Source organism: Lontra canadensis, unplaced genomic scaffold (genome assembly GCF_010015895.1).
Source record: "Lontra canadensis isolate GAN:19392208 unplaced genomic scaffold, GSC_riverotter_1.0 scaffold39, whole genome shotgun sequence".
NCBI classification, from domain to species: domain Eukaryota; kingdom Metazoa; phylum Chordata; class Mammalia; order Carnivora; family Mustelidae; genus Lontra; species Lontra canadensis.
This window is the reverse complement of record NW_022631033.1, coordinates 7,462,953-7,751,310: the sequence shown is the minus strand read 5'-3', so window position 1 is coordinate 7,751,310 and position 288,358 is coordinate 7,462,953. Positions and strand designations below refer to the sequence as shown.

The 288,358-nt window shown below is 39.4% G+C and overlaps 4 protein-coding genes and 1 long non-coding RNA gene across 12 annotated transcripts; 2 read left to right on the top strand and 3 right to left on the bottom strand.

The window, feature by feature from the left end:
* Window positions 1-48,027: 48,027 nt before the first annotated feature.
* LOC116874848 lies at window positions 48,028-63,525 on the bottom strand. Of its 2 annotated transcripts, none has more exons than XR_004384075.1 (3): window positions 63,254-63,525; window positions 62,617-62,734; window positions 48,028-48,295 (listed from the first exon to the last, which is right to left on the bottom strand). It is a non-coding gene; the product is annotated as an uncharacterized LOC116874848 (long non-coding RNA). The 2 variants fall into 2 exon arrangements; XR_004384074.1 differs by lacking the exon at window positions 48,028-48,295 and adding an exon at window positions 58,798-58,846.
* A 5,096-nt stretch (window positions 63,526-68,621) lies between these two features.
* SPCS3 (signal peptidase complex subunit 3) lies at window positions 68,622-77,389 on the bottom strand. Its single transcript, XM_032869844.1, has 5 exons — window positions 77,121-77,389; window positions 75,391-75,464; window positions 73,394-73,470; window positions 69,933-70,048; window positions 68,622-68,792 (listed from the first exon to the last, which is right to left on the bottom strand). Exons 1-5 carry the CDS (start codon window positions 77,261-77,263, stop codon window positions 68,660-68,662), a joined length of 543 nt encoding a protein of 180 aa, XP_032725735.1. The 5' UTR covers window positions 77,264-77,389; the 3' UTR covers window positions 68,622-68,659.
* A 34,392-nt stretch (window positions 77,390-111,781) lies between these two features.
* Window positions 111,782-161,470, top strand: ASB5 (ankyrin repeat and SOCS box containing 5). 5 transcript variants are annotated; one of them, XM_032869843.1, is made up of 8 exons: window positions 136,724-136,960; window positions 145,655-145,701; window positions 151,908-151,987; window positions 154,142-154,249; window positions 154,959-155,109; window positions 155,273-155,407; window positions 157,814-158,005; window positions 159,422-161,470. In XM_032869843.1, exons 2-8 carry the CDS (start codon window positions 145,695-145,697, stop codon window positions 159,547-159,549), a joined length of 801 nt encoding a protein of 266 aa, XP_032725734.1. In that variant the 5' UTR covers window positions 136,724-136,960; window positions 145,655-145,694; the 3' UTR covers window positions 159,550-161,470. The 5 variants fall into 5 exon arrangements, with proteins under 5 accessions (XP_032725730.1, XP_032725734.1, XP_032725733.1 ...); XM_032869839.1 differs by lacking the exons at window positions 136,724-136,960; window positions 145,655-145,701 and adding an exon at window positions 111,782-112,094; XM_032869842.1 differs by lacking the exon at window positions 145,655-145,701.
* Window positions 161,471-165,723: 4,253 nt separating this feature from the next.
* SPATA4 (spermatogenesis associated 4) lies at window positions 165,724-178,722 on the top strand. The gene is given in 7 exon segments (XM_032869838.1): window positions 165,724-165,959; window positions 166,793-166,922; window positions 167,291-167,409; window positions 167,520-167,740; window positions 174,927-175,043; window positions 178,006-178,038; window positions 178,041-178,722. Coding segments are annotated over 7 exon segments (909 nt in total). The 5' UTR covers window positions 165,724-165,741; the 3' UTR covers window positions 178,112-178,722.
* A 1,990-nt stretch (window positions 178,723-180,712) lies between these two features.
* On the bottom strand, window positions 180,713-287,371 carry WDR17 (WD repeat domain 17). 3 transcript variants are annotated; one of them, XM_032869836.1, is made up of 31 exons: window positions 260,831-260,892; window positions 260,027-260,141; window positions 249,152-249,280; window positions 241,597-241,780; window positions 237,365-237,595; window positions 231,655-231,906; window positions 230,679-230,801; window positions 228,448-228,632; window positions 226,268-226,436; window positions 223,217-223,308; window positions 220,919-221,001; window positions 219,160-219,246; window positions 213,134-213,298; window positions 210,531-210,733; window positions 209,405-209,554; window positions 209,189-209,319; window positions 208,769-208,894; window positions 207,596-207,751; window positions 203,514-203,578; window positions 200,835-200,967; window positions 199,949-200,040; window positions 198,807-198,906; window positions 197,658-197,797; window positions 195,497-195,517; window positions 193,503-193,614; window positions 190,135-190,276; window positions 189,735-189,837; window positions 188,433-188,534; window positions 185,118-185,216; window positions 184,609-184,792; window positions 180,713-182,590 (listed from the first exon to the last, which is right to left on the bottom strand). In XM_032869836.1, the coding sequence occupies exons 3-31, from the start codon at window positions 249,272-249,274 to the stop codon at window positions 182,471-182,473; spliced, it is 3,873 nt and encodes a 1,290-aa protein (XP_032725727.1). In that variant the 5' UTR covers window positions 249,275-249,280; window positions 260,027-260,141; window positions 260,831-260,892; the 3' UTR covers window positions 180,713-182,470. The 3 variants fall into 3 exon arrangements, with proteins under 3 accessions (XP_032725727.1, XP_032725725.1, XP_032725728.1); XM_032869834.1 differs by lacking the exons at window positions 195,497-195,517; window positions 260,027-260,141 and adding an exon at window positions 287,279-287,371 and having other exon boundaries at window positions 260,831-260,953; XM_032869837.1 differs by lacking the exons at window positions 260,027-260,141; window positions 260,831-260,892 and adding an exon at window positions 287,279-287,371.
* Between the last annotated feature and the right edge of the window lie 987 nt (window positions 287,372-288,358).

Genomic DNA, 288,358 nt, shown 5'->3' with positions numbered 1-288,358 from the left:
CCTCTCTTCTTTTTTTAAACCCCTCTGCAGAAAGGAGTATTGCCTTTTGCTCTTTTCTGAGTTTTGATGAAGTGTAAATGAAAATGCAACAACATGGGCCAGAACTTCAAACACAATCACTGCTGTTGGCTGAAATAACAGGAACAATCCAGGAGCTGGGCAATGGCTCCTCGGCCAGGCCCTCCCGTCATCTTGATGCCTAGCAGACTGCGGGAAAATCAGGACACGTACCTCACTGAAAACTCAGAGCCTTTACCTCTCCAGTAACCACCCTTCCAACACACATTCCGCTTGTTTTTCACAGGATTATGTGTATTAAGGGAATTCTAAACCCATCTGCAATAAGAAGTTTCTAACAGTAACTAATTATTCATTAAACAGGCCTCCTGCTACGTGTTGTGGATGTCATAGTGAACAGAGTCCAACCCTCAGACGGTCTATGTGTGGAAGAAGTGAGCCACAGAGTGGAGTGTGTAAACTTGACAGTGAATGAGTAATTCAAATAAAAGGAATATCACTCTATTTCAGTTCTAAGAAAAGGGACACGTAACTGGGAGCAAGGAGTGGGGCATTCCACAGGAAAGAGGATAAGAGAAAGCCTAGAGTTAAAAGGGAGCACAGGATTCAAAGTAATCTGATGTGACTCTACATAGAAGTGGGATATGTGTGTGTGTGTGTGTGTGTGTGTGTGTGCTGAGGAAGACATGATGAAAATACAGGAGTAGAATTAGGAAGCCACCTCATTGAGAGCTCAATAAATTTTGTCTTCAAGACAATGAGTTCATTGAAAGAATTTAAGTATGAAAGAAGGACAGCCACATCTGCATTTGGGAGGATAATTCTAGAAGCAGCGTAAGGAATGATTTGTCTTGACCAGGAGACTAATTAAGAAACAGCTAGCAGAGAGATAAGAGTTCAATCAAGTAAGGTAGTGATAGAGGGGGTATGAAGAATGGACCAGTTTAAGAGAAAGATGCATGTCACTGACAGACTTTCAGGTCATCTGTACATCTGCTTAATAATAGAGGAGGACAATTCAAGGATAGTTCTTCATGGTGTTTCCTGGGATCCCGTGTAGACGGTGGTGCCATTCAGTGAGACAATGAATACAGGAGAAGAGCAAATGTGTGTGGCAGGAAGCTGACTGATCAAACAAGCAGTAGAAAGTAAGACTAGAAGGGCAACTGATACCTCTAGAAAATATGGATACAGTTTAGAGAAATCTCCAAGTCCTCACTATTATTAGAACAAAACACATTCATAGTGAGTTATTAAAATAAATATAGCCAATTTCTGAGTTATTATAAATATAGCCAATTTCATAGTAACAAAGTTTTTTGATAATGAATGTTTGTTTTCCCCACCCTCAATTTTTGCCTATTTGTAGCAGTTTCACCAGTACTCGTTGGTCCTACTGATCCTTCCACCAGCCCGCTGGACTTTCAGATGCTCAAATCTCCAACATAATTACCTTTTTAGATATGAAGAGAAACATCATACATTTTGGCATCAAAAGCACTTTTAAAGGATTAAATTTATGCAAGTATGAATAATCTAATCAACAAATATCTTATGTCTTGATATCCTCTGGTATACGCTTGTCTTGGCAGTTAACATTGGACTCCTGGCCACAAAGCCAGAGGGTCTAGTAAATGAGGTTTCAGAAAAGAACCAGGTCCTATCCATGTCAGTTGTTACTGTGTGAGCACAGTTATGGGTTCTGGGGAAAATGAGGTGTGAGAAGTGATCCCTGAATGATCAGCATCCATCACCTTTCTCTGGATCAGGGATATACTAATGTATCAAAATATATCAAAAGATAAACAATGCAAGTGAGAGGCTTTTTTGAGTATCTACAAGTTACACATGTCATAGAATTAGAGCTTTTTTTTTTTAATAGATACGAGTGTTTTCTATCCTACCACCTACACTGAGGAATTTTGAAATATAAATAAAGAATGTAATCCATTTAAGTGGTATATATATATACACAGAATGTTTGGTATGTAACAAACATGCTTCCAGGGAAGGAAGGGATGTGACCCTACACTGATTAGAAATTCAGTTCAGTGGATAATAACAGATACTCAACTACAGTTTGTGATCTCACATGAAAATAGTCCAGAAGTAGGCTTGCCAGAGCTCACACAACACTTAGCAAAACCATCCATGATCTTGGTTCCCTTTGTTTCACCTCTTGGCATCCCCAAATCCCAGGTTTTCTGCTGGAGCTACTGATATCACATAGGTCTGAGAAGAAGCCCAAGTGAGAAGTGGGGACCTTCATGCCACTGAGGCATTTTCTCCCAAGTTATGAATGGTTAGGAAGACCCATCAAGCACTTGTGCTTACATCTTACTGGCCACATCCAGCTGCAATAACCAGAGAGGCAGACAGGGGATGGAATAACATTTTTTATATGCTGAACGAAAAGAATATCAGCTCAGAATCCCAAAAGTAGCCAAAAATATTATACTTTTGAGTAGAGGCAAATAAGACATACCCTCAGATGAAGGAAGCTAACTGCTCCAAGAGATGTTCTTCAGAACTTGGAACTTCAGGAATGAAAAATGAAAGCCACCAAAATGATAAATATCTGTGTAAATGTCATAGACTCATTTTAAGTTCTTTAAAATATGTACGATGGTCAAAAGCAAAAAGCATGTAGTCTGTTGTGTGTTCAATGTATGTAGATGTAACACATTGGACCACTGCAACATACAGAAGGTGAAATTTCTACACTCCAAGTGCTAAAAGTCTAAGTGGGTTGTGAAAAGTCAAGTATGCGTAAGCCATAGAGCAACCACTGAAAACTATACAGAGTACAAAACTCAGCTGATAAATGAAGGCCAAGTGCTAACAAATGTTCAGACACGAATGCTCTGTATTGTTTTGTCTTCTGAATTATTTGGTGAAATTCTTTATGCCCTAGTGACTGGTCAAACTTGGGTCTTAAAGGAAAATAGCCTAACCTCTACTTTAACATGTTCAAGATAATTTATGCACATAGCAAAAAAATTAGCAAAACATTCAAGGGGTCACTCCTTATAACTGAGGCTTATAAGCTCAGGTACAGAGAACATGATCTAGGTTTCTGCCTCTTTTCAGGTATGTCAACAGAAAAAAATAAAACGATATGGTTGGTTGATTTGATTTCTCATGGCCTGGCTCTAAAATTCTCTGTATTTTTGAAAATCTTAAATACTATGCCTATTACTGATAGAATAATCTTAAAATTCCGGAGAATCATCCAACTGACTTTTCCATGTTCTAGAATGCCTTCCCCAGGCCCCACCTGCCTCCAACACCTGGCTCACTTTCATCCTTTACAACCTCAGTGATTCAAGTTTCAAATCCTTAGTGACTCTTTTCTACCTTTACCCCAAGGTATGTTGGTGGCATTCATTCTTATTGCTAATTCTAAGTATACTGTTTATCTTTTTTTTTATTTTAATTTTAAACTGACTCCAGTGCCAGAATATCATATCCATAAGAAGAGGAATCAAGTCTGTCTGGTTCCCCCTTATGTCCTTGAGACCTAGCACAGAGTGTAGACTTGCTGAAAAAAAAAATTAATCTCACTGGATTTTGATATTAAAATAAACCTTTGTTATTCCTTTCAGAAGGAATCATGATCATTCCACATTAATCACTATGCTTTTGACTCCCTATAAATTAGTTTGATATCCTTATTAATTCAACTCCGTCTTCAACAAAACAATAAATTTATAGTTCCTAAGGTTTTTTCCTCAATCTCCTTGAACTCTAGGATCCACAACTGCATGGACTCAATTTTATTTGTCTTTGTCTTTAAGTTTTACACTGCATCTGGTTCATAATAAGTATGCAATATTTATTTAAAAGGAAAAATTTAAAAAGCTAGAAAGATTTTTAGCTATATGTCATTGAACAGGGCATATTTTTTATTGGAATTGTTTGTTTTTTTATTACTAAAAAGTTATTCATTAAAAATAATATTTAATAATGGCCAACTAAGCTTTTGCTTAGGTGGTTTTTTTTAACTACCAACAGGCATTTGGAGTTTAAAGAAAAAAAGTGTGCACTCGGGTTGTAAAAAAAAATACTGGCTGCGTGTCTCACAATCGAATAAAAGGATACATCATGAAAAATAGTGTCCTGTTTTCGCTTACTTTATTCTGAAATACGTGACACTTCTTAGTATCTTTATAAATGACTTTCACATACTTCCAGGATGGCCTTTAACTGTTTTAAAAATGTTTATCCTCAATCCTTTATCACCTTTTGCCACTAAGCTATTTAAAATCATGTTAGATGTTGAGAGTTAATCTGGCTATCACCTGCTAAAGCCCATAATGTCTCCTATATCTTGAAAGTGAGATATCAAGTAAAAATATCAGTCTTAAATATTGTCAAGCCTAGAAAGTTGGTGCCTCACTGTCTGTACCTTACGTCAACTCAGTCTGAACATACTGCACTTAGTAATGTATAGAATGAGAAGGAATTCTAGGGAAATGATAGCCACTTCCTTAACCTAAGCCCTTGCAACACTAAAATACGGAAATGACCATGAACATTACAGATATGTCTATAGCCTACTACGTGACAGTAAACCACCTTTATTCTGCGTGAAATTAAGGACTTCAAAGAAATGTACAAAATTAACAATAACAGTCAGTTTACCATGCATCACATTTTTAAACTGAAAGCTGCATAGATTCCTCGTATTTTAGCGAGATCGTGTGGGTGAAGAGCTTCGTAAATTGTAAATCAAAGTATATTTTATATTTTTAATTCTCTCTTTTTGAGTTTTAAGGATAAATTTGTATGTACATCTTTATATGTCTGCAGCAGAAATACAGTTTATAGTATATTATGATCCCAAGTGACAACTAGAAGGTAAATTAACTGAAGGCATTATATATTCTAACTGTAAAGAATAAGTTCATTACATTTTTCCCGCCCTTGGAAAAAAAAATGTAAATCGACTATTGTATTAACGATTGGTTACTTTTACCTCAGAATATATTTTAGTGGAAATTATATTCATATTAATCTGGTTAATTTTAGCTTAAATTGGAACAAATTAACTTTGTTGGTGTGAATTAGGCTAGGGAAAGTATGTGCTGGTGAAGTGACTGTGGGTTCAGTGGAGGAGACTTTCTCTTCCTAAATAATGACTTGGGCTCCCTGTCAACAGACAGGAGTGAGTCACAGCATGCTAAGTCATAAGAGATAGGTCACAAAATATTAGACCATCACTTTACAGATAATAAATAGAACCCCAGGAACTTAAACTCTTTCCCCAGAGCCACATCTAGTGGAAACAAGTTGCCAGAGCTCCTTAGGGGTACACTGGAAAGAGTGAGATCTTTCTGAGGGCCATGGAAGAGGGGTGCCTGTTAGATTTTACCTAAAGCTTTCTGCTAGGGCAGAGCAGACCAAATTTGAGTATGAAAATCACAGGGGGATTCTGGTCAGCCAGCAGATTCTGATTCAGTAGGTCTTGGAGGGGGCAAGCTCCCAAATGATGCAGGCGCCCCGATCTGTGGAACACAATTTAAGGGTCAGGCTCAGGGTAAAAGAAGAGGAAATTTTCTATCCCCTTTTGCAAATTTCCTTCAATTTCCCAGCTCCCTTACCTCAGGGCCGCAGGTCAGTCAAGACACAACTTCTACAGCCTGAACACAAAAAAATCTTTGAAAAGGCAGAACCAGATCGACTTTAAAGGGATTGCCAAAAGGAAGAAGAGACATTTATTTAAAAACCCAAAGTGGGGACGCCTGGGTGGCTCAGTCATTAAGCATCTGCACTGGGCTCAGGTCATGATTCCAGGGCCCTGGGATGGAGCCCCTGCCTCAGGCTCTCTGCTCAGCGGGGAGCCTGCTTCTCCCTTTCCTTCTGCTATTCCCCCTGCTTGTGCTCGGACTCTGTCTCTCTGTGTGTCACATAAGTAAATAAATAAAATTTTAAAAATAAAAATAAATAAATAACAAAAAACCAAAGTGTCCTGGGGCACCTGAATGACAGTTGTGCGGGTGACTAAATTTCAGCTGGGGTCACAATCTTGGGGTTCTGGGATCGAGCTCAATGGGAGTCTGCTTGAGATTCTCTCTCTCTCCCTCTCTCTGCCCATCGCCCATTTATCCACACTCTCTCTCTAAAATAAATAAATTTAAAAAAAATTAAAAAAGTATAGATTGCTCTAGGTAGTATAGACATTTTAACAATGTTTATTCTTCCGATCCAAGAGCATGGAATGGTCTTCCATCTTTTTGTGTCTCCTCAATTTCTTTCATGAGTGTTCTGTAGTTCCTCGAGTACAGTATGGAATCAGATGAGACCCTGAATCACTAAGGAAATGTTGAAAAACAAAAATAAAACTGGGGGCATCACGTTACCTGATTTCAAGCTTTACTACAAAGCTGTGCTCACCAAGACAGCATGGTACTGGCATAAAAACAAACACATAGACCAGTGGAAAAGAGTAAAGAGCCCAGATATGGACCCTCAACTCTATGGTCAGTTAATCTTCTACAAAATAGGAAAAAATATACAGTGGAAAAAAGACAGTCTCTTCAATAAATGGTGCTGGGAAAACTGGACAGCTATATGTAGAAGAATGAAACTCAACCATTCTCTTACACTGTACACAAAAATAAACTTAAAATGGATAAAAGACCTCAACGTGAGACAGGAATCCATCAGAATCCTAGAGGAGAATATAGGCAGTAATCTCTTCGATATCAGCCACAACATCTTCTTTCAAGATATGTCTCCAAAGGCAAAGGAAACAAAAGCAAAAATGAACTTTTGGGACTTCATCAAAATCAAAAGCTTCTGCACAGCAAAGGAAACAGTCAACAAAACAAAGAGGCAACCCACAGAATGGGAGAAGATATTTGCAAATGACAGTACAGTCAAAAGGTTGATATCCAGGATCTATAAAGAACTCCTCAAACTCAACACACACAAAACAGACAATCATATCAAAAAATGGGCAGAAGATATGAACAGACACTTCTCCAATGAAGACCTACAAATGGCTATCAGACACATGAAAAAATGTTCATCATTACTAGCCATCAGGGAGACTCAAATTAAAACCACATTGAGATACCACCTTACACCAGTTAGAATGGCCAAAATTAGCAAGACAGGAAACAACATGTGTTGGAGGGGATGTGGAGAAAGAGGAACCCTCTTACACTGTTGGTGGGAATGCAAGTTGGTGCAGCCACTTTGGAGAACAGTGTGGAAATTCCTCAAGAAATTAAAAACAGAGCTTCCCTATGACCCTGCAATTGCACTACTGGGTATTTACCCCAAAGATACAGATGGAGTGAAAAGAAGGGCCATCTGCACCCCAATGTTTATAGCAGCAATGGCCATGGTTGCCAAACTGTGGAAAGAACCAAGATGCCCTTCAACGGACGAATGGATAAGGAAGATGTGGTCCATATACACTATAGAGTATTATGCTTCCATCAGAAAGGATGAATACCCAACTTTTGTAGCAACATGGACAGGACTGGAAGAGATTATGCTGAGTGAAGTAAGTCAAGCAGAGACAGTCAATTATCATATGGTTTCACTGATTTGTGGAGCATAACAAATAGCATGGAGGACAAGGGGAGATGGAGAGGACAAGGGAGTTGAGGGAAATTGGAAGGGGAGGTGAACCATGAGAAACTATGGACTCTGAAAAACAATCTGAGGGTTTTGAAGGGGAGGGAGGTGGGAGGTTGGGGCAACCAGGTGGTGGGCACGGATTGCATGGAGCACTGGGTGTGATGCAAAAACAATGAATACTGTTACGCTGAAAATAAATTTTAAAAATTTAAAAAAAGAAAGAAGAAGCATGCTCATTGGAACTAAAATAAAGGAACAGCCAACATCTTTAGTAAAATTGTCTGCCTCGCAAAAAATAACCATCAAATCTTTGAGGAGGAAAAGCAAGACTATACCTCAGGTTAAACTTAAACTCTGTAAGTTTCTAGAGTCCACCTGGGAGGGATGTCATGAAGAAAGCTGGAGCCTGAATGCTCCTGCACCTCCTTCCCTAAGTGGCTAATATTTGCCTTCTCTACAAAGAGAATGTTTCTGTCCTATTATCTGTCAAGATTAAAAATTTAGTCTGGCATGGAAGACGCTAGGATGAAGCATAGTTATAACCGAATAAATCCTTCCCTGGAACCATTTCCCATTGGATGACCTTTGCAGCTTAAATAAAAAAGTACTATTCATTAGGCTACATTCTTTAAAATGAGTCCTGAAAATCAACTGTCAAAGCCTCCTCAAGCTCGTACCTGCAGGCGTTTGGTTCCTAGAATTGAAGCGGCTACAGACTGAAGCACTAATATTATTTACCAATAATGTAATTTTGGATGGCAGAGGTGTGTAGATTTCTCCAAACAAGATACAAATCTGATGTTATAATAACAGTGATATGGAAATACTTTTATTTAATTATAACAAAAATAACTGTGTTCAGTGTAAGAGAAATTGCAGATTTTAACTGTACATGTAATTTCATGAAAATTTGTTGCTCCATTACCTTATCAAGTCTATTTTTTTAACAGCAAGAAAATCACATAAACATCTCTATATGGTAGCCTTTTCAATTTGTTTGAACAGTATTCAAAATTCAGAATAAAGCAGGAAATACTAACGCATTTAGCATTTGGTGTCTATGAAAGCAGACACATTTGGTAATCACTCCTCTGTGCCTTAATGTTTGAGTAAGCATGAGAAGGTGCTCCTTTTTTACTGAAGTCCTTAAGAATCTATTACCCTGGGGCATTTCAGAAATGGGAAATTAAGAATCGGTTTCTTTGCAAGTGGTAATAAAAGGCAAATAGTTGATTGCTGTTGATTAAAGAATCCATAATGAAAATGTTTTCCCCTTCTTTCAAAACATCATACCTATCTCAAAGAGATACTGCAGGCGACAAGAATGAAGGATGCCACCTGGTAGTTTTACTTGAGACATGAATCCAGCATAGCCAACAGCTTTAAAAGTTACACACAACCCCATAAAAACAATACCGATTGCCTTAACTTTGACATAATGTCAAACTTGATAAGCACAAATTTAAAAGATCTTCACAAAAGTATATAAAAGGTACATAATAATACCCAAAAAAAAAGTACACAAAGGATATATAGCTAAACAAAATATCTATCAGAAAATCTCCACTTTCTGGGGGCGCCTGGGAGGCTCAGTGGGTTAAAGCCTCTGCCTTTGGCTCAGGTCATGATCCTGGGGTCCTGGTATCGAGCCCCACATCAGGCTCTCTGCTCGGCGGGGAGTCTGCTTCCTCCTCTCTCTCTGCTTGTCTCTCTGCCTACTTGTGATCTCTGTCTGGCAAATAAATAAATAAAATTAAAAAAAAAAAAAGCAAATCTACACTTTCTGATATCCAATAGGCCCAAAACATTTTGATGGAGACTAAAAGTCATCATAGTTCCTGTTTTAAGATATTCTGTTCAGACGTAACTATTTACAGAAAAAATGTAAAATAAATATTGTCTCAATGATCAATTATTGCATAACAAACCACCACAAATTAAGTGGCAAGCAACAATTATTTTATTTACCCAGAATTATGTGGACCAGGAATTGGGCTTGACTCAGATGGCAAGGGTTTTTTTTCCAGTTTTATTGAAATATAATTGACATACAGCACTGAGCACATTTAAGGTATATAGTATAATTATTTAACATAAATCCTGAAATAATTACCACAAGAAAAATTATTCCTTGTAATGAGTACTCTTGGGATTTACCCTTTTAATTTTCATATGCAACAAACAGGAGTGTTCCCCATAACTGTCACACTGTGCATTACGTCCCTGATGCCTATTTACCTCACAGCAGCAAGTTTGTACCCTTTGACCACCTTCATCCCATTCTGCCTCCCCCAACCCACCCCGTCTAGTAACCACAAACCCACTATTTTTACATGAACTTGATTTTGTTTCTTGTGGGTTTTGTGTTTTTATTTAAAATTTCACATATAAGTGAGGTCATGAAATATTTTCATTCTCTGACTTACTTCACTTAGCATAATGCTCTAATGCTCATAATGCTCTCAAGGCCCATTAATGCTCTCAAGTTACTGCAAAAATCAGGATTCCTTTCTTTTTTATAGTTGAATAATATTCCACTGTGTTTCTACACCACGTTTTCTTCATCCACTCGTCCACCAGTGGACACTTCGGTTCTATGCCTTGGCTGCTGTAAATAATGCTGCAGTGAACATGGGGCCAGATATCCCTTTGACGCAGAGCCTTCCCTTGTGTCTGATGTATTTCCAGAATATATCTGATTGTATTCTGATACATGTATGACAGTTCTAGTTTAAATTTTCTGAGGAGCCTCCATACTATTTTCCATAGTGGCCAAAACAATTTCCTTTCCCGCTAACAGTGCACAAGGGCTCCCTTTTCTCCATATCCCCACCAATGTTTGTCTCCTTTTGTCTTTTTGGCCATCCTCACAGGTGTGAGTTGATATCACATTATGGTTTTGATTTGCATTTCTTTGGTCATTGGTGATGTCAAGCATCTTTCCACGCCTGTTGACCACTCGGATGACTTCTTTCAGCGGCTGGTATCAACAAGGGAACTGCTGTCACCTGGCTGCTCACCTGGGTCTACAATGGCCTACTTCCGTATCTGGTAGTTGATGATGTCTGTGAGCTAGACCTATCACTCCACAGGGCGTCTCCTCCTCAAGAAAACTATTCTAGGCTCCTTCATATGCTTTTTCTTCTCAGGATTCTAAGAAGTCAAAAGCAGAAGTTAAGAGTTCTCCTGTAGCTGAAGTTTGAAAGTGACACATCCCTTCTGCCTTATTCTTCTGATCAGGGAAAGACCCAAGGTCAGCAGAGATGCAAAGGGCAGCGAAAACAGACTTCACTTCTAGACGGAAGCAAGGACAGCACCATACTGCAAAGGGGCGTGCATCCACGAATGAGAGGAATGATCACATTCATCTTTGCAAGCATCTACCAGTTACATATTCAAGATCGCAAATGCGCTGTAAGTGTGATACTGGGTCTGGCCATGACGGTGGCAAAAAGAACTCACTGAAACAGCCCAAGGAGTAGGCCAAAGAGAAGAATGACGAAGACAAGGCAATCAAGCAGAAACAGAAAGAGGAACAAGAAACTAGAGGAACTAAAAGCAAAGGCTCGGGGGAAGGGCCCCAGGCCACTGGTGGAATTAAGAAATCTGGGGAAAACTTAAGATGTTCTTTGTGCCTGGGGCAGTAGTGAGCCGTAATTCAATTCCTGTTTAACCTTCTGGAGTCCTGCCATCACACCTGTTGCCATCTATAGCTAGAATGAAGAGCTGTTTCTTGGATCCTATTGCACATTTATAAGAATAAACTTTTGTAAAAGATAATTAAATTTTTAGAGGCATTGGGTGGCTTAGTCAGTTAAGCATCTGCCTTCAGCTCAGGTCATGATCTCAGGGTCCTGGGATGGAGCACTGGACCCCCCTTCTCCCTCTCCCTCTGCCCATGCTGTCTCTCTCTTTCTCTCTCTCTCAAATAAATAAATACAATCTTAAAAAAAAAGATAAATATATTTAAGAAGGTAAGAAAAAAAGCATAATATTGTGATTTATAATAAAAATTACATGTTTTTTCTCACTGACACAGAACTCCGGAAACCCTTTTAAATTCTGATGCTAAGAGTGATAAAGGTGTCCTTTTTTATGTTAATGAGACAATTGGGAGGGAAGTGCTTTAGAATGGGGACTGCTTGTCAGGGAAACTAACCTGGTGATCAGAGGGTTGAAACTTTTAGCCCCACCCCGACCACCTCTAGGAAAGGGAGAGGAACTTGAGATTAGCCAGGAGTATTTATTTCATCAGTCTTGCCTAGGTAAGGAAGCCTACATAAAAATCCAAAAGAGGGAGGTTCCAGTTACTGGACACATGGAAATTCAGGGAGGGTGGCCCAGTCAACGAACATGGAAGTACCTCACCCTCCCCACATACCCTGCCCTGTACATCTCTTCTGATCGTTCCAGAGTTACACCTTTTATAGTAAGTAAACCAGTGATTGAGTAGTAAAATGTTTCTCTGAGTTCTGTGAGCCACTCTAACAAGTTAATCGAACCAAAGGAGCAAGTCATGGGAACCTCGTATCCATAGCCAGGTGGTCAGAAGTACAGGTAACAGGGGCTCCTGGGTGGCTCAGTGGGTTAAAACCTCTGCCTTCGGCTCAGGTCAGGATCTCAGGGTCCTAGGATCGAGCCCCACGTGGGGCTCTCTGCTCAGCAGGGAGCCTGCTTCCCTTCTCTCTCTGCCTACCTCTCCGCCTACTTGTGATCTCTGTCAAAGAAATAAATAAAATCTTTAAAAAAAAAAAAAAAAAAAAAAGAAGTACTGGTAACAACCTGGACTTGTGATTGGCTTCGGAAGTCGGGGTAGGAGGCAGGCTGACTTGAGGGGGCTGAGCCCCTCACCTGTGGAATCTGACATTACCTCTAGGTAGACAGTGTGAGAATTGAGTTAAATGATAGGACACCCAGCTGGTATTGTGGAGAATTCCCTGGTAGTGTGGGAAAACTCTCCCCCCTACACACACACACACACACACACACACCCATGACCCATGTTGAAATTGGGACCAGAACGCTAATTTAGAAAGTAATAAAGATTCATCTGTATATGGTTTGTCTGTATGTTCATATCTCTTGTAAACAATACTGTGAGGTGTAGGAATTGTATGATAAAGTAGGGGTAAAAGACATATCTGATATGAAACCAAGAAAGCAATATAGGACCATATCAGATTTTTAATCCAGACCATGGTTTTTTGGTTTGTGTTAGAGAACCCAAGTGAAAATGGAATTCTATTGTACAATCTGTTAGAGCATCAAGTATCTCATTTTAATAAAGCAATAAATATCCTGCTACAAAATTATAGTACTCTTTAGTAATATACAAACACATATACACACTATGCACATACAGCCTTTGAAAGACTTGAAGAAGAAAGATGCTACAAGCTAACACACCTTCCCGTCATATCCCCTCTCCCTTTCCAAACTCAAAGGCAATTAGTTTTGTTTTCTCTTCTCACATACTAAAAGTAGATGTGAAGTGATGGCCATGTAAGGAGATGAACAAATCCTTTTCTTCACAAAGCAACAATAAAGCTAGGCAAAACTAACAAAATTAAACATTCACGTACTCTGGAAACCAACCAAAGGCATGTAACAGTCAGGAGCATTTTTGCTTACAGAATTCCTGACCTTGCTAAATTGGGCTATATCAAACTCTTAAAAGACACTCAAAACAGTGTTAACACTGTCACTATTAAGACAGGCAAGCCTCGGACTAGGAAAAAATATTTGCAAATTATATATCTGAAAAAGAACTAGTTTGTAAAATATGTAAAAATACAGCTCCACGATAAGAGAAAAAAAAACTGAAAATGGGCAAAAATTTAAATAGGCATTCCACCAAATAACACATACAAGTGGTCACGTGGGGGAAAAAAAAAAAGCTCAGCATCATTTGTCTTTGGGGGAAATATAAAGTAAAGCTATGAGATATTGGGGTGCCTGTGTGGCTCAGATGGTTAAGTATCTACCTTTGGCTCAGGTCATGATCCCAGGATCCTGGAATCGAGCCCCGCACTGGGCTCTCTGTTCAGTGGGGAGCCTGCTTCTCCCTCTCCCTCTATCACTCTCCCCTGCTTCTGCTCTCTCACAGTCTCTGTCAAATAAATAAATAAAATCTTTTTAAAAAAAGAGAGATATATCACTAGACACCCACTAGAAGGTCAAATAAGACGGATAATAACCAGCGTTGGCAAGGGATGTGATTTTGGAACCCTCAGCATTGCCGGTGGGAATGTGAAATGCAGCAGCCACTTTGAAAAGTAACTAGGCAGTTGCTAAAAACAGTAAACCCAGGTCACATAACTCAGAAATTCCACTGCTATCTTAGGAAGGTGCTAACATATGTCCACATAGACTTACATGTGAATGTCGACCGGAGCATTATACATAATAGTGAAAAAACCAGAAACTTCCCAAAGGCACAAGTGACTAGTGCATGGATGAACAAAGGCAGTACATCTGTACAATGGAAAACCAGGAAGGGATGGAAAGAAACAGATCACCAGTGCGAGGTACAAGATGGAGGAAACTCAAAACCAGTGTACTGCGAGAAGCCAGACACAAAAGCCAACATATCCTATGATTCTATGTTTAGGAAGAGTCTAGAAAAGGCAAATGTATACAGCTAGAAAGCCAAACCAGCGCCAGCCTGGGAGGGCTGTGAGCGTGAGGATTCAGAGGCGTGGACTGTAACAAGTGTGTCTCGTGGGCGCTGGGAGACTCGGACCTGGTGATGAAAGCAGAACAGTACTGTGAGGGATGAATGGTCCCACAGATCGACTGGTTTACAGGACCTAGACTGCACGTCCATAAAGCTGTTTAAGAACTATTTCCAGTGGAATGTATGATATTCCACCTTCAGTCCTTCCTTGGGTTTTGTTTTGTTTTAAGATATTATTTATTTATTTGACAGACAAGTAGGCAGAGAGGCAGGCAGAGACAGAAAGAGGAGGAAGCAGGCTCCCCGCTGAGCAGAGAGCCCGATGCAGGGCTCGATCCCAGGACCCTGAGATCATGACTTGAGCTGAACGCAGAGGCTTAACCCACTGAGCCACCCAGGCGCCCCATCCTTCCTTGGTTTTAGGCTAGCTCTCTTCTCACACAAACACACACACACACACACACACACACACACACGTATCTCTACGTTCAGTTACTGTGGGTTTTACAAAGCCGACCTCTCAGACGTTTCACATCTCTTCTCCTTCACATTATTCCATACATATATCGTATTTGTAACTTTTTTTGTAATTGCATTGCCTTTGAAGCAAAAGCCTTCTCTTTTATAGCACCTAAGACTTTCTTCCTGAAATTCTCTTCAAATAAACTAGTTTTTGTTTAAATAATACATTTGACATCAAACTTAAGAACAAAGAAAAATGTTCTGTATGACATTAACTTCATAGGATTAAATTTATTGCTTTATTTCACACAGCATCATCATGGATACATTTGACTTTTTTTTATTAAAATAAAAACTATTCCTCAAGTGCACCTTGGCAACAAGTAATAGAAGTATAATTTACAAGCACAAATTAAGGGGCACCTGGGTGGCTCAGTCGTTAAGCGTCTGCCTTAGGCTCAGGTCATGATCCCGGAGTCCTGGGATCAATCCCAGGACCTGCTCAGCGGGAAGCCTGCTTCTCCCTCTCCCACTCCCCCTGCTTGTGTTCCCTCTCTCGCTGTGTCTCCAACTCTGTTGGGTAAATAAATAAAACTTTTTAAAAAAGTAAAAAATGAAAGCACAAATTAAAATAATTAAATACCAGGGCACCTGGGTGGCTCAGTGGGTTAAGTCTCTGCCTTCAGCTCAGGTCATGATTTCTCTCTGTCTGCCGCTCTGCCTGCTTGTGCGCTCCCGCTCTCTCCCTGTGTCAAATATATAAAATCTAAAAAAAAATAATAATTATATACCTTCTCAAGACATGTTATAGGCTGCCCTACAAGGGCTCAAGCATTTTAACAATTACTCACCTTTATTTTTTCTAAGTTAGTCAAATTTTTTGATAAAAGATTATCATTTGTGATTTTAATATGGTACTCATCAGAGTACTAATTTGCCACCAGCTGACTAGTTTTTTAAAGATCTTATTTATTCATTTGGGACAGAGAGATAGAGAGAGAGCATGAGCAGGGAGAGGGGCAGAAGAGAGGGAGAAGCCGACTCCCTGCTGAGCCGGGAGCCCTACATGGGGCTCCATCCCGGGACCTGGTGGCCATGATCTGAGCCAAAGACAGACCTTTAACCATCTGAGCCATCCAGGCACTTCTCGAGCTCACTACCTGTAGCAAGTTGGTTTTATTCATATTACACAATCTCATAAATAAGTGACCCACTTGGTTTTAGCAAAGGTGGGCAAATTGGAACACAAAGTCCTAGTTTTAGAGTAAAAATCAGCAGTGGAGAAAATTTTTAAAGTATCATTAATTTGTTACTACACTGAAAAAATACCAAATAAGAACTACATGGTTAGCTGTGTATCTTCGTAAGTTTTTCAGTGAGACAAAAGGAATTACTGTTCTCTGCAGCCTATACCTTCCTTAAAAAAATTTAACACTGGGGTGCCTGGGTGGCTCGGTTGGTTAAGCGGCTGCCTTCAGCTCAGGACATGATTCCAGGGTCTCGGGATCGAGCTCCACATCAGCTCTCTGCTCAGCAGAGAGCCTGCTTCTCTCTCCACTCTGCCTGCTGCTCTGCTTACTTGTGTTCTCCCTATATCTCTCTGTCAAATAAATAAAACCTTTGGAAAAAAAATTTAATGCCACTTAAAATATTGGTAAATGAAGCTATAACAAATTACACAGTTTCCCACTCTGTCCAGTAAATTATTACCTAACTTCCAAACCAAAAACAGTCACTGATTTTGGATACACTGTTTTTCGATTGTATCATAAAAACTAGAGAGACATGAACCGACATGTGGAAAACTCACAGAAACTCATAAGAAGTCAAGGAAACCTTTGTAGAACCAACCTTCTTCCCCTATACTCCCTAACAGATGCTTGGATGGGTTTCCACACTTGCCAAAAAAGTCCGCTATGTCTCAGGAAATAAGCTGGAAATGTTCCATTATTAAGGCTTATTAAAGCATAACACATCAAACTGATGAGATCATGGCATATTTTCCAATGTGCGTAAAATGCACTGTTGTTTAATTATCATCGTTTCCACAACTAGCAAAAGAACACAAAGTATGACATATGACCCTAATGTTTTAAGGTAAAAGCCATTTACCATTGAGAAGTCTCTATTTTCTTTGCAACGAATAAACAGCTGAGTACTACTGGAAACTTTTCAAGCAATCCCAATTTGGGATTTGACATTTGTATACTCCTGGACCCTGGGCATCGTGATTCTGTTATTTTCTTGCCTGGGAAGTCACTCTCCTCCAGTTACTGTGTTCCAATGCTGCGTGTCCGCCATATGCTGGTGGCACGTTTTTCAATAGTTTTATAATGAGTATAATAAAGCTCTTCTAATAATATCTAAATTTCCTTATCACTTGGAGATAAATAGGTTATTTAATTCTGAGACACACAAGTCTAAGTCTTAACTATTAGAAATTCTACTTCAGTTTTTGTTTATGTTAAGAGTATATAAATATTCTTATTATCTTTCTATCACTTGCTTAAAGATTTTCTCAGGTTTTTATCTCATTGGCCACTGATATTTTCTATTTCAAATTACAAGTAGGTAATTATTTTTCACTGTTAAAAGCAAAATACAAAAGCAGAATCACGTAGTACTCCTTTGAAACTCGTTATCAATTACAGAGTTGAGATGTCATTAGGCTGGAAGAAAATATGAAGTCCCGGAATTTCTCCAGTCTGCCTCCCATTATATTACCAATTGCACCTGGACAGACCCTTCTGCAGATGCCAAATGAATGAGTGAGACCATACAACTGGAATTTTTCATATCTTTCTGGGGAAAACACAACCACATTTTTGTACCATTCTGACTCACAAAGGCATTCCAACTTTCCTTTCGTGTTGTCGGAGTTTGTATTCCTAAAAATGAAGCTGGTGGACAGAGAGCCATGCTCTAGTCCATGGGAGCCCTGCAGAACAGGATGTGATGAGAACCTGACAGACAGTAAGGAAAGCAAGTCCAATAAGCAGACGAACAGAGAGGCAGAGTGTTTTGAGGATTCGCCAGTGCTGTGATTAGTGGCCACCCTGGACATATTTAACTGTGGCTGAAAAGAAATGAATCGTGAAAAGAGTTCATAAGAAGTCAGCTTCTTGGTCTAGAGTTATAATTAAGGAGTAATAAGTCAATAAACCAGGGGCAGTGGCATAGTTTCTGAGTATCATAAAATTCCCGTACAGAGAGAAAAAATGAAATAGAGAAAAAAATAGATCTCAAAGGCACGATGTCCTCAATAAAACTACAGGGGCAAGTTGTCCCCAAATCCCCCAGAGGTTGAGTAGGCGGGACCAGATCCCAGGCATGTGTGAGACATATACCACATCCACATCATATGCTACAGACAGATACAGATATTATATCCATATACATCATATCTATCTCTCTAGATGGAGAGAGAGCTCACATACTGGGATCAGGAGCTATGTAGGAGCAGAAAAAAGAAAAGAGGAGGTCTGGCGACCCTATGAGCCAAATTTCAGAAATTACTTTAAAATGTTCATCTCTCAAAGAGGAAAACCACAATCCAAGTAGAAATGTCAGCAAGCGTTTGTCTGAAGACGAGTTTGTCTGAGGACAAGCAGTGGAAACAGGAGAAATGTGCGCAGACTCCCAAATTGTGGAGGAGGTAGAAAGACCTCAGGGACACCCGGAAGGGCTGCAATCTTGAAGACTCCGGGCAGCCTACGTTCTCGGTAACTAGAAACTCACCAGAAAATCCCTCCTTCGCAGGACAGAGCCCACTCTGAAGGAACATCATAAAAATAGAGCCCAAGCGATCAGGCGGTAACACTGAAGGTACAGAAGAGAGAGAAGGTCCACACGTTCGTGAGGAGAGGTCCCGGGAACGCGGATCTCAGCAAGCTTTCTTTAGAGGTTAACTACAAAGGCAGCTGCTGTGTTTCTTACATCACAGAACCCAGCTGAGGAGGGAGTTCCCAGTCATGAGGGTAAAACGCTTCAGGGATCCTCTCAGACATTCACCCTAGAACCCCTTTTCAAACATGCAAGAAAACCATCTCATTGTTGGGCGTCTGGGTGGCTCATTCAGCTGAGCGGTTGAGTCTTGGTTTCAGCTCAGGTCATGATCTCAGTCTTGTGTGATCGAGCCCCACGTCTGGCTCTGTGCTCAGTGCGGAGTCTGCCTGAGAGTCTCTCTCCCCCACTCTCTCCCTCTGCCCCTCCCCCACTCACACATGTGCACATATGTGCGCGCGCTCTCTCTCTCTCTTTCAAGTAAACAAGTTTAAAAAAAAAGGCAAGAAACATGAGTAACAGAAAGGGCTGTGACTGATCAGTTTTCAAAGAGCATGTAAGAAACAATTACTCAAAAAGTGTGCAAACAGAAGAGCACTGCCAGATAATATGTAACAGTATTTCAAAATTAGCTTAAAGTCATTGAAAGAATGACAGAAGTAATGAATAAGCAGTCTAAGTCACAAGGAAATTCTAAAAACAACAGAACTAGACCTCAGGAGGAAGTTAAGGCATAAGAGAGGTCAGGAAAGGAAACAATTGAGAAATAAAAACAAATAAAGTAGAAGAAACACACACAAAAGAAGACTGCAGAGAATATCCTAAGAAAAATAGAGGTTGAAAAGGAGGAAATTAAAAGAAAAATAAACAGTATCAAGAAAGATATGGAAAGAGTTTTGTGGGGAGAGGGTAAATGTGGAAGAGAGGTCATGAAGACACACCCTAGCCAGGATGGAAAGAAGAATAAGACAGCACAGGGGACAAGGAAGGGGACACCACCCTGGGCAGATCAACTAGGGATAGCTAACACCTAGACATACCCAAATCAACTAGCTGGACGTCCCAACAAACTCTATGGACAGTCCAAACAGAAAGAGCATTTAGCTTGGAAAAGAAAGAAAATTAGAATAGCCGCAGACTGTTTCACATCAACACTTTGTGCCCTACAACAATTTTTAAGTTCTGAAGGGAATAAAAAGCCTCATGAGCCTAGGATGTTACCTACAGCTAACTGGTCTTCCAATGCGACTGCAAATAAAAACTGGTTATCAACAGGCAAGAACTCGGGGGTTATTGTTTTATATGGTCTTCTCATTAAGTCTGTTGAAAGTAATCCTCAGATAGGCAGTAAATAATGATAAAAGATTCATCATAAAAATAGGTAGCTCTGAATATTTAGAACTATGGAACATAGTTAATAAGAGCAAAACATTATAAAATTATACATGCTTTAACAATGTACATATGATGAAAATAACAAAAATGGAATTATGGAATTATACATGGAAAGTAGGATAAGCTGGGCAACTGTCTCCTGAGAATTAGTCGGAAGTTAAAAAAATCACATATAAATCAGATGTTGGGAGAGAAAAAAGATGATGAGGGGTAAGCGGTCACTAGCTAACTTCAATATTGATCATTATAGAGAACCAATAAATAGTCACCAGAAGGTGATTCATGAGGCCAGGACTGAAATAAGGAGCTTCTACCTTCCAGTGTCTAGTTTGGTTTGGTTTCATTCTATTCTACTGTGACATATATCCTCACTTTTAGTAGACGGTTATTTTTAATGGTTTGTTATTTAAACTTCTTACTATTTCTTTTGAACATAAATACCAAATGTCTACCATCTTTGCAAAAGAAGATCCAATCTATGGCACTGATTCCTGATTCTCCAATCTAAATTAAATGTAATTTGAGAAGTTTGGTGCCTTCTCTAAGATATTATAGAATTATCTCATTCAGCTCCACTGACTTAAAGAAAGAGCTGCCTTAGAAAGAAAAAGCATATTTGCTTTTCATTACTTTTTTCCCCCAAATCTGAATTCTAAAAGACTTTCTTACCTGAGACAATTCACCTTCCTGGTTCTACCTCCAATTAAATGGTGCCAATTTCTACACTACGGACAACCTGTTAAAGTGCTGTCCTTGAAAAAGTTGACATATTCCAGGAGAATGAGCAGTTGGTTTTTATCAGTACTTAAATATTTAATTCAATACCCAAAAGCCTCAAAGGATCATTTCAGGAACATATTAAAACTTGAAACTCAGAGTTTACTTTGAATATTACTTATCTACGGAAAGGAATTTTCAATAAACTCTAAGGATACTTAAATCAACAAATACTTATCAGCTGTGGTAACTGGACACCCAGTCCTGCTCGTGTCACTGGCATTACTAACATACCACACGCTGTGCTCGGAGTCTTTCCCTGGGATCTTACTCCACAGCAAAAAAGCACAAGATCTCTTGTAAAGAACTTTTAAAATTCCCAGAGGAAGTGGCTGTCAACAGAAATGTTGTCAATTTGCCTGTCATTTACTCATGGAGATTACTTTCAATCTCTTATTTTTCAAGCTAACAGAAAATGGCTAACGACTATTCATGTGGTCCCAGGGAAAAACCCTTCTGGAAGAAACAGAAGGCAACCTCTAATGTAATAATGGAACAACACAACCTTCACCAGTAGGTGGAAAACACAAACCTTGAAGAACCAGTTCTTAGAACCCAGAATCAGTTCTTGAAATCCAAAATGGAGGAAGAGCTAAATTTTACATTTTACTTTTTCAGCTTAAATTTCAGTGTAAGCCAATCACTTTAAAGTTTTTAGAAAATCACCTTTGCCTAGTTAAAAATATATATATATATTTCTAAGAAAAAATATTAAGGTCTTATGGGGCCAATGCTATATAGCATGTTGAGTATTCATACTAAAATTCTTTTAACTACGTCCTCTTCAAGGTTGCCAGTAATCACAGAACATTTAAATTGCTAGAAAATCCTTATAAATATTTACAGAGGCCAGAAAAGATCTGGTGTTATTTCTACCCAAATCAATTTCTATCCAAATACCCAATCGAGTAAATCATTTGCCATCTTGTATGTAATTTCTCTGCATATTTGATTTAATCTGGTTTATTTTTAGCGAAAAAAAAAACAAGTAAATCTGTTCTGTTTATACAAGCCAGTCTTTACCAAGCTTGTTTTATTGCTAAACCAAGGAAATAACTTCAAAATGAAGCAAAGTTTAGTTAAACATGTACTTTTTATTTACTCTCAGATATTATGGTGTATGTCTCTGATAAATAATATGAGAAAAAAAGAGACTTCAGATCTGAAAAATATGAATTAATCAAAACCAATTGCTTGTCTAATGTTGTTAGGTTCAAAACAAACATTAAACAATGTAAGATGACATGAAGGCCGTTTCTGGAAAAACAGACAAGCAAACTAACTGTAATCTGGAGCCCTGTTAAAGAAGTCTTAGTAAAATAAGTCTTAACAAAGTATTTTTTTTCCTTTTTACTGACTTACCCAACAGCATTATGGCCACAATGGTGGCCCTCATTAACCAAGAATAGCCAATCTATCATACCATAAAAGGAAATTTAACCAGATAAACAGATTCTTTGACTACCCTCAACATTTGCACATACATAAATACATAGTAAACACACATTTTCTCATTTCTAGAGCTGATCTGCAGTTTCAAGAGTTGTAGCCCTTTTGTCTTGCCCTATGAACATTTGAGGTGCCCCTTTCAAGCACTAACACGAGGCAGGCTCACAGGCATTAGAGCTGGTTGCTTTGGGGCAACGCTTAGGAATTTTAAATTTTTAAATCTCAAAACTGTGAAAGATTGCAAAGATGGTTTACCAGTTCTCTAAAAATACCAGGGATGCTGAATTCTAATGAGAAGCCATGAGAGAGTACATGTAGTATTTGTTAGTCCTGTATGTTCCCTTATTCTAGTACACTGTTTAAGGAATTTAAGGATATAGGGTTTTGCAGACAAAACTTTGTCTGGATCACCCTAATGTTATAACCTAGGCACTGACAGGAAGTTGGAAGCAACAGACTGACAAAGACTGAAGACAAACACTGTCTTGAAAGAAAACCAAATACTGTAGTTAGCATCCCTACACTATTAAGAACCTTTTTTTTTTTTTTTTAAGATTTTATTTACTTACTTGACAGAGAGATAGAGAGTACAAGTAGGCAGGGCAGCAGGCAGAGGAGAGGGAAAAGCAGGCTTCTCGACGAGCAGGGAGCCTGATGGGGGACTTGATCCCAGGACTCTAGGATCAGTACCTGAGCCAAAGGCAGACACTTCACCAACTGAGCCACCCAGGTGTCCCACCTATAGTATTAATAATTTCAGTGAGATGAATCAGTTACATGGCTATTTAATACAGCTCCATGCAAAAATACTATTTACATAGAAACTATAGAGAGAAAAGAATTTTTAAATTAATTTTAGTGTATCACACTCAATTTGTAAAACATTAGATTGATTCTTTTCTTAAAACTGTAATAGAAATAAATATTTTCTGGCAATTCCAACTCAAAATCTGAGGTCTCCCCTTTCTGTTCCTTTGATGTTAAAAACATTTTGGGGTGTTTTCTTATGTTTCTTTCTTTGTTTTGTTTGCATATTGGGCTAGATATATTATAGCTGAAAATGAGATTATGGCTGCTGTGTGTGTGTGTGTGTGTACATACACTTGGTCAAAAAAATAAGAAAGCAAATGGGGAAGAAATAAAAGAAATATACAAATGAACCCTTAGGTTAAGGATTTGGGAGCACCTAGGTGGCTCAGTCAGTTAAGTGTCTGCCTTAGGCTCAGGTCATGATCCCAGGGTCCCAGGATTGAGAACCCTGTCGGGCTCCCTGCTCAGCGGGGAGCATGCTTCTCCCTCTCTCCTTGATCCTCCTCCCAGCTTGTACTCTCTGTGTGTGTGTGTGTGTGTCTCAAATAAATAAATAAATAATCTTTAAAATTAAAAAAAAAAAGGATTTGGTTTTAGTTTTCATTCTGACAAAACAGTTTAATCTACTGAGGTTTTGATCTGAACTAGATTTTAATTATCACTATTCATTTCAAAAGATTAGCATAAGACATATGAGCATGTGTCCCAAAACATTTTGCTTACGGGCACCAAAATTTGAGCTTCAAACTCTCACATATGATGAAATATTATTCTTTTAGTTTTTTTCCTACAATTTAAAAATGTAAAAACTATTCTTAGCTAACAGACTATGCAGAAGCAAGCTGCAGGCCTGGGCAGTGCTAAGAACTTTGTGTAAACCAGACCTCTGAGTCTGAGCTCTCTCTACTTGGCTACTGAGTGAGATTACCTCATTGGGCCTCAGCTTCCTCATCTATAAAATAAGAGGGTTGAAAAGTCCCTTCCAGTTTTAACATCTAGAGATTGCAGTAAGATTATCACCCCACAGTTGATATCTGGGTAGCTATTATTGATAAGATTTGCAATGGTGTTTCGTAGTTAGCAAAATGCATTTGTGCTTTATTGTACTGCATCCTCAAAATTTCCTGTGAGATGGTATAGTTTTCCCAACTTTTCAGGGAAGGAGATTGGTTGCTTCAGAAAGGTCCCTAAGATCACACAATAGCTGGTGCTAGCAAACCTTCACCTTGAACCCAGACCATCAGGCCACATCAAATTCCCATCACATTGCTAATACTTTGAGAAAATTCATCCTTAAAAGCAACTCTTTGAGTAATTTAACACTCATGTTTTCAAAATTTTTATCACCTTGGGAAACTAACTGAAAAGCTTTCGATGGAAATTACTACACTCATCTAATCTTTCCCAAGGTACACGCTATAATTCTGAGAAGAAGCTAATGATGTCTCAAGAAAGAAAGGGGAAATTAACTGACATAGTAATAGAACATCTGTGTCTCTTCTACTTATCTTGTAAAATTGAGATACTGGTAGCTGACACTTACATTTCAAGGTAATAAGTATTACCTTTAATTTTACATCCTCATAAATGCAATGCCTATTTTCAATTTGCCTACCAACATAATGGGCTATCTTCTTTATGTAAAGATGGTATCCTCACTAAACAGAAATAGCAAATCTCTAAGAATTTTGTACCTGGTTAAATGAATAAATCTTTATTTTAGGCCTTTCCTCCATGCCTGACCAATTCTTTGACCATCAAAAAGCTACAAATACTCTGTGGGCCTTGGTTTAGCCACCAGGTCCTGGGACTAAAGGACATGTATGATGAAAGTGTTTGTAACTATTTGGGGTGAGAACGTAGAATAAGCTGAAGGAAAATAAGCCTATACTATCTTAATTTTCTGATCTATGTTGTGGATAATTTAATTTTTAGTGAATTATGTACATTCATTTGGAAATTATTTTGAATGACTATTGTTTGCCAAGTACCATTCTAGATCTTTGGAATGCAACAATGAACGAAAGATAATTTCTTCCCTCATGAAGCTATTTTTTGTTGGAAGAAACAAGTGAAACATGATTTTCGAGGTGCCAGCAAGGATTACGGGGAAAAACAAAGTAGGATAAAGAGGAAAGAACCGATGGAGAGAGAAAAGCACATAATAAAGACCCTGGGGCATCGTACATTTACCAGGTTACAGCACAGCAAAAAGGGCCACATGGCTGGGGTCATCATGGGTGCAAAGGGACAAGTGAGAGGAAATTAGGTCAGACAGGGTTCGCTCAGCTCAAAAGAGATCCTTGAAATCTTCCTTGCAGAATAATATCACCTGCCTTACACTTTGAAAGGATCATTCTGGAAGTATATACTATGAAGAGGCAAGGTCAGTTATAGGGATAACAGGAAATAATTGCAAAGTCCAAGTGCGGATTTATGGTGAATTGAGAAAGGGTCATCGTAGTGGAAGTTTTACGTGGTGGTCAGATTGTTCTAGGCATATGTCAAAGAAAGAGCTGTAATTATTTACAGATCGTTTAGTTGTGGGAACTGAAGGCAGTCAAGGCTACTGAGTACTTTGGCCTGAGAAACTGAAGATAAATAGCACCTTTCACACAAGATGGGAGAGTGTGCGTGAATCAGGCTGGTGGAGGTGGGAAGCGTGCAAATCAAGAACTAGGCTTCAGACATGCTACACTGGGGCAGCATATTACATATCCAGATGGAAATGTCAAATAAGCAGTTGGATATGTGAGACCCGAGTTCAGCAGAAGTCCTTGAAAGTTGAGTCCCCCCAGGAAGTAAGCATCGGTAGAGAGAAGATATAGGAGTTAACGCCTGCGGGGTGTGCAAATGTTGAGAAGGGAAGGAGAAGAGTAAAAGAGCCTGAAGAGAAGCAGTCAATGCGATAGGAAGAAGAGAGAAAACCATTCTGGAAGCCCAGTGAAGGAAACATTTTAAGAAGAACATGCATTATATCCAATGCACTTAAAGACTGCATACAATGAGAGCTAAGAAACTGACCACTGGGTTGGCAATGCAGAAGCCCCTGATAACCCTAACCCAAGCTGTTTGAATCCAGTAGAGAGACAAGAACTTGACTGGTGTTGGTTCAAGAGAGAAGAGGAATAAAGGAAGTGGAGGCCCAAAGTGTAGTGAACACTTTTGAGGAGATTTGCTACAATGAGAATTGGAGTAATAGGTAAAGATTGTGGCATCAAGGGCATGTTATTTTAAGGTGGGAGCTATTATAATATGGTTGTATAGGAAAATATTAACGCAGAAGTGGAGGGGAGATATTTCAAGAGAGTGATGCTAGAGCAGATAATGGGATGGAGTACAGGGCATAAGAAGGACTGCCTTAGTCAGAAGGACAGTATAGTCACCATAAGAAGAAGGAAGAGAATATGGTACACATGGAGGAACACTGGTGATACGATGGTTAAGAATGTGTGGAAGGTATCTTCTGCTTCGGTTTCCTTAGGAAAATACATAGCAAGATCACCAACTGAAGATAACTGGGAAGGAGGTTTGGGAATTTGGGGGAAAGATGTGGAATAACATCCTAACACCAACGGAGAACAAAGGAATAGGGGGAAACACAGTATGTTTCCTGGCAACACTTAAAAGTTCACTGGAGATCAGTGGTCATTACTACAGTTTTTAAGTTATTGTGACTGTGTGTTTTTCTCCAGCTTTGGTCAGCTACTTAGGTACCAGTGCAGAACGTTCAGAGTTAAGACTGAAGGAAGAGTGAGGGTTTTCTAGGATAGCACTCTGGAGATGGCAAGCTCAGCGGACTGGAATTCCCGGGAAGGTCAGCGAGTTATTGGCATCTTAGACATTTAGGGGAAATGAATGGAAAAGATGAGATGTAGTTTTCAGAGGATGAGCTCCTTGAAGTTAAGGTTATGGAGGTGACAGATATGTTCATGGTCACAAACTCTAGAGTATGACCATGGAGGTGCGTGACTGAAGATGGAGAAATAGCAGGTTGCGGAGCAAGGCAATGAGAGTCCACTGCCCTCTGGTTCCCCCAACAGCGGTGCTGCAGCTTGCGGACAAGAGACAACACCGAGAGCAAGGGGGACCTGTGCAATCCTCTGGCTGTCCTCTTTAGAAAAAAAAAAGTGGGTCTACATATGTTTTTCAGTTCTATAGGCCTTCATTTCTAAAACCCTAAGCAGAGCTACAGAGAAATGTGTTGAAAAATGGCAAATGGACCACTTGTCAAAAACTATGATTTATTTACTAAGGAACAGTGATTTTTTAAAAAAAGTTCCTCCTGTGCTTCCCAGCTCACAGGATAGAGAACCTAGTTATAACCAACACCGAAATCACATCGAATGTCTTTCACATCCCTCTCTTGCTATTAGACCATGAATTATTTTGTCAAGACAAAGTAACTTGCAAGAATATAATTTTTAATATAGTATGCCATAATTTGGACATACTGCAGTGGAATGACCAATTATCCTACCCCTGAGTGTTAAAGTTATAATTTCATAATTATAAATGACACCCAAGAGAGAAATACTTTTATATAAACCTGTGTCTGCATCTCTCGTAGTTTTCTTTAAATAAATTCTGGGAGTGAAGTATATGAACCATTTTGATGAGTGCTCTCATCTCTGTCCCTCTCTGTTTCCCTCTCTCTCTCCTTCTGTGTCTCTTTCTTTGTGTCTCTGTATCTGTCTCTATCTCTCCTTCTATCTCTGTCTCTCTCTCTTCTTCTATCTCTGTGTGTCTCTTCAGATAGAGAGACAGATAGATATCCAAATTACTCTCCAATAAGATTACAGCTTTAGCAAAATCTCATCAGAAATATATAAGAATATTTTCTCACTATTTTGATATACCTTTGTAGGAACTAAACATTCAATTTTAAAAATTCTCATGGCTTTAAGAATACAGAATATTTTTTAAAAGATGTGTTGAGTGAGAAGATAGAGGCTGTCAATAATTATATACCCATTAGAAAGTGATAAACTTACAGAAGAAATAAAATTATTAGAGCACATTTGGGTAAAGCTAAATGAAGGGAGAAGCAGACAATGAAGCTGAAGCTGAATTTACATATAGCAGTGATGGGAAACTTCATCCATTCACAAAGTTGACAATGACTCATTAGCGCAAAGGAGGACAGCTATCAAGGTTTGACCTTGCTCAAATTTTCATTGATCTGAAGTCAGAAGCAGCATGGAGAGAGACTGTCATATCAGAATTAATTCTAATCAACAGGGAGAAACACATTAGCAATGGAAAAATTACGATGAGACAAAAATAGGTAAGTCATTTCAGAGGAACGGAGAGAGCTTCCTTTGTATAATTCTTTGAGGCAGACGTCACATTGAAACGAAAGGATTTGATTCTGTGTTCTGGTTCTTTCTTAAGAAAGATGGATTAAGAGTTTGAAAGCTCTAAAAATGTAATTATCTAAGCATAACTAATAATTCCAATGAGGTAGAAAACTGACAGGCAAGTGAAAAAATACATGAGTTCCACAGGCTGTTCTCAGTAAATTAAGGTCATAATAGATGCATATAACAGCAGGAAGATTGAGCACATACACAAAGACAAAGCCATCTTACAAGCGATGTCAGAGTCTGGCTTAGACAAGTCAAGAAGGTGAAATCCTCAAGATAGCCGGGGCTTATACTGTGAAATGCTAAGGAAAACATGAACAAGAAAGGGATAGACCCTATTAGAGTCAACTGTTTGAACATTAATGGATAATGGAAAAAAATAAAAGCATCTCCTAGATTGTTGTTCTATTTGGTTGTTCTCTCAGCTTTATAATGACTTTCAAGCTCCAGAGGAAAAAAATTGGTAAAAACGATCAACAATTTGTACAAGCAATGCCTGCTAAAACCATTAGGTTAAGAAATATTGGGGAACAGAATATTTCCAAAGTCTTGTGTCACCCAAAGATTACTTACATAACCTTTATGTTGGAGAGATGTAGAGCTCACACCTTAACAAAAGCACCAATCTTTGCATTGTGGGATAACCTGATATTATACAGTTAGTGTTACGGAGTTCAATATATGTCAAAAATGCCTAATCTGAATATAAATAAGGTTTTAGAGCTAATTTCCAATTATCAGAAAATGCAAGGTTTAGAAGATTCAATTCTATACATGCCAATTTAGGATATTTGACCAAAAAATATCCTGATATCTCCCAAAACCAATGTTATGAAGGAATTTAAATATTTGGGGGTATGTTCTAGATCAAAATAAAAAACAAAAGTCATCCATAAACTTTACTGGGCATTGGTTCAATTTTGACCACGACAAGGAATTAGAAAAAAGAGAAGGACACTAAACCCAACGTTAGCAGAAGGAAGTAAATAATAAAGAGTAGAGCAGAAATAAATAAATAAAACAGAGACTAGAAAACAACTGAAAAATTAATGATACAAAAAAGGAGCTGGAGGATGGGGGATACGTGGAGATGTTTGTCAAAGAGTACAAAGTTTCTGTTATGTGGGAAGGAAAAATTCTGGAAATATACAGCTTGATAACTGTAGTTAATAACACTACACGGTCTACTTGAAATTTGCTAAGAGAGTAGATCATAAGTGTTCTCATGACCAAAAAAAAATGATAATTATGTGAAATGATGGAAGTGTTAATTAGCTTCATCATGGTAATCATTTCACAATTTATATATCCTAACATCACACTGTACACCTTAAATATATACAGTTTTTAATTTGTCAATTTATTTCAAAAAAGCTGTAAAAGAGATTAGAAGAAAAGTAATGAAACCTAAAACAGATGATACTATACAAGTTAGATGTTATAAATTACCAAGTCTTCTCATTCAAATGAATTAGACCCAATATGTTCAAGGTACAACTAATGTTCTCTGTGTAATCAAAGAAAATGGCAAGGAAAAATAAAATACATAGTTCCAATGACCCAAAAGTGAAGGATGCAGGAAGTGTTAATGTCAACAAATTATGTATCAGTAAGCTTGATATTCATCTTGGTCACTTCCCAACATCAGTAATAGAGGACAAAATATGACTACTTTAAAAAGGAAAGCATGATAACTAAGACTTAATAAGGACACTACACAGACATATGTCAAATCAATCATTTTTTATTTTGCAGATTAGTAGATTCTGAAGTTGATCAAGGGGGTCCTGTAGATATACTTATACTTGGATTTAAGTTAAAAAGTTGATAAAATTTATCACTTTAATCCTATAGACAGGGTTTGGCAAACTGTACTATGGAGGCTAACTCCAACCTACCACCTGTTTTTGAAATTAAAGTTTAAACACTAATCATGCTCACTCAAATATGCATTGCCTATGACTATTTGTGTGTTACAACAGCAGGGCTGAGTATTTGTAACAGAGACCAGAATGTCCTATAAGCCAAAAATCTGTAATATTTGACCTTCAGAGAAAAAGTCTGCTTACTCCTGTTGTAGCTAAATAAAGAACTATAGACAAAATATGTAGTATATCACTAGGTGTATCAATAGTTAATTTGCCAGAATGGGTGCAACTTTATGGGATTAATATCATTTTGAATAAAAATGGTATAGTTTATGTTACAGAAATTAGTATTTAATGCTGTGAAATATAACACATTTATCAGTTATTTTGGGAAGATATATTTTGTGTTACATAAACTTACAACCAAAAATGTACCTAAGAATATTCACTGCAACATCGTTCATAAAAGTACATAAAGAACAGAAGAAAGTTAAGGACAGAATGCTAGGACACCCTAACATTTAGAAATCCAATACAAGAGGAGGAAAAAAATCTTAAGGAGTACTGCATCAACTAAAAGAAAAACAGAAGAAAGTTATGTCATGGGATCCCACAGAACAGAAGAATTTCAAACAGGAAAGAGAGAACAATTGTACCAAACGTTTTTCAGAAGGCTGGCAAGATGAAAATCGAGTTAAATCTATTTTAAGATCACAGTCTCTGGTGACTTAGATACAAACCATTTCACCAGAATGGTAGAGATAACTGACCCACAGGGTTGGGTCGAGATAATACTAAAAAGAAACGTGGAAAAGTAGAGATGACAAATAAAAATAACTCTTTCAAAACAGTTAGCTGAAAACACAAAGAGCTGGAGGAGGACTTTTTTGGGAGGTGGGAGTGCTGGTTTTTTGCAGGAGTGATCTTAAAGAATGTTCACATGTAAACAGAAATGATTGTGAGAACAGAAAATCAGTGTTGTAAAGCAGAACAGGAATGAGTTTAGCAGCAAAGTCCATATACACTATGATGGAGGCCGAATATGAAGGAAGGAGTCAACATAAGTACCAAATGTGTAAGAAAGAAGGCAGAGTCCGAAGAGAGAGATACATGTATGTTGGTGGACTTGGTAATTGGAAGATGAGCTATTTTTCATTGCACTTATTTTTTAGATAACCATGAAGTTAGGTCATTAGTTACAAATTTGCAAAGAACAGAAATAATTGAATGCAAGAGGAAAGAGTTGTGAAATAATCAAATCAGAGGATGTGATTCCCATCAGAGGATGGGAAAATCAGTTTAGTAGGTTAAGTAGGAAGAAACGGTTTAGTGCCCATTTAAAACTTTTGTTCATTACATTTAAATCAAGACATGGCAGTGCAGACACGTAATTTCTCTCAGCATCCACTCACTTACCAAATAACTACTGATGATTATCTTCCATGTTCCAGGTGCCATTCAAAATAGCGGAAATACATCAGTGAACAAAATAGATGATAATCTTTGTCCTCACTGAGCTTTCACTGTGGTAGGGAAAGAGACGATAAAATAAATCAATGAGAAAAGTATATCGTATGTAAGAAGTTTATAAGGGCAAAGAAGAAAACTAAGGCAGGGTAGAGGAGGTGGAGGGATTTCGGGATGGAGGTCGCGGACAGACCCATGAGTAGGGTGAGCGGTGCAGGCTTCACTTAGAAGAGCAGAGACCTGACGGTCAGAAAGTCCCATGGACAGCTGGGGAAGAGCTATCCTGGAAGAAAACAGAGCCAGTGTAAAGACCATAAGGCCAGAAGAAGTCTGGTGTGTTCAGGGAACAATGCGGAGGTCAGTGAGGCTCACACAAAGTAAGAAAGGAAAGAGTAGGAGAAGATGAGTGGCTTCGGCAGAGGCGAAGCACAGACAAATTTCTAACTACATATTCTGACAGCAAGAGCCATGGAGGGGATCAGAGACTGGCAGAAGCAAGGTAAGTGCCGAACCATGGGCCTGAATACGCTAGGAGCAGAGTGATGACATTCAGGAAGTGGATACAGTACAGCAGGAGTTGGAACAAAGCACTGGGGACTGCTGTAGTGTGGCGGAGTAGCGAGCTAGCTTGGGGTATCAGAATAAATGAATAGGCAGGTTGGAACTCGATAGGTGGCAGGATGCTTACATTCAGAGTTTGGAGGTGTGCAGTTATTGGTGTTGGCGATGTCTAGGACAGAGCCATGAAAGTAAGCGATGAAGGTGGCGTGGAGAAAAAGACCATCCCGACCAAGGAGGCCAAGGTACTAAGAAGCCAGGATGGGTAATACCTATGGGTGTGGAAGATCCCAAGAATGACGGCAGGAGAAGTTCGTGGAGAAAAAGAGTGAACCAGATCCTAAACACACAAAATATTATAAAGTTATGAGATTTATAAAGCTATTTCTAAAAAGGTTTGTTTTTTAAAAGATTTGTAAAATTGTAAAGGGCAATGTCAGAGATGTTCTACTTCTGGCTGCGATGGAGTAACGTACAGCAGACGAGCCTCCTGCCACAGGAAATGTTAAAAGCAGACCGTGTGTACAAGACCCATGCTTCCAGTCACGGGACAAGAGGCATAGAAGGCTGCAATTTCCAAGAGAAGGAGAATCCACGGGGTAAATCCCACAATTGCCCCTGCTCTCTGCCTAGGAATACCCTCCCAACTGTAATGCAGAGACTGGAGAACAAGAAGAGTACAGTGGTCCCGCAGACTGGGGTCTGGGGCTGCCACGCCAGCTGGAATTTGCAGGGAAGAGTGCTGGAGAGGAGGGTGTGGCAAGGCGGGCTCTGTGGAAGTCTAGACAGGAGAGGGGTCCTGGGCAAGTCTTTGACCAAGGGCTGGGCAGCCCCTACACAAAGCAAGTGTGTGCAGGACTTGTCACTGCTAGTGACACTCTCGTGCTGAATGTTGGAACACAGCTAGCAGAGGCTGGGACAGGGCGGGGAGAGTGCTGCAGTTCTAACCAGCCAGAGGAGAGAGACCTTGCTAATACCACAGGCATTTAGCTTAAAAACCCACCAAATCCATGCTTCTTAGGGGTAAGATCCATGCCCAAGAATAAGACCTACTCTAGATCTGTTGTAACAAAGCCTAACACCAAACATCCTCAAGATCCAAGGAGAGACATAGACTGGGTAATGCTGAGGTGGTGGGGAGTAAGGCGTTACACACATCAGCCTTGAAAAGCATAAATCCAAGCCTTCAAAAGTTTAAGATGATCAATCAGTAACCGAACTGCCTCACTGAATAAAAATCAACACTTTAATGATAAATGACAAAACTCAATCTCCACAACATATCATCACATGATCAAAAACTGCCAGAAAGAAAAAAATGGACATATGACTCACTGCCAGGAAATCTAGCAAACAATCGAACCAATCCTGAGATGGTCCAGATGTTGTAATTATCAGACAGACTTCAAAGCAGCTTTTATAAATATGTTCAAAGACAAAGTAAAATATGGTTTTAATGAATGAACAGGTAATCTTGGAAGAGAAATGGAAACTCTGTGTGTGTGTGTGTGTGTAAATAAGCTAAACTGAAATTCTAGAACTAAAGAAGTACAACAACTGAAATGAAAAATTTTCTGAATGGGTTTTATAAAAGAGTGGTGATGAGAGAAATTAAGGTCAGTGAACTGAAAGGCATATAAATAAAATTTATCAAATCTGAAAGACCAAAAAAAAAAAAACAAGAAAAATGAAATAGCCTCGGTGAGCCTTGGGACAATATCAAACAGTCTAACACATGTGCATTTGAAATCCCAGATGGAGAGGAAAATGAGAATGAAGAAGAAAAAACTCTTTGAGGGAAGAACAGTCAAAACATTTTTTGATCTTTTAATCCAAGAAGTTCAGTGAGAACCAAACAGGATAAATACAAACACATCCACATCAATGCATACTACTGGCAAGTGGCTATAAGCGAAAGGTAAACAAAAATCTCAAAACACCCAAAGGTGGGGTCTGGAGTCTTGACTACATTGTGAAAATGGGGAAATCTAAATTATGGCTGACTTCCCATCAGAAGCAACGGTGGACAGGAGACAGTGGTACAACATCATTACCATGTTGAAAACATGTTGTCCTGGGCAAGTCTTTGACCAAGGGCTGGGCAGAACTACCAGCCCCAAGGCCTGCATTAAGCAGTAATACCTTCAAAGCCAGGTTGAAAAATATTCAGAGATAAACAAAAGTTGATCCAACTTGTTAACAGCCAAACTGCAGGACAAAATACACTAAAAGATGTTTTTCAAGTGGAAGGAAGCTGATCTCACATAGAAGCTGGGAACTAGATGCTGGAAAAAGGAATGAGAATCACAAGAAATGGCAAATCAGTGAGTAAATGTGCATGATTCTTTGCCTTCTCAATCTCTCTAAGAGACAGGTCTGTTTACAATACAAGGCAGCATCTGGAGGCCAGGAAAACAGAGGATGATGAAGATTGATGACATTAACCTCAAAGATCTGTAGTGTGAAAGAGGGCAAAGACAACAGGGGTCCACAAGAGGGAAAAAGAAGAGTAGTTCTATTTGTTTTTCCAATAAAAAACTTTTGTTGGTAGGGGCAGGCATGTTCATGAATGTTATAAAAACATTACCATATCATAAAGCACCAAGCAAATACAATAAAATCCCCAATTTAGAACTGTTACAGACTATGCACATACACAATTCAACAGAACTAGGAACCTATGTAATATTTAAAGAACAGACTCCAACTAAAGATTTTTAAATAATATAGGATCAGGGAAAATGGACATGAAAAAAGAATATACTTTTAAGCTAAATATTACTTAGCGTACTACAGGAATTGTTTCTTCCTTAGATTGGGAAAGAATTTCACTTAAATACTTGCCATAGAGCCATTCTCAGGGTCTTTTCCCCCTAAAACTTCTAATTTCTTTCATAGATATCCTTTTACTCACATTTTTTATCTTGAGTCCATGTTAATACTTTATATTTTTGCTCCAAAATTATCCGTTGAATCAAGATTCTCAAATGTGTTTTATCCAACTTTATGTCACCTTATTTTAAAATTTGTTTTTATTTCTGATTCTTTCGCTCTGCTTCTTTATTAGACAGTCTTTATTTACTTCTTGAAGAACATGTTACTTACATATTCTTCATTTGCTTTTTGAAAGACTTTGATCTTGGATTGATTTATGATTTCTATTTTGAAAAACCTTCCTAGTTTTTTCATTTATATATATTTTTAATGTTGTCTTTCTCTTGCTTTCCTTAGATTTTTTTTCTTTGTAGTGTTTTATTTGGATGTTTAGTTCATTTATTTTTGTACTTTTTAATTCACTACTGAAAACACTTAAGGTGATGAATTTATTTCTTAACAGGCCTATGGCAATAACTCAGCCATATTCTTATACAGTACTGAAATCTACGTCTGCTGCAAAGACGGATGGATAGGAGGATGGAAAACATGAAAATATTTTCAGTGGTTATTTCTGTGCAGGTGGGACCATGGTGTCTTTTATCCCCGATTCACTGAATGCAAGATCCACATGGTCAAACATACTGTCTCACTTACAGCTATACTGCCAGCGGAGTCTGATAAATATTTGTTGTTGAGTAAATGAATCTAAACAGCAGAAGCAAAAGATAAAATGTCTTCAGAGAGGTAGCAAATAAAATGGGAACCTTGAAATGAGTCTTGAGAAATTCACAGACTGTTTAGTGGGAGAAGAAATGAATGAGAAAAGGGTAAAGAGAGCAATATTCCAGGGAGGAGGAGATCCTGAGCTAACAAGGCTGATGTGCAGATGGGAAGAGAAAGCTGGGGAAAGTGAGTCCTCCCAAGTAGCTAAGTCCTCATCCTAAAGGGCATTATATGATGCTAATGATCGGGAGTTAGGGGCAATAAGCAATAAAAATCTAACAAAGGGTTAAAAGAAGCTGTGTGGAATGATATTTATCCCAATAAATGCTCTCGTAGAGGTGCATGCAGCATACACAGTAACACTGAGTTTGAATTCTGGTGTGAAACCAAGCCATGCACAAATTCTAGCCCCTACAAATTGTCTTCTTGAGTAAGTCACTTAACTCTGAGTAACCAGATTCCTCACCTGAATACTGTGGATAATATTTCTTGAGAAGAACAGTAAATTCAAAGAGCTTAGCACAACACCAGGTCTCTTTAATACCATGTTTTTATTGGCATGAGACCTCAGGTCAAGAAAGGCTAAAGTGCTCTGGGTTTGTCCAGCAAGATTTCCCTCCCCTGCAGCTTTGTGTGGCTTGATTCCATACACAGCCCCTTCCCAATGGGGACAACTCCTCTAGGTGATGTCCCAACTCTTCCTCTTGTCTTATTCCTGGATCTCGACTCACTCCCCAGCCAAAGTTAAGAACTATGCTCTCATGAAAGGCCAGTTCAGTTCCTCCCTGAGCCACCTCTACCTTTTAGCCATTTCTACTCTCTTCTCCTTAACTCTATTATACTGACCGTGAAGGCAAATCATCTCATTTTTAAGCTTTTGTTCAATAAAGAACAAGCCTTTCTCCAGATGAATTTTCTGAAGCTTAACTTTCTCTTGTTGACTCTACTTTCATTTTCAAACTCTCTTGGATACAAATTGCAAATTTACCCACATCTTTCAAAGTCTCAGCACTTTTCCTTACACTAGGTGCCATTTTCAGACTCGTGTTCAGCACACAGGATCAATAACCTTCCACTGGAGTTGTAGTAGGTTTCTTGTGAGTGAGGACTCCTGATTTATGGTTTTGCCTTCCTACGATCCCTCTTGGTGATTTCCACACCCAAGGGAATGAAGGTCTGTGATACTCTGGAGGAGATCGGATCATCTGTTTGCTGGAGGGGTAGGTATAGATTGAGCTTAGAAATGCATACACTAGATTTCCACACCCAAGGGAATGAAGCTCACAAACCCTACATTCCTGGCATCTTCTCCATCAGGACTGTAGGCAAGCCATGTTATCTTTAACAGTATCTCCATCGACGATGGCATATTCTGATATTACACCCCTTAAAAATAATCTCCCCTTCCTAATTCTTGCTCCTACCAAATATACTCTTGAACCTCAGCTCCTGGATCCTTTCTTGTTCTCTCAAGAGATCAATCTCTGAGTCTTCATTCTTTATTCAGTCTAGAAACGAGAGCCCATCATTTCAAATCTATACACAAACAACTTTTGAATGAGCCATAATCTTCTGACATGATCAAATCAACACTTCACATTATTTTTCTGAATGAAATATCTTTCTTCTTCATTTGGCAAATACCACCCATTTTTAAATTACCACCCACCCAAGAAAAGTATTATTTGCCTACAAGTATAGGATTTTCCAATACTTTGTTCTGGGGCACCTGGGTGGCTCAGTGGGTTAAAGCCTCTGCCTTTGATTCAGGTCATGATCCCAGGGTCCTGGGATCAAGCCCCGCATTGGGCTCTCTGCTCAGCAAGAAGCCTGCTTCCCCCCTCTCTCTGCCTGCCTCTCTGCCTACTTGTGATCTCTGTCTGTCAAATAAATAAATAAAAATTTTAAAAAATAATAATAATTTTTAGGGGTAATGTATTTGACTGTAAATATAGTTTAGCATTCTCCATTTTTTTTAGTGCATTCTCCATTTTAGAGCATTCTCTCTTTACTGAAGAAAGAACTGATCAGAATAATCAGAGAACTAACATCAGAAGGATTTTTAAGGCATAATAAGAAACTTACCCCCAAGGGTTGGTGAATGGTTGGGTGAATTAATCTGGGATATTAAATAAAGAAACTCTAATTGAACTCTATTTTAACCCAGAAATGTTAGCTTTTATCAGTGCTTACTGAATATGTCCTTAGGTGAAATAGAACAATTAAATCTTAATCTTGGCATATTTGTAGGTTATATCTTATATTATTCATATAAATTTATGGCATCATTTTTGGGGAGAGGAGCATGGTGGGGACCAATCACACTAGAAATTAAAATAAAGGATTTACATTTCCCCTTTTGGTTGGGGGTACTATGAATGATATAATTTATAGTATTAGATATATATATCTATATATAGATATATAGATATATATAGAATGATATAATTTATAGTATTAAGTCATATGAGCAAACCTAATTTAAAGATTACAGAAAACTAATAAGGCTCTGTTTTTGGTAGGTGCACAAAAACACTGAAATAAATTCTGCTAAAAGGATTTGATAAATTAATTAAAGCCGATTTGAGGATTACAAAACCTCAAGACTGCTGAATTTCACAAAGACCTTAAAACAAAATATAATCTAACCTTTAAAGCCTTAGCAATAACAGTTTTCAGCATGGTTTTGATTAAAACATCATTTTTTCTTCTTCTTCAATGAAATAATTGAAATTAAGAAGTGACTCCCTGTAAGTCATGCCTCGCCTTTCATGTACGCTTACTATAATCTGCATTTGATCTTTGGATTTTACATAACGTCACAACATCCAGAGGCGAGCATTCAGCTAGCTTAATTTTGCCCTGTGGAAATAATGTGAAATTAGGTCTTGAGTCATGACTGATCAGTTTGCCTTCAAAGGGGCATACAAACAACAGAGGTGGCACAGGAGATGAGTATCTTTCATGGTGACGAAATGGACATCAGCCAAGTTCATTAACCTCTCTCTGTCTCCACTTCATCATATGTAAAACTGTATCTAGACGACAAATGGTTTTGTGGTTTAATGAGTTAATACATTATAAAGTGTTAAGATCCTACTCGGCAAAGAGAAAGTGCTTTGTAAAGGTTAGCTCAAAGAAAAGACAGAGGCACAAGGAAAACTGTATCAGATCACAAACATGAGGTTTTTAAGTTCATTGTTAGACACAACTGCTGTTCAGTAAAATGGCCGTATGTTCATGTTGATTTTGTCACTTACAAGCTGAATGACCGTGAATGTGACAATGAATCATTCTGGGCCTCCTTTTTCTCATGGAATTTGGAACATAACAAATTCTCAATAAATCTTCGTAACAGTTGTAGTGATATCATTAACCCACCGTATCAGAAAGAAGCCATCAACATGACCAACCGCATTTAATGTAACAGCCACTGAAAATTCCTAAGCTTTAAACCAGTGAAGTCTCCCTTCATTTCTAATTAAGTCCCATAACTCTTAACACAGTAAACTGGGCCTGAAAACGAGACCCTGCATAAGTGATCTTGCTCAAAGAGTAAGAGGATATGGTTACTATGGGGATTATTAAGAAGTTACCTCATGTAACAACCGGGTTGGGGTCATAGCTATACAGCACTGACAAGAGGAAGCTCACAAGTTTGTCTCATGGAAAGAAAACTATAAAGTCTAATCCAGCACAGATGTTAGGATGGTTTGAATTGGGCCTTTGTTATCTCCACTCTGAACATGAAGCACAAAAATACACTTCAACAGTTTATTCATAACACCACAATAATTAGTCAACAAAATTAATTCCAACGAAGAATAATGGACGTTGTAAGGAAGTTCCATCCAAGTTTTTAACAGGGCAAGTCAGCCAAAACTGATAAAACAATTTTTCCACTGCCACAGCCACACATGTAAGGGCATAATGTACATACGTACTGGAGTTACTCATTTTAATATATAAAGTATATAAATTTGGACTTTCAACTAGATCCATTTCAGAGAGAAATCCAATGTGTAGAATTAAAAAAAAATCCTTCTATGCTATACCAAGATTTCTGAACTACAGTTTTCTAAAAATCAAAACATGGACTTTAAAAGTAGTAGCACTACTACCCCAAGTCTGCCAAAATCGTCATGTTGTGATACATACCCTAAGGGAAAGAGTTGGAACAGCCTTACACCATTATACTAATCCACTGAATCCACTCCTAATTGTTAAATAAACAACTTAGCTTTACATTCGATATGGGACATGGGGCAAGTAATAGATACTCTGAAGGACTGGGAAATTATTTTTCAGGATTATTACAACAAGAAAGAGTCTGATTATGGAGAAAAGAAGAGTACGCAGGACCCGTTTGAATTATAAAAATTGTGTAATGACCTGAAATGGTTATCGAACTTACAGCCTTTCATATTTATGTCTTGTTTTCCCTCCACAAGACTCGGCATACTAACTGGCACTGACAGTACCCTAGGAAGTATTTGAGGAAGATTTTATATCAAGAAATGCATTCTTGTGCACTTAGAGCACGTCCACTAGAAGAATTATATGGAATTTAATATATTTCAATTAGGAAGTGCATCCCTAGGCTACCATCCAAATTTGGGGACCTCAGTAAAAAGCCATGAGGAGATCATCCTCAGGCAGCAAACACGTGGCCACGTTCGTTATGGCCACTGATTCAGAGGACAGGGAGCATCCATAACAGCTGAAATCTTTTTGTTTTCCTGCTAGTGGAAGGTTGACTTGTAGAATGCAGCCACTACCTTCAACTTTTAAAAATTAAACAAGTCCCCCTACATAGGTTGTAGATCACTAACATCATCTCTGTTACTAATGACAGACGACCGTCTCAGTCAGGAAGTCACCAGATTATACCATTTCCCTGTTTAAAGTCTGTCAACCCACCCCTCCTCTATCTCTTACGCAATAAAGACCAAATTCCTTCGTCTGGTAAAAATGGCCCTTCATGCAGCTTAGACCCCATGTCCCACAACTTCCCAACATTCACTCAGGCCCCGTCAGCTTCTCGATACTCTCTGTTCCTTCTTCGGGCCCTTTGCATTCCGTGTGCTCCATAGAGTCTGAAAAGGCTTGGTCTACCCATGCCTCCCTGAGGTTCTGAAGAACTAGAACCCATTAGTTCTGATGTAAAGTCTTTCCCACTTCCCCTCTAAGTATAGTCAATAACAGTAATTCTAATAGGACATACTGAGCTCTTCCTTTTCCCTAGAAGGAACAACAGAGTCGTTATTAAAGTTAAAGTTAGCGTCAAACCACACAGGCGGCCACTCTGGCTCCCTCATCCACTGGTTTTGCAATGTCTCTGGCTTCGGTTTCCTCCTGTGTAAAATGCAGAGTGATAGCACTACCGACCTCATAAGGCTGTTGTAATCCATGCTTAGTTACACAGCAAGGCGAATGGTAACAGAGTAAGGTCTGTGATACTCTGGAGGAGATCGGGATCATCTGTTTGCTGGAGGGGGAAGGTATAGATTGAGCTTAGAAATGCATCTGGGCTTAAGTGTCCACATCTGCACTTGGCAGGCCTCTTGTGATGGGGGATAGAGCTGAGCATGAGAAAAGGACAAGTCACAAGCCAGAGGCCAGCTCCAAGACCTGCCATCGCTTTCCACACCAGAACCTGGAGTGGTCCAAGAAGTTTAAATTCAAACCTGCACGTCCAACTCCTAATGAAGGTAACTTTGTTAAGATGGGAACATAGGACATACTTTATTTAGCATAGCATTAGCTTGGTGTATAAATTCTAGATGCTTAGCCAAACATTATGTGGGCCTACCAGTATACTTTTACCCCAAACCCTGCTAATGTTAAGGGAAGACAAATAATAGAGACATAAAGAATAATAATAAATAATCAATAATACAGCCACAGCTAAACCTAGAGTCATTTTTCTCTTTTATGTCAAAGAATTAAGGAGCTTAGTAAGACAGAGAGAAAGCAGTGGTATGTTTCTAGGAAAATGGCTGGGTAAACCTGCATCCTTCTTGATGGTGGGTTTAACCCACATAGGCAGCTTTGCTCATAAGCCTCTATAATTATTGCAAGATGATTAACATGAGAAAGATTAATTTTTAAAAACTCTGGTTTTTCATATGACAGCTACCATATTTATCAATCACCATCTCCAATGCTATGCTTCCTCCTAATGAGATCCGTATGTAGGAAGGAGAGATGGCTAGCCATGGAGAGAGGAGCTCTACTTGTCAAGGTGCAGAGTCCCAAGCAGGAAACCTGTTTTTGCTTGGCAGCCCAGGGAGATTTTGAACTTAGCATCAGTAGAAACACTTGTTAGCCAGGTTGCCATTTCAGAGATCCATGGGGGAGCTAGTCAACGGCGAATGCAGCTTCGTTTCCAAACCGAGAAGGAAATCGCCAGTGTAGACGTGGGCTACGTTGTTTTTTTTAAGCCCGACAGGCTCTCTTATCAGAAGCAAGCAAGCTAAAAAGGAGGGAGGTCTCCAAAGTCTACCTCTGTTCAGCAAAGCAAATGCCATATCAGTTTGGTCTGTGTTACAAGGATGGACATCAAGAATTATAATAAATCCGAGGGGCATTTTTGCTCTTTAAAAAGGGGGAAAAGGAACTGTGGAGCCTTGCAGGGAAGGAAACTGCCAGTGAATCCAATCTGCACAGAAATCAATTTCACACGGCCATAATTCAAGGAAACCGGGCAGTATGTAATGACGTGGACGCTCATTTTGCTTTTTAAAATCTGAACTTTCTTCTTGGCTACTATAATATTTTTAAAAACAGCTGGGATTTTTTTTTTCCCTCTCATCTCCCTCTACAAGCACTTTTGCTAAACATGGGAACCTGCGAAACCCAGACTCCCATCATGACTCATTACTATTGTTTTCTTAACTTTTCTCACCATCTCATCCTGCATCATTTCCCTTTTCTCAAGAAGAAAAACCAGTAAGGAGAGAAGTCAGTGTTTTAAAATGTGTACTGAACATAGACTGAGAAAGATACTAAGATAAATTCACTCATTTTGCTGTGACTTCCCACTGGCACATATTTTGAAATTCATACACAATTCGTGTTCAAGTGCAGAATTGTATTATTCACGTAGTGAAATAATTAGTAAATTTCCATTACTTTCCCCCTCTGATAAAACTAGAAAAAGAGGTGCATGAATTTTTTCTGATTTCTACTTCTACTGAATGTATGTCCTGGAGTCTTTTTGTGTATCTGCTACAAAGAGAACATTTTAACGTATTTTAAATAAGAATGGCAATGACAGTGTTGATACATTAAAAAATATGTTCAGGGGCGCCTGGGTGCCTCAGTCAGTTGAGCTTCTCCCTTCTGCTCAGACCATAATCTCAGCATCCTGCGATCGGGCCCTGAGTCGGGCTCACCACTTAGCAGCGAGTCTGTTCTCCCTCTACCTCTGCCCCTCCCACCCTGCTCATGTTCTCTCTCTCTCTCTCTCTCTCTCTCTCAAAATCTTAAAGAATATATATGTTCAGGGGTGCCGGGGTGGCTCAGTGGGTTAAAGCCTCTGCCTCGACCTGAGGCCATGATCTCAAGGTCCTGGGATGGAGCCCCACATCGGGCTCCCTGCTTGGCAGGAAGCCTGCTTTCCTCCGCCACTCCCCCTACTTGTGTTCCTGCTCTCGCTATCGCTATGTCAAATAAATAAAATCTTTAAAATAAATAAAATATATATATATATGTTCAGATCGGAAGGCCCATATAACTGTTTCATTTGACTAGACAAAACAGGACATCTATGACCTCAGACTGACCAGCAAACAAACAACAATGTCTAGGTTAACCCTTTAAATAGAAATACCAATATTTTCATGGTAACATTTTAAGAGAAATTGAGGGGCGAAGATGTAGCACTTCAAGCCATAGACGGAAAAGAGGCGGGGCAAGTGTCATACTCTTCTCACCAGATCAAGTCCCAGAAGGACCGCACCAGGATGGGCTGTGGGTACAGCAAGGCGATCGTGGGCACGGAGGCCTGTGGACTCTTTTTTTAAACCAATCGCAGAGAGCAACAGTAAAGAACAGCACAGAATCTGACCCCAAGACCGGACTTCAGTCCTCAGTAATCTGACCCTCTCAAGCCACGAACCAGGAAACCCAGGCCCACAGGTTTCCGCAGCTCAAACAAAAAGGCCAGGACGGCAAAGCCTCCAGACTATGGAGTCCCAGGGCAAGACGCAAGCCTGTTTTTGTCATCAGTGTTAACATCTCCTTAAGTATCCACTTTTTTAGATAATAAACCTTAAAATTAGTAACTTTATCAAAGATGTTTCTTCAGGACCGAGAAGGTACAGCCATCAACCAGCGCCGCACCGCGTCCCTTCACGCCACCACCGGATTCCCGCGCAGACGCGGCATCCTGGACAAGCGCCGAGCACGAGAGTCCTCCCCACGGCCACTTTCCCGGTGTCCCGCTCATGACGAAACTACCCGAACGCTCCGGGACGCCGTTTTATCACCTGTACGACCGCCGCAGAGACCACGTGACGGGCAGACCGTCGTGAACCCTAAATTCTGGGAGGAAAATGGAAATGGGAAGCTCTGTCGTCGTCACCAGCTCGGAGACGCCCGAACACCAGGACGAAGACGGGGGTGTAACCTGACATTCGGACGGGGATGTAATGCGACATTAGGGTCACCCGGGTCGCTCGGGCTGTTGAGCATCGGGCTGCGTGTGCCTTCGGCTCAGGTCGTCAGAGTCTGGGGGTCCTGGGATCAAGACCCACGGCCGGCTCCCGGCTTGGCGAGGCTGCGGCTCCCTCGCCCTCTGCCCCTCCCCCAACTCGTGCTTTCTCTTTCCCTCGCAAATAAGCAAATAAAGTCTTATTTTAAAAAATAAATAAATAGATACCTAGAGAACAATGTAAGGCTATCAAACAAGTACTTACATTTTAGCAAGTGTGGTGATTAAAAAAAAAAAAGGAAGCGAATAGAGACCAAAGACTTTTTGCAGCAACAAACAAACAAGCAGAGGCGTGGGGCGAGGCACTTACTGGGTCAGCCGGGCCCAGCCGGGTGGGCCCGTGGAGCCGCTCGGGCCGCTGGAAAGGCCAGAGCTGAGGGGCGCTCGCGCTCGACGAGGCGGCTGTCGGCGGCCGGGACGAAGGAGTAGGCGTCGGGAGACCCTACGGGGTCGCTGAGGGAAACTGCGGCCGGACAACGCCCTGGGGCCAACCTGCATGGTCTCAGGTAGAGACCCCGGGAGGTCGCAGGGCCGCGGCACGAGGGAGTAAAACCAGCCCCTAGCAACGAGCCCTCTGGCAGTCAGGAGTGCGGTGGCTTCGGTTAAGAATAAAACTCCTGCGGCAGGTGGAGAGCGTGGCCAACAGCAGCTCAAGGGCCGCAGGAGTCGATGGCGGCCTGAAACTGGAGGGCGAGCGGGTCGGCTTCTCGCCCCAGCCCCACGGACCATCTTCCAGGCCTGGCCGCAGGCGCGGTCAGAGGCTGCACCCGGAGGGCCTCACGGGGGAGGCCGCCCCCCACGCCGGGCCGGGGCACAGCCAGCGCGCTGCGTCCTTGCAGGGGAGCTGCCCTCGAGGACGCGGCTCCCCGGCCAGCCCTGCTTTTCTGCATATCTGCGCATCTAACCCAAGCCCTTCCCTCCGGAGGCCTCTTTATCCAAGGCTTCCCACCGAGGCCTTGCTCGGGCACCTCTGGGGGCGAGGGGGCGCTGGAAGATACTTTTTTCCACCCTGACGCGAGTCCCCACCTATCCTCCCTGCGTCCTGCAGGTGCTCTCCCTCTCCCGGCTTTTCTGGGCTCCCAAAATGGCGGGAGTCTCTGGTGCAGGGCTTCCTCGGAAAGGAGACAGCGCCCCCTCCTGTCTGGGATGCCACCTCGCCTTTCTCCCGTGCCGGGCCGTGCGGGAGGTTTTCCTGTTGCTTCTGCTCGCTCAGAAAGCGATGAAAGGCTTGCCTGGTACTTTTGTTTTGGCTTGTTGTCTTAATTGACTACTCCAACACCTGGCAGCTCAGTTCTTGACAGGTGGCGGCGGGAATTAAAAAGACGTCGAACCTAGAAGAGACCCTAGTTCTGATTGCCATTTTTGTAAGCAAATTTCTTACATTCTCTGTCACCAGAAATGTAAACTGTGTTTGCAAAACATTTAGAGAAGGCTTATTAAAATATGAAAATTAGTTTTCAATTCTTTAAACAATGATGATAGCAGTATTTCAAATGAAGGATAAATTTCAAAGTTATATACAGTATACTAAAAACCCTTATTTCCTGGTGTGGACGAATCTAAACAAAATTTTCACATCACTAGCATTTGTAATACAAATTGAAAAGTCCAAAGATCTCTCAATTACTGCATTTCAGAAACGGCATTGAAAAAAATAAATAAACCATGGGGAATCTGCCGTCTCCTACAACTTTAACAACGAGGGGATCCCTGACGTCTATTGGAAAGTAGGGATGTGGGAAAATGAGAAGAGGGGGATTTATTTACCTCCATTGTACCCATCTCTGGAATTGAATATGCAAGTGCATACAAAAATCAGGGTGTGTGGATACCTTGGTCACTGTTGTGTCTTTCAGTGGGAATACTGGGGCAGAGCGATTGCCAGAGCAGCTCATCAATCAGTGTTTCTCCAAGGCCGGGAGCTCATTACTACAACCTCCTCCCAGGGAGCATGCATCTCTCCCTCTTCTGCTCTATTCTGCATTTTCGTCCTGTCCCCTACCCCCACCATTACCCCGTCTGCAGGTTTGCCTTGTCCTTCCTATGTTATGGGCTGCTCACTTTCCCACATGGCCAGAGTTAGATAACTGAATATGTACTCAATCCTATAATGGACCAAGTGTGAATAAAGGAGGGACAAGAGTGGTGCCCTCTTCTACCTTGTGAATTCTGATGTGTGCATCAATAATGCCACATTTACATCCTACTGAAGACCTTGAGGAGAAGGTCTTTTTTGCTATGTTATGAAACTCTCTGCATGTAAGATTTTCAAAATATAATAGCATTTTTTACTACTCAAACTATTAAACTGTACTATGGCTCATAAAGCTGTTAAAGAGTTGTTTCATATCAAACTTTGTTTCTTTTTTCCTAATTTGATGAGTTGGGCATCTTTTTTTCCATTGTCTCCTGATGAATAACTACTATTTACATACAGTACCTGAAAACTGGCTTGTTGTATTTAAAAGCTGTATAATTGATAATAGCAGCCAAAGAATTCTCAAGAAGTAAAACGAAGAGAAACTGAGTGTTTTTTGTTTTTTTTTTTTCCTGCCTGCAAAGGGCCTGTGGACAGTGAGGATCTCCGTGAAGGACCGAAGCAGGTTACACTATGATCCCCTGGAAAACTCAGTGCCCCTCCATCAGGAAGAGCCACCAGATACGAGCATAAATGCCTATATTGGAATATAGCAGCCAGGGGCACCTGGGTGGCTCAGCCAGTGAAGCTTCTGCCTTCGGCTCAGGTCATGATCCTGGGGTCCTGGGATTGAGTCCTGCACCAGGATATCTGCTCAGCAGGGAGCCTGCTTCTCCCTCTCCCCCTGCGGCTCCCCCTGCTATGCTCTCTCTGTCGAATAAGTAAATAAAATCTTTAAAAAAATAAAAATTAAAGAAAATAGAGCAGTCAGTCCAACTGTTTCAATGAACCAGTTTGAAGCATAGGAGTCAAACAGAGGCTTACAGAGAGATTATCAGTTTCCCATAATAAATTCAGGATTTGCTGAGAAAGACAGACTGGCAATATTACTCCCTTTAATGAACATACTCTTTGAGGATAAATCACTAATCCCTATTAAAAGGAGAAAGTAGATTTAAAACACAAAGTTTGAGAAAGATCTAAGGATACATGAACTTCTGCATGTAATACATTTTCTGTTAAGGAGACAATCCCTCACTTTTAGAAATGGGGGGAAACTTACCTCATATAAATTAAACTTGTTTTACTCTGATTTTATAAAATCTGCCCTTAACTAACAAGCCTGATGCCAGCACCAATGGCTAGATATAATGACTGTTTGATACTGTTGCAGGAATGATTTAAAAGTGCATTGTTAGGCACACATTGGCACAAATATGCACCACAAACTGGAGGGCTTTTTTTATTCTAAACTATAGAATGAAATCACAACCTCACATCGACATCAAGGAGTGATTTGCCTTCTCTTGTGTATATACAAATTATTTTACCACAAAGTTAAATTCCCCGCCTGCCTTCCCTGTTTTCTCATTTATCACCCAGATATACATTTTGGAAACTGAGATGGAGATTTTTTTTTTTTTTTATTAAGTGAGAAAATAAAAATTCGTCATTGCTTGAGTACAAAATGCCTCCAGCTCCTGGTAGGTTAATGGGGAGGATTATTATCGTTACAGTTCAACAAACATGTCACTTTGACATAACGCAAGGTGATTTCTCTTCAGTGGATCCTGGGCAGGTGACACGAAGCAAAGCCGAACCAAAGAGAATGACTGACATCTGCTGGATGACAGGAGAAATGAAAAGAAAAAAATTCAAGTTTATAAATGCTCACAGTTAACCGTTCGGGAATCCATCCATGTCAACAATCTGGAACATAACAAGGCTGGTGTAAATCCTCAGGAACAAAAACGTCTGTCTCAGCGATGTCACATGACGCCAGGTCCAACCAAGGTGTTTCAGACCCAGGGCAGGTACACGACCTCTATAACCACTGAGTTTCTGTTACCTGCAACTTTCTGTACCTTATGGTTGATTTCTGTTATCTATGGGTTCCCATCAGCTTGATTCTGCCTAGTCTGTGCAATCAATCAAATGAGATTTGCAAAGCCAGGATGAAGAAATTAATCAGAATCAATCATTAGAACAGTCAAAATGCAACCTAGTTCCCTATTGGACAGATCCCTGACATCAGACTTTGCTCTCATCTGTTGCTTAAATTGGGCTCTTAAACTTATTTTCCATTTTATTTTATTTTTAAAGATTTTATTTATTCGTCAGAAAGAGAAGTGTGCACGCAGGCAGGGAGAGTGGCAGAGGCAGAGGGAGAGGGAAAACCAGGCTCCCTGCTGAGCAGGGAGCCGGACGTGGGGCTTGATCCCAGGACCCTGAGATCATGACCTGAGCTGAAGGCAGAGGCTTAACCAACTGAGTTATCCAGTTGCCCCAAACTTATTTTCCATTTTAAAAATGATTTCTTAATGAAAAGAGGGGATGGTTATTGAAAGCCTACCATGTTATTTCTTTTTGGCCGCACTACACTTCCCCGAAGTAGGTATTGACATTTAACTTCTCTCATAGAGAAGCTGGGGCAGAGAGGTGCCGCACCTTGTCCAAGGTTACCCAGGTTGTAGGCACAGGAGCTGTAATGAGCCCTCCAGTTCCACCTGCCCACAAGATCTGTGCTTCTCACTGGACAACCGATTCTAGGGACATGGCTGGTCTGTATCTTTCAGCTCCGGGACCATTTCATGCCACTCTTTAACTGTGCAACTTTTATTAAACAGGAATTGTCCATAAACACTGACTGAGACCCTGATTCTTTACTCATAATCTGGTTCTGCATTTGGACACTGTCTAGGAGCAAACATTTTGTAGAAGAGCGCCCGCCCTGTGGGACTGTGCTCAAGAAGGAGACAAGAAAGCCCATCGCTCCTTCCACTCCCAAGGACACTTTAAAATGGGCTCTGGATCCTCGGTTGCTTTGCTTGTACGATGACTGAGATGGATTAGGTCATTCCTAGGACTCCTTCCAGCTGCGTACTCACAGCAAAGAAAAACAGGGAGAGCTGCCAGGCTCCTTGTTATTCTGGAATAACACTCAGACAATCAGTAGATACCGTATGCCCCATTCAGCGATTGCAACCAGTGCTATTTATTGTTCAGAATTTTGTTTTTGTTATAATGTCTTTTGACAATTGAAGTGAAACTAAGTACTCAGAGGTAGTCTATTCTTACATACAAACATAGCCACTCAAGAGGTTTTCTTGCCTGGTTTAAAAAAAAAATTGAAAGGTGGAGCCAATAGTCTTTCAAGTGGTTTGAAAATGTTTCTTTCACCCAGGAAGGAAAATAGCTATGATACCACCTTACAACACATGTAAAGATCACAAAAAAATGTATTTGATGGTAAAAAGATAATTTCTATAAATTACAATAAAAATACCACATATAATAAAAATACCGGCTCACAAAAAGTAAACAGTGTTTTCAAGTTTCCAGAGGCTAAAAATTTTTATTATTTTACTTTCTAAATGGGTAACAGTGGTCTGGACATGTTTTTGGTATTAACGTAGGAGAGAAAAGTAACACAATGTAAATGTCTTCTCCGTAATAGCCAAATTCCTGCATGAAAATGGACAGCAGGTTCAATCTTAAACTCAAATAGCACCATCTAGTGGAAATCCATCAAAAATGCTGCTTTTCTTCTGCTCTCCCCTCCAACCCCTGACAGTAACTAACCCAGTGGTCAAGGAGTTGAGGGAATTTCCATGCAGTAAGTACTTTTGGGGGGGGGGGTGTCAAAAATGTTACTAGCTTAAGAATAACTTAAACTTACTTATGAAATATACTGAACAAACTGAATGCTATAAAAAGAAATATCTGTGAGATTGTTCTTAACACTCTCATACAAGATACTGTTAAATGTTCTTGCAAGGAGTTAAATTTTATGTGTGTCCGACAGAAAACGGAACCCACTGTTACAACTACCTTTCTCCTTCTTGCGATTTCTACCACTGCGGTTTTCGGAATCATCCAGGACACCTGGCTCCTGCCGGCCTCACTTCCCTCTGGCTCCAACCTTGCTTCTATATTAAAAACAAGTCCCTCCTATTCAGTGTGGTTCTCAAATTCTCTTCTAAGCTAATTCTTGGAAGTCGTAAGACCAAATTAGTGAAGATAAATCACTAGCTTCTTGATAAAGTGGCACCAGACAGAACAGCCCCACCAGACAGGAACAGATTCTTCCTTATCCCTGACAACAACCATGGCCAAGGTTAAGGAGAATACAGATCTATGGGACTTTCAGTTTCAGACCTGAAAGTTGTACTGAGAGCTTTGTACTGCCCTCCAGGTACAGATTGCAAATAATTCTCCTGCTCGGATTACAAAACTCACGGCCCCTTCCACTGTCTTGGACCCCCTCGGATTATGAGTAAAAAATAAATATGTGTTGTTACTGAGCACTGAAATTTGGGGATACTTTGTATCTTGGCATAATCCAAACAGCCCCAATGGAAATAAGGAGTTAAATGTAAAATAAATACGGCAACTCCTAAGTCCACTGAGCTGGGGAAACAGAAATACATTTTCACGGGCTGAAAGCACGTAAGTAAGGGATTGTCCTGTCTCTGTGCACGTGGAATTCTCTTTCCTGAGGAAACTGTGTATGTTGAATGTGCCTGTCATTTTCTGACACGTTGATCCAACAAAGGCGTCAGAGTCAAAGGATATTTAAACTCTCTGACCTCACACTCCTGCCTTGCTTCACTGTGGATCTGCAACCATTATTTCTGCTTCATAATTAAGATAAATATTCTCAGTCGGAAGAATAACTCCCCCACCCCAGCATGTGTGTCCAATGGTAGAGGATCTCAAAAGGGCCAGGTTGCTCTTTCAACTTTCAGTTCAACAGAATCATCTTTTTTGCGGGACAGAGTGAAAAGTTGTGGGTTGAAGGGTCCCCTGGAGAGTAGGACCTTTAGTGTAGCACAGCCTAAGTCATGAGGACAGAGATGAGAAGGACAAGACATACCAGTGGGTCATGAGATCACTCCCATTCCCACTTCATTCCTAGACCCTGAACCAGCACTGAATGCTGGTTCTGCGTATGTTTTATATCCTACCAGAAAGTACCACCAACTTGCAAATGTTCTATGTCAGGCAGCTCAACAAATTAGCCCTCATAAAGCCATACTACCATTAAAAGTGACCGACTATTCTAGATAAACATATTTTATTCCACAAAAATCGGCCTTACTTCTTTTGCGGTAAAACAATTTCCTCATTCAGAAATAGTGTCATAAATGATACTCAGACTGTGAATTAGGCATTCAGAAAATTCAGCTGGCGTCAAAATGAAAAGCTGTATTCAAAGTAAGTTTCCATTCCGGGGATGGCAAATCCCTCCTTTTTTCATATCAGAAGTGGTCCAGTACAACCAAGTGACACGATGCCTCCCATCCTCCCTGGGACAGGACACCGTATTGGGGGCCATGCATTGGTCAATGCTCCTGGCACTCTGGGTAAAAAACAGCAGTAGCAGCCACCTGTCACTCGGCAAGCACTGGGATCTTTTTTTTTTTTTTAAGATTTAATTTACTTATTTATTTGACAGAGAGAGATCACAAGTAGGCAGAGAGGCAGGCAGAGAGAGAGAGGAGGAAGCAGGCTCCCCGCTGAGCAGAGAGCCTGATGCAGGGCTCGATCCCAGGACCCTGGGATCATGACCTGAGCCGAAGGCAGAGGCTTAACCCACTGAGCAACCCAGGCGCCCCACCACCGGGGATCTTTGTGGTTGAATCCGTGAAGACCCACCATGCTTGCTAACAATGGTTGCTTTGTCCTGAGCCCGCTGAACAAGAGCTGGAGAAGGCAAAGACGGAACTAACATCTGTAAGACAAGTCACCCTTTACACTTGGTCATGAAGAACTCCGTCTTCAATGAGAGCCCTTTGACGAGCATTTACTTGAGTTGCTAATGTTTCCACATTCCCTGCACATTCTTGGATGTCCTCGTACATAGTCTTCCCCAAGCTTACTTGTCACCTGTTTCCTAATTCTTCTCCTTCCAGGTGCTGATCAACCATCCAAACCATAAGCAAGTTCCCAAGAATTGGTGTAGATCCCACACCTCTTACATTCTCTGTCCAAGAAGAGGATCGTGAGACATGCCACTTAAATATCCGGTCACTGGGATTTCCTCCCCACCACCCCGAAGAGCATCTCCAAGCACTAAAATCCTGTCACTTCTGACTAATGCCAGAAGGTCATAGAGCACCATCTATAAACTAAGTTCATTGTTTTTCACTCAGGTAACTCAACATAATGTCACAGACACGGATTGAGAAAGGGACGGATGGCAATGAGCTTATTAGCTCATTCAGGGCTTGCCGGGTCCCATATAATCCCTTCAGTTTAATGCTGGAGAACGGTAATGATTTTGAGACTTAGAAGATCAGAAAAAACTTATTTTATGATGTGCCTCTCAAATCTCCTAATAGGTACCGGGTATTTCCTAACCTGATAGTTAGCCAAGAATTACTCTCAAAGGAATATTTCCTTCCTGAAGAGAGCACAGTTTTGCTCCCAAAGCCTGGGGGCAGGCACCAGGATTCCCCTCCGGGAGCCAACCACAGGCTTCCCGGCAGCCCAGTCAGATGCTGACACTCCCAGCACCGCCAGGTCCACCAGGATGCTGGCGAAAGTCTGTGCGGAGCTCACCCAGCAAACCGAAGGATCTGCTTTGATTCTGGGCCACAAAGTTACCAGCCTTTGAATCACTGGTCTGTTGAGTATTTGGATGGGAGCAGCACCAAAATACAGCCTATACTGCCTCCAAAACCAAGGATGTCCAAGAAGAAAGGTTGCTTTGCTTGGTGGTGGTGAGTACCAGGGATTGCCATTTGCCTCTCGCTTTGAAGGCAGCTATATTACCATGACCCAGATTTCTGAATCCCTGCACCCTTCACCGTAGGGGCAGGCCTGAGAAATCTGTGGGAAAGAGCTCCCACTACAGCCTATGCATGTGTATAAATACACAAAAGTCTATCAACATAATGTCACTGCAGTACTAAATTGTTATCACCCATCTTATAAAACGGTGATGTAAGTAGATTCCCCACTAACTAAATTATAGCAGGGGAATGTCCTGAGACAAGACAGTGAAACGTACTTTAGTGTAAAAGCAAACTTATGGAGTTCTCTGCTTATTGGGAAAAAGAAAAAGAGAAATAAACACATTTACCAGATCAACAGCTCCATACAAGTTGCTAAGAACTTTATTTTTGTGCCAGCAAATTTTTTTCTCCTACACATCTTTATTTGCCGTCGTGTTGAACTAGGCCCTCTACAAGACAAGGCCGTACAATGGATCCTAGGTAAAGTAAAACAAATTCCTAGCCCTTAAGAAAATATAAGCTAGCCTCAGGGGCTCCTGGGTGGCTCAGTCAGGTGGGCGTCTGCCTTCAGCTCAGGTCATCATCTCAGGGTCTTGGGATGGAGCCCTGCATCCGTCTCCCTGCCAGTGGGGAGTCTGCTTGAGATTCTCTCTTTCCCTCTGCCCCTCCCTCCACTCACATTCTCTCTGTCTCTCTCTCTCTCAAAATAAATAAATAAATAAAATCTTTTTTAAAAAAAGGGTCACGGAAATTATAAAAGAACAAACTAGAACTTTTTAAGAAAGAAAATAATAAGAATTCCACAGGTGGGTTAAATAGCTGATTGGCTATAGATTAAAAGAGAATTGGTGACCTAGATACAGATAAGAAGAAAATATCCAGAATAAACCACCAGATAACAAAGAGAACAAAACATGAATGAAAAGCTAGAGAGCCCTGGAAGACAGGGTGTGGTGTAACATACGTCCATCACAACCCCACCGGGAGAGGAGAAAGGCGACATTTGAAAAGACAGTTAGTGGGAGTCTTCCAGAATCCATAAAAGAAGTGAATCCACAGACACAGAAAATACAACTTATATCAAAGGAAAGAAAAGAATTTCCAAGAAGCCACAAAGAAAACAGAGAATAAGATAAAATGATTAGACCACCAGGTATATTCTCAGAAGCTAAAAGACAAGGCAGAAGAGAGAGAAATAATACAGCTTAGCCTGGCAGGGCCAAAAACACCACAGACTGGATATCTGACAAATAACCGAGATGTAATTTCTCAGAGTTCTGGAGGCTGAAGTCCAAGATCAGGGCCCCCTTCCCGGTAGCTGACTTTTCTGGTATCCTCACAAGACCGCAGAGGGCATGGAAGTAGGAATCTCATTCACAGGACTCTGTCGTCGTGACATAATCACCCAAAGGCCCCACCCAACACCATCACGTAAGCATCTGGACTTCAACAGGAGCCTTTGGCCTAAAGCAAATATCTTCATAATGTTGGGAGAAAATAGCAGCCAATCTAGAATCAATCATCCAGCAACACCTTTTAACAACACAGACAAAACAACGTATTTTTTGATAAATAAAAACTAAGAGCAAGCATTACTCACATAAGCCCATCAAAAGAACATCGAACAGACTGAGTTCAGAATGATTTAAAAAAAAAAAAGCAACAAGTAATGGTCAGTCAAGAAACCAGTCAAGAAACCACAACAAAGCTGTTTGTTGTGATGATAAGGGTGGTATCACACTTATGTTATTAAATTTAAAAAAATAAATAGATATGATGGACAGCCACAGCATGGAGGCCATGGGCAGGTGAACATGGCTGGTGTTCCTCAGCCCATGCAGGCCGTGCAGCTGCTGGGAACACAGCAGTGGGCAGAGGCAGAAGTTCCCCAGCTCTCACGGAGCACACATTTCTTCAGACTTTACATTCTTAAGTATTCATTTAAGAATCATTAGGAATTTGTTACATATGCATGGTAATATTTCATGGTTTACCTGATTTTTTAAAAAAGCCATGAATTAAAAAATGAAAAATAAATACTCTAATTTGTCTGATATGAGAATTGCTACCCCAGCAATTTTGAGGTCCCTTGGCATGAAAGATGATTTTCCATCCCTCACTTTCAATACAAGGGTGACTTCAGGTTCAAAATGAGTCTCTTGTAGACAGCATATGGATGGGTCCTGCCTTTTTTTCCCAATATGAAACCCTGGGCCATTTCATGGGAGCATTTAGGTCATTCATGTTGAGAGTAACTATTGAAAGATAAGAATTTTGTGCCATCATGTGCCTGTAAACTCCCTGCTTTTATAGATTGTCTCTGTAAATTTCTGGCCTATATTACTCTTGGGGTCTTCTTTTATAGAATCCCTCCGAATATTTCTTGCAGGGCTAGCTTGGTGGTCACGCATTTTTCCAGTCTTTGTCTGTCCTTTGTCTCTCTGTCCGTTCTCAATGACAGCCTTGCCGGATAAAGTATTCTTGGTCGCATGTTCTTCTCATTTAGTGCCCTGATTATGTCTTGCCAGCCCTTTCTGGCTTGCAACTTCTTTCAAGAAACATCTCCAAAGGCAAGGGAAACAAAAGCAAAAATGAACTGTTGGGACATCATCAAGATCAAAAGCTTCTGCACAGCAAAGGAAACAGTCAACAAAATTAAGCGGCAACCCACAGAATGGGAGAAGATATTTGCAAATGACATATCAGATAAAGGGCTAGTATCCAAGATCTATAAAGAACTCCTCAAACTCAACACCCAAAAAACAAATAATCCAGTTAATAAGTGGGCAGAAGACATGAACAGACACTTCTCCAAAGAAGACATACAAATGGCCAACAGACACATGAAAAAATGTTCAACATCACTAGCAATCAGGGAAATTCAAATCAAAACCATGATGAGAAACCACCTTACACCAGTTAGAATGGCAAATTTAACAAGGCAATAAATAACAAATATTGGTGAGAATATGGAGAAAGGGGAAGCCTCTTACACTGTTGGTGGGAGTGCAAACTAGTACAGCCACTCTGGAAAACAGTATGATGGTTCCTCAAGACATTAAAAATAGAGCTTCCGTATGACCCAGCAATTACACTTCTGGGTATTTACCCCAAAGATACAGATGTAGTGAAGAGAAGGGGTACATGCACCCCAATGTTCACAACAGCCAAACTGTGGAAGGAGCTGAGACACCCTTCAATAGACGAATGGATAAAGAAGTGGTTCATATGCACAATGGAATATCATTCAGCCATCAGAAAGGATGAATACCCACCATTTGCATCAACATGGATGGAACTGGAGGGGATTATGCTAAGTGAAGTAAGTCAAGCAGAGAAAGACAATTATCATATGATTTCACTCATATGTAGAACATAAGAAATGGCACACAGGACCTTACGGGAAGGGAGAGAAAACTGAAGGGGAAGAAATAAGAGAGGGAGACAAACCATGAGAGACTCTGGACTCTGGGAACCAAACTGAGGGTCACAGAAGGGAAGGGGGAGACAGGGTAACTGGGTGATGTTTATTAAGGAGGGCACGTGATGTGATAAGCACTGGGTGTTATACGCGACTAATGAATTGTTGAACACTACATCAAAAACTAATGATGTACTATATGCTGGCTAACTGAACATAATAAAAAGATTAAAACAAAAAGACTCAATCAATTCAAAATGAAACAAGAGAAAACATAAGCATAGAGAACAAGCACAGATCATACGTAAAGGACAAAGAAGAGAGTAAGTCGAATTAGGTTGATACTCATATAACCATCAATGAAAAGATAGGGAACTTCAGATTGCATTTTTAAAACCCATCCTTATGCTGTTTAAAGGAACTCTCTCTAAGCCTAAGAACATAAAATAGATGGAAGTAAAATGCTTGCACAATGTCTACTCTTGCAGCTTATCGTTCAAATTGTCCAGAAAATACATCTTTCTACATACTGTGAGTGGGTTTGTTTTCAATCTAATTCTCAATGACATTTTATTTTTCCTCTTTATTATTTTTTTAGAGCAGGGGAAGGGACAGAGAGAGGAAGAGAGAGAATCCTAAGCACTCAGCGCAGACCCTGATGCGGGACTTGATCTCACCACCCTGAGATCGTGACCTGAGCTGAAACCGACAGCCAGAGGCTTCACCGACTGAGTCACACGGCGCCCCTTAGTGATGTTTTAAAATTTACTTAATTTGTTTCAGTGAGAGGGGATTTGTTGGCACGATGCACACACATGTGATGAAACAGATTGATTTTTGTTAGCATCTCTCAAAGAGCTGTAATTTTTTTTTTCCATGACACTGGCTTTTGAGCGTACTCTCAGTTTATGAGATTAGATGTTGCTTTCTCTGGCCCGAACACCCTCAAAAATGTTAGCAATTTTTATGTGAGGGAAGACTAAAGGAACTGACAAGTGCACATTCTCACGGGTAATTTTTCTTGACGCTCCTCGGTGTTGTCAATTGTGAGCCTTCGCCAGCCATAGGGTACCCAGAAATGCTGAGCTCTAACTTGCTTTCCCCACTATCACCACCAGAGGGCGCCAGAGCTCCAGTAATCCGCAGTAGCCGCGCATTTGCGAAAAAGACAATCCCAACTATTGGAGTTTTCCACAGCTTTTCACAAGAACATAGCTGTGCCTGGTGAAGAATGTCCACTTCTTGAAGGCGAAATGAAATGCCAGGCCATCGAGGTGTACTGTCTGCACAGAGCACAGTGCCCTGAATTATTTCTTTCTGAAATAATTTGGCCCCAAAACATCTTACTGTAAAGAAATACTTACAATCAAGAAATGGGAAACTATTGGTGAAAATTACTTTGCTGTCCAGTGACTTTACAGGTTACATTGAGTAAAAAAATAGGTCACTTATATAGAAAATTATTCTCCCCTGCCATGTCTATAAATGAGTATTGAAAGAACAATGCACTGGATCCATCTCTTTCTCTATTAAACTCTGTAAAGCTCGCTGGGCCTGTAGTTCTTCTACTGACAGCTGTGTAAGATGTCACCGTGAGGCGAAACTGGGCAAAGGCACCATACGTGGGACCTTTGTGCTAGCCCTCAGCCCTGTATATACTGTTTTTCCCGATATATGTGAACCATGAAGTATAATTTATCACTTGGGCGCAGGGAGAGAATAACGGTCACTAATCAGAACAGTTACAGCTCTACCATCATAAATGTGAATGTGCTCTCTCTCCCTCTTACAGGGTCTTATTTTACCGTACTCACCCCTCTTGTGAGATAAAACACCTACCTGAGGCGATGAGGGGGAGTGATGTCAGCATTGTGACCTTAGCGTTATGACGTCAGCATTATGACATCAGCGCTGTGATGTAGCACCTGCCGGCTGCTGACATTCTGATGCTGCCGTGTGAGGAGGAGCCTCTGCTTCAGGAACGAGGTTACCCAGCAGATCACAGTAACCCTGGATAAGGGGAGACTACTGATTATCTTCCTTTTCTTTAGAGAGCAGGGGAGGGGCAGAGGGGGAGAGAGAGAGAGAGAATCTTAAGCAGGCTCCACGCCCAGCACTCAGTCCATCCCTGGCTCCATCACACCACCCTGAGACCATGATCCGAGCAGAAATCAAGAGTCGGTCACTTAAGATGGCCAAGTGCTCCACTACTGACTTTTTTTTTTTTTTCGTAGGCAGACAACTTTAACGGGTAAAGAAAGATCTTACAATCTCTTATTACGAGCAGACCAATAGCCCAAGAAAACTTTGTTCTTTTAACAGAAAGAAACCAAATTCTTATTTTGCCCCAGCTTACTTTTCATATTAAAACTCATTTACTGGGGTGCCTGGGTGGCTCAGTGGGTTAATCCTCCGCCTTCGGCTCAGGTCATGTTCTCAGGGTCCTGGGATCGAGACCTGCAACAGGCTCTCTGCTCAGTGGAGAGCCTAATTCCCCCTGCCTCTCTGCCTACTTGTGATCTCTCTTTCTCTGTCAAATAAATAAGATCTTTAAAAAAAAAAAAAAACTCATTTACTTAAATTTATTTTAATCTTAGCCAGTCTCGACTACACACAAAATTCCTTCCTAAAGATTTCTTTTCCATAAACCTTCTATGACTTGTTGTTAATTTAATTTTATTTTATTTTAAAGATTTTATTTATTTGTCAGAGAGAGAGAGAGAGATCACAAGCAGGCAGAGAGGCAGGCAGAGACAGAGGGAGAAGCAGGTTCTCTGCCGAGCAAGGAGCCCGATAAGGGATTCGATCCGAGGACGCCAGGATCATGACCTGAGCCGAAGGCAGCTGCTTAACCAACTGAGCCACCCAGGCGTCCCTGTTGTTAATTTTATTAACATATAATGTATTATACGCCCCAGGGGTACAGGTCTGTGAATCTTCAGTCTTATCCAATCCACAGCACTCATCATAGCACACACCCTCCCCAGTGTCCGTAAGAGGCAGGGTGGGGGTTCGTGGGGGGTAGGGAAGGAAAAAAATGAAACAAGATAGGATCCGGAGGGAGACAAACCATAAGACTCTTAATCTCAGGAAGCAAACTGAAGGCTGCTGGGGGGTGGGAGGGAAGGGATAGGGTGGCTGGGTTATTGACTTTCTAATTAGTAAGGAAGAGCAGTGGGGAAGCTTTTATGACCTGTTGCAGTGTTGTAGGAATATTTCATTATCAGAAAGGTTATTGAGGATTTTAAGCAGACAAATGACCAGGGGAGGGAAACAATAATGTGATACACCAACTTATATAAATATTTAGAACTTGATGGAAAAGGTGTTCAGTAAATACTGGTTTAATTGAATTTATTGCTGTGATATAATCAAGTGCAAAGAGCTGATGTTTGTGAACTATCGATTTTAAGTTGAAAGTTATAAATCACGTGATAGAGCTGTGTTTCGTGCTCCTCGTCTCTTAGTCCCCTGATTAGGTTTCTAATGTGTTACCTTGACCACTGTCACTTTCTGGGTAAGGACCCATGGTGCTGTCGGATGATTCTGCAGTCTTCTGTCCTCTCCAAACACCACGGACACTGTCGAGCTTTTTCTGAACTGCTCCCAGAAGGAAGCAGTGGTTAAGAAATCTCATGACATTTTAAGTTCTGGGAAGCAGCTACACTTCGGGATCACCCCCCCACACACATTCCAGGAACTAAAGGTTTCCGTCCTTCTTCATGATTTCCATGTTCACCTCTCTAAAACCCTAAGCCTTCTTCCTTTTGAGACATTCTTCTGCAGAAATGAATGTTCTCCCAATTACAATGGCCAGAAGAAAACCCTCTTTCATTCGCTGGTGCGTTTTGTCTTGCACACCAACTTCCAGCCAAACTTTTATTACTTGATTTTTTTTCCTCGTCCTTTTTATTTCACATGGTTAAAATGAGGGCAGATTTTCCTATGCTTTTCATGGTCATTAAGAAGTTAATCTATCTGACTGAGCTAAGAAATTGGCCTTTTTCCATTTTTACTAGAAAACCAGTGGAGTAGACTCACCACTTTGCATCAAGGGAAGTAACTACCTGACTTGTTCTAGAATTACACGTAAGGGGGGGGGACATGTCTTCGCTGAGACACTTTAAACTCTGAACTGTTCAGCTCTGTTGCCTCAACTCCCCTCCCCGCCCCCACCCCGCACATGCCCAACACGTCATCGAAACAATAAAAACCTGCTATATTACAAAAATGCTAGAGGGTCCTTTTCCCATACATGCTTATTTCTCGCAGCAGTTCTGAGAGAAAGTGATGATCATCCCCATGTTTCTGAGGAGAACGGACAGCCTGAGGGAGGAGCAGATACCAGGTCTTGGATATTGGCTTTACCACTAAATGCCCTCATGACCTCGGGCAAGTTGATCTCGGTTTTCTTGTCCTTAAAATGGGAATGATAATAGCATCTCCCTCACGGAGCTGCTGCGAGCTCACTAACGGGGAGTTCAGTCAATGCCAAGCACATACAACTCGATCCATCTCAGACATGAGGTGTGGGCAGGCGACTCCGCTAGGAAAGTGAGTCTCACTTACGCAGGTTCACACAGCTGCAAAGTGACCGAACTGGAATCCTAACCCACATACTTCTGACTTCAAAGTTGGCAACTCTTTCTGTTACATAACCCTGCAGTAGCTGAGGTTTTCCGTAAGATTTTATATACACATTTTGATGGCAAAGACGTGTAGTAGAGTTACCAATAAAAGACTTTTGAAAATAGAACTATCTGTACTAGTACCCATTAGGATAAATCCTATTGGGGAAAAGGAATGTAAATATGATTTTAAGAAGAAAAAGGAATAGGGGCGCTTGGGTGGCTCAGTGGGTTAAAGCCTTTGCCTTCGGCTCAGGTCATGATCTCAGGCTCATAAACCCTTATCAATTCAAGATATACAGGTTTGTTTTTGTAAGGCACCAAGATGTTGCTACTGCTCATGACAGCAAAACTAACATGATGCAACACATGTGGTAAAAACTTTCAAGTAAAGCGAGAAAAGGAGGCAAAATTGAAGGCAGTGGAGAGGGAAGAAGTTGTGATCCAGAAGAGATAGGGGAGGGAGGCTTGTGGTATTGGTTACAGAGGTGTGTGCTGTGTAATTTTTCAATGAACTACTACAAATATTTTGTGCACTTTTCTGTGTTCCTTTTCCCCAACTACAAACATCAGATCAGCAAAAGATATTCTCCCAATCCCTATTTAACATTAAATTAAATTTAATGTTAAATCAATTTAAATTTAAATTAAAATATTCCCCCAATCCCTATTTAACATTACTTAATATTAAGCATTATCATCAAGCGATATTACTGAGATACCAGTCTAAGCAAATGGAACTAAAAGTTACTCATCACACTCATTTTCTTGCTTTTCATTAATTCATTCAATATGTATTAAATGTCCCCTGTGTAGAGCTAGGGATCAAAAAAAAAAAAAATAAACATAGCTTTCTGCATCATGAAACTGATGTGTATGTACACTTGTATGTATCAGGGAGCCAATGAGATTATGTAGGGGAAAAATAAAGGGACTGGGGAGGACCTGGGGAAATAATCCAGGGAGAGGGATAAAGAAGTGTGTTGATTGGGCAACAGGAACCTGCGTGGTGAGCAGGAGGGTCAGCAAGGTAGTCAGTGGTGGCTGCGCGGCTTGTGCGTTATCTGCTGGTGTGCTTTCTGTGGCACAAATTCTGCGTTCGCTCCTCATATGGAAGCCATGGCGTCCCAGCTCTCAACTGTTTATAATTACCTGTACTCAACAGTCTGACTCCCAGGAATTTCTTCCAGGTCCAAACGCAGGACAACACTAGATCAAAGTAGGGCAAGAGCTTTCAGCAGCATTCACTGAGGTCTTTTGCATATCTGAACTGCATTGAGTGACACAAACAGCAGCAACCAGGCCAAAAAAAAAAAAAAAAAAAAAAAAAAAAGGAAGAAGAAAATCAATAGAAACTGAGTACCCCTTTACTGAAACTTAAAAAAATAAAAATTACTCTAAGGAGGGAATACTAGGTTTGCCAGGTAACTCTAACGCCTGATAAGTTGCTTTAAAAATCTGACTCTTAAATCCTAATATGCTCACCTTCAGAAAATCCTGAATGCCTAGACACTACAGGTAAGACCCCCCCACACAAAAAAATAAATATAAAAAATAAAAATATATTAAAAATATAAAAAAATAAATAAAAATAAAATTATATATAGATATATATGGTGTTCAAAAGAATCAATGGGAGCATAAGTAAAATGTGACAGACTAGCTATGCAAGGAAGATTTATGCTCCTTGCTCATCTCATGGTTGTTTCTGGAAAGTGAGCACCCAAGAGAACAGTGTCCTTCCCCGACACTCCCTGCACCTATTCACGGTTCTGCAATTAGTTCTCACCCCTGGAATCTGACTCAGTGACACTTCTGGGCCAAGCTAATTAAACAGGTAAGATTCCTCCACTTTTCACTTGGTCCTGATCAGTCAGGTTGAAGGGCTGTGAGCCCGGGGATGGCCATCCTAGGATGGGACATCCCTGGGTCCTTCAGTCACACCATGAGGAAAACTGCCTGGACACCATCTTGGCTCCTTGCAAAAGCAAGAAAGGAACTTACTTGCTTGAGCTACTCAAATTTTGGAGTTTAGCTATTACAATAGCTAGAGTCATTTTAATTAACACAGAGCACTTGAGCTCTCCAATGCTGAGCTGACAGCTGATTGGACAACAATCAGGTTGCCGTCAACCTCATCCAACGTTAACAGCACTTGTAAGCCTTTAAATGCAGGTGAACAGGATTCCCACGGTAGTATAGTCTCTGCATACGTAGTACAGTAAGGGAGTCTTTTTTTTTTTTCTTTAATTATTTGGAGCAAGAGCAGGCACAGAGGAGGAAGGGGGCAGAGGGAGAGGGAGAAGCAGGCTCCCCGCTAAACAAGAAACCCAATGCGGGGCTCCATCCCAAGACCCTGGTATCGTGACCTGAGCCGAAGGCAGCCGCTTAACAGACTGAGCCATCCGGGCGCCCCAACAATTAGGGGAGTCTGAAAAGCAGCAGGGAAGACAGCAGCAATGGGACAAGCCCTAAGCTTCTCAAACCCACAAAACTTGGGGGCCTCTTCTAATGGAATCTGGTTCCCTCTAAGCCCAAATCACCTTGCTCTGGACCCCTTGGAGCAGCTCAGAATCCTCCTCCTCCAGATCCAGCCAGCAGGTTCCTTCCGGCCCTTCGTACTCACCTCCTTTCCCAGGTAGGTTACAGCCCTTCTGAGCCTCCATGGGAGTGGGGCCAAGGACATGGACATGGTGCCATTTAGGAGCAGAAACTTTTTGTCTCAGGTATCCGGTGCTCACCAGAACCTTTACTCTTCTACTCCCAGATGCCTGTTTCCAACTATACTCAAGAGATGCACCAGTGGGATGTGTATCAACTACACATATTCCAAAGGAGAAATGCTTCTTTGCTGTCAAGTGGGAAGGAAAGGCCCAGCTGAGAAGCTACTTTAAGCTTGAGGTCTCTTCAAGGCAGAGCAGGGCACACCTATTCAAGCGATACATTTTCCTTCTGCAGGGATAACCCGTTAATCAGGCAACAGTTTAATGAGCCCTGAATTCTTGCTTTAACCTACCACTTGGAGAGTAGATGATGAAAGAATATAAGGGTAAATGCCTAAGATTAAAGTTCTGACACAGGGTTGCCCAGGTTTGGAGAAAACGAGCAAAAGCAAAATCTAGCTTAACTTTTATCATCCCAGATAACCTATCCTTATGTTAAAAAAACAATAAAAGTACCCTCTAAACTCAGCTGATTCCCTACCCTTAAAAGAGTATTTCTACAGTCTTGGTTGTCTTGAGTTTTCTGGTAAACGTTCTACATCTTGTTAAAAACTCCTCTTTTGATATAAAAAGGAAAACTGCAATTTCTACAACCTCCTAGGTTCCGTGCAAGCCCCTTGGGCCAGATGTGAGGAGTCAGCCAAGCCAGCCCACGTGCCCAAGCTGGTAGGGGCTCGGCAAAGATGGAGGTTCTGACCCATCGCCTCATGAGCTGCACATGCACCGTGATGTTGTTAAGAGTCAGGTCTATGTGGTGGTTTTCTTGTATTAAAGCACTTGCCATGTCAATCTCCTCCTCCAGGCACTATCCCTTGCCTCTCTTATAATCAAAAGCTGGGTCAAAGAAACAGAAGGGCAGCATTTGCCACAACTGAGCAGTCTAAGCGGGCCCCAAAGGAAAGAAGAGTCAGATCTAACATCACCAGGAGCTCAAGAGAGAAAATGGCGGCACTCACAAAGGAAGAAGAGTGTCAACTGGAAAGCAACCCCCATGATTTGGCCACATTATAAAGACAAGGACTTCATTCATCATCAATATTTATTGGGCGCCTATGACGTGCAGGGCACTATGCTAGGCGCTGGGAAGATACAAAGATAAACCCAACAAGACTGCCCTCGAAGAGCTTACAGTCTAGCAGAGGAGCATACAGTGTCTGGAGAAGATATTTTAGATGTAAATTACCTCCCCCCAACCCCAGCCCACCAAAAGAAAAGGAAAAAAAAAAAAAAAAAGGAAAGAAAAGAAAAAGAAAGACAAAAAGTTAAGTTTCTTAGACTTGGTTTCATCCATTTTCTTTTCGTGCAGCGGCTTCACATAAAAAGCAGAAATCTGGAAGTCTTTTAAAATGCATACTTTCACTACTAAACAAAATTCATTTTCATTAGGAAAAAGGCTATTTATTGCAATTAAGAAAATCCTCAAACATCTCTTCAGTATTTTCATGAAATTTTTTATGAATCTGCTATTTGTGAAGTAAACAATTTCCCAAATTGCATCAAAACACACCACAACTTTTGAAACCCATCTTGTTAAACCACTGGCAGTCACAGATAATGCACACGGGCTCTCTGCTGAAAGAAAAGCTTCTGAAAGGAACAGGTGCTGTTTACTACTGAAGTTCACGGCTTACGGTATTTCCCCTTTCACCCATTTCGTGTCAAATTCAAGATATTATAAAATAGCACCTCCACTAGCGTATACCTCAAGGATCCAAAGCTTTAGATAGAATAGTGAAAAAAAATGTTCACTATAACCTTAAAGCCCATCTCTTAGTGCTAATACGAGGCCGGCCAGACCCACCAAAGAACTGGAAAACAATTCCAAAAAAGGAAATTCAAAATAACCCACTTTCCTATTACACCCTTAGGAACTTCTGAAGTTTTCTACTATTTTCCTTGAAGCATAAAGAAACCAAACGTCATCAATCAGGGAAATATAAAACACGGTCAGAGCTGCATGTCTAGGTTAACCTGCTAGAGAAAAGGAGTCTATGAGCACATTTAGATCAATTCACTTCTAACCCCAAGTATTTTAGATTAAGTATCTTGCAATTTTTCTCCTTCCCCACTATCCTGGGAATGTCCGGGCTCAGACATTTCTAATAAGACTTAGGGTTCTGATAGTCCGAAGCCTTGGGCCTGTGTGGAGAGCACAAGACTTCTGGAAACACGGGCACTGAAGGTAGGTGGTGTGCCTCTCAAACCGAGCACGAAGCCACCTGCTTTCACGTAAGATCATGGTCAACGGACAAGGCCGCGCACCCAACAATGAGTTCCTGAGAGAGAGGCTTCTTATTCCAATGCTGAAGCATTCCTGTCCTAGCACTTTCCCCAAGTTGAGCAAAAACAAGAAATGGTTTAATTATTGGGCTAGTTGCGCCTTTCTACTTGTCTTCCTCACCCAACTCCAAGAAAGCGGGTGGGCTTGTCAGGTACACTTTAACTCAAGTAAAGGTCAACATTCACCTCTAGCAAACCCATGATCTGCTCACCACTGAGGGAAGAGGGACTAAGCCAGCGCCTGATTCCAGTCGGGGCTGCCCCGTTCTTGCACACGCCCTCCTGAATGCCCGTACCCAATTTTTCAGCTTTGACATCTACAGAGACTACATTTCCATGTGTTCTATTTGCACCTACGAGGTTAAATGTTCTGGGCATAAAAATCTATCAGAAATATAGTCCAATCAGCACAGAACAGTTATGGGTTAGTCTTCCCGGTCATCCCCTTGCCTTCACGTTACTAAGGTGCTTTCTGCTCAATCTCTCTGAACGGATAGCACAAATTTTATAGACTTGTGTGGTATATAAAAGAACCACTATTTAAGTTAGTGAGTCCGACTCTGTCATTTTAGATAAAGAAACCAAGACCCTGAACAGTTTAGTGAAAAAGCTGGGAGCCAAGCCCAGTCTGGTATTCATGATACGACAGCTTTGACTTTCAACAGGAACACATGCTCTCACATACAACAGCTGTAAAAACCACCGTAATTAAATGATGTATTTCCGATGAGGTAAATACAACAACTGTTAATTGAAACCCATTCTTAGGAAACATTAGCCCTTTTTGGTTACTGCTGATAGTGTAACTACAGTGTTTGGTCTTGCTTTTAAGGGTAATTGATTTGTAGTTGCTTCCTTGAGCATGTTTATTTGCTCAGTGTAGGAAAAAATCGCGTTCAATATGATCATACATTCAATCATGTATTATTCTGCATTTAATCTCTAAATCATTTCTACATACATCTGGATTCTTCTACTTTTAACATATGTAATATTAATTTATGCAGAGAATGAAATGAGGTATTATCTCTACATAAGTTGTTGGCAGCTTGAGGGTGTCCAGGGTAACATAAAACATAATGAAAATTGTAAGTGAATTTTGATTGGTCTATACTCTGAGCTACAGGAGAAAGGATAAGCTTTGAGAATGACTGATGTTTTAACTATCTTCCTTGCTAGGTATGAATCCTCAAAGCGATTCAATAAACTTCCGGGTTTCAGTTTCTTCATCTACAAAGAGCTAACATCTGTACTACTTACCTCGTTAGATCATCGAGGATAACACACAGTAAAAATATAGGAGAGAGAGTGCTTCTAAGTGGAAAAGCGCACCAACAAATATTATTACCCCAATAATTATTAAAATGTGGACCTAGAAACTTTTAAATAACTACCACTCATGGCACTAGGCATGCTCACAAGAACAAACGTAACTCAAAAGGTAAACCATGCAAACAATTTCAACTTTCAATGGCAATGCTAACAATTCACACAAAGATATAATACAAAGGAACATTTTTAGAGAAAGCACTGAGACACACATACTTGGTTGACTTAAGAGACTTTAAAATGAGTTAGAATGATTTACAGCATATAAAGAGGTATTTAGTCTTTAAGTGGAGAAAGTTGCTAGTCACCTGTAAGGAAAACAAGCATATGGGGCATTCCAGAGACAAATGGAATACAATTCCATCACTTCTGGCTATTTTGTAAACCAGGTGTCTTACAAATAACCATTTTAATTTTTCTGGTAACGCAACATACCCTAAAAAGAGAACGTCCACTTCTGCATCACATCCAATGTGAACCTGCATGAATGCGAGGCATAAAATACAGTTCTTCTAACTCCACAGGCACCTAAAAGTTTTAACTACCCTTCATGCTCACTGTATATTCCGTAAGGAACCATGGACATACAGGGAATACCTCAAACATAAATTTTTTACAAATCTTTATTGTGTAGTCTTGTTTTTATAATTTTATAATATTCTGGTGGCCTTTTTTGTGTGTGTTTTGCTTGTAAAATTAAGTAGCACATTAACCTTTCCCTTTCAACTATGCCTTTGATGTTAGTTCTTAAACCACCCCCCGTAAAAAAAGAAAAGTAACAACCAAATGAAGATGCAAGGGAAGAGAAAAACAAGATATGACTCATTAAGTATAAAAATATGTTGTTTCAAATTCAGAATAATTTAATAACTCTTCGTTATTTCATATGTATCTGGAAATGGGACAGATACATGACCTGATCCTGTCACAAGAGGTAGAATTCCAGCATTTGGTACAACGTTCCAAGAGAGGGTTAAAGTGACATTCCTGTTTCCCCTATAAAAAGACAGAATAAACATGTTTATTAGATGTCAGCAGAAACATTTTTAGTTCAACAAAAACATTTAACTCAAGCACTGGGGTTCAAATACTTCATAACCAGCTATTTGTAGCCAGAATCCTAATCTACCAACAGAAGTCCTCTCAAGTCTTTGAAATCCAGGAACGATGCTGGAAAACCAGCATTGTATACGCAGGCATCCCATAGTGACCTAACTAAACTCACTCACAGCGCCGGTCATTAGAGCTATGGGTCAGAAAGCTTAACTGAGTAAAACAGAGCGAGAATACAGAAGGAGATTTGAGCTAGATACCAGAAGGTGATGATTTGAAATCGAATCCTCTCCTTGTCTAGACTGTGAACAAATCATCTTTCATGGCTCCAATTTTTCATCTGCAAAACCTGAGGTCTGGTTACAACAGCTCTCCCCTAAATTCCTTTCCAGTGTTTACTCACAGAGCTTACGAGCTAAAATGACCCAAAATCTCAGTTATTCTAATTCTTTCCCTGTGCATGGAAGGAAAGGGGGTTCAGAGAAGTTAAGCACAGCTGGAACCCTCAGTGTCAATCCTGGACACACACACTACCTCCTCCTGAAGGGCCCCCTGACAAATTCATCTCCCATTCCAGAAGGAGCCCCTTCCAACGGCAGTTCCTATCTCCAGGTGGGCAAGCCCAGGCCCCCTGCAAAGGTCACAGCAGAAACAGCTAAGGGCCTTTCGCAGTGCGACTGGGCCATTTCACTTACCGCACGAGAACTCAGCGCTCATCTTAGACCCGAGTCTGTGGCAGTGTTTCTACCCAATCTTCCAGATCAGATCTCTATTTCTCTCTCTCAACTTTCCCCTTTTTACCCTCTAATCACTTTCTTAAAAACAAAAGTACATTATATAATTCTCTCCCCCACATATTTAATTACACATAAAGAATGACAAAGAACCAGGGCGCCTGGGTGGCTCAGTGGGTTAAAGCCTCTGCCTTTGGCTCAGGTCATGATCCCAGAGTCCTGGGATCGAGCCCCGCATAGCCTGCTTCCGTCTCTCTCTCTGCCTGCCTCTCTGTCTACTTGTAATCTCTGTCAAATAAATAAATAAAACCTAAAAAAAAAAAAAAAAGAATGACAAAGAACTGCTCACTTGAGGCCATTTCCATCGTCAAAGAAAAAATACTTTGTTTTCATATCTTTCAACAGCAGCTTTGGATTATCACCTCGCAGAACAATCTTGTCCCACAGGACAACTTGGTTCAGAGCCTACATTAAAATGAAAATTAATTAGATAACTCATCAGAACTTACAACTCTGTCACTTCAAATTAAAAGCAGTGCTATGCAAATACCTTAATTTACATTAATGAATACACGTTTTCAGGGAATTGCTAAAATCCTAGAGCGTAACAAAGTAACAAGTGGATAGACACAAGAAGTTGAACTTTTCTGGGACAAAAGATTATTTCCCTAAAGCAAATCATTGCTTTTGCTAAAACAACTGTATTACTTAGGACCCTCAAAGCTTACTCTAAGGTTTTATTTAGACTCATGCACTCCAGAGCGGGGCCCCTGGAGAAACAGAGGGATTAGAATCATCAGAAAGCAAGCAAGCACACTCCTAAATCACTTTTCCCCGTAAAACTTCTGAGACCCTCCAGTCCCATGTGGACTCTGAAAAGTGTCGGGAAACTGAGTCAGCTACTCCTGCTCCACCATGCTCCTCACACAGGTCTCTGCGGCCAGATTAGGTCAGGAATATCTATGTATCTCCAAGGTTAACATTACCAAGGAATCACTAAAGAAATGAAGCCTTCTAAATATTTTTCCTTTACATTAATCATAGACACATCATTGTTTTATTATCGAACGTTCTAGAAGTCAATTCTTTTTGACACATCAAAAACAAGTTCTGTTTGGAAAATGAGGAGCATAAAGTGCAGAGAAAACACATCTGTGACCACTATTAATCCCAAGAAATCTGTTCTTAGTAAGCGATCATCCATTATTTAACCTGGAAGTCAGTTGCTCAGCATGCGGTGACTACATTCGCTGAAAAGAAATGTGGACATTATTTCTAAGAAGGTTCAAATCTTCACCACAAAGCCTCTTTCTAGCATAAAACAGAAACATCAAGCCTGAAGAATATATAATCTAAGATATGCCAAAGTGAAATGACTTTTTAATACACATTTATTCCTTCACCAAAGCAATGATCTGTCAAGTTCCCAGTCGTATTAACTTACTAGTCACACTGGGGTAAACCAGAATTATGAATATAATTTAGATATACCTGTCACCAAGAAGGTAACATATTAATTCGAATAATCTGTTGAGAGCTATAGAATGATATGTGTGTATACAGTCATTACTCTTACCTTCAGAATAGCTTTTTCTATATGTTCTAACATTTTGTTGATTCTCAAGGGCAGGGTTCAAAACCTACACAACCCAGTAATCCTAGGGCCTAACAAAATATTTGGCATAAAAGACATGCTCAATCAAAATGAATGTAAAATGAATTGAAGTACTAAAAATTCCAGTTAACTAATCAAGCCAATCAGCAGATAAAGTTAATTTTTCATCCCTTGAAAGTAAACATAGTTCCAATAAAATACAGAAGTAGACTCATCTCTAACTACAAATCACCTCTAGACTACACTGATAACAAACATGAGGGTGAAAACAACACAGAAGCATATTTTAATTCCATGGATTTCACCTTCATATTTTAATTCATTTATCACAATCGTTCACTTAACACTTTCAGGGATTTCTGTTTTAGCAACATCCTATATAAAAATCTCAGTCTTTCTGGGGCGTCTGGGTGGCTCAGTTGGTTAAGCAACTGCCTTCAGCTCAGGTCATGATCCCAGGGTCCTGGGATTGAGCCCCGCATCAGGTTCCCTGCTCAGTGGGGAGCCTGCTTCTCCCTCTCCCTCTGCTGCTCTGCCTGCTTGTGTCTCTTGCAAATAAATAAATAAAATCTAAAAAAAAAAAAAAAAAAAATCTCAGTCCTTCCTCTCATCTGCAACAAAAGCTCTAAATCAGGCTGAACCAGTAAATTTCAATCACAAATTAATAATTTTAAGTGTTTTAATCTAATAGTTTAGTAGCTTTTAATGACAAAACTTCTGATAAGCTCTAGTTTATGATTAAAAAGACTACTTGTAAATCCTGAAATTGGTAAATCCCATACAGTTCCAAAGCAAAGGAAAATATTTCTCAACAGATGGAGATGTTAATTGTGGCTATACGGCTTAGTAAGATGATCAGAACAGCTCACATCAAAAGAAAAATACAAATATTTAGGCGGATTTTAAAATAACCTGATAGGATTAAAAAATGTGTTATCTTTATAGTTTTTTATTACATATATGGATAATGAGAGTTGTAAACACAGGTCACAGATTTTGTTGATTCAAGCATCTTGCCATCTTTTCTCCAAAGCTATGGAATGAATACTTCAGCTTAACAAATCCTATACCCGCACAGCAACTCCACATCCCCATTTCTTAGTACATTCCTAATTCAACAACAGCCTTTCTGAGCTTATCACTGGAAATGGTACCGAAAGATTTGAGCACAAATTATTTTGAGCACAAACCCAAAATATGCATTTATTTACAAATTCTGTACATAGTACACATCACTACTGCCATTAGACGATGTATCACCACTGATAATGAAAGTAAATTTGCATTTCTAATAATATTCCTGACCAATGTTGAATTTTCTCAGCCAACTTTGTATTAGATCTTTCTAGGTTCTCTCTTTTTCTAATCCATTAATGTGGCCAAGCAGCTCCAATGAGGAACACACACATCAGCTCTGCCGTGTTCCTGCTGCTTACATGTGGTTGAACCATTTGTGTTATTTGCAGTGTGCAACTTCTCTGCAGGAATGTTTTTAAGCCGTTTTTCCATTTTGTGAGATTTGTTTATTTAAAACTATGTAACATCACCCACTGAACTGGATTATACTGTACAACTTTATAAAACGCTGAACTTGAACAAATAAATTGCATGCAGCATGGTCAACCATTCTGCCCTACAGAATTCCTCCTCTTCCCCCGGAGAACCTGCACGCTGTCGGAGACATGCGACCGTCTGACCACGGGACTGAGCATATGAACGTCAGTCCATATTGCAAGTACTCATACAGTTTGGCTTCTTTCCCTTTTATTTTTAAACAAAAATATATAGCTAGAGTTCTCGTTTCCAGTACAGATCAGGAGCTTGGCAGTTGCCACTCCATCTTAACATCAAGTGAAAAGCTAATGAACTGAAAAACTGGCAAGTCTTCCTAACTCTGTAAGAGAAGAAATAATAGCTCTTAGTGATTTTCCTTATATACCTACAGATTTACCCTGCATGCACCGCATTCTGGGGATAAGAATACTAGACAGCTATAGTAACAGAAAAAAAAAAAAAGGCTACCAACCAAAAGAGATGTTTTCTTAGTAGTCACCTCTCCAGAGGCTTAGGATTTTTACTGAACGACTCATGTCAGATATTTTGAATATGTAAGATTTATATCCTTTCATAAAGAATGAGATTTTAAAGATTATTAAAATACATCTCTCTCTCTCTCTCTATATATATATACTTACATTATTTTTAGTTGAATATTCTGCTGATAAATAAAGAAATAACTGCTTAACATTCCAATCAAATATATTCTCTAGATGTAAACAAATTAAGGAACATAAAAATCATAAAGCAGCAAACAACTTCTAAATCAATCCTATTTTTAATTATCCACAGCAATACTAATACTAAAATAGAAAAAAGAGAGGTGGCTCAGAAACATACTGAGACACTAGTTTAATAAAAACACATAAAAGACAAATATATTATAAAATCTCATTTCAAAATAAAAAAAATATGTGTCAGTGCTAGCATCATTCCCCTGTGCCTCTAACCATGATTTAATAAGAAAGTAACAGAATAGTACAAAATTTAGCTTTCTGTAACATTAGCCAAGTCTAAAAGAAAGAGGATTTAATCTCTGAGGCATATTCAATTCCACGGAAGTTCTAAAGCATAACCAATCATCATAGTTTAAATTTACTGACAGACAAACATGAATCAGCTCATGTAATTAAACGAAATATAATAAATGTTCATGTTGCTTTTGAGCCCAAGCCAACGGAGATCAAAATGTCTCAGTCCACAAAGTGCTTTGGTAAGAATATGCAGCTGAACGTCAATCCAATTTCCTCAGCTTACCAGATTGCAAAAAAAAAAAATTCTCAATGATTAATTACAAGACTGGTGTCACTGCAAAATGAAATGAATTAAGTGTCTGGATTTTATTAAGTATCATATGTAAATGGCTAAGTCATTTCATTACACGCCTTTATACATACTGATAGCAACATGGTCATTATATTCTGCTTTTAGAATTGAAGTCTAAGATAGCTCTTTATAAAAACAGGCCCAATTTCAAGTTTTAGCAGCAGCATTAAGAAAAACTACAAATGATGAGATTGAGAATATATAAATACAGCAGTTGAGATGTCAGGAAATTTCACTGTAGTTCTCCAGATAAAAGTTACTACTTGAGGAAGAGATCCAAACTCCCTCTTACCAGACTGTTTTAAAATGACACAAAAACTTAAAAGCAGATATACCAAGTTTCCCATAGGACTCTTCTGACAGTTACACTATCCCCTCACAAAGTGCCTAGAGAACTAATTTCTAGTCTACTTCTAAACCCAACACTTTATTTCTAAAAAATCAAGTTAAAGTAATTCCATGGCAGTCAAGAGCCCTATCAGGTAAACTCCCCGGGATCGTCATCTGCTTCAACTGTTCAGACAGTGGCTTTACAGAAGTCCGGACAGTGCAATCACCATAGCCAATTTTAATCCTGAGGTCTTAAAAAGGTAGGTGTGATCAGACGACATGGCAGAGAACAATGCTGCCAACATATTAATCTAGGACCATAAAAGATTACGTTGGCCAAAATGGACAATTATCAAATGGTGGAAATTCAAAAGAAAAAGATTAAATCATTCCCATTTTAAAGTAACTCTTATAAACGTTAAGATTTCTCTTGACTCGCATTATAAAAGTACTTATTAAAAAAACCATAATGGCAAAATTCTAATATGGTTTGCAAATAATCATACTGACAATAACCTTCTAAACCTTAACAGGTGACAATTAACTTTTTTAACATATGTTTCTCTCTGCTATCATGAAATATGGATCTATTACTTGGGATTGTACATGAAATAATCAATCTAGGAAGGCTGAGCACTGCTAACATTTCTCTTTCTATACTCCAAACGACCTGATTCTATTTTTTTCTTTCTGAAATATTCAAACTCTCTTCAAGCTTCCAATCTGTTTAACGTTTCTGTGAAAAGTTTAAAATCGGTTCACAAAATAATAACTGAAGAATCCATAAATAAATTTTCTCAAGTGTGAATGAGGAGATATTAAAACTATTTTACTAATGGAAATATACCTATAGAAACTTCTAAAGTTTGGTTGATTCAGGGGACAGTGAGACTACTGTACCTCCCCCAAAATCACTAAACAACATGCATATCATTATACCACTACAGAGAAGGCAATAAAATATTTTCTTAAAGGATATCAGCAGTTATATCAAACGTAATGAATCCCAGATCACTTCTTTCTCTAGGTCCAGTGAAGTCTTCTACATTTTTTCTAAAAATAAAGATAAAAGTTTTACCATTCTTCAAACATAACAGCACACACAATTCACAGTTCCTTAAAGTGAAAGACAGGATCTTGTTGGAGGCACAGGTGGAACGGCAAGAAGTAAAAAATCAGAGACACTTAAAAGCGGGAGAAGAGGATAAAACTTTTAATCCTATATAAAAATTAGGTCTGTAGCTACAGCATATACCTTAAAAGAGAATCCCCAGCAAAATGGGGGGCAGAGTGTGAAAACTGCTGGAAGGGAGTGTGAACACTTGCTGTCAGTGAGTCTGGTGGCGGGGCAGAAGGTCACAGAGGACTACAGGTGGTGCGGGAAAATTAAGATGAGATGGTAAGTGCTGCTGTATTTACTGGGTGCTTCCTGTGTGTCTGGGAGGTCCAACGGTGAATTTGCCGTAATTATCCCAAATAATCCTCACAACAAGCTTATGAGTTGGGTATTATTTCTATTCTTAAAAGGAAATTAAGGCCCAGGACGATAAGAAACTTGCTCAAGATTAACAACAGCAAAAAGTGCCGGCGTCTACTTGAATCTAAAAACCAGTATCTAGCAAGCAGCAGGAGAGGGAAAAAAGGTGTGTTGGGCGGGGGGTGGCATCTGGAAGCAGCATTTCACAACAGAGGAGCTATTCGATGACTGGCTTGTCGGAGACTCCGACAAAGAAATCTAGAAAACTACGGCTGAAGAACGAGTGAACTTGATGCAAGATGGAACAGAGAAGATGTGAGAACCGGGGGAAAAAAAAGAAAAAAGAAAGAGAGAGAGAGAAAGAAAAGAAAAAGGAAAAGGAAAACACCTACGTATCAAAAAATGTGCCGGCGAACACAAATTATCAAGGCAAAATAAAACCGGCATTATGGAAATGACAACGTCATTCTGAAATCCCATTTGGGGCATTTTCGCACATTTCTTCAGCCCGCGGACCCTTAAACCCGCCGCGGCGCCGGATCCGAGAGCGGGGCTGTCAGAGGCTCTAAGCGCATCCCACCCTCTCCCGCCAACTTTAAAGCGGCTGCGAGTCCGCGCCGCCCCCAAGGAGGCAGCCCCCCCGCGAAGAAGGCAGAGCGCTCGAAGGAGGCAGCCCCCCCGCACCCCCGCGAAGGCGGCCGGGCGAGAACCGCGGAAGGCCCGCACGCGGGGCCGAGTCCGGTCTGAGAGGGCAGCGCCGAGGCGCGGCGGCCGGCGGGGAAGCCGGGGAGTCGGGGAGCCGGGGAGCGGCCAGCGGGGAGCGGGGAGCCGGGGCAGCGGGAGCCGGCCCGGGAGCCGGCGGGCGGGCGGCGGCGCGGCTCTGCTGTTGTGTTGCTCGCTCATTGGCCGGGCGTGGGCGGGGGGAAGTGAGGAACAGGAAGGAAGCGGAGGCACCGGCCTGAGGAACACTCAAAATTAAAATTTAAGAGCAAGCCCGGGAATTCGCGGTGGCGGGGTGGGAGTTCGAGGGGAAGTCGAGAAGCCCGCGACGTCCCCCGGGGCGTCCGTCCTCTGGGGCGCCGGCCGCTGAGGAGCGGCGGGCGGGGGGGGGGCGGTTCCCCGGGGCGGCGCGGACGCCCTGCCCGCGGCGGCCCGGCCTCGGCGCCCACCCCGGCTCGGTCCAGGCGCCCCGCCCCGCCCCGCCCCGCCGGCCGGGCCTCCGCCACACTCACAGCATGATCCGCGAGACGTGCAGCCGCACCGGGACGCTCCTGTCTTTGAAGGCAGTGGTAATGAAGCAGCCGAAGGTGAGCGCCGCCATCACGCTCAGCGAGAAGGCGAACAGCGAGTTCGCCCGCGACAGCACCGTGTTCATCGCGACCGTCTCCCCGGAGCCCCGTTCCGCACGCACACCAGGGACCCCGCTCCGGCCCCGGACCGGCTCCCTGAGATCCGCGCCGCCTGCGCCGCGCGCGTCCCGGGAGCGCGCGCCGCCGCGGCCCCGCCTCCTTTCCGGTCCTTCAACGCCGGCGAGCGCGCGCGCACCCGCCTCCCGGACACACCCACCGTCCCGGCCTATCGCCGCCACCAATCAGCGACGAGCAAGGAGGGGTGGGGTTTCTCCACGGAAGACCCGCCCCCTGCCCTCGCTTCCTCTCTTCCCGGCCCCCTGGCTCCCCTACCCCAGTTTCTTGGTCAGCATGGTGGTCAGCCCCGAGGCTTCTTGAGCGCTGCTGTCTCATTAATTTGCACTTAAATCCGGCAGCAAGGCCAGGTAGTTTGGAATGTATTCTGAGGCGTCGCATATGTAAGCAGCACTTCACAAAACTCTTCTCCTTTGTCAAATCTGGTCAAAGTTGGAACAGTTTTTTGGAGGTTATGGGGCAGGGAGAAAGAGAGGCCTCCCATGTCCCCAGTAGCAGTTTGCCTTTCCTTTACTTTCCACGTCCAGCCTTAGTCCAGTTCCTACTAATGCTTTGCCTTCCAACTGCAGACTAAACCTATTTTAAAATTGATGCTACCAATTTTGAATATTTGCATTTAATGGGGCATTTTCAGTAACTAAAAGAATGGTTTCATTGGGTTTTTAGGATCAAAGGAGATAATTGCTATGGAATTGCTATACAGCACAATGTAGAAAAATTTTAAATTAGCAAGCGGTCAACACATCATGGCCTCGCGTCTTGGCTTTGCACTCTGGTTCTTTATTCCCCCGGCCCTCCTGTCTCAGACTTGCTTTTTGAATCTGGCCATTCAGTCCAATGCCTTTGGTCCTCCTGTGTACTTGACTATTTGCCTGCATGAAAAGGTAGCTCATTTGATGACTGCTGCCTGCTCCTCATGACATGCCAGACTAGTCCACTGACCATCCTTGAGGGGGTATCAGAAATTATACCAGGGATCGTTGGTTCCTGAGGATCTATACCACACCCTCCCAAGGAAAATGAAGATCAAGGGGGCCCTTCCATGTTCCCTAGACAATCAAAGACATCCAAATTTGCTGGGATTCTTCTAATGGTTTAGGCAGTTAATGTCCAGCTTCTCTACTCACATCACCTAGACCCTATGCTTCTAGGAAAGTGAGAGAATGTTAGTGAAGCTTTTGGCATTTTCTTAGTTAAAGAACCTAATCATCATTGCTCTTTCTGGCCTCCTCCAATTTACTCAGAGATTCATGGTTGAAACTATATCTCGTACACGGCCATGGTAAATATCTGGTCACTGGAGAACCCACATACATCCTGGGCATGCTAGTCCCACCTGAGTAATCAGCCTCAAGGTTGGCTTTGGGGAATTACCCCATTATAATACATTCAGACCACTGAAGCTCTAGGATAAGTAAGATCTGAAAATTCAGACCATGCCTGATGAGGTTTATTACCTTCCTTAACTCATTTGAATAACCCTTATTCTAGAAAAGTTTCTAGATACCCATTGGCAAACAGAGCCAGCTGTATCTGGAATGGAAATGAAAGGGGGAAATAGTTAAGGGAACTGTGTAGAAGGGTTAACATAACAGGTCTGAGACTTCTATCCTTAGAAGTACCTGCTTGCAAGATTTGCCCTTCAGCATCCTGCCTCTGAAGGCAGGGGCGATGAAGCAGCCGAAGGCGAGCTCCACCTTCACGCCCAGCGCTCAGCGAGAAGGCAAAGAGCGAGTTTGCCCACGACAGCACGGTGTTCACTGTCTCCCCCCAGGCCCTAGGAAATTGGCTGGTAAACAGTTCCCTGCACAGATATAAAACTTTTCCTAAATGATTAAAGTGACTCCCTGCACCGAAACTGTTAATTGAAACAATGTGCTTTATGCCAAACACCTGCTTTCCTTCTGGAAGTTTGGAATGGCAGATGGGATCTACACGACCCTTCCCAAGTGCAAACCCTTGGCACTGAATCTAATGCTTCCTAGGAATTAAGCACATCCACTGCGACTCCAGCGGGAGAGAAGTCTTTGAAGCTTCTGCCTGGTTTCCTCCAGACTTCTTCCTGTGCACATTTTCCCTTTACTGATTTCACTTTGTAATCCTTTTACTGCAATAAACCTTGGCTGTGGGTGTGACTGTATTCTAAGTCCTGTGAGTCTTTACACAGCAAATCACCAACCTGAAGTGTTCTTGGGGAACCCCAACACAAGGACTATCTCCCGTTTCATAAATTTTAATATAAAAATGGCCTTAAGGATTTCTACCAAAATCTGAGAAAACTTAGCCCATTCTATTCTGTTAAGGGGAATAGTATGAGTAGTGACTTTTTTTTATCCTAAGTCTTATGATTGTGTTCTGTGTTTTGTTCAAGATGGTGTACTGCTTATACATTTTGACCTATCATGCTTTACATTTATTGTACCTGGTTTTCAGATTCTCTTCTCCTCTCGGTTTCCCGGTGCCCGTGGCAGGCCCTATATGTGCTCTTAACTCACACGGACACATCTTGACCTTGATTTTCTACTTACGCTTGATCTTACCAGTTTTCTGCTTTTACACACGTCCACTGCACAGGATGAGATGTTTTCACTACTTGTTCTTAATCATGGAGCCATTCAGTGTCTTCATCTGCTCATCTGACCTCCCTCTAGGGGGAAGAAATCAGGCAAAATCCGTTATCTCAGTCAAGTATATTTTTTGTGTGGATTTATTACTACTTTCGTGCTCCTCATTTATATATGCAAGCTGAGAAGAACTTAAAATCAATCTATAACAGAGAAGGTTAGCGAACTCTGAGTAAAACCAAAAATTACTTTTTTCTGAGAATTTTAACTACTGAAAATATCTGAAAGGTTAAAAACCCATATGGGACTCTATTATTTCATCTTAGTAACTTACAAAAAAGGAATAAGAAAATATCTGAATTCTTTATATTCTTACTTTGAAAGGTCTATTCTGTAGGGGAAAAAATGTTTCAGGAGAATATAGTAGATTTCAACTCCTGAATTCTGGGATATGTTTAAATTTTTTACTCTATTACACTTCTGTGAATCCTTACATCAGAAGGAATAGTACCATTCAAGTGATGTGAATATATGACTAAAACTGAAATTCTCGAAGCACAAATTCTGCTTCTGTGCTTTAATCATGTGTCACATTGTAAGAGTTAGTCATAAGTGTAGGGTGTTCTAGAGCAGATGGGGAAGCAAAGGACGTGTGACCTGGCCTAAGATCTGTTAACAGATGCTGAGAAAATGGTCTTGCCATATACCCTGATTTTACCACCCAGTGCCCCAGTGGCGTTCCCAGGACAGTGGTGACGTAAGCAACAATCAGCATACCAGATGTGAGTTGCATATGCACTCTTAAGGTGTCTTTCTGCTTTTGCGTTGCTCATTTGTTTAAGACACATTTCACTCTAAGTTACCACAGTTAACAATTGGTAATTTTTCTGACAACTTCATTGGAAAGATCCCAAGTGATTCCTTGGAACACCAACTGATTCTTGACACAAAGATCCCTAGAAGAAAGCAGTGACTACATCATGTCTTCCTTCTTCTCTTAAACAAGATAAAGAAAACGCAAACCTTGAGCCAACTCACAAATTATGTTTCTTCACTTGCTGCTTTCATTGAGCCTTTGGATACAGAGGTGGATACAGAGACGGACATATATGACACTTGTATTTCCCTTTGGTTCAAGAGCTTGAAGTAAACTTTTAATTCTTCTAGAATTATAAACCTACAATGGATGGTTTTTTTAAAGTAAGAATTATTGTGTGTAACATCTTTTTAAAGTTATTTAAAAGTTTAGGGAGAGTTGCTGGAATAAAACATATGCATGATGGATATCTGGGAACATACCTTGACCATTGAGTTTAATTCTTTCAGAGAGAATTCTTGGTAAATCTTTTCACTGAAGTTGGGTTTTCTGGCCACATAATCTTGACATATTACATGCACTCATTTAGGCTTGATTTTCTGCTTGTAAGAGAAAAACCCCCTGTTGGCAAAATTACAATAGAGGTAGTACTCAGGCATTGGGCAGGGAAATGGTAATTAAACAAGTGTGTCCATGAGAATATAGAATGCTCATGGGTATTCAGGGTAAGACTCCCCGGTACTTAATTGAATAATCAGGCTGAACTTAGAGGTAGAGACTATGGCAGATTCTCAATCCTATCTAAGATGGGGATGAGAATGGGAAGGGAATATTATAATTTGAGGGTACACATGGCTCAGAAAATCACTAAGGAGGCTTATGGAGCAAAGCTGCCACAGCTGGGTCCCAGATACCCCGTTAAGGATCTTTGATAAACGATGCTGCATTCCAGAGCACAGAGGTATTGATACCGTTGATAAGCTTTCTTCCCATGGTCAGGACTGAGTAAACAGCTACAGAATTGAAACTGTAGGTTATAGGGCAGGAGGTTGGGGTGGTAGGAGGATCATCTGTTATTGCCATAAGAAGCTTGGAAACAGGACCAGAAGGAGAAGATATGGGGAACAGGAGGGCTGACATTAAATGCCTATTTTGATTTTCTGTTTTAAAACAAAATATCCATGATTATGTGAGGTCCATGAATCAAATCTCAAAACTTTTTTTATGGAAGGATAATTACAAATTTCAAACATAACTCATACAAATAAAAAATGAGCTGTTTTTAACTCAATTATTCTGTGGACTTTATCAAATGTTTGAAGCTTCTTTTCAATTTATTTGCACATATATTATTTAATTTACTCTATAATCATACGGCAGGTACTATCTTAATGCAAAAGATACTTTTGAAAATTTTCAAATTCAAATAATATCCTATTATTGAATTATTCCAACCACGCATTCTGCAGAACATAGACCAGCCTGTAGTACAGGTCTTTTCCTATTGATTAAACACATTTTGCTGCCTGCATTATATAAACTATTGTAACACCTGAATCATGTAGAAACTCAATAAAAGGTAGCTTGTTCATATCGGCACTGCGAAAAGTCAGTTTTATCTAAACATACATTTTGGAAGTCAAGAATACTTGCTTTCAGTGTCATGGTTATCCTTCCTCCCCAAGCTTTCATGTAACAATCCCTTTTCGATAGAACAGATCATTGAGTTAAAGCCTGATCAACAACGAACACCACAGGTGTTGGGAAGAAGGGAGTGTACAAGACAGAAAGAAGACGTTAGACCTACGTTCCAGAGTGGGCTGTAAACTACTTTGGAGATCACCTGCAAATGGAAACCTATTAATTGTTTAATTTATTGGCTATAACCTGAGGTAGAAGAATGACAGAAGGTCTGGGGGAAGGTGAAGAGTAGAAAATAGAGCACTCATCCAGATTCACACCCTCTGGGGGAAAGCCTCTTTTCTAAAAGCTCGATATGAATAGCGCTGCCCTCTGCAGATAGGACATCCAGCTCTCGGGCGCCTGCAGACGCTGCTTCCATTGCAATGTGGCGGCAGAGACGGGTGGAACCCTCTGGCCCCATTAAGCACTGAGGGCTCCCGTGACGCCCTAGCGAGAGCCCCCGCACAGCCTGGGAAGCCGCCACTCTCAGCTCTGCCATCACACTCTTCAGACCAGGCTGGAGCTCTAAGTGGCTCGGTATTGGCATCTGAGGTCATGCCAAAGCTGTAAAGCGGAAATGGGATGTTGCCGAAGTACTAAATAGTTAATGACAAAAACCTGAGAAGAGACAAAAGGCCGATACCCCCACACTGTCCTTCTGCAGCACTTTACGTGGTCCTGACTCTGCCTTTAGAACTGGTCTCTTGGTGGGGGGGTGGGGGGATAGTGATCTCTTTGAACGAGCGAGGCTTACTTTTTACGATACTTGTATTTACAAGCCTACTGTGTGCCTAGCATTGCGTGAGCCTTTTCATTTCATTTCCTAGGGATGCAATAATGGGTAAAACAGCTCTGGTTCCAAAGCTCAGGGCTTACAGCCTGGCCGGGGTGGACAGACTTTAAACAACAAATACATGATCGAAAATTGTAGCAAGGGCTCTGAAGGCAAAGAAGAGGTTGCTGGGAGAGACTGTAAAGGAGATGGCATGCTTAGGAAGGCCCGTGGGGAATTCTCTCAAGATGCTTTCAACTACAAGAAAAGCCGAGAACCAAAATGGTGGACACAGGAAGGACGTCCCTCCTCTCACCTAGAGGACGTGGAGGCTCAGCTTCATGATGGCTGGATTCAGTGGCCCGTCTGGGTCATCAGGAGCTTGGGTTCTCCTTTCTGCTCTGCTGTCCAAAGTCTCTGCTTCCTTTTAAGCTTGGGTCTTTTTATGTCATGTCTCAAACAATAGAAATTTATTTTTCTCACGCTTCACTGGGATTACTTGCCTTTTATTCACATCCGGCATGAGAGAAACAAGCTTATAGACGAAGGACTTCTCTTCAGCTCTTTAGGCTAATTGAGCCATATTGGTAGAAAGGCTGCTGCTGGTTTTCCACCAACATCCCTTATCCTCAATTTCTAGCAGGGCACACAGCCACCGGGAATAAAGATTACATTTCTCACATTTCCTCATAGCTACATATGGCCTTGTGACTAGGTTTTAGCGATGGAATGTAAATGAAAGTAATTTGTGTAACTTCTGGGATCTATTCTCACCGGGAGGGAGTGTGCCTTTCCTTGTCCCTTCATCCTTCCTGTGGCTTGTGATGGTTGAGCTTCTGCCCCCACATATTGAAGGTGATGAAGCAGTAAGTGTCCTAAGTGCTTGGCACCTATGGCCGTGCTCCGTCCTCTAACTTCTTTCAGACAAGGAGAAACCCATTTGTGTGTTGTTCAAAGCACTAGCTGGGGGCATTTTCTGCTACCTATACCTCCAGCAAATGCACTCTCCCTAAGTCACTGGCCAGACCAAAGACCGCCATATGCCAACGGACAGATTCTGGTCACTGCTCTTGCCTGGATTAAAGATGTGGTTAAGACTTCCCAAGTTGCAAAGATCTCATGAAGGAGGGCTGGATGAAATCATGGAGTGGTTAGGAAGGAGGAAGGGAGGGATTTTGCCGAGTGTGACTGACCAACAGTGACCACCACCGAAGATGATTTGTTAACCAGGCAAAGAGAGAAGGGCTCAGCAAGACAGAATGAGAGTGTGTGTTCAGCCTCTGACCAAGGGTCTGCCTGGATGTGGATGTGTTCACAGAACTGTAAGGAAGTCGGTTCAATAAGTGAAGGGGGAAAATGATGTCAAACAGGGCAAGAGTTAGATTACGAAGGCCCTTATGGCAAAGCTATATCCATGTTTGCCCGGGACTGTTCTGGTTTAACCATGTTGTACTGGAAAAATTGTAATGGTATTTCCTTTCACTTTCAAAAATGTCCTGATTTGGATAATAAATTCCAAGAGTATGCAAAAAATAGAGCCCATGTTAAGGAATTTGGGCTTTATTCTAAATACAGTGGGATGCAGTCTTCATCCTCATTCTGTTTTAGTAAAGGTATCAGGCTTTTATAGTTGTTTCAAATTTTATCTTCTAGCTACTCCCTTGTTTGTTCCCCTAGGTCAAGCTAGAAAATTCTTCCTGCATTGGCTGCAAGGTCAACTAGCCTCAAAGAACTGATCAAAGCCCAGTCCTGCCTCTTCTTAGCCACATGACGTTACCTATAAGATTGCTTCTCTCAAAGCTAGATTTCTAATCCAGCAGTACAATTACTGCATAAGGAATCTCACTATGTTGTTGAAAACTATATTTCTACGGTTTAAATATTCTTGCTTCTCAAAATGGAACTACCATGCAATCTAGCAATTCAAGTTCCGAGTGTGCATTCCAATGTTTGTTTCAGCATTATTTGCAGTAGCCAAGAGATGGAAGCAACCTCAGTACATCCAATGGATGAAATAATAAAGAAGATGTGATATACATACATACGTATGACAACAGAATATTACTCAGCCATAAAAAAGAATGAAATCTTGTCCTTTGTGATGAGGATGGACTAGAGGGTATTATGTTGAGTTACAAAAGTCAAGACAGAGAAAGACAAATTCTGTAAGATTTCACTTATGTGTGGAATCTAAAAAAATCATAATGATAAGCAAAAAAACAAAACAGAAACATACCCATAGACACAGGAAAGTGTAAGTAAGTCATGGAGATGTAAAACGCAGTGTAGCGAATATAATCAATAATGTTGTAATCATTTTGTGTGGCAACAGATTGTAACTACATTTATCATGAGGACCATTTGGGAATGTATGAAAATATCTAATCACTATGATGTACACCTGAAACTAACAGGACATTGAATGACAACTATACTTCAGTTTAAAAATAATAGTAAATAAATATTCCTGCTTGTGGTACTTCTTTTCAAATCTTTTCTAACTTACTTTGACTGGCCTTGTAGCCAGAAAGTCTGTGGAAAATTCTTCTTCTGTCTGCTTTTTGGCCTTAGGCAGGTTATTATACATTTCCTAGTCCTCTTTCCTAGATCTATATAGTTACTTGTAAAATGGAGCTATTACTACTATTAGTAGGGGCTGTATTAGTCCGCTAGAGCTGCCATCACAAAGTATGATATGGGTATAGACCAGGTGACTCAAACAGCAGAAATCTATTTTCTCACAGTGCTGGAGGCTTTAAGTCCAAGATCAATGTGCTGTCAAGGTTGGTTTCTGGGGAGGCCTCTCTTCCTGGCACGTAGATGGCTGTCATCTTGCTGTGTGCAAGTCCCATGGCCTTTCCCTGTGTGGAGAAAGAGATTGAGAGAGAAAGAATGCCTCTTCCTCTTCTTGTAAAGACACCATTCTTACCAGATTAAGCCCCCCACCCCCCGCCTTCTGACCTCTCCTAATCTTTATTACCTCCCTACAGGCCGTATCTTCAAATACAGTTCATTGGGGGTTAGGGTCTCAACAAATGAATTTGGGGGGAGATATAATTCAGCTCATAATGGGGGGATTATGAGTAACAAATGAGATACTGTTTGAAAAGCACTTGGAATAAAGTTTATTATTTCAATATATTTTAGGATATAGAGAAATATAGGAATTTCTTTATATCCTAAATGTATATTCTAGTACTCAATAAATGTTATCTGCTACTATTGTGGTTATTACGTGGGATTCTTTTTTCTTAGGACTAAACTCTGTCATTTTATCCCTGCCCTCCTCTTCAAATGGACCTTTATATCCAAGCTCTTAGTGACCGGGACAATCATGTACCAAATGGACTTTAATGAGTCATTGTTTATCCAAATCAATGATTCTCATATGTAAAATTTAACATTGCTATTTATACTGTCTATAAGAAAACAGAAACTCAGGATATGAGTTAATTGCTTTATTGCGACCAAGGTAGAGGAGGGCAATATTACATACAAAATTAACTGGGAAGAAAACGGTATCTTTGACACAAGTCATGGTAAGTATTATTTGAAAGAATAATCCAACACAAGCAGTGATAACAGTCATGATTACTGGCATGATCTGTAGATTCAGAAAAGAAAAAGGGCCTAACTTTGTATCTGTGACTTTGATACATCTGACACAATTATATATATGCCATCTCGCTATTTTATTATAAACTATATTCATCTTATTCATCACCTCGGGGTTTTAAATAGTAACTACTTATAATGTAGTTAAATGCTATTTTAATTCCCCATTAACCATATTACAGATTCACTCCAAATAATCTTGTGCCTTCCAACGTACAATATCAGAGCCAAGATATTCTAGAATAATGGTTCCCAAATGTGGCTTCACCAATTGGTTACAAACGAATCATCCGAGATATTGGTTTAATATCGTTTCTCAGGCCCCGTGGAATCAAATCTCTGAGGATGATACCCTACAGATTTCTCCCTCAAGTCAGACTTGTTGCAAGGGTTCTTGCTTTAGTAACAGTTAAAGCTCAGGAACACCGATGTGAGTAGTTAGGTGATATCCCATCATATTTAGTCGTAACTCTGGAGTTTCTTGAATTTTCTAAGAATTTTATGGAAAGTAATTTGAATCCAATCCTTAATTAGAGTTTACAGATAGAGTCTTTCATGAAAACCAATGCACTGCCTTAAACACTAAAATTGCTGGAGTTTACACCTAGAGTTGGACAAATGCACTAAACCTCTCTACAGATTAAGCATTTGGCCTTGTGGCACCCTGAAAAATAGGCATGGCCAAAGCATGTTCATCAACATTATATTACAGAATATCTGTATGGAATATTTATTTGGGATCCAGAAAAAATAATCTGGAATGAGTAAGAGGTAGTGGGGATAAATGCTTATTCTCTAATTTGTTGTATGCCATTATCAGTATTTTATGATAGTTTTTGGCTGCTTCAAACGTTTACCATTTTATGAGTCATTTTCCTGCTCACTTTCATAATGCATTTTCAGATGTGGACTAACCACTACTATTTTCAGTAGAGCTATTATTAGTTTAGATCTCAAAATGAGAAATACCTCTTAGGGCCTGTCATAGTTGCCTAAGTAAAATCAAAATATTTAATGACAGCAAATGATTGAAGGGAACTTTTTAGATTATGTAATATAGGAATAGCTAAATTGTCATTTTTATTTGTAGTCTACATTCAGCCCACATAATGCTTTTGTTCAGTCAATGCATTATGAGAATTAAATATGATAATGTTTTTTAAATTATTTGGAAACTATTTTATATATGTATATAACTAGTCAAACATAGTTATAACATGTTATAATACATATGTATTAATATATAAAATGCATAATAGATATCCAAATGCAATATATCTCTCTATATAAATGTAAGCTAACAGAATTATTATTCTTAAATATAACTGTATATTATTAGACTGGTCAAAACAAAACATCATAATTTTTTGGTTAAGCCAACCATGTTAAAGAGTAGGAGTCTGTTTTATAGGCCATGAAACACTGGTTTGATATTTCCATTGTGTTTTTTTAATATCTGATTGTTGTTTTGCCAGAGGGATTTTGTCTCTGTAGAAGACTTGCTTTAATGAAGACTTGTTCATTATCTGTTTTATTACTATGTAAAACAATAATGTTTGGTAACAAGGTAGAGAAGCTGTTAACAAGAAAGCTGAAAATAGCAGGCAAATTCCCCATTACTGTGGAAAGGATTCACATCGAGCCTCCTACCAGAAACTGTATGTAGTAGATCATTTCCTAAACACTGCTTTGGAAGATACAAGAGAGACTGATGCCAGTCAGGCTACTTCTGCAAATTCATATGCACAGAGAACTCTAAAAGCAAAGAAAGTAGAAGATTCTAATAGCACCAGCATACCGAGCTTGCTGCTAAGGCTGGTGCCCTGACATGTCCCCCGCAAAGATTCCTCACTGTGCCTGACTGGTCTAGAAGTAAATTATTTGAAGACCAGCAGAATTAGAAGAGAAGCATTTCATTAGACTATCAGTCATATTTAGATCTGACACACTATAAATACATCTCATGCATAGAGACCCACTCTTGTGAGTTCGAATGATCAATTATACTTTTATTGAGAGAAAATAATTTTCTAATATGTGACTTTGCCAGAAGGCAGGTTAACAGCTGACACATTACTGAAGATACCGGTGCAGATTCTCAAATAATCATTTTTCACAAGGAACATTCTAAATCAAGTATCTGCAATTCTTTGGTTCCTAAATTTTTTTTTTATTACTGTGGTGGTCAGTATTTACTACTCAGTAAAAAACTGAGTACATTGATGATGGAATCAATAGAGCTTAATCTTGAGTGAAGCTTTTGTTATGTTAAGAGGGCAGACATCTGGGGCGCCTGGGTGGCTCAGTGGGTTAAGAGGGCAGACATCTGTCATTCATGTCTACCCAAATTTTTGTCAGTGCTCTCTCCATACGGGGATAGTCGTCCACACTGTGCATTTTGCCTTCCCAGTGCAGGATCCAAGAAACTACCTTTCCCAGCACTGCTTGTCGCCAGGGTACCAACAACGTGTGACTTAGACTTCACCAATCAGATAGAGCTTGATGAACCTCTGATTTGATTGATGACAGGAAAAAACTGGGGACTGACCTCCAAACTTGCAAGCAGGGCTGTCCCTGAGATCGAGGGTGAGTGAAGCCACGTCACTGATAATGGCTGATAATGGCATACAACAAATCACACCATAATCAGGGGAGTTTGGGTGGTCTTGATGGCAGTGGTACCTTCTAGATCACCATAGAAGGAGCATAGGTCTGAGGTCAGGTAAGGTAGCTGCTCCCTCAACAGTTCCTTCTGTGCTATTTAATTTTCACTTTCTTTTATTTTAGTCATTCACAAATGCTGGCTTCATGTAATTCCTATTTTAAAACGTCATTTTGCGGCATGAGACTTATCAGTACAAGTCTTGTTTTTCCTGGAGTATCAAGCCATTATTGACTTCTGAACCTATCCCAGTACATTATAACGAACATGAACCATGTTTTCTCACGTTTTGGTAATTCGCTTTACAGTATTTAAGCTCAGCTTAGTTTCAAAGTGACAGATGGCAACTAATTGCCAATAATTTATTAAGCAAATGCCATGTGATATGCAGAACTAGAATGGGGAAATCATAAGCTGTGGCCATGTTTTTAAATGTACGCTGATTACATATTTCTATGGGGATAATTTTCTAAAATGAAGCCCAAATATCTCACAAGATTTTTAACACTGAGGTCTTTTCTCAGGACTTTTTTCTGTTTTGTTTTTATACACAGTTGTATCCATGCTTCACAAAGCAGTGTTGAACTCCGGTGCCCCAATTTTGTGGTACTGCACATCCAAACTTTTGTTACGCCATCTCTTTGGAGTTATTCTTCAAGGCTTTCCTTTCCCTCATTATCCAATTAATCACCAAGTTCTCTCAAATGTACCCTCCAATGTATATGGTGTTCGTGCACTTCTCTCAATTTTTACTTCCATTACCCTTGTTCGGAGCATCCCCACCTCACCTATTCTGTATTAGCTTCCTTCCTGCCCTCCGATTCTACGCTTGCCCCCTCTGAGTCTATACACACCAGCCAACATCATCCTCCCTCGCTTTTATTAAAGGCTTCATTCAGATCGCTTGTGTGAAAATCAGCCTTGGGAAGCCTCCCTAACGCGGAGTCGGGAGGTCTCGGCAGGGGCGCTCTCACTCCCGGTCACTCCGCGTCCATTGCAGACCCAACAGGACGCGATGAACTTCACCTTACACTGACTCGATCTTGCCCGTGCGTATTAGTCCACTCTTTCAGCCGGAGGGAGAGGGGCGTCCTCAAAGCCCTGACCTGGCAACAGCTCCGCCAGGGAGAAGCCACCGCTCCTCGAACTCCGCGTTCACTCCCGTCGACTTTTGGGTCATAACATCCTTCCCATGTTCCCCGTTTTCTTCCTAGAAAGGCCTCCCTTTCCTTGGTTCCTCCCTCTTGCCCACGGTCTGAGCACAGCTTCTTTGCTCCAGGCCGCAGCGCTTTTATTCACGACTAACCCATCTTCTGCTGGTAAAACAACTGGCCTTTTTACTTTTCAGGCTAGCACTTCCGTGGAATTGAGAGTAAAATCCTATGTACTTGCTGCGATATCGCAGTTTGGGGGCCTCAAGAAGTCTCTGAGCCAGAGCGTCGCCTGCAGGAGGTTGAGTCGGGAGGTTCGCAGGCGATTCTCAGGACGACTAACGAGGGAGCTGAGGGCAGCCCGCAGGCAGTCGCTGCAGCTGGAGAGATGCTTCTGTTCGGAGCGGGGATCTGGGCGGCACATCCCAGCGTCCACTGGCCATGGCCCTGACTGTCCCCAACCCAGCCCATTAGTGTCATCTCAGCCCCACACAAGTCCTGAGAAGCCAAAATCCTTCTCTCCTGGGCCTGGAACGCTCTCCACGTGGCCAGCTCTCTCATTCCTCAGCTCTCTGATTCTATCACTTTCTCCAAAACGTGGTCCCCTTGCTTCCCTAATTGTGGGTCACCACTGTTCTGTTTAGTCACGATGCTGCCTTTATTTCCCATGTTGCTCACATCACTGTCTTTGTCTTTTAAATTGTTTTCCTTTGGTTTCTCCACAAGAATGTAAGCTCCATGACAAAAGCAAAACCCATTTTGCTCACACTGGTCTTGCTAATATGTAACCTTTCCTGGCACACAGCAGACGCTTAATAAATTTTTACTGACTGGATGAATGAATGAAGTCTTCAGCACGTTTTCACATTAGGCAAGCTTCGTGATCGCCTAGCTCAGACTGACCTAATTGTGTCAGTCAGACGGGCTAAATGCTGTGGTAACGGTTTTAAAATTTAAGTGACTTAAAAATGCAAAGGATTTTTAATGCTCCCTCTCCTCTTCCCTGCTGGGGAGGTGGGAGGCTCCATTCTGTACTGTCTTCATTCAAGGTCCCAGGCTACACGAGGCTTATTTTCTTGCCTCTGTTATTTGCTGAGGCAAGAAAGAGGGAACGAGGTGAACTGTGCACAGACTCCACAGTCTTCTTCCTGGAAGTGACATACGTGTGCTCACCTATCACTGATCAAAGCAAGTCACAAGTTCAGGTTCAGTCCTGAACCTGAACCATTCATTCATCCCCTGAACCATTCAGGGGATGGCACAGGCAGTGTGGATTCCAACTCAGCTGTGGTCTTACAAGGTAAGGAGACAATGTCCACAAGAAAATGTCTGTGGCATCTAATATATTTGCAGCAGTTTTGCCTTGTGTGATGAAAGTACATTTTTATCTCTGGAAGGTCACATTATGAAGGACACCTCCAGGTGCATTACATAAAATTATTTATGAGAAGCCATCGTGTGGCAAAAGTGAGCCTACGTGGCATAACCCGTCACTGGGGTATAAGCCATTTATTTATGGAAATAAATAAGGAACTTGAGCAAATCCATTCATAGCTGAGAATCATTCCAAAAGGGAAAATAAAACCTGCTTTTGTAATACATTTGCAAAATTACTCCACAAATGCCTAATTTTGTCTCAGAGCTAGGTTGGAACAATGATTTTTAGCATTTGGATTGCTAGGAAATAGAGTTTGTGGCAATATTTCTTCATTTGCCTCCATTGAGTTTAAGGAATTTGTGGCAAGGCTCTTTTCCAAGCGATCATCCACCAACTCCGTGTGTGTGTGTGTGTGTGTGTGTGTGTGTGTGTGTTTACATGTGTACTGAAAACTGTAGGACATGTATTTCTGGGGCACTGTAGCAATAATTAACACTAATAATGTATCAAAGCAACTTTAAGGTAATTATTACACATGTAAGAATTATTACAGTGACTGTCTTACTAGAAATGCACAATATTGTTGCCATTAATCACAACAACAATAACTAAATTAATGATGGAACTATCCCTACTAATGAGTTGTTCAAAGACAAGACTGAGAAAGATGAAAGAAATGATTAAAAACAGAGCTTGATACATAGGTGTGTGGTTACTGGATAGTGTATCTGGTTGAAGGAAATTTAAATGATAATTACCTTACAAGGTCACCTCACACAGTTATAAAAGGCTATAACATAAATCTGATTAGTACATGTCACCAGACATTTATCGATGAAACAAATCAATACTCCACTAAAACTGAATGCATCCTGGCCCAGCTGGACATTAACTCTCAGTTAATCACTGTATCAGAGTGGATTATCATGAGATAAAACTGAGGAAGGAAGAAGCCTCAAGACTTTATATACAAAACAGTTTCTAAAATGGAATGTTATGGGGTATTTAATTAATTAATTAGTACTCAGTACAATTAAACTATTAAATAAAGTCGCTCCCTGTTTGGCGGTGACCTGATTATGGTAATTCTCTGTTGTCGATTTATGAGGATGTATTTTTATATCTACACACAGATGTGGAAGAGAAAAATGGGTCAGCAACAGATGATAGTCTTTACGACTCATCGCCAATCAGCATAATTTTTTTAATTAATCATGGTAGTCTCAAGAACTCAAAGGCTACTCTTCTTACCTTTTTTCAAATAACATTTATTTGTGGTTTACTCTTAGGAAATTATGGATCAAAATTTGGGCATATTTTTTTTTAGTGTTTCAACTAATGAATGCCTTTTGTTCCAAGATACAAGAGCACAGGTTCCATGACTGCATAGAACCATTGTGTTAGTCACTGTTTTCCAGTGATTATTGAAAAACAAAATGCCTCAAGTATTTTTAACTACCTTTATTTCAGAGGACTTAGGCATAACCATTTTAAGAACTATTACTGGTTTATTGAGACACATAAAGCTTTTGCTTCAGTCCTCCATTTTTCTGCTTGTAGAATATGCTTAAAAAGAAAACAACAACAACAAAAAAAGAGCATAAGTTTTCTCCTATTCTGCCAATCCTTTGAGGACTCCTAAATATTCTTAACATTTGGCATTGGCTCTTTGGGGGGGAATATGTCCCCTGATGCTTTATCCTAGGTGTAGGGACTTAAGTGATCTCCCCCCAACCCAACGCTTTATTGACTATCCCCTCTTTTCCATCCCTACACTGAGTGACTAATCTGATTGTCAAGTGTGGGAAGAAGAACCTGGACATGCTCACCTCGGTTCTATGTTCTACCTTTTAGGAACTAACGTCTAACCAGAAGGAGGCATTCTCCGCTGTTCCTCCAGGAGCAAGCTCTTCCCTGCCTCACGGAACAGTCCGCTTCAGTCCCGAATTGCCGGCAAGTGGGTAGATAAATGTCCCCAGTTCTTACAGTAAATACAAGAGTCAAATGGACAGTATTCTGCAACCCAGGCTTTACTGATAATCACAGTAATATTTTGACCCTATCTTCATTGCTGTTCGTCTTCTTCCCTTGGGAAGGATAAAGGTGTTCATTAGGACCCCCTCAGGACTTCAACGTTGGTTACATTGGCCAGAATTGCAGAGAAATAAGTGATAAGGAAAAAAATCTAACATGGAGTCATCAAAGACTGGGCTGGGGGTTTCAGCTCTCACGTGTGGAGGCGCACCTGTAGTCAGGGTCAATTTACCCCACAGACACCGTAGATATATGCCTAAAGCCAGGATTCTTTTCGGGGCCCCCCAAAGTGTTTTCATTTCTTTTAAAATCTGAACAAAATGAATAGATATAATCTACCTTATAGTTGTCTTTATACCAATGCAGTCATAAAATACAATTTTTGATATTTTAAAATATGATTTTTCTTATTTTCTTAGGGGTCCCTGAAGCAGAGAAGTGCCTCGGGCACACAAAGAGCATAGTGCAGCCTGGCTTGATGGACCAGAGAAGCTTTTATTAAACTGGCTGGACATCTATGGTGGGCTGGTCAGCTTTTATTGCTCTGACCTAAGTTAAATTGCCTGTGGGGCTGTTACTCTGGTGGATACGTGCAGATTATGGCCTCTATATTCCATCCATGGACGAGTGCCTGATCCTAATAGAGGGAGAATTGCAAGGATGCAAGGCTCTAAGCAGGCAGCACTTGGACAGCATCTTTGTGAAGCAAAGGCCCTGGGGCAGCAACAAAAGTACAAACTCAGGGTAGGGGTTGCTACCGTTCACCGTGGAGGGACATCTATAGAGTGTGGGGCCTCAGGGGATGCTGGTGTAACAAGAGCTGCAAGGAGGAAAATACTTCTTGCTGCATATAGACCTTTTAGATCAAGGAAGGCAAAATGTAGCAATCATTCTAGAATGCAGGATAACTGACTGCTTTGCTCCTGCAAAGCACTAGTACGGTTCTAGAATGAAAACTGGGATGTCCTGATGTTTTTTTCCTTTTCCAAGTTTTTATTTAAATCCCATTAGTTAACATGCATGTAATATTTGGTGCAGGTACAGAACTTCGTGATGCAACACTTACATACAAGACCCGGTGCTCATCACGACAGGTGCTGTCCTTCTTCCCCATCATCTACTTCCCCCATCCCACCTCCCTCTGGTGACCGTAAGTTTGTTCTCTACAGTTAAGAGTCTGTTTTTTTTTTTTGTTTTGTTTTCTTCTCTTTTCCCCCCTTCTGTTCATTTGTTTCTTGAATTCCCCATATGAGTGAAATCATATGGTACTTGTCTTTCCCTGACTGACTTACTTCACTTAGCGGAACACTCATTAACTCCATCCACATCATTGCAAATGGCAGGATTTCATTCTTTTTTATGGCTCAGTAATGTTCCTGTGTGTGTGTGTGTGTGTGTGTGTGTGTGTGTGTGTGTATCACATCTTCTTTATTCATTCATCAGATGATGGATATTTGGGCTCTTTCCATAATGTGATTATTGTATATAACCCTGCTGTAAATATTGGGGTGCTCGTATCCCTTCAAATCTGTACTCTCTTATCTTTTGGGTAAATTCCTAGAGGCACAATGGCTGGATCATGGGGTAGTTCCATTTTTGACTTGTTGAGGACCCTCCACACTGTTTTCCAGGGTGGCTGCACCAGTTTGCATTCCTACCCGCAGTGTAAGAAGGTTCCCTTTTCTCCAGGTATGCCCCAAATTCTACATCTAAGTGCAAGCTGGACTGCAGAACAACAATCTTGAATTCATGTGACTTATCCATGGGATCAAATGTAAAAATACTCAAAGAATCAATAGATAAACTTCAAAGTAATATTGTAGAAATTAAAATGGAGGAAAGGGTATCTGAAGCAATTTTTTGAAAAGACTTAGAGAGTGTGTGATAGGGCAGGGGGAGAGGGAGAGAGAGAATCTCAAGCAGACTCCCCGCTGAGCACAGAGCCGGACGTGGGGCTCCATTGCATGACCCAGGAGATCACGAGCTGAGCTGAAACTTAGAGTCGGACGCTTAACCACCTGAGCCACCCAGGCTCCCCAAGTTTCTGGAGAAATGTATACAGACATCCCAAGGCCTCTCAGGGAACAGGCATTAAAAATCCCAAAAGCAGCCTTTATTTTAGGAGTTTATTGAAGGTGATTTTCCAGTTTGGAACAAATGTAGAGAATTTGATTAACACCTTTTCTGAGATACATGTTTCTTAAATGGTAGCAATCCCACAGGAAAAGACAGTGGCAGCGGCCTCCAAGGCACAAGACTGAAAATATCTGCCAACAAGCTATCATGGAGCCCCAACTACCATAGAGAGCTCACACACCGCACCCTAACCTCCAGAAATGTGAGGCTCCCAGGGAAACCGACATTATATGTTTTACTAGATGGGAAGAAAAGTCCCCCCAAATAGGATCTGGTGACCGAAACTGTCCTCACTGCCAATTTCAAATCTTTGCAGAAAGACGGTGGTTTCACAGGTATCCCTCCCTGAGAGAGAAGAGAATATGTACAAATATCCCTCCCTGAGAGAGAAGATAGTATGTATGGGTGGGCTTTTCCTTCCAGAAGTTCCTAAGTTCATAGTAGCCTAATTAAACTCTTGCTGAGAAATTCCTTCTCTTGAAGTTCACAGTTGTGGATGCTGTACAATCACTATCTTTTGATAAGCAATCTGGTGAAGATAAAACCCGATTTTTTTTTTTTTTTTTTGTCTACTCTCTGATGCTCAAATACAACTGAGCTTCTGCCACGTCTTCTGGAGCAGTAACACTGGGTTCTAGAAATGTCATTTTTCCTGGGATAATTGCCAGGAACAGGGAACTGAGTTTTTTTCTACATTTGTTGGGTATGCGGCTAGAACTGTTGATAATCTTACAGGCCCTGCTATGTCTTTGACATTATCTGATACGTTAGAAATGTCAGAGAGTTGGCATTGAGCTGAAAGGACTTTCAATGCCCTGAACATATTCCAAGTGAGGATCTGGGTGGGGATGTTGCAGGAACTCTGGCTGTACCCAATTCCTGATGACTCCTCTGACTAGGCTGAACAGAATGAGAAATTAGTAAAATCATGTTTGGATCTTAATTTAGCTTGAGGTTTTTTGTTTGTTTGGTTGGTTGGTTTTTTTTTTAACTTCGAACTGGTAAGTCACAAGAGCAAATGAGTGTAATTTTGGACTCCAAGTCCTTTACATCAACACGCTAACGGATTTATTCCCTTTTTATTTTTATTTATTTATTTATTTATTTATTTTTTAAAGATTTTATTTATTTATTTGTCAGAGAGAGAGAGCGCGAGAGCGAGAGCAAACACAAGCAGACAGAGTGGCAGGCAGAGTCAGAGGGAGAAGCAGGCTCCCCACTGAGCAAGGAGCCCTATGTGGGACTCGATCCCAGGACACTGGGATCATGACCTGAGCCGAAGGCAGCTGCTTAACCAACTGAGCCACCCAGGCGTCCCACTCCCTTTTTAAAACTTATAAAATTCAACAGTATATTGAGGTTGCACAAAACAAATATCTATCTTAACCAATGATTATGAAGTGGTAACCCAGGTTCAAGGAACAGGACATTGCCTCCATCCCAGTGTGCCTATCCTGCCCCCAGAGAGAGCTCCTTGCCTGGTAAACACCGCCTGGCTATTCTTCATTATACTCTCAGGGCCTAAGTCTGTATCCCTAAAAATAATGGTCAATTTTGCCTTTCTATGAACTTTCTATAAATCAAATTATAGGTCCTTTTTGGAGGGTGGAGATCATTACCTCAGCATTCTCTCTAAGAGATCACACATGTGGACAGCTGCAGTCCGTTTCATAAAGAACCAAAGGCCTGAACTGAACTGGCAGCTTGGATAAGCTGAAGCCAGATGGCATCCATGGGGCCGTGGTAGCTGTTTAACCTCAGTGCCCACAGCACAGACCCGAGAACGGATGTGGTCTCTCCACTCACTGGGGGAGTTCAATCCCATTCTCTTAGTTCTGGCCAATATTCCCCTTAAATAGCCTCATTAGATTTTTTACGGATTCTTGGGCCATTGTCAATGGCCTAGCTGTTTGGTCAGCCACTTGGAAAACTGCGTACTGGCGAATCTGATGCTCCTCTTCGAGGCCACACACTACAGAATCAAATTGTGCCACTAAATGAACCATCTGGGCCACTCATGTGCACGCGCATGGTAACAGCTCGTTCTGATGAGACCTGCTGACACTGCTGACCTAATCCACACGCCCAGCTTCCAAGCATTGTTGCTTCGATCCATCATGGCACCGGCATGACAACACAGGGACATAACAGATGGGGCAAAAATGCAAGATTCTGTTTTTTTGCAGAGCTAACCCTGCCTCAGACTTGTGACTCCGTCTGAGGCTGACTCATCTGTCCCCCAGTTGGGGAGGCTGCATGGCCCTGCCCCCCCCTCCTCCTGGCACACTGACTACTTAGGGACTTTGACCCTCTCCTGGGGTTATCAGCAGTGCCTCTCGGCAGATAACTGCCTTCTGTTTATGACCCTTCCTGTTTTTCCAGTCCAATCAGCTAACCACGGTGGCTCTCGAAACTACTCCACGCATGTGTTCGGCTTTCTGGATCATCTCCAGTCAGCCTCTCGATGGTGTGCTTTTTCCTCACAAAAACGACTCAACAAAGATGGACAAAGTATTTGATGAAGCTTCTGTGCTCCCTACCATCCACCGGTGTCTAACGCTGTTGGAATGGCTTCCTCAAGAATAAACAGAGCAAGAAATTCTAACCTTACCTTTCACACTTCTTCCTGACCCACACACCCGAAGAAAGCAGAGGGATGACCGAACGTGGCTGTTTCCAGAACAAGAGCATCCTCCACCGTCGGCTTCCTGGCTGATAATCAGAATAAAAACAGTGGGCAGTTATATAGACACAGTTTGAAAGTTGAGGATTCTACCCTGATCATTCCTAGACATAATGCATCTTCCTTTCCCCCTGATAGCCACGAGCCTGGTTAGGACTGCCGTCGGATGGCAGCCCAGCTGAAGGGGGCCATTGGATATTCAAACAATCCTTCTTGAGCCACCTGGATACATTTCCTTTGTTGGGGTGGCATGACCCTAGGTCACAAGAATAATGATGACTGGTTGGGGAATCTGCTTACCACGTCCCCACTCCGAGGACCACAAAGGCCAAACTTGGAGATGGAACAGGTCCCTGTGCCTTATAAAAATTCCCTGTCCTATTGTGTCTGACCCTTCTGGATAAAAGTCTGAGGGTGAGTAGAGGAACAACGAAGACAAGGTGAAATTCCAGGTGTTGGAGTGGAGCCAGACCACTGTGTGGCTGTGGAGAGGGTTCCCTAATGAACAGGGAGACCCTAAGACCCTGGGAGGTGTGGGGAGGGAGGATCTTTGCCCTCCAGATCTGCCTGCAGAGCGTTCCTCACAAATAAAAATGGCGTGTCACAGCTTTCCCAAACTGTTGAAGGCACTCTCAGCTTGATGGGTGGCTAGATCTGGCCCAGCCACATGGTTTTCAGCACAGTTTGATCACCATCCCTGTTGGGGAGTCATCCCTATTGGGGAGTTTCCTGGAAATAGTAAGGGATGGCTTCAGCTCCTGTACCCCTGTCAGTACCTCCGATGTCTTCGTATCCCCACTCCTGGAGCCCTCACTCAGTTTTCTCTGGGGTAGATGAATCCTGCAGTTGTGGTAGGGATCAAACTGGACAGGTTTCACTATCCTTAGGCAATCTCCTAAAAAAAGAAAAGAAAAGAACTAGATTTAATTATCAAACTACACTGGAACCCTAAGATTTGCCAGCCATTGGGAGGCCATGTTTTGAGGCACCAGCTCTCTGTGTCCTCCTGACCCCAAGTAATGTAGGGATCACTTGGGGAGTCCCAACAATTGTAGACACTCTTCCTTTCCAAGGGCACCATGAGCATCCTTGGGGTGGCCCCTCTTGTGTAGAAGCCAGATATTAACTTGCCTCCATCCTAAAACCAAAGTGGGTTGCACCTAAGGAGTGATCTAGAAAACACCACCAGTAGATTATGTAGTCCTCGGATTGTGAGCAGAATGAGTTAGGGGTCCCCAGAAAAAGAAAGAGGAGACATAGCTCTCTCTACTGATGAAAGCTCATTTCAGGCCTCTGCCACCTTGCGATGTGTACCTGACCAGCATGGCTTGCCCAGAGCACATTTCTTACAGAACTTCCTGGGATATGCTGAAATTGTAGAGGAATGGACTTCAGTAGTTAATGATTTTAAGGGAACAAAAGAATGTAAGAACAAACAGCCACATAAGACTGTGAGAGACCCTGATCATATCAGAACACTTAATCAGTGGTAAAATTCCCACTGCTATTTCAAAGGCAACAACTGACCTGATGCATATTTCGTTCTTGAGTTTTCTTTGCAGGATTTAAACCCTTTGAGCATTCAAACTCCAAACCAACTGGAACCAGAGAACTGAAGATACTGACCCTTGCTGATCTTCCTGACTTCGATCAACTAAGACCTGGACTCTGGCACCCTAAGATGATTTTTGCCCCAATTCCTTTCTGAAGTCCCCATTACGCAAGTCCCTTCATGAATATGCATGCACTCTTAGCTTAAAATTTCCCTAGTTTTTTGTTCAAGGAAACACTGCTTTGGGAAATACTCCCAGTGTTCTCATTTACTTATGGCAAGTAAAACCCTTCCTTTTCCTATTCTGGCATGATTGTATCTTTTGGTCTGACACCAAGAGGCAAACCCAGTTTTGGGTAACAAGATGGCTGCAGAGATCTCTCCAAAATGGGGCTGCCCTTGATCACTGGGAATTGCTCCCCAGAGAAATACATGACTCATTATTTATGCATACTCTGGGGGATAATTACCCCTACAATGAGAGTACTGCATTGAGAAAAGATAGTTCAAAATTCGTTCCTCCCTTTAGCTAAAGTGACTGATAAGACTACCTTGGCACAAGAAGGCAGGAACTAACAGTTTATGGGCGTTGTTCAGCTGGTTGGGTCCAGGACTCTGGTGGAATTGTTGACATCAGTGTGGCAAGATTTTCCTCATCCCGCTGCTTGGAGTCTTGTAAATAGCCTTATGTGCATGTTGTATGAGACAAATTGGATGGATGTGGTCCCAGCCTCTGTCAAAGCTTCTGTTGCGTCTTCAGATTTATCGCAGGGGCTGACAAGAGTGACATACTCATGGGAAAGTCAGCCAGAAGCCAAGATGGTATGGAAATGAAGGGTGAAGATGTTGGCTCACAGTTCTCCAGGGATCTCTTGAGCCCGTGCTCTTCTTCTAAGTAGAGACACCTGCTGCCTTCCCCACCCCACCCCCAGACTATCCATTCAAGAATGTCTGTAGAGTCGATAGCCTTGGTCAATGTCTTTCTCTAGAGCAGAGAGCAAGTTTGTAAAATGATAATGGTCTCCCTCCAGGACAAAGTTGAGGCTGGCTTACTGATCATTACGAAAGATCTGGACTGCTAAAGTTTGGAGTTCCTCAGCTGTGACACAAATCCACTGTGTGTGCAGCATACTCCTGGGCCCCTCCATGTTGGCCCTCAGGGCCTTGGAGGCAAGAGGAATTGATGCAAACACTCAATTCTTGCTCCTCTGTATGCCAGGAATAATAAAGTCCTCTGACCGGAAAGAAAGTCTGTGACCCAGAAGGCTCCTGTCTTCTGTAAGCAGCCAAGAAACTATGGCAGGCTAACTTACTACACTGCAAGTAGAATAGTATCTTGGATCCTTCATAGTTCTTGATGGGGAGGATTTTTTTTTTTTAATTAGCCTCCTTGAGAGTCAATGAGCTTCTTGAATTTGTATATTGATATCTTTTATTAGTTTGTGGATATTCTCAGCCATTATCTTTTGAAATTTTCCTTCTGACCATTCTCTCCCCTCTCGAATACCTTGATTAAATATATGCTAGATTTTCTAAATCTCTTCCTCCTCTTCTTTCTTCTGCCTGTTTCATCCTGGATGATTTGTTCTGACTTATCTTCAGACATTCAAACTTTCTCTTGGTTATTGCTAATCTGGTATACCCATCCACTGAGTTAGCAATTTTAGGAGTTCTGTTTTTTAGTTCCCAAGACATATATATATATATATATATATTGCTCTTAATATATATATATATTGCTCTTAAATCTGTGAAATCCTTTTTAACTATTCCAGTTTCTTGCTGAGAATTTGAAGTTTGGCTTCCATCTCTTATTAGCTTAATATGATACTTGACACATACTACGTTTCTGGAAAACTTCACTCTCCAAATACCTATGGGTCTGTCATTTGTTGTCTGTGCTGGTTTTCGTTCATATTAATCCACCTTTTTGTGCTCCCTTATTTTTTAGTGAGTTCTAGATACATATAAAGAAAAATCTTACCTTGGTTTCATGGACCTCAGTGTTAGGCATATTTTTCCTGGTTTATCTTTGTAAAATATTTACAGAACCCACTCCTGCCTTGGTGACATTACAGTCCATGGCCAGGTGGGGGAGCTCGCCAAAGAACGCTAGGTGGAAAGCTCCACGGGCCAAGCTCTGAAGGCAGTTCCTATGGAAAATGAAGCCTGAATGTACTTATTAGGGGAAAAAAAATGAGGCTTGAGATTGGTGAGAAAGACAAGGAAGGAATAAAAAATGCTGAGCTAATGCTGATGATGAGGGAACAGAAGGATGGCTGAGGACAAAGCACAAGGGGACACTCTGCAAACCACAGCCCCCTCCCCCACACACACACTCCTGGGTGGGATGTGTGTGACACTCTTCCAGGAATCTCCCAACTATCTTGATCTTAATGGCTTGCTAGAGGGAAAAACCTTGACAATGGCAAGGCTGCTGGTATCCGGTATCTTGTAGGTCCTCTTTAGCATATGAGAGTTCTTCTAAAACCTCCCTTTTTCCTTACCTCCCCAACCCCATAGTATATAATCAGCCACTCCTCACAACCCCAGCGCAGCAGCTCTTTCCGCCTACAGGTCCCGTCCCTGTGCTTTAATAAACCACCATTTTGCACGAAAGACGTCTCAAGAATTCCTTCTTGGTCATGGGCTCCAGACCTCACCCCACCAAACCTCACTTACATTCTAAACTTCATCACTGAGGTTGGTGGTCGAATGAAGGGTTCTCTTGACTTTTTGATGATTTTACATTCTGGGCACTGACAAAGAAAAGAGTAAAAGAACTTGCATAATTTCGAGAAAATCTATTGTTAAAAACTGGTTGGTTCATCTGTTCCAAGCCCAGACTGAGTCAGCTGAGGGTGGATTTAACGTGTGAGAGCAAGGACCTCATCTCCCTCGTTTAGCATCACATGCCTGCGCCTGGCAGAGCCTGGTGCACTGTGCGTGCCCACGAGGTGGACGTTGAATGAAGGAGCCCTTTCCTGACTTGCAAAGCAGAGAAGGATATTGCTGACATTTAGCAGTGGTGAACTAACTGCAGCTTCGTTATTACTGGAGGGCGAGCTTGTTTATTATTTTAGAAAGAGCTCATGAAATCAGAGGCTCATAAGTTGAAGTGTCGCCTTTAAAAGGAGACTAAAATGTTCATACACCTTTACAAGTCTGTTATAGATCTATGACCCTGCTTTACAGGTAAGAGACCAGGCTCAGAGGGTTAAGGAACTTGCCCAAATTTGATAGCTCATAACTAGAGCAACAGGATCTTCTAAAAACATCACCCAGCGCTCCTCACTGCCTTCCCCAGTTTATGCTGGGACACACACAATGTCAGCTTGTAGATGCCCATCAGACCACATGTCCAGGCTCTCCGATGGCCATACGGCTCTCACTGTCTCTGTTCCCCTTCTTGTACAACTTTAGTTGGTTCATGGGCCAGTTTAGGGTGATAGGAATATATGACAAATATATTTTGCCATTACCATTCTTATTATCATTGCCATCCATTACCTCTTCAGGGAAGATTTTTACCTTTTCAGTACTTTTGTTTCTTAACCCAGGAACCATGGATCCCAATACTAGATCAGCTTTATTTCTAAGACTCCAATACCTGCTTCCCCCTTCCCACCCCTCCCATGTATCCAAAACTCCAGAGTGCCTTTGTCATGGACCTGGGAAAATACATAAAGAATTACAAGGGGCACCTGGGTGGCTCAGTGGGTTAAGCCTCTGCCATCGGCTCAGGTCATGATCTCAGGGTCCTGGGATCGAGCCCCACATCGGGCTCTCTGCTCAACAGGGAGCCTGCTTCCCCCTCTCTTTCTGCCTGCCTCTCTGCCTACTTGTGATCTCTATCTGTCAAATAACTAAATCTTTAAAAAAAATTTACAAAACATTTGTGATGAATCAATTTCCTAGGAAGTCATAGTTGTCCTTCTTATCTTGAAACAAAACGATATCATCTATTTTGTATCTAACATTGATTATGAATACTGGTAGTGGAAATGGGCACATTTTCTCACACCGATGGGAGTCTGATAGATTTCTTTTGCATGAGGACACATCAATTTTTGGCTGAGAGTATAGATATACTGGAAGTTGGATGTTTAGTTAAACAAGTACACAACAACATTTTAGTGCCTGTCATGCACTGAATTCTAATTTAAATAACTTAAATAACAAAATAATAGAAATTATGATGATACAGATAATATTCGTAGCTCTTTTCATGCAGCACAAAATGCTATGCATTATCGCATTTAAACCCCACAACATGTGAAGTAGATGCTTTTATAATGGGAGTCATAACTGCAGGCAAAAAAACAGATTTGAAAAGAGATCATATAAGGCAGTACCTATGTTCTCAAAGAAACTGTAATCTCAGGACCCTAAACAGATCTTTCACGGATTCCAGTTGTATTAGCCAACTGACCACATCCCAGGGAAACTGATATGTTTTACATCTTTGAAGAAATGATAATTATTAATTTCTACAAGTGTGTATATTAAAAAGCTGATGAAATTGACATCCTGGAAGTGGCTGAAACAGCACTGGTACCTCATTTCATTTCTAACGTGCCCCTATCCTTTGGACCTTCAGAAGGATGCCACAGGGAAAGGCTTCTTTTTAACCAGTCTTAAAAACAGGTGCTTTGTTAAAATGAGATCATTAGAACACAATCTTAATGTCAAAGATGCGGTAGGGTCCATTAGCTTTAACTCAGTGAAAAATACACAAGTATGTAGCCAAAGATGATTTATAACCCCAACATGGCAGGAATGTGTGCTGTAAACCAGAGGGTGGGACAGAGTGGAAGACAGCGAGCCCAGGAATGTTTCAGCTGTAACCGGTGAACAATGACATGAGCAGAACTGCATCAAGAAGAACTAGTGTGGGAATCCCAGCACTTACACTTCAAGAGTGATCATCTTGTGCAAATTACCTAGCTTAAGTTTCTGTGTCTTCATTTGCTGCACAAAAGGGATAATAATACCTACACCTCATTATTGTTTTTTCTTCAGATTTATGTATTTGAGAGAGAGAGAGAGAGAGCCAGATCCTCCCCACTGAGCAGGGAGCCAGATCCAGGACTCCATCACACGACCCAGAGATCGTGACCCGAGCCCAAACCCACCAAGAGTCGCACGCTTAGCTGACTGAGCCACCCAGGCGACCCTCTCATCAACCTTTATAGTGACTCCAGAAAACAGAAATGTATTAGGACTTTTTCTCTAAAAGTGAGAAAAACCTCAATGCATATTGATTTATTTAATGACAACCGATTTATTATTCTGTATTATTGTCAGATTCAGCAGGTTCTGATGTACCTGGACCCAGCTATATATTCAAATGAAGGTGCCACGATGCTTCCTCTCCAAATCTTGACTCTGCTCTCCTTTGCACTGGTTTAATTCCTACACAGGCCATTTCCTTCCTGACAGGACAGCTCTTAGCATCTTAAGGCTTAGATCTTGCTATCTTGACTTCTCTTGCTGGGTTAGAGCATCTCTCCCCAAATTCCGGAAGTCCCCGAAATACCTTTCACTGGCTTAGTTTGGTCAGTTGTTTTTTCCTAGAGCCGGGGTATCAAGTGCAAGGACTGATCCTCTAAAGAAATGCCAGGTTCACAAAAAAACAAAACAAAAAAATGCTTGGCACATAGTAGGTACCAATAAGTGTATATTAATGTGAAGATAAAATCTCCTTTTCAAACCTTCCATATGTAGAGACACCAGCTTTAGGCGAAGTTTTCGTGGGCCACGCATACATGACAATTTGTTTCACCTCAGGCAACCTCTGGGGAGAGGTGACCACATATACAACATGTAAATGACTCAGTCTTCAGGATAGAGGCTGTTCTGATCTCCCCTGAAGGTCCCAGTGAAATCTAAGTCAATGATAACCTGATGAATAACATAGGGTTTTTTTGTGGATTTTCATAAACTAGCAGAAATTACGCTTTTGTTCTGTTATACTGGAAGTGTGGCTATACTGAAAGGAAGCATTTACTCCCTCGTAGTACGATCAAACAGAATATAATAGATCTCAACCAAACTATTCCCATCTAGCAGGATAATCATTATTACAATGATCATGAGGTCTATGAGAACTTATCCTTCATCAACAATTAAAGATATCAGTAGGAGCTAGAGTCATCAGTACTGATAGTGCTGCTGTGAATACAGTAGCAACCGATGACAGAAACATTACATGGCATTGTCAAGTTCTCCATAAGAAGTTATGCCAGTGTGCTTTGGGTGGCCTTAGCGAAGCATCTATTTTCCCCAGTATGGCTTTCGGTAAGTGAAGATAAACCAATTAAACAGAATCCACAGAATCTACTGATTGGGGATAAAGCTAAATTCGGTTACCACTTCCCTTTAAGGATTTCAATGTAAAGTGTAAACATTTCTGTGATGATTTCAAGTTCCTATGTATTCTGGACCTGTAAGACTCCAGTGTATTCTAAACATCAAAAGGCTTCATTTGTCCTTATTTTTGCGAGATTTCACAAAATGAGAAAAGGTGCTATTTTTGATGGTGTTTTAAGCACAGCAGTGAGCTATTATGTCACCAGTAACGACTTGCATACTTTTTCCCCTTACATTTATATCACCCATCAGATTTATGAACAAATGGCTTTTTCGGTTTGCATTTACGGTGTACAAATCCTCTTCAAAATCCCTGGTCCAAGGCTAGGAAGATGCCTGCCATTACACTGACCATTAGCAAACGTGCTGTTTGAAATTATCCCTGTAGTTGTTTTTTGGAATCTTAGGAATAAAAAAGTCTATTAGAGCCTTCAGCTTTCTACCCAAAAATAAGGGAACAGAATTTTTCTTTTTAAGGAAATGATCATTTCAATGAGATGACTGTACTTTCTCTATGTAAAAATATTTATGCTAAAGTTTATCAACTGGAAAGCACTAGAAAGAGGCTTTTTCTTTTTATGTCCCATTGACATTTTCAGTCTAATAACTTGCATCAGTCCTGCAGCTAATTCACAAGTGGTTAGCCCCATAATCTCTGGAAATGAGATTGTCCTATGAGACTTTAAAGGGTAATTTGGGGGCGCCTGGGTGGCTCAGTGGGTTGAGCCTCTGCCTTCGGCTCAGGTCATGCTCTCAGGGTCCTGGGATAGAGCCCCGTGTTGGGCTCTCTGCTTGGCATAGAGCCTGCTTTCCCCTCTCTCTCTGCCTGCCTCTCTGCCTACTTGTGATCTCAATCTCTCTCTCTCTCTCTGTCAAATAAATAAAATCTTTAAAAAAAAATAAAGGGTAATCTGGCCACATGTGAAAGTCATTATCATGCTCAACTTCTGCATGACATGAAATTAAGTCTCTGAAACATGCCAAAAAAAAGAAAAATTTATGTCATTCCCTGGATGCTAAATGGGGTGGAGCAAGAGACTGGACAGGAGACAGGCTGGGGGCTCCAGGGACTGGCCATGGAGAGGTCTCTCCTCAGACACCTGGGTGGTAGAGAGGAATAGAACCAATGCCTAGAGAGGTGACAACAGGAGGAAGCCAAGGAGCATTTTTCCCTTTGGAATTTGTTTTAAGGATTACACCTCAACACTGACATCGCCATTCCTAGCCCATCACCTTATTAAAACACGGAGTTGAAAGTCCCCGTGACCCATTCTGGCTCGACCTAATATCCTTTCTCCAATCCTCATCCTTTTTACTCCTACTCAGTCATTTGACCCTGTTTTGAACACTCAGTATTTCTGATGGACTCACTCTCCACTACCCTCCTCCTTAGCACCACTCTGTGCTGCTTCTCTGGTGTTTTTATGGGAGGCTGCCACCAACTCCTTGCTGTGAATAATCCCCAAGTATTAGCCCAGTCATGACACACTCCCGTTTTCCTTTATTCCCATGTGTTGAGCTCACACAAGATTCTGTCTCCTTTAATCATCAGAACACGTGCACCCTGCCCCAGCAGTTCAGGTACTAATTCGGGCTCCTGAGAAAATATAGCCTTCGACTGATCCCTTCACTGTCTGTGTGAATCTGTGTGGCTTGGTCTCTGTGTCTGTTTGCATAAATCGCATTTGCTCATTCAGACTGGAAAGGCTTCAAAACAGAAAATATAAGTGGTGACTTGTGCATGGATTTATCTGGAGTCGGATCTATGTCCAAACAGTGCCGTTCCTCATAAGGAATGTGTTCAGGTCACCAAAGCCCTCTGAAGCCGACATTCTTCATCTTTAAAACGTAAATAACAATAATAGTCATACTGAGAGGAAATAAGAGAGTAAATGAGCAGATGAACATAACACATGTAGCATAACTGGACTCTCAGTAAATCATTTCTTCCTGTGTTTTTAAGGTCTCTTGTATCATCCATTCTAGAAGCACAATCGTTGAGCTCAATTTTGAGCTGATTGGTTGATTGAAACTCACAAGATTAAAACAGTTAGGATGGACTGGCTAATCCCCCAGATCCCCCTACCACATCATCTCAATAAATCACTTAAGTTACTCATTGATATTTTATTTTTTAAGAAAATGCCAATGCCAGGGAAAATAGGCTCACAATACTTTTCATGTGTCTTTTAAATATTACTTAAGTTATTTCTGGTGTTATTTACAAGGGTCTGTAATGTGAAAATACAACATCTAGTTTCTATTCGATGATTTCACTTACTTTGAGTTATTTTATTCAGTCTTAATTTTCATTGTGACTGGAGACGGTAAACATTGCCAAGGGAGGGGATCTACCAACACAGAAAACAGAGGTAGAGATCAAGGAACTCCTACAAATAAAACCTGGCATGTTAACATCAAAGCCAAATATTGGGCAGGGGTGATTTTCTCCTGGTAAAACCACAGGACTCTAAACTCAGTGCCCCAGTGATCGAAGCCTTATGGAAATAAATGTATTCCTCAACCCGAAAGTATCCAGGCCCCGATTAGCTGATGTGGAGGGAATTATTTATAATAGCACTTACTGGTAAAGAGGAAGGAGTGAAACCCTAGCCGCACACTTGGGCGGGTTTTACTTCTGATTCTAAAGCGCTGACGTGGAAGTCAGGCCAGTGACTCAGAGCATTGTGATGGCGCAGCTGTTGGAGGTCCGGCCGCGCCAGTGGGGGCTCCTGCCTGAGCGCCGGTGCCAGAGGGAAGACTAACTGCTAGGGGACTGTCCTGTCAGGACTTCACGGACACAGTCTCGCTACCGGGGAGAGATAGGAACGGCTCGTTCCTTTCCCTTCGGTACCTCGAGGTTCACTGTCATTGATTCCCGAAGTGCACACGCCCAGTCCGAGTACTGGCCACTCACAAGGTCTAGTTCTCTGCCTGTGAAAACCATCCCACTGGCCATTTTCATAGAGAGCTCGGCAGCTTCTTTCTAATATATTGACCTCATTTATTTTTCCGGGAGCCACTGACTCACTGAGGAAGGAAGAAACCTGCTTCACTGGACACATTTCTTTTACATCACTGTCCCCTCTATCTTAGGAATGTTTCATGTAAATCGCTCCACTCAGCTAAGATGAACAGCATAAAAAACATATACCAGGGCGGATATACCGGTATGTCCCACCATCAATGTGCTCTTTTATCATATTGAGCCACCTCTACTTTCCGAAGTCTAGGTTAATATTTATTATTTTGGAGCTTCTCAGAAGGATTGGGAAGCCATACACAACAGACCCCAAACCTGGTCATAAAACCGTATGATTAAACTCCCTGTATAATATGCCATTTTTTGTCTTGGCATTTAATTTTGGCTTAAGTGCCAAAATATTGTCTTTATAAATTATTCTTCTTAACAATTTGCTTTATTTCTCTCTTAAAAATATAGCTTGCCAAAGCTGGTACAGCCACTCTGGGAAACAGTAGGGAGGTTCCTAAGAAGTTAAAAATAGAGCTACTGGGCAAACCAGCAATTACACTACAAGGATACGAAAGATACAAATGTAGTGATCTGAAGGAGAACGTGCACCCCAATGTCCACAACAGCCAAAATATGGAAAGAGCTGAGATGTCCACTGACAGAAAAATGGATAAAGAAGATGTGGTATATACATACTCAGCCATCGGGAAGGATTAACACTCACTACTTACATCAACATGGATGGAACTAGAGGGTATCATGCTGAGTGAAATAGGTCAATCAGAGAAAGACAATTATCATATGGTTTCACTCGTATGTGGAATATAAGAAACAGCAGAGGATATCAGGGGAAGGGAGGGAAAACTGAATGGGAAGTCATCAGAGTGGGGAAAAATCAGAGTAGACTCTTACTATAGGAAACAGATTGAGGGTTGCTGGGGGGATGCATGGGGGTGCGTGGGGGGATGGGGTAACTGGGTGATGCGCATTAAGGAGGGCACTTAATGTAATGAGCACTAGATGTTATGTGCAACTGATGAATTATTGAACACTACATCTGAAAATAATGATGTACTCTATGTTGATTAATTGAATTTAAATCAAAACATAAAAATATAACTTGCCTAAATATAAATGAATAAATACATATATATGTATGTGTATATATATATACATGTATATGTATATATATGCATATTGCTTGCCTAAGGATGTCCTTATAAACACATTCATTCACAAATTAAACCAAATTAGGGTTAAAGGCTTTGGACCTAAAAAGTATATTGTTTTGCTTGATTTTGGACAGATTACATAAAACAGTCCTGCTTATCTGATAATTCTCTGAATATGCCACCTCTTCCTGGATGTCTTTTCTGACTCCTTTCAATGAGGATCAAGCCCTTCCTCTTTGTGCTCCCATGGTACCCTGTCCTCACCTGGATGTATCTGGTATCTGTTTCCTCCTCTAGACTATGGTTCCTTGTGGCAGGGACATCACATTCTTTGTCTCACCATCACCCAGCAAAATATCTGACACCTGTGGGTGCTCAAAAAGTGTTCACAAGATGAATGAACAGTCTAAAATTATTATCCTGTGGCTGTCCCAGCTATCCATTTAGAAGAAAAAATTTTTTGCCCTGACAACAGTAAAAGCAACATAATTGGCTAATTGATGAGTTAGTCATTAAGATTATCCAGTCATGGACTATTTGATGATTTAGCTCATGGTCTACAAATAGGCCACTTGAAAGGCTTGAAGCGATGGACTGAATTTTACCCAATGTTATGAAAATCGTTGACATTAACAACTGGAACCCCATAGACAGTCTTCAAAGTATTCGTGATAATTAGAAGCCGAGAAGGAAATCATCTGTATATGACTCTCCATGTCTGGGTCTTGAAATTCGGAGCTGTGAGGCGGGGCGGGCGGGGGGGTCATTTTCTACTGAGAATGGAAAGTCAGGGGCCTTGGCAGCCGAGCTCGTGTTGCAACTGCTTCCAGGGAATGCCGTCAGGCCAGTGGCAGTCTGCGGAGAACTTTTACGGACGGTATAAATATTCTGAGCCCGGGGCATCATGACCAGCTGACATTTTCCTCCCTCAGGACCAGCTGTTCAGGAGCCTCCCAAAGGAGAGCCAGGCACATTTGCGACTTGGCTCAGAGCGGAGAGCCCCGCACGCTCTGGTGCAGCAATGTCGGTGTTAGAAGAAAGCCGGCCGTTTGCTCAACAGTTATCCAATGTCTACTTCACGATCCTTTCACTCTTCTGTTTCAAGCTTTTTGTGAAAATCAGCCTTGCCATCCTCAGTCACTTCTACATCGTGAAAGGCAACCGCAAGGAAGCAGCCAGGATAGCAGCTGAATTTTATGGAGTAACCCAAGGACAAGGTATGTTTATGGTAACGCTCTCTCGCTTCACGTGGCGTCTGACTACTGCTCCAGCCACAGCCCACGAAAACATCGCATGTTTTCCCTATGGGCTGCTTCCAGGTGAATATGCCCCAAAACGTCCCCTTAGAAAAACATTCGTTAATTTCACGGCTTCGTAAAAAAGAAAGTCCTCTTGCTGGGTAAAGGTCTGGGTTAATGAAATCCAAGGTATCATTGCAAAATAGAGTAGTGGAAACCTCCCATGGAGAAAAGTATTTTAAAACTTTAAACATTGCATTGGCCAAGCTATAATTTTAGAGGCTTCCATTACTGACTGCACTTCAGCTGCCCTTTAACATGGACCCAGACTTTTATGATTCTCAAACTGGCTCTTTCATCATATGTAAAACAATTATTATTAATGAGAACATCTGAAGGTTGTATTTGTTTTTCGCACCTTTTATTTGGCCAGGATTAAAAAATAAAACACGGTGTGTAGAATACTGAGATTTATGTCATGAGTTCTCCTGGATGGAATTGTCATTGCTTTGCTCAACTTGTAAAAAGCTGACTATAATACAATAGGAACATCAATGAACACACTTGATGTGGGCAGCCAGGTACATCAATCCATGTTCCTTAGAAGAAATGGAAGTATGAGACCAAATGAGAAACAGTCATGTTAACCACAGACTTTAAAGGTTATAAAATCATTTATATTCTATTGAACTGGTATTCTGTACAATAAAAACAATTGTTACAGTGACCTTTAAGGTGACACTTTAATTTCTTACAGCCTTTGGAATAATTGCTGGTTTGAACATCAGCAAACGAGTATGAGCCCAAATGCCTCTAAAGTTAACTTCAAATTTCAGAATCAAAATATACTATCATGGAATTAGAGGACATAATTTTTTTAAAAGAGCATTTAGACTGGAAAGCTTGCCTTCTTAGAATCTCTTCTTCTGCCTTTTTGGTTTGTGGAATAATTCATTTTAGAATCTAGGTTAAGGTACATGCAAAGCTGAATGAAGGCAGAAAATCTTTTTTGGAAAGCTGAATGAAGGTAGAAAATCTTTTTTGGAAAGCTGAATGAAGGTAGAAAATCTTTTTTGGTATGTGAGGTGGATAGTAAGTCCATTTTTTGCCCCTGGAGGAAGAGAGTTCTTATGCGAAGTGAGGAATTTATGTACTCATTCAAAGCGAGGAAAATCTAAACGCCAGTATGAAACTCTCAAGAAGAAAGGGTCTACAGGAAACAGGCAATATGTAATCCTTTACTTCGCACCCACTTTAGAATGGCTGTCACTATTCAAATGTGGCACACACTATAGTTGTAAGTAGAATATTTTGTTTTAGAAGCAGCAAACACAGGAAACTAGATTGTAAAACAAACAAAAAACCCCCCAGTATTTCTAGATATAATTTGAAATTGATCATAAGGTGATGAGATTTATTCATTATTTCATAGTCAAATTTCTTGTCTACCTATTGTGAGAATTGCCATACATAAAAACATGAAATATTTGCTAAAAATCTACATGTTTTGTGGAGTGGCAAGCATTTTATTTATTTACTTTTTAAGATTTTATTTATTTGAGAGAGAGAGAGATTGAGAGAACCAGTGAGAGGGCCAAAGGGAGAAGCAGATTCCCTGCAGAGCAGGGAGCCTGACGTGGGACTCAATCCTAGGACCCCCATGATCATGACCTGAGCTGAAGGCAGACACTTAACCAACTGAGCCACCCAGGCACCCTATGGCAAGCGTATTTGAGAAAGCTGCAGAAGCTCCTTTTTGTACATATTCATAAGTAACAGAAGACAACTGTCCTCTGTTGAATCTGATCTCAGTGCACTTTCACTGGAAGCCACAGGAATATATGAAATGGCTCCCATGTTCCCATTTAGTTTCATGAGTCTATGTTTGTTAAGATATATTAGAACTCTAGGATGTCCCAAAAAGGAAAGAAAAAAGTCAACACTTTCTAATGGAAAAACACTTTTCCTAGAAATATAAATTGGGAACATAGGTTCTTAAAAATTTTTTTGTGTTGTGTTAGTATTATATCAATTTAATAAAATTTTTCTTACATCTTGTATTAATCTATAGATTAAATAGACTATATTATAATTTTTATTCAATGCAAGCATAATTGGGCTCCAATTTTATTGTAATATTAGGAGGACAATCAGGTACCTAACAAACCGTTTTTGTTTTGTTTTGTTCTGTGTTTTTTTATTTTTTTTTGTTCTGTGTTTTTTTACAAACTCATTCTTGCTCTCCGACCTCTGAGAATTAATTCTTCTTTGCTTAAGAAATTATTAATTTTTTCATTTTGACATAGCTCTTCCTTTTATTTACTACAACTAAACTATTTTTATTTTGTTTGTATTTGTATAATTAACCAATCAGGGTTAATTATCTTTGTTTAACCTAGCAATTTCCTCCTTCCTAGGAAAGATTATCACCTTCATTCCACTTTGAATTAGGCTTCTCATTCCTACTTTCAAGACTTAGCCAGATTGTTCCCCAACATTTCTGACGAGGAGTTGCCAAATTCCATGATATAGGAGACGATGTGTGTATTTTCATGTCTCTCATAACCACAGAGGACCCTGTTAACAACATTCTGGATGTCCTCCCCATGTCATAGTACTTTGGTATGAAATAAAAGAAACCCTCTCTTACTAGATGCTATTGCAAATCAGCTCATCCTATTGGAGCAACACAGGGGAGGGTTTTTTGTTTTTTTCTTCAAGTACTTTCTAGTCAGGCTTGAGACCAAGGTGTGGTTACCCAAGGCTGCTGGAAGTTAAATGGCAACTAAAGTAGTTTAAGATTATTTCCTGCTTGATCTCCTTGAGAGACCAGTAAAACTTACAAATCCGCCTCTTCGTGTTTGAAACAGAAGACTTTTATCAACTCTGCCATCACACAATTTATCACGACTTTTCTCTGTACCTGCTTCCTGTACCATTCTTGCTGTTAAACGTCCTGCTTACAATCTTTAAAATATCAGAGGACTAGTCTATTTTTAAAGCTAGCACTATACTTTGAGACTAACAGGGAGGCTGACAGGAGCTGAAAAGTGTCTTCAGCTATGGTAACAAACAGTACAGACAGACAATAAAGATGTGGGGCGGGGGGTTACATAGATTTTATGAAATCATTCTAAGAGCTGAGATGAAGTCACGAACTACTAATGCCCCCAAGGACACTTCAAGAGGCACCAACTCTCTTCTGTTAAGAGTAATAATGTTGTCCTGGGCGCCTGGGTGGCTCAGTTGGTTAAGCACCTGCCTTTGGGTCATGTTGTGATCCTGGGGCCCTGGGATTGAGGCCCACGTCTGGGGGTCTCTGCTCAGAAGGGAGTCTGTTTCTCCTCTGCCTCTACACCCCTGCTCATGCTCTCTCTTTCAAATAAATAAAATCTTAAAAAAACAAAATGAAAAGCAGAAAGGATGAATCTGATGGTACCTTTAAATGGCATTGGCGGAGAGCAGATGTTACTTTAGGGGAGCTTCTTGTCTCCCGGAGTTAGATGTGGACAAACCGAGAGGAAAAATAGTTCTGTCAGCAGAGGGACTGATCAGCCACGCAGGCGCAGGTGAGCCCTCAGCGTCCACCAGGCCACAGAGGGGGCTGGACCCTTCGCTGCTCCGTGAGTCTTCGGACTCGCCTTCCCCCAGTGTGAAACATCGGGGTAACTCGGAAGGTAATAAAACTAGAATCTGCATTCTAGTCTTACATTTGATTTATTTCTGTCTTCCTTTTCTTCCACTTTTTCATCACCAACTAACCTTCTGGTTAGGATTTGGCACTTCCTGTGGCCCTGTCCCCAGAAAGGGAATGAGCTGGCGCGCCCCCAGGAGCGGGGGAGTCCATGTGACATTTACGCTTATGGTAAATTAATGTATTTACATCTTGTTATCACTCTTCGGTAGTGTTCTGTGTTCTCCGAGTTTAAGTCCACCTCTGACGTGTGAATTTGCTCCAGCTTTGCTGACAGATTGGGTTTCTGAGTCTCCAAGACCAGAGACCAGATTTGACACTGTGGAAAATTCATCAAAGTAATGTCTCTCTGTGAGGTGGCTTGAAACACAATCCTTGTGACATCCAGAACTCTTCAGGCACTCCTTTCACAGTTGGGACTTTATATAGAATTACAGAATGCATGTACAATCATCTGAGAGACTGTTTTGGTGATTTCATAAATTTGGTTTGGGGGTTACCATTAAGCATGTTTTTGTTTTGTTTTGTTTTGTTTTTTGATGTGTCTCTTGTTGACATTTGAAAATAGGCTATGGTGTAAACTTGCTACTGCAAGTCCAGTGGCCAAAGTGCTGGCCATTTTAGAGAATAGGGTAAGCGGGGTAGGAAAAGCAGCTAGAATTTTATATAATGTCATTCATTGTTTTCTCCATCAAAAAGCCCATCTCAGGTTTGAAAACAGCTTTAGGAATTTAGCTTTGCATCAGACGTCAACCACAGCAGCAGCAGTGATCATGTTTGCCTGTACCCGAGGAGCCATGTAGTTTTTGATGCCTGGTGTTGACTGTGTTGGGGATAGTTATGTTAGGAACGTGTCTCAGAATCTCAGCAGTGAAAAACTGCAAGAGGCAAATCTGTAGGATGACTTCTTTCACAGTGTTCATTATATAAAGGTATAAAAATACCTTGACGATGTGAGAGCTTTGGACACATTTTCCATACTTAGGTGGAGCTCTCTCTAAGAATAACTTGAGCCAATAGGACTGTTCTTCTATGACAAAAGGCAGGACATTATAATCGAAAGTGTTACCAAAAAAAAAAAAAATTTAAGCTATTTTCATTTTGCCCAAGCTCTATTTTTCTGGAAATGTCAGAGCACTTTTTTTGGAAGAGATCATTATAATCCTGTGAATTAAAGATGGAATGTGGGAACAAAGTTCCAAGTTCACAGAAGACTGTCATATTTCTAACATTAATATCTTTCCTCTTCCTCTATATTTGGAGAAATGAATGAATTTTTAGAATTAAAGAACTTGGCATACTGATAACAGCTTGCGAGGGGTCAGTTTTCCTGGGAATAGTCTTCTCATGCCTTTTGTCTCTCTCTCTCCTTTCCTTATGTGTCATTCCATTATTTGCCCCTTTATTACTTAAACTGTTGACTTGTGTGTATTGTATGTCACAGGCTCTATGCTGGGCATTGAAAAAATACACAAACGAACCATAATCCCTTTCCTAAAGGTGTTTATCATCTAGTGGGAGACAGATAACTGAGTAGTTTAAAAACATGGAAAGTGCCATTTTACAAGGCTAGAGAAGATGCTGTGAGCACAGAGGTGAGGGTATAGGGATAAGAATAGATCTGCCCAGGACATGTCGTGAAAAAGAAGTTTTACTGGCAATATACATATTCTCTCCTGTAATCGTGCATGTATCCTTGTCCATAACGCTCAAAACCTTCCCAATTCTCCACTTTCACTGTCCCATTCTCTTTTTCATCTCTATTATTATTATTATTATTATTTCTGACTCACATTTCTTCTGCCTAAGTTTTTATGTAAAAGCTCAGAGTTTTATTTTAAAAGAATGTATTTTTAGGAAAAAATAAAGCATATTAACTACTTATCCACTAAGGTATTTGAAGGATAACATGTATTTTGGGAAAAAATTTCAAAAACAGATTTTGCATATATTGCTAGGAGGCACTGTTATAATCAATTCTATAGTTTTTAGATAGTAAGAATAATTAAAGAGTGAAAACCAAGTCTGGACCTTTTGCTTTTCAATTTCCTGTATCTTTTAGACAATGGTAATTTACTGAAATAAGAGTTTTCTCATTAATTGATATAACTGATACAATTCTGAATTTAATTCAGCTCAGTACTTGGGCACCTACTCCATTCCTGGTTCAATGTTATGTGCTACATGTAGACAGATGAATGCATATGTGTGTGTACGGTGCGTTTACATATGGAGAGATCTGTATATTATCACAGGTACTACATGACTCCCCTTTTGAGCCAAAGCAAGTGTGGTTAAGTGGGGCTGAACTTTGCCCATGTGAAACAGCCAAACAGCAAGCAAGCAGAAATTCATACGGTGCTAAATGAAAACAGTTAAGTTCTGTAATGACTGTTTTCTAAAGAAGGCCATTGAGAGTATCTGGAGCTTCATCAAGAAGGTGGGGCTTGAGATAAAATTTCCGAGGCAGAAGGTATCTCGTTATGTACAAGCAGAGATGAAAGCAAACTGAATATAAGGGCAAAGAGGAAGTTTAGAATGTCGAACTGAACAAGCTTGGATTGTCGGGGAGCAAAGACTGATGTATAAATATTAGATAAGGATAGTTGGATCGTTGGTGCCAATGTAAAAAATAAATACACATCTTCTCAATCACACATCCAAAAGGAAATAGTTCTATTAAGAGCTTTCTGCTGCCTTCACTAGATTCAGGCTACACAAAAGGAACCATTACGTAATGCTGGAAATAACTATCATGGGGGTGTTTTGCAGACTCTCTGGTGTGATGAGGTAATAGGTCAGGACACGTGAAGTACGCATATTTCACGAGCTGCATCTCAGAGAAGACAAAACACCCCCTCGACGTGGGCTCAACAGCTCAAGTCCTCAGAATGCCTCAATGGCATTGTGTGGACTGCTGCAGTGATCTCAGCCCACTCAGCTCATTTCCCAGCCGGAGCAGAAGAGAGTCAAGTGTGTCCCCAGTAACAGACGAACCATGTCACGGAAAGTGGTGGAGTATTTGGAACGCCTCTTGCTTTGAAACCACCCTCAAATCCTTAAAAAAAAAAAAAAAAAAGAAAGAAAGAAAAGAAAAGAAAAAAAAAGAAAGAAGAGTTTGCTTAAGGACTCTGTAGACCTTTTGGCATTTCTTCTCTACCAGCTGCACGAAGAACAAATCATTCATTCTTTCCAGGCTTCTCTCAACGGTACTACAAAGGAGACCACTGGCTCTTCAGACGCCAAATGCCCAAAGGATATCAGATCAGGGAAGGAGAGCCACATAAATTGTTAAATTGTTAGCATTTCCAAGTGGCCTGCGATTAAACAAGTCCACTCTGGGAAATTAAATTGGGGGAGACCATATATTAGAATGATTTTTTTCCTTATAATTTCATTTCTTAGTCTTATAATTCTCCATTGGTTACTGTGGCACAGGGTTTTAAAAATCTGCCTTCTAAGTAGATTTAGGAATTTTCTAGAAAAGCCCTTGGGATTGAGAGGCTAGGGTGGCATGCAGGGACAAGGTTCCCGTGGGCCCCTTCCCCTTTTCTAAACAGGATAGCTCTACGGTGGTGAAGTTCCAGAAGTTGGACTTTCTGAGGAATCTTTCTTTAAAGAAAGGATGAAATGGTGTTTAAACACAAATGCTCTCAGTGTGTTGAAAATATGATGCAAGTTACGCGCATCTTTACAGAACCAACCACCTTATAAAATGAGTCACAACAGGAACAGCCTTTCAACATTCCCTCCTAGGGATGGGAACAACAGTAAACATTTTGGGCCCGTCAGGAATGTGCGAGACTATGTAAAATGGCCCGAGGCCATCCTGTCTCCATGAGGGCAACTAAAATTTCCATGCCACCGTCACCTACTGAGCAAAATAGAAACATTCAGAAATACATACACTCTTTCCAAAAGGCTTAGTGCCATAAACTATGGACAGGGGACAAGTAAACTGGAACATAAAACCAAAAGGCCATTCACGTTCTTAAATAGAAACACTGGCTCCTCTCAGTCATCAAGTGTGCGGCTTGATTTAAATGGAAACAGACCGTGATACAATGAACTTCAAGGCCTGTCGGTTGAAATCAGCTCTTCGCCCTCATAACGCTGCAGTGTTCCTCGGGAGCTGATGGAGTTGGGTAGGCCGTGACTCTGGGGGACAGAAGCCCTCCGAAGTACCAACCCATCTTTGATTAACCACTGAGGAGATTTATGAGCTCCTTCTGTTTTCCAAACGACCTCATTCACTAGAGAAACAATGATTCCTATCTTCCATCAAGCACAAGGATTAGGTAAGGTTTAGTGTGAACTGATGCACCAAATGAATTTCTGAATTTGGAAGCGTGGTGTCTTCTTTCCCTCTCGAGCCACCATCCAGAATGGGTAAACAGGAAAAGGAGAAAGTGTTAGTTTCTTCAGAGCTGAAATGCACAGAATCACAGATCTATTGAGTCTGGGAAGGAATGGCTATTTCTTCACAGTGACTCCCCAAGAAGTAAAAGGAAGAGAAACAAAAATGTAAACATCGCTCTCTCCATTCCCTGTAGTTATGACGAAGCTGCTCATCTAGTAAAATCTAGTTTAGCCGCCAAGTTTTATGGCTGCTCACCGTTGGTCCAAGAAAGCAACAGAACAAGTGATTTGGGGTGGAGGGACTACCGCCTACACAGTGGATATTAAGTCCTGGAACAATACTTGAGCACCTAGTTGGCATGACCTTCCAAAATGCGCAAGGGGAATCTGCTTAAATAAACTCAATCTTTAGGGCCCTCTGGAGGTCGTAATAGTTTTTTGTTTGTTTGTTTGTTTTGCACAGAGAGAGAGATCACAAGTAGGCAGAGAGGCAGGCAGAGAGAGAGGGGGAAGCAGGCTCCCCGCTGAGCACAGAGCCGGATGTGGGACTCGATCCCAGGACCCTGGGATCATGACCTGAGCCGAAGGCAGAGGCTTTAACCCACTGAGCCACCCAGGTGCCCCTAAAGGTTAATTTTAAGTAGCACACACAAACGACCACAAACCCGGTTCTATAGCATTATAACAAATATTTTGATTATTTAAAAAAATAAGATGTTTGAAAGACAAAGGATTTAACTAGAACGGGGGGGAAATAAGTTTGTAATTAACCTAAGGCTCAAGAGGCAAAAAGGATTCTTGCCAAATACTTGGAGACTGAATTGTAACCAGTTTGCAGGGGAAAGCTGCAGGGGAAAACTACTTTTTGCTTAGTAGATTATAATTTCCTTCTCCAGAATCATTCTGGAGAAGGAAATTATAATCTACTAAGCAAAAAGTCACTGGGACCTTGAAATAGCTGCCAATGGCACATAAGAATAATAATGCCTTGGAAATTGGAGGAACTCAGCAAATACTTATGGAATGAATAAAATACCTTAATCTAGGGGGAAATAGAATTTCAAGTCTCATTGCAGATTCCAGTGATTTAGGCATGCATAAATTATTCTGTCATGTTTCTAGCACCTTCCAGCTGTGAGATCCTAGGAAAATTGTCTGAAGTCTGCAGCCCTGTTTCTTCATTATTAAAATGGAGATAATGATATTTATTTCAGAGAGCTACTGTAAAGTTTCTAGGAGGTAGACTTTAATCACTTAAGCCATTTGTCACAGTGCCTTGGAATACAGTTACTCCATAAAAGTGAACTCTTTACATTATGCTTTAAATTTCTTCAAAAACAGTACTAAACTGCCTACGATTGAGTACTCAGAGAAACATGGATAAAAAAGGATGGTGGAATTATAATACACTGTGTTTGCTAGAGCTGCTGTAAGCACAGAATGATGCTAGGACATTTTTACTAAGCAACTAAGTTTTCTTCTCCGCATCACGTTCGAGATTCGGGGAGGTTTCAGAACTTAAGTGTTTGGCACTCTTTATGTGTTTATTTAAGAGTAACCAACTGAAGTTCTGAAAGGTTGAGTCTTTCCGAGCTATCACATAGAACTGGAGCAGAGCAAGGCAGAGGACTGGGCTGGTGTGTGGGAAAGACCTAAAGGCGAATTCAGAGCTCACAGTTTTAAAATTACTTGCAGGTATTTCTTCTACCATCTTATTCTGTCAAAGAACCCTTCCGGGCAGAAATTTTATGGAAGGGAATGTTTTACAGGGCCAAATACCTGGTCAGGTTATACTGTAGGAACACCCAGTTTTTCCTGGAAAGGCATTACCATGACAGCGTAATGGCACGTTACTAATACAGGAGCAAATTTCTCTTCACTCTTCCGCGGTGAGTGCCTTATAAAGAGCTGACGCTGCTTCATCTCCAAAATACCAAAGCACCGGATATTAACTTCCTCTGCCAAGCCTTCTTGCCCTTTTATTTTCTCTCCTCTTCATCCCTGGCAGCTGAAAAGGGAAGACAAAACCCAGTCCTAACAACAGGAGAAGTGAAGGGCTGAGTAAGCACGAGGCAGGGAGTTGGCTTTTTTCCTTTATTTTCTCTGTTTCTCTCCGCCAGCTGGTCTCTCCAGGAAGCAAGCAAAACATAATTTTTCACTGGACCTATCTTATGAAAAACATTTTTTTCTTATGAGAAAGGAGAAAAATAAGCCTTAAAAAAAAAAGCAGATTTGATCTGGAAATAAAAATGCAGGATTATTTCATAGGATCATTGAATAACCTCAGACCATTTTAAATGGTCTGGGGCCCTGTGCACAAGTTGGCAAAATATCCCCCCAAGAGCTTCCATGTTTCGTATGTTACAACTGGGGAACAAGGTGAGGATCCAAGCCATGGGAATACTCAGGCTGTTAGCTGCAAGGTCCGAGGTAGGAATACGATAATGGACAAAGCACTTTCTCACAATGGAAAGTCTAACCACGACTTCACTAACTGGGGAGTAACACAGCAACTCCGCCATTTTCCTGAGGTAGCTCAAGCTAGCCTGGTCTTCAGTAGGCCGCTGAGGAACAATGAAGCTGATGCAATACTGGCCATTTGTTTTAGGAGATGATAGGAATCAGTTCCATGTTGTAATATCAGAATTTTAATATTCCAGCAGAAACGTTATTGTTCCCAATGGCTTCATCCTTGGTGCTTTTAAAGCTATGTTTAAAACTTGGTAAAACACCCACCAAATGTACTATACCAGAGTACAAGCACAGCTGTGCTTAAAAGTTGTGTGCAGGACAGTTTTAGGAAATTACTGGATTTTTATTTTTGTCATCCCATGTAAATGTGGCATGTAAAAGAGTCCCTTCGGGGTTGCTGGGGTGGGGGGGAGGGAGAGATGGGGTGGTTGGCGGATGGACATTGGGGAGGGTATGTGTTGTGGTGAGTGCTGTGAATTGTGTAAGACTGATGATTCACAGACTGTACCCCTGAAGTGAACAATACTTTATATGTTTAAAAAAAAAAAAAGTCCCTTGGGAAATAAGCTATTTTCTAAATATAAAATTTTCATATCCTACATTTTCTGAAATTGAGATGATTTCCCAGTAAATATTATGTGGTTAATACTGTAGCAGGAGAAGATGAGAAAAGGAAAAAAGTGAATTTGTTTTCCAAATTCCCTATAATTGGACTTAATAGGGGTGCTTAGCATGTCTCTTAACCTCTTCTATCCCCAGCTTTGAAACTACAAGACCCACCTCACACTTTCTGAGGGCAGTATGTCATATTTCTCCTGTAATTCACAAAGTCTTTCCATACATCCTATCCCTTTTCATCCTCATGATTGTTCCCTACAAAGTCGAAGGTATTAATGCTTCTTTTACGAAGAAGGAAACAATTTCAAATGTAGCGGAACTTGCTCAGGGTTACCGATCTCCTCAGAGGAAAGTGGAAACAGGAGTCTAGGTATTCTGGCGTTGCTTCTGACATCACTCATCCTGACCGTTTGTGGGATATGTTTTTTTAGTTTACATTATGAAGCTAGCAGTGTCCTTCTTCCAGGGTCAGCTCTTTTTCGGGTTGCAGTCCATCTTTCGCGGTTTTTGCAATAATCCCAGTCAGACACAGAATCCCTTTGCATTTTCTGGGCAGCTCCCAGCCCCCGCCACGCCCCCTCCCCACCACACCCACAACCCCCCTGCCCCCCCCCCGCCCCGTGCCCCACGCATGCGTGAACGCAGGGCTTTGCCTCATCCTCAGAGCTCACCTGGCACAGAGACCTACCAAATAATCAAGGAGGTTAGAAACAAAGGAAGGAGGAAAAAAGGGAAAAGAAAGGGATTCAAACTTAAGCCCACGGATTTTATCACCACTTTCAACACAGCACTTCTCCTATCCTTCTCATGTCTCGCCCGGCAGTGTGGACCCACACATAGACAGAATGAACGTTCATGGAGAGGCTCAGGGAGTTAATTCTCAAAGAAAAATGAAGACAGAAAATCAATACTGCCCAGAAGTTAAATCTATATTAATGCCCTCCGCTCCACCTTTTTAATCAGACTTTTTGTCCCTTCTCCCTGATTCCTTTTAACCTCATGGATTGGCATGAGCCCTCCTCCTCAAATAAAACAAACCCATTATACCTCTTTTTGACTGGAATCTATTAATGGCTGTTAATGTTTTCAAGTATCTTATTCAGCTCATATAAACTCAAAGGTCGCTTGCCTTTTGGTGAGGATGCTACTTGTCTGCTTTTTGATTTCTCATTTTAAGTGAATACATTTTTATTCTTAAAATGTTAGACTTTCTGACCAAACTTCAAATATCACTAAATGTTCGTTCTTTGTTCACTTTAAGCTGAATGCTCATCATGGCCCTTCAAAGTGTATACAGCATACGGAAAACACCCCAAATGCCATATATGAGAACTCTGAGAGGAGACTGCTCTTTTTCCTCTAAAGCAAGTCAGAAAATTGTCAAGTGCTAGAAGCTGTTACACGAAGGGGCTTGGCTGATAGAAAACTTAGAATCACTACCTGCTGTAACCAATACCTCTGGACTTCAGCTCTTCACTCTTCAAGCCTGTGCCCCCAAATCTTTAGTATCTGTTTTAGATAGCAAGGTGGTAGGAATGATTAAAAAAAATAAATTAAAAAATATATATATATATATATATTTTAAATCGTGATTTTGCCAGGGCACCTGGGTGGCTCACCCGGTTAAGCATCTGCCTTCAGCTCAGGTCACGATCTCAAGGTCTTGGAATCAAGCCCTCCACTGGGCTCTCTGTTCGGAGGAGACTCTGCTTCTCCCTTTAACTCTCCATCTATACCTATTCTCTCTTCCAAATAAAATGTAAATCTTAAAAAAAAAAAAAAATCTTGCTTTTGCCTATGCACACAACTGGCTTCCTCATTCAGGATCACAGTGGGGAATTTGGTTTGTGTCCATGTCCGGAATCCTCTGTAGTTAAGGTAACACACAGGCAAGAGAGAATAGTAGCCACCCACAGCAAGGGGTAGGACTCCTGTTTGGGGACAGTTGCGCAAGGACAGCCTGCCCCCAGGACCCCGGAGTGGGCCCACCACGGTGTATGTATGTGACGCCGCCTTGGCTTGCCACGCTGCAGCAGAACCCAGCGCACCCGGGTCTCCAGACTTCCTCTCCTTTCTGCTCTAAGACCCGATTCTGTGAGTACCTTCAACACGGCAGAAACAACCGTCAGTACACTCTTCTGTTCAGGATCAACAGAAAACACCTTAGCTGCCACCAGGGCCTCAACCTTCCATGAGCCTATGGTTCCCGGGGACACAACTATTTGTGGCTAGAACTATGGGGAGGAGAGGAGGTATGTGTAAAACTGTTCTTACACTAAGGCCTTGTTGCAGCAGCGCGTAGCAGTTCTTCTTCCCAACAGCTGTTGGGCTCAGACCAGAGAACACAGGTTGCTGATTTCATCCCTTGTAGGGATTTGTGGACCTTGTTTAAATTTCAAGCAGGCAGCTGGTAGAGATAGAACACCATAACCAAGTGGGTGAAGAGAAGGCAGGAGGTGGAAAGTGTCGTTTTATGAGAATAAGATAGCGAACACCTACCTAGTTCTTAGCTGTGTGCCAGGGACCATTCTAAACATGTATGATCATAAACTCATTTCATCCTAACAAAAAAGCTTATGACGTAGGTGCTATAGGTTGTTAAGATCTGTTTTTTGCCTTCGTTATTTTTGTTTTTAAGATTTTATTTACTTAGAGAGAGAATGGGGTAGCGGGAGAGGGGGGAGGAGCAGAAGGAGAAAGAATCTCAAGCAGCCACCACACTGAGTGTGGAGCCCCATGCGGGGCTCGATCCCATGACCCCAAGATCACAACCAGAGCCAAAATGAAGAGATGGAAACCCAGCCAACTGAGCCACCCAGGTGTCCCTTGCCTTCCTTAATTTATGTTCACTGGTTTAGATTTGTCTGCCCGTGGTGTTAAGTAGCAATAGGGCACATTGGAAACCGAATGGGTCAGGAGCAGACAATCTTGGTTCCAGTCTTGCTTTGCTGGTAACACTCTGGGTGACTTTGAGGATGCCACCCACCCTCTAGCGACTTCAGTTTCTTTATCTGCAAAATGAAGACGTTAGACAAGATCAGTGGGTTCTGAACATTTTTTTTTAAGCTGTTGACTTTTTTTTTTTTTTAATGATCTGGAAGCTCAATTTGTGAGGCTGATAAGAGTGGCAACCACGCTGTTTGAAGGCAGAGCCCCACGCTAGCTGGCACGCTCCGAGGCAGCTCGGCTGAACTCCCAGGGCTCTCTGAAAGCAGATGGCATCTAAGTCCACTCTTCGCTCTGAAGCACCATGATTCTTCCATGTTATTTTAACTACTGGTGGATCATTTTTGACCAGAGATGCTTTTAGCACAGAACCTGAGTTCCTTTTGTGAATTTATCCCACCCATGACCTCACCTGCCCTATGGTGGAAGGTGGAGACTGTAACTCAACCATACTGCTCAGAACTGGCTCGAGTCACCAAATAACAGGTAATGACAATGATTTCAGAACAGTCCCTGCAGTCCTGCAGACACATTTCCATGTATTCACACCAGGGGTCACCCAAGGTCATTGGAGGAACATGGTTGGTAACTTTCCTCCCGGAGGAGTACTCTGTCGAGTATTCTCTCTTCCTCTCCACTGTGCACCCCTTTCCATCCATAACATCCTCTCCCTGTCTTCAGGGAGAGGGTGACTCCTTTTATAGTATTCTTTTTCTTGCCTGTATAGGTTTCCTTCCCCTGACTATACCTCAAGTAGTTGACCTTTTGGTTTAGCCTGCTTTTAAACTTCACGTCAATTAACCCATTCTCTCAATATTCCTTCCTGATTTCCTTTTCTCAGTGAACAACGTGATAGAAAGATTTAACCATGTGTACCTGGAGTTCATTCATGTTCAGTGCTGTAAATTCCAAATTTGGGGTAATTATGAATCCCATTGATAGAAACATCTAGTACAATTAAGTTTGTCCAGCTCCAGGAGTGGAACTGCCAGGTCATACAGCATGTGTATCCTTGGTTTTTTAGTTGGTGTTACTCTATTTTCCAATATGATTTTATCTATAGTGAGATCCACAGTGTATGAGAATTCATGGTGCTTCCCGTTATCGCTAACATGGGGTGTTGTCAGTATTCTTAATTTTTGCTAATCTGGTGGGCATGTGGAGATATCTTGTGGTTTCATTTTCATTTCCCTAATAATGCTATTTTCATGTTTATTGGCCATCTATACCTTCCAGTTTTGTGAGGTGCCTTCCAAATATTTTGCCTTCCCTTCTAATGGGTTTTCTGCCCTATTTTTCATTGATTTTAGAAGTTACCTATATAGTCTACAATTAAATGGAAACTGAAAAAAGAATACTACCTCCAAATATCCTTTGTGGCTTGGCTTTTCACTTTTGATGGGTTTTGTTTTTGTTTTTTGTTTTTGGTGAACAGATGCTCTTTATTTAAAAGTAGTCAAATTTAGGGGTGCCTGGACAGCACAACTGATTAACCATTGGACTCTTACTCTCATCTGGGGTTATGGGATTGAGCCTTGCATCTGGCTCCGTGCTCAGGGTGGAATCTACTTGAGGTTTCTCTCCTTCTTCCTCTGCCTCTTCCCTACTCCCCCATACACATGCTCACTCGCTCTCTCCCTCAAATAAATAAATCAATCTGTATTAAAAACAGTCAAATGTATAAATCTTTTCTATTTTGGTTAATACTTTTTTGTCATTTATTTTGGAAATTTCTGCTGTACTTCAACATAAAGTGTTTTTCTGCATTCTCTTCTTAAAGCTTTCCTTTCAAACCATCCACTTGCAATTGAGTTTTTGAATGGTGTAAGCCCATTTTTTCCTAAGTGGGTAGCCAATTATATTTACCCCATTTAATGGAAAGTCAGTCATACATTGTATAAATCATAGTCACTGTGGTAAGCTCTCTGCCTAAGTATAGTGTCTGTTCATACCAAGGTCTGTTTATGGGCTTTCTTACTGGGTACATCTCTCCAGACCTAAACCACACTATGTTGGTTTCAGCAGCTTTCAAGTATCTTGATACTTGGTAGAGCAACCCTTCCCACTTCGTTCTATTTTCTCAGTGGTTTTGGCTGTGCTTAGTAATTTGAAATTCCAAATTTTAGAAGCCACTTCTATGGTTCACAAAACACCTGCTGGTTTTCTGTTGTAGTTCATTTAACCTATCAATCATTTATTAAAGGGAAAATTCACATCTTTGCAGTGCTTGCCTTCCAATGAATAAACATGATATATTTTCCCATTTATAAAGGTTTTCTTTAATATCTCTCAGTAAGATTTTATTATTATCTTTTGAGGAGGTATTATATATTTTTGTTGAATTCATTCCTAGGTGTTAAATTGTTTTAGGCTACTGTAAAAACTATCTGGTTAAATCATTTCATTTTCTATCTCTATGTTGTAGGCTTAGAGAAATATAGTTAATTTTCATATATTAATTTAATACCCAGCAAACTTGCCAAACTCTCATTAATTCTAATAAGAATCTGTAGGTTCTATGGGGTTTAAGATAGAAAATCATATTATCTATGAATAACGCCAGTTTGTTTCTTCCTTTCCAAGTTTCATACCATTATTTATTTCTTCTTCCTCAGTTATTCAATGGATTAAAACCTTCAGTGCAATGTTCCATGGAGGGGTGATAATTAGTGTCCATTTTTTAGTTTTCAATGCAGAGGGAAAGCTTTCAACATTCTGCTATTAAGTATAATGTTTTCCGAAGGCTTTTGCTTCTTTGGTATTGTTAATAACTTTTACCATTTTTAAGGAAGTTCCTTATTATTACTGTTATGGTAGCTGAGTTTTGTTTTGTTTTTAATAACTCCAGTATCTGGGTGCCTGGGTGGCTCAGTTGGTTAAGCGACTGCCTTCGGCTCAGGTCATGATCCCAGAGTACTAGGATCGAGACCCGCATCAGGCTTCCAGCTCCATGGGGAGTCTGCTTCTCCCTCTGACCTCTTCCCTTCTCATGTTCTTTCTCTCTCACTTTCTCTCAAATAAATAAAATCTTAAAAAAAAAACAAAAACAATAACTCCAGCACCTTCAATTGGGCAGACATCTGGGCATTCTATTTACTGAAGGAACACTTACTTCTGCAAATGTATTTTTTTTCTTTTTAGCATTCCTCATATCATCAGTAATGTAGTTCATATTTTAGCTTAATTATCTGGAAGACAGTCCACAGTGCCAATACTCGCTTCATCAGTGATACACGGTGGCATGGGGAGCCTGCACTGGCATTCTGTGATTGTGTCTGGTGCCATGATACTAATTTAAACTACCCAGTCTCTCAAACAGTCCATTTCTTACATCTTCGACACATGGAATGCACATTCCTAAAAGATGCTCTGGAAAGTTCTTCTTTTTCACCATGAATTTTTTTTTTAGCTTTCAAAAACCTTGTCTCCAAAAAATCTGATCAAACAATATCGTTCTTCTTTCTCCTGTTATATCCTGGTCCACCAATTGTCTTCATCAAAGTGTCTGTAAGAGGTTTAAATAACCATTATTAATTTTGTGCCAACATCAACTTCGGGATTTTTCTGTGTTTTACTAGGTTTGCATAGTTTCTGTAATACGCCTCGTTGCTTCCTGGTAATGAACTGAGGAATGATTCAGATAATCTGCAAACTCTTGAAAAGCCAGGCTCAGAGCACAAATTATAAGGAGCATGGTGGTTGATGTGAAGCATGGGTCGTTTAAATCAAGTGTCTATTCAGTTTGGCTGTTTTCACATGGTAGCAAGATACGACAGAGATGTAGCTGAGCTGGCCAGTTTTAGAGAACTATTTTTTTCTCTGCACTGGATGTAACATCTTATTTATGAACAGAGCTTCCAGATTCAAATCATATATGATAATTTAGAGTCATAATTGGCAGGCAATAAATATTTAACTTTGGTATTAACTTTGGTATTTTTTGATATAGATATAAGTAGCTACGGGTGTCAGTGTGGTTTACAAGTGATGCCCTGTATAACAATGAATTTGTGCTTCAGTGTAGGGGACGTGGGCCACGCCAGACTTATACTTGAAAGATGTCACTTCTGCAGACACGATTATGGGTATAACTTTATTCTAGCTCTCTTTCCTGTTTGAAGATTTTATTCTTTATTTATTTTTGAGAGAGAGAGAGCGCATGCATGCATGCAAGCTTCTGCACGAGTTGGGGGAGGGGCAGGGGGAGAGGCAGAGGTAGAAGCAGACCCCCTGCTGAGCAGAGAGCCTGAGATGCTCTATCCCAGGACCCTGGGATCATGACCTGAGCCAAAGGCAGGCAGACCCTTAACCGACTGAGCCTGCCAGGCGCCCTAGCTCTCTTTAGTGTCTGAGTCTGAGCAAAGTATTAGGCACAGGGTTAAAAAAAATACAGTATATAACTTTCAGAGGTGAATAGGGGAAAACGGAATTATAAAATTAAACAAACCAAAATAACTAAAGAAAGAGAACACAGAAAAGTGGAGAAAATACAAAGTACAAAACTAATATGGGAAAAATTAATCTAAATATCACACAAATAGCTAAATATAACAGTAACTTAAATAATAATTTCATTTTTTTAAGATTTCATTTATTTGTCAGAGAGAGAGAGAGGGCACAAGCAAGGGGAGCACAGGCAGAGGGAAAAACAGATTCCCACTGAGTAGGGAGTCCAATGCGGGACTCAATCCCAGGACCCTGGGATCATGACCCAATCTGACCTGAATCACCCAGGCAAACCTAAATAATGATTTTAAGTAAATAACTTGAATTCTCTAGGTTAAAGATAACAATTTTCGGATTTGGGGGTAGTACCCAGCAATATATTTTTTTTAAATGACCCATCTAAAACATAAGGATTCAGAAAAGTTGAAAATCAAAGTATCGAAAAAGGCCCAACAGAAAATACTCCCTGAACATGTCTCACCATATGAGGTAGGACTTGGAGGCAAAAAACATGACTAGAGGCTACTATATGATGATAAAAGATGAATTTACTTAGAAGCTATAACAATTCTATGTATTCACCCAATAAAATTGCTTTAAGATATAAACTTGAAATATTGACTTAAAAGGAGAAAGAAAGGGGTGCCTGGGTGGCTCAGTCGTTAAGCGTCTGCCTTCGGCTCAGGTCGTGATCCCAGGGTCCTGGGATCGAGCCCTGCATTGGGCTCTCTGCTCGGCAGGCAGCCTGCTTCCCCATCTCTTTCTGCCTACTTGTGATCTCTCTCTGTGTCAAATAAATAAGTAAAATCTTCTTAAAAAATTGAAAATGTAGATCTAATCTGGATTTGGAACTCTCCGTCCACATCATTTCATGTACATTTTGAAAATGTGAGTTCGAGTTCAAAAACTGAGTATACATGGGGCCATAAAGCATGTCTCTGTAAAAGTTCAAATGATTAGTATTATATAGGTCACAGGTTGGCAGACTTTTCTGTAAAGGATAAGAGAGCAAATATTCTAGGCTTTGTGCATCGTGTGGTCTCAGCACTGCAGGTTTAACATAGAAGAAGATGATCTGCAAATGAATGGGTTTGGCTCCACCCCAATAAAATTGTATTTACCCAAACCGATCGTAGGCCAGATTTGGCCCACAAACCATCATTTGGGGCCTCTGATATGGAACATATCTACAACCCTCCACAAAATTAATGTAGAAATCATTTAACAAAATGTAACTGGAAGAAAACTCCTATGTTTGGAAATTAAGAAGATGTTTTTAAGGAACTCAGGGGTTTAGAGATCAAAATTATAAAAAGAACAAAACTGTCAACTTTCACACATTGAATTAAAAAAGTAATAGAGCCGCAAGCAGAAATTAATAAAGTGACTTATTATAAACAAAGCTGAAAGGTGATCTGTTGAGAGACTAATGAGATTGGTACACCTATGTCAAAATGGGTGTAAATAAACAATGGTTGGAATTCAAAAGAGAGCATATGGGGTGCCTGGGTGGCTCAGTGGGTTAAGCCTCTGCCCTCAGCTCCAGTCATGATCTCAGGGTCCTAGGATTGAGCCCCGCATCAGGCTCTCTGCTCGGCAGGGAGCCTGCTTCCCTTCCTGTTTCTCTCTCTCTCTGCCTGCCTCTCTGCCTACTTCTGATCTCTGTGTGTCAAATAAATAAAAAAATAAATAATCTTAAAAAAAAAAAAGAACATAAAGCAGGTGTCAATGATATTTTTGGTTTTATTTAACAACTTAATGCCAGTAACTGGGACTATCTGGATGAAAGACAATTTCCTTAAAAAAAAAAAAAAACACACACAACTTGTCAAAGCCGTTTTTGAAGAAATGAAGAACGTAACTAATCCTAAAATCACTAACAGAGATAAAATCACAAGTTTTAAAACTTCCTCCAAAAAAAAAAATCCAAGAGCAGAAGGTTTTACCACAGGCCTCTACCAAGTATTATAAGGTAGAAATATTTCTAACAGGTGAGCCATGACAGCAGAAAAAGCAAAGGACTCGTCCCCAACTCATTTCATGGAGTTCGTAGCTATTCCCTGTAGTGGCTTTGTACCATGTCAACTCAGGTATGCCAGAATTCTGCGGCCCAGAATTCCCTTTCTAGTGCTGTTCCAGGTTGGGACTGGCCGGAGGAGAACTTTGTGTAACATTTGGGTGACAGAAAAAGGAGCTAGTTTTACGCTGTTAAGGCCGGTGTAGGCACTGCTGTTGGCTTGCACATGACCCTGGTCATCTGGCCACATGGATCTGTGGCTTGTTCCACTCCCTCCAGACTGCCCACTTTCGTATCTCAGAGTTCCAGGCCAGGTGTGTGTGCCTTCTATGGTCAAGGGTGCCAGCTTCTCCTCGGGCCACCCACATCGCTGAGGCTGGAGGTAGGGACAGACAAACACTGTTCCCGGTTTTCCACGGAGTTATGACAAGTCTCTGCTCTCCCTGACTTCGCCTTCGTCTCTGATGCCCACTGTCAGCCAGCCGGCCTACGCTAACGTGCCTACGAAGACAGCAGCCCCGCACAGATTCCTTAACCAGCAATTGGAGAGGGTCTATTTGGCATGAAAAACTCCTCATTCTATAACACTCGGAGCGATCAAAGTTTAACTGGTACATTACCCAAAATCGAAAAAGTCAGTACAAGACAGGCAAATTACAGGAAGCCAACCTCACTCATGAACAAAGCTGCAAGAATCTTAAAGGAAGTATCAGCAAAGCAAATCTAGCAAGAAGAATCGGGTTTCTGAGAACTCTCTTATGATAAGGTTCCTTTTAAATAACATCCTGGCCCATCAATTGAACAGAAAGATAACACTCTATTATGAGATACAAGCTTGCTTTCGTAGAAGCACACAGTCAAACCTGCCAGTTACCTTGGGATTATTTTGAAGCAAATCTGACACATGTCACTTAATCAACAGAGAACAAATTGGACAGTGGCCAGAGTGGATGTAGGGCGAACATTTAGTATGCATTACAGTACAGGAATATACAGCAGCTTGGTCTACACCTTTGACCAAGAATTAGAAATGAATGAATGTGGATATAATCAAAGGAAATTTGGGAAGAAAATGGGTGCTGAAGAAATGGATTGGTTTATGCCTATTTCCACATCAACATCTGAAGGATTTTCAGCATAGGCTACTAGAGTGCATTACTGCACATTCAGGAATTGTCATCAGCTTTTTGCCTGTTAAGCCAACATTTATCTAGGAAAACACTTAAGGAAAATTCAACTCGACAAACCTATACTTGGGGATTGTCCAGATCATCTGGCTTCATCACCATTGGCAAAACCCTCCTGGAATCTAGGGACTGTTATAGATATTCAAGAGATTTCTGTGCTTCCCGAATATTGCTGCTTCCCCGTTACTTCAAAATTTGTGCTTCCTCCCTCTTTTAAAAATTTTCTCATATCTAATATTTTAAGTATTTTCTATTTTTGTTGTTGTTGTTTTCACATGAAAATGAATGGTCAATTGTATATCAACCAGCATTTCTTTCCTGGCAACCAGGGGACTCACCAATGATGTAGGACAGAGTTTTGGGTCCACAGCTATTTTAGTCTGGTTTTTTTTGTTGTTGTTGCTTAATTTTTGTGAGCTATTTTTGTTCGGTTGGTTGTTTTTGTTTTGCTGACAAAGTAGCAAAGTTATATCTAGTACACCAAGAATGGTTTTCTATACTCCACAGTCACTGAGCAACCAAAGAACCAGGAATATTTGTGGGGCTTACCAGTAACTGAAATGCTTGAGTGTTGTAAGTTTTGAATTTGCTTTTTTAACTTTACTACTACATAGAAAGACAAAATTTGATGAAGCAATATGAATGATATATTTACATCTACATTATACACTAGCAAGAATAATGTCATAAAATTAACATTAAGGGCTGTGTACCAGGCATAGTTCTGATTTCTCTATTAATTCATACAGAAATCCTGTGAGGTAGGATTGTTATCCCATTTTCCAGATAAGGAAATCGAGGCATAAAGAAATGAAGTAACTTTCTCCAGGTAACAAATTTAGTATTTGCCTGGCGTGGGATATGGACCCGGCTTTGGTCATTTGAGGGCAGTGTTGAGGCTCCTAACTACTATACTAAGTCAGAATGAATAGCTCTATTAGAACATGGATTAACAAGGGCACCTGGGAAGCTCAGTTGGTTAAGTGTCTGATTCTTGGTTTTGGCTCAGGTCATGATCTCAGCATTATGAGATCAAGCCCCATGTCTGGCACCGTGCTCAGTGCAGACTCTGCTTAAAATTCTCTCTCCCACCGCCCCTCCTCCTCCACCCCATTCGCATGCTGGCTCACTCTCTCTAAAAAAATAAAGAAAAAGTTTTAAAAAAAGAAAGCAGATCTCCTGAGATTTGTTAAATCAAGGGTAGGTGCACTGCTGATGCATATGGAGTTGGTAAAAAAAATAGTTACATCATTGAGAGTTTTAAATCTTTTCATCCTATGTTTTGTGGCTAAAACATAACATTAGGAATTTTTTTAAGGCAGTATACACTTTTTTCTAAAACTATGTTTAGCAGAAGCCTGGAGAAGTGTTGAGTTCTGTTTTCAAAATGAGAATTGATATCTTTGGTTAGATTTTCCTTGTTTTTCCTTTGATAATGGCATTGTGATATCTCTTCATTCATCTCACAATCCGCATGCTAGCCAAATGCTTTCCAAGATACCAGGTTAAGAATAACAGCAACAGCAAAACAAAACAACAACAAAAAACCCCCACATTTTTTGGCCATTTTTTCGCAAAATTGTTTTGGGCTTCATAAAAATCTTAACAATGGAAATACACTGTCTACGATAAAATCGTATCTTCTTCATGGATAATTGCTACTTGCCACTTACAGTTTATGAAATGTCAATGAGAATTATATGTCAATCAGATATTTTGTGGACACTTCTAACAGTTAAGGAGCATCACGGCAACCTAGCTCTGGGGATTTCCAAGTCTATCATGAGTCTAAGATTGATTCCCAGATGTACAGATGTTTCTTAGACAGTGATGGAGGTCTATGCCAATTCTGAAATGCCAGTCTAGAGTGTAAGGTTCAAGTGCACAGCAACTGTCTTTTCATCTCTGTGTACCCAGGGCATAGCACCCAGTAGACATCTAAGAAATATGGAGTGAATGGGTGAATGAATGCATGAATAAATGAAATTTCATCACTTACTTGATCATTACACAACTAGAAATTAACATACTTTAGTTGTTAGCATTTATGTTAGTCTCTCATGGTTTAAGCACTTAGGGATTTTGAATTTAAATTGTATTTTATTATTTTCGTGCTACATATGGGCATTATTTGTGTCTTTCTGAAAAACCATTTATGTCTTTTGGCGTAGTAAAAAAAAATCCCAAATTCAGAGATATCTTATATATTACAATGTTGAAAAAGATATTTTAAGCATTTCGAGAAGACTTTAACTCTCAATATTAACAAACAGGTGAGTATGGTAGAAATCACCCTTACGTGACAGCTAACAAGAACTTACTGTGTCCTAGACATTAAGGACAAGTACATTTTCTTCAACAGTGAAGTGTCCTAGACATTGAGGACAAGTACATTTTCTTTAACAGAACCCCTTAGCGTTCTGTTTCAAGATCTACCATAAAAAATATGCTTTAGGCAAGCATGTAATTTTGTTACTTCAAACTCCATTTAACTGGATTTTACATTATGCTTCTACTTTTAAAAAATCATCCCAAAACAAGTTGGTGATATTGAAAGAGCGTCCTTACCTAACATTTATTCTTAAAGCCCTGCCCACACCGGCTTCTAAAGTATCCTTCACTGTGGTTAGGCACTACTGTGATACGTGTGGTTTTATGAGGATCCTGACCATATGTTCTCGAACTGTGATTTTTTCAGACCCCTGTGACCTTTCCTAACCACTCAGTACCAACTAAGAGAGGAGCAATCAGGGACCACAAGATGTCACTGTAGGTTTCCCAGCAACCTTTAGAGGAGAAGTGAATGACCCTTGGACAAAGGTTCACTGTTAGAGAACAATCACTGTGCTTTCCCCCAAGGTCAGGCCTGCCCTCAGACCTCCTCTGCCCTCATTCCCCATCCCTAGGCCAACAGATTTAGGTACCCATGTTTACATAAAATAGAATAAAAAATAAAATGGAACAAGAGTGGGGCTCGGGGATGACAGTTATGAGCTCCATGTGCGTGTGGCCTGGTAGAGACACCCACAGCAAGGCGGCCTCCCGGAACTGAACGATGGCCCGTTCCAGATGCGACTGTGCAAGGGTGGAAATTTGGCACTAGCAGGTACAAGGGAATCTAACATATCTTGTGATGATTTAAGGCGAAGTTTTTATCTTGCATTTAGTGAGTCATCTGTACTTTAAAGAAACCTTTTTCTTTTTAAGATGGGAATATAACATTTTTTAAAAAAAATTTTAGAAAATGGAGAGATCGCAGACTTTTACTCTAAGATAAAGAATTTAAACATGGTCCATGTAGTTATTATTCTAGAAGGCAGTTTATGAACTGGGTTGCTCTTCGGAAAATAAAAATTGATCGTGTGTTTGATGACATATGGAATTACTGTTTTTTGTGTGATTAGGATACTATAGTTATGACTGGAGAGAGTCCTCATCTTTTTAGAGATAGATAGTGAAATATTTATGGGTCATATCATATAATGAGGTCTGCTTCAAAATAATCCCAGGAATGGGGTTGGGAGGGCTGCGGGTGACTTGAAGATGAAACAAGACAAGTTGTGAGTTGGTAACTGTTGAACTGGGTGCTGGAGATTGTATGAGTTTAGAGTATTCCACTGTCATATGTGGGGGAAACTGCCAACCGGGATTCCAGCTGGAGTCCCTTCATCTTGATCTGTTTCTGAAGATTCGGGTGGGGGTTCAACGCTGCCTTTTGGAAGCAATGAGCTCCTGAACTTTGTGATTGCTTGTGTAAACAACAAAACAAAACAAACAAACAAAAGTGTGTGTTAGTGTCCCACTTGTAATCTTAAAACTGTCAGAAGTTGATCCAACTCTGTAGTTTTTTCAGAATTTCTTGAAAATGTGTACTCACTCCTTACAGTGTGTGGCATCATTACAGATTTCTATCATAATCCCTCTTAGATTTCAACTTTCCATTTTGAAATTTCTTATCTTATCCTCTCCTTAGAAGTGCCTTTAGCTCATTGATGGTTTCCAGCGTCGTCCTTTGAAACTATTCCAGTCTTCACAGTGCTCTCTCACGGAGGACTGGCAACCAGCCCAAACTCAGGTCCCTTAGTTTTCAAACACATTAGCGTTGGTTAAAATGGGAATAGAATGGCCCCGTTTCATTTCCCATATCCTGCCTAAAAGGCGTAAAATTTTATTTTAGCCCTTGTGGGCAATAATGGTATGTCATCTCTAATCTACACGGTATTTCAGACATTTTTTCTGAGACGTAATACTTCGGAGTCTGTTATCTTCTATGGAATATAATTTTAATTATTTCCTGGAGTATTTTATCTACTGCTGGTTTGCTTTAAAACTTCTGCCTCCTCACAGGGCTTGGTGATATCCTGCTACTTCCCAAATCCACTTCTGCACTGACACGAGGGAAGATGCTAGATTCTTCTATATATCTAGATATTTCACAGTGGGTCCATATTTACACAATCCTAGATAGCCAGCATTTAAGTGATTCAGTCACAAACACTCTCACTTCACTGTGCATTTTTTTAAATGAAATCATACAGTTGAGCTACTTCATAGATTTAATATTCTGTTCCTTATTTTTTCTGGTAAATTAACTAACAGTTTCCTTCAATTTCTTGGAGTCATTTTTTAAAAATTATTTTTGCTTTGGATGCACCTAAAATTTTTGAAAGAAGTAATTATTATTTCCTGAGTCCCCCTGATTATTTATGTGAATTTTTAAATGTATTCTGCAGGCCAGCAAACATCTCACTTAACTAAGTATGTAGTTATGATGAAATCCAATGGCTTTTTTCTCCCCACTGCACTGGAAATTTATTACCCCCACAGACTACATTAAAAAAAAACAACCCTCTTGAAGTATTAATTATTCTTTGGAATTCCACTTTCAAATGACGTCTTAAGTCTTTTTTTTTTTTTTTTTTTTTGAGTGGCCACTACTTAAGAGATACAGTGTGGTAGATCTGTGACATCTCAGATGTATATACTCTGAGTACCCAACCCAGTGGGGGGGGACTGTCAGAGAAATAATTCCCTTCGGCCTCTGCTAAGTCCTGGGAATGTGCCCCCCATCCAAGCTGCCTCAGCTGAGCTGGTCCAGTTTTCCTGGCAAAGTCTGGCCTCCTTTGTGGTCTTGGACTATGCCCACAGCTCATGGGCCACCTTGCCCTTTGTATGTGAGTCACAGAATCTGAATCAAAGAGTGTCAGAGCCAGAAGACAGTAATCTTATCAAAGTTCTTCATTTTACAGAAGAGAACTCCTACATATCATTAAGCCGCCTGCCCCCGGTCCTTTAGTTTGAAGGATTAAAGCTTAATTCAAGATAAGGAAAAGATAGTGGTGTCCATTAGTGATAATTTTGAGGTAAATGCTGGCGATGGAATACGGCAGCAACTCTGAATGGGGTAACGCACATGAAATAACTTTATTCACAAAACGTTTTTGTTCTTACCTGGTTTGTTATATGAAGGCAAGAGCCCATTAATTTTTTTTTTTCTGTAAATACCAATGGAAGGTAGAGCCTAACCATAGTGATAAAAAGGTAAAGACAGAGAATGGAATCATAACCATTTTTCATCAAGACAGACCTGGATATGTTGATACCGTGTAACCAGACCCCTGGCTCAGTTAATCCCTGGAGACCTCCGTGGGCCAGTTCCTGCTCTCCACTAGGTCATGGCCAGTGTGCCTCATTCAACTTTACGTGCCAACTGAAAACACGAGGCACATATGTGGTTTTTCCTCTTGTTGCCCTGCCTTTTAGGGTGAATGCTCTCCATCGTACTTAAATTGACCACTGATGCCTTCTGGCCTAGAAATGACCTCCGGAAAAACATCACAATAGTGAGCTGTGCCTATGTAAATAACAGGGCTATGATTTTTGCATGGAAGCCAATTCTAAACTTAGATTCTTACCAAAGGAACATGAGCCACCTACCAGCTGACCCTAATGCACACACACACTATTTATTCCCAAGGCTGAAGCAGAAAGGCTCACCAGTCACCCATCACTGCTGAGCTCTCTGGGGGCAGCCTTCTGTCTGTACCTATTTTCAAGGGTCAATTTTACAAGGGATTGATTTGTACATAATTCAAATCAGCTTTCCTATTTTAAATAAGGAGTTCAAGGCTATTCAGCTTCCGAATAGGAAATGCAATTTTACACATTTTTCCCTTTCTGTGCCGGGCAAATAGTTAAATACTTCCGGCTGCAGCTGAGTCTTCCCTTTAAAAATAGAAAATCCTACTGCACTTCTGGCCCATCCCCCACCAGCTCCTTCCCCACCCGCTCCAAGTGCTTCTGAATAGAGCTCAGTGTCCCGGCCCCTCTCAGGTTGGCACACAGGAATCTTTGTGAAAGTCCGAAGGGGAGCAAAAAGTAGCTAGAAATCCAGCCGCTGGCATTTCTTCCGGCTAGAGCACTTGACTCTGACACCTGGTTGTGGCAGACAGAAACTATGCCCGCAGATATTGCCGATGACATGAACTGCGTAAAGCAGATGCTCACGAAAATGAGAGCAAGTGTAGAAGAATGTTCTTCTGAACAAAAAGCTAGCTGGGGTATTCTGACCAGTCAAGGTTAGTAGAGCAGCCATTGCAGATCTATTGGTGTCCTGAAGTAAACTAGAGTGACCTGTGGTTTTTTTGTTTTGTTTTGTTTTGTTTTTTGTTTTTTTTTGCAAATACTAACTTTCAACTGGGGTGCTTTCCAGAACATGGGTTCTGAAACGTAAATGTATGGCATGGCAAAGGGGTGCTCTCTTTTCACAGTTTAGTGTACAGAGAATGCATTTATGGATTCATTTTTATGACCATGTATGAAACACCACGGTATGATCTCAAGTCTTTGCATTGTTTACCTTTCCACTTCTTGATTAAAAAATGTGTATTTAGAAAAAAATTGGGAAGGATATACAACCAAATGGAATGGTTGTACTTGGAAAATATCATGGCTTTCTGTGTTTTATGATGTATTTATTTATCGTCCTGTTTAATGTTCCTTTATTGTAACTGGCTAAGAAAATACAGTCATTGTTGCTACAATTTCAAATATACACATTATTATATGAAAATGTAGACAACAGTTCCACATTTTTTTTTTCATTTTTAGAAGGCAACTCTTAGTTCATTTAATCAGTTTATTTTTAAGTATTATGGACCACTATGCGCTCTGGGCTTAAAGAGAGAATGGGACAAGATAAATTTCCCTGAACGTTTGAAAGGACTGAGATTGCTTCCCGGCTTTATCAGTGACTGATTTCAACTTGAGGCAAAGCATTTAATCTCTGTCTTCGTCTTCTTGGGCCACCATAGCAAAATACCAGAGGCTGGGCCGCTTAAACAATAGAAATTAACTTTGTCACAGTTTCGGAGGCTTCAAGTCCAAGATCGAAGTTGCCACATCGCTAGGCTTTGGTGAGAGCTCTCTTCCCGGCCTGTAGATGGCCACCTTCTCGCTCTGTGCTCACATGGCCTTTTCTTGATGCAGATCTCTCTCTCTGTTTATAAGCCCACCAACTCTGTCAGATTAGGGCCCCATCCTCATGGCCTTGCTTAACCTTAATTACCTCCTAAAAGCCATACCTCCAAATAGAGTTATACGGGGTGTTGGGGTTTACCATAGGAATTTGGTGGCAGACAAAACAATCCTATCTTAGTCCCTTTGTGCTGCTCTAGCAAAATACCACAGACTGGGCCGCTTATAAATGAATTTATTTCTCCCAGCTCTGGAGGCTGGAAGCTCAAGATCAAGGTGCCAGCAAGGTCATGTTCTCCATGCGGGTCCTCTTCCCGCTCATTGCTGGCTCCCTCTCACAGTATCCTCACGTGGGGGAGGGGCTGGGGGAACCAGTTTAATGAGGACACCGATCCCGCTCGCGAGGGCTCCACTCTCGGCTTAAAAACCTCTCCAAGGCCGCAGCTGCTAATACTGTCACACCGGGTGCCAGGACCTCAACACGGGGATTTCAGGGGGACGCCACCGCCCACAGCACTGGACCTCGGTACAATGGAGTAACAGGGTTCTATCAACGACATACTTTGGGTCAAACACTTCTCACACAGGCCCATTTAGCCCTTAGGACAACTAGAAAATGTAGATCCTGGTCACCTCCGCTTTACAGATGAGAAAACAGAGGCAGCAACGGAAACCTACCGAGTCGCAACAGCAAATACCGACGGTCAGACACCCCATCCTGACCCGCCTTCCTCCGCAGCCCGCTGGGAAGCCCGGCTCCCGCTCCACACGCCCTCTCAGCGCCCTTCCGAACACCGTCCCGACTGCAGCTGAGGAAGCAGGAAGAGCCCGCCGCGGAGCGGCGGTGATGGAGACTCTGACTGCAGAGACTAAGTTGGCAGCGTCGCTCCTGACAACCCAGGAAGGCCGCGGGGCTGAGGAGAACACTTCCGGGCTGGGCTCTGCAAGGAGGTCAGGGGAAACTGCCTAGTTTGTTGAGACGGCATCTCTGAAGTGTGGTCGAAAGAGCACCGCTTTCTCTGACTTCCGAATTACATCCGGCCTCAAGCTCCCATCCCGCAGGCTGACTGGGAACTTTATCCTTTTAATACTGTCCCCTCTCCCCTCTTCAGCTCTGCGCAGAGGTGAGAGCTGAAAGCTCGCGCAGTAGGGAGCCGCCGCCGCCCCCGCCCCCAGCCCCTTCCTGCGGCGGAACAGGCTGGCCCACCCCAGTTAGCCTTGAAACAAGTTCAGCCAGTCTGCGGCCCCCAAGTCAGACAGACCGGAGGAGCTCTGTCCTGAGTGGGGGCGCAGGAGCCTAGAGCCCGCCTCTTCCTCCTTGCTACCGCTGGATTTAGGTCCTATCACCTCTCTGGGGCGTGGCCTAATCAGGGACTAGGCCCTATCACCTCTCTGGGGCGTGGCCTAAACAGGGACTAGGTCTCATCACCTCTCTGGGGCGTGGCCAAAGCTGGGACTCAGGCTCCTGCTGGGCTTCATGGTGGGCGTTCAAAACCTCAAAACATTGTTTTTCTTTTTCTTTTTTTTTTTTAAGATTTTATTTATTTATTTGACAGACAGAGATCACAAGTAGGCAGAGAGTCAGGCAGAGAGAGAGGGGGAAGCAGGCTCCCCGCCGAGTAGAGAGCCGGATGTGGGGTTGATCCCAGGACCCTGAGATCATGGCCTGAGCTGAAGGCAGCTGAAGGCACCCACTGAGCCACCCAGGTGCCCCTCAAAACCATTTCTGTCGCTCTCGGACTCCCCCTCCCTCCCGTTCCTTTGCCCCTCCGCTCTTCCACTTCCCTCCCGCCTCTTCGTCCTTCTTTCTCTTATCTGTCTTCTCCTCACCCTACCAACGTACCTTCTTCCTCTGACGGAGTCTCACTCTCCACGTAAGGGGAGCAATCTTCCAGCAGCTTCTGCTGTCTGGTCCTCTCAAGCCCTGTGAGCAGAGCAGATAAACCAGCGAAGCGGGTCCGCCCAATAGAGGACTCTGTAACAAAAGAAGGAGAATTGTGGGGCTTCTGGATGACGCAGTCCGTTGAGTGAGGGACTCTTGGTTTCTGCTCAGGTCATGATGTCAGGTTCATGAGCTCGAGCCTGGCTTGGGGGGGGAGGGGGGCTCATGCTCAGCGGGGAGTCTACTTCTCCGTCCTTCTGCCCGGTCCCCCTGCACTTGCCCACATGCACTCTTTCTAAAATAAATAAATAAATAAATAAAATCTTTAAAAAAAAAAAAGGAAGAAAGAAAGAAAGAATTGAGCAGGGGGAAGACAATATGGAAAAAAGAAAAAAATGGAATGGGTACAACAGTTCAGTTTAATTTAAGCATAGGCTGTGTGGCGGCAAGTAATAGAACATCAGAATGGAAGGTCTAATCACATTGTAAATAATCTTTTATTCTCGGATGGGCATCTTGGGCCGTACTCCGTGGCGAGCCATTAAAGTTTCCGGGTGGGAGAACAACAAGATTCCAGAGGTGTTTTGGGGGGTTGGGTGGGAGGGCAGCCCTGTGCAGTTGTGCAAGCTGAGCTTGTGTGCCCAGCATGGGTCTTGGCTGCTATGGAAACGGGTGCCTTTTCTCGTTTTCCTAAAGGCACTGAAGGGGCTGGCAGCAACTCTGGATGCTCTTGAAGTTTAATTCAGTGGCAGCGTTAAAGAAGGGCGGGGTAGAGTTGCGAGCCCGGAAGACCTTTCAGGGACCGTGCAGTCCAAACTCAAAAGGAGGCAGACCATACTTCATCCATCTCTGTGTATCTCTGGCATCTAGAAGGGTGAAAATTGCCCTCGCAGATCACCGTAAGTGTTTAATAAATGACTGCATAGTGGATGGACATGAGGGGCAAGATCACCGCCTTAAGGAAATACTCTTTGGACTCACTCATGGGGCAGGCCTGCAGCTTGTTGGAAAGTGAGGACCCACGACTGGAGGAGCAGAATGCGCAAGCTCGTCTCTGCAGCTCCTGAGATTCTGAACATTGATTCAACAGGTCGTGAATGTGATCCATATGCTAGGTCTTGGGGACACGGTAATGAACAAAATATACCACGTTCTACTTTCCAAGATCTTACATTCTAGCAGCCATCAGTGCTCAGAAGAAAAACAAACACAAAGGAGAGTAAAGAGAACAAAGAAGAGGACAAGAAGGACTTTCTCCTGTGAGGTGGTCAAGGAAGGGCATGTCCAAGAGAGTGACATGCCAGGGCAGAACAGAAGTCAGAAAGAGCCACGTGCATCTCTCAGAAACAAGGCAGGGCGGGCAGAGTGAAGGGAAGTGTATATCTGGTGTGTTGAGGAGAAGCAAAGAGGCCACTGTGGCTGATGGAAGGGGTCCAACCTACAACTGAGATCAGAGAGGGGCCTGGAGACACTTGGAGGTCATGACAAGGACTTTGAATTTTCCTCCGGGTAAGAGGGGAAGCCATTGGATTCTTTCTGACTTAAGAAGGATCGTTTTGGCGCCTGTGGTTACAACAGACTATTGGAAGGGCTCAAGTGGAAACAGACCAGTCAGCCCGGACTTTTGCAACCAGTCGGGGGAGGGTAAGGGTGGCTGGCGCAAGGGGTGCGGCAGTGGCTGGATTATATTTGAATGGGAGAGGCAAAAGACTCACTGGAGTTTGCCTGTGGGCTGTGAGAAATGAAAAGGAAGGATTACATGGAGGTTTTTGACCTTGGAGCGCCTGGATGGGTGGAGGCAGCAGGTGTGAATAGGGAGGAGAGGTAAGAGGAGCACAGCATGTGCTTCTTTTCCATGTGAACTTGAATTGCCTATTTAAATATCCAACTGGAGAAATTGAAAAGCCAGCTGGAAATTCAAGTCTGGAACTTAGAGGCAAGAGCTGGTCTGGAGATATAAAGTTGGGCTACTCGACCTGTGAATAATATTCCCATCCATGGGGCCAGAAGAGATCCCCCTAAGAGTGAGTAGAGATAGATGCTAGGACCCTGCTTGTGATGATGAAGATACATAGACTGAGAAGAACCCAAGTGATAATAACTATCTCCTCGCAAAGAAGCACAGAGACCAGTCAACACATATGAAGTTTCCTGGAAAATTTTTGTGCTTAGGTTTAAGACCATACCGTAAGTTCTTTAAACAATAGTATTGTTTAAAGCAAAAGAGAACCAAAAAGAAATAACTGGTTTTGAGAGAAAGATGATGCGTTTGGTTTTAGAAATGTATAGAGAGGCCAGCAAAATATTTAAAATAATTTTTAAATTGGCGGTAAAATTTGTGGGAGAGACCAGGGAAGAACTATAGATTGGACAGTTATCCATATGGATGAGATCATTGTCCCTAAATTTTGACCATTCCCTATCTCTTTATATCACCTACAGAGATATAGACAAGAGGAAGAAGATGAGCTAAAGCCTCATAATGTTAAGTAAGTTAAGTTGTTCTAACTTCTATTTAGAAGAGGTAATAAAAAGCTAAGGGGCAGATACAGGGAAATAATTGTCTAAAATGGAATTTCAATTGTGGTGTTGTCATGTTTCTGATGTGTTTGGTACTGTGTTAAGTACTTCATGTTCACTTACAACCCTGTGGTGTACATAGACTTATTCTTCCCTTCATGGCTGAGAAAACTGATGTTCAAGAGGTTAAATCACTATCAAGTTCACACAACCAGCATCTGTGCTGGGATTTGAACTCGGATCCATCTGAAGACGTCCAGTGTGCTCTGTCCACAGTGCCAGGGACCAGTGACAGTTAATTGGGATGACTGAGTAGTCTCTTCCAAGAGCAGCATTGTTACCTGGAGAGGGTGTTAAAATCTCTTTCTCTCTTGATTTTGGATACTTGTGGATATGGTAGGGGAATCCATTGTTTTCACTTTGTTGGAAATTTTGTCGTCTTCTTCTTCTTCTTCTTCTTCTTCTTCTTCTTCTTCTTCTTCTTCTTTTTTAGATCAACCCTGATACTTTTTTCACTCGTCTGTTGTTTTTTTCTGTTTGGGGCCAGACATTATTTTCTTAAGACATAATGAAGGGATCCTAGACCACGAACAAGAGATCAGTTAGAGTAAGTCACATATCCATACAACTCACCATTTATACCTGAAGTTCCTGGGACACAACTGGTGGTTTCAGATCTGGACTAGATTTTTCTGAGGAAACTTCTAGAAAGGCGACAGGAATGGAAAGAAAGGAGAGTCTCAAGCTTGGAAGGGACTGGTTTTAATAGTGTGTTACTTCCCTCCTTGTCAAGCATGTCCCCATGGGTCTGTGTGGCTCTATTAATGTGGTTAAACAGAAAAGTACACAGTCAAGGTCAGTAAATGCCTGGTGATTTTTAATTATTTTGCAAACCTGTGCGTAAGAATGGGCCAGATGTTGAGCCTGAAGCTTATCTGCATTTGGGGATCTTCTTTAAGCAAAATAACATAGATCACAGTCTTAGAAAGTGTCTGTGCAATGTAGGGGTCCTGAACTTGAGTTTCATTGGATTCATGGTATATCCATTGCCATTAGAAACAAGATTTTTGGTTTAATGCTTTAGAGCAAAGAGAGCTGTAAAATGCATTAACATTTGGCACTGATTCAAATGTGAAGATGCCATTGCCTCCCACCTCTCCTTACAGTTTCCTGTCTGAGATGAGTGTCCTGACTTTCCTATTTTGGGACCAACTGAGGAAAGTGGGTGTGACCCAAACTCAGAGAGCCCTCCGCACCATTGGAAAGTTTGCTCAGGTGTGAGTCTACAGCCTACTTCTGTGCTTGGGACTAAGAAGGAGAGCCAGGAAACGACTTTCTAAAAAATAAATCGGTTTCATCATAGCTATGGGCAGAGCTATAATTGTAATACTCTGATTTTATTGCAAGGCACATAGTGCAAAGAAAAAATACCTTAGGATAAGCAATTTGTCAAGGAGAAAGAATCAATAAGGAAAAGCAATTTGGAAAATAAATCAGATTTTCACAAGCCCTGTTTGGTTTTGGAGGTGAAAGGTCATGTTACAAGGAGCTCAGAGCTCCTTAAGATGGCTGAATGGAACAAGCACATGACAAGCGATTTTTTCTTAATGCTGATAAAAACAAAGAGATATGAGTCGAATTTACCTCAGCAGTGGCTGGCTTGAAGTGCCATGGGGAGACGGCGATTTAGGTATGGTACAGACCTTTACCAAACTGGGTATTAGCTAAGAGAGTGGCTGTTTTTACTCTAGCAATGCGTTGTTTACAGAACGGGGTAGGCGCGCTCCCTGTAAATTGTATCCCAGATGTCTGGGGACGGGTGTTGTGTCTAAATATAGTCAAGTCAGCTCATGTGTAGCCTCAGCGAGACCTTCACAGTAACCATTCGATTAGCGTGGGGAAAGTTACAGGTGTTTGTAGAAAACAGTTGTCACAGTGAGTAACTTATCCTCAGGAGTTAAGCTGGACCTTTAAAAAAGTCTGAGCTGGCCCATTAATGTCTGACAAGACTGAAAAGTTACGCAACTGCTATCTATGAAGACATGTATAATTTTGCTTGGTTTCAAGAAAACTTATAAATCTTTGTAATATAAAGCATACCCATATTGAAAGGTAAGAGATTTTATATTGAACACATATGAATGGAAATTTGCAATTGCCGAATGTCAGATTTTGGAGGGAAGAAATAGGGCAGGGTGGAGACTTAGTTCAGAACAGGAGCTAGAATTCGTTCTGGTAAGCCTTTGATTCTCACCTGTTCCTGGATTAATTTCAGAGACTGTTCTACGGCATTACAAGGAAGCCAATGAAGTGGGGTTGCTTGGGAGTTAAGTAAGCAGAGTTCAAACAAACAAAAAGCTTTTTGCTTTGAATCCAGGCATGGTCACTCCTTCAGTAGATGGACACATGCTTATTTCCTGTGGCTTACTTGGGAAAAGAAAACATGGCAGCAGATGTTGATTGTTGGCTTAAATGCATTTATTAGTCACTCAGCTGCTCTATTTAGTTTAATTAAACTGATAGCAGTGAAAATTATTTTAGTCAAGAGCGGCTGCTATTCATGGCTTGAGTTTCTCTAGTTTTGGAGAAAAATGATGGTTCCATAAGATTCATATCAAAATCTCTCTCATTTACCAGTTTGTTTAGCAAAGATACTAGGTGATTATCTATTGGGCGTTTATGGATCAGGCACTTCACCTGTTTATTTCCAGTCCCCCCCACCTCAATCCTGTCCAGTTGTTGGTGGTGCTTGCCCCATTTTTCAGGGAAAAGTTAGGTGACTTCATGGGGGAAGCCACTGTCTTAAACTGGGATGCAGATCCTGGCCTGCCTGGCCCCTCTGTCTTTCCCCTGGGGAGCTGCTGGGCTCCAGCCCCATTAACTCCTCCCATCAGTCTCCTGCTCCCCCCCCCACCCCACTATCCTAGTTCTTGAAGGAATAATGACAGACAGCAGGGGTCCCATGCGCTTGTGCAGAGCTGAGTTCATCCCAGGAAAACAACAGGGGGATGCACTCTCACACCCTCTGCCCCTGACTCATGGACCAATGGATTCCTCGTCCAACGTTGTCGATTTGCAGTGGTTTGTCACTGACACCCCCACATGAACCTTTCCTGCAGATTACGGTGACATTTAACTCCTTTGTCTTGCCATTGGAGGTCATATTAATAGAAATAGCAAATACACATAAGTGTCAGCCTTTTTTCTTCCCATCTTTCTTAGACCTAAGTCTTAGTGATGAAGACAATGTCAGTGGGTCAGAAAGCTGCGGGGCAGTGGGACAGGAAGCTGCGGGATAGTCTGCGGGGAAGCTGGCACTTGGCATATGGGACACTGCATTGAAATACTTTTGTTTCTTTATTTTATTACTTCTGTGGCCTGTTTTCTAAATGAACCTTTCCTTTTTTTTTTTTTTTTTTTTTGGTCCTTTCTTTTGTGAAGCAAGCAATACTGAAATTGTTTAGAAGTCTAATATAATAATTTTGATGGGCAAATGCATTCATATGAAAAAAGGGATATCAAGTTCCCAGCGGCTGCAAATACTGTTAGCTTTTTTGCCCCTGAAAGGTATTCATGAACATGCCAGGTAGAAATAAGCCCAAAACGAATCCAAAAGACCATTTCTGTAAGATTTTCCCAATCCCACCTTCTGGTCAGTTGCCCTTTAGCTAGTGACAATGAAAGAAGCAGCAATCCTGAGTGGCATCATGTCATTCCGCATCTATCTTTTAGTGATCAATCAAGGTAATGAAATCTATTAAGCCATTATACAGGAGGGAAAACATGATCATTACAAATACTACAAATGACTATTTAAATGCATACATTTAAACATTGGATAGTGTAACTTTATTAATTTACTACTGCTCTGCTGAATAAGCTGGACTGATGCGATCTTGTTGGAAAGTGACTATTATAGTTTTCTTATTTAAATATTCACAATAAAATCAATATTATGTCCAAAGTTCTCCAGAGTTTCACTCTGCAACCAAGGTGTTTACTTTGATAATAAAACAGATGTGTATGATTTTTAAAGCATTAGATTTCATTTTAGAAGCTGAAACTCGAAACGTAGTTGTTCCCCCAAATAATATTACTTATGATGGTGATTTTTGCACTTTCTTCAGTAAGATATCATGTTCCACTTTCTTAAGAATTACTGCTTTGCCACCAGATTTGATCCTATCAACCAGCGTTTACTGGTGTGCATTACTTCAATTCTCCTTTTACTATATAATAGGAGCGTCACCTACTGGAAAGAAAGGATGCCCCCGAGCTAGTAACAGTAACTCTTCTTTCAGTTAACAGCTCCAAGAATTGGATGTCTGGCTTTTGAATAAGCTAATCCTTTTGAATAAGCAAGAAATCATAGTGGATAGGAAGGAAAACAGCGCAGTGTCGTGACTGGGAGGCCCAGCTCTAGTTAGATCATGTGTGACTCTCCTTAAACGATTTCCTTCCTTTGGCTCTCATTCCCCAGCTTTAGAATAGAACCAACCATTGTACACACTTGAGCGCGTGTGAGAAGTAAATGAGAGCGTGCTCAGCCAGCTTGCCCAGCTGTCGTGCATAGTCATCGCTATTTGGCCCCAGCTACTAATACAGTAAGGAGGTCTGGTCCCGCCCTTAGGATTTGTATCTTTCATAACATCCCATATTATCACTGGATATAAAAAAAATAGGTGGATTATTGGCAGTTGGCTTCTCTCCTCTCCACCAGGTTCACTTGGTCATTTTATTTATCCTGTGATATGTGTGTGACCCACATTTTATTCAGTGGAATCTCCTTTACGGGGTTTTGGCAAAAGTTCTGTAAGACCACCATGTAGAAGCCTCGGTGTATGTGTAGGCTTTCTCAAAGGTAGGAAAGCATGGGAGCAGTGGAGTGGTTTCTAAAGTAGGACTCCTTACCATGTTTCCACTAATTTATCTGACCTATTTTAGAAGCTTTAGACATGCCTTTCATAAAATTTGTTTCTAATAGCTAAGTGGCTTTATTGGAATTGCACTATCACTGATTAGCAGGGTTTTTAAAAATTACATTTGTTGCAGCTCTTGGATCCAAAATAGGAGGAAGAATTAGTAGATAAGAATTAGTAGATAAGAAGACAGATACTAGCAAACATAATCCCATCACGTCGGGAATATTTTCTCCCTAGTCAGCCGCTCGCTCTTCAGTTTATCGGTCATTGATCCCCTTGAAATTAATGTTTTTCTGATTTGCAGAGTCTGCGTGTTTAATCACAGTAAAAACCTCCAGCATGATCTCCCATGTCTGTTAAATAGAATCAAGAGTGCTGATCCTGTTTATATTACAAGAAAATTACTGTGCACCAACCCAGTATCATCTAAGACCTCCCAGACAGACTACAGTGGGAGAGATGGGTGTGGTTGGATGCCAAGTGGCCCTGGGGGAAAGAAGGAAGGGGTGATTTCCACATAAGAGGCACTGATTTTTCTAATGGGAGGGTTGCAAAAGGCATGTAAAGAGGGGGAACTCGGGGGGACATGGCAGGTCAGTGCCTTTTTCATCAGGGTATGGGGCTGAGGGATCAGTATTGCCACTGGTACATAGAGAATCAGTGAGACCTGAGGGAGCCCTTGGCACTTTTCAAGACCATTTCCAAAGCTGACAGCAGTCTGCTCCTTCCAACCTGTGACACCCCTTTCTAGGGCCCTGCTAGCTTATTCCACAGTTCAGGACTCAGGGAAGGGCTCCTCAATCCCCTTGGCGACCTGCTGTAGCCCCTTTATACCCTAGGGCAAGCTGTAAGGGCAGGGCAGCCTGGGAGTGCAGAGAGAAGAGGGGACAAGCAGGGCAGGCCTGGAATGTAGGGAATGCATGTTCTAGCAGCTATCCCTGCTGAAAGTGTCCCGAAAAAGTGAAACATGTATGTTTGTGGCATAATCCTTCACTTCTTTGGAGAATAGTTCAAAAGGTCCAGGAGTTCTGGGATAGATCAGTTCCAGAACATGCATTATATTCCACTGTGTTTGGAAACTGCCCATCTGGATCCTGGAGACAAGAATCAGATTTCCTGCTAATGTGGAACAGGTATCGTGATCCCCTCGTTGAACACAGACTCTGAAGAGTGTGTATTTCACAGGAACTGATTGTATCTGCTAGGGTTAGAACAGATGACTCACAGATCTTGTTTTCTTTCTTTTCCACCAGGTTCCTGGGCAGATCGGTCACCACTACACGAAGCAGCAAGTCAAGGTCGCCTTCTCGCTCTGCGAACATTGTTATCACAGGTAAAATAGTACTTATGGCTTGAAATATGTCCCTTTCCCGTGAGCCTAGAACATCAATTTTCAAGAATAATCAACGCGACAATAAGAAAGCTGACTAGTAAATGTCCCCTCTCTTTTTTGTTTTAACCCCTATTATCAGTCAGTTCATTCATTTCCATTTATCTTTGAAATTTCTCTATAAATATTTTGGTATACTCTTATGTGTTAATAGTTCCCATTTCTCATAGAATATACCTGTTCACTGATAGACCTAGTTCAGCAAGAAGGAATTGTATGTCCGTATTATTCATTAAGCACTTCAAACACGCTTAACTTTATACAATGTGGACAGCTAATTGCAAAGGAAGTTTTACTCATAAAATATCCAAAAAGGGATCATCAGAGCAGAAGCCTCAGCAATCTTTTTTACATTAACGGTAACATGTGGTGGGGAGTTGCCCACAGACGGGACAGAACAATCATTTTTCCACCTCCCTCCTCCTCAGATTCATCAGGGAAAAAATGAAAAGCAGAGGTGCTTTACCAGCGTGGAAAGGACACTGGCTTGGCCTGTGCATTTTTTAAATTTCCCAACGTGATTCCAATGTACACCCAGATCTGGAAGTCATTGTCCTAGTCCTTCCCAGTATCAGGGAGAAAGGCATGTTCTCAGACGGCTGAAAGGGAAGGAACGGTGGTGTTCCTCTGGGACTTTAAGGCACCTGGACTCCAGGCTGTACTTAGAGTGAGTCATGATCTTGATGCCCCTCATTTCCTTACCTAGAGAAGGAACATGTAGGTCCAGAGGCTCCTTTAGGGCTCTCCAGTTCCATGATAACCATGCGGCCATTTTGTTTGCTCACCACTTGATGAGAATAAAAACAAAAAAACAACAACAAAAAGACACCTGCAAAAAAAGTCAGTGATTTCTAAAGGTAACCCCTAGCTCCCTACCCACTACTGAAAGGGTCATTCCATTCTCTGAAAGGAGAGCCGTCTTAGGATATTTTTCAACATGTATCTCGTATCCACTGACACGCCAGCCAGAAGAGTCAGAGGCTGCCCCGAAAGCCCAACGTGAAAGGAAATCCGGACCTTTGCAGACTCTGCCACCTGGTCAGCCCAGTGTGGGGCAGTTAGGAATTAGCTCCCCGAGTCTGACCGCTGGCTAGACAATTCGAAATCTTTGAAAAGATAACTGAAAAGATCTAAAAAGTTGCCACTTGCTAGTGACCAAGATCTGGCAGGGTTATTTCCTTGCCTTCATTTTAAGATTCCTCCCATCCATTCTGGTGTTACAGACATGGTAATTCTTAATGCTATGGGGATTTGGATGCAAAAATCTTCCTAAGATAGTGTTTGGTATGATTGTCAATAGATAATGAGTTGCCAAAAATAGCAAGAAAGCAAAGAGTCTCATGTACTAAGAAGATTTCATTATTTTAGTCTGACATTATTAGTTTAACTAGAATAAGGATGTTTAAAGTGTTTACTTGGTTTTGATTGGATAAGCAAATAAAGTGGAACAATTTCTATCTGCTTGACACTGTAACAATAATTGCTTTCCATGCATCATGTCATTTAATCCTCATAATGACCCTAACATCTAAAGGTTAATGTACTCATCCAAATTAAAATAATTACTGAATCATGGAACAGGGCTTTAAACCTAAGTGTAACTGACTTCATAATCAGAGATCTCAATCTAGTATAGACCTTTGTCACCCCTATCTAGGGACAAAATTCACAAAGCAGCTTACTATAATTTAGAGTACTCTAACCCCCTGGTCTGGACTGATATAACTAATATTACAGCTCCAATCAAAACAAGTGATCCAGCCTATGAATACTCTTTAGTTCTACAAAACAAAACAACAATAACAATCAAAACAATTCATAAAGACCAAAGAAAGTTAAGGAAGGAGAATTTTTAAAAAAACATGCTCAATCTCTTAAAATACATAAGGCACTCGGGTTTAGAAAGGGTTGTGTTATAATAATGAGGAGTTTTGACAACTGATTGACTCTATGGAATCAGAAGTGGCCTCCCCTGCTGAACTTAAACCTGATTTCCTGAGAGTCTTTGGTCTTGTATATCCCTCTCTAATTATATTTGTATAGATGATTTCATATAACTTTTTGCTCACCTTTCAATATGATTCATGTCATATTTAGGGTTATAATGTAAATGCAGTAACCATAGACCACATCACCCCCTTGCACGAAGCCTGCCTCGGAGACCATGTGGCGTGTGCCCGAACTCTACTAGAAGCTGGAGCTAATGTAGGTACCCGTCGAAACCATGAATGATTTCACATCTACTGACTAACAGAAAGGAACAAAGTTCTCACTTTTCTTTTCTTTCCTTCTTAGTAGTTTTCCAAAATAGCAGAATAAAAATCATATTGCTTCAGTCCCTTCAGTGTACTCTAGGAAGGATTTCCAATCCTTGCAAAAATGGGTAGCATTCTGCATAATAATACAGAAACACTCTCTAAGTTATTTCCCGCTTCTGTGATTCTAAACAACAATGAGTGGACCTCTTGATGCCTGTAATAGTTGCCCATCTATTGGATGATTTTTTTTAGATGGATTCTCAGAGAATTTCCAAGTTCTCTAATTCACATTGCTACCAGCAGGATGACCTGCCTCATCACAACTCTTGTCAACATTCGTGGACCTGTTTTCCTAAGTGAAAGGCACCTAACCATTGAATTAGTTTCTGTGTATTTGATTCTGGATATGTATTTCTTTTCATGACATTTACTAGCTGCATGCCCACTCTTGCAAACTACCGGCCACATCATATTTCTGTTTCTCTCTTGGCTTTTAAAAGCTTTGCTTATTGATGTGTAGGAGCTAAATATACTTGGTCGTATTTACTGCACACGTTTTCCCAATGATTTCTGTTGGATCGTGTACCTGTTTTAAATGCCTCGCATTTCATCACGGAGGACTGTGAGTCTCAGTCTTAAACTTTGGCTCGGTTCAGGTAAATGCCATCACAATAGATGGAGTGACCCCGTTATTCAACGCATGCTCACAAGGCAGCGCTAGCTGCGCGGAACTTCTTTTGGAATATGGTGCCAAACCCCAGCTGGAGTCCTGTCTTCCTTCTCCCACCCATGAGGCCGCCAGTAAAGGTAACGTAGTTATCGGAGTCAGTGACAAGGGGACAACATTCCTTTAGCAACATGCAGTGCTCCATTTTTCTTCCAGTGGGTCACTGCTGGCAACAGCGTGGGGTGAGGTGCAGGGGGATGGATATTGAAGAAAAGTAAACTCATCTCTACCTTATGTTGGCAGGTCATCATGAATGCCTAGAAATCCTGATATCCTGGGGCATAGACGTTGACCAAGACATTCCTCATTTAGGAACTCCTCTCTATGTGGCGTGTATGTCACAACAGTTCCACTGCATCCGGAAGCTTCTTTATGCTGGTAATTTTCTTTAAAACATCTCCCATTCTATCCATACTCACAAGCAATGATTCAGGTCCATATTTATTTCTCTATATAATCTGTATAAAGATATCTCATTGCTGAAAGTGTTCCTGGGGTGCCTGGGTGGCTCAGGCAGTTAAGCATCTGTCTCTTGATCTCTTGATCTCAGCTCAGGTCTTGATCTCAGGGTCTTGAGTTCAAGCCCTGCATTGGGCTCCATGCTGGGTGTGGAGGCCACTTAAAGAAAAAAAAATGTTAAGCATTGTTGCATGTAAGTATATAACCCACAATAAAAGAATTGCATTCTTGATAACTCTACTTCACCCCACAAGTCCAAAAACCCTACTTATAAAGGTCATAAAATTTAAAACCTCAAGGTTGACTATAATGTCACCAAATATGTATCTGTCCATGAATAAATCCATCAAAAGAAATTTTAAGGATAGTAACGGCTTAGATAACCTTATTTTCTACCAATAAGAACTCATGTGTTTTCTCAGACTTTGTCCTGTCCCATTTACCAAAAAGGACTGAATGGCCTTTTCCTCTTACTTGAAACACACCAGTTCCTCAAGGCTCAACTTTAGCCTCCCGAGAAATTTGCCTTAATCTTTTGAGACCATAGTGGCATCTCCCACATAGGAATGGGAGCTCTTCTAAGGATGTGGATTATGTCCTTTCCCTCATCAACTCCTTTCCCTACCACAGTGCCTGTCATGCGGTAGGGGCCTAAAACACATGTAAAATGAGTAAATGGACTTCTAGGCTCTTTACTGTTTATGCAATCATTTGGCCTCTGATATACACTGACAGAGAGTTTTAGTAAACTCTTCCTGTGTTCCTCACATTATCTTAGGTAAATTATAAGCTTCTTGTAGGCAGTTTCTGCAGTTCACTCCCATTACATCTAGTAAGAGTCTTAAATGTGACCTCTGCTAGTCAACATTGACACATTGCTATTTTCTGGCTGTGGTCTCCCATGAATTTGTAGAACTAGAAGAGTTTTTTATTACCTTGTTTTGTTTTGTTTTGTTTTACTTTGCTGAGAATATTAATCTTTCCACCAAATATTTTATATTGGGTAAAAAAGATACTGAGAAAGTATTACAGTAATTGTGGATTGATTGTTATTAACAGGCTCTGTTCTCCCATAAAATTAGCATAAGCAACAGAGTTTATGCTTTCTCTATGGAGATTTTGTTATGGACTATCATTCTTTTACTAAACATTTTATATTTTTAAAAATAAGAAAACAATTACATTTATTGAGATTTGAAAGTAGCAGGAAGGCCTAAAGGGACTCTTAAAACGTATTGCTTCTTGTAAACATCATTAGTTTTACCAATAGTTTCAGAAAACCGAGTTGAAAGGACTTATGCATTTTTACTGATAGATATTTCTCGGTGTCCTAACCACTTATGTACTGGAAAATGAGGTTATTATTCTTTCCAGCATTATACAGTATTTATTTGTTGCACATGCATTGAATGATTACCACGTGCCAGGGCTCAGACTAAGAAAAAATAACTATGCAATAATAAATAATTTAACAGGTAAGGTTTTTTTTTTTTAATGCACAGTTTTTAAAAAAATATTTATTTATTTGACAGAGAGAGAGATCACAAGTAGGCAGAGAGGCAGGCAGAGTGAGAGGGGGAAGCAGACTCCCCGCTGAGCAGAGAGCCCAATGTGGGGCTCGATTTCAGGACCCTGAGACCATGACCGGAGGCGAAGGCAGAGGCCTAACCCGCTGAGCCACTCAGGCACCCTAATGCAAGATTTTTTAAAAACTTTACTTTGCGTGTAGAAATATAATGTGCCTTTCTACTTAAAGATGCTCAATGCTTTTGTATATTTATTGATTTATACTCTATGAGTGAGAAGTGACAGGAAAATCTGTATTCATTTTACCTAAATGGCTCACACATCTAAATTCATGAGTTTAGGAAACAAAAAGAGCTCTATTGCCTCAAAATAAATGAAAAGACGAAGAGCATTAAGCTCTTAAACAATCCTAAGAAATATCAATTACGATGAAAGCAGATATGAGTGAATCCAATTGTTTATAATACTGTGTTTATAATAGTAGTTAATGGGATTACTTTGGAGACTTCAAAAAATTTAGAAATATTGTTGACTATGGCATCTTTCAAGCATAGAAAAAAAATATTAGGGAACGTAAGTGTGTGTACTCTCTACCCAGATGTACCAAGTTGTAAGATTTAATATCTGTATATGTATATATGAAGTGTATGTATATATGTATATGTAGAGAGAGAAAAATAACTCATTACATACAGGGGTGAGGTCCTCTTGGTGTTACACCTTCCTACCTGCGCTGAGGTACCTGACTGGTCTAACAGTTTTGGTTTGTATTTATCCTCATTCCTTATTTACATGTAGGTGCTGATGTACAAAAAGGCAAATATTGGGACACTCCATTACACGCTGCTGCCCAGCAGTACAGCACGGAAATTGTAAACTTACTGCTTGAGTTTGGAGCAGATATCAATGCCAAAAACACAGAGCTTCTGCGACCTGTAGATGTAGCTACTTCTAGCAGTTTGGTGGAAAGGTTATTGCTTCAACACGAAGGTAAGAATACGTGCACATTTAAAAACACAAAAATATATTTGCCTGAAATAGACAAAACTGAACAACTTTTTGTTGGCATATGAGCTGATAACAGCATAACATTTAAAATGCTTTGTGTGATGGGGCGCCTGGGTGGCTCAGTGGGTTAAGCCGCCGCCTTTGGCTCAGGTCATGATCTCAGGGTCCTGGGATCGAGCCCCGCATCGGGCTCTCTGCTCGGTGGGGAGCCTGCTTCCTCCTCTCTCTCTGCCTGCCTCTCTGCCTGCTTGTGATCTCTCTCTCTGTCGGGTAAATAAATAAAGTCTTTAAATAAAATAAAATAAAATAAAATGCTTTGTGTGAAAGCAGATAATTTTTTTTAAAGCAGATAATTTTTTTAACTTAGTTTCTCTCTATAAAGAAGATATCACCATGATCTTAATTTTCTCTCTTTCATCTCACCTAAGCTTTATATTCATTTGGTTAAGTTAAAAGGTTCCATTTGTTTTAACAATACATAATATGCAATTCTGTTTAATGTCTGCTAATAAATATTTGGAAACATGCCCTATTTTCTAAGGGCATGCAGCTTCTATGATGTGTTGTAGAAACAGAATCAGGAAATATTTTCACACCTAAGACTTTTGTTATTCATAAAAAATCTCTCTCTTTTCTTTTAAGTTTTATTTATTTAAGTAATCTCTGTATCCAGTGTGAATCTCAAACTCACAACCCCAAGATCAAAAGTTGTATGCTCTTCCAAAGGAGCCAGCCAGGTGCCCCTTAAGCAGATTTTCTTAAGCCTGGTTCAGAAACTATAATAAAATTCATTTTGGCTTAACTAGTAAACCTAATTTGAGAAAAAAATATAATGTAAAATTTCTCCCTTTAGTGCCTAACACTTCTTGAGGCTTTTGATTTATATCTTCCTTGAAAAGCAGAATTTATTTCTGAGGTTTGAAATGCAACAACAGTATCATAAGCCTGAAGATGTTAATGTTTTAAAGAGCCCATATGGAGGGGGGCCTGGCTGGCTCAGGTGGTTAAGCATCTGACTTTTGATCTCCGCTCAGGTCAAAGCTGAGAGTCATGAGATCCAGCCCTGCATCAGGCTCCTCACCAGGGGGAGTCTGCTTGAGATTCTCTCTCTCCCCCTCCCTCGGCCCCTTCCTCCCATGCATACTCTCTTTCTCTCTCGAATAAATACATAAATCTTTTTTTTTTTAAAAGAACCCATATGGGATATACCACAATTATAATAAAAACTTATAAATAACAGCAATATAAATGCTTTTGCAAATACCCCTGGTATAGTGGTCATACTACCCTAGTTTGCTTGAAAGCACTGTAGTTTATTTATGGTTTATTTCATGCATCTTTTAGCGTATGCAAGTCCATTTCGATTTTAATAAACAAATACCTTCCTGTCTTTTGCAGCTACTCCAAGCACTCTTTGCCAACTTTGCCGACTCTGTATCCGAAACTACATAGGGAGATCAAGATTGCACCTTATCCCACAGCTCCAGCTGCCAACATTATTGCAGAATTTCCTACAGTACCGATAAAGCAGTGAAATAATTCTGAATACTTTCAAACTCATTTCTATTTCATCTGCATAGTGTATATTTTATATTGAATTATGTTACCGATAGAGTGTAAGTGACTAAGGGGCCCCAGGACAGAGGCGAATTTAAATTTTAAGTGCACTAGTGAGTACTACTGTTTTATGCATTTTTACTGTATTTTGGACTATAGCATTTTTAACATCCCTAATGTTATTAGTCATTCCCATGTACCCTTTTGGATTTGGGGGGGACAAGGAGGGAGGAAATCCCCGTTTGTCTTTTTAAAGTGAAAAAGAAAAAGTGAACTCTTACTAAAATTACTTATTTTAAAATGCTTCCATTCTTCAAATAATGCATTAACTTTTAAGTGTTCCACTGTCATTGATTATCTCTCTCTGTATTTTTCATATTAATGCAAAATATGCAAATGGTTTAGAAAATAGCAACTAATATCCTTTTTGAAATAAAGATGGCTATCATTCAGGAAACCCACTATGCTGAATGTGCACCTGTCGTTACAATGATCAGCTTGTGAAGAAGAGATAAATTGTCCCTCCCTGCAAAGGTCGCACTAGTCACTTCACCACCTTCAATGTCCCCATTCCAGAAACCGGTGGGACTCTGGTTATGCCTCCTTTGGTCTCGTCCTGAGATGGTTGGTACATTATACCCCTGCTAAGGCTGTTTTAAGACCTCCTCCTTCTTCAGGGAAGCCTCTGAGGGTCTCTCTTCAGTGCATTGTACATAGACTCCAGCCTTCTTGCACCTCAGAAACTGTCTCTAGCTGGTAGGGTTTGGACTGAAGGAATTGAACTTCATACCCAATTGATAAAGAGGCCTCCGGTCACGCTGCAGGATCAGGGCCGTCCAAGGCTGTGGCAAACAGATCGAAATCTTCTTAAATTGTGGGGTTTTCAAAGAAAAGAAAGAGCGGGTGCCACTTAGCAAACTCAGAGACCTTATAAAATTTGCCCCATACATGGACCTTTCTAGTGCTGTTTCTGGTCCTTCTTACACAAAGCAAGGGTTCAGCGTAGACTGTATTAGCAAGGGAGTATTGGGGTACAAAGTAGTGTCCTCTGCAAGGATTAATACTGTGTTTATTGTCTTCTGCTTTAACTGTACTTCCATGCAGTAGAAAACATAATAAAACAAATTTTGTGCCTCCTTTGTAATTTAGACTAGATTTGAGTCTATTGTGGACTAAGAAATAAAATAATCTGGATACTCAAAACTGTGGGAAGTAGAAAATATTTTAGTGAGTTTTATAAATTAATCAAATTTTGATAAAATATTTTGATCACTATTTTAATAACCCAGGGGCCTATATTCCTTTCTTTTTAGTTCTTAGCTGACTTTTGGAGACCCATGGGAAGTACACTATTCTTGAATATAACTGCAAAGTCACTTAGATTGCATTTTTTAAAAATCATGTTTAGATTTTCAAAAATAGTAGGCTGTAGCATGTTTGTTTAAAAATGTCTTTTATGTGGCTAGAGAGTTTTATATGAGTCTATTTTACTGAATATCACAGCCTAACAAATTTGTAATGTCCTCATGAATAATGTGCATTCAATTTCTTTATTATTGAGTAACCTCATTACATATAACTAGGTATTCGGACTGTTTTTCTAGTTAAACAGTTTTCTATTACTATTTTCCCTGAGCTAGAGGTAGTCTTAGAGTGTAAGGTAATGTGATTCATCCCTTTTCTTTGGTTTTGTACCAATAAGAGAAGTAAATAACAAATATGAAAATTAAAATGGACACCTTAAAATTTTAGTGTGCTGGTATCTTGTATCTTTGCTTGAGTGTGATTGTCTTATCAAAGAATTGTTCTCATTTAAATATATCATCTGTTTGTTAATATATTAAAGTGTGACTATTATCCCTGGAATAAAACACCTTTTCTTTTCTCTCTAATTAGTATTTGATTTTCTAATTGAAGGTAATGGAGAATAAGATTCAATTGCTCTAATTTTTTTCCCCTCCAGTTTTCAAATCATTGTATAATGGGCATTAGGTGTAGAGTAGTGCACATTGAAATAGACACCTCAAAGGTCTTTTAATCCAAATCTTATTATATGTGCGTATGTGCACATGAATGCCTGAAGATCCAAGGACAAAATTCCACAAAGGCAAAGACCAAGCCAAACCAAACTATTGGACTTGAGATTAAAGAAATGCAGTGAAATGAACATTGTAGCAAGTTTTAGAGAGTGATCGGGGGCAGATCACGAAGGGCCTTCTTAAGGAAACTCACAATAGGAAGATCAAAAAACAGACTTGCTTCTCCTTGAACTCATCTTGCCTCCCTGTCTTTGCAAATGCTGTTCCTTCTGCCTGGAAGGCAGCCTAACTCCTTCTGCTACTTTGTATTGCCTCTTCCCACCATCCATTACTAAAATACTACTCTTCACTTCCAGTTGCACTAAGAATGGTGTGTTTCTCGTTCAACAAAATATTTATATCAAATAAAGCTCTCTGAAGTTTCTCCTGACGGGTGATAAGTCAAAGACAACCACTGACTTGGATGGCTGTTTGGCTCCTGTGGAAGCTGGGTGGCTCTTACTGGGGGACTGTGGTTATTGTACACTTCATTCAGGCAGGAACACCAATTAGAGCTGCTTTCCTATTTGAAGGGTCTTTACTGGAATAAATCACCCCAGTCTTTAGCAACCGTGACGCTGTTCCTGATCTGGGGAAGTACTTCCCCCCCTCTATAATAATCTGCGAGAATGACCAAAATTAGTGTGCTTTAATTTAGAAGGAGCAATAGTGCATACTCAGGATCTTGCCTCAGTCAAATCTCTTGTTCTCTGTCACAAGATCATCCGAGTTTCGGAGAGTCTGAACATCCCATGGAACATCCCACAGGCCCGTTCTGTTGATGATATCTTGCTGACGGGATCTGAGGAACAGGGAGTAGCACATTCCTCCGATGACTTGGTCAGAGGCAGGTCAGCTAGTGGTGGAGGGAAACATCACCCCACCTATGAAGCGGGGTATCACTCAGCATCCGGTCAGGAAGGCAGCTGGAACTATGCACATGAAACACAAATTTAATATAAGGGAGGGTTAAACAGATGGCTGACCAACTGAAAAACTAAAACGGGACCATTATGGTGTGCGAAACAAAGGCAAAAGAAAAATAAATGTCCTGACTACTTCCAGCCCACTGACAAGTCGCCAAAGCAGGCAGAGTGACTTTCCTCTGGGGACTCAACTACCTTGATGTTGGCGCTTCACTAGGGGCAAGAGGCAAGCCTAGCCTGACCTCCCCTTCCCCTACGCCAGGACCGTGTAAGCCTATTTTAACATATAAAAATTCCTTTAGAAATGTCCTTTATCTGTAAATCCCCCAAGATACATGCTGGCAATCATCCCCAAAGCATATAACCCACCAATATACATCTAAAGGGTCTCATGATGAGTGTTTTATGAGACAGTAATAAATGACCTTTCCCCAACAATAGCTAGCCCCCTCAAGGTTCTGGAAACCTTGCTTCCAAAATTCGTTAGAGACTTTCATTATCCATAACCCCCTCCCAACTTGAAAGTATCTAAAGGGCCACTCCTCATGACCCCATTGCCAGGACCTCTTTCTGCCCATGGGTCCCATCCCCGCGCTTTAATAAAATTTTGCACCAAAGACTTTGGCCCTCCACTTCGAAACCTAATGTCCTTCCTACGTCAGTCAAACTAACAGAAATAGATGATTCAGGAAGCAATTGCCACTGCTAGAACAGATTTAAGAAATTAGGGTTATAAGAGCCTAGAACTTGGAGGGAAAGTTCCATAGAATGACTCTTGAAGGGGGACGGTAACTACGGGGCTGGTGTCAACTCTTCCAGAGCTCAGAAGGGCCGTCCTGGAGTAAAATCCCTGTCTCTGGAAGGAGGGTCACTTCTCAGCGTTTGCTAAACATCTGAGCGAGTATGATGAAATCTGCTCCAGGAGAGCTAAAAAAAAAAAAAAAAAAAAAAAAAAAAAAAAAAGTTGGAGACTGGAACCAGCTGTCACTGCCAGGTTAAGCTTTGTTGCTGTGGTGACACCCTGGTGAAAGGCAAGCAGAAGGGGAAACAGCAAATCTCCCTTCCCTTCTCTCCTCCTCTTCCCCTCCCGGCCTCTCTCTAGCTCCCCCTATTGTCACAATTTAATAAAAGTTTTAGCAAAGGAGAAATCACACTGTGGCATTCCAACAAGCTAAATATAGAATGGTGTGTCTGAAACAGAGAGGTGTCTGCCTAACAAGTGGCACCTTTATTACAGGAAAGGTCTGACTCTTAGCAACACTGCTCAATTGGGCCCTAATCTCCCACCTTAGCCGTTACTACCTGAATATTGCGTTAGACTTCATGCCAAAGCCTAGGCATTTTTCTCTAACCCTAATGAGTTATTTCCCCAAACTCATTCAAAGACTCTCAAATCTCAGATGATATCATCTGTGCTTTTGCGTATAGCAATCATTCTGTGTGGAACTTCCCCGCCGCCCTCATCCCACAGATTCCCTATATTAGAAACAATAATTTACCCTTGTTCTAGGCTCTTTGCATATTGTTCATTTAATCCTTAACACAACCCTCTGAGGTACACACTATTTATTTTCTTCTTTTACAAATAAAAATGGTTATATAACTTGCCTGAAGTCACATCACTAATAAAAAGTAGACCCGGTCCTCCAAAACCTCTGTCATAAATAATCTAAAATACTGCCTTATAAGATGCAAATCAAAGGTCACTTCGTCCGAAAGGACTCCTAGAGTCCCTCAGGCCAAATTGTTTGCTTCCTCCCTGATACTAACATATTTTTATCGTGGCAGAGCTTTTCAGTGTACATGATCTTTTTACTGATATTTATATCTGTGTACCTTCTATAAATAATCCAGCACACAGCTGTCTAATGGAACCTCCCGCAATGACAGGGTAGCTGCACTCTACAACACAGCCACTGGCCACATGTTGGTATTAAACAGTTGAAATGTAGCCAGTGTTACTCATCTTATTTTATTTAAATTTATATCTAAATCACCACAGGCAGCTTGTGGCTACAGTATTGGATCATGAAGATCTAATGCATAACATAGCACAGAAGGGCTCCTCAAAAAACAAAAATTCACTGAATGAATGAACCCTTAAAGGAAAACTTCATTGGGAAAGAAGAAAACACTTTCCTATTTATTTTTTTAAACCATATACAGATTCATTAATAAATGTATTTATGAGTAAACATTCAGCAAATATCATAGACCTCCACTATCAAGATCTAGCCCATATTTTATCTTGCATAATAATAATAATATATAATATATATTATATATTATATTTTATATATATTATATATTATAATATATAATATAATAATACATATCTATATGCCACATTAAGTGACTTTTATTTTTTGCAAAAACTTTAAAGGATTTTAATCTGTTATGTAAATATTTAATTTATAACTGATGGTGTTGACTCTGCAATCATTTTTTTTTCTATGCATTGTTCACTGATAAATCCCAGATGACTAGGCCAGTGCCTGGCATATACTAGGGACTCAAATAATTGTTGAAGGAAAGAATCATATATACATCTTTGTGAAATGTGAAAACTTACAAATTATTTTTGAGTAATTTTGAATATTATGTAATTTTTATGAATGTCATAACTAAGGAAGCATGTTAAGTCTGTAGACGTTAGACATTTATTCATCTTAATTCCGAAAACTTTCTTTGGCGTTTTGGAGCAAATACCCTATCACTGACAATTTCTGAACAAAAACCGACCTTGTCTTCTGGAAACTTTTCACATCCTCCTCAAAATGCTTGACTGAAAATAGGCCTTTTTTAAGCCTATTTTGTGCGCTGAAACCACAATGTTTAAAAAAAAGTAAATTTATAAGGGCAAGTAAGGGGTTTGGGTGGTAGTTCCAAGTTGGTTAGGAGTCTGACCACAACCAAAATTGAAGGCGTCCACCCAATGAGGCCAGGGATCGTGTCCCCCATTCCCAAGCGTCAGCTCCCCAAACTGGGGGACCCCCCTTGGCTCCCGCCTACCCCACTGAAGCCCCGCCCAACCACAGGCCCCGCCCAGCAGCGCCGAGGCCCCGCCCCACCCCCGAGTTCCCTCGGCCTCGCTGAAGCTCCGCCCCCGTAGGCCCCGCCCCGCAGCGGGTGTTGCCTTAGCAACTTAGAAAGCGACATGGCTGCCGCCGGCCTGGGAGGAGGGTTTTTGATACAGCCGGCGGCAGCCCTGCCCAAGTCACCGTCATTTTCGCTACAGCCAGCTGCTCCCACCCGAGGGAAGCCTAAGAAATGTCTGGTCTATCCTCATCCACCGAAGAGCTCCCGCCTGTCTCGGTCGGTTCTGCGCTGGCTCCAGGGCCTGGATCTCACTTTCTTCCCCAGGAACGTCAACAGGTGCAGGAGCGAGCCGCCTACACTGGCCTGAGCATCCCGGGGACCCACGGACGACCCCCTTACCCCTCCTGCCCCGTCGCCGCTCAGGGGCCGCCCCACTCAGCTTGCCTGCTCCGCCCAGTCTAGGTTTCCGACCCAGACCTCTGCCGGCTCAGCGCACACCCGCACAAATACACCTGCTGCTCTGGGGAGCGGGTCTACACCACACACGAGGACGCATCCACCCATTTACCCGTTCAGTCAATCATCACAGTTCAGACTTAGGCTAATGTAGAGCGCCTCAGTGTCCACAAAAACATTTCAACAGTCAAGCCTCTTTCTTTAGAGACGCTGGACACCAACTAACACCCGTGGGGATCAGTTTACCCTCCGGACGGCGTGTCTCTTTCAGTCAGCCACCCCGAACCTAACAGGCAGTTAATACCTGCTCTGGGAATGCGAACTAACTTCCACAAATAGGAAGACGATCACATTTTTTTGCAGTCAAGGACTCTGGTTTACTAATTTCAATATTTCTTAATAAAGATGTGCCTGAAATTTTCAATGTGACTAGGAATCACCTAGGGATCTTGTTAAAATGCAGATTCAATACAGATTAACAGTATGGGTTCATAAAAAGGACGCCAAAACCTCTGGTGTGTATCTAATCTTATCAAAACTCTATTCCATAGCAAATCTTCCTCAGAGCACTGATCCAACAAATGTAATTTTTTGTTATTTGCCATCAGTATGGAATATTCATTTAATCGGTGTTAATTGATTATAAAATACTACAACTGTTAAAGTAACTACATTTTATTTCATTTCCTTAATGCTATCTACGTATGGATCAGGGATTTTTCAAATGGTTTCCTGATTGCAGAAATATTCACTATATATTATCCCTGGGACCTTAAATTGTCATCCTTTGAAAATGGAACTTCTTTGAAAGTCAAGTTGGATAACTGGGCACAGTTGGAACAGGTAAGTTCGCAGTCACTCACACTTTGTTAAGAATTTTGTGTCTTTAAAGGTGTACTCCTGACCTCTTGGATATCTACAATGTGTGGGTTGTGGTTGTGCGATGGAGTTGGCTGCTCATCTCTCTGTAATTGAGAAGAATGTTATTAAAGTTAGTCAAGTGTCACTTATGAAACTGAGCATACTCATTTCAAATTGGAATGGAACAGAATAATTGGTTTTCTTCCTGAAGAATAATATTTTTTAATAATTAACATGTTAAACACAAAAAAATAGTTGAGAGATAAAAGGAGGATTTAAATGAATTCGTTGTAATTGGAGATTTGCATAGAACTTCTTATAATGAAAATACTTTCTTTCTACTATTAAAGTTCCTGGCAAGAAAAAAATTTAAATTATCTAAAGAGCTAATCCATGGAACAATTCATTGCAAAGCTGGCGTACCTGAAATCCTGATCCAAGAGGTTTATACCTTGTTAACACATCGAGAGTAAGTCATTCGGAATTTTTCTAGCGATACAGTTTAAGATGAAAATTTGACAATATCAGTCTCGTTATGAAAATGTGGCTTGTCGACAGTTCTCCATTTTTTGTTTCCAGAATTAAAAGCATCCAGGACGACCTTGTGAATTTCACGGACTACAGTTACCAGATGCATTTGCCCCTGGTTCCTCGGTCTACAGCTTCAAAGTCGATTAAAAATAACATCAGGTTATCCGAAATGATAAGCAATCCCAACATACTCAGCAATGAACTTAAAGTAGAGTTCCTCTTGCTTTTACAAATGTTGCAAAGAAAACTGAGCAGAAAATTGAATCCAAGTAAGTTTTCCTTGGAAATAGTTGAGTTCTTCCCAACTTAATGAAGCTATACTTGAGTACAGATGAAAGAAAAGCTGGTTGTTGTCTATCTCATTTCTACTTTCGCTGTCGCTGGCTTAAAGGGAAAATAGCTACTTTATGCTAGCAGTGGAATGATTTATTATCATTGGAGTGGTTTATGTAATGATTTTTCTTTTTTTTTAAAAAGATTTTATTTATTTATTTGACAGAGATCACAAGGAGGCAGAGAGGCAGGCAGAGAGAGAGGGGGAAGCAGGCTCCCTGCTGAGCAGAGAACCCAATGCGGGGCTGATCCCAGGACCCTATCCCAAGACCCTGAGATCATGACCTGAGCCGAAGGCAGAGGCTTTAACCTACTGAGCCACCCAGGCGCCCCTATGTAATAATTTTTCTAATGCAAGCATAGCTTAACCTAGTATATTAATACTTTGAAGAAAAATGCTAGTGCAAGTGTTCACATAAAATTTGTGGGAAATAAGTTCACATAGCGTCTTAAGTTACTAAAGAAGATGGGAATATTTAAGACTTCATCAGGATGTAAGTACTACAGGAAACACCTGACTACCATGATTCACTCTAGATGCTCTTTATCATATGGTCAGTGTTATCCTTTCTGTAGTAGCTTCCAGGCGTAGATTGGGTAAGGTAAGGCAAGGCAGATTGGGGTAACCCTTGGCAACCTTCCAGAGGTATCACTGAAATATTCTCAAAGCATCCAGAGCATTTGCCATCAGAGTCCCAACAGATGGCAAGTAAACTTTCTCTCTCTCTCTCTTTTTCTTTTCTAACACCACTCGTGTCCTGGAAGTCCTGGAATTTTTTTAGTCCTTGATTCCAGCATGTAGTGACTTCATCGTGACCATGGCATCCAAACCATTAGGGAATAAGGTAGCTGTAGTCATTAGGATTCCTCTCTTTTGAACCCCAATTTTCTGAAGAGCCATTTGCTCTCTAGTCCCTGGAAGGAAAGGAGAGCAGTAACTGTCACTTCACCCTAACTGTGAGTTGGGTATATTGCATTTTGTTCTCCATTACTTTGTTCATCTGCCATTGCCTGTCATTGTTTGTTTCTCTTCCTTGATTTGCTCTCACTTCTGGTTCCACTCATGAATTTGTGAGTAGAGAAAGAATTGAGGTTATTAATCCTGTTGTGGAATTTTATGTTCATATTCTTTTGTATGTCTCTTAAACATTCAAATTTTGCTATGACTTTTGTCATACATGCATGCATATAATGTGTATGTACAATTTAAAGACGACAATGGTTCAACATTTCTGTATCCCTCCTTTATGCTCTATGACGTGACACATTATCGATACCTTCACATTCTGCCGGTGTCCTTCTGACTGGATTCTCCATAGTACCCTCTGAGAGTGACCACTGTTGTGCCACCTTTGTTTATAATATGCTTGATGTTAAAAAAAAATAGTTCATGCACACAATTTATGTTCTTAATTTCATTCATGTATATTTCTTAATTTAGATTCTATCCATCTTTGTAGTAGGCAGAATGGGGTTCCCATTCTTGTTCATGCCCGAGGCCCCGGCACCTGTGAATATGTGGCATAACATGGCAAAAGAGGCTTTGCAGAAGCTGCAGACCTTGAAGTAGGGAGTTAATGCTGAGCTACTCAGTGGGTCCAGTCTAATCACAGGAGCACTTAAAAGCAGAGATCTTTCTCCAAGTGGAATTGAGCAATGAGGCAGAAGAGGAAATAGGAGTGATCTGAAGTGTGAGAGGGCCTCAACCTTCTCTTGTTGCTGGGGCCATTCAGAGACCACAGGAAGGTAGGGGCGTGGCCTCAAAGAGCGAAGAACAACCTTAGGGACAGCCAGCAACCAGATAGCGACTTCGGACCTAGAGATGCAAGGAATCACATTCTGCCAAAAACCCGAATGAGCATGGGAGAGGATTCATCCCCAGGGCTTCCAGAAGGAATGCCGCCCTGCCAACACCTTGATTTCAGCCCGGTGAGACTCTAAAAGAAGCTCTCAGATTTCTATACTCTGAGATAAAAATGTCTGTTGTTTGTAAGTCACCAAATTTATGGAAATTTGTTATGGCAGAAATGAAAAACAAATACAAACTCCATGGTTAATACTGTTGGCATCATGGGGTTATAAAAAAATTCTCCTATATTTAAATTTCCTGAAGTTACTTTAGCCCTTCCCTTTTATTTTTTTAATTTTCAATTCCAGTAAAGTTAGCATACAGTGTTGTATTCGTTTCAGGTGTATAATATAGTCATTCAACACCTCCACATGTCGCCCAGTGCTCATCACAAGTGCACACCTTCATCCCCATCACCTACTGCGCCCATCCCCCCCATCCACCTGCCTCTGGTAACTTTCAGTTTGTTCTCTAGAGTTAACAGTCTGTTTTTTGGTTTGCTGCTCTTTTTTTTCCCTTGCTCAATTGTTTTGTTTCTTAAAGTCCACATATGAGGGAAATCATACGGTATTTGTCTTTCTCTGATTTATTTGGCTTAGCATTGTACTCTCTAGCCTCATCCACATTGTTGTAAATGGCAAGATTTCATTCATTTTTACGGTTGAGTAAAATTCCATTATTTACGTACACACACATACTACCTCTTCTTTATTCATTTATCGATGGACACCTGGACTGCTTCCATAGTTTAGCTAGAGTAAATAATGCTGCAATAAACACAGAAGTATATTAATTTCTTTGAATTAGTGTTTTTGTATTCTTTCTGTGAATACCCAATAGCATGATTACTGGATTGTTGGGTGGTTCTGTTTTTAAGGAAGCTCCATATTGTTTTCCACAGTGGCTGCATGAGTTTGCATTCCCACCGACAGTGCGTGAGGGTGTCTTTTTCTCCACATGCTCACCAACACTTCTTTCTTGTGTCGTTGATTTTAGTGATTCTCACAGGTGTGAAATGGTATCTGACTGTAATTTTGATTTGCATTTCCCTGATAATGAGTGATGTTGAGCATCTTTTCGTGTATCTGTTGACCATCTGGATGTCTTCTTTGAAGAAATGTCTGTTTATGTCTTCTGCCTATTTTTAAATTGGATTTTTTTGGGGGTGTTGAGTTGTATAAGTTCTTTATATTTTTTGGATACTGACTATTTATCACATACGTCATTTGCAAATACCTTCTCCCATTCCACAGATTGCCTTTTAGTTTTATTGATTGTTTCCTTCACTGTGCAGAAGCTTTTTATTTTGATGTAGTCCCAATAGTTTATTTTGTTTTTATTTCCCTTGCCTCAGGAGACATATCCAGAAAATTGTTGCTATGTTAGCCTTTCACTTTTAAGATTTTCTTCAACTTTATTGAGTAATAATTGACAAATAGAAAGTATATATATTTAAGGTGTACAACTTCATGTTTTGATGTACATATACTTGTATAATCACTGCAATCAAACATATCCATCATCTCACATGATTGTAATTTTCTTTGTTTCCTTCTTTTTTCTTTTTTTCTTTGTTTGCTTGGTATGGTGAGTATGCTTAGGATCAACACTCTTAGGAAATTTCAAGTACACAATACACTATTAACTTTAGTCACCATGCTTTATACTAGACCTGCAGAATTTATCCATCTTGCATAACTTTGACCAGCATCTCCCCAGGTCCCCTTCCCCCAATCCCTGGACATTACCATTCTACTCTCTGCTCCTATGACTCTATTTTTGAGTCCACCTAGAAGTGAAATCATGCAGTATTTGTTTTTCCATGTCTGGCTTATTTCATTTAGCATAAAGGCTGATTAATATTCCATTTGTGTGTATGTGTGTGTGTGTGTGTACACATTCATACTGCATTTTCTTTATACATTCATGCAATTTGGACATTTCCATATCTTTGGCTACTATGAATAATGTTGCAATGAACATGGTACAGATACCGCTCTGAAATACCGATTTCATTTCCTTTGGATATATACCCAGAAATGGTATTGTTGGATCGTACAGTATTTCTATTTTTAATTTTGGGTCTTTATACTATTTTCCATAATGGCTGTACAAATTTACATTCTGCCAACAGAATGTAAATTTTCTTTTTTTCCACATTCTCTTTTCTTCCACATTCTCACCAACACTTTTTATATTTTGTCTTTTTTGATAATAGTGATTCTAACAGGTGTATGATGATATATTACTGTGGTTTTGATTGCATTTCCCTGATTACTGATCATGATTAGTGATGTTGAGTACCTCTTTAAATATCTGTTGGCCATTTGTATATCTTGTTTTTTAAAAGACTTTATTTTTAAAAAATATTTTATTTATTTATTTGACAGACAGAAATCACAGGTAGGCAGAAGCAGGCAGAGTGGGGGTGGAGGGGGGAAGCAGGGTCCCTGCTGAGCAGAGAGCCGGATGTGGGGCTTGATCCCAGGACCCTGGGATCATGACCTGAGCTGAAGGTAGAAGCTTTAACCCACTGAGCCACCCAGGTGCCCCAAAAGACTGTATTTTTAAGTACGATCTACACTCAACATGGGGCTCAAACTCATAACTCCAAGATCGGGAGTCACACACTCCACTAACCAAGACAGGCAGTGCTCCTGCATTTCTTATTTTGAGAAATGTCTGCTCAGGTCCTTTACCCAGTTTTTAGTTGGGTTATTTGTTTTGTCCGCTATTGAATTGTATGAGTCCTTATATGTTTTGGATATTACATTTTACATAGTTAAACATTATGAATTATAAAATATTGGTGAAGGAAATAAAAGAAGACAGATAAATGGAAAGACATCCCATGTTCATTAATTAATCATTAATCAGAATTAATATTGTTAAAATGTCTATACTACCCAATTGATCTATAGATTCAAAGCAAGCTTGCAAAATTTCAATGGTAGTCTTTACAGAAATAGAAAAAACAATCCTGAATTCCTATGGAAACAAAAAAGAACCCAAAAAGCCAAAAGCAATCTTGAGAAAGAAGAACAAAGCTGGAGGCATCACACTTCCTGATTTCACACTGTAATACAAAGCTATAGTAATTAAAATAGTAAGATACTGCCATCAAAACATATAGACCAATGAAACAAAATGGCAAGTCCAGAAATACATCCATGCATTTACAGACACTTGATCTTCAATAAGGATGCCAAGAACACACAATGGGGAAAAGATAATCTCAACAAATCGTGCTGAGAAAATTGGATATGCATTTGTAGGAAGAATGAGATTGGACCCTTACCTCACACTCCAGCATAAGACCAGAATAGGTCTTAAACATAAGACCCGAAGCCATAAAACAACTAGAAGAGTACACAGGAAAAAACTTTCTTGACACTGGCATTGGCGATGATTTTTTGGAGATGACATCTGAAGCACAAGAAACAAAAGCAAAACAAACATGGGATTCTATCAAAAAGGCTTCCACATAAAAAAGAAAACAAGAGTGAAAAAGGAACCTATAAAATGGAAAAAAAAATGTTTGCAAAGCATAGATCTGGTAAGGGGTTAGTCTCTTAAGATCTGAATTTGTCTGCAAATGAAATGGAGAACAAGTTCTGTTGCAGACCATTTCTTGAACAATCTTGTTCTTTTCTCACTGGTTCATAACACCCTCATGTCTCAAATGTTTCCAGTTTCTTTATATATATGGGCCTGTTTCCGGGCACTTGCTGGTCTTGTCTACCCTTGTGTGACTGCAACACCACACTGTCTTAGTTACTATTGCTTTACAGTAAGTGCTGACACTTGCTAAAGCAAGTCTTGCAATTCATCTTTGAAGTATCCTGTTGCATGGATCTTTGTTATTTCATTGACTGGGACTTTAAATGTTATGAATTCAGTAGAACTGCCTACTGTTACATTTGCATTCACATCTATCATATTATTTCATGGTCTTTGCTTTCTTTTTCTGTTTCTTGTTTTTGTCTCACCTGTGTTTTCTTTCAGATTAAATTTTTTTAAAAGACTCCCCCCACACCTTATCCCTACTACTTTGGAAAATTTTAAGTTTCTACGCTTTTTAGTGCCACCCTAAACATTTTAACATGTAAATTTATCCTAATCTGAAATTAATATCTTTACTTTCTCTAACTATAAGGACCCTAAAACACTATGACACTGATGACTCCTGGCCAGCCCCCTACCACTCTTCAGCATTTTACTTGTCAAATTATTTTTTTAATACCACAAAACAGATACAATTATTCTTTATACCTAACATTTGCTTACCTTTAGTTGATCTCACCATTTTTGCTTCTCATTGGCTCTAGTTGGGATTTCTAGAACAAAACACAACTATTTAATTTTCTCTTTGAATGTCCCTCTTTGTGCAAAGCTAACCTCTATCTCTCTTATCTTTCTTTGACCAATTTCCCTTTAGCTATGGACCACTTCAACCCTTCAGATTCTTGAACAATATTCTATTCTCACCAGTCTTGATTTTTGAGACTCCTGATTTTAAGCTCAAAGTAATTAACTATGATAATTATAGGTCTGAGAATGTTACTGACCAGAGCTGTATAGAGCACCAACTGGTGCTGACTGATGAGTAGAAATTACCTTAGACTCTTCTTCAAGCCTCAGTGAAGGTTGGGGGCTACAGAGGAGGGGTAAGTGATCTTTAGAAGCACAGGGAAATTAATGTCCAAGTATGATAGTTTATAGATTTAATGAGAAATGTAGGAAACATAGAAATAATTTTAAGTCACTCTTTTTATAGTATAAACAGTTTTGAAAAATGAAATAAATCCTGTATGATTTTGTTATATGAAATATAAAAACATGCATGAAATATAAAAATAACATCTCACCTGTTATGACAGAAGTCAATACAGTGTTCTCTTTTTAGGGTGCTGTATGGGAGGCATAAGCAGAGGATTTGTACTAATAATACAACCCAGGTGTATTCATTCCAAAAATTTGATAGACTGCAAACACATGATTTGACCACTTTTCTGTATACATATTATTAAGAAAAAAACTTATTAAGAAACCAATAGGAACACAAATATATTGTCTTTAAAGCAACTATTTTGTGGCTCAGAGGTATGGACAATGTGGGGAAAGGTCTAATAACCTCCCTTTCCACACCACTCTTAAGACGATGATTAAAGAGGTGTCTAAAGAATTTGCCCAATTTGTAAACTGTGGCGTCTTATTTTGGCCATGGCCGTAGTGAATTTCTAACCAAGAGTTTCTGTACTCATATTTTCTAGAATGGTTTGAGGTTAAACCAACAGTGGGAGAACTTACTCTCAGTCGTCTTCCTCCCCAAGTCTCTGGGTGCAAGCACAAGGCCATGATTTCGAGGGAAGGCGTTGTTCCTGTTTTACGTGAGTTGTTATTTTTAACTTGTTACCAGTTAAATGACTGTTTCTACTTTGTTCCTTTACATTTCACAAAAGTAATTAAAACGTCGGTCTAGGCCTTCAGTCTACCACTGTGCATAGGGTTGCTAGGCTGCTATTCTTTTGACAGATGGGAGGGCCCCGGGTTCTGCTAAGCACCATCATTTCTGCTATGATTTCTCAGAGGCAGGTGAGTCTGGAACAGGCAGGGCTCATCAGCAGAGCTCAAAGCTCAGTTCTCTAGCAGGGGTGACGGATCGTCTCAAGGCAGCAAAGGACACATGCATGCCTTAATTTCCCCAGCGGTTGTATCATGAGAAGCCACTTGTTTAAACCCTGGTAGTTCAGAAAGCATTGATAGCATGGCAAACCACAGCCCACAGGCCCAAGTCAGTATCCTGCCTGTTTTTTTACACAGCCTGCAAGTTAAGGATGGCTTTCACATTCTTCTGTGGCTGAAAAAAATATATCAAAAGAAAAGTTATATTTCCTGACACAAGAACATTATATAAAATTCAAATTTCCACGTCCATAAATAACGTTGTATTGGAAGCTGGCCACGCCTGTTCTTTATGCCTTGTCTGCGGCACATTTCGCCCAACAGCAGAGCCCAGTCACAGCCCAGTCACAGCCCGGTGTTGCCCACAAAGAAGTTTCTAGACTTAGCGAATACAGACAGAACCAATACAACTAATAATTCTGGGGACATGTTGAGGACATATATTTATTAAAAATTATTCAGTTTATCTGAAATTCAGATTTAACTGAGGGTCCATCTTTTATCTGACAAACCTACCACGAAGCCTGAAATATTGGCTGTTAGGCCTTTGATGGAAGATATTTGGGGACATCTGCTACAGGGGATGCTTTCTACCATGCTAAGGGATTTCATGGGAGAAAAAAAAGGTCTTTATTTACATAAGGTCTGGAAAAGCAATGTCAACAGATTCCTTCCTTTCAGCTTAGGATTTCACAGAGCCTTTTATATGCTAATGTGCATTGTAAATATTAAAGAGCAGAGGTACCAATCGAGTGTTTTCCAAGCTCTATTTGATCACTCTCTAGCTAAAGGCCCGCTAGAGCTACCATTTCTCGGGGCGCACTTAACATCTAGACATTAGGCCAGGCCATGAAAACCTCCAACTCCTCACATGCCTGAGGCATGGAACTCAGCACGACAGGACCCAACAGAGTGAGTTAATGATGTTTCTATGGAAAAAAAAAAAAAAAATGTATCCATAGTTCCACCCTCAGATTCTGGGCCCACAGCCTCTCCTTCACCTGTCTCAACCTCCTGCCCATAGGGAGGCCTGCAGTGGAAGCCCCGGTGTGTGTGTGGGGGGGTAGCCTGCACGGGGCGCTTTGGGTTCACTTGCTCATGAACCGCTCCAGCTGCTTGGACCTGACTGGGGCCAGGGAAGCACAGGACCACTTGCTTTGGGACCTGCAGAGAAACGGCAGAAGAACAGGGTTGCAGCAGGGCTTCCTTCCAGTGTGAGAAACAAATGCAAAGGGTCCATATTTGAGAAAATGATGCCTCCCAGGACTTGAATTGCTAAAGAGCATTCCTCATTTCTGTTCTCTTTTCAGAAAAACTTCAAGGTCACATAGGACTTTTTGGAAAAATAATGCTATCATTATTTCAGATCAGAACTCCCTAGTAGAGTGGATTCCTGCTTTTACAATTTGAATCATGTGTGAGCCGCTATGAATAACTTCTCCCCCATTTTATCCTCTCAGTGCTCCCTTTTTCTGAGTCCCTCTCACTTCAGTGGTCTTTTTCTGTCCTTTTAAAAGTGGATGATGGGCCTATGGGGGTTTTCAGGGCAGATCAGGATGAGAAGAAACAGGCTTTTGTCTTTTTATGTCTCTCAGTCCTATTCCAGATACCTGGATTCTCTTAATCTAGGCAGAATGGAAAGTAATGAGCAAATTGAACAGACTTTGGTAATTATACGGATGACAGCTGTTTTGCTCAATTTTATTTTCTTCCCAAATTCGTTCAAGGGATTCCATTTCAGTTCTTTTTTAAATTTAAATTCAAGTAGCCAGCATATAGTACATCGTTCGTTTTTGGCGTGGTGTTCAGTGATTCACTAGTTGTGTAGAACACCCAGTTCTCCTCACATCACGTGGCCCCCTTCATGCCCATCATTCCCCTCTCCTGTGGGTTACCCCATCTCCCCACTCTCCTCCTTTTTCAGTTGTTTCTCATAAAAGAGTAGAGTGGTAAGCTCAGGTCAGCTCACAGAATTTGAAAGTCAGTGGAAGGAGAAGCAGAACTAGACCACAGGAAATGGGCCCCAGTTTACCATCTAAGATTGCGTGCACATGACACTGAAACCACAGGGCATTCATCTGAAAAGCTTCTAATGATTGAGAGGTGGTGAAAATTGTTAGATTGGTCATTACTTTTTTGTTTTGTTTAACACTTAAATTCTTCCATTTGTTTTCCTAAACCTCACATCTAGCAAATATGAGACCAGCGGGGGGTTGGGGGGAGCAGATTTCTTAGGTGTCACTGGCTCCTCCTGTTCGAACTGAGTCTGGGCAGCTTGGAGGCTTCAGTGCTGAGTTCCAGAGACTCAGCGATGAACTCTGTCTGCCAAACCTTGGCACTGTGAAAATCATGGCACTGTTGCCTCAGCTGCTTTCAGAAGCAACGTCCAAAAATAACTGAGGCATATTGGGTGTCAGATTCACCCAAATCAGCCCTGGCTATTTCAGGCGTGGCTAATGACTTTTGGAAGTGGGTGACATTCAGATTTCTTACTTAGGGCTATTCTCACGCATGCTTTAAATATTCTGTTTACCAGACATTTGCACGAACCTGCGCTCAGCCTGCTGCCCAGCATTCTGCATGTTTCACGTGTTAGAAACACTGATCATTGTGCAAATATCTAATAACCACAAACTTATTTTAATGTTGTTTATTTAAATATTCCAGGAAATACAGGTGCTGGTGGCAATCCACTTAAGAAACGTGTGTGAAGCAAGCTGGAAGATGTTCTTTTGAATCTGCCAGGAAATCTATCAGAAACGAGGAAAAGTAAGCTTGAAAAGTACCCATCTAATGGCTTTGAAGAAGCGATGCCACCATCTCCTGCCACACTAAGGGGATAGAATTACCTAGTCTTGGATATATTAGTAAATTAAAGTGGTGTCTCATCCATAATTGGGCTGAAGAACATGCTTTTTCAATTCAACGACCATTTATTAAACACCCGTGCAGTTACTGTTAAAAATACAAAATCAAATAATACAGAATGAGCAAGAATAATTTTAAAGGTACAGTTTAACATAATTCACCATGAGTAAAAGTTATTTCTCATAAATCCTGTAGGAATGGTGAGTCTACTTTGTAATACATTTTCCTCATTAGAAATGAAAAGAGCTACTACTTTGCCTGATATACATTCACACATCACATGCATTTATAAACAAATTTATTCTGAATGATTATTATTATACACTGGCCCACAGAGAACCTTGTTTACCCCCATAAATAGCCTGGCTTGAAACATTTTTTAAAAATAGGTGTCCCTTTTGATAGTGAGTCGTGGGAAAGGAAAATTGTGCTTCACTTGGAATTTGGTTCTGGTGTTTAGCAAATCATTCAGGTCAGTTAAACATTTCCTACTGGTTGCTTCCACTCCTCATAATTTCAGTAGAAGGAAACCAAAGCGAGCTGATATTTTGAAAGAGTAATGATATTTCTTACATTCTTATAATTTTATATTCACATGCAGACATTTTTCTTCAATGGGAATTATTCATGCCTTTATGCTATCTCATTAACAGTCTCATTTGCGACTTCCAACAGTATTTCGAATGCGGAATCCCATGACGTGCCTGTCAATTTCCAGCTAAACTCTTGTCAGTGGTTCTGCATTTTTGAAGGCTTGGCTTTATTAGAATTTCTATCTCCAGAGACTTCCCAGTTTAATTTCACATGTTGGGGCAGGTAATATTTAGTAAAAGAAAGTAAAGAGAGCCCCGATGAAATAGGATTACTTCTTGGGAGTGTGTTTAGAATCCAGTTTTATCTGAGGTAAAGGGTATAGTTTAAATGCATATCTTACCAGCTATAGATTATTTATCTGTGAACCTTGCATTCTAATGGGACAAATCTAAAGTAGAAGATTATGAGAATAACTTTCAACCCATAAAATATAGTTCCTTAGGAAAGGGTTATAGGAACAAGTCTTCTGAACCTTGGCAGGGGAAAAGATCCAGAGAGAAGGATTAGATTTGGATAAACAGTCATTTTAAAAGTTTCTTTTTTCTTCTCTCGACCGTATGTTCAATCTCCTGAAAAAGCTAATCACTCATGGCCTGACTATGGTAAGTTCCCAGGATTCCTGCAGGGCCTTTGGAGAGCTGTGGAAAAGATGATCTTGTCTTACAAGTTTCACTTGAGTGCATAAGAACATGAAGGTAGCAGACATAGGCAAAGCGGCAGCTTCAAGAGCTTCCTGAAGAGGAGTTGTATTGAGAGGCCAACACTACAGGCGGATCTGAGGAAGGCCATTTGCTTCACCAGGGATCTGTGGCAGAAAGAAGCAAGGAGCTTTTCTAGGAGCTAGAGCACCTCCTCTAGGAGAGTTTCCAATCCACAGAACGCTTACCACGAACGGAAGGCTCTGGATACACTGTTAGTATTCATTAGTTTAGGGTTTATTGTAGTCAGTTTTTCTTGGGGAATCCTCCTCCTGACAGTCCAAAGTGATTTTTCTAGGTTTCCAAGTAAGGTAGTCACTTGGTAGCTCAAGCCCTTCACATCTCTGATGACTCAGACCCAGCCTTTATGAAGAAACAGTGTTCTCTCGGTGGTGGTTTGGAGGACAATACTGATGCTCATCTTAGCAGTTAACTCTGTCATGTCTGGTTTTAATGCGGTATTTATGGAAATTCAGGGGACCTGAAATACATTCATACCTATATACATAAAAATCTAGATAACTACAGGCCATATTAAGCACAGTCCTATGGTATTTAAATTTAGCATAAAAGTACTTTCATCAGTTACTTTAGGAATAAATGTTTCAAAGATATGGCACAATAAAAACTTAGTAAGAGTTGACAATGAAGATATCTTCTGTATTACTGCTACACTAAATAAGAAACCCTAAGTTTTATAAACAATTGGTGAGGCTTTACTATATTCAGAATGCCTCTTGACTTAAGACTGAAAAAGTGTCAATCTTCCTATTATAAGGACAACAAAATAAAAGTCATTGCTTTACTGCGATGATGATCCTGAACACCTCTGGATGATTTCATGGAAATATAGACAATAAATATATATAAATTTTGATTGACATGAAAATCATATTTTCACAAGATATAACTCATTTTGATGTCGCAACTGTGTTAACCATCTGGTAATTTTTATAGGCAAAATATTTTTCCAATGTTATTAAAACCATTGTCTAATGAGACTTCTTTCATAAAAGCATAATTAAACTTGGAAAATAATTTGTACACATCAGTAATATAGACATCTTCTTAGTAGTAAAATAAGTTCATATTATTTGGGTTTCATACATATGAAATTTAACAATAGAAAAACCTTCTATAAATTTAAAAAATTGCTTTGTTTTTCATATTAAGGCACAAGAGATGCAAACTGACATGGTCAAATGACACAGTTCTATGAGGAATTCATAGTTATAATTGGTAATAAGGTATAGAACACTGTAGAAGTCAGAATAACCGATTTGTACTTGAATCAATCCAATTTAGATTTTAGACACAAATTGGGTTACTCCTCTATTGTCTTCATGTGCTAAAGAGTTATATGAATTTTTCATAGTTTATACATAAAATATTTTCCTGCATTCATTTAAAATGAAGAAGGAAACAATCATTTATATATGTATAACTTACAGTCAGTGGATCTTTTAAAGCAGTTAAAGCACAAAATATAGGCTTCTTAATCTATTTTAAAACAAAAATAAGGAGAATTATAGTAGGAGTTCAACCGCTATATATGAATGAAAAGATTTTACTACATACATGCTAATGAAAAATCTGTCTCATCTAAAAAATTTTGAGTTATGCCTATCACTAAGGATTAAAAAAAGTTTCATACTTTTGATGCACTGCATACATTCTCTTCTATAATGTTCATTAAATTTTTTTTATAAAATAGAATTTAGGCCCATAACATCTTTTTGACAGTTAGAGCTGGTCAATGCAATAGATATATACATAATATATATTATTTACTGTTTTAAGAATCTTGTTAAAGAAAATTTTAAAATTATTTTAAGTGCACCAAGTTTAAAGATAATAAAAACCACAATTATTCTAATTATAGGAACTCACTCTGTAGTAAGACAAAAACATCTATATTATAAATTCTGTAAAACAGTCTGAGTATCAAAGTACCGTTCTTCCCAGTAATGCATTAATTTCATAGACCTCTGAGTGAGAATTCTAGTGCAACTGAAATACTTGCAGTCATTTCTCAGGCTTTTTTTTTTTTTTAATAGTTTTGCTCTTTTAATATTTAAAAAAAACTTGAGTTTATAATATACCCCAAATTTCAACTAATATGTACTTACAGAAATTTCTTTGAAGCTAATTTTTTCAAATAAATTATGTTATAGAGTTAATATAAATCAATTAGAAATTACTGTAAATATTAAATGGTAATAAAAACTATTATCATACATACCTGTAAATTCTCATACAGATTTAACTGCATTTGTGTTTTTTACTCCTCAATTTTTGTTATGCTTATAGAACCTATTCCTTTATAACTGGACATTTACTTTCAGTTCAAAAGACTTGGTAATGCTTTCTTTAAAAAATAATAAAACTTGGAAGTATTTTGACTGTGTATCCATTTATTGATACCTATCAAACTCATTATTGGAAACTTATTAAATATGAACTGAAACGACTGGTTTACTATATATTTTACAGAGGACAGTATGGGTGTTGGTTAACTTGAAGGTCTGTCATACATACCTTACATTTTGATATGTCAAAACACTCAGTCATTCCAATATTCAGTAACTACTTATTCTATGTCAAGCACTATTGTGGGTGTTGTATTATTTAATATGTTTCAATGTTTCAACAATATAATATTTTGGTACTTTTATGAAACTTTGGTAACTTTATGAAACTTATATATGCTCTTTTATATACTTCAGCCTTTTATAATTTAAATATTATCTTTCTCCCTAATATGGCTATTCTATTTTATAAAGGACACATCTATTTTTCCGTGAAATCATATAAATATTTTATTATTTGAAGTTAATTTATAAAGTCAACTCTTATTCCCCACCATCCCCGTTCCCCTCAACCTTTGGCTCTTGGACAACAAAGGCTAAAGTAATACTAACCCACAAAAGGTCTTTAAAAAAAAACAAACAAACAAGGAGAAAAACTTTCTGTCAAAATGGGTTGAGTCGTATTCCAGTCCCTAATGGTGAGAATGGGTTCACCTTTGCCCACATCAAAGCGTCATTCAGTGAGATAGTGGATTTCCCATCTTCAAGGAAATATACAGGGCCCTGTACACAGAGTTGAGGAAAGAAAAGATGGGATTATAAATTTGCAATATGCTTATAAACTTCCAGAAACAGAATCCCTTAAAAAGAAAAAACACTGGCAGTATTCAGACAATGCTAATAGAAAATTTTTAAAATACGAGAAAAGTTAAATTTTTTGAACTACTCCAAAATATAGAAAAAATTTTAAATATCTTAATATTATGCCCGGATGTCTTTCAAAATAGAATTTGGTTTTATAATCAGAATTCTCTGAATACAGTAGTGCTACCTATGACAAAGGTATTGCTAATCCATTAACTAACACAAAGTTAACATTTTATAAAAGTATATATGCTTAAATAGACTTAAATACACTTCACTATTTCACTCATATAGCCTACATCAATACAGCTGGGGAAACTATTTAAGCCAGAAGCCCTGAAACTCCTCTCCAGAAGATAAAAAACATACTGCTGTGTATGTTATACACAATTTAAAATCATGTCAATTGTATGATGTAAAAGCGTATTTATGATTCAGTTACCTCAGGTACTTTGTCAAGGGTAGTTCTGAAGATCCGAATTCAAAAAAACCTTTTAATCTATTTCTCCCAGCTCTCAGAAAGAAAAGCATGATTTCAAAAACACAAAATGGACTAAAAACTAATGTTCTTAATTCTTTTCTAGAGTAAGCAGATTTTTGATCACGACTTCAAATCACTAAATCATGTGTAGACGTTGGAAAACACGTCATGTGAAGTAGACTGCTTCCTACTCAAAGACAAGTGACATTTCACAGTTAGAACCAGAACGGTGATTTCTATCGAAAGACAAAGATCCTGGGAGGGAAGCACCCCATTTACATTAGTGCTAGATGATAATGAGTAGGTTCTCTCCTACTTCAGGTCTGGGTGCAGAGAGGTAAGGCAGCCTCTCTGCTAGGTCATTCGGCTACTGCAGATGGAATGGAGAAAAAGAACCTGAAGGGGAAAAGTGAAAAGGAAGGTGTGCCAGGTATACGAAGGAAGGACTAGGAATGGCACGGGGAGGGCAGTGAGTAGCACTGAAGATATATTCTAAAAATTGCATGATGATTTTGCTCTTAATTATAAGTTACTGAATTTACTGCTTTGATTATCTCTGAACGTAAGTGGATAAAAAAGCATGCACACAACTAAATGTCCTGTCTGCTTTTTGGACTGTCCCCACTGGCCTGGCATATCAGTAATAGAAATGTAATAAGTCACACTCCATTAGAAATAAAGAACCCACTGTGTAAAATGTGAACGTTTTTCTGGGAAGTGGTGTTCTTTGTGTCTGTACTATAGCTTCAATCCACAGTCTGTGTGGATGCGGCTTGTTGTTCCATGTGGACACCTCCACCTGGCCTGGCTCTGAGACCATGAAGGCGTCTCCACTTGCTCTAGAAATGGGGCACTGGGAGGTGTCACTCCCCATCATTACTTCTGATTGTACATAGGGACCTTCCTTAGGGATTAGCCATCCTTCATGATTGATCCCAATAATTTGTAATTGCTGAAAAATTCAGTAAGCCAATATAAGAGCATGTATATCAATAATATACATACGCCAGTTCTTAATTTCTTGTGTTTATAAAACACAAATGGAGACTATAAAGTTAATTTTAATCTATTGCGATATGATCATTTATAACTATGTTGACTGGCTTTGTTTCCCTTATTTAATTTCCCTAAGGATATGATCTACAAAAAAAAAAAAAAGGATATGATCTACATGTACTTTTTAAACATTTGTCACTCAGTACACCTGTTACATGAATTGCTTTCACGATAATAATATAACAACTATCTCTCTGAATGTATTTGGAGGAGAGACCATTTAAGCTAACTGTAGAGCATTAAGGGTGTATCTTCTCACTAAGGCATCAGTCCTCTTCATAGGTACCTTCTCTTATTCAGATTATGCTTATTTTATATTCAGATTATGCATATTTCTTAAAATAATGAAACACGTGAAAACAATGGAAATGAACAATTTATGCCTTACATTAGGCTGTACCTGAATTTTTAATCCCGTAAGACAAGAGATGTGGATATCAGAATGACTGGGCAGATTTGATCCAGTCACGTAATCTGGTCCAACAATTCCTCTGAGTGGTTCTTGTTCTAGTCTCTTTAGTAAAGTTGCATAAACCGTTTTTTGTGAATCAGAAGGGGGTGTATAGGCAGACTCTTCCGATGATCTATATTTTCAACAGATATTACATTTTCATTTTTGTAGAACCATAGAATTATCAAGGAATTATTAAGGTTTAAATCAGAAACAGTCTGTAAGGATTATTTGGTCCCCCTTTAGAAATGATGGCAACTTAGACTTGATTTGTAGTAAAGTGAAGGACTTTGACAAGACAGAAAAGAACAGGATTGTAAACTATCACCAAATATACGCTGAACAAACCAAGATGCATTATTTGGCTAAAATTAATAGTCAATCCACATTTTCACCAACTTTGTCTATAATATGAAGTAATACCTCCACATTCCAATTTTTCCATCATCTCCACTCACCGGCTGATGGACTGTGCGCAAGCTCTCCATGCATCCAACTCCTCCGAAAGGAGCTCAATTTTTAAAGGCACTGACACCGCCCGATGCTTTAACAGCTGACTGAAACATGCGAAACAGAAATTAACATCTGGCACCCAAGACTGATATTAAAAAAGCAAATGTGCTTTAAATAACTGCAATTTCAGATTTAACAACTGCTCAAAAATACGTGTGTATACACGAAGGTGTGCGTGTGTGAGCTCGTGTGCGCGTTTAAGTGCCCTGAAGTCAAAGATGTTCTGTAAGTGCCAGTTGGATGACGGTCTGAGTAAGCAGATGAATGAATGAACCGCAAGGGAGGCTTTGGGGGGATGGGCGAAATGGGGGGGCAGGGAGGAAGGGGGACACTGGTCGTGAGGAGCACGGGGTGACGTACGGAAGTGCTGAATCATTACACAGTACGCCTGAAACTAATATTACACTGAAGGTTAACGAGATTTAAATACAAACTTGAAAAATAAAATGTAAAACTTGCAAAAAGTGGGTAAACGAAGGAACAAGCGAACTGTGGAGAAAGAGGAAACAAGCCAAGCAATGTTGTATACTGGTCCCGCAAGGCTGCTGTGTGGCACCGCTCACGTCTAAATTAAAAGTGAATATTAGCGGAGTAAGAAAGCAAGTAGGAGAACAGCAAGAGAAGAATGTCAACTTGGTGGAAAGGAATGGACATGAGGACTGCAATTCTTTAAAGACAGACGTGTGTGAGAAAAAGCCGCAAAACAGTGACATCAGGGATCCATCACATCTCTGTAGAGAAAACTGGAAAAGAGATATGATTAGTATTAATTAGGAAGCCTTAGATAAATAATTACTAGTCCTAGTTTCTTTAATAAGTTACGAACTCAGTGGGTTTTCCAAGGAACCAGTTAGCTGAAATTTAAAAGTAAAAGCTGTTTGGGAGATAGAAACAGAACACAAGACCTTAGAAATGAAGTAAGGGTTAAGGAAGCCATTCTGTAACGTGCATTTTCTGGTTATTCTGGCTAATTGTAATCATTCTGCTGGGACATGATAAGACTTGGTGAGGAAAAAGGTAAAACTCTCCCCCCATACACACGCATGTCTAACACTGTAGAAATACTATCTCAAATTGACTAGTAGTTTTTCATGTTCTTTAACCCCAAATGACTGAACTTAAAATTTTTACTGACAATGTGGCTAGATCCAAAATGAATTCCTTAAACACTCTGGCTTCCCTGTCTACAAATCTGCACATCTGTGCAGTCATTTGGGTGATCTGCTATAAACAAAGCAGTGCCAGAGAATGAGGAGAAAAACCAAGGTAAGCAGTGGAGGGACGCTGAGAGAGGGAAAGCTTCCACAGGTACGGGGGCCAAGGAGTAATTCAGTTTGGCCAGAGTGGAGGACAGAGAAGGCTGCAGGGGAGGCATGGTCAGAGCCCTGTTTTTGCAGACCTTTAATGTAATAAAATGTTTTTGCAGACCTTTAATGTAAGACTAAGGATCTGGAAGCTCTGTGATGGACAGTGGGGGGTCCGGAGGGTACCAAGGAAGGGTGGTGCTGCTGGGAGCTGCCAGGAGGCAGACGCCACAGCAGGAAGGGGATGGAGCAGAAGAACAGAGATGCAGAGATCAGGTGACCAGACGCAGGGCTGAGGCAGGAGGGAGTTAGGGCAGACCCTAACTATGGCAGTCAGAAGAACACTTAATCAGGACCCTGATCATGTGATTCTGGGTGACAGAAATAGAATGACACAATCAAAAGAAAGCACACAGGAGAAGCAGCAGATTTGAGGAGGACGAGGTTTTCATGTTGAGCCCATGGAGCTGAGGCCAGACTCTGGCTGGCCACGGGAGCGATGCCTGAGTGTGAAAACCACCACAGAGGCGATGAGTGCGGCCACAGAAATGTTGACGGTTCCATGGAGAGAAAACTGAGGGGAGAACAGAATGAGGGAGACTCGGAGAGCAAGCCGGGAAGCAGAGGAAGGGAGGGAGCAGAGGGCCAGAGAGAAACGCCCTGGGGGCTGAGTATGAGGGTCAAGGGCAAGGGCTGAGACAAGAGGACAGACACCTAGCCAGCGAAGTAAGAAGTTCCTTCCCATGAGGGCCTTCTTCCTTTCTCGTTTTACACTAGCAGGCTTAGATGCATTCTCCTGAGTCTCTCCTGCTCACGTGTAAAAGCCTCCTTTTATTTCTGATTCTATTTCAAGGGACCATTTCCCCTGTCTCTACTTTCATTACCCAAGTCACATGTAAATGGAACACATTTCACCAAATATTTTCATTCCATGCGGTACATCCTATTGCTCCCATCAGGTATTTAAATATTGTTAGAAACTGCTTTCAAATTTGGGGTCTGCTGCCTGCACAGAAATAGGTTTTTCCCAGAATTTCCCCGCAGGGTCACTCCCCACTGTCCCTCAGTCTGCTTCAGGTGCTGCCTGAGTCCCACACGAGGCCTTCGTGGAGACGGAGAGGGAAAGGAGGGAAGAGGAAGCTCTCTCGGAAAGTCAGCCCCACGTGAGGGGCACTCAGAAAAACTGCTTTTACCCACAGATGCTCAGCATTTTTTGGAGTTAGCTACTCTGCCCTGGAGCAAACTAGTCAACTGGGAAGGGATGTTTTGCAAAGGCGCCTCGGATTTTCTTTCTGATGATAACAAGTTTTAAGCACAATGGCTGAAGTTCAGCAAGCAGGTAGAAAATAGAGGAGTTTGGCAGGACTGCTAGGCCCGACTCTAAAGTAGTGAGTCACCCACTGTTCACAAATCCTCTTTGCTTTTTCTTACTCTAGAGATCGGAAAGCTGAAACACCCAGTTTCTCTGTTTCTTCTAAAAACAGGGCTCCACATTCTCACCGAAGGGAGGCATATAACCCAAGTGAGCCTCTCCTTCCCGAGTCCGATGGCCTCATGCTTTAGGGTCCCTGCCTTGTAACTCTTCTCTGCTTCCTGCATAGAATGCAGACCTGTCGTGGTGGGTTCCTCAAGCAAGCGGAGGGGAGCCGAGGAGGGAAGAATTCAGTCCTGGATGGACTTTGTGCATAGCTCTAACAGCCCTGGGAAGCCGATCCCAAGGGTCTTGACACAAGACCAATAAACCCCATGTGTTTAAGCTAGAATTAGGATTTCTATCATTTACATCCTAATTCACTTCTAATTCATAGATTTTTATCACTGCTTTATTATAAAGTGCATGCTAATGAACCAGTGGACGCATACGATATGTACGGAAGGCCTTCTAGGATGTACTTAGAGACTATCTCAGTGAAAGGAATTTCCCTACGTTTGTAACAGAAGCGAAATCGGTTTTACCTTGTGTATTCATAAAGTGCTGGAACGATGCTTTGGTACTGTCTTCTGATAGCCAGTAGTGCCCCAATATAACCACACAATATAAGCAATTCATTTCGAGCTCTAGAAGAGAACATATATATACATATAGATATATATCTTTAATTCCATAACTTGAGATCTAGAATGTTACTCACATATATAGTCACTGTACTTGCATCTCTGTATTTTGATGAGTGACATAGCAAAATATGTTTAGAAAATTTTCCAGACTTGAAGATGTTTTATTCTTAAGTTAACTCCTATTCACACACTTATGCTATACCACAAATAAGGTTTAACTCTTGTCTTCTTGCTTTTCTCTATTCCTTGACTGTTTCTTCATGTCCATCTTTCTCTAAATAACTCATTAGGCTCAATTTAGGAATTCCTGTCATACTCTGTAGACTCTGGGAAAGGACAGAGCATATCCACTCCATTTCTGGCTAAGGAAACTTGTCAAAGTTTCCCAGGCTGTGGCGTCATCATTTCCACACATGCCATTAAAGCAAAAATAGCCCAAAGCCTCCATTATAAACTACACAGTCTCTGGGGACCTTCAATCTATGGACAACAGTGTCCTTAAATGACACATGAATGCAGGGATGGTGTCTGTTTTTCACTTTCTAGCACCTTCACTTTTCCCCTAGCCTAGTATGATTTGCACACAGTTGCTATTTAATAGATAATGACCCCTAGCTTCTTGAGGACTTGAAGACTAAGACTACCCCACAGCTCTGAATTAGCCCTATCTGAGCCAGTTAGGGGTGTGTGTTTGTGTGTGTGTGTGTGTGTGTGTGTGTGTACGTGTGTGCACATGTCTACACATACATATATAAACACACATACTCTAGGTATTAGTAAATAGGACCACTAAGATTATTTGTTTCAAAATGATCTCTTTATGTTTTCTTAAGAATAGCAAATAAAGGCACGCCTGGGTAGTTCAGTAGGTTAAGAGTCCAACTCTTGGTTTCAGCTCAGGTCATGCTCTCAGGGTCATGAGACTGAGCCCCAGGGTGGGCTCTGAGCTCAGCCCAGAGTCTGCTTGAGATTCTTTCTCTCCCTCTTCCTCTCCCCTTCCTCCTCCTTCCCTCTAAAATAAATATATATATCTTAAAATTAAAAAAAAAAAAAGAAGAGCAAATAAAAATGTAATTTTTTCTACAAGGGCATCTACTGGTCCAAGATGATATTTTTTCGTGATCTGAACACTAAAAACAATATAACCATTTTAAAACATTACATAGGTTCAGTTATATATTTTGGAGAAAAAGTACTCACTTAGTACACGTATGCAAGACTAATTTTTCAGTACGAATATAACTCAGCAGGTCAAGAACAGGATAAATGGTATCCAGTGTCCAATCTGAACTAGTGATGTATTCTGGCAAAATAAAACCAAATACGAGATTCTCTAAGTAATAGTTTTAAATGTGTTCATCCAATTTTTAACTTACGTAATTAATTCTCTTCTGGTCAATCCCGCCTACCCCCTTATTTTCTGGATCACAAGTATTTCCATATTTACTGTCTTTTAAGTCCCCATATTATACAATCACCAATCTCTTTACTTTTTAAATTTAGGATAGCCAGTGCTTGATTTTAAGGTTGCTTATCAATATTAATGAAAAGATCAAGTAACTGGGTAGATTTTAGATTATACTAACAACTAGAAACTTACCTTTAATGAAATCAATACCAATAGGAAGGGCTTTTTCAGGTTCCTGACTTAACAAGTAGTATTTCACAGTTTCAAATATATTACCATCTGCATGGGCTGTCTCCGCTAACTGCATACATTCCTCTACCGTGGGTAGCTTGCACTGAAAGTAATTGGTTTGATGATGTTACTAAAATTTATAGGGATAAAAATAGCAGTATAACTAATAAACATTTCCAATATGTCTAGTATGCTTTTCTTATTAAAGTCGTTCAAAATAGATGTAAATGAAATAATTTGTATTAAGAGCATACATTTAGGAAAACACCTTTAGGATCTAAATACAATAAATAGGGTATTAGCTAATGAGTTAATAGCTTTTCATCACATAAACACCTAATAAAAGAGGTGGAAGGAAACTGTGATAGTTGGAATTAGTATCCATGCAAAAAACAGCTGAGATTTGCTATTTCAAGATACACTGACCAATGACAGAAACTACATCAAATGTAGAAAATGTCAACAGTACACTCTTCCACAACCTCTACACTCTGGAGTTTAAGTTCATTTGGCCTTTGAGACAAAGCCACGTCATTTCAAGCAGGAAGGCAAAACACATACAAGCTCTCACAGTTTTTAGCTCTGACATTCTGAAATGCCACAAAATGGAGATTTTGAGCCTATGAGATTTCATTACTGTAAAATGCGAAGCAATACTCCCTTTTTTTTTTTCAAATAATTTTTTTTCCTGTTGAAACAGAGAGCCTGCTCCTCCCTAGGTAAGCTCTTCCACTTCCAGAATGTAGGCAGGAATTGAAAGTTATCTTTTATATTGAAATCTGATGTGTTCATGACATTTGAAGAGGAAGTGTTAAAGGTCTGCTGGTCAGTTTCTAAGCAACACCTATAAATTGTTGAAGGCTTTGTCTCGCTGGTCTTCGGTGACCCTGGAGATGGTGCTCCCGGGGCAGAGGGCTTTCCTGTGTGACCCCCCAGGCCTCAGTTCAATCACAGTAGGTCATGGGTCCGCTCATCTTTGAGATTCCTCACGCTCGTCTCTTCATACTTCCCCTCTATGTCCCCTCAAGAGACTAAGATGGTTTATTTGACCTATTTATTAACGCTCTTATTCAAGAGCTTCATAACTTCTGTGATTTAAAGTGGGTGGGGAGATAGGTGAAGGAGGTGATGGGGACTGGGGAGCGCCCTTGCTGTGAGGAGCCACGGGTGATGTGTGGAAGTGGTGAGTCACTATATTGTACACCTGACACTAACAACCCACTGCATGTTAACCACCCGGAAGTTAAATGAAAACATAAAAAACAAATAAAAATTTGCTAAACTGAACATTTTAGATTCCTTAATCTCTCCCTCTTAAACAATTACAACAAACTCTATTAAAGGGGCTTTCATACATATAACATTTCCACATTGTTTCCCCATCTTCATTTACTAAATGCCAGTCTTTACTGAGCAACTACTATGTGCTAGGTACTATGCCTGGCTAAATAAAATAAAGTTTCTTCACTTTGTTACATGCTCCAAGAGTAAAGGAAATGGAAAAATGATTTCTATTGAAATTTTATTCTCAAATAAAATATAAGTAAGATGATCATTCCTGTAATTTCTGTCCCGTCTTAAAATTCTAAGTTATATAAATCAATAAAATATTTGAAAACACAATTTTTAGCATTACTTGTGAAACTGTCCAGAGGCAGTAACATGTGTACACAAACTGACTAGTCTTTCTAAAGAGTTATTAATGAAGTCTGACCAGAAAGTCTGATATCTTTTTAGAACGTCTGATGAAAAGACTGTGTGAATGTCATCTTGCCCATGTCATTACCAGTGTGTAAACACAGACAAATATTTTTCCACTCTAAGCCTCAATATTAGCAACTGCTGTTCTCATCTCAGAAGATATGTGAGTTACTCTTAAAGCACTAGGCAGGGTGTCTGTGTGGCCCAGTGTGTTACACAGCAGGTCCTGATCTCAGGGTCCTGGGACTGAGCCTGGCATAGGGTGCTGCAGTCAGCAGGGACTCTGCTTCTCCCTCTCCCTAGCCCTTTGCCTCCCCTTCCTCCTGCTCCTGCTCTCTCTCTCTTTCTCATATCAATCCATAAAACATTAAAAAAAAAGGCACTATGCAACAAATGTAAAGTTCCTACTTCCTTATTTTAATTTCAACATGGAAATAGCTTTTATTTGTCATGTTTGTAAAAACAAGCACAGCTCATTTAAAAAAATAATTCACAAAATACAAAGCGTATAAAGAAGTTAAATCACCCCAAATCTCACAACCCACTGATTACTGTGCATACTTATCCTTTCACAGGTATCTTTCCTGGTATCACACACTCACACACACTTCCACACATCTGCTCACACACTGGAGCTCACACACACACACACACACACACACACACACACACACCTGGTCTATTTGTACTATCATAATACTTAGTAAGTATCCCGTTGTTGAATGAATAAGGCCACTCAGCCACTGGGCACAAATCAAGGGTCATATAAGTGTAACAAAACATGGTTATTTTCAAAGTTAAAGATAAGAAAATGTTTTATTCTAGCTTACATTTTTCTTAAAAGAACTGTACATATCTCCTTGAATATGCTATAAATAACATAAGTACATACACAGTTGTTTTCAAAACGAAAATCACACGGCATGTGCATATTTCATATTCTGCCTTTTCGTGATTGCTTTACAGCCATCTACCAGCGCCAATAAAAACAGAACTTCACGACCTTTTTAATGGATTAAAAGCACTGAACTACAAAAATGTGCTGCACTTTATATAAACCATCTTCAGATTATGGAATATTTTGGTTGTTTTTATATAAAATCTTAGCACATAAGTTCCTATATTCTATAAAGGAATAGTTCTTTAAACCACTTTAGAGTAATGCATGGGAATTTCATTATACTTCATTAACTCTTTTAGGAGCCTAAGTTGCCTATTTTTAAAAAGTCAGCTTACATGTTCCTTACAATGCAGAGCGGCAGAGTGGGGAGGCCTTGGGACGCGGAGGCAGGCAGGCTGAACCTGACATTCACCCTCCGCCTTCCACTGAGGGCAGTTCCTTCCCCTCTGAACTCTCTTTCTTTGTGGAATAGGAACAATATTCCCGGCTTTTCAGGGCAGCATGAGAATTGAGTAAAACACATATTCATGCGAAAATCTACAACTGTCCCAAGCATACAGTAGAAGCTCAAGAAATGTCACGTACCGTTACCATTTTTGTTCTATTTATAAAAGGGTTGGAAAGGGATAGGTTTGTTTCCCTGCCTCAATCTGTATGTGCCCGAACCTACAGTTAGTTAAATCACAGCACTGCGTTCCGACTGGGGAAGGGACTGTCCTGAGCTTACCTTCTCACGAAGATGGTTCAGCTCTTCAGGGCAGCCTGGGTAGAAGGCACAGAGTTTGACCAGCTGCAGCTCATTGTCAGGAGTCATCATCAGCAGATCGGCCGCCAGATTCCTACGCACGCAACAAAAGGGGAAACTTCAACTGAGGGAAAAAAAAAATCTAAAAATAACATTTAGAACTATTTCCAAGGAAGAAAATTCTACCGCCTCCCTCGATTTTCTACTTATATAAACAGCACCAATTTCCTACCTAATTATGGAAGTCTTCTAAATGCGGATGACAGAAACCAAAGAGCATGAAGGATAAATGGATTATGAAATTTCTGTAGTTTTTTTTTTTAATCTAAGTGAATCTTTATATATTCATAATTAACTTTGTTATTACAGGACAATTATCTAACCAAGCTAAGTAGAATTAGATATGTTCTTTGCAGTGCATTACACGGCAAATTTTGTCAAAGCTAATTCTCATCAGCTTTGGTCATGGTAGTCAACCACGGATCCTTAAAACCAACAGAACACCTAGATGTTTTAAGTTTAGAATTTGGGGTATTCCGCAACTCTCCTAAACTTTAGGTGGAAATCAAAGAGAGAAATGCAATTTTTGGATTTACTTTTTAAAGATTCAATAAATGGAATAAATCACTTAAAAACATAAGGTACTTTAAAGTGCTGTATGGACTTAACAGCTCTGCATTAAAAATATTTTGTATAACATCTTCTTAAAAATCACTAGGTAAAGAATTTTTGGTTGCACACATCATAACTGAGAAAACACTACTTTTTAATGGTTCGAGATGTTACCATTCCATTTTCAAGAAACTGATATTTGACATATTCGGCATAACCTGAGAATAGACAATATTTCAAATGTGAATTTCTGAAGGTCAGACTTCTGAGAGTAAAATCCTCCTTCACATTCTTTGTGAAGCCTTCAGTCAAATGTACACTGGTCATTTATATGAATCAATCATTTTTAAAACATGAAGAGATGTTTAATTGAGAATACTGTGAGCTTGGAACGGGAATAGATAACTTGTGTGTGTCAAATATTCTACCATCACGGAGCAGGTAAACCTTTGGGTATTTTTACAAGTCTCAAATTAGGGTAATTCATCTGTTCTTGCTAAAAGGTTTAAATGACTCTGTTTTCTGATTCCAACATTTAATAGCAGTATTCAATTATGTCCATGAGAATAGGGAAATTACCATTTGCTTTTATAGGGCATAAAATAGCTGTGCTAGGGGTGCCTGGGTGGCTCAGTGGGTTAAAGCCTCTGCCTTCGGCTCAGGTCATGATCCCAGGGTCCTGGGATCGAGCCCCACATTGGTCTCTCTGCTCAGCAGGACTGCTTCCTTCTCTCTCTCTGCCTGCCTCTCTGACTACTTGTGATCTCTGTCTGTCAAATAAATAAATAAAAACCTAAAAAACAAAAAAAAAGCTGTGCTAAACTTCTATTCAAAATTTTATGAACATTTAAGTCTGACTTTCTCACAGTAGAATTATATAGTCATACACTGAAATTTACAGCAACGCTAGTTAATTTTATTCACTAGTGTAATTTACCATTTATTGAAAATTCAGGACACGAATTGGGGAAAATGTATATATTTGTAATAATACAGACCTACCTAATAACCTAAAATCTGAAATTTTGCTACCAGAACAGGCATTTTTCACTTGCTTAGTTATTAACTGTCATTTGGTACTATAGAAAGTCACAGTTTGTTTATTACACAAGTTTTAAGTATAAAATCAGGAGTGATTTTTGTATCTGGGCTAAAGGAACTGTTCTTATTACTTTGTAGCTAGGTTTTACATGTTATAAATTCTATGAAAGAACTAGCATTCTGTGAAACAATGAAGCAAGAACAGGTAATGATTACTTCTTAATACAGAGTTCATATTCTAAAACTTTAATATTTTAGAATTTAATATTCTAAAATAAAATATGAGTTTTTTAATTAAAATTTTTTATAAAACAAGATAATACCTGTATCCAACAGATGGAAAGCTAGAAAGAAAATGATTTTAAATATGAATACCATGGATAATATGCAACGAGAACCAGGAAGAAGGAAACTTTTACCAGTAAATGCAAAACAGGCAAAGTACACTTGGTTTACAAAATTATGAACATTCTCTTGAAATTATGCAGCTATCCATTTTTACTTAAATTTCTGGAGCTCTATGAATACCATGAGGATTACAGATTCCCCCTAGAAAAAAACCTGATTGGTGCCACATATTTCAGAATTTGAACTTTAATCTAGTTTCTTATGCATGTGTCTATTCTATGGATATATAAAAGAAACTTCTTGGGGCAGTTATAAGGAAATGGAAGTTTGTTTTGTATTAAAAGCAACTAAGATATATAGTCAGTTGAAAGATTTTTTTAGACCTCACTTAAATTTAATTGCTTTTTTTTTTTTTGCTATTTTTTACCCTCATCTAAAAAAAAAGAAAACAAAAAACTAATCACATTTTATTGAGATTAGATGATGACTTTTAGCCTGGAGTCAGTCACCTTTGTGACTAAATAGCCTGAGTTAAACCTCATGCTTTGGGATGGGTCCAAGGCAAGTCGCAATAAGTATGTAACTGACTGCTATCTACAGGGAAAACCGGGCACTCGCAAAGGATGGTGGGAAGTTTAAGGCTGATGGTGGGGGAGGGAGCTCTTATACGTGTTAAGATATGGTAAAAATTACAAAATCCCTGAGATTCCTGATTCACTATGAAGCCCCCAGATCCGGAAAGAAGAGGAAAATGGGAAGTGCTGCTCTTCTGCTGATTTAGTCACAGATTAAGGACGTGGTACAGCGTGACAGCTGCCGCAGCCTGGATGCTTGTGTTGCCCCCTGAATTCCTATGCTGAACCTAATCCCCAATAGAATGGTATTTAGAAGTGGGGTCTTGGGAAGGTGATTAGGTCTTGGGAGCCGAGCCCTCATGAATGGGATTAGTGTCCTTATAAATGAGCTGGCCCCTTCCACATGTGAGCACAGCAAGAAATTGGCCAATGATGACCAAGGAAGCCAGCTCTCATCAGACACCCGATCTGTCAGCATCTTGATTTTAGGCTTTGCAGCCTCCAGAACTGTGAGAAATAAGTTTCTGCTGTTTATAAGCCACCCAGCCCGTGACACTTCGTTGCGACAGTCTGAACTAAGACAGTGGCTAAGTGCAAACTTTGCAGCCAGTTTATGTAACCTTGAATCTTGGCTTTAGTGGTGATGGAGACCTGCGGTGAATCAGTATTGACTGCAAAGTATCTAGTGGGTCATTCCACGTAAAGTGCTTCAAATGGTGCTTGGCACACAGTAAGCAGCGCAGAAGGGTCAGCCGACCATCCTTATGATTACTATTTCTGTCCTCTGTAGATGCGAGCAGTGGGGTCTGTCTAGCTCCGCCATTAAGAGCGGCACGTGTGTGCACAGGGCGTACGGCGGGAAGAGGTGCAAGACCTGAGAAGCAAGTTTATTCGGAAACTCCTTGGGGTTCTACGTACTTTGCGGAAAGAGAAGATAAAAGTCTACAGTTGCCTTTACTCAACAACCGTCTTCTGACTGTCAGCATCGTGTGTTTCCTGGGGCGGCTCGGTGAGGAAGGACCGCCCACCCTGAGATCAGGGCGCTGTGGACAGGAGCGAGGACTGCTGGGACAGGGCCCTTCCAGAGTCGATGTCTTGGCACGCTGCCCACATCTGGGGGTACAGCCTGTTCCGAGTCTCCGGCTACACCACACTGTTACTCTCCATTAGAAAAGTGACTTTATTTTCCACACCTTAAACTAAGACACAAGATCTGACACGAATGAGTGTAGATATGCAGAATTTAAAATGTGGGAATGTGTGGTCCTGATTATCTTAAGAAGGGCACATTTGTTCTCACGATGTTTTGTGTGCTGGAAAGATCGTGGAGGTGCACCTGCCCCGAGTCAGAATGGGTCACGGAAGATTTCCTTCTATAACGAGGGTAGTTCCCACTGTCACTTCGCTGTCATGGCCCGGTTTCCTCCCATAGTCTCCGCTAGTAATTTAGAAAAAGGAGATGCTGTGCTCTCCCAATACACACCAAATGCAACTAACTTACAGTATTTAAAAAACGTATCCCATCACTGTAGAATCTTTCTTTGAATTTGGAAATTCTTACCATGTGGGAATCATCATGCATTTTCTTGCCAACAACTCCAGGGCGTAGTGGGTGCCAGCGGCCGCAGCCTCCCCCAGCGCGGTGCCCACACACACAGCCAGTTCCAGCTCATTCCCACGGATCAGGTATGCCATAGCACGCTTGCTCAATGACAAAATAATTGCTTCAGTTTCATAGACATGGCATTGGCTCATCATTCCCCGCCAAGCTCATAAAGTAGATAAAGCAATATTAACCTATAATCATTCTTACAAAGGATTGAATGTCATATACCTATGAAGTTCTTATGTAAGTACAAATGCAATTTGCAGGTGGAAAAGCCCATGATAAAGGGTCAGAGAGGAAATTTTTATAAGGTCAGAATTTAAGTTTAAAACCTTCAGTACTGGGTGCCTGGGTGTCTAAGTTGGTTAAGCAACTGCCTTTGGCTCAGGTCACGATCCTGGAGTCCTAGGATCAAGCCCTGTATCAGGTTCCCAGCTCCACCGGCAGTCTGCTTCTCCCTCTGACCTTCTCCCCTCTCATGCTCTCTATTATTCTCAAATAAATAAATAAAATCTTAAAAAAAAAAACCCTTAGTATTATTTTTGTAATTAATAACTGTCTTTCTGCCATATCTTCCACATGTCTTTCAATCTATCACAAAACAATGTGAATTCTTAAAAGCTTTTTCAGTAGTGTGCAATGATTATCAATTACCCCTTAAATACACTATACCTAAGGATATACGCAAAATAGAACCCATCTTCACTTTACATTCTTCTTATTAGATTAGTGGGTCAAACAGAAAATACCTTAAAAACAGAATATACCAAAGAATACTTAAAAGTAAGTGCTTTCCAAGGTCAGGTATGCTGAGTCCCAGTCCAGATTCTTCCATTTACGACACTACTGCTCCTCACATAAGATGAAACACTTAAAGTAAGGTGGTTACAAACATGTGTCTTGTGATAAAAATAAATTAATTGGGGAAAAAAAAAAAGATCACATAGTCTCTAGAGTTCATGTGTGCTTATAAGGCCTGGGAGCTCAGGCTTGGAAAGCACACACAGTCAGATCTCACACAGAAGGTGCTGCATTTTTTCCACTCCAACACCGTGCCACGTCTTAAGAGCGTCTCATCCACAGACAGCACAGTGAAAAATGTACCTCGGTGTTATCTACAGCTAGCTGGCAGCACGCGGCTAGCACGGCCCGCCCGTCCCGGAAATACCACTCCGCCAGTTCTTCACTGACTTTGTGCAGGAGTCTAGAAGAGATAAAAGCATATATTCTCCATAAAAGCAAGGATTCCACCACAGAATGGACTAACACCCTTCAACAACAAGCTGATTAAAGGATCGAATCGGATTTAATTTGGTATCTTTGATTAGAGTATAAAGTCTGATTTTTGGTAAAAAAAAAAAAAAAAAACCAGGAAAGCAGGCGGGACAGACAAACCACCCTGCCAAGTGTCAGACGAAAAGCTTAACTTTCAGAATTCACCATCCTACACTGAATCATTTATAACTCAGCTATAGGGACAGTCAAGCTTAGAAGTGAATGGAAACTTTCAAAATTTAGTGGTGACACCAAGTACAGGTGGTGTATGTTTGAGCTTAGTAATGGCAGAGAACAGCAGCAGAGAACCAGGAAGGAGTACGCTGGTCGCAACACTATTTGTTTAACATTTTATGACTCTTTTTTTTACTTGATAAACGTCCTTAAAGTTTAAATATCCAATTTTCTAGAGCAATGAAAGGAGTCAATAGATGTGGCACGGGAAAGTAGATTATTAGATTTTACAAAGGTCAAAAGGCTGAGGAATTCTAATCTCCAATTCTTTTAAAAGCATATATAGCTGGATTTCTTCTTTAAAAGGAGCATAAGTTTTATTCCCAACACTAACTCTGGGGTCTTGGGATTATGAACAATGAACAGTTATCCACACCGACTTTACAGTGAAACATTAATAAACAGCACACACGTATTTTCACAGCCCCTCCTTCCCTAAACAGGTCTGATCAGTTTTTAAGTATTTAAGTACTTAGGTGCTTTATTTGAGATCTCTCTACTGAATGCATTTTCCTTCTCTGGAAGGGACATAGAATGTCATAGGCTGTGTCTCTGTGCCTGACCTTGCCCTGTTCTCCGCGGGAGGAGCCGAGACAGAGTGTGACCATGGTGAGAAATGAGGTGACCCCCACCAAGCCTTCTGTATGCAGAGAAATATGAACTTCATGGTTCTCAAAACCTCCTACAGGGAAGCCAACCATGAAAATATGACCCCACACAAGGGATGAAATGCTCACTCATTAAAGTCCTCCTTGTAGATATCATCGGAAGATGAAGATCCTTTCGGTGTAGAAACATGTAAGGTCTGCATGTTTCCCTCACAAGCAGCCTAGAATTTAATGAAATCTTTAATTAATTTTTAGCTAGTTCTTGATAGCTGACCAGTTTCAAAAATTTTTTTCCAGAATATTATTTTGATCAAAGTACAGTTGACCCTTGAACAACATGGGTTTGAACTGCATGGGTCCACTTCATGCAGATTTTTTTTTTTTCCAGTAAATACAGTACATCACTGTAAATGTATTTTCTCTTCCTTATGATTTTCTTAATAACATTTCTTTCCTCTAGTTAACTTTATCATCATAATACAGCATGCAATACATATACAAAACATGTGCTAGTCAACTACATTATCGGTAAGCTTCTGGTCAACAGGAGGCTAATCAGCAGGTAAGTTTTGGGAAAGTCAACAGTTATATGTGGATTTATGACTGGGTGGGGGTTCAGTACCCCTAACCTCTGTGTTGTTCAAGGATCAACTACTTACTCAAATCATGTTTTAAATTTATACAGTTTGAAGATACCCTTAGAATTTGGGGAAAAAAAAACGTGAACTCCCTTTGTATCAACAAGTACATGGTTACTAGAAAAATCTGCTCAAGCACATCTAACATTCATCAGTACACAGAAGTTCGGACGTCAGGGATGCTGGTAGGTCTAAAGTACACTCGATGTGCTCTGATCGTGTGAGAGCGATGTGGGCGGAGACAGCTGGGAGGTGGGCGGAGGCCAAGCCAATCACGACGCCGGATCACGTGATGGCAAGGGCAGCTGGTCAACGCAGCCTTCCTTCCACGTGCCCACCCACCAGGGCATGGAGCCTGTGCAGTCACGCAGCTGTACCTGTGCAACAAGCAGAGCTTCTTTAAGCTGACCTCTTGACATAAAAAAGTCGACTAATTTTTTCACATCACCAATGGCGATGCAGTAAGGAATGACATCATCCTTGTCTTCCTGGATTAACTGATCCGCTCTCCTAATAAAATAAGAACAATTTCTTTTATAATATGCTAATTTCAAGGTTCTAGTTCCGACAGAGATTTTCTGAAATATCTAAACATCCAAATATTCAAAATATGTGGTAGATTTCATAAAGCCCTTTTGCATATCACTTTTCTAAAGGCCTCAAATTTTATAATCAAATCAGATATGGAAGACAAAAGTTTTCTGGAATAATAAATACTACAGATACTTGCTTTCTCTTAGAACACTACGTATTTTCATATTTTTAAGTGCACTGAACATTTTGGTCTTTAAATGAATGTAGCTTATCTATTACAATAAGCAGTATGTTTTCTTAAATTAACTTGCAAACCAGGTATGTGAGCTGGGATATCTGCTTTCACCTGCATTAATAAATCCAGGGGTGTCTACTTCATCACAGACAGTAGAATGTTAAATGTTTTACTGAGCACAACCGTGAATGGAGAGCTTCTAAATATAAGTAGTTTAAAATCATTAAAAAAAGATAATATAAAAGTATAAATATTGGTAATACAGAAAATATTATGAGTACCCCAAGCAAGGTAGTTAAGAAAAAATAATGCTCCTGATATATGAGGGGAAGACAGGATCCTGATCTTGGACATGATAAAGGGTTTACTTATGCCTGCCTCTGTCTCTCTGTATCCTGTCTTTCTCTTTTCCTAAGTCCCAGGTAGTTTTCCAACAACCAACCAAATTAATTCAACTCTTACAGTTTCATTAAAAACTAATCTGGTCTATTTAACTTATGCTGGCGTTTGTATTAAACTACATTTCAACTGTCAATTTTTGGATAGGAGTAGCAGACTTTTTTTTTTTTTTTTGGATCCAGCTTATTGTTAACAGTCTTCCATTCATAGGGTCTCTGGCATTCTCCCCAACAGCTATGTTTTTAACTACCTGACCCTGATTTCCTTGTTAGAGGAATAATATCCCCTTCCTAGGGACCGGGGCTGAGATACTGCCACTCAATCTCTCTGAACGGCTGGATTTATACAACACAAACTTGGGCGTTGTGGGGAGACCACTTTCTGGCCAACATGTGAATTAAAGAGCAGAGAATATCAGGTGTTGGTTTCCCAAAATAAATGAAATAGTTTTTGCTGAGGTTGAAACAAAATGGTTTTGTGAAATAATTATCACTAACTTGGCTTTATTAAGGTTTCCGTGGGAGGGAACAACATTCATAATTATGCAGTGAGGGTGCAGGAACTGAGAATTATTGGGGATTCTTAGGACTTAAGAAGAGGGAGAGCCTTAAGAGGAGGGGGAGCCTCTCTTAAGGGGAGCCTACAGCGCGAGGGCTGGAGCCAGCGTGCTGATGAACTCACCATCGGGAAAGCAGGTGCTAGCGCACAGTCTACGTTCCTATGACAGGTAAGTTTGTTAATCCTTTTGCATTTCATGCTTATCCTCTGACAGATTTTTATTTGTACATGTGAACTGCAGTTGAATTTACTTCTAAATCATGTGCCATGAAAGAAAAATCAAAACTTTTTAATGCCAGGAGGAAGGCAATTACTCATTAAATAGGACTCTACAGGCTTAGAGCAGTGACTGGCACAAACTGAGGACTAACTAAATAAACATTCACTGAATGAATAGAATAGAATGGAACAGAAAGCAGACTTATGTCATGCATTGAAACGTGTCTACCCAAAAGATATGCTGAAGTACGATGCCATGATATCTACAAACGGAACTTTATTTGGAATTACGGTCTTAGCCAATGTAGTCAGTTAAGATGGAGCTGTACCGGTTTAAGGGAGACCGGAAATCGAATATGACTGGTATCCTCAAAGAAAGGCGGACAGAGACACAGGGAATAACGCCCTGAGAACACAAAGCTGGTGTCAGAGTGACGCACCCACGAGCCAGCAGCTGCCAAGGGTCGCCAGTAACGCCCGCAGCTGGGGAGAAGCATGGAGCTGAGTCTGTGTCAGCGCCTTCAGTAGGAGGCAATCCTTCCGGCCACCTGACGATGGACCTCTAGCCTCCAGGCTGTGAGAGCCTAAACACCTGTTGTTCTATGCCAAGCAGCTCATGGTGCTTGGTTATAGCAGCCACGAGAGACGAATACATCTCCGCAACAGTCTTCTTTGTCATTGGTACCTCCTTTATGTTCATGGAGGGGACATGGCAGGGATTAGTGTCCAGAGAGACGTTCTGAGTTATGACTCTAAAAGTTATTTGTAGAGTAAGTATTCTGTGAACTTCTGGTAACTGTCAGAAACTCTTACCACTTATATTTCAATAGCAATATATTCACCAGTAAGTATGTTTACTGATCTGTCAATTCCACCACTGACAGGGGAAAATCTCCCTTCCACTGTTTTTTTCAGATGTCAGGTCAAATACAAGGACACCAAAATGACTTGTAAGTGATTCATTTAATTCACTGTATAGTAGACATAAAATTCAGCTATTTTTAAAGACAACATAACAGTAAAAATTCTCAAATGTTACTATCATATTTATATACTGCTTCCACTTTAACATATTTCAAAACATGTATCTGGACACAGACTCTCGGCTTACCTCTGCATTAACTTCTTCCAGTATTTTACAGACACCCCTGGGGCTACAGATAAGGCTTTGTCCCACTAGAACAGAAAAAAAGAACAAAAACATGTTGTCTATTTTAAATTTTATGTATTTATTTATTTGAAAGCGAGAGCTGGGGAGGGGCAGAGGAAGAAGCAGACCCTACACTGGGCAGGGAGCCCAGGACTCTGGAATCCTGACCTCAGTGGAAGGCAGAGGCTTAACTGACTGAGCCCCCCAGGCACCCTGATTGTGCTTTTAATGGACTTTTTTTTTTTTTTTAATGAATTCACATTTATAATATGAGTTTTTAGTGTGTTTTTAGAGTGTTTGGATTTCCAGGAATATTTTTGTATTCTACCTGATGCATTCCACAGAGTATAAATATTACCACATTTTAAAATAAAGTAAGATATATAAACTGTATTATATAGCAGGGGAAATACCAAACCTAGAGAGCAGGGGGCAGAGTGTGGGAAGGAGAAGAGGAGTAACTAAAGTATACAGTTTGAAAAATATACTAACTCATCTTCTGACACAACCCCAGAGTAATTTGTTTTATGGTAGTCTATAGTCTATATTCAAAATAACACATGCTGAAATTTTTACTAGTGTCACTTCTCCTTAACAAATAAGACATTTATTTCTATTTTTATTCTTTCCTTGTTTATTTATAAACTTTATTTCTTGTCACTTCTTCCTTTTTAGTTGATAATACTGATCTTCATATTTTAAAAATCAGATGTTATTAAATATGATCATTGTTCAGTTAAGACAAGTGGACAATTATATGGAAATATAGATTTCACTGAACTCAAGTCTAGAAGGGAAATGAAGGGAAAGTATTCTGAAATATCAAAACATGAATCCAAGTTTCATTTTAATTAAGATTCTCCTAAACAGTAGAATTCTACTAAATCAAGGCTAGAAAATTGGTAATTAGCCTGAAAATAATAGGTCAAATTTTATTTTATTTATTTTTTTATTATTATTTTTTTAAAGATTTTATTTATTTATTTGACAGTGAGAGATCACAAGTAGAGAGGCAGGCAGAGAGAGAGGGGGAAGCAGGCTCCCCGCTGAGCAGAGAGAACCCGATGCGGGGCTCGATCCCAGGACCCTGAGACCATGACCCGAGCTGAAGGCAGAGGCTTTAACCCACTGAGCCACCCAGGCGCCCCAATAGGTTAAATTTTAAATAGGAAACTTTTTTTAAGTTTTTATTTAAATTTCAGTTAGTTAACATAGTTTTAGTATAATATAAGTTTTGGGTGTACAAAATAGGTAATTTTTAATACTACATTATTTGAGTCATATTACCCTTTTTAAAAAAAAGTAATCTAAAATGTGCTTTGAGGGAAAATTTGCCTTTGTTGGAGTAGAGGCAAATGGAAGACAGAAGTTAAAATACAGGTTAAATTAACTTTGAAATCATCAAGAGTTTTCTATACAAACATGTCTTGTTGGTGAAAAGATTGAATGTTTTCCTAACCTCACAGTATTAATCTCAGAGAAACAGAAACTATGGAAGCAGGTGACCATGAACAATTACAAGTACACTCCCATTTTTCAAGGATTGTAAGCGCAGTGTTCTGGATCATTAAGAAGATTAATTCTTAAGCTCCAGAAGTAGGTATTTTATTAAAGTATCTTTAATTAAATTTGAATTAAATATAGCTTAAAATATATATATATATACATATATATATATCTCCATATATAAAACTAAGAAAGATGAAGAATTAGTATCCTGTCAAAATTTATTTGTTCTTTTTGTCCTTGACTTTTGATAGATATTCTAATACAGCTTTGTTAAAAGGGTAATTTTTAAGACAAATCTCAATTTCTTCAGAAGTAAATTTTTTTTAAAGATTTTATTCATTTATTTGACAGTGAGACAGTGAGAGACAGAACACAAACAGGGGGAGTGGGAGAGGGAGAAGCAGGCTTCCCACAGAGCAGGGAGCCCGACAGGGGGCTCGATCCTAGGACCCTGAGCCAAAGGCAGAGGTCTAACAACTGAGCCACCCCAGTGCCCCAGAAGTAAAATTTTTATATTGCTCCTAAACGTTTCATAGTTTACAATACCTTAATTTTTTTTTTCATTTCTTTAAAGCAAGAGAGAGAGAACACATACCCAAGTACAATGGGTATGGGTGAGGTAGAGCAAGAGGGAGAGAGAGAATCTTAAGCAGGCTCCACGCCCAGCACAGAGTCAGACTCTGGGGATTGATCTCATGACCCTGAGATCATGACCTGAGCCAAAAATCAGGAGTCACCGCTTAACTGACTGAGCCACACAGGTGCCTCTTCCTTCTCAATAGCATTTTTAAATGACATTTTTTGTTTTAGGTCAAGCAGTAATTCATTATTAGTCTCTAGTGTGTGGATGGGGGAATAAAAAGGTGAGTTAAATTTAATTTTGATATATTTTAATGTAGCCTTATTGTTTTACTTTACATTATTAGAACACTTAATAGCATGCTTTGTGATTATAAAATTAACTTAGAGCTTTTCAAAATGATCAACTATGAAATGAGTCCGTGCCATTCTCTTTTTGTTTTGGAGGGTGGGAGAATTGTTCTTGAACTACAGTGGCCACGCAGAACAATGAAAACCTTCATAAATTTCACAAAATTTTGTAAAATTCACAAACTGAATATACTCAGGTAACCAGCACCCGGATTAAGATATTTGCAAATGACACTTACAAAGGGCTGATATCCAAGATCTATAAAAGAACTCCTCAAACTCAACACACACAAAACAGATAATCATGTCAAAAAATGGGCAGAAGACATGAACAGACAGTTCTTCAAATAAGACATACAAATGGCTAACAGACACATGAAAAGATGTTCATCATCACTAGCCATCAGGGAGATTCAAATCAAAACCACACTGAGATACCACCTTACACCAGTTAGAATGGCCAAAATTAACAAGACAGTGTAGTGAAAAGAAGGGCCATATGTACCCCAATGTTCATAGCAGCAATGGCCACAATCACAAAACTGTGGAAAGAACCAAGATACCATTCAACGGACGAATGGATAAGGAAGATGTGGTCCATATACACTATGGAGCATTATGCCTCCATCAGAAAGGATGATGTATCAACATGGGCAGGACTGGAAGAGATTTTGCAGAGTGAAATAAATCAAGCAGAGAGAGTCAATTATCATATGGTTTCACTTACTTGTGAAGCATAAGGAATAACATGGAGGGCATGGGAGATGGAGAGGAGAAGGGAGTTGGGGGAAATCAGAGGGGGAGACGAAACATGAGAGACTGTGGACCCTGAGAAACACACTGAGGGTTTTGGACGGGAGGGTGGGTGGGAGGTTGGGTGAGCCTGATGGTGGGTATTAAGGAAGGCACGTGTTGCATGGAGCACTGGGTGTGGTGCATAAACAATGAATTCTGGAACACTGAAAAGAAAAAAAAAAGAAAGAAAGAAACAGAAGCTCCTTCTCCCTTTTGTTCTATTTTATTTGCCACCTACTTTTCAAAAGAACCACTATCTTGAATTTTAATAGGATAGATTCATCTTAATCTTTTTGAAAACTGTGTTTTGTTGAATCAGTCCTCAAAACAATCAAGATGTGCCTTAGAAACATCTTTCACTAGGTAATCCTCAATGAAAACCCTCTTCTGGCCAAAGCAGGGTCTCATTATGACAAACAGTGTTAGCAAGGGGCAAGGGAAGTCCACTGTGTGCAACTCAGCCAATGTGGATATTTACGGGGTATCAAAGATCCTACCCTACGGCAGTGGTTCTCAACCTTCAGCATGCATGTGAACAATGCGGAGGGCTCATAAAAGCACAAATCACTGGGCCACATCCCCAGAGTTTCTGATTCTGGAGGTTTGGGGTGGGACATGCTTGTCTAACACGTTCCCATGTAATGCTTATGTTAATCTGGGGGATCTCACTCTGAGAAGTATCTCTCGGATATACACCTGATATCAAACTGGCAGAGAAGCAAACAGATCTGGAAACAGAGAAGCTTAATATTTAGCATTTCACCAATACTTAGAATACTCTCTTAAACTCACTGATTTTAGCACTTTACCTCTCCAAGTTCAACCATCAGTTCACAGTATCTCTGAAGTTGTCCTAATCTCAAATGTATGTCAGCAGCTTCTTTCAGCCTTTCCTCTTTAGTGGGGACCCCAATGCCACCACCAAATTTAGACATCTTGACTATTGTCAATTCTTGTGCTTCAGACTGGTTAAAAAGAAAATAAAATTTTCTAAATTTAATTATCAAGAGCTGGTGATAACAGATGATTATAAAAGCATTGCAGGGGCACGTATTTTAAAAACATGTAGCACTGGAAATTAAATATTTTAAAAAATCAGTGCTTTTTCTCTATAAAATATGATACCTCTCCTACTATAATATTTTGGTGTGGGTGTGGGATAAAAAGGTGGATGTGTCTGGTGTGGGAAGGAAGAGGCTAAATCCCACTGTCCCTTAAAACTCACCACGTGTTGTGGTTATACAGAAATGCAGGGCCCAAAAGGTCGTGAGTGATAATGTAATCACTGGGAAAAAATACACAAAAATCTGGAATAAAAATTTAAAAAAAACAGGCTCACTCTAACTGGCTCCTGTACTGGCAAGAGGTAAGAGCTGCCATCTTCCAGTGGAGTTGTGACTACAGAAAGTCCTCCTTTATGAAAATTACTGTTTCATCTGACCTTCAAATCCCCATCTCTGGCCCAGTTCTCGTGCTCTAATGGTTAAGTTAACCATGCTATTTCCTTGCAAATATAAGACCCATTTTCACATTCTGGTCCCTGCACTGGTTTGTTGGTACTGGTTATCACTCCATGCATAAGGTAACTGATAATTTTGTAATGAAATTCATTAAGAGCTCTAATATGGCCAGTTTTAACAAAACATATCCCAGAATACAGTCTATTGGGCCTCTGAGACTAAGGTCAGAGTGGGCCGTATGTCATGGTCATCTGGTAGTAGGGTAAAGCATTTCAAGGAGTACCAAGTGACCTTTGAAGAAATTCATGAGATTCAACCTATATACCATGGCTGCCTCAATCTGTTCTCAAATAATTCAGACTCTCATGACTGATTTTTACAACATTTATCTCCTCAGTGTTCACTTACTTCAGTCTACTAACTCTAATTCAAAACATTTTTCAAAATAATTTTTGTATTTCAACAATGAAAAGGCAAAACTAATTTCTGCTTGAGAACATGATCCTTGCATACTGTACTTACCATTCGAAACTTAATCAGATGTTTCAAATGCATTATTCCTTTACAGTAGTTCTGAGGAAGCAGGCTATCGTCCTGTCCTCTGATCACAGCCACTAAATTCCACAAATTGTCACTGCCACCTGGAGGCTGAAAGGTTGATACAGAATAACCAAAGAGAAAATAATGCATTCGAAACCCCACAGAATTTTGCATCTTTAAAAATATGAGGCAAGCATATATCTAAGTTGGAAAATTAACAAAATAGTAATATATCTCATTTATTGTTCCTGGTTTCCATTTGCTTTCTTACTCTGAACCAACTACATTCAGAGGAACCGCTGAGTTGGGATGGTAAGTGTAAATATGTGATAACGACAATAGTTGTAATGACTCATTCTGATTACAGGGAAAATGTTCACGTTTAACTCCTATAATACTCACTGATAAACATTCTGAAAACCATCTTAGTTTTTTTGCTCGAGGATTACCAGTTAGTTTCTCTATTTCGTGTTTAATATCTCTTGACACTTTACCACACAGTAGAGGAGGACTGCCTTGTTCTATAGCATGATCTAAAGAATAGACAATTCAGTAAGAAAGGATTGCTTTTAAGATATTATTTAAAAATAAAATCTAATACATGCATATTTTCAATACCGATGTTCCCGATAATTTCTTCCCAAGATCTGTCTGCCAGAATATTTATTAGTAAAGGAGTGATTAAAGGTGTTAATGACCAGAGTCTCACTGTTGAATCACGGGAGCAAGAGGCCATAGTGAATGGGCGGCTGGGATGACATGTTAAACCTGATGGGAAAAAGAAACCCATTTTAACAAAAAGTAAACACTGAAAAATATTATTTACCTATGTGTACCTCATAAAACTTCTACAGAATTGAAGTTATATAGAAGTGTTTTGAAATAGCATTTCTATTTTGGCTGAAATGATACAAGAATATATTATTTAGCATATTCTATATGTATGAATACAAAATTGAATAATGATTAGCTAATGGTCCTGGATGAAAATGCTGAAATTCCATTTCAGTTGGTTTAGCAGCTAGCAAACTGTCACAGCAATGGCGTCATGGTAATCTGTGAGGAAATGGCGGATAGACGGAAGTTCTAATTATAAGAAGAAAGAGAACTGGGACCTTCCAGTTTAGAATAACCAGAAACAGGATTTTCTTCCACACTCAGCCCCACTGCCTCAACTGAAAGGCCACTGAGGTAAAGTATACAGACACAAGTGGCTAGAGTGGGGTGACTTTCTCTAAGGAATGATTTTGCCTTCTTAATTCACCACTTACGCCCATCAAGGTTTGGGTCTATAAATGAAAATGACATGCAAAAGACAAGAACTCTGATTTCTATACCCACCTTAATTGTATTTACAGATTTACTATTATGTTAAAAAGCAAAACATTGTCCTAAGTATCCAAGAGTAGAGATACAGGAATGGCTAGATAAGTTATACCTACTTTATCACTGATTTCCTGTTTTACAACTTCCTTCAGGAGTGATGGTAAAGGAAGGAAAAAAATCCAAGCCATTATGTGTGTGCATGTGTGTGTGTGCACACAGAAAAACAAATAACTCCTCATGACATTTTGGATTATCTTCTGTGTATTCTGATATTCCAATAATAAACAAGTACAGTTTTAATAAGAAAAATGTTATTTTAAAATGAAACAGTGAAGATTTCTTTAAAAACATTGTATTTCTCAGAAATTATAAACTTCATTAATACAGCAAAATTTAAAAGTGCATGAAAACACTTTACCATATACATCTGCACCATGATCATAAACAGTATCCAAACAGGTTCCTTCTCGGGTATCCCATACTTTTATAGTGTAGTCCCAGCTGCCAGATATGAGGAGATATGGAATCTCAGTATTCCACATTAAACCCCTCACAGGCGCAGTGTGGCCACTAAGAATGTTTATGCACGCATCTTGAGTATAATCCCAGATTCGAACAGAACTGAAAACAGAATATCATGTATTATAATACATATTATAATTTGTCTAAAGTATTAACACATTCTTAGAGGAGCACAATTATTTCTCAGTAAATTTAAAAAGCATTTTAAGTTTCAAGGTATGTTATAATACTTTTCTTTATAGCAGATGAAAATAAACAAATAAGTAGGCTATATTTTTTTCCCTACTTTAACTAGTCCTTTACTACTGATCCTACATCTACTATTTCAGTTTATAGACCTAAAAAATTTCTTTCTTAAAGTGAAATATCAGAACAGATAAAGCCAAAAAATATTACTAATAATATGGATACAATAATTTAACAACACTCACATTATTTGTAAATCATGAAAATAAAGCATGTATATTGGGTATTATTTGACAAATCAATTCATCTTTATGCTCTTACCAAAGAGTAAATTATTCCTTCATGTTTTGGTCAATAAAGTTGGTTAGTCAGTGTGGAATCACTAAAATCAAGTACAAAATTTAAATATAACTGGATTCATAATATTACTTGAATCTACCAACTGTACAAAATACAAATGGTACTGAAAAAAATCTGAACTCAAAAATCAATTTAAGACTTCCAAATTCCATGGGTGCCTGGGCGGCTCAGTGGGTTAAAGCCTCTGCCTTCAGCTCAGGTCATGATCCCGGGGTCCTAGGATCAAGCCCCGCATTGGGCTCTCTGCTCAGCAGGGAGCCTACTTCCTCCCTTCTCTCTCTCTGCCTGCCTCTCTGCCTACCTGTGATCTGTCTGCCAAAAATAAATAAATAAATAAAATCTTAAAAAAAAAAAAAAAGACCTCCAAATTCCAACTCTGCTTGGATAATTCATAATAATTTTTAGTTACAGATTTATATCAACCTGACAATGCTAAAATATTAATACTTCAAAGATAATATTACACTATAAAGGAGACACATCATATAAGTATTTTTCACTTCTTTAAGGTATATTTATTTCGGCTTTCTATAAAGACTTCCTTCTTTTTCCCCTTATCCTGGTTCCTGTGTCTAGGCATATCACACCCTAATTTTGTGCTAAAACCTTATGTTAGCACTGAATTGGTTTTGGTTGATACCATGTTTTTATAAGTAAGCTAATGTTAAAGTGAGGAGAATCAAAATACTTTATCATAAGGGACACTCATTAGAACAGGTGCCCTTGCTTTGTGACGTAATTTAGATTAGGCAAACATCAGACTAACATCATAATTATATTTTGTAGTCAAACATAAAGACACAGACCTGTATCCCTGGGGCAAATAATATATCATATGTTAAGAAAAATAATTAATAACAAAAAAAATTTTTTTTAATGTAAAAAAGCTTTATACATCCCATTGTACATAAGTGCTATTTAAAGGTGCTAGATAGCATATTACCTATATAGTCACATAAAGGGACCAATAACCAGAATTACAGAAGACTTCCAAGTTTCATTACCATAATTAAGTAAAATAATCTTATTGCTATCTTTCTCACAAATATTTCTTAGACAATCGTTGATAATTATACTTTTTTTTAAATGTAGCAGTAGAATTCAGACACTGAGGTCTGTGTTAAGAGACAATCAATCTCTAAGTCAACTCATTCACTTGGACACGACAACCTTACTGTAAGCAACATCTCTAGTGATAACCCACAGAACTCCCACAATTGATTTGCTTAGGAAATTTGGATGGAGGCCAAAATTTCAAGATGAAAAGAGTTAATTATTCAATATTAAACTTGTGGTTACTATACACTATGATCTCTATCTGCATAAAGTAAGATTTTTCTTACCTAAATTTATCTCATATTCAAATAGGGACCAAACTGTACTATGCAAAAATCTATCCTGTTTGAATATAAAATAGAGACAAAATTTCAGTAACTTTTTCACAAACCCAGGAAAAAATGTTAAATCACTCTCATTTCTAAATAAATTCTCTTCATGCTAAAAATACATGATCATCTTCTTGTTTTCTATTCTTAATGAAAACAGAGTACAGCTGTTTTCCATATTAAATATCAGGACACTACTAAAAATAAACTCTTCTCTATATTTTACAGAGATTTGTTCGTTTCTGATCTCTTTTCGCTTTCCAAAATGATTCTTCCGAAATTTTTGTTTCTGTTAACTATGTGGCTAATAAGATAGAAATAAGGATCCATAATAAGCAAAACAAGTAAGGAAATAGAAATCATGAGCATGATAGCATAAGCATGGCAAAATTTAATTTACTATGGTTAAATGCAATTAGGTAATTGTTAACTGCTTATACATCCTGGTTATATGCACATATTTAAAACATTTCCACCCATAAGCTGGATCATATAAGTATATACATTTCTAGAAGATTATAAGCTTATGAGTTTAAGGACTAAAAAATTAGAATCCAAAAATACATACCCATCATCAGAACCACTACAAAGAATTCCCTCGCTCAGAGGAGACCATTTAACATGGAACACTTTTGCAGTATGTCCACTAAATACTTTTAGTGGTTGATCAGAGCTGGTGGCCACATAATAGACACGAACATTTTTATCTTCACAGCCAGTGGCTATCATGTCTCTGAAACACCATCAATTGCACATTAAAACATGAAAAAAATATTGATATTATTTGTTACCAATAACAGAAAGTCACAGTCCTAGTTTCCCAATTGTCTCTGGTGGCTGCACCAGCTTGAAATGCTTTAACTCTTCCAACTAGGGATTCTCTGTAAATAAAATACATGGATATGATCTTTCAATGACCTTTGTTTGTTATTCTCAAGAGAGTGAGAGTAACTAAGCAACCATTTACATCTATTGACATCCTAATGGTCATACTCAGAACACTGTTCCAAATGGAGTCAGGACGTCTAAGGCAGACCCATAGAAATTATGCCTGAACAGTCTCCCTGAGGAACATTAACAACCATACAAACAGCTCCCATACTCTATACGGAAGTTACACATTTTGGACCCAACTGTTACCATGATCTTCCGCAAACTTCAAACTGTTGATTTTTGTCACGTGGGTTATTATACTTGCATTTATTTAAGCCCATATGTATAAATACACCAGTTTGCAAACTGGCATGCCAATCTATAAATGTGCTAAAATCTATAAATTTTACATCTGCCTAAGTCCCACTGATAAATGGGCCAGTTTCTACATGTGCGAAAATATACTTTGCATAACACAAATATTTACATGTATACATGAGAATGTTTTTGTTTATGTGTATATGGACACATGAATATAATATCTTAAAAATTAAATAATAAACATTCAAGGAATATACATACAGAAAGATATCTAAATTATAAATTCAGAGATATCTTATGAATAAACTTTTATAAGTTCAAGGTATTTTTCACTTATCACTTAAGGGGCTATGTAAAATATGGATACTGCTATTAGAACATTTTAAAAAGGTTTTTAAAAATAAAATTAAAATTTATTAGGTATACTTGGTAGTAAGCATAAATGTTAACCAACAAAACATTGCATTAATGTCTAACTTTTATCTCAACTGGTCAAATACTTATTAATGATATAAAACAGAAATAAAAATGTGGAACTGTTCTATTGATCAGACACAAGATAATTCTATCCACTTGTATATTGAAGAAGTATTTTTTAAACATCTACTTTGCTCTAGGCACAGTGAGGGTTAGCAGCACAGTGTTTTCTAAGAATATACTGCTAAAAATAGATAACACAGTTGCTGATGTCACAGTGCTTATATTGTCGAGGGCGAGACAGCCAATTCCAACTAAAATTTAATTATGTTTTTAATTTATTTTTTATTAACATATAATGTATTATTTGCCCCAGGGGTACAGGTCTGTGCAACCTCTTTGACCTCAGCCCCAGCAACTTCTTCCTAGACACACTGCCAAAGGCAAGGGAGGCAAGGGCAAAAATGAACTATTGGGACTTCATCAAGATTAAAAGCTTTTGCACAGCAAAGGAAACAGTCAACAAAACCAAAAGACGACAGAATGAGAGAAGATATTTGCAAATGACATATCAGATAAAGGGTTAGTATCCAAAATCTATAAAGAACTTAGCAAACTCAACACCCAAAGAACAAATAATCCAATCAAGAAATGGGCAGAAGACATGACAGACATTTCTGCAAAGAAGACATCCAGATGGCCAAAAGACACATGAAAATGTGCTCAACACCACTAGACATCAGGGAAATACAAATCAAAACCACAGTGAGATACCACCAGACACCAGTCAGAATGGCTAAAATTAACAAGTCAGGAAACGACAGGTGTTGGTGAGGATGTGGAGAAAGGGGAACCCTCCTACACTGTTGGTGGGAATGCAAGTTGGTGTAGCCACTCTGGAAAACAGCATGGAGGTTCCTCAAAAAGTTGAAAATAGAACTACCTTACGACCTAGGAATTGCACTACTGGGTATTTACCCTAAAGATACTAATGTAGTGATCCGAAGGGGAACATGCCCCCTAAAGTTTATAGCAGCAATGTCCACAATAACCAAACAATGGAAGGATCCTTGACGTCCATCAACACATGAATGGATAAAGAAGATATAGTATATATATACACTGGAATACTATGTAGCCCTCAAAAGAAATGAAATTTCTTTTGGATGGAACTAGAGGGTATTATCCTAAGTGAAATAAGTCAATCAGAGGAAGATGTTTATCATATGATCTCTCTGATATAAGGAATTTGAGAGGCAGGGTGGGGGGTCCTGGGGGCTAGGGAGGGAAAAAAATGAAACAAGATGGGATCGGGAGGGAGACAAACAGTAAGAGACCCTTAATTTCACGAAACAAACTGAGGGTTGCTGGGGGGTGGGAGGGTAGGGATAGGGTGGCTGGGTGGTGGACATTGGGGAGGGTATGTGCTATGGTGAGTGCCATGAAATGTGTATCAAATCAGTGAAAGTAGGAGCTGGTTCTTTGAAAGAAGTAATTATGGTTTTTAAAATTATATGTATATATGTATTACTCATTTGGCTAACAGTTCTGTGTCAAGTAATTCATAGTTGATTTTTTTTTTCATCATGGTAAGTGTGCTCCTCAATATGCATCCCATATTTCCCCCATCTCTTCACCCACTTCCTTTCTGGAAACCATTGGATTGTTTTCTACAGTTAGGAGTCTGTTTCTTGGTTTGCCTCTTTCTCTTTTTGTTTTCCTTTGCTCATTTGTTTTCTTTCTCATATTCCACATATGAGTAAAATCATATGGTTTTTATCTTTCTCTTAGTTTGCTTAGCATTATACTGTTTAGCTTCATCCATGTTGTTGCAAAGGGCAAGATTCCATTCTTTCTCACAGCTGAATAGTATTCCATTGTGTATTTCTACATATATACACCACATCTTCATTATCTATTCATTTTAATATTTGCTCTTCCAACCCATTGAGCATGGAATGTCTTTCCTCTTTGTGTTCAGTTTCTTTCATCATTGTTTTATCATTTTCGGAGTACAGGCCTTTCACTCTTTGGTTAAGTTTATTCCTAGATGTTTTAATTGGTTTTGGTGCAATTATAACCAGGATTGTTTTCTTAATTTCACTTTCTGATGCTTCATTATTAGTGTATAGAAATGCAACAGATTTCTGTACATTGATTTTATATTCTGCAACTTTACTGAATGCATTATTATCATTCTAGTGGTTTTTTGCTGGAGTCTTTAGGGTTTCCTAAACCATCTGCATATAGTGAAAGTTTTACTTCTTCCTTGCCAATATGGATGCCTTTTATTTCATTATGTTGTCTGACTGCTGTAGCTAGGACTTCGAGTAATATGGTAACTAAGAGTGGTGAGAGTGGACATTCTTGTCTTATTCCTGACCTTGGGAGGAAAGCTCTATGCTTTCTGAGTATGATAGTGACTGTGGGGTTTTCAGATGAGGACTTTATTATGTTGAGATATGTTCCCTGTAGGCCCACTTTGCAGAGGGTTATCATGAATGGATATTGTACTTTGTCAAAGGTTTTTCTGCATCGATTGAAATGATCATAGGGTTTTTATCCTTCTTATTGATGTGATGTATCACGCTGATTGTCTTGCAAATATTGGACCACATTTGCATCCTAGAAATAAATCCCACTTGATGGCGGTATATGATTTTTTAAAATATACTGTTAGATTCAGATTGCTAATATTTTGTTAAGGACTTTTGCATCTATATTCATGAGAGATACTGGTGTGTAGTTCTCTCTCTCTCTCTTTTTTTTTTTTTCTCGCCTGGTTGCTTTATCTGGTTTGGGTATCAGGGTGATACTGGCTTCACAGAATGATTTTGGATGTTTTCCTTCCCCTTGTATTTTTTGGAATAGTTTCGGAACAAAAGATATTAGCTCTTTTTTAAATAGTAGAACTTGCCTGTGAAGCTGTCTGGTCCCGAACTTTTGTTTCTTGGGTGCTTTTTGATTACTGATTCAATTTCATTGCTGGTGATTGGTCTGTTCAAATTTTCTATTTTTTCCTGCTTTAGTTTTGGTAGATCATATGTTTCTTGGAATTTATCCATTTCTTCTAAGTTGCCCAATTTGTTGACATAAAGATTTTCATGATATTCTGTTATACTTGTATTTCTGTGGTATTGGCTGTTATTTCTCCTCTTCCATTAGTTATTTTGTTTATTTGGTTTTGTTGTTTGTTTTTTACAATGAGTCTTGCTAGAGGTTTAGCAATTTTGTTGATCTTTTCAAAGAACCAGTTCCTGATTTCATTGATCTGTTCTATTGCTTGTTTTTTTTTTAATGTGGTTTTTTGTTTTAGTTTCTATTTTCTTCCTTCCTTCCTTCCTAGATTTTATTTTTAATTAATCTCTATACCCAACATGGGGCTGGAACTCACAACCCTGAGATCAAGAGTTGTGTGCTCCACTAACTAGCCAAGTAGGCACCCCTCTGTGATTTATTTCTGCTCTAATCTTTATTAATTTTATTTGTTATAATTACTTTTATTAAGTGCTCCCAGGATATCACAGAAGAAATTTACCTAACATGGGGGTCCAGAAACACTTCTGTAGAAGTGGTTTGATGCTGAGGGCTGGAATATAGGTGGATGTTACCTAAATACAATATAGAAGGGATGTGTGCATGGGGTGGGGAAGAGATTCCTAGATATAGGGAGACAGCATGAGAGAAAGTTTTGGTATGAAAATGAGCTGACTAGTTCAAGAAATTGAAAGCCAGTGTGGCTGAATGCAAAGAACAATGGGGAGCCAGGCTTGCAATGGCATGATTAAAACACACAGGAACCAGATTATACAAGGAGTCCCCTGTCGGGCCCCTAAGATTTTGCATTTTACCCTACAATCAGTGTAAGCAATGCAATGGTGCACAGAGACCGGTTGTTAAATACTTTGACTTCGACATCAAGAAGGTGGGACAGGGAGACAAGGAACTGGTGACAAAGGATGTGAACTCTGGAATTGATTTAGAAGGCTTTTGAGGAAGTCCAAAAGCAAACAAGTAGTATTGGGTTGGGGAGGGGAAAGGAGTGGTTAGAAAAAGAGTATTTACATGGATGGTATCATAGGACTTGACGGCCGACTGGAAATGGAAATGGACAGATGACAAGGCATAAGAGAAGAGGCCAAGGATTTTGGCTTCCGCAGCTTTGTTGTGAACATTATCAGGCCACTTAGATGGGGAATCCTGGGGGAGGAGCTGGGCATGAGCTCACATTGCATAAAACCTCTGACAGGTTTTATAGGTTTATAAGGTTTATAAACTCTTCTATATTTACTGAAAGAAATACACAGATCCATCATTTTTTATGTGATTTAACCCAAAACACAAGTATAACAAGGTTTTAATATTATAATATGTATATTTTCCACTTGCAATATGGAAAAACATAATTTCACATTATTTTCACAATATCTAAAGGAAGTTTGAATCTTTAAATACACTTTATACAGAATAAAGAGGTTTGAAATGCAAGATTCTTGGAAGTGCAGTCACTTGAAGGATCAGTTTTAGTGGGGATTTGACTTGGATTAATTTTTAAATCTGACTTGATTTTTACATGGTAAATACTAGGCTTGTAAGGAAGGATGACCCTTCAAAACTATGCACATAAGTTCTACATTTCAGGAAATCATCCAGTTTCAGGGCATTGCAGAGGGGAGGGCAGTGGAAAGTTGTGGTGGAATAACACCACTGGCAAGACTCCTGAAAGGGTTTAGGGAAAGGGTCACATACACTTCCACGGTAGAAGCCACATACAGATTCAGACTAAATTTCCATTTTTTATTAGTTAGTCCTATGCTTCTTCCTAAACACCAGCTAACATAAACAATCAATTACAAGGCCAGACAATGAGATCATTACCCTAAAGAGAGTGACGAGTATTACCTGTGGGAATAACATTAAATTTCAGGTTTATTTAAAATCTCAGAAGTTATTATTTATCTTGGGAAAAAAAGAAATTCTTACTTGTTGTTCTGGCTCCAATCACAACCAAACACCGCAGCTGGATGTTTGTATCTGTGTAGCACTTTACCATCAATTGTTCGAATAATACTGAAATTAAGTATAATAGATTAATAGAAAAAAAAATTCCAAATACATTATTTACAAAAACAAAGCCAGTATTTTATAATTCAAAAGTAAGTTTTTTAGGATAGAGACCTTATCTTCAAAGCACAGGGAACATTTAAAAATACTGAGTAAATGATATCACCAATTATGAGTGAGTATATTTATATCAGACAGTATTAATTATGGCAATCTATTTAAATCAATTTGAAGGTGATAAATTTTGATTTAGAATATTTCTTATAGAATATTTTTATATTCTATTTCTTATCGAAATATTTTTATAGAATTTCTTATAGAATATTTTTAGTTGAGAAAAAACATAGTTTAACACATATATTTTGAAACAATGATATAACTAACATATGCTTTCAATTTTCAGCTTCAAAATTTAGCAGTTCAAAATTTATATTTCAAAGAGCTCATTTATAACGCAAGTTGCATGTACTATTTTACCAAGTCCAAGACATGCAGCTGTAACATTGTTGTGGCATGTTCTGAGTGACATAACTAGAAATTTGGAGGATCTCTTCTCCCCAAAAGAATACATTTTAGCTGCAAAAGTTAAAGAGGCTCTAAAACCCAACTATATCATTGCCATAACAAAGCGCAATTGATTAAAAAAAAAGAAGAAAAAGAAGCAGCAGCAGCAGCAGCAGGAACTATGTAAAAATTAATGTATCACAGAGTTTTAAAAGTCTTAAGAAAAGATCCTCCAAATCATTAGGCCAATGAAAACTTCTGAGGCTACTAGGAAGTGGTTGCAAATGTTTAGTCATTGCCTATGGTTATTTATCAAACCAGTGATGTCCTGAAAGCCCATGGTAAAGCTAACTGTGGATCACCTTATCAAAAAACTCCGAAGCACATCTATTGTATTTTGGTATTTATCGATTAGCAAATAGTTCTTTTCAAGGCAAAAAAATCACTAATATGCCTATTTTTGGAAAATTTCCCCTTCCTGGTGAAGATCTTTGGTTTCCATAACAACTGTCTTTTTCACTGAAATTAAAGAGAGGACAAGAAAATTGGGCTGTGGCCTGCCAAACCCAACAGGAGACCATCTCTCCTACATTGCCTGCTGCCACGCGCGACTCTACCACCTGTCGACAATGACAAAACCTACAGCCACACAATAGCAACATCTGGATAAAAACATTTGTTCAGCTCAAAGGCGATTCTTCCCTTACATATATATTCCTTGGAAACCTACTTTGTCCTGGGATTTAGCAGAATTAAGAAAGCACTGGTTTCTGAAACAGAGGGTCAGAGACGTTAGGCATTTCCCACATGCCTTATTCCATCTTGCAAAGGCTTTTCATCCTTTTATAAATAATGGAATCTACAAAAGGCGAACAAGTGTCTAGACTGCTTGTTATCTCCTGAATCACCCATGAAACTGAAATACCACTCCCTCAAAAACGTGATGAGGATTAATAAGACTCTTAGTGAAAAGTTCTTAAAGTCTCTTTGAGGCATTCACAGTATTTTAGTTACCACTCAGGAAGTATTTTCATTTAGAAAGAAATGACTGGTTTATTTATTTGAAACCTCACCACACCTCACCTCACAACCCGGATGTATGTGCTAACAGGACACAACTGGTACTATCACATGCATCTTTAATAAGCAGTATAACTTCATATCAGGTACTTACCAGAAGCCATCCCCACTGCAGGTAGCTATTCTTTTGGAATCTTTATGACTCCAGGCAACACAGAATATTCCATTTTTTCCATGCTTCAAAAAATGCAAAATACCTATCAATAAAAAATAATTCACCCCTTTTTTTCTCTTATTTATTTACTTCTTCTAGTATTGCTCTTCTGTTAGGAACTTACTCTAGATGATGCTAACAGAGGTATTACTGTCAACAGCAGAAGCGGAACATATACTTTAAAAATGTAGGAAGCTATCACACTTAAAAAACCAACCCCCTCTGCTAAGATATAGATTAAGTGGCTCTGTTTCGGTTTTGCAGACGCTGGCAGAGAGCGGAGATCTACAGAATAAAGCCATGCTTGATGCCTTTTCTAGAAGTGCCTGCATGGAGACAAAGGCAGGGATCTCTCCGCTTCCTAAGCCGGTGCTACCACAACCACAATGGGAGAAATACCGCAACTGTTATTACTGGTTGTTGTTCTAAATCTCAAAGGTTTCTGTTTTATAAAAACAAAGAAGATTTAAGGTTCTTCCTGTCACAAACCACTCTATATTGACCTGTTCCTCTGCTTTCTTGGATTGGGGGAGGAGAAGGGATACAGTCACAACCAGTATGATGAGGATTTGTAAAACCACAAGGAATATACTACATATGGGAATGTCATTCATCAGCAGGGCATGGGAGAATAAATGTTGCCATCGATCCGTTTCCAACTTTTCTTTAACTTTATAAAGCAGTTCAGTTGTGGCTGCTGCTAAGGAGAGACTAAAGTCTTGAGTTTTAAGGCAACGTTACTGAAGTGGTCTCTAGCTTTCTCCCTCTTTGCAGATCAAGGGGGTAGCTGTACAAAGATGGGCGTAAAATGGAGGCAATCTCTATATTCGTGGAACTGAAGGAGTACAGGCCTTCTGTCAGCTTCGTTTATCCCAGGAAAAGTGCAACTTAGGGCTTCTAAGGCCCGGCATTTCCTTCTGTGAGACGTGTGTAACTCAGTTAATACAGCCAGCACCGCCCCATATTTATTATCCTAGATTTAGGATCCTAGATTTAATCCCAGATTTAAGCACTTTTTCTATCAGTCACGACTATGCTCTGGAATGCTGGGAAGACATGAAAGGAAGTGAGGGTCACCCTCAACCCCCATGCTAGGATGCTGGTTGCTGGAGTCAGGCTGGGGCCATCACAGTGCTGATGGGCAGACATCTGAGGTCACAAGAGGCCAAGATGCCGTAAGAAGAGTTCAACAGAATGACCCCCAAGGATAATATCTTTGAATTTAGGTCAAAAGTTTCTTTCTCAGATTTATTTCTTTTCTTTTTACATGACTATTATGGGATCAGTGCTGTTCTTGACCGGAGGGCGGAGGGCAGGTCGGGGGCACTACTGAACTGAAAGCACTGTGCTGTAGAGAAAGGGAGGCTGGGAACTATATGGGCCTTTGTCAAAGCTTCCTCTTTTGGGGGCAAAATTGCTTACTGGTGGTTGGTAAAGTTTCCCTAATACTCTGCATTTTCCACATTACTTTAGTGTCCTCTGGAAGATTAAAGCTGCTTGATCCTCAGAGGAAGATCAGTTTTTTGTATAAATAGCTTTAAAGTCATTTTCAAATAGATTATATCTTCAATAAACTCCAACAGTAATCATTTGAAATGAGTGAAATTTCAAAAGACCGATCCTTTCTTATTTCCCTTGATTCATATCTAACATATTACAGTGAGATCACATGCAGTTTCCAAGTATTAGTGGGACTCAGTAAAACACAGGATGACAATTAAACTCCAGGCAGAAGTCAAGTACAATGTTTGCCACTACCAGCAGGAAGGGAGATGGTCTTAGCACTTGTCCTGGAGGAACAGAATTTGGGAGGTGGAAGGAAGTCCACGAAACTGTTTAAATCCAACTTTCCCATCTTACAGGTGAGGAATCAGGTTCATGATATTAAACGGTTCTCCCTACGTGAAAAGGGAATTGTAACAGAATTTAGACTGTAATTTGAACTTGTTTCGAGTTTACTCTTCTTACAACTATTGAATATTTGTCCAGATAATTTTGTGGAGAATAAATCAGAATTCCTTTGAATGTCTAATGCAACTGTAGGTGAATTCTTTTATCTTAGACCCATCTATATGTTTCAGAATTCATTTCAACATGTGTATGTTCTCTTACTTTTTTTTTCCAAGTGACAGAACATAATGTCACCTGGTGATTATTAAACTAAGAGAGAAAAGCATTTACAAAACATGAGGCAGTATAAGACATTGTACTATTTGGCTACCAATAAATACACCTTACCTCATTAAATCGTTGCACCATTTTGCCCTTTCTAACATCCCAAATAAAGGCACCATTTCGGGAAGTTGCTCCAGCAATACAATTTAAGTCACCTTAGGAAACAATTTGTTAGACATTATATGAAATGTCTGCCACACATGTAATTCTTTCCAAAATGTTAATTTTTGAAAAGGACTTGCAATTTACAATGCAGTTTTTCTAAGTTTTTAAATGATGAAAATTATCAAATGTATGGAAAGAGAAAATAGTATAATGAATGTATTATCATACAACTTCAACAATTACCAAAATATGGTCAACTCTCATTTTGTCTATAGTCTCTCTTGGGTTTCTTTGGAGCAAATCTCTGACAGTCTATCATTTCACCAATAAATACTTCAGTACAAATGTCTAAAAGACTCTTTCATTAACATGACCAAACTATCACAATCACGAACACAAAAATTATCAATGATTCTTCAATACTATCACTTATCCAGTCAGTATTTACATTTTTCTTTACACTGCATCTAATGAGTTGTTTTTTTTTTTTTCTTTTTGGTTAGGAAAGCATTTCTGTAAGCAGAACACATGAAAAAATCCAGGTTCTTTAAATCAAAAACCTAAACAATGCTCTTTGTTTTTAAGAAACAAAAAGATTCGTGCACATCAAACTGCTGCTAAGTTAGCAGATGTTCTGATACATGAGTGTTTTTTGCAAGGCAGTCAAAGAGGCTTTCTGCATTAAAACAAAGGAACAGTTGTCCTGTGCTACCTACAAGTAAGACATGGAGGAAATACTTTGGAATAAATGATTAAAAACCTTAAAAAAAATAAGTCCTTACCATTTTTCTAGTATTTTCATTCTGCTCTCCTTTTTTGGGTTCTCAAATTATTGAGGAGAAGTTTCCATATTAATTTGTACTTTTTTTTCTTCTCCTGTGGTTGCTACTCTAAAAGGACAACAAGTTACACAATCCTCTAAACCCTACTAGACTTCCAAGCCTATCGGCCTTCGTAAATCTTTTAAATTTTAACCATACTTAGCTAAAAGTAGTGCTTCGTCAGTAATCACATTTCAAAAAATTAAAGAATTTTCACTTTCCAACAGTCCTGCTTTCCAGAGAGTGAACTAATGCTTTAGGTAAGATCGGGTTCTGGGTTCTGAATCAGAACAATGGTTTTGACAGTTGCGATTTCTATTTCAGTTTTAGGTGTGAGGCTGAGGTAATACTGTGGAGGAGGAACTGTTCAGCCAGGAGCTGCCATGGCGCCATGTCTCTGTGCCGCCAGCCGCCCCCCCCCCCGCCCCCGCACAGAAGCATACATATGGCACTGAGCGGGAGCCCAGGCCCAAGTCCACCTATGTAGACCTCGCTTCCGCCATCATTCGTGAGGAATGTAAGCTGGGGAAGTTATTCAGCCTCTCAGACCCTCTTAAATAAATGTTGGTAAGCACAAAACGTCAAATGGGGATGAACACGAAGAAGAGACCTAATTAGCTCTTTTTGTGCCTCACTTCTTAGTGAAGTAACTTTTTTTTTTCAATTGGCCTTGTATCCATGATGGCACTAAGTATATTCTGCTTACAGAAACAACTACTGTCAGAGTAAGAGTTGGAAGTAAAACCTTCTTCTGGATCTTCTGCTCACTGGGGCAATAAGGAATAAATAAAACAGCACTAGCTTCTTAGCCTTTTTTGTATCGTGGACCTTTCTGAAAATCTGATTCCTATGATAATCTTTGACAGATACAGGCATGCACACATATAGGCTAAAACTTTCATGCATAAAATCCAAGAGATTCCCGGCATCCCTAAAGACATCTAAAACCCTTGACAGCCCATAAATTTAAGACTAAAAATCGCTGTGCACGAGGAGATAATCTAAAAAATAAGCTATATCCTGGTTATAGGTGGGTTTAAATATGTTACCACTAGGACAAGTAAGAAAAGCATTCTATATACCTTATAAAGTGAAAAATTCATTTGGGTGTGCAAAATGAGTTAGGGAAATAATGTTTTGGAGAAAAAATGTCATGTTTCAAGGACATCTTTTCTCTCCTTTATGTATGGGAAGGTATAAAGGTAGCATTTTTCTGAGATCAAACAAAAGACCCTATTCTGGCACAGAAGTTCTTCAATGTTACGATGGTGGGATTTATATCAAATTACATTGTCAACATTGATCTGTGATTATACAGAATCATTCATATTTAAAAACAGATGTTAGGGGCGCCTGGGTGGCTCAGTGGGTTAAAGCCTCTGCCTTTTGGCTCAGGTCATGATCTCAGGGTCCTGGGATCAAACCCCGGCATCATCGGGCTTTCTGCTCAGCAGGGAGTCTGCTTCCCCCTTTCTCTCTGCCTGCCTCTCTGCCTACTTGTGATTTCTGTCTGTCAAATAAATAAATAAAATCTTAAAAAAAATAAATAGGGACGCCTGGGTGGCTCAGTTGGTTAAGCGGCTGCCTTCGGCTCAGGTCATGATCCCAGAGTCCTGGGATCGAGTCCTGCATCGGGCTCCTTGCTCGGCAGGGAGCCTGCTTCTCGCTCTGCCTCTGCCTGCCACTCTATCTGCCTGTGCTCACTCTCACGCTCTCTCTCTCTCTCTGACAAAAAAAATAATAATAATAAATAAAATCTTTAAATAAATAAATAAATAAATAAAAACAGATGTTATCAGGGAAAAATATATATATATTTTTTTTTAAATTTCATGTATTTGATTCATATGAAAATTTCAAGGAAAACTTTTGTCACATAAAATCTGTTACACCTTGAAAGTCATAGCTATACAAATGCAGCTAAAATTAGATGGTCAAGATCATCCTTATTGACTGTGGCTTTTGTATATGATTATGTCATATAGAAAGGTCCAGAAATCAAAGTGCCTGCATGGGGCAGTTTATTCAAAACCCCCACAAAAACTGAACCAACATATATATTGGTACTAATTTGTCCCTACAATTATTTGAAGCAAGGTGGCATTGAGAGAAGGATATAATTCAAATGAAAACAAAAGTTAGGAGAGTCATTTAACTGCATTCTTGATTTTAATACAACACTTCTTACCTGGGGCCCATGATAGGGAGTAAATAACCCCTTCATTCCCCGGGGAGGTGTACACAGCTGTTAATGTGTTTATGTCCCAGACTTTTATAGTGCCATCAAAAGAAGCTGTTGCTAGAAGATTGGGATCATCAGGTTTGAATTTGCAGTCAAAGATCGTTTCCACATGTCCCTAGGAACGTGGCATAGAGAAGTCACAACTACTGAGGAAGATTTGTGTTATTAACAAACAACAATGTATAATCAAGTTGACATATGTACTATAGTTTTCAAATATTTACACAATATATATATATATATGTATATATATATATATATATATGTAAGTACAAAATTAGAATCATTGTTGTGATTGAATGTTCTCTATGCTGTTATTTTACTCTTTTGTACAGACCTAGATTTTATTCAACCACAATGCCTCCAATCAGCAACTAAATACAAAGGTGTTAAAAAAACAAAAGAATGAAAAACATATCTTTTCTGATTATCATATACATGATACCGTCCTAGAAATTTATAAAACAATGAACTAGTGATAGTTATTATGTCATTCTGGAAGTGTGATAAAAGACTAAGATGAAATTAAAACTACAGTTCCTTAAATGCAAACCTTCTCTTTTTTATACCAATGACATACTCCAAAAGCACTTCATGATTTTGGCAGAAATAAAAAGAATCCAGCATAATCTTGATTTTTAATTAGTCTTGTTCAAAATTTTCTAACAACCTTATTCTTTGAAAATTATTAGGGAAAAAAATCATTATGTTCTCTGGCTGGCAGGCATTATTAAAGTGAAAACAAGCCACTGAAATAATTTATAATCAAGGAGCATTTTAGTTTTTAATGAGAACTATCAAATAATACAGTTTTCTAAATAAAATATTTTAACATGAAGATACACAGTCAACAGAAATGCTATTGAACTTAGATTGCATGATTTTTCCTTTGCTAATACAAGTTTTTATAGATTTAAATGTATTCTTATATTTTTCTCCATTCCTTTTCATACATTTTTGGGAAAGTAAATGGTAATTTGAAGTACAGGAAGAGTTGACCACACTGGAAACAACTTTACATAAAAAGTTGACATGGAAAGGGAATAATCTAGAGGATATCTGCAAAAGGAATAAAAATAACTAAGCTACACACTGTTATAAGATTTTTTTGGCCATATTTCAGTTTTTTCACTTGAGGACAAAATTAAATTTGTCCTAAAGTGATACAATATTACTTTCTTTCCCTCAATTTCTTTACAAGGGTGATTATAGCTCTAGATTCCTTTTCTAAGTTTTTCCCCAGAAAAACAACCAACATATAAAAGTTTTTTAAATGTCTAGATGAGTCTAGTGCAGACCTGTAGAAAATAAGAAGGCATTTTTATGCACTATCAAATAGGGAGATTTAAAGAAGCGGATTCTTGACAAATCGCAATTATAACACAATATACATTATTACATGCCTTCATTCGTTCACAAATTCATTCATTCAACAAAACTGAATAAAGTCTTGCTATGTGCTGGGCACTATTGAGGGGGTTTAAGCATACACAGAGCAAAACCAGTCAAAACTGCGAGTCCTCAGAGAGGCTGTACTCTTATTTTATATGGAGGCTTAAAGATCACAAGAACAAATGTTCACAGAATACTAGAATCATTGTATTGATTTGATAACAGCAAAAATCTTAGAAGTCTTAGAAAATCTCAGAAAACACTGAACCCAACCTTGTTCATTTAACAGATATGAACAATAAAGGTTGGAGTAACTGGTACAGAAGGACTTGTCCTTCCTCCTGAAAGAATACTTATTTCTCGTTTTGCTTCCAAAATATAGTACTGCAATGCAATTTTCCAATATTATATGAAGGATCAATGGGGCATACACAAGAATGGGAACACTACCAACCATGCAGAATAATCACAATAAGCTAAATAAAAAAAATAAGCTAAATAAACATCAAGATTGAAAGAAGTTTAACACTTAAAATTTTAAGAATTGTCCTAGTTTTGTCATCTCTCATTCTACACACAATTCTAAAATGTTTCAGCCAACCAAGATAAAGTCCTAACATACAACTCTTTATGAAAATAACTTAAAACAGTCATAGCATGTAAGTAAAAGTAAACATCAAGAGCTAACACAAAATAATTGTGGTGTATTAAAGTAGGAATGAGCACAAACATACCAAGTCCCTAAGGAAATCCCATTTCTTGGCTCCCAAGTCATAAAGTCCAACTCCACCATCCAAGAAACAGCACACTGCATGCCCGGGAGGAAGAGAAAATGCCTGATTCTGTGTCAAAGTCGGTTGTGGAACTGCTTCACTTGTCGAGGACATATAATGATTTTTAGTTGGAGACTGGGCTAAAACTAAAAAAGAAAATATAGATAAGTAAATATTTACACCAACAGCTTCCCAGAAATTGGAATGAAATCACAGGGTCTAGTTTATAAAAATGCCCCTGCTTTCTTTTATCCAGAATTTATGTCAGCAAACCATGAGGCAAGAACCATTTTCTGCCACAGAAGTGCTTCTGCAGCACTGCCAAAAATTATACATATGGGTACATAAAAGTGGATGTTATTTTGAAGAGATGTATAAAAATGCAGGTGCAGCAAAATGGATGGAAATTAGTGAGTGAGGAACCACAACATGTTGTGACTATTTGATTTCTTATCACCCCATAAATGAAACGGCAGCATCATTATTTTTTAATTAGAATCTTTTTTCAAAATGCTGACTAATGACTTACTTCCCCTCTACACACACAAACATCCATGAGAATGTTTTTATTTTAAAGCTAATAACTCTCTTCCACTAATTTCCAATCCAGTGAAAATAATTCTTTTTGAAGTTCTTTATAATTCACTGTAATTTAGCACCCAAATTAAGAATCACAACTGTCTGACATACATTTGCATCTCAATTTTCCCCTCTTCTTCCTCGGGTTTATTTTCACTGTTCATTCACTTCCATGTCTCAATTTTAAATTATATAAATGTCTCTCTGTACGTTCTTTATCTCATTTTTTGTCTTCTTTCAAGAAGTTTTTCCTTAGAACATGAATATTCTCTTGCAAACATAATTCAAAATAATGATACTGCTGGAAATGATCAGGCTAATCTATATTAATTACATAGTGGAATATAGATAAATATTTCCCAGTAAATTCTCTTTTTGGTCCAAATATAATAAAGTCTTCTTTGTTGCACTCATTTGGATAATACTCATTTCTCAGAATCTGAGAATGACAGTAGGTCCAAACTAGCATAAACTACTAATAACAAAAGAGGCATTTGGTTCAATAAAATATTGCTGACAGCTTCATTAAAAATAGTATGTTCCATGGCCGGTTCTTCTAATATTTTAATTTGTTGACTTTACGGGTTGTGTTGATACCTTTTATGTACCTATGTATCTGTAATTTATTTATTTATTTATTTATTATTATTTTTCTAAAAGATTTTATTTATTTATTTGACAGAGAGAGAGAGATCACAAGCAGGCAGAGAGGCAGGCAGAGAAAAAGGGGGAAGCAGGCTTCCTGCTGAGCAAAGAGCCCGAGGCAGGGCTTGATCCCAGGACCCTGAGACCATGACCCGAGCCAAAGGCAGAGGCTTAACCCACTGAGCCACCCAGGCGCCCCTGCAATTTATTTTTTTAAAGGATTTGGTAAGTCTACATCTAAAATTTTTCATTTTCACATCGTTTTTCTTATTCCACACTTTCTGTTACTTTAAAAAATTGGGAGGAAAAAACCAAGATGTCTAATAACAGGTAGCATGAAAGGACTTGCTTAATAATGACAAGATCGGTATGTGCTTCTTTATATTTTCGGTTTTTCCTCTAATGGGTCGGGGCTACTCTTATAATAAGAAAGAAAATATGAAAGAAGAGAATCTGTCATATTTCAGTCATCCCATGATAACAACTATACAAAGAAACTAATAACTTAAAAAAATACAGGATATATTAACAGTATGCTAGCGTCCAGCATATTACTTCTCTGGCCCTACCCCAGTGTAGGGTAGAAAAGGAGAGGCTTATCTTATCTTACAGGATAAGATATTATCGTAATATCTCCATTTATTAGCATTTTAAAAATGTAACCTGGCTCTAAATATTTTCAAATTAGTAATATTAGATATCGTGTGGCCTTGATGATTCCTTTAGTACACATACTGTCAAAGGCTAATTTTAAAAATCTTGTTTTCAGTAACATATAGTATTTGGTATGTTTATTTTCTTTTTTCTTTCCACATTTTTATCTAATTTCCAGTAGGTTAACATACAGTGTACATTTATTTTTTTATTATGTTCATGTGATATGTTAATATCATTATAATGATCATTTTATTTGATAGCAATAAATCCGACATCTTAAAATACTAAATTTTGATGATATTTTTACTTACATTTTTTTCGTGGAGGAGAATTAAGCACATGCAAGCAGTGAAACCCTGTTCTCTTTAATTTAAAATTATCAATAGGTGTTGTTCTTGAAACATTCCAAATGCGCAAAACACCCACTTGAGAATCTAGCCAGATCAAGAAAAAAGCATTATGTTAACTAGTTTTATTTGAAACATAAAATGCCCAGACATAAAAGTAGTAACAAAAACTTAAACTTGCAAGATTTGTAGCACCACTTACTGACATTCTTCAAACAATAATGTACAATAACCCAAAGAAACAGGTGAAATGCTATTCGTCCTTTTAATGTTTGGCTTATTTTGCTTTTTTCTGTTCCAGATCCTTCCCTAAAGTGAAAGACTGCCTGTTTTGGCAGCTTCCCCTACAAAGGTCATCAGAGTCTGATCACAAAAAAGCACCCCACTGACACACCTGCTCTAGGAAAGCCAGCTACAAAAAACTCTCCACTTCTAACAGTAAATAATATTTTGTCTTTTGAAATGTATTTAAACTGCTCCCTTGCTCACCTGTAACCAAGATTGCCTGATATACCAAAGACCAATTAGGAAGCTCCCTCGCTTCCCGAAAATCCCACCTATTACATAGAAGCTACTCTGGGAGACTTTCTGGCAGTTCCTCCAGTCATTAAACAGAGTCACCATCAGACTCAGTGACTATTACTCCTACAACACAATGATAAATGTAAGCGCAAACACATGGCACATGTCGCACACAAAGAATACATTCCACTTTATAACCAGAAACCTGGACAACGGAGCCTTCATTTCATATTTATTTGTCTTTATGTTAATGACATACAGTGTAAATAAAAGTAAAGTAAGCACTTACTATAATAAATAATAACATTAGGATATTAATACATTTTATACAAAATTAACCAAAAAAAGAATATAATTTCCCTGATTCAGTTAGAGAATATACATATATTTAAAACTTTGGGGAACAGGGTAAACTTACCCCCAGTTACAAACATCCCAGGAGCACTGGGAACCCAGGCCAAGCACTGCACAGAAGCTGCTGCACTGGGAAAATTAAATGTTGATATGCAATAAAGTGATTCCGAATCTAGCAGGCGAATTCCAAAATGCAAATTAGCCACAAGGAGATAATCAGTAGACAGTGGGTCCCATTCCACAGCTGTCACGGGGTCCTCTTCGTCTGTCCCTTCAAGAGATTCAGGTCTCAGAACATGTTTCTGACTTTTATTACCTATTAAAATATAAAGAAAAAGATTTTAAACAAAATGCTCAAAAGAAAACCAACAACTAAGATCATATTAATTTCCTCTTTAACAGCCCTGGTCTCCGAGAGTACTGGGAACAGGGATCTGGCCTTTGTGTGTAGAGGTCCTAACAGACACAGGGGAGTGCAGGGAACAAGAGGAAAGTCAGACCCAACTGCCCTGCTCTGGCCACCTCTGGTGCCCTGAAAGTTTCTTCTATTTGTTACTGAAATGCCAAAAGAAAAAGAAGAGATAAACAATACCCATGATCCTGTCATCAACTACAGTTCTTGTGGGGACAGGAAGGACCTACCAAAAGGGACCCCTGCTGTGTTTAGAACCACAGACTTTGCCGCCCGGCTGCCCTGGTGCACAGCCTTGTGCCACCACCGGCCAGCTCTGTGCTCTTGGACAAGACACGGACTCTGTGGGCTCAGAGTTTTATTTGTATAATGAAGAATATAACAATACTTAGTTCATGGAGTTTTGTAAAAGAGAGAGTCCGTCACTTCGGGGGCTAAGAACAGTGGGACCTGTTAGAAGCAGCGTATCAGTACTGACAGTCACCCCTTCCTCATGCATCGCCGCATCTGTCGTAGGCACCGCTCACTCCTGGCAACCAGTACGAACGAGGCAGCCAGAAAAACAGGGACGTAAAACACACACAGTTAAATGAAGCAAAGGATTATCCAACAATCCTCTTGTTCCTTCCAAATTTAGACACCACTGGCAACGGGGAGAAAAAGGCCTCTGCTGGTATAGCACGCGGGGCTCCCGAGAGCCGGCCGCCCATTCCCAGAGGAAAGGCGCGAAGCAATGGTGTTCAGAGACGATGGTCTTCTTTGGTCTTCGCAGAACCAGCTCCCGCTGAGTAATATAAATGCAGCCAGATGTGTTTACTAAACAAAACCCAACTGACGGATACCACAGCTCCTTCTGCAGTATCACCATTACATACTGTTTTTCAACATGTCAGAGAATAAAAGCAGAAAAAACGTCAATTTCCTTGGCTATATAAGCTATTTGTAAAATGAACTGAAAACCTTACAGCTTCTGTGTTGGGATTAAATTTGTCAGAATACATTACTCTTTATGATGTTAAGCTCACATTTTATTTAGAATTTTTGCATATAAGACCATAGAAGCTACATGTGATATTTCCTTTATTTGGCTTTAACAAATTTTTGCAATCATCATCAAGAAAAGTTTGTTACTTATTTCCCCAAATCAGCATCTGCTAAATTGCTATTTGGTCTGACAAACAGTAATGAATATTAATATAATCATTACAAGTCAGAGCGAGATAGAAAACTGATTAACCTAAGCTATACTAAAGCTGTTTCTAAAGTAGTTTTCAGTTAATATGAATGGTTTATCAAAAATATTCCAGAATGTGAAAAAAATCAAAACAACAGTAACACAAACGTGGGAAAATCTGCAATGCAAATGCTATGGTATCTAAATCATGTTGCTTGAAAGCCCGTGCTTAGTAAAAATGATTATAAATTACCGTCACTGTTTTGTCTTCTGTCTAGTACCAACATTTTTATTATAAAAAATAGAAAACTAAGTCTATAAAATTTTACAGCCAACCATTAAAACAGCTGATAATACTTTCATTATTTTACATACTTTGTTTATTTTTATTTATGTTCTATTTTATTATACAAATATCAGACAACTTGTGTTGTCAGATAAGGATGAAGCATTTGAGAAGAGTAAGTCAATGAGAAGGTAAGGTACATAATTTCAGTATAAAAAACAAAATCTATGAGTGTCTTGGTGGCTCAGTCAGTTAAGGTCTGCCTTCGGCTCAGGTCATGATCCCACAGTCCTGGGATCAAACCCCATGTCGGGCTCCTGCTCAGTGGGAAGCCTGCTTCTCCCTCTCCCCTTGCTTGTGCTCTCTGTCAAATAAATAAAATCTTACAAAAACAAAAACCAGGACAAGGGAAAATTGGGGTTTAAAAATGAGATAATGAAGTAGTGTATAATCCACAGAGCTGTTCAAATTTTTATTTTGAAACCGGTGGCCAAAGCAGAGGAAAAAGTCTTGAAAGGTTACATAACTCATGGCATCCATAGGATAATAAAATAAAAGACCAAAAAAAAAAAAAAAGTGTTCAGGAGAAGCACAACTTTTCCCAGAACTGAGACCAGAAAACTTGTGTGTTTTCAGAAAGGGAATACAGTATTACACAGGGAATATGTCATCAACATTTCTAAAATAAAACCATGCAAATTAGATTAATGCACATCCTTGGAATAACACCAAAGTCAATTCAATGAAAACATTTCTATTATGAAGATAAAAAAAATTATGATGACTTAGCCTTGTCCAAAACTATAATTTAAAATAGCTAGACCAGTTTTCTAATGATTTTGGCTCTAGAATCCTCTGTTTACTGTGAAGTTTTACATGAAAATCCAATACATAAATACAGAATAAAGTGGTTTTCAGACTGAAAGGGAGAAGGCATAAAAGCTAGCTCCATGAATATTTCCTTTTCCTTCCAAAAGAGATAAAGACCCGACAGCAGAGAGCTTGAGGTCTTAGTCTCCTGCAAGAAGCTGGAGGACATTAATTCTTCCTTGTTATTAGAGATAGAACAATCTGTTATGCCAATAAGTCCTTAAGAAGGTAAAGGTGACCACTCCTTAGGAAAAGTAAAAAGTGTAACAATTATCGGTATAATACTAATAGTCTCAAAGCTTCAAGCCGCAATACAGAATTGAGCATCAGAATAAAAAGTAGTATTTCCTTCATGACCCATTAGCTCATGTACACACAAAAGGAAAATACACAGCAAGATTATACCTTCCCTAATGTTTTGTACATATCCACTGCTAAACATCTATGGAATAAATGAGGTCAACAATTCTGTATGGGGTTGTTATGGGTTGAATTTGTGTCCCTCCAAAAGATGTTGAGGTCCCAACCTCCAAGGATCTGTGAATTTGACTTTATTTGGAAACAGGGTATTTGCAGATGATAAATTGAGATGAGTCATTGGGGTGAACCATTATCCAACATGACTGTGTCCTTATAAAGAGGAGAAATTTGGACAGAGCACTGCATGCACACAGGGAGAACGCCATGTGAAGCCTGATGCCGGGCTGCTACGAGCTAAGGAATGACCAGAAGCTAAGACAGAGCCCTGGAATGAAGCCTTCCCTGGTGTCTCTATAGGGCCTTGCCTTGCTGACACCTTGACCTCCTATCTCCAGGCTCTACAACTGCAAGACAATGCATTTGTTGATCTAAGCCACCCAGAGTGTGGGACTCTGTTAGGGTAAGCCCTAGCAAATGAATCCATGGGTGGATCCAGAAAAATAACACTTGATGATATGGGAGATATGGGTACAGATGCAAAATTACTTCGTTTAATAACTGGAAGATGAGTTATGGCAAAATGATGGTCTCTTCTGGAAGTCACAGGTCAGATGTTGAAATATACATTCCACCCTGACTTAAACCCACAAAAGGGAGACGCAAAGTGCAAAGGAGGTCTTTATGCCTCCCTCTCCTTTCAATGCAGAATAAGCATACAGTGTCTCAATGTTTTATATCTTAGAGATATAATACAATGTCTCAATGTCTTAGGACTTAACACCTTCAAAAATACCTAATTAAAAAAAGTACCTAATAATGATATATTAATAATAACAAAGCAAGAAAAGAAAGCCTTAAGTCAGTGAAAAAGAGATGGTCAAAATGACAAGTTATAAAATGCGAATAATATCTAGAATGAAATTTGGGCCAAAGTGCGTGCACACTCCTCATTATCCTCTCTAGAGCTCAACAGCACCAGGTTCCTCAAAAACAAAGTACTGCCATCCTCACGAAGTCTCTGGGTGCAGGCTCGCTGGGGGAGTGGTGGGGAGTTCCTACTGAGATCTGGTTACACCCCCAGAATGCAATCACGAGGAGGAACAACACAGCACACGGCCATCCTGACTGTCCCTAAATTACCTCCCTGGGACTGAAGAAGACCTCGGGAGATCAAGAGCCCAGGAGGGAAAAGAAGTGGCGTGCACCAGATCCAAACGGAGAAAGTCTGTGAATGAGGTCACTGAACCTTGAGCCTAATGACCAGCTCTCAAACAGAATTTTCTCCCAACGCAGAGGACAGAACAGATAGGGTGGAGGTGTCTGAGACAACAAATCCAAATGTAGCAAAAAGCAAGCACAGACCTGTCCCCCCCAAATGAAAACAGATAAAAGCCTCCCCAAGTTACATTAGTATGCCCAGAAGGAACACGAGGATATGCGCAAAGAGCAGAGGGAGGTGGTGAAGACATGCGAATTTACTGTCATCTTGCTTTAAGAGGTAAAACAGCAGATCCCGTTTGAAATGTGTTTGAGATAAAATGGCCCCAAAATAGCAATGTTTTATATATCATTTTTTAACAGTAGGAAGATTTCTTTAGGAAATATTTATTCAAATTTTCAGGATTTCTTCTTTTCAACTTCAATTTCTTTTTTCTTCTCTTAGTTTCAGATAAATTAGATGTAACACATTTTTTAAAAGTAGCAATCTTAATCCTAAAAAGCACTTTTATCCATCTATCTGGCGAGTCAGGAGTCTCCTACATCAACAGCGATGCCAGATGGCAAAAAACATGTTTCTCAGAGGGTAACCACACTACTTTTGAGTGGAGAGCTATCCAGGTAATTTTCAGATTTTCCCATTACACACTTTATCATTGTTTAAATTGGAAAAAATAAACATAAATTAGCTTCTCAGACCCCTTCATTCAGTTAGATTAATTAATTAGCTGATGGGGGGATCGAAAGATTTATTGTTCCTTTCTACCTCAAGTTCAAAGTCTTTGCTAAGGACCTACGCTATGGGCATCACATTGGTATTTTAGAAGCAGGTGGGAAAATATTTTTGAGTTGTATTAGTAAGCCATCATATTCTGTTGAATGTCCTTACTCATTCGGGCCATTTTCTTAGTAAACGTATAGAAATAAACAATTGACTTAAAAAAGTAAAATAATGCGGCAAATGACTGTATTTGGGTTAACTCGAAGTACAATCTACACAGTTGAGTTAAATATATTGCAATAAAAGTGACTTCTTGGGGGGCACCTGGGTGGCTCAGTGGGTTAAAGCCTCTGCCTTCGGCTCAGGTCATGACCCCAGGATCCTGGGATAGAGCCCTGCATCAGGCTCTCTTCTTGGCAGGGAGCCTGCTTCCCCTCTCTCTCTGCCTGCCTCTCTGCCTACTTGTGATCTCTGTCTGTCAAATAAATTTAAAAAATCTTTAAAAAAAAAAAAAGTGAATTCTTAGTGCTGGATATTATTTGTAGAACTATTATTTTAAAATTAAAATACTGTGAACCTTAAAAAAAAAATACTCTGAACCTTGGCTGTATGCTACGTAAACAAGAAATTACATAAGGTAAGAAAAAGAAACTTGACTAAATTAAATTCTTACCTGGTTGAAAAATTGATAGGCTTCCATCAATATGACCAAATACAATCTTTCCCTTTTTCTGGGTATGCCATCTGAATACACAGACATCAGACAAGAAGCTGTGAGCTTCCTTGTGCACAGTCACTCCACTCTCTGGGCCTGAGATGGTCCAAATGAACAGTGGGCCTCTGTGGGAAACAAAGGCCACGGCATCACCTGCGTTCCAGCACCAGCTGAGAGAGGCAGGTGTCCCTAGGAGAAATGAAATACAGACACGTCATAGAGACATGAGGAAGAAGAGTGTACCATTAAATAGTATTCCTACTGTATACTTCTAGAACAACTTAAAATACAAGACTAGGCTTGTTATTAAAAAAAAATATTACCACCTTCTTAGTTGGGAGTCAGAATTATAAAGTGATCCTAACAACTACAGGCAACACAGGCAGGGTGTTTCCATAATGAAAGGAAAAGTACCCCGTTGGGTTTGAAACTACTCATATCATAATATGCTTCATATATATAGACATTTATGGAGTTTTTTCTTTCAGAAACTACATATTAAAGCAATGAATTCTTACTGAGTTTTTGTGTAGACTTGCTGTAGTCATTCTAGGTATACAAGTTAATATGGGATAAAATTCCTGTTTTAAAGGATCTTAAATATAAGATACAAATATAATATCTTGGGAAGATAAGGATTACATAAATGAAAAGTTAAATGCAACTATAGGGATTTAGTAATAAAATTAATGCTACAATCTATGTCTTATCAGGGTTTAGATTCAAATCTTAGTACTGCTTAGATGAACTCAACAAGTAACTTTACCTCTTAAATCTGTCTTCTCATCTATAAAATGCAGATAACTAAAAATAGCTGTATACCTATTCCACATGAATATTAAGAAGAGAAATATAATAATGCATGTAAAAGACCCTTTTAAACTATAAAAGAAATACAAAAGTTAATTGTATCCCCCTCTCTATTACTGAGATCAAATAAATCATATATAAAATAAGTATTATGGTAAATTTCTAACTCAAGACAGAGATTATGAACCTCCCAACACAGACACTTTAAAAATGCATCAGACTCAGCAAACTGAATAAGCACATCAGATCATATGGAATTAGGGCCCAGGAATCTATTTGTAACAAGGTTTTCCAGGGGCGCCTGGGTGGCCCAGTCGGTTAAGCCTCTGCCTTTGGCTCAGGTAATGATCCCGGGGTCCTGGGATTGAGTCCTGCATCGGGCTCCCTACTCAGCGGGGAGCCTGCTTCTCCCTCTTCTGCTCCCTTTGCTTGTGCGCATGCTCTCTGTCAAATAAATAAATATTTTAAAAAACAACAACAAGGTTTTCCAAATGATTGTGACATATACAAAAGTCTGAACTGTTGGGCAACTGTCCTGGAAAGAAGCTGGATTTGGATTATACTTTGAGGAAGCAGTAGAGTTTAATGTATGGGATAAGTAGTATTTCCCAGGAAGAGGAAATGATATAAAAAAAGACACAGTTTTAATTTGTTCGTTGACAGTAAATTCAATTTGTGTCCTTAATGTTCCAAGAGGCAGAAACCAGAAGCCTAACCCCTAGTTCAGGGTCTGACATAAAATGGTAACTCCATAAATATTTATAGAAGGAATGGATAAGTCCGTGAATAAGGCCAGTCAAAAGCTGATGTGGTTTTAGACTACATTAACAGAAGTCGAATTTCCCAATAAGGGATGAGACACTCTGAATGGGTGAAACCACCATCGAACACTTGAAGAAAGCCTCTGGAACGTGGGCTCTCTGAATGCGTGTTTCCAGAGAGACAGCAAGGAAGAGAAGGAACTAGAAACAATGTCATATAGGTAAAACAGAAAAGACTTCGATAATGGCTCATTATTTGTAAGTACTTCTAAGAACTCTGTAAAACATTAACTCATTTAATTCTTCCCAAAATATCCTAAGACAGTTAGGTAGTACTATTATCCATCGGTAACAGTGTTTCGGTTTTGTTTTTTTTTAATTCAAAGGATATTATCAAGTGTGATATTTTTCAACCTCATGATAATTTTAACATTTTACATTTAAACAAACTAATACGTGTTTTAAGTAAAGTTTTTATTACTGTGGGAAACAGAATGATGAAATAAAAAATACAGAGGCAGTTTCAAATTCTAATATTGATTTTTTTAAAAAGTTTGACTAAATGCAAATTTCTACTTTGCTTAAGCCAGATTCTGAAAAAAAGGTAGAGTCTAAGACATTTCAAAGGGAATTACTTACAATGAAATAACCCAAATATTCATAAATTTTTTGCAAATAAAGCTTTCAATTTTTAAATTAAGATATTTAGAAATAGCATGAGGAACTTATTGTAAAGAAAATTTCAAAACAAAAGAAAATACATAAGGAAAGGAAAAATATGTAAAAGTTATCAAAACTGTTACCACAATGATTAATAATTCTACAAATGCAAATGAAAAGCTTTTTATTTTAGGATTTAGCTATCTTTTTAAATATAAATTCAATTAGCCAAGGTACAGTACATCATTAGCTTTTTATATAATGTTCAATGATTCAGCTAATGAAAAGACTTATTTAATTATATGCTCAGTGGCAAAAAAGCTATGGTGCACAAAGCTAATGAATAAAAAAACTCTTTCATCATGAAAAGAGGTGATGCACATAGCATTTTATGACAAATCAGTGGGTACACAAGGTGATAATACAATAGTATACTGTCTAAGCTGTACCTATGCATAACATTTAGAAAATGTTATTCTGCAGTTATAATCAAGTATAGATTTTGTGTGACAACCTTGTAAGAACGATGACATCATGTAGCATTCAAGGAGTATTTTTCACATAAAGATTAAAATTATTTTCACATAAAGTTGAATATAAAGTATTGAGAAAATGCACTCTTGCCCAATAAAAACAATACTGGAAAAACCTGTAGGATTTGTGATTGGTAGAGAAACAGGACTGACCAAAAAAACATGAAAAATCTTGACTAAGGCTATTAATTGCTGTTTTTATATATCACAAAGCCTTGTACTAAAAGTATTTTGGCTTTTTCTCATTGATGTATTGAAAACCTTAAGGAAAACTGTTACTTACTAATGGAAGCTCACTGAATAGAGTTGACTTAGAAAAAATTTTGCTCTGAGATTGGAGCAAACTGCACACTATCTAATACTGAAGCTCAGGGGTTGTTGCAAATGAAAATAAGCAGCAGGTTATATGAGCTTGGGAACGAGAGTCACATTTTTCTAGCTGAAAAAATTAACCTTGTTTGGCAAATATTTTTTTTAAATGGAAGTTATATAACAAAATTGGTTTATTTTACTGGTATTTTCAACATTCCTAATGACCTAAATTTGAAAAGACAAGGAAAAAGAAATATACTAAGTATGCTGAACATATCCAAAGGTTCCAAAAGGCATTATTATTATTATCTTGGAAGCAAGAGTTCCATACAATTGCCTACGAACTCTCAATATTGTTGCTACACACTGAAAAGAAGATTATAAAGAAACTGAACAAAATAAAATTAGTGAGACGGTCAAATCTCAGTTTTCTGTCTCAAAGCTATAACCAGTAATTGTCAGAGAAACAACTGGACATAGAAAACACGTCCAGCAGTAGCTCTCAAAACCATAATTAATAACTGAGACACCCTTGGTGTTTAAAAAGTGATTGAATTATTATGACATCTAACAGAGAAAAATGATAACTTCATCATTATCATGGGGTAAGATGCTAGCTAGGAAGAATGTCATAATTTTCAATTCACTAAGACCTACTTGTGTGAACTAGGACTTTCTGTCTTGACCCAATTAAAAATATAGGAAAGAAACCAGCTCAGCAGGGCACTGATTACATGTGTAACACTGTCCTTGTATGTTTCAGATTGGAACACAGTAATGAACAGGCTAGACCAATTGTCTTATTAAGAAAATCTCACCAGTTATTATTTTTATATTTATTTTGGGAATTTTTGCTATATTTACATATTAATGAAATCATTTGGTATTGATCATTTTTCATAGATCATCATGCTAAGTATAAAATATTTCATGAAATTTTGTTTCAGTTTTTATACATATGTACAATGAGTCATGATAGGAAATTTCTTCCATAGATTAGCACTAGAAAGTTTGAAAAGCTCAGTTTAAAACCTGAGCTAATTTAAATAAAATATTTTGCTTATTAAAATAAAAATATTTCATTTAGTAAAATAAAACCCAGTTATAAATATACCTTTTGTATTGTCGAGCTTAGCAATGACTTTTTGTTCTGCAACATTCCAAATGATGACTAAATTATCGGTACTGCCACTTGCAAACACATCAGGGTTATGTGGACACCAAGAGATAGCTGTGATTGTTTTTTTATGTTCAGACATAATTGCGTGAAGTTTGAATTCATTATAACGGTGATCCAACTAAAAAAAATACATAAATAAGACATTTCAGTGCTTCTTTTTAGATAACACACTTCTCATTAATAATCACAATTTTAAAAAGCTACCTACATGAAAATTAGTATACCTAATAACATGGTATGAACACATTTCAAGCCTTGGTTTGCTTTCAAGTGTTAAGTGTATTCAATCAAAAGAAAGAAATCATTTTTTAAAAATTTTATTTTAATTCCCGTTAGCTGATACAGTGTACAATAGAGTGACTCGACACTTCCACACATCAGCAGGGCTCATCACAAGCGTCCTCTGTAACCCCCAGTACCTATTTCCCCCTTCCCTCCCCACTTCCCCATCGGTTTATTCTCTATAATCAAAAGTCTGTTTCTTGATTTGTCTCTCCCTCTCTTATTTTTTCCCTTTGCTTGTTTTGTTTCCTAACTTTCACATATGAGTGAGATCATTATGGTGCTTGTCTTTCTCTGACTTATTATACTTAGCGTCATACTCTGTAGCTCCATCCATGTTGTTGCAAATGGCAAGATGTCATTCTTTCTTACGGCTGAGCAATATTCCATTTATATGCCGTCCACTTCTTTATCCATTCGTCAGTCAGTGGACACTTGGGCTGCTTCCACAGTTTGGGTGTTATAAATAATGCTGCTATAATCATGGGGGTGCAAGCGGCCCTTTGAATTAGCGTGCTTGTATTCTTTGGGTAAATACCTACTGGTGTGATTTCTGGATTATAGGGTAGTTCTATCTTTAACTTTTTAAGGAACCCCCATACTGTTTTCCACAGTGGCTAAACCAGTTTGCATTCCCACCAACTGTGCATGAGGGTTCCTTTCCCTCCACATTCTTGCCAACATCTTTTGTTTCTCGTGCTTTTATTTTTGTGTTTGTATTTTTTTTTCTTGTGCTTAGCCATTCTGGCAAGTGTGAGGTGAGATGTCAGTGTAGTTTTGATTTGCATTTCCCTAATAAGTGATGATGAGCAGAAAAAAATCCGTTTTTAAAAAAATAAGAGAATTGAAATTAAATAATTTTAAACAAATAAAAATAAATGTACATTTAAATATACATAATAATTTAGAGCCTTATTATATTTTCCATATCCATATCTACTTATGGGGAAAAAACTCTTGGTTTTGGAATATTTTTTCTGTAATTTTTCAATTAGGTTTAAATGAAAAAATTTAGGCTAAGAGAATAAACTACTGGGACTATACCGAATTAAAAAGCTTTTACACTGTGAAAGAAACCATCACAAAGAGAAGATATTTGCAAATGACATATCCAATAAGGAGCTAATATCTAAAACATATAAAGAAACATCTAAAACATATGAACATTATAAAACTGAACACCACCCCCCCAAAAAACAAATAATCTGATTAAAAATGGACAGAGGACCTAAATAGACATTTTCCAAAGAAAATATACACATGGCCAACATCACTCATCAGCAAGGGAATGCAAATCGAAACCACAATGAGATATCACCTTATACCTGTTAGAATGGCTAAAATCAAAAACATAAGAAGTAACAAGTGTTGGTGAGAATGTGGAGAAAAAGGACTCTTGATGGGACTGTAACCTGGGATATCCACCACGGGAACAGTATGGAAGTACCTCAAAAATTAAAAACAGAAATTACACATACTCTAGCAATTCCACTATTGGCTATTTACCCAAAGAAATGAAAATACTAATTTGAAAAGATAGGTGCACCCCTATTTTTTATTGCAGCATTATTTACAATAGCCAAGATATATAAACAACTCAAGTACCCATCAATAAATGCATAAAGAAGATGTAGTGTGTGTGTGTGTGTGTGTGTGTGTTGGAATATTACCGAGTCATAAAAAAAGGAATGAAATCTTGCCATTTGTGACAACACTGTTGGAGGTAGAAGGTATCATGTTAAGTGAAATAAGTCAGAGAAAGAAAAACACCGTATCATTTCACTTACACGTGGAATCTAAAAATCCAAACAAACAGAAAACCAGACTCTTAACGTCAGAGAACAAACTGGTGGTTGCCAGAGAGGAGGTGGGTGGAGGGATTGGTGAAATAGATAAAGGGGATTAAGAGGTACAAACTTCCGGTTACAAAAATAAATAATTCATGGAGATGAAAAGTGCATCACAGGGAATACAGATAGTAATACTGTAAAAACACTGCATGGTAACAGATGTTGATGGCACTTAACGTCATGACCATGAGTAGTGTATACAATGGCTGAATCAATATGTTGTACAGCTGAAACTAATAGGACTTGGAATGCTAACTGTATTTCAATAAAAAATTGGGTTAAATAAACTAATTGCTCATTATTACCTTATTAAGATGTCTAAAGTCTGCAGAGCAATGGTATCACTAGACCCATTTTCTATTACTGCTTTTTGGATGGGGCTTATGTCGTGCTCTTGCATGTAAGTGGAAAAAAGAAATAGCCTAATTTTCCGATCTCCTTTGTAAATGTGCCATTAATCAGTGAATTTTTCTTTCTCACATTTTCAACGTTTGGGATTATACAGTATATGCCATTTTGTTGTACCTGGCTTTTCCTCTTAACAAATTATGAACCTTTCACAGTATTATTGAAGAGGGTTTCCAATCAACATCACATTAACTATTTTTTACACCATTCTTTCTTCAACCACATACTTGCAGTAAAATCCGAACTGCAGCATGGCATCCGATGTCCCACATTATGAACCTCTCCTATCTGCAAGGCTCACTCGGCATCGTGTTCCTGCTTGTCCACTCTGGCTTTCTTGTTGCTCTATTATGGCAAAATTATTTCTGCTTTAAAGCCTATGTTTGCTGTTCTTTTGGCGTTGAATGCTCTCCCCATCTATTTGTTCATGGTTTTTCATTCCTTCCTGTTCAGCTCTCAGTCCAAAAATGCCTCTTTTTACAAAGGTATTTTCTGACCACAACAACTAAATAAATTTATACACCCACCCCAAAACCTGTCCCATGACTCTATCCTTGATCCTTTTAAAACATTTTTTAAATTTTTATTTATCTTTTATTTTTTTAAAAGATTTTTATTTATTTATTTGAGAGAGAGACAGTGAGAGAGAGCATGAGAAGGGAAAAGGACAGAGGTAGAAGCAGACTCCCCATGAGGTGCGAGCCCGATCCTGGGACTCCAGGGCCATGACCTGAGCCAAAGGCAGTTGCTTAACCAACTGAACCAGCTTAGGCGCCCCTATTTTTTTTTTTAATTAAGATATGATTGACATATAATATTAGTTTCAGGTAGACAACATAATGATTTGATATTTGCATATATTGCTAAATGATCACATAAGCCTACTTAAGAATCACCACACACAGTTACAGCTTTTTTTCTTGTGGTAAATTTTAAGATCTAGTCTCTGAGCAACTTCCCACTGTACAACAGTGTCATTAACCACATTCAACATGCTGTACATTGCATCCGTGTGACTTATTTAGTTTATAACTGGAAGTTTATACCTTTTGACTCCCTTCACCCATTTCACCCCACCCTACCCCTGCCTCTGGCAACCACCAATCTATTCTCTGTATCTATGAGTTCAGTTTTATTTTGTTTTGTTTTTGTTTTAGGTTCCACATATAAGTGAGAGTATATAGTATTTGTCTTTCTCTGACATATTTCACTTAGCATAATGCCCCTGAGGCCCATCCATGTTGTAGCAAGTGGCAAAGTTTCCTTCTTTAATGGCTAAATAGTATTCCACTGTATGCATACCTAGACCACATTTTCTTTATCTGTTCATCCATCATGGACACTGGGGTTGCTTCCATGTCTCGGCTATGCTGCAGTGAACATGGGACTTCATGTATCTTTTCAATTAGTGTTTTCATTTCCTTCACATAAACCCTCAGAAGTAGAAATGTAAGATCGTACAGTAGTTCTGTTTTTAATTTTCTGAGAAAACTCTACAGAGTTTTCTATCGTGGTTGCACCAATTTACATTCCCATGAACAGTGCACAGGGTTCCCTTCTCTCCACATCCTCCCAATATTTGTTATTCCTTGTCTTTTTGAAAATAGAGATCCTAACAGGTGTGAGGTGATAGCTCAACGTGGTTTTGATTAGCATTTCCCTGGTGATAAGTGATGTTGAGATTTCTTTTGATGTGTCTGTTGGCCATCTGCATGTCTTCTTTGGAAAAACGTCTACTCAGATCCTCTACCTATTTTTCAATCACATCATTTGTCTAATTTGCTATTGTGTCATATGAGTTCTTTATATGTTTTCGATATTAGCCCCTTATCAGATTATGATATGCAAATATTTTCTCCCATTCAGTGGGCTGCCTTTGCATTCTGTTGATGGTTTCCTTTGCTGTGCAGAAGGTTTTTAGTTTGATATAGTCCCACTTGTTTTTGCTTTTGCTGCTTTTGATTTTGGTGTCAATGACTCTAACATATGACCTGTTTTTATAGCTTTTGTAGAACACATTTCTTCCTGAAACGTTTATTATTTATTTATTTATTTATTTATTGACCTCTCCCTGCCCCCATCCTTACTAGGAATATGAATCCAATGAGAAGAATCTACCTGATTTGTTCATAGTTTCATTCTTAGTGCCTAGTGATACTTGGCCAATGGAAGAGATTCAGTTATTATTGAAGAAATGAACCACTATGCTATTGTTTACCACTTAAGCCACTTTGAAATTTTGCTATAACAAATAATGCTGTAGCGAACATCAATGTATATAAAATTTTGACTAACAACCTAATTATTTCCTAAGGTTTCCCTTCTATAATTTCTATATTTCTCACTACTTGAACTTCAACTATTCCTGAACAATGTCAGATGAAATATTGTTAAAAAGAACCAAGTACAAGTGAGGTGTTGCAGTTACAATCATCTTAAGTTGGCCTGTTTAAATATATTTAAGTACATTTTCTGTATATTTAGGAATAGGTTTGTAAGGAATAGGTGTGTAAGTTTTAAGTCATTCAGTGATTTATCTGTGGTAAATACTGTGAATGTGTCTAATGTATCTAATAGAAAAACTGCTATATACGTTAGAAATTCAGTGGAAGAGTCTATAAACACAGTAAGTACATGAAGAAGCTATCAATGATCTTCACTGGCTTTACTATGCAAATTATCCAAGTAGTATCTTAAGCACAATATAAATACATATGGGGATTAATTTATTAATACATTCTTATTATATTTACAGTTCAGTATTACGAGTCTATTTCATTATATTCAGCTGCACCATAAATTATTTTTAGAGTAGTTAATATATTATTGCATCCCAATTCAATGGTCAAAGGGAAAATTCTTATGGCATTTACAAGTATCATTTAATAGTTCAGACAGATGTGATAAAACATCAGTATTGTTATAAAGAGTGTGACAGACTATCAGGCTCTGACTGTACATTGACCCTAGGTATGATTTAATAAATATTCCCTTTGAAAATAACCTTAATATTTTATATTTATGTAGCATAATTTTCAAAGCACTTCAATTTAGACAATGACATTTAAAACAATACTGATTAACATAAGTTGAATGTTAATGTCACCATTTAATATAAATGTAATCGTCTATTTGCATACTTTGAAACAAGTTTTTACAGGGAACTCTGTAATGAACTGTCACCTGAGTTTGTTTTACTATCTAAATCAGGATGATTCTTAGTTTGTTTCAGCCTTTAATAACACATAAATTTTCTTCATAGGTTTTTTATGTTAATAATTTTAGTTCAATCTTCCCAAATATTCAAGTCATAAAATGTCATCATAAAACTGGACAAATGTGAACATGAAAAAAAATAAGTTCTGCCTTCATCCATTCTCTGAATGTCCTTACTCACTGGAGGAATAGTTTACTTAGACTGATATGTTATACTGAAACTCAGGTTGATTACTGGGTGTTTCTATAACCTTGAATAATGGACTACATAAAATCTCAGTATTGTGGGAAATTAACTAGTTTATAGAGTAATGCTATTTTTTTCTTCAATTTTCAATAAACTACACTATTGGGAATTGAAAAGATTTTTATTCCAGAATAATGCAATAATTTTTTTCACTCTTCACTGAAATGCACTGTTGTTTCAAAACAACAACAACAAAAATGTATCATTCAAAAAATATTTAAGGAGTATCTTTTAAATTCCAGAGAGCACAGAGTAACTTGAGAAATTCAAAGGTGAGGAAGACGGATTCTGGTAAAGGGAAGCAGGCAGAGAGGCAGTCCGTTTTATAAGGTCCTTTGCTATCACAAAAGCGGAAAAGGCAGAATATGGAAAAGAGTTTATGCACTTGAGCTGAAATTTGAAAGATGAGAAAACATTCTCCAAACAGGCAACACAGGCAAATGGAAAAATCAGTGTAAGCAAAGGCAAGATACAAAAGAGCCTGAGATGCCTTAGAAAATACAATTAGCATGGTCTGCCTCGGGGAACAAGGTGAGAGGAGGAAACAGTGCAAAACAGCGTCACACCATGAAGTCTGCATGTGAACAGAAGCAATGAGGAGCCGCTGAAGACTGAAAACTTCGGATGTGCATGACGGACGATCAACTACACCGAAGTGTACATTAGAGGGAGTCAAAGTAGAGGCAAAGAGGACAGTAAGAGACTATTATAATAGTTGGGTGAGAAGGCTACAAACCCTAGATTGCTCCTGGTTAACCTAAAATACAGGAGTGAGAAGCAGGAGCCAAAGAGAGCTAACCCTCACGTCCGTGGCTCAGACGAGTGGTTGGCTGCTCACACAGAAATGCTGACTCCAGGTTTAAGAAAGTGTGACCTGGATTTAAGATGTTTATAGCACCTCGATCTGGGGCAATTCGGAAGGCCATGGGCTCTTCAGCCTGGAAACTGAAGAGCAATGTTCGGATAGAGTTCAGACATGAAGAAAAGGAGTTATAAAGGTTTGTATCTCAAGAATATCTCAAAATATTTTATATCTGCATGGTTTTTAATATAATGCTCTCTAATGGATAACCCATATTCTCTGATTTTTTTTTCTCATATGAAATGCTACTAAGCAAAGTCTGAAACAAATGAATAAATGAATTCCAATTATTTATATGGAGATACATTTTAAAAGCATTAAGTGCTAATTGCTCATCACTCATAAACTGGAAGCTTTTAATTCTTGAAGAAATTCCTTCTGACGAACAGCACATAAAGGTTGATGAAATCAATTAAGATTTTTCTAGTAACTTGAAACTATGATATAAGCATTTTCTAAAAGCTTGAATTATAAAGCCAATATAGTATAAACAGCAACAAAATATAAATATCAATTACATTACAGTACTTTTAAAACTTTTATGTAACAGGGATTTTAAAATATGTATTAAATGTTAATTTTACCTAATAAAATGAGAAATCAAAAGCAACCAAAGTATTTTACCTGGTAAATATAGATGGCCAGAGTGGCACAGTATGCAAACCTGTCTCCACTGGCAGCACACACGTCCTTGTTCCACGGCTGACATCCCGCAGCCAGCAGTCCCACCTGCCTGACCTGGGACATGTTTGCCTTGAAAACCAAATTTCGAGAAATATCAGTCACTTTCATTATTCAAAAAACTTAATTCTTTTATAGCTATCTTTATCAATCCTTATCTTTATGCCCTGAAAAAAAAGTTTCTACTAGGACTATTGATCTCAGGGTATACTTTCAGAGAACGAGAGCTGAAATCCCCAAATGTTTAGAGACATCAAGGCATGTAATTCAAATTTGAAAAGCAAGAGATTAGAAAATGATCAAGGACAAAGAACACAGGGCTGAGGACTGGGGATCCTAGAGGAGCGATGGGGACCACGGTGAAACAGAAGGGGCAGATTCTACGTAAAGGGCTCCAGTGCCACTGGAGAAGGCCCTCCCCTGTTGCCAGATTTATGAAACTTCCAGGGAAATGGAAGCATCCAGAGTTCTGCGTAAAAGCTACCAATTTTTAAATACTGGCAATTCATTCAAAGCAGCAAATTCAAGGGTAAAACAATATTGGGAGGACTATGGCCTCTGCCAGGGAACATCACTGTGTTTATAGTGACTCAGTGTCTTTGCACAAAGTATTTGCGGTACACAAGGCAGGTAGACAAGCCACGTCAACAATATTGTTCATTGTGAAGATGGGACAGAAGGAAGATGGAAACTACTGGTTATAAGATGTTGATGTGGCCAGCAGAGGACGGTGGAGTAAACAGGCAGCATCAGTCCAGCTGGGACTCAGCAAGCAGGGATGGAGGCCCAGCTCCAAGCCGGCCTCAAGCATGAGCTGGAGTCAGGAATCTAACCTCGTGTCTCTGTTCCTTCCATCTAAAAGAACCCTCTGAAAGAGGTTTTCCCCACCACTCCTCTCAGCTCCAGGGTTTCTGTGACTCTATGTATAAACTCAGTTCTTCTAGGATGCTGGAGAATAGGAAGCCAAGAGGGAGGATGTTTATAAGTCTATGATCCTATTGAAAACCCAGATATAGTGGAAACACCAAGACAAAAGCAAAAACAAAAAACCTATCCTGAATATTACCCTATGTAGTTACTTCAAGAATGGCATTCAAGAATACATTAATTGACCCAAAAAAGCTTTTTCAAGGCAGAATCTAGACCATTATATGATATCTTTTCTAATACGGTCAAAATATTGGTCTAAAAATGAGGACTCTTAACATGAGACAATCTTGGGGCGCCTGAGTGGCTCAGCAGGTTAAGCTTCTGCCTTCAGTTCAGGTCATGATCTCAGGGTCCTGGGATCGAGCCCCGCATCGGGCTCTCTGCTCAGCAGGGAGCCTGCTTCCCCCTCTCTCTCTGCCGGCCTCTCTGCCTACTTGTGATCTCTTTCTCCCTGTCAAATAAATAAAATCTTAAAAAAATAAATGAGACAATCTTCACTTATACCACAAAGTTATACCTTGCAATTATCAATTTTTCACTGTTAATTTATATCTGATTAAAATATGGAAAAATAATAAATAGCAATTGTAACCTTAAAATATTTTTGAAAAATTAAGTAAATACCCAGCAGATATAATAAATTTGGGTCACACTGACTAACATACCAACTCAATTTTTAATCAATACTTTGTTTATGTGGTTCAAAAATTTTATATTATTTTAGTAGCAAAATGTTATTGCTTTAACACAACATGTAAAATATCACACATATGAAACATTAATACATAAATATATATATATACATCTGAACTATGACACAAGTCTAATAGGTAACTAATTGTTCAATGTATCCCCAGGAACCATCCACCTCAACCTGTCTCTTCTCTCTCTACCCTGCCGCCTCGTGGTATGTATGTATGTATGTATGTATTTATATTAACATATAATGCATTATTTGTTTCAGGGGTACAGGTCTGTGAGTCATCAGTCTTACACAATTCACAACACTCACCATAGCACATACCCTCCCCAGGGTCTATCACCCAGCCACCCCAGCCCTCCATTCCAGCAACCCTCAGTTTGTTTCCTGAGATTAAGAGCCTTTTATAGTTTGTCTCCCTCTCTGGTTTTGTCTTATTTTTCCCTTCATTCCCCTATGATCCTTTGCCTTGTTTCTCAGATTCCTCATATGACCTATGAAATCATATGATAATTATCTTTCTCTGATTGACTTATTTTGCTTAGCACAATACCCTTTATTCCATCCACATTGTTGCTAATGGCAAGATTGCATTTTTGATGGCTACATAGTATTCCATCGAATATATATGCCACAACTTCTTTATCCATTTATCTGTTGATGGCCATCTGGGCTCTTTCCACAGTTTGGCTATTGTGGACATTGCTGCTATAAACATTCGGGTGCACGTGCCCCTTTGGATCACTACATTTGTATTTTTGGGGTAAATACCAGTAGTGCAATTGCTGGGTCATAGGGTGGCTCTATTTTCAACTTTTTGAGGAAACTTCATACTGTTTTCCAGAGTGGCTGCACCAGCTTGCATTCCCACCAACAGTGTAGGAGGGCTCCCCTTTCTCTGCATCCTCGTCAACACCTATTGTTCCCTGACTGGTTGATGTTAGCCATTCTGACTGGTGTGAGGTGGTATCTCATTGAGGTTTTGAGTTACAGCCATACCACTCTGAACACGCCCAATCTCGTCTGCTCTCAGAAGCTAAGCAGGGTCGGGCCTGGTTACTACTTGGATGGGACACCTAGTGGTTTAAAATAAGCTACTCTGAACCAACGATACTTGGTACCATCATTGAAAAATACAGCAGTGTCTCTTTATCATCTGCTTCCTCTTCAGTATCAGTGGAATCATGTACTGACCACAACACTGCATTTCTCCTTTATTTTAATGCTCAGCAATTAGTCTAGTCAGTTACATCATCTCCAATTTACTAAAAAGTTACTTTCTTGTGTCTTTTCTATTTCATTTTTCCACCTTCTAGAAAAGATCTCTTCTTTCCTCTTTCTTCCCCAAATCTATCGTCATCCCATTAAATCCCCTCATCTGAGTGGAACTAGTGTGTTTTTTTTCTTAATAGACTAAAAAGTTATTTGAAGTGAAAAATTCCATGTAACCAAACCATACTTCAGTCTTTGAGTGCTTAACTATAAAACTCTTCTTACTCCCTTCCCCCACCCCTGCCTCAGCACCTGCATTCCCTCAAGCACTAGCATTCCTGACAAATTTTTAAAATATAAGTATTTTTTTAACTAGTAATATTACAACATTACTTTTCACTGAAAACATATATAATTAGTTCAACCATGAGATGATTCAAATAGGCTTTTGTAATTTATCTCTGGAGTCTATGATTATTATTAATAAAGTCTGTGTGTAAGTGAAAATGGTTTCTGATTTATGTTTAAGCAAATTTTGAGCTCATAACTACAAAAGAAACATACGAGAAAGATTTAAGCAAACAAGTAAAATGGAATCATTTTTAAAATTTTTACTTTCTGCTGTTTTTAAAATATTTTTTAAGCTTAATAAATTGTTTTTAAGAGCAGTGTTAGCTTCACAGCAAAACTGAGTGGAACTTACTGAGTTCTCACTCACTCCCTAACCCCCAGTTACACACAACCTCCCCCACTATCGATACCTCCCATCAGACTACCACATTTGTTACAATGATGAACCTACATTGACCCAACATCATCACCCAGAGTCCATAGTCTGCATTAGGGTTCACTCTTGGTGTTATTCATTCCATGGGTTTTGACAAATGTAGAAGGTCATATATCCACCATTTTGAAATGTATAAAATAGACACGAGGCCCTAAAAATCCTCTATGTTCTGCCTATTGATCTCTTCCTCTCTCAATAACCCCTGGAAACCATTGATACTGTTACACTCTCCATAGTTTTGACTTTTCCAGAATATTGTATCATTGTAATTATACAGTATGTAACCTTTTCAAATTGGCTTCTTTAACTTAGTAATACGCATTTAAGTTTCCTCTATGTATTTTCATGGCCTGATAGCTCATCTCTTTTTAGCAATGAAAAATATTCCCTTTTCTAGATGTACCACTGGTTATGTATCCATTCATCTATTGAAGGACATATTGGTTGTTTTCAAGTTTTAACAGTTATGAAAAAGCTGCTATAAACATCCATGCACAGGTTTTTGTTTCAACATAAGTTTTCAATTCATTTAGGTAAATAACAAAGTGTGCCAAAGGAGGTGATTGCTGGATCCCAATAGGAGTATATTTTATAAGAAATGATCAAACTGTCTTCTAAAGTGGCTGCACCATTTGCATTCCCACCAGAAATAAATCAGAGTTCCTGCTGCTTCCCATCCTCACCAGCCTTTGGTGTTGTCAGTGTTTTGGGGAAGCCATTCTAATAGGGATGCAGTAGTAACTTACAATTGTTTCAATTTGTAATTCCCTACGTTGGACATCTTTCCATATATTTACAGGCCATCTATCTTCAGTGAAGAGTCTGTTCAAGTCTTTTAATTTGCTAGAAGGGCTCAAGAACTCAAATAAATATTTTACTGGATTACTGGTTTATTAAAAGAGGATATAACTCAGGAACAGCCAGATAGAAGAGATTCATTAAGGCAAGGGATGTGGAAAGGGGCAAGGAGATTCCACTCAGGCCACATAAACTGGAGAGCCCTCTGAACCCTTTCCTTTTGTGTTTTCCTGCAGGCTTCATTATAAAGACATGATCAATTAAATCACTCTCCACTGGCAATCTTTCAATATCTAACTCCTCTCCTCTCCCACCTTAAGGTCAAGGGGTAGGACTAAAAGTTGTAACCCTCTAATCATAGGTTGGCTCCACCAGCAATCAGTCCCCCTCTTTAGGTGCTATCTAAAAATCACCTTATTAGCATAACAAAAGACATACTTAGGGCCCTCAACACTTGGGAAATGGGGTCATCTGAATGACTAAATATATATTTCTTACAAATCACAATATCATTAAATGTTATTATTGATTCAATTTCTTTAAAATGTAGGCCTATTCAGATTCCATATTTCTTCTGTGAGTTTGGCAAATTCTATCTTTAAGACTTGGTCCATTTCATCTAGGTTACCAGATTTTGGGGTAGGAAATTGATGTAGCATTCTCATATCATCCTTTTAATGTCTATAGGTTATATAGCGATATCCCTTCTTCCATTATTGGTATTAGTAATATGTTCCTTCTCTCTTTTCTTCTTATTTAGTCTAGCTAAAGTCTTATAGATTTTATTGATCTTTTCAAAGAAAAAGCTTTTAGTTTTGTTGATTTTCTCTACTGATTTTCTATTTTTGATTTCACTGATTTCTGATCTAAATTTTTATTATTTCTTTTCTTGTCCTTACTTTGGATTTAATTTGCTCTTCCTTTTCTAGTTTTCCAAGGTAGAAGCTTAGAAGATTAAATTTAGATCTTCCTTCTTTTCTAGTATAAATTTCCTCTAAGCACTGCTTTTGCTGCATCCCATAAGTTACGCTGTCGTGTCTTCAATCTCATTTAGTTCAAAATGCTATTTTTCTTTGATCCACGTGTTATTTGCTTAGTCTCTAAGTATTTGGGGACCTTCAAGGTACATTTCTGTTATCAGTTTCTAGTTTAATTCTGCTGATGTCTGAGAGAAGACTCTATATTATTTCTATACTTTTAAGATGTTGAGATGTATTTTATGGCCCAAAATATGGTCTGTGAATGTTCCATGTGAGCTTGAGAAGAATGTGCAACCAGCCGTTGCTGGAGGAAGGGTTCTATAGGTGCAAATCAGGTATAGTTGACTGGAGATGCTATATAGTTCAACTTCGCTCTTCCTGATTCTGTCTGGCAGATCTGTTCAATCTGACAGAGTAGTAAAGTCTCCAACTATAATAGTGTGCTCATCTATTTCTCCTTGCACTTTTATCAATTTTTCCCTCATCTATTACAATACTCTGCTATTAAGGCACATACCCATTAAGGACTATTATGTCTTTTTGGAGTACTGACCCTTTCATCACTATGTAATGTCCCTCTTTACCCTTGCTCTGAATTCTGTTCTGTCTGAATTTAACATAGTTATACTGCTTCTTTAAATCAGTGTTAGCATGGTGTGTCTTTCTTCATCACTTTACTCTTAATCCATATATGTCTTAACATTTAATTTGAGTTATTTGTAGACAACATATAGTTGGGTCTCTGTCTTTTTATTAGTGCATTAGACCACTGATGTTCAGGGTAATTATTGATACACCTGGATTAGTATCTATCCCATTTTTACTGTTTCGGTTTGTTCCTGTTTTTGTCTTCCACACTTTTCCTTTTTTTTGTGGTTTCAACTGAGCACTTTATATGATCAAATTTTTTCTTCTTCCTTAGCTTATCAATTATGTCTCATTTAAAATTTTTTATGGGTGATTATCCTAGACATTATAATATAGATTTACAACTAATCCAAGTCTACTTTCGAATTAACACCATATCGCTTCTCAGGTAGTGCAGACACCTTATAATAACCAAATATCCCTGAGTCCTCTTCCCATCCCTTGTATCACCGCTGTCACTCATCTCACTTACACATCAGCAACACAGCACATGTGTATGTATTATGTGCATATGTATATATATGTGATTAAAGCATACATAATTGGGGCACCTGGGTGGCTCAGTCAGTTAAGCATCTGCCCTTAGCTCAGGTCATGATCCCAGGGTCCTGGGATCGAGCCCCGCATTGGGCTCCCTGCTCCGTGGGAGACCTGCTTCTCTCTCTGCCTGATACTCCCCCTGCTTGTGTTCTCTCTCTAATAAATAAATGAAATCTTAAAAAAAAAAAAAAGCATACATAATAAAATCCATTGTTGTGTTTTTCTTTTAAACAAACTGTCCAAACTGTTAACAAGGTCACAATTAAGAAAAATGAAAGGTTTTATTTTACCTTTACTCATACATTCTCCAATACTCTTCCTTTGTTTATGCAGATCTGAGCTTTGGATCTATATCACTTACCTTCTCTGAAGAACTTTTTTTAACATTTGTTGTAAAGCAGGTCTACTGGCAACAAATTTCCAAATTTTTGTTTGTCTGAGAAAGTCTTCATTTCTCTTTCACTCATGAAAGATAATTTCACAGAGTATGGATTTCTTGGCTGGTATTTTATTTCTCTGAACACTCTAAATATTTCTTTCATTCTCTTCTTGGTTTCATGGTTTCTGAGAAGTTGAATATGATTCTTATACTTGTTCCTCTGGGTTTTTTTTCCAAGATTTTCTTTCTTTCTTTCTTTCTTTTTTTTTTTTTTTTTAGTTTGAATATGATTTGTCTAGGTATAGTTTTGTTGTTTTGTTTTTTGTTTTTTGCATTTATCATGTTTCATATTTCCTGGGTTTCCTGGGTCTGTGGTTTGCTATCTGACACTAATTTGGGGAAATCCTAAGTCACTGCTTCAACTGTCGCTTCTGTTGCTTTCTCTTTCTTCGTGTTTTGGTATTTCCAGTAGGTGTATGGCACACCTTTTCAGTTGTCCCACAGCTCTTGGATATTCTATTCTGCTTTTTATTTCCCCATTCTTCTTTCGCTTTTCTTTTCAGATCTGGAAATCCCTACTGTCATATCTTCAAGCTAAGAAATTCTTTCCTCAGTCCTAACGAGTCTACTAATGAGCTCACTAGAGGCATTTGTCATTTGCTGGTCTTTCTGGTCTCTAGCATTTCTTTTTGATTCTTCTTAGAATTTCCATCTCTCTGCTTAAACTATCCAACTGTCCTTGTATGTTGTCTATTTTTTAAAATTAAAATCCTTAGCATATTAATCATAGTTTCTTTAAATTCTTGGTCTGATAATTCTGATGTTCTCTGCTCTAAAAGGTTGTGGTAATTTGCCTCGTAACCTCACTTCTCTTAGAGATCTAAGAAGAGTGGTTGGTTTTTCAGTTTGTTCAGCTTTTTACCATTTCAGGCCAGAGTGAAGACTTCTAAGCTCCTTAACTGCCAGACTAGAAACTCCAAGTCCCTCTGCTATGTATTAAAAATAAATAAGTTACTTCAAAATCCATTTTGTCAATGTATTTTTACTTTAATTATCAGTATATTTTGATTTACTACTTTTTAAAATTTACTACTTTTTAATTTCCAAGTGTAGAGAATATAAAAATTTCAATATTGTCATATAATTTGGTATGACCTTGCTTTTAAGCAGCTTTCACAAGTCTTACAAGCTAACAACTTAATTCCTTTTTAAATTCAAAGTTGAATAATTTGTCCAAACCAACCATCAAAGTAATAAGCAGGATAAAACAAAATGGCAATTTATTGTAAAGATCTATGATTTTGAATAAAATTTGAAAAAAATGTACATCATTAAATATATGAATACTATTGCATTTCTAAATCTTAATTAGGTATTTAAACAGGCAGTACTGGGCCACCTGGGCTCAGTCATTAAGCATCTGCCTTCAGCTCAAGTCATGATCCCAGGGTCTTGCGATCGAGTCCTGCAAGGAGTCCCCTGCGCAGAGGGGAGTCTGCTTCTCCCTCTGCCCCTCTCCCCTGTTCAAGCTCGTACTCTCTCTCTCTCGAGCAAAAATTAATAAAATCTTTAAAAAATATAAAAATAAAAAATAAATGGGCAGTATTTGAAATCTCCACATTATTTTTCAAAAGTATTATTAAAAATATATGTAACATGATGTAGCTTTTATTAAGTGATGTTTGTAATTGCTAAGGAGAAAAAAGAAACATCTGGAACCTTTTGTTATTTTTGTAGTCAGCATGAATGGTTACATAACTAATGATCCTGCATTACTAAAAATGGAAAATGTTGAACTGCAGGTATATTCCAAAATACATGCCTTTTTAAAAACATAAATCCTAAAAAAAATGTGACATATTTAGGTAAATAAGCATATATTAACTGAATGTAACAGTTAATTATAGATTTCAGATAAATATTATGTACTTTTTTGTATCCTTACTTTAGAATAGGTTGCATTTTTAGGTGAATGATTTAAGAATTTACACATCCATTCTAAAGATTTGTTGCTTCAGAAAAATATAATCTTACTGGCCCAGAAACAACATGCACACTTTAAAGACGAAGTACTAAGCCCCTGTGGTACACTGAATAATGGAGAGTTACAAAAGCTTCAGGAAGAAAGTCTGAGCATTGTGTCACCCCACATATAAGTGACAGTGTTAGAAGCCTGGCAACAGCCTACTTGCAAAGACAATTTTTTGCAAATTCAATTTTTTGTTTCAATCTCATACAAAGTACAACACACACATTATAATTACAGTAAAGATGCTGTTCACATTAAGTATAAGAAATTTTTTAAAAAACAAGTGGTAAGAGTATATTTACATTAGATTTGTATAATATTAAAGTTCACTTCTGAATATGCAAGAAAATGTTGATATGAAATAATCACAATGAACTTTAAAATACAGCTAGAGTTACAACACTGCCAAAAGCAAAATTGTAAAACTAAGCTAAAATCAAGTTCATATGTATGTGTCCACGTATCTACAGAAATATATACCTATGCCATAAATATTAATTATATCAAAATAATGCTATCATAATTTTGTACTAAAGATCAAACTCACACTTGTATGTGGTTTTTCAAATACTGCATTTCTAAATTACAACTTTAACTAAAAAATCCAACTTATCTTTTCCTGTGAACATTTAAAAGAATACTCTATTCCCACCAACAGTGTAAGAGGGTTCCCCTTTTCCTGCATCCTCACCAGCATCTGTTGTACACTGAGTTACTGCTCTACTTCATGCAAAATGTACTAACCCCACAACCATACTTTCATTCACCCCATACAGTCCTTTGTACTATTATCAAATATGTCGTTATCTATGGACATTATAAACCCCACGCTTCAATGTTATAACTTTGCTTTTAAATAAATTAGCAGAAAAAATTTCTATTGAAAAATTTGCTATGCTGAATGCTGATGATTACATAAGACATATATGCACATACACATCATCTGAGAAATATACACTATACTTTTAGAAGAAATTGAAGTCCATATTCATGTGCCAGTTTTCATTATTTAGAATAGTATCTTTCACTCTCATCTGAATCTATGTAAGAACTGACTAAAACTTGAGAAGCTCAACCTCACGAAGACAACAATATTGTAACTACAGGGTTGAACTGTATCTATATATAGTAACAGCTGTTTCTGTAATAGGTTTCAGCCAGGAGTTCATTTATAAAGGGCGATGGTAGTATTAAAGGGCAGACTGGAGTCACGAAGGAAAACAAGATTTTGAATCCCCATCATCTCTACGAACTACCCTTAGTCACTAAAGGAACACCCAATTTTAGTGAAAAGCATTTCAGCAAGTTAGTATGCCCTCCCATTGAGAAATACATGGGCTATACTTGAAAAAAAAAATCCTTTGGTTCAACATCAAAAATGCATTTACCATTACATTTAAAGTGCACACACATAACACAAACACGGGGTCCTGGCACTGCAGTGTGTGTGCAGTCCAGTGGGACTTATTAAACTCATAAGCTGGAATATTTCCATCATTGAGGGATAAGATTGAAATTCAGAATGACAAGCTACCCACTGATTCTCAATCTGTTCTTTGAGAACACTTCAGGGTCCCTAACACAATGATTATTCTCCGGAGTTTGCTATTAACCGGCTGCAGAGATGTTTACCAGCTTGCTTTAGAATTGGGGGGGAAAAATTTTTTTTAGGAAAAGCCCAAAGGCAGGAAGCTTTAAACTGCTGAGGAATTACAATTAAAAATATAGGGAAAAGGAAGTAAAATACTGAGAAAATGTCTTTCATGGACATGTGGAGGAGGGACCCCGTGGAAGTAAGGCAGGAGAGAAACGCACTGCTTCCTATCTTTGGTATTGTTTGCCCTCTGACTCGACAGGGAGAAAAGCTGGAGACACTGCAGGAAGATACTCTGGCTCTTGGTTCCACTCATTAATAAAAAGAAAAATCCAGCTGTGTAAGAAAAGAAAAATCCACAAAGTGCTTTCATTTAAATAATAAAGAAATCTTCCATTCAAAATGTGAAAATAATAAAAACGACATCGTATTATTTTATACTAAATCCATTTTGATTAGGTGCACTTTTAAATACTCTTGCAATAATAGATCAGAACAGCCATTTTCAAAATACTATACAAAAGTTGCCATGGTAACAATGCAAATCTTTTGAAACATAATTAATTGCCTAAAAATTCATCAGATAGAACATGGCACTTTTCTTCAGAAAATTTTTGCACTTTCTTTTACAATATTAATGTAATATATAGTATTATCATACACATCTTCTATTTCATTAAATGTTTTCCTTTATGTAAAATGACTATTAAAAGTATTGCTATTTTTATACATTAATCTCATTAACAAGAATCTATATTATATTTCAAGCCTGAAGACATTCTGAAAATATTAAGATTTCATGAAACAAGGGCAGAAAAAAAAATCTTTTCATCAATGTACGATTATGACTATATTTATATACTATCTTCTTACCTCTGCTTTGGAATCTACCAAGTATCTTATTTACCCTCAAAATATTTCAATGCAAAAGTGTCTGCAACATAAATTACAAAGAAATACAGCTGCGTGCGCAGTAAGCAGAAAAACCCACAGAAAATCATAATCACAACATAAATATATCTTACTCTTTGTAGTCCTTCATACCAATCATCTTGCTCAAACCAATTTGAAATGTAAGTCATCCAAGCCATAGAACGTTTCTACTTTAATCAAGGCAATTGGAAAGTCGGCATCAGAATAGTCAGCACCTAAAGTAACAATAATGGGTTTCAACCACACAGCTTTACCAAAATCTGCCTTGTGAAATGTTGTTCAGTACATGAAGCTAGAAGCCTACAAACATTTCAGATGAAACAATTTTAATAATTTACAAATAATAGTATCTGTAAAAATAATGCTAAACCAGAAAATGTAAGCCTATACTCAAATAGGAAAGAAAAATCAAATAATCATTACATTGTATAGTACCAGCAAATGCTTTAGCAAACATTAGGCTTTCAGTTTTCATTCTAAAAAAACATATTTGATTCAACTGTTGCAAGAAATAGACAAATTACATCTAAAAGTTACCAAGTTACAAATAACGAATCCAGAGAAACCACAAAGCAACAGGGGGCAGGAAAGTAGTTCTATTTTCAACCTTAGGAGTTGGAGATAAAACCAGAAGAAAGCTTCTAGGTTAAAGGTGTACAATGACAAGGCCAAGTCTGTATTTCTGTTTGTTTCCATCTCTGCACTTAAGAGTTAAATCATTTTACGGTTAGCTGATTGCTAATAACCTAAGGGCCTCAAAAAGTTTAGAGACCCCACATCACTTAGTAGAGGGCTAATATGTTCCACAGAGAATCAAAATCACATGAATTTGGCTTCTTTTTCATTTTAATCACTTCTGGAAGACACTATTTACTAGCCACGCTAAGTAAGAGACTTCCTGGTACACTGGAGGATACGTGGACTTCAAATTATCCTCTAAGGTTCAGAAGGTTCACCGAACGTAGAGCAGCGAGCTCTGACCTTTCCCTCCTTAAAAACATCAAACCATGACACCTCCGTGGAGAAAAAAAGGAAAGAAGAGATAGAGTGGAGGCAGGGGGCTAAGAAAAAGAAAAAGAAAATGTTTGGGTAATTTGAGTGTCTCATTCTTCGTATCCTAAACTAAGATAGCATTTGTTCCGGTATAACGAAGGTACACTTCTAGGATATGTGGAAAGCATCATCATGGCTGACTGAAAACAGCCTTATTTCTAAAAATTTATCAGATGGAACATGGCACTCTTCTTCAAACTAATTCTTCTCTCTTTTTTTCCAGAAATAGTTTCCAGTATCTGCTTGAAGCCTCAGGTCAAAATGTTTGGGAACAGGCTCTCACTTCCACAGGAAGTTGTAGGGCTGACGGAATCTCTAGTTATATTTGTTTATATCTGAATGACTTCCTGATTCTGGACCCTTTCAACCACCTCGGAACACTCTTCACTTCCTCCTACATTCCCCATTTCAGTGACTATCGTTATGCTCGAGAGGGTGACCATCTCCGCCTCTTCCGTCACCTTCCCCTCCCTGTTCCACTATATTCATCACCAAGTCTTCTCAAACGATCTTTAAAATATCTCTTCAAAAGGCCCTTCTCTCCATCTCTCATGTCAATGTTTTAGTGAAACCCCTCATCATGTCTTGGATGAACAAATAAAATCGTTCCCTCACTCATACCCCTGCTTGCACTGCTATTCCTGAACACGTCCTGTACCATCACCACTTTGTGCCTGTTAGTTTCTAAATGCTTTTGCCTGAGCTGTCCTTCCCCTTTTGCTGTGAATAATGAGATCTGCCACATTTATGGTCCTCTAAGACACAATTTAAAAATGCTCCTTCTTTGAAGACTCTCAAATGCACCAAATTCCTCATCTGCTTGCCTTTATTTACATGTCTGCAAGGATTAGATACTGATTACTTGCATAGATACAAACTATGAGTTCCCCAAGACAGAGGAACTTACCTTATTTGTCTTTGTATAGAAAATACAAAATGTTTGTTCGGTGAATTGACACTCACAGCCCTAGAAGTCTGTCAACTAATGGCAATTCACATGAAATAAACTTACATATTTCTGAAACCTGGAAAGGGTCTAAAGAAATGTATCCAAGTGACAGTAACATACTCACCAGCAAATGAAATGGACTACTATTCAATTCCTTATAGGGAAATGGCTAATCAAATCATTTAAGACATTTAAGCATAAAATTAAATGCCAACTTGAATTGGTTAAATTATTTTATAATCATATCAGGCACAAGAATATTTATTATGTCATTTTAACTACAATGTATTTAAAGCGAATACCTTGTTCCTAGGGCACACAATAGTTCGATGCTTTATTTTGTGGTATTTTTCCATGAGCACTATTTACCATATTTATAAGAATTAAGAAAAGTAAAATATCTCATGTAATCCCAGATGAAATACTACCTTGCATAAGGATACATACTTCCTGATGGTAGTCAGGTGTTTTGAGGATCTGAGAATGAATGGAATGTGGTTCATTTCGTGTAAGAACAACAGTTTTCAACTCACACATCTGCCTGATGGGTTAGGACTGTCTGGAGGGCAGAGCTAAGGCCTGTAGCTGACCTCAGAGGGGAAGTATGTCATGATCACTGAGCAGTAACTGAGGCAGGGAGAAGACAGTCACTGTGGCACTTAGTCCATAGATTTTTTATCTGGGCATTAGTTCATGGGGTCTAATTGACTAATTTTTGCTAAAATCACAAATTTAACTTAATTCAGAGTCAGAAAGTTCTTACTACCTCTATGACTAGTGATGGAAGGAAACAGTAATCAAAGGGACACATCAGGTTAAAGAAAATAAAGAGAATGAAGTAAATATTGTGTATTGTCAGAAAACTTCCTGCAGGCATTCATATCCAAACACACAAGTAACCTGAAGTTTGATTATCAGTTCTGACTTTTTTATATCTCTCTCTTTATCTATCTGTTTGCCATGACCTTGTCATAGGCAGACTGTAAACCACCGTCTATTGCTTTTGGACTTGCCCTGTAACTTGTTTTTCTCAGTGATACGTGGGCAGAAGTCAGATTATTCCAGTTCTAAGCTCTGGTTAAAGGGCCTACTTCCATTCATACCCTTGTGCCTCAGCCATCAATGCGAGAACATTCCAGGGCTACCCTGCTGGTCCAAGAAGGACAAGAGACACCAGGAGGAGAGCTGCCACAGATCTAAGTGAGAAGCAGAACCTCTCGGCCCAGCCAAACCTGTTATAAAACCCTAGTATTATACTTGTGAGCATGATAAATCATTAATGTTGTATTTTGCTGGGTTTTGGAGTGGTTGATAACAAAATGTATTTGTGGCAATAGCTAACTGACACATTACCTTTTGAGTACAGGACGAGAGGCACTCTCCAGGAAGATCAGTTGATTAAATCAATATTCTCACCTTAACCTACATGAGGAAATTGGGGTCTACTGACTGTAGGAAATAAGCAAGATTTATTGAGTTATGCTTATGTCCTTAGCAAAACAGTTTTAAAAGATAGGATTTTTAAAATGAACCAAATATAGCAAGACATATTTATATAAGGAATCTGAGTTATCTCACATTCTTTTTCAAACTCTAAAAATCATTGAGAAACAGTTGAGTTTTTCTTTTCATAAGAGAAAAGTAATCAGCACATTTTGTATGATCCATTCATGTGCATGTGATGTTTCCATTTTGCTAGGACTCTCTCTTTACAGAAGTGCTTTGTAATTCTTTAGAATTAGAATGAATGGTGAGGACCAAGTAGGAGAAATAGCTATTTTAAGTAAAGTAGGGCCTGCTCTCTTTCTGAGAAGCTGGTCATATTGGGCAGTCATCAACATCCTACTATAAATATGGGGATTAAAATCAAGACCCATGTCAGCAGTCCCTGGTCTAGAAATGAAAGTACTATAAGTTCTCTGGTTGTGATTTTATGTGAACCTAATTGTACCACATCCTGAAATGTTTATTTCTGCTTTCTTCTGCCTAAGTTGATAATGTTTTCTTTTACTCGTGCCTGTTTAAAACCCTAAACAGAGTAAAATGACATGTTCTGCCCATCCTAATGTTTGGGCTCTGTGATGTCTATTTTGATTCTACATTTAGATTTTTCCATCCAGTTTTACCTGATATCTTAGACCAAGATACTGGCTTCATCCTCTGAAATTGTTTGCAAGCCATCTTTTCTGTACGAAATTCATCCCTTACCTACTGTACTATCTGCAGTTCCTACACTCTCTTAATCAGTCCCCATCTCTGCTGTCTTATGAGACAGAAATTATAGTTTAAGCTTCCTAACAAACTAAGTAAACATGTGAGATAAGCACAGGCCATTGCTTATTCCAACAGGGTAGAATGAAGTATAAAATAAATGGCATTGCTCACAATTATTCTCTTTCATCTGCCTATATCTGCCCTGCCTAAAGTCATGGTAGGATAGGTTAGGGGAGAGGATGGGGTTTGGGAAAGACTCAGGATATGCACACGGGCCTCATGCTAAGGGCCTCAAGATGACAGTGATCGGGGACCATCTGTCTGTTATCCTTACTATGAACAGATACTCTTGAGGCATCTATCAGTGAAGGGCAGATGACAAAAGCATTACATCATACAATCTGGGGGAGCTGTCCATCCCAACCAGATTATAATTCTACATAAAAACGTCAAGAGGAAGTCTGAGTTAGAGAGCAGACACAAAGTTTACCTGGTGTGCTCTGAAACCTCAGAATGATTCTATAAACTGAAAAGACTGCTACTTACAAGACCCTGGCTTCCAGCAATGGCTGACAAGTGTGTACAGACATACACAAACACACACACAGACATACACTTGCATGCATATCGCATATGTATACACACCTCTCTAATTCTATTACGCACAACTAGAAAATCTGGATAAAAATATCTAAAATCTCAAACCAAAAAAGAACCCCAAGAGAAGTTCAAAGGGTCTAGCCAGGCACTTTTTCTTTGGTGGTAGTGGCAGGGTTGAGGGGTGGGGGGCAGGGAATTCTACTTCTTCCCCAATAAGATCTGCCTATAAAAGTAGTAGCTAAAATACTGAAAAGTTATGGGGAGCTTCAGTATTTCTATGGGGCCTGAGGGAAAAAAAAACTGGAATTCAGATGCTGACAAAGAAAGAAGTGATGTAATATTGGTGTCCTTTCAGTGAGAGCTACCTGGGTCTATATTTTAAGACTAAGACTGAAATAGAATGAGACTGTCCCTTACAAAGACTGAGGCTCAGCTTCAGATAAATTCAATGACGGGATTCGGTTGGTCTTCCCTACCCTACTGCTTTCTAAAATCAAAAGTATATGTTCCCTCTGGAGTAAGATAACATTAAATTTTCAGGCTGGAAAGCAGTCAAAGAAATTCCAGAGAGCAACAGGCCCCTCTCTGAAGAGAGAGAACACACTAATAGTTTCATCATTGACAAGGCAAAGGAGAAAGAGGTGACTGTCACAAAAGCAGGTAAGAAAACCAAATCAGATAAAATGTAAGTAATTCCCCAAAGGCCAAAGTGAATCAGAGCATCAGTTTAGAATAACTAGATGCAAGTTGGGTTTGCACTCAGTTTTGAGATCTTCTCCACGGGCCTCAACTGGGTACTTAGGAGAAAGATTAGGGGCAAATCAGACATGGTCCCCCTCAGTGGCTCAGACATGCAGGAAGCAACTGGCTGTAGAGAGCTGATGTGCATGAAACACTATATATGTGCATGACTCCTCCTCTCATACAAAACAAATCCTTCAACTACTAGGAGAGAGAAAACAAATACCCTCACTGCCAGGGACAATGGGGGAAGAGAAAAAGCAAATCTTACCTGTCTCCAGGAAGAGACAGAAAATCCTCCTTCCTGACCCCAGGTACTTCTGGGAGAAGGGAAGAAGCAAAAGCTGTCTGTCCCTGGGGGGTGGGCAGGAAGGCATCTCAGACTCCCAGCCTATACCAAAACAAAGCACAGATCTGCCACTGATTGAGGAGATGCAAAAAAAATGGTCTCCTACTCAACACCCACCCTAAATACAAAACATAGTTTGGCCGCCCCAGAAAAGGCTTGGGGAGGAAAAGACACAAATCTCCTCTAAGAACCAGATTCCCCCAATCTGGGAGATAAAAATTGTAATACAGTCATACACTGGCATACAGTAATTAAAATGAACTATGTACAACAAAATGGATAAACCCTAAATGTAGTAAGAATTCAAAGTCAAACATGAAAGTCAAACATACATATTGCATGATTCTATTTATAAAAAGCTTAAACACAAGCAAAACTAATCTACACTATTAGAAGTTATGAGAGAATTTTCTTCAGGCAGAAGGAAGTAGTGACAGGAAGCAGCCATGAGAGAGATTTCTAGAAATCTTACAATCTTTCTTTTATGCTAATTACGCTAATGAGCACATTTTGCTGGTACAAAACACTAAACTGCACATTTCTGCTGTCAGGTATATAATCTAAATTTTAAAAATTACACACTAAGAATCCACAGCAGTGTTTTCTAATACTAACACAATTAAAAGGGAGAAAAACCCAAAATAAACTTGTCCATATACAGATACCATATAATTGGATTATATTTGCTAATTTCACTTGGACACTTTATTTCTTAGAGTTTTCAGCCTCACTTGCCACTCCCAGCCATCATATTTCGGGACACATTAGCTTAAGTCTCTCTCTCTGAGATATGGCACTAATACTTCTTAATCCACAAAGTATTTTCAGAAGCAGTGACAGGGACAAGCAGATGAGGAAGATGGACACAAAGAATGATCTCACAGCAAGAAATGAGGAAAAACTGATCTACCTTGAGAAGCTGAAGGGGACCAAGGCGGACTACATTAGGATGTGTGTTTGGAGATGCAAAAGGAATACCAAGAGGGAATGTGATGATTGCCCTGACAGTCCAAGTGGTACCATTAATGTCACGTCCACAACACACCCTCTCACCCCTTAATTCCTGTTATCCCACCAGGAATGTGCACCTGAGCAGATCTCCACAAGCACATTCCAACATGCCTGAAGAGATCTGTAGAGTCAGAGAGGTCCAACCCAAGCATTTCATGCTTGACCAGACCTTCAAAACATTAAGCAACCGCATCCAAAGAACCACCTGAAAACTCAAATTTCAAAATAATCTCAAAGCTCACCCTTGAACAACACATCAGTACTGCTCACAGCATTCCCAACTTTTAGGGATTCTAATCATTCGTCATGAAGTGATAAATCATATAGTATACTTCTCTTTAGCTTAGGTCACTTGGTGTTTTTACAGTGTAGTTATAAACAAAATAGATGAAAGCGTAGTATTTTCATCAGAGAAGAGAATATATACAAAATAAAAATAAAATGGACACTCTAAGACTAAAGGACACCATATCTGAAATTCAGATCTCAGCGGATGAGTTTATTGATAGACTGAATACAGCAGAAGTCAGTATCAGTGCAGTGGTATCAGTAACTAGCACACGGTAAAACTAATAGAGAAAAGAAAGAGTGAATAAAACAGAGAACAAGAAAGAGACAGGATATGCTGAAAAGTCACACATAGATGGAATGGGAGTCTCCAAGGGGGAGGAGACATAACAGAACCAATACTCAAAGAGAAAAAGAATGAGAAATTTCTAAAATTGATTTTAAAAAATCAAGTTCCTAGAGATCACCAAATCCTGAGCAGGGTAAATTAAAGCAGAACGACATCTAGGCATACCACAGTTAAGATGCTGAAAACGATGGCCAAAGAAAAAAAATCTTTGACATGGTCAGAATATTGTCAAAGATCAATCAAAATAACATAAGTCAAAAGATAATGGAATGACGTTTTTAAAGTTAGGAGGGAAAAAAAAATAACCACACACCTAGAATGTTACTATACCCAGTGAAAATATAGCTGGAGGCAAAAATTATGATATTTTCATACACACAAAAACTAGGGAATTTATTACCAGCAGGCCGGAACTAGAAAAACATTAAAGGGAGTTCTTCAAGCAGGAGCAAAATGGTCCCAGGCAGAAATATGAAAATGCTGGCAGTAAGTAAGATCATCAGAAAGAGGAAATATGTGGTTAAATAGAAGTGGATACTAACTATACTATAATTGCAATGTCTTCTGAAGTTTAAAATATTTGTAACATTAACATAAGCAAACAGTAATACAAAACGTTAGAGCAGGTTAAATGGAGTTAGGATCCATGAAGAGGTAAAAGTAATCACTTCTATTAAATGGTTAAAAGTTAAAGTTACATGTTAGAATTTCCAGCGTAACTACAAAAAAAAAAAAAAAGTATTAGTGAATCGAAGGAAAATGTAATTAGTACAAAATTTGTGAAGAAGAAAACAGAAGGTTGTACATGTAAATCAAATTATAATACCTATACACCAAATGAGAAATGGATTAAAGTTACAAGTAAAAGTAAAATTGGCAAACTCCACTAGAAAACTCAACCATATACGCTTTATAGGAGTCACACTTTACTGGCAAGTTACAGGATGGTTTAAAGTCAAAAACAGTAAATTATTTACTAGAAAACTATTAACCAAATGAAAGCTCTTATAGTTATATAAATAAAAAATAAATTTTAAGGCAAGAAATATTACTAGAGAGACAGAGGGATGTTACTGAAGAATAAAGGGGGATCTGACTAAATGATACGACGGTTCTGAAACTGCTCCCGCATGACAGGATGTGCAAACGTATAAAGCGAGAATGCAGAACTGAAGGAGAAATACACAGATCTATAATCGTAATGGGAAACTTGAAGTAATCAGTCTCAATATCTGCTGGAAGAGGAAATCCTGTAGAAGTGTGAAGCACCCGAACATAGTCAATAAAATGGGCCCAACTGACATAGACAGACTACTGTACCTAACAATGACAGAGTTCCCATTCTTTCCAAAGATAAACCACGTGCTGAACCATAAGGAAAACCTCGCCAAACTCCTAAATATTGGGATTCTTTGAGTGTATTTTCTGGTCACAATGGAATGAAGTCTGAGATTAATAAAAGAAAGATGAGTAGATAATCCACGGCTGTCTGGCAATTAAATAATGCACTTCTAAATAATCCTTGGTTCAGAGAGGTAAAAATGGAAGTTAGAAAATATTTAACATCAGATGGCAAGGCCACACAAATACAAATTTGTGTATTATAGCTAAAGCAATGCTTGGAGGTGAAGGGCTAAAGCCTTCATTATATTTTTCTAACAGAAAATGGGAAAGGAGTAACTCAAAGTTTTACCCAGAAATTCAAAGATTTAACTTTCTATCTCAAAAAGCTATGAAAAAATTAAAAAATTTTTAAAAATACAGGAAAAGGAAATAACTCTGAAAAGAAGAGAAAGCATATTTATATTTACAAACATATAGTAGAGAAAATCTACTAAAACAAATGCTGGTTCCCTTAGGTCAACTTTTAAAAGACTTATCAAGAAAAAAAAAAACAGAAAAAGTAAAAATATCAATATCAGGAATGAAAAAAAGACATCACTGTAGGAAATACTGACAACCAAAAAAGAGTAAGAGACTATTATGAACACATGTGCAGCAATATAATAGATAAACTTGAATGAATGGATAAATTCTCCAAAAAACACAAATTACAGAAGTTGATGAAAGAATGAGAAAATCTAAGAAGCAAGAATATGAGTCTACAATTAAAACTTTCCCACAGACTATCTCCCAGGCCCAGATGGTTTCACTGGCAAATTTTTGCAAATATTTACAGATCTTTTACTCTTTTATTCTCTTTGAGAATATAGTGAAAGGAATCACTTATTAACATTTTACATCCTGCCAAAACCTAAAAAAGATTTTAAAAGAGAGGGAATTACAGAGCAATCTCTCTCAGAAATTAAATATAAAAATCCCAAACAAAAGAGTAAAAACATAACATGTTAATGGATAATAAGATTTACTACTATAAAGATGTAAATTGCCTCAAAATTAATCTACAGATTCAATACAGTCACAATCAAAATTCCAGCATGTGGGGCGCCTGGGTGGCTCAGTGGGTTAAGCCTCTGCCTTCAGCTCAGGTTATGATCCCAGGGTCCTGGGATAGAGCCCCGCATCAGGCTCTCTGCTCAGTGGGAAGCCTGCTTCCACACCCTGCCCCCCACCCCAGCCTCTCTGCCTACTTGTGATCTCTGTCAAATAAATAAATAAAATCTTAAAAAAAAATCCCAGCATGTTTTGTTTGCATGAGTGTTGTGTAAATTAACAAGATAATTCTAAAATTTACATGGATATGTAAATGGCCAAGAAAATGTAAATGGCCAAGGCAGTGTTGAATAGATGAATAAGGTTGAAGGTTTACACTATCAGCTAATAACACTTCTTATAAAGCTATCATAATTAAGACAGTGTGGTATTGACGTAAGGCTACAAAAACTCACAAATGGAACACAGTACATCCAGAATAAAGCCCTTCATATGCTGTTAACTGATGATGAAGGTGACAATGCTGTACACTGAAGAAAAACAGACCTTTCAATAATTGCTGGTTGACTGAATACCCTTATGGGAAAACATATCAAAATCTTCACCCCAATTTTACATAATTCAAAAAAAACCCACTCATACCAGAGAGATTGGAAATCTAAATATGCAAGGTAAAACAATAAAGCTTTCAAAGAAAACTAATGAGAATATATTGTCTTTGGAGTAGAAAAATGTTTACTAAACAGGATACACACACACACACACACAAAAACCCCAAAACAAACAAACAAAAAAACAAAAAAACAACCACAAAGGGGAAAAATTGACATATTTGACTACATTAAAATTACAAACTTATATTCATCAAGACATCATTAAAAGAGTGAAAAGTAGGGCACCTGGGTGGCTCAGTGGGTTAAAGCCTCTGCCTTTGGCTCAGGTCATGATCTCAGGGTCCTGGGATCGAGCCCCACATGGGGTTCTCTGCTCAGCGGGGAGCCTGCTTCCCCCTCGATCTCTGCCTGCCTCTCTGCCTACTTGTGATCTCTCTCCCTATCAAATAAATAAAATCTTTAAAAAAAAAAAAAAGAGTGAAAAGTAAGCCAGAGAGTGGGAGAAAATATTCACAATACATATATTTTAATAAACTGATCTACTACTAAAAAACAAAAACAAAAAAAGACTGGCAAGCCAATAGAAAAATGAATGTAAGACTTTGGACAAAAGACAAAAGGACTTCATAATCACAAAAAGAGGGCAATGAACATATGAAAGTTGTCCGTTATTACCGCAGGTTAAAACCACAAAGAGATCCTGCTACGTTTCCAACAGAAGGGCTAGAATGCACAGTAGCACAGGTTGGCAAGGCTGCGGACTAACTGAGACTCATATGCTGCTCCTGGGAGTGTAAATTGAAACAAACAATTTGAATAACTCATTGGCAGGATCCTTAAGGCTGTGAACAAATATATACCATATGACCCAGCCTTTCACTCCAAAGTGTTAGCCAACAGCAATGGGTATTACGGGTATGCATGGTCACCAAAGACATGTATTACAATGTTCAGAGCACCTCTATCACAGGACTGAAGTGCAGACGGCTCCGGTCTATGGTAACAGCAGAATGGATAAATAACTGGTCTATTCGGACAATGGAAGGGTTGCAATAATGAGAACGAAGGGCAACAGCTCCAGGCAACCTGTATAGACGAATCTCACAAACACAACGCTGATCGAAATGAGCTAGACACGAAGATAATATTATGATCATATTACTCCGTTAACATAAAGCACAAAAATAGACAATATTCGTCTGTTCTGCAAGAGGTCAGGACAGAGATTATCCTTGGTGGAGGTTGTGAATGATGGTAACATTCTGTTTATCCTTACGAAAATCTATAATCTAAAAAAAATTCAGAGAAGAATTATCTCTGGATGATAGGTTTCTTTGAATCTTAGTTATCACAGCCAGAAAGTTCTTTTTAATGAATCCTCAGATCCTGAAAGTTTGACCAAGGTTCCTAACTGGAATCTCTAAATTGACCTAGTCTAAAAATAAAAAATGACTTGCGCTATAGTAATTTAAGAGGTCAAAAATGTCCAGCACATGTAATGTGTATCGTAAATAAATTATTTTCATTTTTTAGACTACCTAATGGAATTCCAAGTTAACTGCTATATACTAATTTGATTTTCTAAGAAAACCTATTTTGAGCAGTTTCTTAAATATACTGTATTTCTAAGATACATAAATGTGGTCTCTGTCAAAATTCAAAGAAAAACATTTCCCGTTTTTATGAAAGTGATTCTTTTTATGAAAGTGGACACAGCAGAAAGAGTATTATCAACTGTTCAAAATATCTTTATTTTTAGATAAGACTGTATCTCTCTGTATATATGTCATCTTTGCCTTTGCTATTTCATAACACCTAGAACAAAAAATAAATGAATTCAAAATGTCCTTGGAAAAACATCTCATAAAATGCAGATGAACCGCTATTAGAGAAAATTTTTTGAGAAAGAGAAGAAATTGTATTACTAAACTCTATCAGCCCAGATTCTGGACAGTGAAATGCACCTGGTATGCATTGTCTACTTGAAGAGCAGGGGCGTGCTGTCTGTAGCCCACCCTTTGCCCCCACCTGTATCTGGATGATGAAGGCAGAAGCTTCAGGAGATACCCTCCATCATCAGATGGGGGTTCCCCTCAAGGAATGACACAACAGTGGACCTCTGAAAACGAGAGCTAGACCTCTGAAAGCCTCTTGGACTTCATACCTCCAGACTTTTTTATTTTTCATGTGTGAGAGAAACAGACTTCTATCTTGCTTAAGCCCCCATGATTTTGCATTTCTTTATTACATTTGAACAAACCTTGGGTAGGCTCTTAGCCTGCATCATTTCCAAAGTCATATTTTAGAAAGCAGAATTCATCAATAATGTCAATTGGTTATAATCTTCTTAATCATCTTTAAGTAGAAGTAACTCCCAGGCTTTCATCAGCACAGGCATGTACTATGATTAAAATTCAATCATTCCTGTCCACCCGACTACAACAGGCAGAGCTGGGGTTTCCCTATTTTCCCATACTGAATGTATCTCTGGGCAACCACCTCATACTCAGCGAAAAGCATCTCTATCCATGTGTATCTGCTGTATCACGTTATTCCATTCATTTCAGCAAATATTGAGTGGGTGTTTATCATACCTAGGCACTAATGCTGGTTACAAAAGATGCAAAGATGAACAAGAAACAGACAGGGACAAGAAAGCCCTGTTTCAAGAAGCTACAGCATCAGAAGAGCCAGACACAGCCCTGTCGCTGCCTGTTGTCTAACCAACAACATTCCCGCCTATCTCCTCCCCTGCCCACAGAAACCCAGAATACTCACGTGCAGGTGAGGACCGGACTTTTCCTAGTGCTAGGAGGTGAATGATGCTGGTCTAAACCAGTCGTACTAATATCATCCCCCTGGGATAATCACTGCACTAAGTGTGGGCATGTGACTCAATTTCAGTGGATGAAATGTAAGTAGCATTCTCTGATGTCCTTCTCCCCCTGCTGCTTTTGACCTGGACACTGCCGTGCTGCTGTTGCTGCAGGAGCTATCTTGAATCCATGACATAAAGGCCAAGAAAACTCCAGAAATGTTGCAATGCTAACACTGTGATGCACCATCTTCAGTCACTTGTTCTATATTTTTTAAAATCTTTCTTGAAGTCACTGGTTTTCTGTTTTTTACATTTCACTTCTTTTCTGAGAGACACAAATAAATGTATGAGACAATTTTCAGTAGCTGTTTTTTTTTTAAATAGATTTTATTTATTTATTTGACAGAGAGAGACACAGCAGAAGAGGGAACACAAGCAGAGGGAATGGGAGAGGGAGAAACAGGGCTCCTGCAGAGCAGGGAGCCCCACGCGGGGCTCGATCCCAGGACCCTAGGGATCATGACCTGAGCCAAAGGCAGACACTTAATGACTGTGCCACCCAGATGCCCCAGTAGCTGCTTTAATAGAGAATGAGCAAGGGTTTAGAGGAGTGAAAAGACAAATCTGCTTTAAGTGCTTAATAAGGCTGTCCAAAAAGAAGAGAGAAAGAGAGAGAGATGTGAACTTTCATGCAAAAATTATTTTTCTATGCCTAAAGAATCATGGTACCTGAGGAAAACAGTGAGTTGTCTGCCGGACAAGAAGGCAAAGATATAATGATGGAAAATCATGTAGATCGGGGTAAGGACTGTGGATTTTATTTTCCATGGGACAGGGAGTCCTTGAAGCAGTTTAAGCATGGTGATAATGATATCAGATTTCCTGATTTACAAATATTACCCTGGCACTCAGAGTAGAAGACTGGTGGGCAACCGGGCAGCAAAACATACAGAAGTAGGTGACAAACGATGAGGCTGAACTGCTAGCCTATGGGACGTGAGCACCAGGAAGCACCCAGGGAAGACTGTTTCTCAGCTGGCTGGCCAAAGGACAGGGTCTGTTAGGAGGGCGACAGGCCCCGGGTAAAGCTCTACTGAGATATACTGACTCTGAGTGTGTGCAGGACATGTGGGTAGCTATGCCTCCAATAAAAGAAATAAAGATCAGGAACCAAAAAATGAAAACCAGCTACAGGCAGGCATATAGAGTACTTACATTACTGATAATTCATTCCTAGGTTCTATTCTTCTGATACTAATGCATTACTTAATTAATCTGCATTTCATTACTTACATATTATAAAGTCCAGAACGATTAAAATGTGAGCATAACTAGAGAGACAAATAGCTAAATATAAGTTTAATTAAAACTTGTTATACTTTCAAATTCCAACTGAGGAGTTTTGTCCTCCCAGGCTTCAAGGTTCAAAGCCCTATTTTGTTCACAAGCTCAGTCTGCCCGCAGTCTCCCATGTTTTAGAGGCATAAGAGGTGTTCCAGCATTTCTAGAGGCTTCCATCAGTCTCTCATAACTTCCCATTTAAACACGGCAGTGAACATCTGTTGTCTGCCTCCCCATCATCTTCCTTCCTTTCTTTCAGAAATAGCTCTGCAGTTTTGTCTGGTGATCCCCAAACATCTGCTTTGGTCCAGGTTTAAGTGGAAGCCACGTCTGAACTCGAGCAGGTGGTTCAAATTTATACTAATCACTTCCTTGGCCGTGGTGATGGTTCAGTGACAGGAACACAGCTTAACTATGTCTAAGCATGAAACGCAGGACTTTTGTAAGCACTACTCCATCCTCTGTCGACATGAGAGCCACAGTGAGCCTGAAATGAGAGCCAACGCAAGCATCGGGCTTTCACGAGAAGCGATCTAGAACCGCTGGGGGTTACTACCTAGAATGTGAGAAAAGCCAGCACAGGAGAAAGGGGCTGAGTCACAAGAAGAGTAAATGACACGTGCACGCTACCTAACTTTAGACTTTCAGTTACATGAATAGTAATTCCTGTGGCATTTTCTGTTGCTGAAATGGAAAGAATCCTAACTGGCTCTTATAAGATCACAGAAAACACACACAGAGAGACACACACACCAAAAAGCCTTCACAGCAGCGCTCAAAACAATGTCTCACAACATTCCAAGGGGAAATCCCAGTATATACCAAAGTTCTCTAATTCTGTCTTAGGTATGAGTGTCCTAGTAGATCATCCACGGTACTGTTAGAAAGTTAAAACGTCTTTCTCCCAAAAGTATGTCTAAATGAACACTATCACTGCCTCACTGGCTGTCCCCCATTCAGAGAAACAAGATCTGTGTCACTGAGACGTTCCACTGTGTCATGGGAGCTGGGGCACTGCCTGTCATTCCCTTCACGCACTTCTTTGTGTCCTCTCCACTCCATCTATGACCTCTACTATTCCTACTTAGCAACTACAGAAAACAAACAAACAAACAAACACCCAGCTACTAGAAAAGAAACGGGAGACAAATGGGACGTAAAAGAGTACCACTGTACTCCAGGAAGTTTAACTCTTTAATTATATATTACAAATGGAAGGAAAAAGCACAAAAATATTTGTATTTTTTAATGTATTTCCTCCATCCATTTAGTCAAGGTAGAGAGGAAAAAATTCCATCTCAGGACAAAAGAACCACACTAGGTAATGAAAAGCATGCTAGATGATGGCAATTAGGTCAGGATATTGACATAAGTTTTGTTTTTGTTGAGATTTTTATATTGATCAAATAGTGATATGATTGATCCACTGTTCAAGAAGACAGAGACTGGGCTCGCAGCAATCTGCATAGTCTTTTGATTCTCCTTTATGGGCATCCTCTCATTCAAGAATAAGAATGAGGATAATACCAGTAAGATAAAAAGGTTCTGGGATGAGATAGTCAAAACAACGATCATGAAGAAACTAAAAGGCAAGAGCAGAAGAGAGATCCATATCAAAGAGCAGTAAAAGGCAGAATTCGAAAACAAAACAAAATAAAACTTGTATTAGTGATTTCAGAAAACAAGTAAAAAACCTCAAAAGCATTATGGGAAGGGATGCCTGGGTGGTTCAGTGGGTTAAGCATCTGCCTTCAGTTCAGGTCATGACCCCAGGGTCCTGGGATCGAGTCCCACACCAGCCTCCTTGCTCAGTGGGGAGTCTACTTCTCCCTCTGCCTGCTGCTCCCCCTGCTTGTGCTTTCCCTCTCTCTCTGTCTGACATATTAATAAATTCTTAAAAAAAAAAAAAACATTATGGGAAACAGAAAAATTTTTTTTAATTAGAAAAGGAAACATACCAGTGTACAAGTGATGAAAACCCAAACTACATATTATAAACACATTTAGAGATGACTCGAGCACAAGTAAAATAACAGAAATAAAAGCAACAACCCAATAAGTAGCCAAAGCAACATTACTTGAACTGAAAAAGACCCTGATTAGAGAGGAACCCTGATTAGGACCCTAAAAGTGGTCTTATTCCAAGCAAAATACATTTTTCAAAAAGATCCATACATAGGTAGAAGGCAAATTCAGGGGTTAATTTAGTTTTTTACAACCCTATGAGTATCTAAGTAGAATTCTTAAAAATGTTATGTACAAACGCAGGGAATTCAGACTGACATCTCTCACCACTGCTGAACACGTATCAGAGGTACAATAACTATGTTAAATTCAACTATGATGACCTCACTATTCTATAAATGACCAAAATATAATTTGTGTGAAGGGAAAACAAAGAGAAAAACACTGTCATAGACAAAAGAATTTAGAAGGCATTTACTCATGTAACATTCCTTTTAAAATCATTTGAATAAAAAAATACAGGTTTTTGAAAAAATGAATCAGAACAACTCAAATATAGAAGTTCATGTAATTTAAAAATATATTAAGCAAAGAAACCTGAATATCTAAGTTATATGGTTAAAAAATTATTAAAAAATAACTCAAAAGGAAAAAAAATTCCAAAGGAATTATTTGAAAGAGAAGACCAATGATATAAAAGTTATAAAAAAAAATTTAAAATCTTGGTTTTCCCAAGTACTGAAATTAAGGAAAAGAAAACAAAAATATGCTAAATTTCTCATTTTACAAAAGTAATCAATAGACACAATTTATTTCTTGATATTTAGAGAGAAATTGACTCAAAGTATTTTTATAATTAAAAAATAATCGGGGCACCTGGGTGGCTCAGTAGGTTAAGCCTCTGCCTTCGGCTCAGGTTATAATCTCAGGGTCCTGGGATCAGGCTCTCTGCTCAGCGGGGAACCTGCTTCTCCTCCCTCTCTCTCTCTGCCTGCCTCTCTGCCTTGTGATCTCTCTTTGTGTGTCAAATAAATAAATAAAATATTTTTAAAAAACATAACGAAAAATATCATCATGAAACAAATACTAAATTTTGAATTCCTATGTTAAAATAGACCATAAACAAGGCCAAAAGAAAAAAGTCAGACAAAAATATATAAACATATACATAACATCTTAAAATGCAAAAAGTGATAATGAATCAATGATTTGAAAAAGTTTTCTGTAGTTAGCTTAATAGGCATGTTATAGTTATGTCCCAATATTCAAGAATCTACATACAATTTATATATATGTATAAACATATACACACAGACACACACATTTTTTTAAAGATGTGTGTATGTGTTTTAAACTATGTGCCAGTCAGGCACTCATGAAAAAACACTCTGCAAAACAGACAAAAATCCTGCGCCTCCACGGTTCTTATTCTTGAGGAAAGGAATGAGAGAATGAACTAAGCAAACAAGTCAATGGCATATATGAGAAGAGAATTCGTGGTACAGAGAAGATAATGGAGGAAAAGAGGACAAGGAGTTCTGGAGATTGAGCTGGCGTGGCAATTTTTTTAAAAGACTGTGTGTGTGTGTGTATTTGTTAGAGAGAGGGAGCAGCAGGCAGAGGGACAAGCAGACTCCCCCATTGAGTAAGGAACCCAATGTCCAATTGGGGACTGGATCCAAGGGCCCTGGGATCATGACCTGAGCTGATGGCAGACACTTAACCAACTGAGCCACTCAGACACCCCTCACATGGCAATCTTAAAAGATGGGAGTATGGGTGATACTGAGGTGACACTAAGCAAAGACTGGAAGGAGATGAGAAGGGCAAAATATACAGGCATCTGGTGTCCGGTGCCGAAAGCATGCTGAGCCAAAACAAAGGTGGAAACCAAAGCTCGTGGCTGGTTTGAGAAACACTGAGGAAAATCAATAAAAGGATATAAAAATGTATTCAAACATCAGAGACATATCAAGATGCAGAGATTCAAGGTAGTTTTGTTTAACTCAACTTTATAGTCTCTGGAATTTTGCAAATTTTCTTAATAGAACTATACTGATTACATTAACAAAAAACAAAGAACAAAACCCTAAAAACTTCTTGCAAAAAAGTCAGTGTTTAAAATTTGAATAAATCTATGCTCAGAGCTATACAAAAAATCTTTTGTAATTATATAATCAACATGTGCTCATTAGAAAATATCTGGAAACTGCCCCCCAAAATGTGTTTTTTAATAAGCCATTGGCTCACTAACTTGAGGTCTTCTTCCTCTGTCTAGCATCCGTTAATTCTACAGGACCACTATTTTCACTGATACGTGGAGCCATGGATTATCAAGATGAACAAAATTTTAAAAAATCTCTATATCAATGCATCTCAAAGTGTGGGTCTTACTTCTCTTGCATCAGAATTAACCGAGAAACTTGCTAAAGTTGCAGGTTCCTGGATCACACCCAAAGCTAGTTGTTCAGAATCGTGGTAGAGCCTGGAAACCTGCTTTTTTTTTCCTTTAAGTTTTTATTAAAAGTCTAATTAGTTAACATATCATGCAATATTGGTTTCAGGAGAATTTAGCGATTCATCACTTATATCTACCACTGAGTGCTAACCACAACCGCCCTCCTTAACACCTATCACTCATTTAGCTCATTCCCCACCCAGCTCTCTCCAGGAACCCTCAGTTTGTTCTCTAGAGTTAAGCATCTCTTATGGTTTGCCTCCCTCTTTTTTTTCCTTCTCTTATGTTCAGCTGTTTCATGGAAATCTGCTTTTAACATTACCCCCAGGTGATTTATATGCACAGTAAAGGTGGAGAACTACTTATATAGTTTAAGGACAGTAAAGACAATTTAGCTGAAAAACTGCCTCTAGAATCTTATACTGTCCAAGATTCAACTCTTAAATTTCTACCATTCCTAAATTTACCTTTCCTGAGCTTGGCCGGGCAGTTTCTCTCAGCACGCCCAGCATATGTCAAATCATGATGTTCTTAAAAGCTTACATGGTAAAATAGGTCACAACAAGCACATGGTATTAACCTACGTTAAAATCCTGGATTAGTTAGCAAACAGAAAAGATTAAGGTCATTATGGTAGTTCTAGTTTGGACTCACAGAACGATCACTCACGCCAGCACAAATTCAATTTGATTAAGAAAACCTACTCATTATAAGCCCAAGACACTGATTTAAAGATTTCATCATCCACCTACACGGACTCTATCATCCATCTGCACATTTATTTTTACACTTTCCTACACTTTAACCCCCAAAATGAAAATTATATGGATTTAAATTATGGAATTAGTTTTCTCTAGGTGGTTGGAGAATTTTAGAAGCTCTTGAGCTGCAATGTGGGGATAACTTTTAATTTGGCTGAAGAAGTAATCCACTTTTCTTGAACAAAAGGATCATGTATATACCTCAGTGTGACCATTCTGAGTCAGCTAAAGAAAAGCAGAGGAGGGGTGAAATCATCTAAATTTTCACCCATAAACTAGTAAGTTAGAGGAAAATATTCCATTGACAGAAACATTTTAATTTTTTTTTTAAGATTTTATTTATTTATTTGACAGAGATCACAAGTAGGCAGAGAGGCAGGCAGAGAGAGAGGGGAGGAAGCAGGCTCCCTGCGGAGCAGAGAGCCCGATGTGGGGCTTGATCCCAGGACTCTGGGATCATGACCTGAGCCGAAGGCAGAGGCTTTAACCCACTGAGCCACCCAGGCGCCCCGACAGAAACATTTTAATATAAGTATGTATTTGTCATAAAAAGATATTGGATTATTTCCATATCAGGGTATGGCAAAAATATGTAGCCTTATTTTTTTATTTTATTATTTTTTAAAGATTTTATTCATTTATTTGACAGACAGAGATCACAAGTAGGCAGAGAGGCAGGCAGAGAGAGGGGGAAGCAGGCTCCTGGCTGAGCAGAGAACCCGATGTGGGGCTCAATTCCAGGACCTTGGGACCATGACCTGACCCGAAGGCAGAGGCTTTAACCCACTGAGCCACCCAGGCGCCCCTATAGCCTTATTTTTATAAATAGGATCATTACTCCTGAATGAAAACTTGAGAAGCTATGCCATGAATCATTTTGTAAACCAGGATCCCCACCCCCTTCTATTAAGTCTGTTTTGTGGGTTGTATTTTTTTTATATGAGTTTTTAAGCAAGAGTGGGCCTTTATGCTTATTTGTTTGAAAATAAGGATTCCAATTTGGCAGAAACTATTACTTGGACTGGCATTTTCTCATTCTTGGCAAGTGGTATTAAAAATTATTTTGATAAGTCAATTTAGAAAAACCAGCAAAGGAAATCCAATGGTGTTAAAGCTGGAAAACTTTAAAATGAACAGAAATAGCCCACATAAGTCACTAAATCCAAAAATGTCTTCAGTGTATGCATCCATACATTGATAGAAGGCCTGAGATAAATCCTAAAAAGTTTGATAAGTGAAGAGTTGCATGGGCTAAGTCAGGACAAATGCAGATCACATAGGTTCCTTATTTACTTCATAGCCCATCTGTCAAAAATTATGCTCTTAGGCAACATAAAATTCCCCTCAAAGATGAATTAATGTAGTTAATAATGAAGATGAAACATTATGTCCAAAAAGCTACTATCAGATGTTTATGAAATGTACCCACTATTATGTTTTCAGGAATTAATTCATTTATTTGGCAGTTCATGGTGCTCCCAAGTTTCAAAAGTGGAATTATACAATGTCCATTACCAGCTCATGAGGTGTTGGGGTCCAACGGCATAATGTACCTTATATCAGTACTTTCCAAACCCTATCTTGTTTAAGAATCACTAGAGGCTTATTAAAACAGATTCTGATCCCTCCCTTAGAGATTCTGATTGGCTCAGGGCCTGATGTGAGAATCTGCATTTCTAACAAGCTCATAGGAAAGCTGCTGGTCTAACGTACTTCAAGTAACACTGCTCTAGATGGCATCTGGTACCAGAGTGGCACAAAGTCTAGAAAATAAACATCTAACTTCAAAGTGATACCTAATGCTAACCATCATCTAGACTTCAGATACAACTTCCAAAAGTTTCTTATTTTTAGTATTCAACTGCATTTAGTATTCAACTGGAGATGGGATGGCTACAGGCACTTAGGTACCACTGAGATGTATTGGGATAAAGAATTTTTAAGATAAATGAATCCCCAAGAAAATCACATAAGACTTTGCAGCAAAACTTAACTTGTATTAATAAGCAAATCAATGAATGATACAAATTGTGGGAAAACACTTTCTAACCAATATTTTAAGTAACCCTTCTATATGATGAAACCAAACACCTGTACAGTGCTCACTTTGTACACTAATTATTTTAACAATATAGAATAAACATAAAAGTGATATAATACCTAACTACTCCAAGTTTTGAATTAGGTATTAAAAAAAAATGTAATGAAAGAGAAAATGATGGGGCACCTGGGTGGCACAGTGGGTTGAGTGACTGACTCTTGGTTTCATCTCAGGCCTTGGTCTCAGGGTTGTGGGATCGGGCCCCACGGCAGGCTCCCCTCCCCCCATCAGCACAGAGTCTGCTTGAGATTCTTTCTCCCTCTCCCCTGCCCCCTCCACCTCCCCTGTCCACTCATGGGCTCTCTCTGTCTCCCTCTAAAATAAATAGATAAATATCCTTCCCCCCAAAAAAAGAAAATGATGCTGGTAACATATTCTGCGCTTCTTTAGGGAGCAGCAAAATACAGAATATCAGAGCCCCAAGTTCTATATCAGTTTTCCCACTGACTCATTTTGAGCAACATATCATTACGTGTTTAGTGACCTCATCTACAAAATAAGGGTGTTAGATTAACTGGTCTCTAAGAAGCCTTCCAGCAAACATTCTGAAATGACTCTTCCAAGCCTATTTACCATACTTACCTTCAAAATAAAATGTTAACTCTTGATGAAAATTCATTCGTACTGTTTTATCTTAAAGGACCAAATTTGGGGCGCCTGGGTGGCTCAGTGGGTTAAGCCGCTGCCTTCGGCTCAGGTCATGATCCCAGGGTCCTGGGATCAAGCCCCACATCGGGCTCTCTGCTCGGCGGGGAGCCTGCTTCCTCCTCTCTCTCTGTCTGCCTCTCTGCCTACTTGTGATCTCTCTCTGTCAAATAAATAAATAAAATCTTTAAAAAAAAAAATGCAGAATTGCAGAGTTTTAAGAGTAATTAGGCTAGAAAATCACAGTGGGGACCGACCTGTAGAGTAATAAAAAGCAAGACTTCTGTCATTATTGTTTTTTAAATTCTCTCACTCAAGTAGACATCTGCATGACAAGTGTCTCCTACGGCTTCAAAGGCAGGCTGCCTTTTCTACAAAGTCTAGCCTATTTCAAATGTTTGAATTTCTCTTCAGTTACAGATCTAGTTTTTCCTAGTCATTGAAGTCAGGTAAAAACAACCTGAACCTTCTCTCCTAATGTGACAGCTCACATTTTACTGTTACAACTTTTGAAATCTTTCTAATCAATCATGATGAGATATTTTCTTGATACACAAAGGCATTGGTCAAAGCTGGTCATTTTATAATATGTCCCTACCAATATTTGTAACCAAAGTTACATGTTCTTCTTGAACATTTTAAGCAACCCCAGGTAAGAAAAAAGATTTTCCTTTAGGTTTTATTTCTCTATAGAGTAAATTCTTTGGGGAATTTCTCAAATTCTCTTCAGGCATCCACATCTCCTTTTCTTTCTTTCTTTCTTTCTTTCTTTCTTTCTTTCTTTCTTTTTTTAAGATTTTATTTATTTGACAGACAGAGATCACAAGTAGGCCCATAGGCGGGCAGAGCGGGGGGCGGGGGGCGGGGGGGGCAGGCTCCCTGCTGAGCAGAGAAGCCCGATGCGGGGCTCTATCCCAGGACCCTGGGATCATGACCTGAGCCTAAGGCAGAGGCTTTAACCCACTGGGCCACCCAGGGGCCCCCACATCTCATTTCTTTCTCACAATTTCCAGGAAAGGTCTCATCAACAGTGAGAGAATAATCTCCATGTGATTATCACAGAACACAGCAAGTCTTGAATGTTGAAAAGTGCCAACCAATTCTTAGTTTAATATGTTTCTGATACAAAAGAAAAGAAGGCATCAGAGTTAATAAAGAAACCCCTCCCAAATTCCTAACATGATTCTTACGGATTAAAATACTCAGTTCGGAGACAAACCATAAGAGACTCTTAATCTCACAAAACAAACTTCCGGTTGCGGGGGGCGGGGGGGGTAGGGAGAGGGTGGCTGGGTTACTGACATTGGGGAAGGTATGTGCTAGGGTGAGTGCTGTGAACTGTGTAAACCTGACAATTCACAGACCTCTACCCCTGGGGCTAATAACACATTATATGTTAATAATTTTTTTTTTTAAATTTTCAGTTCCTGAAAAATTTCCTGAAAAAAGTTCAGTTCCTGAAAACACACTAAAAGCTGTATGACTTCACTTGAATATTTCAGAGTAGATATACAAAATATAAAAGAAAATCAGTCGATTCTACACAGTAGTAGTAAAGTTTGTATATATGGCATTGCCACGAATGGGTGAGTAAACTGGTGATTCAGTAATCTGATATGCTGTCACCTTTCTGGAATATACCACACTTCAATAAATTCTGGAATATAGGAAGGAAATGTGAATACTTCAGAACTGTTTGAATTTCATTTTGGTCTTCATTTCAGAGATTAGGCAAAAAAATTAGGTATTCTGGAGAATCTGAACAAATTTTATTGATCGTGATAACCTAATCACTTATGTTGGACTTCTATTAACTACCAGGGTAAAACAAAGAAAAATACAACTATTCCTAATTGTCTCTGAGTGATTTAAAAACCGCCACTGGCTCCTCTGTGCCCAAGCTGAGGGCTAGAGGTAGAGGCTAGAGAAAATAACAAAAACATTCCAGCCTTCACAGTCCCTCTACTGGGAGCGGGGGATTTAACAACATTTTTTTCCTAAGCGAAATTAATTTGTGGCTTTCTAATATATGGAATTATTATGTAATGAATGAGTAACACAAAATTTTCGCACACCAATATTTAGTAATAACAAATGAAGAACTTTTAAACTTTCGAGTAAATATACTTGATTTTTTTTCTCCACAGATACCCATAGTTCTTTACATATTTTTATAAATACTAGCACAGGAGAAAAAATCAAATCAATATAATAACATTCAAAGAGCCATTTTAAAGATTTTATTTATTTATTTGGCAGACAGAGATCACAAGTAGGCAGAGAGGCAGGCTCCCCGCCGAGCAGAGAGCCCGACGCGGGACTCGATCCCAGGACCCTGAGATCATGACATGAGCCGAAGGCAGAGGCTTTAACCCACTGAGCCACCCAGGTGCCCCTCAAAGAGCCATTTTAATATAAAGTTTACAGAGCTCACTTAAAATACATGTTTTTTATGTTGCATATAAGAAATAAATACAGTGCCCATTATATTTTGGGCTGTTCAGAGGGAATGAATGAATGAATGAATGAGGATTTTTCTTTCCTTGTATGCCCTTTGAAACAGACCATTGGTTTACTCCAATTGAGAAGACATCTCAAGAACTCTTAATGCAATGACTTAAAACTAGCATTTGTGCCATCAAACTAAACAATACAGTAAAGTATTTACTATTTCCTAAAATTTTGAGTTAACTGACAATTTTTCATAGTCACTTAATTTCTACTTTAATTTTAGATCACAGAAGAGTAAAGTCTGTCAGACCACTTGGCTCAGATTCCTGCCTTCACACAGATAAGACGTAACTATGCCCATTTTCTTGCATACTTAAGCCAGTGAGACAGAATCTCAAAAGGACATTAAGAAGTGTTTTTTCCATAGTGGTTGTAATCACCGTAAGCCCAGCATCAGCTCCCCCCCAAGCAGGGTAGTAAGAATATCCCAAACCTGTTGTGTTGTATGATAATCACAGGGAGATTATTCTCTCACTATTGATGAGACCATTCCTGGAGACACATCTGTGAGAGAGAGATAGGGATACCTAAAGAGAATTTTATAAATTCCCCAAAGAATTTACTCTGTAGAGAAAACCTAAAGGTTTTTTAAGTAACCTGAGGTTAAACTATTTAAGAAGGACTTCTAACTTTGGTTATAAAAACTGGTAGGGAAAACGCGTTCCTCTCAGGGGTGTTCCTGAAATGCTCAGTGCAAGATTCAGAAACGGTCACCTCTCTCTTCAAGCCCTCCTTCAAGACTGCAATCAATCAACCAGAAGTTACAAAAGTACACAAAGTGATCACTACATTTCATTCACATCCATTGCTTTTAAAAGAGTAAAAGTCATCTTAAATTTGGCTCCTTTTAATATTTGTAGGCAAAAATCTGAGAGGGTGTAGAAAAACAGGAAGGACTGTATTTTTTATGATTTACCAAATACTATGCCTCTCACATTCAATACTGTCCTTTCTTGGTACACACTTCCGTCTCACTCAAAGCCTTCTTGGTAGAACCTATTAAGACCATCTCCCAAAGGGTGGGAAATCTACACACAGGTGCCCAGCGGGCATACAGTCCAGACTCCGGACATGCATATACTTAATAACCTTAAAAATCAGAATAATGGTCAGTTCATACTGCAGGGGCAGCTCAGGTGTCCATACACACGCTGGCTGCTGGTTGTGCCTCGTGATCATCAGGTGCGTGACCCTAAAACTCCGGGGAGTCACGCATCGGGCTGTCGTGCGCAAAGCCCGGGAGGGCGTGCAGCACGCGGCTCTGCTATCCTCACCCGCGCGGTGACAGGCTCGCTCCCGCGACGCCTCGCCGCCTCCAAGACCCCTCTTCACGCCTGCGCCCGCCCCCCTTTCCCCCTGCGCCCCGCGGGCCCCTTACCTGGAGAAGGCGGCGACCGCAGCTGCGAACAGCGGGAGGTGCTGAAGCGGGCGCGGCGGCGGCCCTAGCACCGCCCGAGCGCTCCCCAGCCTCCCCCGCGGCGTGCCTAGGGCTCCCGGGGCGGGGCGGGGCGGCGGGACCGCGGGTTCCGTGCGCCGGGAGGCGGCTCCGCGCGCCGGACAGAGCGCCCGGCTCTCCTGGGCCCGCCCCCCACGGGCCACGTGACAGACACGCCGGTCCCTGATTGGAGCGCCCGGCTGGGAGGCGGTGGCGACTCCCCACCCGCGGAGACCGTGTGTGCGGGAGCTTGGTTACCTGGCAACAGGGAGTCTGCGCGGAGGACGCGGTTCCCGGGCATTGGGCGGGGCTGCTGCGGAGTTTACAGGGAGGCCCAAAGCGAAGGAAAGCGGTGAACCACCAGCGTTCTCAGAACCGGACAGATGCCAAACACTGCGTCTGCACTTCTGAGGAGAGTGGGTCAAGTCTGCAGTAACTCAGGGCGTCTCCTGGAGCGGCGCGCAGAGGGCGGCGAGCCTCCGAAGAGGCCAGGCTGCACCGCTCTGTGGCTGTCATCCCCTGAACAGCTATGAGTGCCCAGGGCTGTTTCTCTCGCACTTCATAGTCGTCTGAGTGGGCTCAGCTCGCTGGGAGACCCCTCGGAGGCAACCATTTGTCTTTATTAGTGGAGTTATAAGTAGTTAATATACCTGCCTTTAGGGTGTGCAGAACATTTTCCTTGTGGAAGTCTGGTGCGGTGGAAATGCTTGGTACTGTATTCATAATTTCTTCATATCTCTGAAGTATCTTCACTGCTTACAGCCCTTATCAAACACACTGGCGACAACACGCCTTTATGCATTCGGAACAAAGTGTATTTAAGAACATTCATTGAGCTTTAGTGATATGTCAGACTCCGGATTGCTAATAAATTAATTCCCCCGGCCAGGGAAATTCTCTGGGCATAATCCCTACCCACCTGTGCCATAAGATTTTTCTTCTCTTATCTTCCAGAGTATCCTCTGCAGACCATACCCTGCCACAGCACTTAACATTCTATTTTGCAAATTAAACTTTACTTAA

What these genes read in the sequence shown, in the direction of transcription:
- SPCS3 (XM_032869844.1), bottom strand. Translation starts at nt 77,263, where the DNA reads ATGAACACGGTGCTGTCGCGGGCGAACTCGCTGTTCGCCTTCTCGCTG. An exon ending in AATATTCAACTAAAAATAAT is followed by an intron (nt 70,049 to 73,393) that starts GTAAGTATATAT and finishes ATTTTAATGTAG; the next exon opens with GCTCTGAACCAAGTTGTCCT. An exon ending in GACGATGGAAATGGCCTCAA is followed by an intron (nt 68,793 to 69,932) that starts GTGAGCAGTTCT and finishes GTCTTTTTATAG; the next exon opens with GGGAAACAGGAATGTCACTT.
- WDR17 (XM_032869834.1), bottom strand. Translation starts at nt 260,896, where the DNA reads ATGGCTTGGATGACTTACATTTCAAATTGGTTTGAGCAAGATGATTGG. An exon ending in TTCTCCTCCACGAAAAAAAT is followed by an intron (nt 228,633 to 230,678) that starts GTAAGTAAAAAT and finishes TTTCTTTTTTAG; the next exon opens with TTTTAGCCCAGTCTCCAACT. An exon ending in TACAAGGAGGACTTTAATGA is followed by an intron (nt 198,907 to 199,948) that starts GTGAGCATTTCA and finishes TATCTCTTCTAG; the next exon opens with ACTCCTGCACAAAGTCAGTG.
- ASB5 (XM_032869839.1), top strand. Translation starts at nt 111,899, where the DNA reads ATGTCGGTGTTAGAAGAAAGCCGGCCGTTTGCTCAACAGTTATCCAAT. An exon ending in TGGAGTAACCCAAGGACAAG is followed by an intron (nt 112,095 to 151,907) that starts GTATGTTTATGG and finishes CTTTTCCACCAG; the next exon opens with GTTCCTGGGCAGATCGGTCA. An exon ending in CCATGAGGCCGCCAGTAAAG is followed by an intron (nt 155,110 to 155,272) that starts GTAACGTAGTTA and finishes TTATGTTGGCAG; the next exon opens with GTCATCATGAATGCCTAGAA.